Below are 242,558 nucleotides of genomic sequence, written 5' to 3'. Positions count from 1 at the left end.
AATGGTATCCATGTAACCAGTTTCACATGTATATGTATAAATAAGTGTTATCCATGTAACCAGTTTCACATGTATAAGTTTTAACTCTTCTCATGCAGAATTTGGAGCAATGTTAATAAACTTATTTTAAAAGCATTAAATATATTCAAAATAACTTGCCACTAAATAATTTACTTTACAGGAGGCTGCATTCTTATAAAAGTAAATTAAGATACGTAAAGTATTAAAATCATAATGACAAATAGAAGCTAAATTCATCCCATGGGGCTGGTGCAGAAATCCATATTCCTACAGCAGGTTAGCTCCCAACTCATCATTAGTATCAATTTTCCAGCTGGGTGATGACTAGCTGCCTTCCCTCTAGTCTTACACTGCTAAATTAGGGACGGCTAGCAAGATAGCCCTCAGTAACTTTGAGAAATTCAAAACAAACAAACATAAACTTCTATCCTTTAATTTAGTGTTTGCTTCCCATGGTGAAGAGGGGTGCCGGTAAGGTATTTTGTAGCTTTGTATTAAGTAAGAATATAACACCATTAATGTTTTAAAATAACTTCACTCTCACAGTCTCAAGCCTTCCCCTTATTTTAATTAAATACCTCTTCCATATTGGTAATATAAATATAACTGTGTAATAAAATCGAATTAAAAACAATAGCTACTACATGGCAGTCTCTTACAGGACAACAATCAGAGAACAAACTTATATACACGTCATATTCACGTTTCATGTTTGTGTCTGTATCGAGAAACTACGGTACTTATACATTAGAATACATCTTTACTAAAATATAAAATATTATGATAATTGCTAGTACTATGAAAAATATGTTTTGCTCCACCAATAAATAAGGATGACATATTTATTTGAAAGAATATATATTATGTGTTCATATGAATCATGATGCAGGTGGGAAAAGCTCTCAAAGAAGTTGGCTTAGAAATCTCTCTTTGACTTAACACTTGTTGACTGACAAACCTCTCTTTGACTTTCCACCTATTGACTAATAAACCTCTCTTTGACTTAACACCTGTTGACTGACAAACTTCTCTTTGACCTAATACTTGTTGACTGACAAACCTCTCTTTGACTTAACACCTGTTGACTGACAAACTTCTCTTTGACCTAATACTTGTTGACAGACAAACCTCTCTTTGACTTTCCACCTATTGACTAATAAACCTCTCTTTGACTTAACACCTGTTGACTGACAAACCTCGCTTTGACCTAATACTTGTTGACAGACAAACCTCTCTTTGAATTTCCACCTATTGACTAATAAACCTCTCTTTGACTTGCCAGTTGTTGACTGACAAACCTCTCTTTGACTTACCAGCTGTTGACTGACAAACCTCTCTTTGACTTAACACCTGTTGACTGACAAACCTCTCTCTGACCTAATACTTGTTGACAGACAAACCTCTTTTGATTTACTTCCTGTTGGCTGACAAACCTGCCTTTAGAATTATTTACTCCATTGTAGACTGTGCTTCTGTTAACCATGATTATGAACATTTGTGTCCAACACCACAGGCGATGAAACATCACAAGAAAAGTAACTTCAGCCACCTTTCACGTGAAAACAGTTGTTGATTTTGGTATAGGGCCAGATAGAGCCTTCAAAGTAGTGTTTGTTATTTACTTAGCTTTGTCACAATGAGTTTCTGGAGTCGGGAGCTTTTCATTAATAGCATATCTGATGAAGGTATTGTTCCAGTTGGATTAGGGCGTCACTTCAGAGATTGTGGCTCTCTTGAAGGATATACTGAGTATAAAGTATTAGTTTTTGTAATACGTTGTTCACCTTAAAAGTGTAAACTACATTATGTAGATTATATGTTGCTTTTCTCACGTGATGATTACGTGTTGTATTGTCTAAGTTCTATGTTTCTGTTTCATTACTCACTTAACAGTCCTATTACGTAGTTTTTATTTTGTTTAATACTTACATTATACAGTTAAGTTTCTTTGTTCATCTGGTAATTGTCAATTATGTTACTGTTATTTTTTATTTCGTTTACTTTTTCACCATATGATGATTTTAATGGCATTATGTAAGTTTTATCTTCTCTCTTCCCTTGTTCTTTTGGTAATTAAAAGTTATATTATTTTTATGTTCTCTTCACTACCTGGTAATTATAATTACATAATGAAGTTTTATCTTCTCTCTTCCCTTGTTCTTTTGGAAATTAAAAGTTCTATTATTTTTTATGTTTTCTTCATCACTTGATAATTATAATTACATAATGAAGTTTTATCTTCTCTCTTCCCTTGTTCTTTTGGTAATTAAAAGTTATATTATTTTTTATGTTCTCTTCACTACCTGGTAATTATAATTACATAATGAAGTTTTATCTTCTCTCTTCCCTTGTTCTTTTGGAAATTAAAAGTTCTATTATTTTTTATGTTTTCTTCATCACTTGATAATTATAATTACATAATGAAGTTTTATATACTCTCTTCCCTTGTTCTTTTAGTAATTAAAAGTTCTATTATTTTTTATGTTCTCTTTACCACTTGATAATTATAATTACATAACGAAGTTTTATCTTCCCTCTTCCCTGATTTACCTGGTAGTTACTTATGTGTTGTGTTATTTAATGCACATGATGTTTCATACAGGACTTTCCTTTTCTATATTATATGATATTTGTGATATTTATCAGTTGTTTTGTTGACCGAATCATTTGGTACAGATGTATAAATCATTCAGGAAAAAAACATGAGTTAGTTTTTATCCGTCCATCATTGTTCTACACGTATCTTACCGTAGTGGTTTGTCTTTACTGATATGTGTAATACTAGTGACAATAAATTTCAATCAGATAATTTAATAGATTCGAAGAGTGAAATCTCATAAACTGAAATATTGTTCAGTTTACAACTGTATAAACTACCGTTAACAACTAGGGTAGCCAACTTACAAAACCGTGTATTCTGATTTTATGAGTAAGAAAGGTGTAATGATGACTTGGTTTATTTCACAGCTCGTCACTCAGGAAGGTTCTAAAGTGGATATTCGATTTCCTACCTTCAACCTCAGTTACCTCTCGCGCTGTTTCTAGAGCTTGTAACTCGCTGAGACGAAACCCGAATAATCACAAAAGTGTCTTTAATTGTCCTGAGCCACCAAACAGAAAGGTTAGAATAAAATATGCATCTCATAAAGGTAAGATACTTAGGGAATTTCTGTTTATTGTTAATATTTATTGTACGTTTAAACTTCTTAAGAATTTGTTTCACAAACTACATTTTCTCAGTCAAAATCGATATATTTAGTTACACACAATAACAATGGTAATTAATAAAACTTATTACTTTTGATCTTATTGGTAAGTCTCCCTTGTCGTTTTCCACCAATCGTATTTAATTTACACTTATTACGTTGAATCTATCTTTCGATTCTGGGACTTGTTAGTGGTCCGACATCACATGAGAGAACGTCTGGAAAGAAGATTAACCTACAATCTGGAGACCTTAAAATTATCTGGCTTAAATAAACACTTTTTTTTCCTGTATATTTCTATTTTTCCATTTCTTGTTTAAATTTTAATTCCCACCGACTAATCCTTTCATGACTTGTAACTTTTATGCAGTAGATGTAATGTCACCTAGAATGTTCGTGCTGAACGTTCCATACAGTACGCACATAATTTCTTTGAATTCTGCACATGCACCTTTGTTATAAAATGTGCGATCTGACAAATTCGACACGTCATCCTTCTTTAAATAAATTAGCGATTGTTAGTTATTTTTGTTATTTTTATCACTTGTGCAGTTTTAACTACATTTGCTTAGTTTTCTTGGTAGTAATTTTCAATCCTGTTGTCATCTTAAGCGTTATATAGATTTTTTTCTCTGATGTCTGTAACTTTGTTCCTTTATTAGATATAATAGTGATACATTGTGCTGGTTACTATCATGAAAAACTACCTAACTTAATCAAGATGAAGTAATTCTGTTTCAAAGATATTGTTCCTCATTCCAAGAGCATTTTTGTTAAGTTCAGTAGTTACGATAACTGACGGTTAATGAGAGTTAGTTAACACTTTTCACACGTATTTAGAGATGTGACTATAATGTATTTACAAATTTTTAAATATTTTAATATATTTTATTTCTTTTCATCATAGATAAAAGATCTCATGGACCCATGAAGACTGTGACATAACTGATCAGTCTCTTTCTTGTAGTCTGTGATGCACCTAATGCCTCGACACACACTATGCAAATTGGATGTACATCGAACTATAAGTTATGGGTTGCGTTACATCGAGTACTTTGTGTTTGGTTTATTTAAAGAAAACGCATTATTCACAAACAATAAGTTTTCAAATGATATGCACTAGAAGTACATAGAGAAGTTATCGCTTAATATTTACTACACCACACTTTTATGATTTACAATTTTATCTAAAATAAGAATAGTCTTCTACGAGGTTGAGTACGTTATATTAAATCTATTTTGGAGCCTCACTACGCCATCACAGTCCATTTCACTTCATCCTGTTATACTCTATTAGACGATTGCGCATCTTGACAATAGTTCTCCAATGTAGCTTCCATTGCACAAGGCTCATCAGTCATCCATAACTTTTCACTCTTTATAATTTATCTAGTGTAGAGTTTATTTTGTTTGTTGTTACGAATGGGTAATCTGTGCTCTGTCTACGAAGGCTATCTGTGAGCCGTCCCTAATTTAGCAATGAAAGACTAGAGGAAGGCAGCTAGTCATAATCACCCACCGCCAACTCTTTTACCAACGAATGGTGAGAATTATATGCTCATTATTTGGTCTGACGGGGATACGAACCGAGACACTCAGATTACGAGGTCGAGCGCCTAACCACCTGACCATGCTACGCCCTTATGCTTTCATTCACTGTGTGCTTGACGTGGCGATGTTGTACACATATGTAACGGAAACAACGTGTTTAGGTATTTAAACTGTTGGTCACGTGAATCTATACAGAGGTTAGAAGCCTTATATTAAGGCTGTTTTGGTGTCCCATCACGTTGTTACAATCCATGTCACCACGTCTGATCTTGCTACACCTGGTGACCGTATATCTTCGCTGTAACGCAAAGATGTATTTTGTAATACATAAAACACTGTTGTAATGACACAAAGATGTATTTTGTAATACATAAAAATTGTTGTAATAACACAAAGATGTATTTTGTAAAACAAAACACTGTTGTAAGGCTTTGCTGATAAAGTATTCCCAACCTGCCTGCCTGCTTTCCATAATACATCGAGAGGACGAAGACTACGGTTTTTCAACACCCATTTCAATAGTTGATAACAGAAAACCATAGTTTTGTGTTGACCCTGGAATTGTACAACAAACAATTTCATTTCAGAGCTGTTTGAGGTATCTAGAGGTTGAATGAATACATCATGGAAGAAACCCGTGTACACGTGATTTGCGTCGCTTTTCCAGTCGGAGAACTTTATGGATTACGTAGCACAGCATAAGTCACGTGGCCGTCACTTTAAATCGACCTTGTGTTCGTGGATTATCATCTTAGAAGATTACTTGCGACTGTGGTATAAGGTCTATTTCTGGATGGTTCTAGTGTTTTATGTTGATTTATATTGAGTTGTTTTCCAATGCTATTGATTGCAAGACATGTGCTCCAATTGGTATGTATAAATCATTGACCAAAACACACCTTATTTACCTATGTGGATGATTTCTGTTGTAGAGAGCTGTTAATTACTAATTCCACAACCTACGAAACGTCACGCAATATTCAAATATCGTTTTCATACCTTCCGTTCCACCATGACTTTATATCGGCTGGGCTTATTACGTGACCTGCTAATCTGCATATTCAGAATAGTTTTGTAATAACGTAATCAACCCTCCTTACACCCTGTTTTACGATGAATCGTAATAATACGACTATAACTTTCTTAAAAGCGTTCTGTAGAATAATAATTTATAATTTTCAATAATTTCAATTAACATTTATTTGGAACAGTAAACTGTTTCTGCTTATGTAAGTGGTGTTGGTTGGCTGTTAGATAATAAATTATGAATTATTTCTATTTATTTATGGACATTTTCACAACAATAAAACGTTCAAATCTTATGATGCTATAAGTGCTTTATAATTCCAGTTATTTTTAATAATTGTAATAATCCTTAAAATGTAGTTTTATCTTACAGACAGAATGTAACAACTGCTACAAGAAGGCCACAATTTCAAGATTTAAATAGATTTCAACAAATTCTACGTTTTATGACAGAAGTTTAACCGAGTGTAATCCAACATGCGGGATAGAGATCTTTTATTGTGTTAATTGTTGATGGAATCGTGTTTTTTTTTCCTGCTAATCTACAACACAACCCTTTAGTTGTCTTTAACATTTTACTATGTTTAATAGAACCCTCTAACAGGTGAAATCAAAACTTAAGTAAAATAAGAAGATAATTGAAACCTCTCAGCTCTGCACTAGAAGAGTACTAATGTGACAAATAACTAATTGTTTTAGACTGAAAAAATATATTAATATCTAAGTAAGCCTGAAAGTCTGTTTGAGAAGGTGTACATGTTTTTGGTGCTGAGTTGTAAAAGTAGTAAAAATAATATTTCAAACAAAAACAGCTGTGTTTAATAAGTTGTTTGTGGTAGCCAATCAAATAAGAATTCAATTGTTATAAACACCTTCTATTGTTTCTTGTTTCTTTTAAATTTTCGGGCAAGGTACACAAGTGATATCTGTGCTAGCTGTCTCTAATTTGATATATTAACTAACGACGAATAGTGGGATTGAGCGTCACCTATATAACGCCCCCACGGCTGAAAGAAAGGGCATGTTTGGTGTGACGGGGGTTCAATCCCGCGATCTCTCTCCCCATCAGATAACACTGCACAACAATTTTTTTGAAAAGTTTTGCTTCCTGAATGTTTTTTGCTGATTGTGACAGGTACCTGGTGGGTATGCACAATTATAGTTTTGGTTTTGATTCATCACGTAAGAACTCTGAGAAATAGACAGTTAACTATTTACCGGCAATAACGTATTTAATTGCGTTTATGTTTCTAATACGCTATTAAGTTCAACATAATTAAAAGTGTTTTGCTCCTGATTTTTGTTTGTATTCAATGTCCGGTGCATAACGTTGCAGTGTCCAACAGTAGTCAGCAAGCATTGACGGATTCCAGTTGCCCTGATATCGTTTTCCATTGTAGCAATGTCCTGGTGAAACCTTTCATCATGTTCGTCACCGACAGCACCGAGATTTGCGGGTAAGAGTCCAATGTAATGTAGGGCTCTGTAATTGCCAAGAAAATTGTCAACAACGTCTGTGAAGACTTTCCAGGCAATCTTTTCCGGCCCAACTAACAGATCTTCGAACCGCTTGTCACTCATAACATGTCTGATCTGAGAGCCAACAAAATGCCCTCTTTAATCTTGGCCTTAGTTATTCTTTGGAACATCTGTCTTAAGTAACGAAAATCTTCGCCTTCTTTGTACATTGCTTTCACGACATTCTTCATAAGTCCCAATTTTATGAGAATAGAAGGCAAAAAATCTTTGCCGGGTTGACAAGCGGTTCATGCGCCACATTTTTCTGTATTGGAACTAACTTTTTTACGAATTGGCCAGCTCTGTCTAGAATAATGTGGCACGACTGTCCCATTCACAGATGAAACAACAGTACTTTGTATAGCCGAGCTGCAGTCCAGCAACAGAGCAACGACTTTCAGATCTCCACAGATATTCCAGTTGTACTTGCTGTACTGGATGTGCTTTAGCAACATTTCTATGATCTCGTAAGTTTCTTTCATGTGTGCTGCATAGCCAACAGGTATTGAAGGATGAACATTGTCATTGTGTAACAGAACAGCTTTGAGACTTAACATTGATGAATCAATAAAGAGACGCTACTCTTGCAGGTCATGGTCACTACCCAAAGCAGAGAACAATCCTTCGATGTCAACACAGAAACAGACTGTCAACTTGTGCAAAGAATTTGGTTGTATCATCTTGGCAGCTTCGAAAAACAGAAATTGTTGTACCTGGTAACAGCAAGCACCATTCCTGCAGTCTCGAACCCAGCAATTCGGCTTTTGCTTTTGACAGATCCAAATCTCTGACCAGATCGTTTAATTCTGACTATGTTATGAGATGTGGATCACCTGAGGTGCACGGTTCAAAATCCGGATCAATGTCACTGCCAGTTCCCTGCATTGCAGTTTCTTCATCTGGTTCGTCTAAGGTCCATTCCTCTGGTGGTTTCAGGTGGAAGACTGTCGTCATGTGGCACGGGTCTCATTGCTGAAGGCAGATTAGGGTATTCAGTTGACTTCTTAATTTTGACAGAGAAACCAGACACATTAGTCAAACAGAAGTATCAGTCCGTCACATGGTCTTTCTGTTCTCGCCATATCATAGGGACAGCAAACGGCATTGTCTTTCGAGTGCCTCTGAGCCAAGCTCTCAGACAGACAGCACATGTCGCACAACAAATGTGAGGCGCCCATTCCTGGTCTTGATCACCAATTTTACAGCCGAAGTACAGATGATATGCTTTCTTCACAAGAGCAGTCATTGAGCATCTCTGATGAACAAGCGTTTACTCGCCACAAATATAGCAGAATGTATCGCGACTGTTACGACATTGACGAGACATACTGATCGACACCAATCGTCTTGTTAAACGTTTATAACATATACACCCTTGTGCAAATTAATTGAAACAAATGGTCATTTCACAATATTTTCAGCATGGTGTCCTGTGTAGGCTCGCTGGACCCGCTAATTTCCTTTAATATTCATTTTTTCACACAGACGGCGTCATTAGCTGTGTTTTGCAGTACGGTCGATCTATTTTTTGGGATATATGACGAAATTTTGAGGAATATTACGTCATTCAAACTTGCGTTAGAAAGGCAAGGAAACCAAAAAAACAACTTCTAACCAACTCAATGAAGAAAAAACTGTATCAATGGGGTCTATAATACAAGAACTGGACACAAGAACAATGGAGGAAGGTGTTATTCAGTGACGAGACTCATTTCTTCGTACAGGGTCAAAGAAGTCTGCATGTTCGCAGATCTCCAGGTGAGAAACATCGAGAATCTCACATCAGTCAGTTCGTGAAACATCCCTTGAAGAAGATGTTTTGGGGCTTTTTCATCTACTATGGCATCGGAGGCTTACATATCGTAAAAGAAGTATGATGCGAGGGCCACAGTATATCGAACTTTTGCAGAGAAGAGCAGTTCCAGAATTGAAAAAGAGATTTCCAGTTGGATCTGGCATTTTCAGCAAGATATGACTCCGTGCCACACATCAGAAACTTGTGAAGAATTTTATGACTACAACGTGAATAAAGGTTCTGGACTGGCCTGGAAACTCTTCGGACTTAAATCCTATTGAAAATCTTTGGACGATTTGTAAGAAAGACTTCTGGGAAAAGACTGTACTACGAAAGATAAACTAATTGAGGCCATAATTGAGGTGTGGTACCGCGATCCAAAATTAGTAAAGATTGTAGTCAACTCGTGGACTCGATGCCAAAGCGGATTAATGATCTTCTGAAAAATAAAGGCGATCATATCATGTATTAATTTGTGAGTAATTTTGGATTCTCAGAAATAAAACGCAAAAGTTGAAAAATCGTAATTTTTCGTCTTGTTTCAATTAATTTGCACAAGTGCTACTGAGGCAATGCTATATTCTGAAGCAGTGCGTACACACAATAAGGTCTATATTAATCCAATGAGTAGCATCTGTGTATGCAAGCCACTTTATAGCCAGCTAAGACAGTGTCAAGCTGACTCCTACCTGCCCGGCTGCATACTTTCACAGAACAGCTTCCAACCTGGCCTGATTTCATGCCTGGACATGCCCAGACTGCACAAAACATTGTTCATAGGTCTCTTACAGAAGCAAAATATTTTGGACACAAATATAAGAAAAACCTCAACAAGAAAAAAAAGATGATGAAACGGTACGTGATGGGCAAATTTGGATGTGAATTTCGTGATCAGCAGCCAAAATCTATAAGAAACACTCAACAGTGTTCAAGAAGCAAAACTTTGTTATGCAGTGTAATTAGCGGCTACTCTGATGGCTTGTAACGCTGAAAATTGGGTCCCGATACCTGCGGTGGGCATAGCTCAGATAGCCGATAGTGATGCTTTGCACTTAACATAAAACACACAAGTATCAAATGTTGTTATTAACAACAAACATACACAAGTATCAAATATATGTTGTTATTAACAAGAAACACACACAAGTGTCAAATATATGTTGTTAATAACAACAAACACACACGAGTGTCAAATGTTGTTATTAACAAGAAACACACACGAGTGTCAAATATTATTAAGAACAAACACACACAAGTATCAAATATATGTTGTTAATAACAAACACACACAAGTATCAAATGTTGTTATTTACAACAAACACAAATATCAGATGTTGTTATTAACAACAAACACACAAATATCAGATGTTGTTATTAACAACAAACACACACAAGTATCACATGATGTTGTTAATAACAACAAACACACACAAGTAACAAGTGTCTATTGCTGTTAACATTGTTTTTTTCTTTACTATTATAGATTTTATTTAATAAATAAATAGGCCCGGCATGACCAAGCGTGTTAAGGCCAACGACTCGTAATCTGAGGGTCGCGGGTTCGCAACCCCGTCGCGCCAAACATGCTCGCCCTTTCAGCCGTGGGGCGTTATAACGTTACGGTCAATCCCACTATTCATTGGTAAAGGAGTAGCCCAAGAGTTGGCGGTGGGTGGTGATGACTAGCTGCCTTCCCTCTAGTCTTACACTGCTAAATTAGGGACGGCTAGCATAGAGAGCCCTCAGTAGCTTTGTGCGAAACTCAAAACAAACAAACAAATAATAAATAAATTGTACTTAAATACTATTATTAAAATCGTTATTTATATAATCATATTCATATATTTTGATTAAAATGCTACCGTAAGATAATACTTATAGTAAACATGAAAAACAATACACGCAATACAAACTGTTTACTCATATGCACCTTTAGCAACCAAACAGTCCCCCAGTGGTTCAGCGGTATGTCTGTAGACTTAGAACATTAAAAACCGGGCTTAGATACCCGTGGTGGGCAGAGCAAAGATAGCCCATCGTGTAGCTTTGTTCTTAATTAAAAAAAAACAAAAGAACGAAAGCAACCAAATAATAAATATTTTAAAATGTTTGAGAGATAATAAACAAACCACGTACAAAATTAGAAATCATAGAATTATCAGCAGATACAAAATATTCACAAAACCAGAAATTTCTCAATCTCACTGAGTGGCGTTGTTAAACAGACTTACCATAGTTCTAAGTGAACAAAATAGAACAGTAGCTCACGTACTAGTGTTAGTAATTAATTAAGTATTTATCAACTCTTGATATATATACACACAACCCCATCTTCACACTACATCACCCAAATAATGTTACATACTACATAGTATAGCACACAACGCATGCACACTCACAATGTGTACACACACACTATAATAATATGGTATACATCCACACAGGATATCAACACATATAAATTAAAGGTATAAGAATGAGTTCACGATAAACTGAGGAAACAAAATAAGGAAGGTCGTGTTGTAATAAATCCTCCTCACAAGAGGGCGTGTCACGTCTACTTAGGTTTTCTGTCATCATGGTATTATACAAAAGTTTGTTTGTTTGTTTTGGAATTTCGCACAAAGCTACTCAAGGGCTATCTGTGCTAGCCGTCCCTAATTTAGCAGTGTAAGACTAGAGGGAAGGCAGCTAGTCATCACCACCCACCGCCAACTCTTGGGCTACTCTTTTACCAACGAAAAGTGGGATTGACCGTCACATTATAACGCCCCCACGGCTGAGAGGGCGAGCATGTTTGGCACGACTCGGGCGCGAACCCGCGACCCTTAGATTAAGAAGCGCACGCCTTAACGCGTTAGACAATGCCAGGCCTATTTTACAAAAGTGTCTATGGTTCTTCTACTTTCGTTTAGACAGTGACGAACCATGACGTCAATACACAGAATCCTCTTAAGAGTTCTGTATCTTAATCCACCTGTTTAGCCTCCCACTGGCACAGCTGTATGTCCGCAGACTCACACCGCTAGAAGCCGGGTTTCGATACCCGTAGTCAGCAGAGCACAGATACCCCATTGTGCAACGTTGTGCTTAATTACAAACAAACAAAAATATATAATCTGTATAGCTAATATACGAAATCCTGTTGCCTTCTCGTACAATTGTAAAAGGAGAAACAAGTTATAAAGAAAACATACAAGTCATTTGTTTACACGAATATCTGATTCTTCTAATGTCAAACAAAGAAACTTTACACGTACTGCCTCCAAAAAATCGATTCACAGAAACATATAGTCTTTGTACAAAATGTATAACATGATACGCTTAGTCTACCTGGCTTACTATATACACGATTGAAAAATAAACCGAGTAGGTAATGGACCAGATGTTGAACACGTCCCTGGTGAGGTTACACCTGGGAAGTTTTATTACAACAAGCACACTCCCACCTTGTTTCCCACTTTTTTGGTGCACTTATTCCTATATTATCATGTTACTGGGTGTAATCCAAAACATAGTAAAGTTTGTAGTTGAATATACATTAATACTTTCATTTGAGTACATTTAAAAAAAAAAATATTGTTTGAGTTCTTAGGGTGCTGCACTGTTGACCAAGGATCCTTGTTTCGTGTTCTATTGCTGTAAAAATAACAATATCCGGGCTTTGAGATCGTGAACGTTCTACACAGGTAAAGGTCAACAACAATCGAGTAGGCCAAGAATTGATGCTGGTGACGGTGACTGGTTGCCCATGTTCTAGACTATAACATTAGGCTTAACGTAGATAAATCTGAATAAACCAAAGATACCAAAAATAACTTTTTCAATAGCGTAGTTTCTTAAAGGGACTATATCTCCTGTTTTAATGAACACGGTTAACCATGTCTTTTTAAAGTCAACTTGAAATTTGCGTTACTTTACATATTGTTAAGTATCCTTTAGTCACGATTTATGAACGTTATAAGTACTTACTACTTTATATACTGCTGTTTATTGGGATTTGGAGGAAATATTCTATTTTTAATTTATATAATAATAATATTTAACATAAATATTTTAAGTTTATTATGCTGTAAATATTCATTTAGGTGATTAATCATTATGACTCTGGAATGACATCTTAAAAAGGAATATGTGTTTTAATTATCATTTTCAGTGGTTCTATAGTGGAAATATATCTAATTCTAGCGTACTATAAATGGATTTAGTCGGTGAATAACACTTTTAGATAAGAGACATTGTGGTCTCGCGTACCAATATTTTTTCATGGTTTACAGTGGGATTGGGTAATATTCAACCAACTACAGTTACGACAGAAAGTGTTTGTACCCTTGCGTCGTGTGTAGTCTTTTCATCATAACTTAAAAGTATCATGCTTAGGATAATGAAAGTATAGTATATTATAAATATTATACTAACACACATCTACATAACTTTTTATATAAATTGAATGACAAATAAACTGTAAATAAACAAATAACCAAACATAGGAGGGGCAGAAAGTGTTCGTGCGTCTACTTTAAAGGTCAGTTGTGTAGCCTTTTAGGTGAATTACTTGGCGCAATCTCTCCTCATAGCCCTCTATGATCTTTTGACAGTACTCGACTGGTATTTTCTTTCATTCTTCTTTACAGAAGGCCTCGAACTCTTGCAAGTTTATCGGATGATGCTGATGAACCCTGGTCTTCAACTCATGCCAAACATTTTCAATTGGGTTGATATCGAGTGACTGCGATGGCCACTCCAGAACACTTATATGGTTCCTCTGCAACCAGGATTGCGCATATTTCGCTGTGTGCTTAGGGTCATTGTTGTGCTGGAAGATCCAACGACACCCAAGCCGCAAGTTTCGAGCTATATTCTTGATATAAGTGCCTAATATATCAACGTACTCTTCTTTTTTCATGGTTCCGTTGACGCGGTGAAGGCTGCCTACACCAGAAGAACTGAAGGAACCCCATAACATGATCGAGCCATCTACGTGTTCAACTGTAGGGACGGTGTGCTTTGGAAGATTTCGTTCCCCCTTCATACGGAATATATAGCGAACATCATTGTGGCCGAAAAGCTCGATTTTAGTCTCGTCTGATCAAAGAACACTCTTCCAATAGGTAAAGGGTTTATCTATATGCTTTTTTGCATACCTCAATCGTGCTTCTAAATGAACAGGCTTTAAATATGGAGTTCTACGAGGACGGCATGCTTTGAACCCAGAAGAGCGTAACACGTTCGTAACTGTAGGAGTGCTTACTTCAACCACAGTTTCTCTTACCAGATTCTGCATGTCATTACGTGTTAAACGATGGTTCCTACTAACTTCTCTGAGAACCTTCCTCTTGGTTCTCTCTGGAATTTTGGTGGGGCGTCCGGAAAAAGTGAGGTTAGCAGTTGATCCTGTAAGCTTAAACTTGGCAATTATGCTTTGAACAGTAGATTTCGGCACATTAAGTTGTGTAGCAATACCGGAAAGAGACACACGAGACTTGTATTTTACAATAACTCGGTTTTTTAAATCACTGGACAGTTGTTTCCTGTTCGCCATGATGACCAAGCAGATAATGACGAAGACGGTGCTTAATTGCTAGAAGTGAATGTTTTGCTGGCTAAATTCCAATAATTATGAACCCAGTATCTAGTTCTGGAATGGTATAATGTAGTTTGTTCGCCAAACTATACAAAATTTTACGGGAATATCAGTTTCTTCACACGTTTTGAACTGTACGAACACTTGCTCCTCCTATTTTTTGGTTATTTGTTTATAAACAGTTTATTTGTCGTTTAATTTACATAAACATTTATGTAGATGTGTATTAGTATAATATTTATAAAATACCGTACGTCCATTAGCCTAATCGTGATACTTTTTTTAAGTTATGGGCAAAAAACTACTCGGGACGCAGGGGTATGAACCCTTCGTGTCGTAACTGTGGGTTACGAGAATAATGTCGAAAAATGTGAAAATAGCGATACAATTTTCAGCAGTAGAGTAGTGAATCTACTGATAATTTTCAGGCCAAAAGTGCCACTTGACAAATGTCTGAAAATTAAAAAACAAAACACTACTACATGATCCAGATGGATGTGGAATTCCATGTTTCTGTATCGTCAAGATATAAAGCCTAAACTGTTCAGAAATAATTCAGGGTATATTATTTACGTGAAAAATAATATTTTTAAAACATCTTGCTAATAACCTAGCTGCAACTATTGGTGTGAATATTAGTTGTTAAATAAAAATATACACATAAACAAGAAATGGTTTCAATGGATGAGTTACTGCTAAAAAGTCACTGAATGTAAGAGATTGCCAGCCAAAAGGCTGAAATCAGCATCATATTTATAAAACTGGAGTGAACAGAGCTGGAGAAGGTTGTTGCGTATCTTTTTAAAGTTGAATCTACATTCAAACTGTTTGTCACCGGTCCAGGATATTTTGTTTCATGACAGACGGAAGAAGATTTTCACACTCATCATACAACATGTACAGTTAAGTATACCAGAGAAGCACCTCAAGTTCAGGATAAATGTCAGACAATGGTGTAATTAAAACTGATGGCAGTTTTACTGCTGACAGGTCACTTACATTCTTATTTTTCATATTAGTTCATTAGGAACAAGGCCTATTAGATAGGAATTCATCATACAACAAGTAGGTTGGTCCCAAACATGGGCTAAATGTGGTAAATGATAATTGGAAGAGAAAGGGCGATAAAACAATCGCCAAAATTCGTCATGTACAAAATTCCGTTATGGATGATATTAAGACTGGATGGAATTCTGTTGAAACCAGCTGTGGTTAAGTTAGGATTTTGAAGAAGGCGGATGTCCATCCTGTGATCCATGTGATAGATACAACAGAGAACTCTGTGAATGGATCTTTTTTTATTATTGTAATCAGGAATGCTATCAGCTTAAATCTTCTAGAGGTGAAACTTATCTGAGATAATTCTATGCCAATTTAACTCCAGGAACTGGAGAATATCAAATGGCAACCCAACAAGTTGGCTTAATTCTGAGAAGTAATTTCAAGATGAATAAAACAATATTTCATGATCATACACTGATGAACTTATTAAAGACAACGTATAGTGCTATGCGCCTTGTATAAGCTTTCCCTCTTCTTTTATATTTTCAGAACTAATTAATTTCCAAGGGCTGACTACTTGTGATTTCTAAACACGCATAGCTTGCTAATTTCCACGAATATTTCGCATACTGTGTATTCAGCTGTGAGGCTTGTAAATGAAAGATTACATGTTACGGATGATGTAACTCTATCACTGTCTGACTCACAATGACCCAGATACCTCTCTCACCGAGTTAAACTTGTATTTATACCTTACGATTGTCTATTTTTATTTGAAAAGTTGGTTTTAATTATCTTTCAAGGTAAAGCGATACTCTTTCTTGTAGAGAGTTTCATCACTACATGTCAAATATTAACCACTTGTTGGTAACTATTATTAGTAGTAGCTAAGCAACAAGAAATAAATTAAAGATTAAATTAGTATTGTTTATATTTGGTAACATGTGAGAATTTATTAATTTGTTTAAATTAGAATTGAGTTTGTGCAATTAGAATCATGTATAACTGTGGCACTGACTTTGGTTAATAGAAGCTTTGTTGGTACATTCATCTGAAGTTTGGCTCAAAGAGTGTAACATGACCTTAGATATAAATTAATCTTTATCAAATTATTGATAACTTGTGACAAGTAAATATTATTACTAAATAGATCTAAATACTTGTTATTGTCACTTATCATTTTAAAGACAAAATTAATTTTGTGAGAACTTTATCATTAAATAAACAGTGTTGTCAGTAGGCCCACTTGAAGTTTCTTTATCTGACATTTAGTAATTATTCTCATACTACAGTGGTTAATAGCAGGATAAATGTTAATCACTTAAAGTTTGTTAGGTGAGATTGGTGCAAGGAATTCAGGACTAACGCTTACATTTAAATAAGTTCTACAATTTATATGTAGGGTTTGTAGATTGGAGGCCATTTTGGAAGGGAACTTGAACTTCTGCACATGAAAGTTACATAGGATAGTGATAACTTGCGCTTTCCCATGTGAAGGTTACATAGGATGGTGATAATTTGAGCTTTCTTGTGTGAAAGTTACATGGAATAGTGATAACTTGAATTTTCCCATGTGAAGGTTACATAAGGTAGTGGAAGCTGTAATAATAGGCATAGCAGTGGTAGATGCAATTATGAAGAGCAGACTGTGGTATTTCAGCCTTTGTTTTGTGTGGATGATAAACTTGAGGTTCAAATAGAAGAATATTACTGTTAAAAATATTATTTAAAATGTGTTAATGTATGTGATAATCTATGGGATACATAGAGAAAAAAAAAAAGAATTCGATTATTCTATCATGAAGTGGGTTGAAGGATATACTTGACAGAGTTGTCAATTGTAAAGGGTGATATTAGTAGTGACAATAGTCTTTGTAATGCACCTAGGGGCTAATGGTACAGGGAAGGGCAGGACATAGGTGTTAACTGCTTAGTACGAGGCATTCAAAGAAATGTGTTTAATTAATTAATTCTGTCATGAATGATGCTAAGATTTAACTGGGGGATAAAATTATAAGTCTGTCACTAGGACTGAATACTAGGCTTAGATTAATACGTAAGAAAGTACAGGTTGACTGATTGGATGCATGGGGTCAGTTTAATGAAAAATGGGAACATAAAGGTATGGATAGTTTACATTCAAATAGGTGAGAGGCTCACTTGTATACAAGGATTATTAATAATAAACCAGGACTAGAGTATAGTTAGAGCCTAAGTAATAAAGAAAAAATGGGAGATAGAGAGAGAGAGGTGTAGAGTGGAGATAAGGTACGAAGGCAGTTCATATGATGAGTAAGCTAAAGTGTTCTTATTGTGGTACTACAAATGTGAGTGATAAATGGATGACGTTAAGGCAGTGGTTGGAATACAGTTTATGTAATGGGAATAACTAAAACCTAGCCAATTGTAAATAGTTTTGATGGCAGAAATTTAGAAATACACGATTATAATTTGAATAAAAGAAAGAGGTTGTAACTTTATCTGTCAAGTGTGTTATAGCTTGTTCAAGTTGTTGATGTCAAAGCTAATACCAATGATGTATCTATTTGGTTTCTGTTAGTAGTTATATAAATTTATAAGGATTTCACCTGGAATATGTTACTGAACACCCAATGGAACTAGTGAAATTTATGAGAAGAACTCATAATGAGATAATTCAACTGTTAATGAGTTTATAATTATAGGATATTTTAATTTTAGGCTGATAAATCGGGAAACGTCTAAAAAGGTTATAATTTCATTGTATAGGCCACTGGTTATTTACTGATTTAGAGTACTATGTTCAGTTTTGGACTCCTTACCTTAGGATTTCTTTGTTTTTTGGAATTTCGCACAAAGCTACTCGAGGGCTATCTGTGCTAGCCGTCCCTAATTTTGCAGTGTAAGACTAGAGAGAGGCAGCTAGTCATCACCCCACCGCCAATTCTTGGGCTACTCTTTTACCAACGAATAGTGAGATTTACCGACACATTATAACGCCCCCACGGCTGAAATGGCGAGTATGTTTGGTGCAACCGGGATTCGAACCTGCGACCCTCGGATTACGACTCAAACGCTTTAACACGCTTGGCCATGCCGGGCCTTCTAACCTTAGGAATGACATTGAATTGTTTTAAGAGAATCCGAGGAGAGCTACTAAAATGATATCTGGGGTAGAAATGTTATCATACTGTGAGTAGGTTAGGACCTCTGAACTTGTTTTCTCTTTGGAAAAGAATGGTTGGATGGGTTAGTTAGTTCACTTGGCATTTTATGGCGCAAAGCAACTACGCTATTTGCGCCAACTATCCGATAAAAAGTTAAAAGTATAGTTAAATTATTAAAATTCGTAAAAAGTAATCAAGATAAAACAAAAGAAAGTTTAATTTTTCAATTGAAACTTAAATAGCATAAATTCAATTTTAAATCTACTTTACAGCGGTAAGAGAGAAACTAAAGTTTTAATGGACTTTCTATAGCATAAGTTTAATCATCATAACTCGCCAGGATGACTAACGGGTAAGTTCAAACAGCGACGTCAGTCACCTGAAGTTGGGCTTTCAATTCCTGGTTTAGAATTATTTAACGTTAAGGCCATTTTCTAATTTCATATTGAACTAAATGTAATTTAGTTTGTAAAAAGGATTTTTTTAAAAAGGTTTAATTTATGAATTTAAAGCTTAAATAACGTTTAAAAGGTCGATGACCTTTAAAACCTAAAAACATTTGTAAGGTGGACAGTGTCACCATCACCAATGACACTTTCTAACGTTATGGATAAACCTTGGGCGAAAATGTATTTAAAATGGTGCAGTCGTTGAGAGTCGTAACGACGGCAAGACTGTAAAATGTGGCTTATTGTGACCTGAGTGTCACGCAGACAACACATTGGTGCATCAGTCCCAGATAAAAGAAAACGATGACTTAAAAAAACTGACCGACGTGTTGTCTAGTTAGGACAACTTCTTCTTTCTGATATTTAAGAAAACATCTGCCCTAAGTATTTCTCGGATAAAGAATGCACAATTAGAAATCGACGTACAGAATCTGACTGTGTTGGTGATTGCACAACAGTTGGCCATGGGTAGTCGTTTGACGATTTTTATTATTTTTTAATTCTTATTTATTTTTTCATAAATGGGGATATTCGTAATAAAGAAACTACATTTCAGTGTCCATTGATCCCTACGAGGAGACACACTACAGTGTTAAACAAGGACACTGCAGCAATCCCAGGGTTTCGGGAGCACTATACCCAAACACCAGGATGAGATACAGTATCCACAACATCCGTTGAGAACATCCCAGGTGGACCCTGTCTACTGACCCTAGGGGCGCCACTCTAAGGCCGCCCGTCTACAGGAATTCAAGGCCAAAATGGTGTGTTAGGGTTGGACCCTCAACCACCAGGATCCTCACCTCCCCTTCACGATTCCCCACGCAGACAAACACCTGTGTGGATGTTTAGATCCTAGAGGAGGTAAACTGACAAAACAGAACCTTCTTTGGGAGGTCCCCTTATCATGTAGAGGAATCCAGACCGAGGGGGGTTGGATGGGTTCTGATTGAAGATTGTTAAAGGAAATAATAGTGCTGATACATCATCCTTTATTTTCATATTTAATATTAAGAAAGGTAAGACTACAATGAAACAAATATAAATTTTGACAGGAAAGAGCTATTTTCAGCTAAGACAGCTTCCTTTTTCTAATAGGGTGGTTGACTTCTGCAACAGGTTGTTTTCAGATGTGGTAGATATACTTAATGTAAGGAAGTTTAAGGAAAAGCTGAATATGTGTGTTTAATGATAAAAGTTGGCTTTGAATATTTTTTATCAAATGTTTACTTAAATTTGGTAGGTAGGACAATCTAGATGGAACAAAAGGTCCCATGTTGTTATTTAATGTCATGTTATTAAAGTACCTAATTTACTTTCTATTGCATATATTAACTTCATATTCAATGCCTGACAAATGATTTTATATATATAATATAAAGTAAGTTATTTTTCTGTACCACACTGTTCAATGTAAGTTCATTACCATAAATGATCACTCTTATGAGCATCTGATGCTTAAAGGGTAATATTTCACCAAATATTGGACATTAATATATTCCTATTAAATGATGTAGAGGTGCTACGTTTGTGTAATAGATTAATTTGGAATAATTGTATTCGTCTTTTACTTTTACTAGAATAGAGCATAGCGAATGTTTTGGCTACTGAATATTGAATGCTCTGCTAACCACACCTTCTAGCTGGTTTCTTATTCTTCACCGACTTTTGTCTGACTTGCCTTCTTAATCGTGAAAATACACAACTGTATTCATTATGACCACAGTATGTTTCGCTGCTCAGCTGTAGGTTGTTAAACTAGTAGAGACATCTGTTCTGTGTAAAAAATTGATTCATAGGTATCACTAATATCAGTTAATACCCATAGCAACTTAATATAATACTGATTCTGTCTGTAGAGATACTGGCCAAGATTTATAAAAGTATTATCTTTGTATGGAGAGCCTGCCAGAGCCTAGTGTTCGACTTGCAAACTGTTCCATCACGAACATCCTCATCCTTTAACCAAAGTTCAGCTTGTTAATAACATAATAGTCCAAGAGATGGCGATGGGTGGTGTTGACTAGCTGCCCTCTCCCTAGTTTGTCATTGCTAAATAAGGAAAAGCTAGCTTAAATAATCCTGCTGTAGCGTTATGCAAAAGTCCAAATAAACCAAACTGTTTGTACAGAAACTGGAATTAGTTCTGACACGTTCTAAGAAATATCAGATACCACCAACCAATAATCATTAAGAAACAGTAATAACAATGATATGTTCTTAGAAATATCAGACAATCATTTTTCAATAGCAGTAATAACAATGGTATGTTCTTAGAAATATCAGACATCATTGTGAAATAGTTATAACACTGGCATATTCTAAGAAATAACAAAGATCATCTACCAAATAACGTTCAGAAACAGTAATAATATTGTCCTGTTCTTAGAAATAAGACACCCACAACAAATCATCCTTCAACACTGTTTATTTTCTCAAAACCGCTACAGTCATGAAATGAGTACTATAGATTCTTTAACAATAAAAGTATTAACGATATTAGTAATTTCCCTTGTTTATAAAATTAAACTTAATTTTAAACATTCATACACAGTAAGCCACTTATTTCGAGCTTATTACAAAAACAAGTCAAAAGCTTGATTAAAAAAAAACTAATATTTTATTAAACCAAAAATTTATAATTTTACTAACCCTAACCACTGTAAAAGTATGGAATTCACGTGCATTGTTCAAAACAGAACGATTGAATAGAAATATATGGCGACTAATTCGTGTTTCCTCCGTTACACAGAACGATTGAATTAAAGCAAAATAGGTTTTATGTCAAACATAGCGAGGGAAATTCATAGCCAGATTATTCACTAATCTAGAAAAAATCAACCCTTGTTTATATTCTTTACTTTATGCCTTCTCCACAAAAGGTTTAAAACATATTTTTACTGAAACATTTCTCTACAGTCAAACGTTCGAATTCCTGTTACCGAACATGTTCGCCCTTTCAGCTGTGGGAGGGTTATAACATCAATCCCACTTATTGGCTAGAAAACAAGAGTAGTCCAAGAGTTGGCGATGGGTGGTGTTGAGCAGTTGCCTTTTCCTTAGTCTATTGCTGTTAAAATAGGAGCGGTTAGCGCAGATGGTCTTCTTGTAGCTTTGAGTGAAATTTATAACAAACCAAAACAGTCAATTTGTTGTCATTAAAAATATTTATAATTTATCAAATTTATTGCGACTCAGTTGCATTACTTTCATGAACTTTAAGTGATTTTATTACCTTGTAATATTTTACTATTCTTTGATTAAGCCTTCCTTTAGAGAATCCATGTGTAAATTTCGATCGGCTTTGATGTATTAATTTTTACACAGGTGAGTCCTGTAATGGGTTGATCATTTATAAAGACTGTTTGTTGGGCGGGTTTGAAGGTCCATATTTAATCAATATTGCATCGGTACAACGAACGTAACATTATGACATCATTATAAAATTATATAATTGTGCGGTGCAGTAGCGCGGCTTTATTTGTCATCATTTTGATAAAATGTTTAGAAAATACTGCCTTTATATTTTTGTGTCTTCCTTGGGATTAGTACGTTGTCGTCATGAGGTTCTGTATTAAACAAAAGCGCTGATTGGATGTTCCATGGTCTTTGATTCTACTTTTGGCCACTGATTGGATGTTCCATGGTCTTTGATTCTACTTTTGGCCAGACGTTTTCTGAGAAGAAAAGTTAAAGTAAATGAATTTTGTAACCAGTGACGTAAGAAGCGGGGGAGGGGCTTGCTGTCTCTCAATCTGTCCCGATAGAAATGCATCAAATTTAGGAAAACTACTCAGGAAAAGCGAGAGAATTCATACACGTTAATTAAAACCCAAAAAGCTTCTAGGGCGCTAAGGCAAGCTCTACATCCTGACTCTGTGAAATAAACCTAGTCCTTCCCACAACTGTAAATTGCCTCTTACACCCTTAGTAGTGGTTATTATTACACAGCAAGCAATAATAATTATTTTAGTCTATAAGCAAATAAATATTAAACTTTCTAATAAAATACAAAAATTTAAAAATAACGAGTTTAAGTTGTAAATCAGAAGTTTAGTGTTGGAAAGAAATTTTAGTCACAGTTTAAGTTGTAACTCAGAAGTTTAGTGTTGGAAAGAAATTTTAGTCACAGTTGCGAAGTTCCAAGACAGGAGAAATTTCCTCAAACATTGTTTTCTTATCGTTTTCATTTCAAAAATAAAACGAAGCACACAATTCTTCAAATCAATAGCAGCTACGTTGAGATGTTAAGGCCTCGTAGTCACGGTATTGACCGTTCGTAACGAAGCGAGTGTAATTATGTCAGCTTGAGACCCTTCTTCGGGTGTTTTCGGAGCAGGTCGGGTGGATCCCCGACAATGGACTATTTGCTTTACCTCTTGTATCAGCTCAGTACACAGGGGTTCCTGGAAAACACATTATTCCGATAAGGAAGTTTTGGAATGAACAAATTATAGAATAATAAGAACTTTACAGATTTAATGCTAGAAAATCATAAGGATGAAAAGAAAACTATGACTTTGTCATGACGTAATGTGTTGTTTATTTAGTAGTAGTATTCTTTCCGTGAAAACTTCGAATTCAAAATATTTAATCAAAAAACAACCCCATAAATTTGTTAAATAAGGACATATTTTATGGAAGAATTTACAATTTTCAATAAAACTTTAATACGTAACGTACTCTTATTTGCATTTTTCTTTTTCTTTTTTTTCAAAGGCCCGGCATGGCCAAGCGCGTAAAGCGTGCGACTCATAATCGGAGGGTCGCGGGTTCGCGCCCGCGTCGCGCCAAACATACTCACCCTTTCAGCCGTGGGGGCGTTATAATGTACGGTCAATCCCACTATTCGTTGGTAAAAGAGTAGCCCAAGAGTTGGCGGTGGGTGGTGATGACTAGCTGCCTTCCCTCTAGTCTTACACTGCTAAATTAGGGACGGCTAGCACAGATATCCCTCGAGTAGCTTTGTGCGAAATTCAAAAACAATCAAACAAATTCTTTTTTCAAGACGTAGAAGTAAGGGTGTTAGAAATTCTAGGCAAGAGATGCACGGCCTTACAAAACACGTTGACATTTCTCATACGATAAAGGTTTTAGTTAACACGTTTCTATAGCATCATTAAAAATGAATAGTCTCTACTATTGTTTTACACTGAACTACGCTTAGCTATCACTAACCGTAATTTCGACAAGAAAAAAAAATGAGAAAATATAAATGAGTGCTTCTGGTATTTAAACACAGAAAAAAAACAAAAAACATTTTAAACACGATTTTAGTTGGTCCAGAAACGCGTTAAGAAAGGAAAAGTAAGTTGCGCGAATAGGGAGATAAACATAGCTAAATCGTGTAATTTCTTTAAGCCTAACGAATGGTAGGAAGCAATCAATAAATGTAAGTGGAAGGTCTCTTTCATTATAGCAGTATAACTGATGTCTTATTACCAGTATAATTATGATGTGATTAAATGTACATTAGAAGGACGTAGAAATATACAGCATCTGGTAAATATAAAAACTTTTACAAAAGTAAAACACTCAAATTTTAATTATTTTAGTTAAGATTTTTATGTGGTGCGCAGTATGTTGTGCAAGTTATATTTTCAGCTGGTTATTTTAGATGTTTTTCCTAGAGGGAGTTGCTAATCATAATAATGACGAAATACTTAAAATGTTCAGTCATTGAACACTTTATGAACTATCTAAAACAAGGGGTCGTTAAAAATACGAACAATGAATGAAATGTTAATGAGCAGTTTAATAATTCAATGCCAGAAAAAATGTTCACAGTGTGGTATTAAAAATGATATTTATCGTTCACAGTGTGGTATTAAGAGAGATTTATTGTTCACAGTGTGGTATTAAGAGATTTATTGTTCAGTGTAGTATTAAAAGAGATTTATTCTTCACAGTGTAGTATTAAAAGAGATTTATTGTTCAGTGTAGTATTAAAAGAGATTTATTGTTCAGAGTGTAGTATTAAAAACGATTTATTGTTCACAGTGTAGTATTAAAAGAGATTTATTGTTCACAGTGTGGTATTAAGAGATTTATTGTTCACAGTGTAGTATTAAAAGAGATTTATTGTTCACAGTGTGGTATTAAAAGAGATTTATTGTTCACAGTGTGGTATTAAAAATGATATTTATTGTTCAGTGTAGTATTAAGAGATTTATTGTTCACAGTGTGGTATTAAAAATGATATTTATTGTTCAGTGTAGTATTAAGAGAGATTTTTTGTTCAGTGTAGTATTAAAAATGATATTTATTGTTCAGTGTAGTATTAAAAGAGATTTATTGTTCACAGTGTGGTATTAAAAGAGATTTATTGTTCAGTGTAGTATTAAAAGAAATTTATTGTTCACAGTGTGGTATTAAAAGAGGTTTATTGTTCACAGTGTGGTATTAAAAATGATATTTATTGTTCACAGTGTAGTATTAAAAGAGATTTATTGTTCACAGTGTCGTATTAAGAGATTTATTGTTCACAGTGTAGTATTAAAAGAGATTTATTGTTCACAGTGTAGTATTAAAAGAGATTTATTGTTCACAGTGTAGTATTAAAAGAGATTTATTGTTCACAGTGTGGTATTAAAACAGATTTATTGTTCACAGTGTGGTATTAAAAATTATATTTATTGTTCAGTGTAGTATTAAAAGAGATTTTTTGTTCAGTGTAGTATTAAAAATGGTATTTATTGTTCAGTGTAGTATTAAAAGAGATTTATTGTTCACAGTGTGGTATTAAAAGAGATTTATTGTTCAGTGTAGTATTAAAAGAGATTTATTGTTCACAGTGTGGTATTAAAAGATATTTATTGTTCACAGTGTGGTATTAAAAGATATTTATTGTTCACAGTGTGGTATTAAAAGAGATTTATTGTTCACAGTGTGGTATTAAAAATGATATTTATTGTTCAGTGTAGTATTAAAAGAGATTTATTGTTCACAGTGTGGTATTAAAAGAGATTTATTGTTCACAGTGTGGTATTAAAAATGATATTTATTGTTCAGTGTAGTATTAAAAGAGATTTTTTGTTCAGTGTAGTATTAAAAGAGATTTATTGTTCACAGTGTGGTATTAAAAGAGATTTATTGTTCAGTGTAGTATTAAAAGAGATTTATTGTTCACAGTGTAGTATTAAAAGAGATTTATTGTTCACAGTGTAGTATTAAAAGAGATTTATTGTTCACAGTGTGGTATTAGGAGATTTATTGTTCACAGTGTAGTATTAAAAGAGATTTACTGTTCAGTGTAGTATTAAAAGATTTATTGTTCACAGTGTAGTAGTAAAATAGATTTATTGTTCAGTGTAGTATTAAAAGAGATTTATTGTTCACAGTGTGGTATTAAAAGAGATTTATTGTTCACAGTGTGGTATTAAAAGAGATTTATTGCTTCTGTTAACTAAAACATTCTGTAAGTTTATGTGCGAGTTGGGCGCACTTAATATCGGAATTCGTTTTGAAATGCTCGTGAACTTAGGACAAGTAAAAATAATTTAAAACAAACCTTGTCAACAACCTTATAACACTTGTATCAGAAGTGGGATTATTTTGATGAAAATAACTCACAACTTTGACTAAATATCAACATGCCAACCTTATTACAGAATGAGATCGAAGCTTTACCATCGATAAAAAATTAGAAGAGACAAAAATTATATAAAATCGAAATAAAGGGATAAGATATGGGAAATGAAGGAAAGAGTTGAAACAAAAATGATAAAAGTAAACGTTATTAAAGACATGATAAGTAAATTATTGGGGATTAAAGAGGGACACCAAGAAGATAGATTGCAACACTGAAGTTACAGAATCAATTAATTTATCTACCAAGAAGTTACGGAATCACAAGATTAATTAGTACTGAAATACACTTTTCCTGACTAGTCTTATTTAAAGAACTATATACGGTTACACAAAATAGAAAAAGTAAACCACAAGGAAACAGGTGTTTTATATGTAACTTGAGGAACATTAGATTTAAATTTGTTTGGAATCAAAATTCGTTCTATTGCATGTTTAAAAAAGTGAACTGAAGTAATTGTGGGAAGCACAGCCGTTACAGGTGTCAGTTAAGGAATCAATATTCATAAATAAGTAAATTATTAAACAACCTAAGACCAAGTAGTTGAGTCCAACAAGATCAACAAATAGCTAATTAAACATTTGAAAAACAAGAATTAACTGGAGTTATAGGAGAAAACTCAGGTTGGAATGATACGTATGCTCCAAAGGAAACTCATTTGAAGAAAACCATACTAGGAGTCTAGGGTATATTCAATGTTTTAACAACGTTGATTCTACAGCTACAGTAGTTTGGTAATATAAGCTTGGAAATTGCCTTCAAACCTGAGAGAAGAAGAGGTCTGATGACAACAGCAGGAAGAAAGTTATCTGTGCGTAGCTTCTACATACTTCATGGCTAGTTGACATCTAGGAAGAGTGAATATTGGGAACTGACACCATGTGCATACATGGATGTAAGGTTAGAGTAGCTCCAAATAGGTTCATATCTACGACTATAAAGTGCCTCTGCACTACATGGTAACTCTTACACAAGTTGAACTTCCAGTACAAAAGAGAGGATGATTATTGAATCGTGAAGAAATAAAATAATTATACCAATGGTTATTAGGCATAAATTTACATTTAATAATTAGTATATATTGAAAAAATATTCTGGTATGATATAGGTTATAGAATTCAGAAAGATAGGCAGCCCAAGCCATAAGTTATCCAGTGTAACCATACGTAGTAAGAAAATGGTGAAGTGTTTAATCTAAAGAAGAATTTGTGAACGGAAAGTAAATTTAGAGTTCCTGTTAAGACTACTTATAGAGGATCACCATGGATAGAAGCTGCCAGTGGATTCACTCATCCCCCTACCTAGGAATAACTTTTACAGTACCAGAACAGCAAGTATGTCAAGCAACAAGAGGCCAGACCATCTGTATACCACAACCCTTGGAAAAAATAACACACACTAAAATACTTTATGAATGAATGGTTTAGTATGCTGTTTAATTTTGTATTACAACTCTTTAAAAATAGATCATAATCCATAAAGGAAGCAGGGTTGTAAGCTTTATTTTATCTGTTTGGCTTGGATGTTTCTTCGTTAGAGGGAGTTGCTAATCATAATTATACTGCTGCAATACCTTTAATGTTTTGTAAAATATAAAACAAGGATGCATTATATAAACAAGTAGTGCGCAATTAATAAGAAGTTAATGAAGAGTGAGTAAGTGTTCATTTAGTTTATGAATTGAACGTTGGAAAAGCTGTTCACAGTTCACTGTTAAAAGAGATTTGTCGTGCCTATTAGCAAGAAAATTATGCAAATAAGTTTATTTGTAGGCTAGAATAGTCACAAAGTTGCTGAAGAAACATTGTTTGAGCAAGTGTAATAAGTCTGTAGCAAACGATTAAGGAGAAACATTAATTGTTATTTGGACGGGACTTTGCATTATTTTTAACAAGTAATTAAACATTTGCCCAAGGATAAAAACCTAACCAATGTATTTATTCGAAACTTTCGTGATGACGAGAGAAATACTTGAAGTAATAATGTATCTCCAGACGACTGGTATGGATATTTAAATAAGTAGAGAACAATGTTTCGACTTTCTTAGGTCATCTTCAGATTAGCATCTTTTTGTTAACCTGAAAATGACCTAAGAAGGTTGAAACGTTGTTCTCTATTTTAATAAAAGTTTTAATACCCATACCAGCCGTCTGGAGGCATATTATTCAAAACTTTGTTTCCTTCAAATAATATAATATGTAAGAACCAAAACTTATTTTAAAGGCATTTCTTTTAAAGTAATATTTATGTCTTGGGTTGTTTCTGTAAGTTAATAGCTTGTAGCATCAAACTTACCTAATAAATCGTCCTTATTAAGGATTTCTAGAATTCTTGAGCGTTTGGAAAAAACGTCAAAATAGTATTTACTAATCAGGTTATATGAACACTACACTACTCTGTTCTACATGAATCGACAGTTTGTTAAGTCTTTGAAGAAAAGCAGTGACTGTACTTTTGATGATCTTACTGATTTTGCAAATGTAAGATGATTAAGTAGAAGAAAAGCCTTGCAACGATTTACTTCCTTATTTACTCAAATAAAATAGTATCTTGTTGAAAATGGTAAGATTGAAAATTTCCTTGAAATTGAAACTTTGTCATGGCAATGTGATTTGTATTTTCTGTGTGACATGATGGTTCACTTGAATACAAAGCTTCAGAGAAGTGGTAAAATAATAAGCGAACAATCACAGTCTATTCATGAATTTCAATTAAAACTAAACCTTTTGCGGAACAATCATAAAAGAATGATTTGACACATTTTGCAAAGTTGAATAGTTTTCTAGAAAATAATGACTGATTTCTCTGATGATAAAGATGATCTTGATGTAAACTGGATCAAAACGCTATCTCAAAATTTGAATCACGTTTTCCGGAACTTAAAAATTTGAAATTGATATTTGAATTTTTGCATGATCCATTTCAATTTGACTTAGGAAATTTCAGTAAGGAAATTAATCCTTTTGTCTTTGGACAAATGTGGATTTGAAGACGAGTGTAGAACACATAAAAGGTGAATAAAAATGTTCTATCAGAGAGATGTGTCTCACTATTCTGACAAACGAGAGTTCCAAATTTAAGGATAGCAATTTCAAAATTATTTTCCATGTTTGGGTCGACATTGGTGTGTGAGTCAACATTTTCTACGCTAGATTTTCTGAAGTCTAGATACAGAGCTCGGCTTACTGACATAAATTTAGAGGAAGAGCTAAGATGTTTACTGAGCGTAGATATTAAGCCAAATCTCATGAAACTTTGTGATGAAAACCCCCATCAATTTTCAAAGTGAAGATTTGTTGAAATGCAATTATTTTGATTAAATTAACATTTTTCAATTTTTTATTTTGAACAGCAGCCAACTTTGTTTTCATTAGCCACAATTGTGGCCAATATGAAAAACAAGTTGCCCACCACTGCTATAGTATATCCTAACCTCACATATCATAGGTAACTGAAGTAAATAATTCTTGCGAAATCAGGCTTAACGAACAAATCCAGAGCTATAGAGTCGAGTCAGTTAAACGTCGGTAAATTCCTTTGTGAGCCAATCAAACTTAAGATAATTCATGAAATGAATTCGTGGCGTATTCACCGAACAATCATTGATTGTTGTTTTGCAATAAGCACAAAGCAACACCACAGGTATCGAAACAATTTCTAGCAGTGTGAGTCCACCATTGGGAGGCATAATGGTTGGTAAACATCAGTCAAATTAAACTCTTCAAATATCAAGAAAAGCCAGAGCGTTTTAGTTACACTCCACTCCAACAATGGCCCAGGATGGCCAGGTGGGTTAAGGCGTTGGATTCGTAATCCGAGGGTCGCGGGTTTGAAACCCCGTCACCCCAAACATGCTCGCCCCTTTCAGCCGTAGAGGCGTTATAATGTTACGATCAATCCCACTATTCATTGGTAAAAGAGTATCCCAAGAGTTGGAGGTGGGTGATAATGACTAGCTGCTTTCCTTCTAGTCTTACACAGCAAAAATTAGGGACGGCTTGTGCAGTTATCCCTCGTGTAGCTTTGCGCGAAATTCAAAAATAAACAAATACACTCCAACATAGGCTTTAATGTCATGTCGCTTCGCAACAAAAGTATAACCTAATCTTGTTGTTAAACTATGTAGTTAAAGTATGATAAGTTAAAAAATAGAAAACAGAACTAGAAAATAGTTGTTTATTTTTTATTTCTGAAACTTCCTTTATTAAAGACCTTTACTTCTTAAGAACGTTAATGATATAACAGAAAATAGATTAATTCAGAAACAACTTCAGTTTAAAATTAAACTGATAGTTTTAGTTTCATAATAAATTTTATGCACTTGGCTTTAGGTAAGGTGATCCTACATAACGTGCTTACTTGAGGAATATCTTATCAACACTCATTGCTCATAAGATTTCTCTTAAACCCCCTATCAATAATATTGTAGTGGGCTGGCAGTTATCGATCTAATATACTTGGATAAATGCATTGTGGTTTTCACAACACCTCCTATTTCACGAAATCAAGCGAGAAATAACGCAAACAATGGCTTTTATATACGTTATATTAGTATATAGTCCGTTAAAAATGACAATGTTAAGGAAACGCAGTAAATATTACTATTTTATTAACATTTAAAATCACGTTTTAGTTTCTTGATATTTATACAGAATATTGAAAATGTTTGTTATTTCTAATGTTAAAAGCGTCCTAAAAGTAATAGGAATATTTCAAAATATTGCTACATAATACATTTGTATTGATGTTGTAACATTAAGTTCTAATTTATTTAATTCCATAATTTAAATTCTGTGTATTCACACTTATAAGTTATGCGTAAGTAACTACATATTATCTGAATATAATGTTCGTAATAGTACTTGGTAGGTGTATTGGCTTCGTTTGTTTTTTGAATTTCGCACAAAGCTACTCGAGGGTTATCTGTGCTAGCCGTCCCTAATTTAACAGTGTAAGACTAGAGGGAAGGCAGCTAGTCATCACCACCCACCGCCAACTCTTGGGCTACTCTTTTTACCAACGAATAGTGGGATTCACCGTCACATTATAACGCCCCCACAGCTGAAAGGGCGAGCATGTTTGTCGCGACGGGGATGCGAACACGCGACCCTCAGATTACGAGGTGTATTTGCCGTCTAATTTAACCCTCATACACACGGTGGGGGTCAAAAATGGGCCCACTTGTGTTTAAGTTGTTATAGAAATATCAAAGGTGTGACTTTCGGGCCTAAAAATGTACCTAATTTAATCTATACCAATAACATACTATACTAATACGTTTAACATGTATTTTATGCAAATGGGGTATTACACCCTTGTCTAATGTCGAAATTCACGTTTTCCACATTGGGGTCATTTTTACCCCGTTTAAAAAAACTCAATTACATTTCTGATAAACAATCAAATAATATATTGATATGAAATTTTGTGTTCTAGAACATTCTAGAACACTCTATAAATGTTCTCGAGCATTCTAGAATATTCCTATCTACGTTGCATAGAGAGCCCTCATTCGATGATGAATCAGGAAAACCTGAAATAATATCATACTATAACTCCACAAAGGAGGAGTCGATACACTAAACCAAATAGTTAGATTCTTTTCCACAAAAAGAAAGACCAGAAGGTGGCCAATGGCACTATTTTATAACATTCTTGATGCTGCCGCATACAATGCTTACCTTCTCTATCGCCAGCGCCATCCAGAATTCGCATCAAAGTACCAAAAAAGAGCAAGACGTGAATTTCTGAAGTTGCTTACTGATGAATTTCTGCCTGAAGATACAAATGAGGTGATCCCTCCAAAACGACAAAGTTGCTGAAGAGAACGTTAGGAAATGGTGTCAAATATGCGCACGTGATTCAAGGAAAAAAACTTCTTCAAAGTGTATGAAATGTAGTAAAATGGCTTGCAATGAACATAAAGTTACCCAGAGTGTATGCATAAATTGTATAGAATAAATATTTTGTCCAAATTTATACTTTGCTTATATGAAAATAAATTTTTTTTAATATTTTTGGTGAGGGTCAAAAATGACCCCCAGTGTGGGCAACGTAATATTTTTTTTTTTTTTTGTGTGTACTCGGGTTAAGTATTAGGCCTAACACATAAACGTAACGTAAGGCGTAGCAGAAGCAAAACTTCATTGAAACGTTTGGTAACTTTGTTACGCTTTTGTATAAAACTGAATGTTAAAAATACGTGTTCAATAAGTAAATAAGAACAATAAAAATAAAATATTATTAAACTTATCACGGTGCGATAATAAAGCCTGAAGTATTATTTGTGTTCTAATTAAGCCTAAATTAAAGACGTAGTGTGCAATACGTAGTCCCAAATCCATAATTCTCATGAAATAAAACAAATATCAATTACAAATGGAAATCATTTCTGTATCGAATTGATTTTGCTCTTATATCACTAAAATTATGAAATATAAAGAAACAAACCTTTCTAAAAATACTGAGCGTTCAACAATATGCATGTCATTTACCAACAAATTATCGCCCAACTTTCCTTAGAACAACTACGTTGTTTGTGTTGATAATATATATCAGATGTGGTTTCAATGGATGACTTATTGCCGTTGAAAGTAAACGTTTTATTATCACGACAGTCCTTTGCAGTCGGATCCATTTTTATAAATCTGCAAGCTTTTCTTGATATCAAAGTTGTGTATAGACTCACTGATTGTTTTGAAACAGTAAAACCCAATATTTTCTGATAAAATGGAAATTCTATCTACAAAGCTTTAAGGTAATATTATTAAGCCTAAGGTCAGGAATGTACTACACTTTCCCATTGTGATAAGGTTATATTAAGTAGCATTAAGTTCCGAGTTCTTTATTTTATATTAATTTAGTAATAATATCAGAAAAATGAGACGCTGGTTTTAAAAAGAAGGTCAATAGGTTCTGGTAATGTGTACAATAAGCTAAAGTTTGTTAAAGAAATTAGTACAGTAGAAATTCTATTACAGTTAGAAACATGACTTACCCTTTCATCTCTTGCTACCTTCTGTGTCTTCCATACAAACTCCATGATAGCAATGGCACAGGCTACACCTAGACCCACGAGAAGAACTACGAAGACGCCCCCTACATTTGCCAATCCCATTTCATTTTCCGAATCTGCGGCTTTGCTCCCTTCTTCTGTACATTTTCCACCTCCTTTCTTTTTCCACCACTTTGATTTTAGTAGGTGCAATTTGCCCTCCTCCTGTAAGTTTAGAATGGCACTGGATAAAGCGTTCCTGAAGGGCGAACCTGAAAAAGAAAGGATACTCAGATTACACGCTATAAATCTATTAAAACTGAACTCAGTAACATGAACATCCAGTAAAATAAATTTAAATGTTAATAAAATTATGACAAAATAGTTCTAGAAACAAAATTACCAATTTCAGGTTCCAATAGGCCTAGTGTGGATTAAACTGAAATTGTTTTGAAAGAACAAAAATAAAAAAGATTAGACTTAATAATTTTCATTTCGAACGACACACACACATATCACCTCAAATTATCATTTTGCTTATTTAGTTATTTCCTGTCCGTATGGTGTCGGGTGTTTAAAAATCTCATACTGTTAAAAATTATAGTAGACGGCAGAAGATCATGTTTTGTTAACGACTACATTAATGTTTAATAAGATCTCTATTATGACTAGTTGAAAGCAAATGTTCCAAATAAAGTCAACTTCTAGCATTGAATGGAGAAGATTAATAAAGAAAATTCTTATTAAACAATTAATTATTATTAATTACTTAATTTATATACACGAACGTTTAAGAATATTGAACAGCTTAAAATTGATATCAATTATATAAAAACCAACAAGTAAAAATACATAAAAATAGTTAATTGTGAATATTTGAATATGCCTTACCAGGTGGCGTGGCTATGCCATATCCCTTTTGATCTAATAATCCGCCAACCTGCATTAAGTTACAGTTTCTCTCTGTTCTGTATTCAATAGATGTGGATTCCATAAGATAAGCATAGTTTCCTTTAAGTACTCTCTCCACACCTTTCGCATTGGACTCTGCAAACACAGTAGGCCGTGATAATTCCATTGCTGCCCACATTCGTTTGTACGTCGGAATGTTGGACGACTGCAGAAAATACAAATTATTCACTAAAGGTGTAATCTAACGTAATTTAAGGAACTGATAGGAACAAAGACAGTTTTATATCACGTTGAAATTACATTTGAAAGAAGTAGCAGGAGCAAATCCAGTTTTTATGTCACGTTTTAGTCATAATTTAAAGAAATGATAGAAACAAAGCCAGTTTTATGTCATGTTTTAGTCATAATTTAAAGAAATGACATGAACAAAGCCAGTTTTATGTCATGTTTTAGTCATAATTTAAAGAAATGATAGGAGCAAATCCAGTTTTTATGTCACGTTTTAGTCATAATTTAAAGAAATGATAGAAACAAAGCCAGTTTTATGTCATGTTTTAGTCATAATTTAAAGAAATGACAGGAACAAAGCCAGTTTTATGTCATGTTTTAGTCATAATTTAAAGAAATGATAGGAGCAAATCCAGTTTTTATGTCACGTTTTAGTCATAATTTAAAGAAATGATAGGAACACAGCCAGTTTTATGTCATGTTTTAGTCATAATTTAAAGAAATGATAGGAGCAAATCCAGTTTTTATGTCACGTTTTAGTCATAATTTAAAGAAATGATAGAAACAAAGCCAGTTTTATGTCATGTTTTAGTCATAATTTAAAGAAATGATAGGGACAAATCCAGTTTTTATGACACGTTTTAGTCATAATTTAAAGAAATGATAGGAACAAAGCCAGTTTTATGTCACGTTTTAGTCATAATTTAAAGAAATGATAGGAACAAAGCCAGTTTTATGTCACGTTTTAGTCATAATTTAAAGAAATGATAGTAACAAAGCCAGTTTTTACGTCATGTTTTAGTCATAATTTAAAGAAATGATAGGGACAAAGCCGGTTTTATGTCACGTTTTAATCATAATTTAAAGAAATGATAGAAGCAAATCCAGTTTTTACGTCACGTTTTAGTCATAATTTAAAGAAATGATAGTAACAAAGCCAGTTTTTACGTCACGTTTTAGTCATAATTTAAAGAAATGATAGGAACAAATCCGGTTTTATGTCACGTTTTAATCATAATTAAAGAAATGACAGGAACAAAGCCAGTTTTACGCTTTAATCAAAATTTAAGAAACTGATAGGAACATAGCTGGATTTACGTCATGTTTTAATCATAATTTAAATAATTGATAGGAATAAAATCAGTTTTCATGTCGTGTTTTAATCACAATTCAAGGAACTAATAGGAGCAAAGCCAGTTTTAATGTTATACTTGGGTTTGCTTTGAATTTCGCACAAAGCTACTCGAGAGCTATCTGATCTAGCCGTCCCTAATTTAGCAGTGTATGACCCCCCATCGCCAACTCTTGGGTTACTCTTTTAACAACGAATAGTGGGATTGACCGTAACTTTATAACGCCCCCACGGCTGGAAGGGCGAGCATGTTTGGTGTGACAGGGATTTGAACCCGCGACCCTGGAATTACGGGTCGAGTGCCTTAATCACCTGGCTACGCAGGGCCATGTCATGTTTTAAAATTTATCGCATCGAAGCTGTGCTAGCGAAGCGATATCTGCATCTCACACACACATTAAACCTAGGAGAGTGTTTTATATCTGCATCTCACACAGACATTGAACCTAGGAGAGTGTTTTATATTTGCATCTCACACAGACATTGAACCTAGGAGAGTGTTTTATATTTGCATCTCACACAGACATAGAACCTAGGAGAGTGTTTTATATCTGCATCTCACGCAGACATAGAACCTAGGAGAGTGTTTTATATCTGCATCTCACACAGACATTGAACCAAGGAGAGTGTTTTATATTTGCATCTCACACAGACATAGAACCTAGGAGAGTGTTTTATATCTGCATCTCATACAGACATAGAACCTAGAAGAGTGTTTTATATTTGCATCTCACACAGACATTGAACCTAGGAGAGTGTTTTATATCTGCATCTCACACAGACATAGAACCTAGGAGAGTGTTTTATATCTGCATCTCATACAGACATAGAACCTAGGAGAGTGTTTTATATTTGCATCTCACACAGACATTGAACCTAGGAGAGTGTTTTATATCTGCATCTCACACAGACATAGAACCTAGGAGAGTGTTTTACAGCGGAATCGGATGGGGGATGCGAACGAATCCCCCCTTTTGGACCCCTTATAAATATTAATTCCAGAGCTAACAGCGAAACTAATAACCGTAAATTGTTCAAAGGTACAAATTAACAGGTAAGTACCTTAGCGTTTTATACTACCATTACACAGCAAAAGATGTATCGTCAAATTACGTTCTTGTTGCTGCGATAAATCCTTCGTGGTGTCAGTTGACATTTCATAAGACTTTGGGTGTATTTTCCCAGAACATACCAGTAGACAGTTCTACAGATTGTTTAAACTGTATTTTCCCAGAACATACCAGTAGACAGTTCTACAGATTGTTTAAACTGTATTTTCCCAGAACATGCCAGTAGACAGTTCTACAGATTGTTTAAACTGTATTTTCCCAGAACATGCCAGTAGACAGTTCTACAGATTGTTTAAACTGTATTTTCCCAGAACATACCAGTAGACAGTTCTACAGATTGTTTAAACTGTATTTTCCCAGAACATACTAGTAGACAGTTCTACAGATTGTTTAAACTGTATTTTCCCACCAACAAGGCCCGGCATGGGCAGGTGATTAAGACACTCGACTCGTAATGTGAGGATCACGGGTCACATGCTCGTCCTTTCAGCCGTGAGGGGATTATAATGTTACGGTAAATCCTACTATTTTTTGGTAAAAGAGTAGCTGAAGAGTTGGCGGTGGGTGGTGATGACTAGCTACCTTCCCTCTAGTCTTACACTGTTGAATTCGGGACGGCTAGCGCAGATAACCCTCGTGTAGCTTTGCGCGAAATTTAAAACAAACCAATCTAAACCCACCAGCATCGACTAGCCAATTCTATACGTTGTTTAAACTGTATTTTCCCACCGATATACCACTAGCCAGTTCTATAGGCTGTTTAAACTGAAGGTTTAAAATGACAGCCTTATATCATAACGTTAGAAACAGTTATTAAATTATTTACATATGTGCCCCCCGCTAGTACAGCGGTATGTCTCCGGATTTACAACGCTAAAATCAGGGGTTCGATTCCCCTCGGTGGGCTGAGCAGATAGCCCGATGTGGATTTGCTATAAGAAAACACACACATTTACATATGTAATACACATATTATCTTCAATTAAGTAAAATGTAGTTGGTATAACATTAATCTTTAAAACATGGACATTGATTCGTTTATTATCGAGTCCTCTTCAAAACACGTGCAGCTTAAAGCGTGTATACGTAAATAAAAAGATGAACCTTGAGAAACTTAGGCTATACTTTGTAGCTTTGGAGAGGGTAAACCATCTGCCCAGAGGATGTAAAGATGTAATCCAGGACACAAGAGTTTTCAGGGTACGAAGGCGAATCCTGGACCTCAGGAGTAGTGGGCTCCCCCTTGTGGCACCCAAGTAAACCTTGGTCTATAAATTTTAATTCCCCCTCCACACTTCTGCTAAAAAATATCTGGTCGGTCGTTCATACATTTAACTCGTAGACTGACTTGAGAGAGGGTGATGAGCTTCCTTTGTCTGACTGTGTCGTGAAATTTGACTGTTACTTTTATAGAGCATTATAAACCTCAAACACAGCGCTAACCACAAATCTTCTGATTTATAGTGTGGGCCCGATAGCCGCTGGACCAAGAGTTGGCGGTGAATTGCTTTAATTAGCTACTTTTACTGTTTTCAATTGCTAAATCAGAGACGGCTAACGTAGACAGCTATAAAATAGTTTTGCACGTGATGCTAAGAAGCAAACAATGAAGTAATTAAACCGACAATTGTGAAACTGTGATGCGCATGCCACCGTAGGAAGGTGCAGTGCAGCTAATGTTTGCGATACATGAAAACATTAATATAAAAAAAAAAAAAATATTAACACTTCTAATGAACCCTATTTGAGCCTTCCGCAATTTACACACCACACTCTCTTTACCCCTAGACTCGGTTTATGCCCCTGTAGACATACCAGAGTTTCTTTTTCTGCAATGTGACAAAAGTCGAACCGTGAATTCTTCAGGTGCACTAGAAAAACTATTGCATTTTCCCGATAAAGAAGTGTTAAAAATATTAATTTCCGTACGTTTTCCTTTGCATATTTTTATTTAAGCCTAGATCTGAACCTAAAAAATAAATAAAAAATAAATACGCGAGCCTGAAAAGTTTAAAAGTAACTCAATTCAATATTATCTGGTAGAGTCCTTTACAACCTGGACAAACAATACCAAGGTCATCATGTGTAATGTTTGTGCCAAACTTGATACTTTTTACTTTGTTAAAGGTAAAGCTCTGATTTCAATTCCTGCAAATGTTATATGGAAGATATTAATTTCTTTTTATCGTAGGAGAAAACCCTAGCTATGACCGTGGTGAATTCTGTGACAGGTTATTTTTAATCTCATCATTTTGGAATTGCAGTGAAAAATATCCATCATAAATTAAATAAAAACAATATTTTAACAATCTTAGCTGCTTCTCAGTGTATGAAAGTTCACATTGTATTAACATAATAATTACGTCAATAAACATTACCCAATAGCACTAATTTGACATATCACTAGAGATTTATTATCAGAAAATTACATATTTCTGAAGAATGTGGTTAATGTTCAGACTCATCAAAATATTACAAACAGTTAATGTTGATGTAAACTAGAATACATCCTCTTTCTGTGAAGTTTGATAACACTGTTTGGTGAAAGGTTCTAGTTTAAAAGTAGGGATACATCATGTTCTAGTTTGAAAGTAGGGATACATCATGTTCTAGTTTGAAAGTAGGGATACATCACGTTCTAGTTTAAAAGTAGGAATACATCATGTTCTAGTTTAAAAGTAGGGATACATCATGTTCCAGTTTAAAAGTAGGGATACATCATGTTCTAGTTTAAAAGTAGGGATACATCACGTTCTAGTTTAAAAGTAGGAATACATCATGTTCCAGTTTAAAGTAGGGATACATCACGTTCTAGTTTAAAAGTAGGGATACATCACGTTCTAGTTTAAAAGTAGGAATACATCATGTTCCAGTTTAAAACTAGGGATACATCATGTTCTAGTTTAAAAGTAGGAATACATCATGTTCCAGTTTAAAAGTAGGGATACATCATGTTCTAGTTTAAAAGTAGGGATACATCACGTTCTAGTTTAAAAGTAGGGATACATCATGTTCTAGTTTAAAAGTAGGGATACATCATGTTCTAGTTTAAACGTAGGGATACATCATGTTCTAGTTTAAACGTAGGGATACATCATGCTCTAGTTTAAAAGTAGGGATACATCATGTTATAGTTTAAACGTAGGGATACATCATGCTCTAGTTTAAAAGTAGGGATACATCATGTTCTAGTTTGAAAGTAGGGATACATCATGTTCTAGATTAAACGTAGGGATACATCACGTTCTAGTTTAAAAGTAGGAATACATCATGTTCTAGTTTAAAAGTAGGGATACATCATGTTCCAGTTTAAAAGTAGGGATACATCATGTTCTAGTTTAAAAGTAGGGATACATCACGTTCTAGTTTAAAAGTAGGAATACATCATGTTCCAGTTTAAAGTAAGGATACATCACGTTCTAGTTTAAAAGTAGGAATACATCATGTTCCAGTTTAAAGTAGGGATACATCATGTTCTAGTTTAAAAGTAGGGATACATCACGTTCTAGTTTAAAAGTAGGGATACATCACGTTCTAGTTTAAAAGTAGGAATACATCATGTTCCAGTTTAAAAGTAGGGATACATCATGTTCTAGTTTAAAAGTAGGGATACATCACGTTCTAGTTTAAAAGTAGGAATACATCATGTTCCAGTTTAAAGTAGGGATACATCACGTTCTAGTTTAAAAGTAGGGATACATCACGTTCTAGTTTAAAAGTAGGAATACATCATGTTCCAGTTTAAAACTAGGGATACATCATGTTCTAGTTTAAAAGTAGGGATACATCATGTTCTAGTTTAAACGTAGGGATACCCCATGTTCTAGTTTAAAAGTAGGGATACATCATGCTCTAGTTTAAAAGTAGGGATACATCACGTTCTAGTTTAAACGTAGGGATACATCATGCTCTAGTTTAAACGTAGGGATACATCATGTTCTAGTTTAAAAGTAGGGATACATCATGTTCTAGTTTAAAAGTAGGGATACATCATGTTCTAGTTTAAAAGTAGGGATACATCATGTTCTAGTTTAAACGTAGGGATACATCACGTTCTAGTTTAAAAGTAGGGATACATCATGTTCTAGTTTAAACGTAGGGATACCCCATGTTCTAGTTTAAACGTAGGGATACATCATGCTCTAGTTTAAACGTAGGGATACCCCATGTTCTAGTTTAAAAATAGGGATACATCATGTTCTAGATTAAACGTAGGGTTACCCCATGTTCTAGTTTAAACGTAGGGATACATCATGCTCTAGTTTAAACGTAGGGATACATCATGTTCTAGTTTAAAAGTAGGGATACATCATGTTCTAGTTTAAACGTAGGGATAATCATGCTCTAGTTTAAAAGTAGGGATACATCACGTTCTAGTTTAAAAGTAGGGATACATCACGTTCTAGTTTAAAAGTAGGAATACATCATGTTCCAGTTTAAAAGTAGGGATACATCATGTTCTAGTTTAAAAGTAGGAATACATCATGTTCCAGTTTAAAAGTAGGGATACATCATGTTCTAGTTTAAAAGTAGGGATACATCACGTTCTAGTTTAAAAGTAGGGATACATCATGTTCTAGTTTGAAAGTAGGGATACATCTTGTTCTAGTTTAAAAGTAGGGATACATCACGTTCTAGTTTAAAAGTAGGAATACATCATGTTCCAGTTTAAAAGTAGGGATACATCATGTTCTAGTTTAAAAGTAGGAATACATCATGTTCCAGTTTAAAAGTAGGGATACATCATGTTTTAGTTTAAAAGTAGGGATACATCACGTTCTAGTTTAAACGTAGGGATACCCCATGTTCTAGTTTAAAAGTAGGGATACATCATGTTCTAGTTTAAAAGTAGGGATACATCACGTTCTAGTTTAAACGTAGGGATACATCAAGTTCTAGTTTAAAATAGGGATACATCATGTTCTAGTTTAAAAGTAGGGATACATCATGCTCTAGTTTAAACGTAGGGATACATCACGTTCTAGTTTAAAAGTAGGGATACATCATGTTCTAGTTTAAACGTAGGGATACCCCATGTTCTAGTTTAAACGTAGGGATACATCATGCTCTAGTTTAAACGTAGGGATACCCCATGTTCTAGTTTAAAAATAGGGATACATCATGTTCTAGTTTAAACGTAGGGATACCCCATGTTCTAGTTTAAAAGTAGGGATACATCATGTTCTAGTTTAAACGTAGGGATACCCCATGTTTTAGTTTAAAAGTAGGGATACATCATGCTCTAGTTTAAAAGTAGGGATACATCACGTTCTAGTTTAAACGTAGGGATACATCATGTTCTAGTTTAGAAGTAGGGATACATCATGTTCTAGTTTAAAAGTAGGGATACATCATGCTCTAGCTTAAACGTAGGGATACATCACGTTCTAGTTTAAAAGTAGGGATACATCATGTTCTAGTTTAAACGTAGGGATACCCCATGTTCTAGTTTAAACGTAGGGATACATCATGCTCTAGTTTAAACGTAGGGATACCCCATGTTCTAGTTTAAAAATAGGGATACATCATGTTCTAGATTAAACGTAGGGTTACCCCATGTTCTAGTTTAAACGTAGGGATACATCATGCTCTAGTTTAAACGTAGGGATACATCATGTTCTAGTTTAAAAGTAGGGATACATCACGTTCTAGTTTAAAAGTAGGGATACATCACGTTCTAGTTTAAAAGTAGGAATACATCATGCTCCAGTTTAAACGTAGGGATACATCATGTTCTAGTTTAAACGTAGGGATACACCATGTTCTAGTTTAAAAGTAGGAATACATCATGTTCTAGTTTAAAAGTAGGGATACATCACGTTCTAGTTTAAACGTAGGGATACATCATGTTCTAGTTTAAAAGTAGGGATACATCATGTTCTAGTTTGAAAGTAGGGATACATCTTGTTCTAGTTTAAAAGTAGGGATACATCATGTTCTAGTTTAAGCGTAGGGATACCCCATGTTCTAGTTTAAAAGTAGGGCTACATCATGTTCTAGTTTAAAAGTAGGGATACATCACGTTCTAGTTTAAACGTAGGGATACATCATGTTCTAGTTTAAAAGTAGGGATACATCATGTTCTAGTTTAAAAGTAGGGATACATCATGCTCTAGTTTAAACGTAGGGATACATCATGCTCTAGTTTAAAAGTAGGGATACATCATGCTCTAGTTTAGACGTAGGGATACATCATGTTCTAGTTTAAACGTAGGGATACATCATGTTCTAGTTTAAACGTAGGGATACATCATGCTCTAGTTTAAACGTAGGGATACATCATGCTCTAGTTTAAAAGTAGGGATACATCATGCTCTAGTTTAGACGTAGGGATACATCATGTTCTAGTTTAAAAGTAGGGATACATCATGCTCTTGTTTAGACGTAGGAATACATCATGTTCTAGTTTAAACGTAGGGATACATCATGTTCTAGTTTAAACGTAGGGATACATCATGTTCTAGTTTAAAAGTAGGGATACATCATGTTCTAGTTTAGACGTAGGGATACATCATGTTCTAGTTTAAAAGTAGGGATACATCATGCTCTAGTTTAGACGTAGGGATACATCATGTTCTAGTTTAAAAGTAGGGATACATCATGCTCTAGTTTAGACGTAGGGATACATCATGTTCTAGTTTAAACGTAGGGATACATCATGCTCTAGTTTAAACGTAGGGATACATCATGTTCTAGTTTAAACGTAGGGATACATCATGTTCTAGTTTAAAAGTAGGGATACATCATGTTCTAGTTTAAAAGTAGGGATACATCATGTTCTAGTTTAAACGTAGGGATACATCATGCTCTAGTTTAAAAGTAGGATACATCATGCTCTAGTTTAAACGTAGGGATACATCATGTTCTAGTTTAAAAGTAGGGATACATGATGCTCTAGTTTAAACATAGGGATACATTATGTTCTAGTTTAAACGTTGGGATACATCATGCTCTAGTTTAGACGTAGGGATACATCATGTTCTAGTTTAAACGTAGGGATACATCATGTTCTAGTTTAAAAGTAGGGATACATCATGCTCTAGTTTAAACGTAGGGATACATCATGTTCTAGTTTAAAAGTAGGGATACATCATGTTCTAGTTTAAACGTAGGGATACATCATGTTCTAGTTTAAACGTAGGGATACATCATGTTTTAATTTTATTCCTTTTTATCGCCGAAAATGTATTCAAATCTTTCGTCATCTATAGAAACTGAAAACGTCTTTTGGTACACCTTCTTACCACGAACTAATTTACCGAATTAACAAACCTTCCACACATCTGTAATTTATAATAACTTTCCAGTTCAATCCTCTAAGTGATATGTTTGTTAAAAAGTCTACCTGGAAAAATGACTTGGTTGATCCTGACTTTAAACATCCGTACTGTATCTTTGTCTGCTTGGCGAGATCTTCAGCACTTCCAATGGGTGCTGTCATCCTCTCGGCCGTAAGGAAAGCTGCTAGGTTGGCGGTGTACGACGAAATCATAATCAAAGTGAAGAACCACCATATACCCGCTAGGAGGCGAGTCGAGACAGCCCTGAAGATGAAAGACAACAATATGTTTTCCAAGATTAATAAAACCCACACATTCAATGCGCTCCCTTATCACGTGACTTACATGTTTTGTTAGCTGCATTTAAAGTTTCGTGTTTTAAGTAAAGGTTTGGGTATGGATCCGATTTACAGTTGACAAAACACTAATCATTAAACAGACAAGGATAAAGACAACATGTTTTGTCTTTCCGAATTAACCATTCAGTTTATAAGCTCACGTACCAAGTAAGTTACTATATACATATATTGAAATAAACCATTAGCTATGTGTGTATATATTAATATGAGCATCGCGTCTTCGAAAGAACTGATGTTAATTAATTTCCTGAAATGAATTATTAAAAGTCGTGTTTTTATTTTTATTATACATGACAACGAACTAAAAATTACACGGAAAATAGTTAATCGAATATGAGTTACTAAACACACTGTCAAGTAATAACAATTGCCAGTATTTGTTAGTGTGATTACATACTTAGGTGCTATATCTATGGTTACATACTTAGGTGCTATATCTATGGTTACATACTTAGGTGCTATATCTATGGTTACATATTTAGGTACTATATCTATGGTTACATAATTAGGTGCTATATCTATGGTTACATACTTAGGTGCTATATCTATGGTTACATACTTAGGTACTATATCTATAGTTACATACTTAGGTGCTATATCTATGGTTACATACTTAGGTGCTATATCTATGGTTACATACTTAGGTGCTATATCTATGGTTACATACTTAGGTACTATATCTATAGTTACATACTTAGGTGCTATATCTATAGTTACATACTTAGGTGCTATATCTATGGTTACATACTTAGGTACTGTATCTATGGTTACATACTTAGGTGCTATATCTATGGTTACATATTTAGGTACTATATCTATGGTTACATAATTAGGTGCTATATCTATGGTTACATACTTAGGTGCTATATCTATGGTTACATACTTAGGTGCTATATCTATGGTTACATACTTAGGTACTATATCTATAGTTACATACTTAGGTGCTATATCTATAGTTACATACTTAGGTGCTATATCTATGGTTACATACTTAGGTACTGTATCTATGGTTACATACTTAGGTGCTATATCTGATCCTTGCTGCATTAATGAGCCAATTGTGAACCAGAAACTGTTATTCAGGTTAAACTGGTTCTCTAATACGTCGTTGTCGGGGTCACACGGATGTGGATTGTCCCATTCGTACGGACTTAGCCTAGCAAGGATGAAGAGTGTTAGGCTTACTCCAAGGTAGGACGTTACCATGTAGATCCACACGTCCAGTGACAGCGGAGCGAGGAACTGGAATACTTTGGAACTTTGACCTTGGCTTTCTAAAAGAATGCTTATTCCCAGGTTCATAAAGGCATTGTAAAGTCAACTACTTCTTCTCTACTATAGGTCATGGTTAGGTCCGCAATCGCTACATCGGCATCCTACAGAAGTACAGAAAACAGAGAAAGAGACTAAGTGAACCAACATCAAACACATATTAACTAGTCGCAGTCTGGAGCTCTACGTGTTAACTAGTTGTCGTTTGAAGTAATATGTGTTAACTAGTCGCAGTCGAAAGCTCTACGTGTTACCTAGTTGCCGTTTGGAGTTCTACACTTGGTCTCATTTGAAGCGTTCTTTCAGCTATGGCAGTGAAATAAATAGGACATCAATCTACTGTTTCTAGTAGTACATCGCTAACATTAGAGTAAAACACTAAGTGCAAAACAAAACAAATATTTCTAAATATTGGACTGGTTATTTCATGTTGAATAAAATTTATGGAATTCACTTTTGTACCAATCTTCTTGTGAGTTACCCTTACAGTACAGACGTGTTATCCAATAAATCATTTCTGGGTGTACCAATCTTCTTGTGACTTACCCTTACAGTACAAACGTGTTATTCAACGAACCAGCTCTTGGTGTATCAATCTTCTTGTGACATACCCTCATTTTACAGACACGTTATCTTATGAACCAGCTCTTGGTGTATCAATCTTGTTGTGACTTAACCTTATAATCCAATCAACTTACCCGATCAATAAGTTCTCGGATCATCCCATTCCACTCTCCTCTCTCATCCTGGGAACCGTGGGCTTTGTCCTTGACCAGTTGAATGGAGTACTTGAAGCCCAGAACCGTAGACAGTTCATGGATCAGGTCAATACAATAACCCTCAAACTTATCATTACCCTCTAGCATATCAGCGTTTTCTTTCATCATCGTGTATGGCGGATTCTGGTTATTGTGGTAATATTTTTTAATTAATGTTTAAGAAACATTAGTCAAAAATAAAAAATACAAATTATTAAACAAAGATTTATAAATGAATACTTAAAGTATATTAAAATTACTTAATACATGTTAAAAACTCCACATTAAGATAGCAAAACAAATTAAACACTCCTGCTTTTTTCAAAAATGTAACAGATATCAATAACACTTATAAATATATCGTTTGTTTGTGTGTTTTGTCGTTAAGGGCAAAGGTACACAACGGGCCATCTGTGCTTTGTCCACCACAGATAAATCAAAGTAAGATTTTTAGTGTTATAATCCTTTAGACTGACCACTGAGACACTGAAAAGTATACGAATATATCAATAATAACTAATTGTTTGTCATAACTGTTGATATTACTTAGAAGAAAAGTGGTTAAAACGTTTAGGTGTGAAACAACCGAATCCTTAACACCCGAGGCACTTAAAATAATCTACGAGGTATTTATTTTCCTTTTCATTAGCCATTCTTTTGTGCCATTGCAATACCAAAAGTGGGGCGCGCGCATGCCCGATTCGATTTTATTACTCATGAAAATTTCTGCCTACCTTCAAATTGTAATTTTATTTTTTAAGGCAGAACTAGAGTAAAGCAACCTATGAGACCATGGGAATGGTCAAATATATGAATCGTGAGGGTTTGGTCTTCTCCAAAACTGTAATTAATCTCAAATCAGGCAAGGAATAAAGGAGTTATGAGCTTAGTGTTTGTACAACAAAAAACATTCAGAACCATCCTATGAACCATTATGTCGCGGCTAAAATGGAATTGTAACTCAGAGTACGAAATATTTGATAAAATAAAAGATCGGATCAATCAAACAAATGCTACTTTTTTGTATTTTCATATTTAGTTAAAATTTAATTATTTTTTCTAGGAGTTTTGAAGTAAGATTTATACTATTTAGCACGTCGTGTAAAGTTATATTTTGTTTTTCCCAGACAATCTTCGTTTGGAGCACGCTATAAACATTTTTTTACTAATATGTATTTTTTTACGTCTTTGGCTCGGTGTAGTGCGTGATCAGGGAAGTGAGGCTTTGTAATTCGCGTCTCAAACCGCCAGTAAGATATTATAAACATCAAATTAAGCTTCTACATTCTAATGTTGAATCTCAAGATTAGTGGCGGGTGGTGTTTTCTAATTGTTTTCCTTTTAGTCTGTCACGTCAAAATTAGATATATCTGGTACATATAGCTCTCGTTTAGATTTGCGGTGCGAAATTCAACAAGAAAACCCTTTAATTTGTTTTTGATAACATAAGTTGGTCAATTCTCCACTCTTATTTAATTATCAATTTCTCATTTTCCTTGAACTCCAATCTGATTAACACTACTTCGTACCCTATATCTATACAAAATAACGCTTCTAAAGCACTCTGTCTAATATGAGAACTTTGTCGTTTGTAAATAAAAGATACTTAGAATGATTGTGGAAAAATACTAAACTTCTTTAAAAATCGGTCCGGTGAAAAATATATCACCATTTCATCTATGTTTATTAACAAAAACTAGTACACTATCCGTACATAGTAGAAAATAACCTAAGTAGCTTTGTCATGTATTCAAAGATAATCTCATTACAGTTGATGATATATAATACTGTAAAAACCAATCATAATATAATGACATGTCACTAGTCATTGTACTTTAATATAGAGTGAAAATTCACGGGTCGAAATGGAACAGCCTGTGCAATACGTTAATCTAGGGTTAGAGACTTTATGAGTACGTAGAATGGACTTCATCCACCAATAATACAAGGCTTTTATTTCCTCAAGTTCCAGTGTAGTCTTTTATAATTAAAATACATTATGATTGTCTTCAACAGATACTTATAGGTTGTGAATACACAACTTATTGGTTGATTACGAATATTAGGTATTATCTCTTGTTGGCTAGGGCGAAATATAAGGGTGTGGGTTCGAATCCCTTAAGCAAACATGTTCAACCATAGGAACATAATAATCTGACGATCAATCCAGCTTTCAGTTGGTATAAGAGTGGTCATGGCCCTAATCACCAGAGTTATATGACTGAAAAATAGTGAAAAGTGAACCAACGTTCAGAATATAACTTTGGAAAGAGTGCAAACATAACTAATTTTCCAAGACTGCTTTACTAACATGATATTTACGTTCAATGCTCAGTACTTGTGCAACGGATGTCGGCTCTTTGGTTTTAACAATGTTGGAACTTTAACAATTGGAAAAGCAACTGCACCAGACAAGCTTATTGTTGTTGTAATAAATGCGTTTTCTAAATAACGTTCAAACGACAGCTGTGTTTATTGTATCTCAGTTGGCCTAACAACACCTTGACTACTGTTATTATATAATGCACTTTTGTAATTCTTGAAACTTCCTGGGTGACTAGATAAAGAAAGTAGTGTTAGTCCACTTGAAATATAATTATGATACACTTTTATAATTCTTGAAACTTCCTGGGTGACTAGATAAAGAAAGTAGTGTTAGTCCACTTGAAATATAATTATGATGCACTTTTATAATTCTTGAAATCCTTAAGTGATAAGTAAAACAATATAGTGTTGAAAGTATAATACGACTGGCACTAATGTCTCATGGCAAGCAAAGATAATTATAATTGGTTTTAGTTACTTTTCAAATTATAGTTCAATGTTCATTAAATGATATAAAGAATCTTCCTAGATTTTATAAAAATTAATTAACTCAGCTAGTTACACGACTTTGTCTGATGCTAAAGTTCAGTTATAAATTTTATAAAAATAATTAACTCAGCTAGTTACACGGTTTTATGTGATTATAATTGTAGGTTTTATAAATATTAAGTATCTCGGCTACATACATGACTTTATATGATGTTAACATATCGTTGTAGGTTTTATAAAGATAAATTAACTCAGCTAGTTACGTGGTTTTATGTGATTATGTTAGGTATAATTCTAGGTTTTATAAATATTAAGTATCTCGGCTACATACACGACTTTATATGATGTTGACATATCGTTGTAGGTTTTATAAAGATAAATTAACTCAGCTAGTTACGTGACTTTATGTTATGTTTAATTATCAAGAATTCTTGATAGTTTACGATTTCGAAAGATTTGTTCTAATGAATATAGAAACCTAATATTTATTTTTTTAATTCGAAGGTTTATAATTCTATAGTAATTTGATCATAATAGTCAGTGTTCATCTGTAAAAAATACACAACTTTTTATTTATGATAACGTATTAAGAAATATTTTGAAAATTGGCATTATTTGCTACATCAGCATTTCAGGAGATCTCCTTGAATTAATCTAACTATTTGCTATATCAGCATTTCAGGAGATCTCCTTGAATTAATCTAACTATTTGCTATATAAGCATTTCAGGAGATCTCCTTGAATTAATCTAAATGTAACTTTTACTTTATTCCTATTTTGCTAAACATTTTTAACATGATTTTAACAATTTTTCAGGTATTTAGAGAAGCAGAACATAAAACTTATTTTAAAAATATAAAACCAGTTATTTCGGTAATAAAAAATAACTACAATATATGGTACTTTCAACTCTACCTTCCACCAAAGAGGAGTAACTATATTTCAAGCTTATAAATTTATGCTATATCTTCGGTTATAAGTGAACCATGCGCTCTTTAAAGACTTTAAAATGTTTTTCAATCGAAAGAATGAAAATGTTTATAACACAGTCAAAAAGTCAGAAATTGTTTTTGGAAGGCTTCATATAACTTTGAAATTAAGTCGATATTTGATTTTACACACCATTATTATATTTACGTAAGTATTTTGGTCATCAGTGAACCATGCGCTCTTTAAAGACTTTAAAATGTTTTTCAATCGAAAGAATGAAAATGTTTATAACACAGTCAAAAAGTCAGAAATTGTTTTTGGAAGGCTTCATATAACTTTGAAATTAAGTCGATATTTGATTTTACACACCATTATTATATTTACGTAAGTATTTTGGTCATCATATTTAGTGTCCTTTACGATTACATAAGACACATTATTAATCATTTACTTTTCTGTTATGATCAGCCACTAACTATTTGTTATGTGTTTGTCAGATCCGTAAGGATTTTAATTAGCGATTAGTTATCTAAAATATTCAATATTGTACAGAAATACTCAGTGTAAAAATTGTAAATTAATGTTTATAAACGTTCTGATATTATGTTTGTTGTAATCGTGATGCTTTTTCCACAGTTTCTATGTTATGACAACATTTTTTACGTATATTTTAAATTACGCGTAACAGAGGGCGGTGCAAGTATATACTCACGATGATGGTAGTTACTCGCAGGGTTTGGTTCTTTAGAGACTGTTTAATTTCTTGATTGTAGGTAGCTGTGTAGTTTCTGGCGAAGACTATACCATTTTCAGGGTTCCAAGAAGCCGCCTAAAAGAAGCGTAGCACATTACATGACAATAATCCATTCAATATGTCAGTAAACTGATATTTATTTTAGTTTAACTCTTCTAAACATACACAACAAATGATGATGGTAGTTGAGTAACCCATCTTCACTTCAATATCCCATTAAATCTTAGAAGGAATAAAACACTTAATGTTTGTGACAGGCTGCGAGACCTTGTCGTTATCAAGACAGTATGAGTACTTGAAGTGTACAGTATGAGTACTTGAAATGTACAGTATGAATACTTGAAGTGTACAGTATGAATACTTGAAGTGTACAGTATGAGTACTTGAAGTGTACGGTATGAGTATTTGAAGTGTATAGAATGAGTACTTGAAGTGTACGGTATGAGTACTTGAAGTGTACAGTATGAGTACTTGAAGTGTATAGTATGAGTACTTGAAGTGTACGGTATGAGTACTCGAAGTGTACAGTATGAGTACCTGAGGTGTATAGTATGAGTACTTGAGGTGTATAGTATGAGTACTTGAAGTGTACAGTATGAGTACTTGAAGTGTATAGTATGAGTACTTGAGAAGTGTACGGTATGAGTACTCAGAAGTGTACAGTATGAGTACTTGAGTGTATAGTATGAGATGCACTTGAGGTGTATAGTATGAGTACTTGAAGTGTACAGTATGAGTACCTGAAGTGTATAGTATGAGTACTTGAGTGTACAGTATGAGTTACTTGAAGTGTACAGTATGAGCACCTGAAGTGTATAGTATGAGTACCTTGAAGTGTACGGTATGAGTACTCGAAGTGTACAGTATGAGTACTTGAGGTGTATAGTATGAGTACTTGAAGTGTACGGTATGAGTACTTGAAGTGTACAGTATGAGTACTTGAAGTGTACAGTATGAGTACTTGAAGTGTATAGTATGAGTACTTGAAGTGTACAGTATGAGTACTCAGAAGTGTACAGTATGAGTACTTGAGGTGTATAGTATATGAGTACTTGAAGTGTACGGTATGAGTACTTGAAGTGTACAGTATGAGTACTTGAAGTGTACAGTATGAGTACTTGAAGAAGTGTATAGTATGAGTACTTGAAGTGTACAGTATGAGTACTTGAAGTGTATAGTATGAGTACTTGAAGTGTACGGTATGAGTACTCGAAGTGTACAGTATGAGTACTTGAGGTGTATAGTATGAGTACCTGAAGTGTACGGTATGAGGTACTTGAAGGTGTACAGTATGGGTACTCGAGAAGTGTATAGTATGAGTACTTGAAGTGTACAGTATGAGTACTTGAAGTGTATAGTATGAGTACTTGAAGTGTATAGTATGAGTACTCGAAGTGTACAGCATGAGTACTTGAAGTGTATAGTATGAGTACTTGAAGTGTACGGTATGAGTACTCGAAGTGTACAGTATGAGTACTTGAGGTGTATAGTATGAGTACTTGAAGTGTACAGGTATGAGTACTTGAAAGTGTACAGTATGAGTACTTGAAGTGTACAGTATTAGTACTTGAAGTGTATAGTATGAGTACTTGAAGTGTACGGTATGAGTACTCGAAGTGTACAGTATGAGTACTTGAGGTGTATAGTATGAGTACTTGAAGTGTACGGTATGAGTACTTGAAGTGTACAGTATGGGTACTCGAAGTGTATAGTATGAGTACTTGAAGTGTATAGTATGAGTACTTGAAGTGTATAGTATGAGTACTCGAAGTGTACAGCATGAGTACTTGAAGTGTATAGTATGAGTACTTGAAGTGTATAGTATGAGTACTTGAAGTGTAATGGTATGAGTACTCAGAGGTGTACAGTATGAGTACTTGAGGTGTATAGTATGAGTACTTGAAGTGTACAGTATGAGTACTGGAAGTGTACAGTATGAGTACTCGAAGTGTACAGTATGAGTACTTGAAATGTACAGTATGAGTACTTTCTGATCTTTCTACATCCCATCAAATTTAAAATAAAAGTTATTGTTGCAAGTTAATACTGGTATCAAGTACCTTCAGCAGCGACCACAAGTTGTAGTGACAGCTTACATCTTGAGGGAAGTTCCTATTGGATCAAAACTTTTGAGAATTTCCATTTAGAAGTGTTAAATATTCATTCGTCGTATTTTTCATAAAAGTAAACTTAGTGTATATTATATGGTAAAATATATAGCAGTATGACGTTAATAAAAGTATGGTTGTGTAACAGTACCACGCTCATCTTGTTGTATAAAAGTATGGTTGTGCAACAGTACCACGCTCATCTCGTTGTATAAAAGTATGGTTGTGTAACAGTACCACGCTCATCTCGTTGTATAAAAGTATGGTTGTGTAACAGTACCACGCTAATCTCGTTGTATAAAAGTATGGTTGTGTAACAGTACCACGCTAATCTCGTTGTATAAAAGTATGGTTGTGTAACAGTACCTCGCTAATCTCGTTGTATAAAAGTATGGTTGTGTAACAGTACCTCGCTAATCTCGTTGTATAAAAGTATGGTTACGTAGAAATACGACGTTAATTTACGTGTCAGCTTGAGATATGTTTCTTAATTCGTTTGTTTGTTTTAGAACAAAATCACATTACGGTACAAGCCGTGTCTACCACAAAGTATCGAAATCCAGATTTTAGGGTTTTAAATCTGTCCATTTACCGCTGTTTCATCAAGAGACGGATTGCATCGTGTATAGAAATAGAAGTGGACAAGTGAAGTAGTTAGAGTGGATGCAACATAGGTGTGTAACAGTGTTTAATGTCGTTCATGTACGAAGAACGACATGAACCATGTTCAGAAAAAAACGTTTTTGTTGTGATAAAGCGATATAAAGAGTTTGTAATGACTGTTGCCAGGACGATAAAACTTTATATAATTTTATGTCGAAAGAGAAAAAAAAAATGCGTTCTATAAAACAAGCTATAGAACAGGAAAAGGTTTCAAGATGTGAAAATATTAATTATTCAAGTGTTGAGATTAATACAATACCCTGAAGCGAACGAATAGTTCAGAGGAAACATCTTACCTTTTTCAAACCGTCATATTTGAGTTCAATCAAATCCAGACTGAAGTTTGTTCTAACTCCGTTTTCATCAAGTTGAATGTTCCCGGTCAATCCTTTCATTCTGAGCTAAGAAAGAAGTACACGTTGTGTAACGACGTATCGTTTTTAAAGACCAAGGTGTTAAAAGAGATGTTATTACGGCCTTTGGATGTTGTGTACTTCACATGAGAGTAAGAAGGAACATAAGCATGTTGTGGGATTCTTATGGAAGTAATAGATAATAGTATTTTAATTATATATTGTCTGCCAGTAATTATCTACACATCTCATCACATAGTTACAATAAACAATATCTTACAATACAACAAGGTTGTAACCTTGCATACTTTATGTAAACGTTTATAATTTAATTTTATTTGTAGTTGTTGTGTTCATAATTTTCGTTATAATTTCACTTTTATTTTAGAGATTTGTAGAGAATAACTTATTGAATAGTTATATAACCATTAACCACATAGTTTAAACGAATACTTTATTTTAAATGACCTAAACTAGAAGTTTTGAATAGTTATATTACTACTAATCACGTAATTTAAAACAATAATTTATTTTAGACGACCTAAAGTAAGAGCTTTGAATAGTTGTATAATCACTAACCATGTACTTTAAAATAATAATTTATTGTAGACGAACTAAAGTAATAGCGTGGAATAGCTATACAACCACAAAAGGTAGAATACTTTTATAAATGTTGACACAATAGAATAACTCTAGTCATATTAGAATGATTTAATGTTCTTATATCCATGGTATTGATTGAAAATGTTTTGTCACAACTGTTCAAAATATTTAAGTATATCTGAGGAAGGCTGGTATAGGTATTAACATTTTTACTAATAAAGCAGAAAACAACATTTCGCCCATCTTAAAGTGTTATTTACCCACACCAGCCGTCCTTAGATACATTTTTACTTCAAGTGGGTTTTCCGTCATCACGTTTCATATTTTATGTATGGAAGATACTTTATCGAATCTCTAATATAGGATTAAAGAATTTATGTTGATTTACTTACTGTTCACAGTGTTTGAAATCCCAGCTCAAATAGTTGTATAATTTTCTATGAATCTATTCGTTGAAATCTCACGTCTTTCAATAAACTTAAAGTGGTTAAAAAAGAAACAAACTTAAAAGGCTAAAGAAAACAAACAAAGTAACAAAGCTAAAAGTGAGTAAAGAAAAACAAACCAGCTTAAAGTGCCTGAAACTTGTGTAGAATGTTACAGGAGTGTTACAGGAATGTTACAGGAACGTTGTAGGAATGTTGTAGGAATGTTACAGAAGTGTTACAGGAATGTTACAGGAGTGTTACAGGAGTGTTTTGTTTTAGTTTTCTCATTTTGATGGAGTTGATATTTAAAATATATCGAGACAACCTCATTGATTTGGTAGATCAGTACTAGAAGGCAATTGGTATAAAACTGTGGAATTATACTTCAAAGTTTTAACACTAAGATGTAATTTTAAGTTGGTTTTAGTTGTGACCTACTTTGATTATATCTTTTAATAATGAGATTAGATAAAAATAAACAATAAAAATATAGAAAATTAGCGAAATATCAACCACGTTTCTTTCAGTGATTTAATGATAACATAAAGCAACAGTTCTCGATAGATCCGGTTTGGCTTCATGCACTGTGTTAAAACATAAAATTCTTCACTGAGTCAGGTTGAAAACTTACATAAGTGTAGTCGACGAACAATATAAGAGTTAAGTTTTGATATGAGTGTGTGTGTTTTTCTTATAGCAAAGCCACATCGGGCTATCTGCTCAGCCCACCGAGGGTAATCGAACCCTTGATTTTAGCGTTGTAAATCCGGAGGCATACCGCTGTACTAACGGGTGGCCTTTTGATAAGAAACTATGATTAAAATGATCTGTGCTACACCCAGATAAAGATAACATTGTGAGCAGAACATTTTAAATTCCTGTATATATATATATATATATCTACTGAATGAACGTGTACGCTATTTTAAGATACGGCGAAGCTTATAAGTTCCATTATTAAATGAATTTAAATGTGTCCACCAGAGGGAGCGCATCTTTGTACACCAAAATGTTAAGCAGCTGTTTGTCTCCTTGTTTGGTAACGGAACTGCTGTCACTGATCGACACACACAACATGTGAAATGTTGTTCGTTCTGTAGTAACATAGTTTCGATCTCCGAGGTAGCGAGCATTAAGACCTTAAATTAGTCGTTCTATTCTTAGTAAAATGTAATATACTGTGGTATCTCAAGCATCTCAGCAAATTTCTTCTTATATTAAGGGAGAGCAGATTTCTATTTATATGATCCATATTGTAGTGTTAATAAACGAAAACTCTCCTTTCATAGCCCAAAACTACCTACAACCCAAAACTACCTACTGTGATGAGCTCGTCTTCTGTTGACACGTTCGTTATTACTGTAAATTACCCGTATTTCACCTGAGTTTGACGTGCGAAACAAATAAACGTTTGCTGAATATATTAGATAAAGAGTGACATTTCATAACAGAATGGATGTGTCTTGTTGCTCCAATATCTTAATACCGAGAAACTATTTGTAATTAGAATTAAGAATGACTTGGTCACATAATAACACAGCGTTGGTTTAAATCTAACCGGCAGTGTATTGTGTTATGCGGAGCATGTGAACTTTGAGAACCAAACCATGAATTAAATGAATCATTCTTTATAAACATACAAGGAGATTTAACAGGGAAAACTTACATTTCCTAATGAGAGTAATTATTTTGAAGTGTAATTGAACTTTGTCATGAAACTTCTCAGGTATTTATAAGAGTAGGAAGTTATCAGGTCAAAAGAATGCTGTAACTTGAGTCTAAAATCTCAGAATTTAAAACAAACACTTTTAAAGCAAATCAAAGTTTTCTATATATGTTAAACATTTCTTTTCTGTTTATCTGGAAATAAAACTGAAGGAAGAATCTGTGAAGTAAATTCAATATACAATCAGTGACTACTTTATTAAATACATCTGCTCTTTAACACAAATAGCCAAATAGTGAATAATGTAGTTACAACTCAATACGCAAAGCATGCAGGCATGTCAAGAGGTTCAGTCGTTGTTCGACCACTCATTAGAATGAAGAAGATGCGATATTTAAGCGACTTTGACCATGGAATGATTGTTGGTGTCAGACTTGGTGGTTCAGCATCTCAGAAACTGCTGATCTCCTGGGATTTTCACACACTACATTCTCTAGAGTTTACAGAGAATGATGCGAAAAAACATTCAGTAAGCTACAGTTCTGTGGGAGAAAACACATTGTTAATGAGAGAGGTCAGAGTAGAATGGCTAGACTCGTTCAAGCTGACATGAAATAACCACTCTTTAGACAGTGCTGTACAGAAGGGATCTCTGAATGCAAAACGTGTCGAACCATGAAGAGGATGGGCTACAGCAGCAGAAGACCATGCAGGATTCCACTCCTGTCAGCTAAGAACGGGAAGATGAGGCTACAGTGGGCATGGGATTACCAAAAAACTGGATGATTGAAGATTGGAAAAACTTCACCTGGTCTGATGAATCTTGATTTCTGCTGTGACATGCAACTGGTAGAGTCAGAATTTAGCGTAAACAGCATGAATCCAAAGACCCATTCTACCTTGTATCAATGGTACAGGCTGCTGCTGGTGGTGGTGTAATGGTGTGGGAATGTTTAATTGGCATACATTAAGTCTCTTAATACCATTTGAGAATCACTTGAATGCTACAACGTATTTGAGCATTGTTGCTGATCGCGTGTATCCTTTTACGGTCACAGTCTATCTGTTTTCCTATGGCTACTTATAGCAAGATAATGTTCCATGTTACAAACCACGCATAAACTCAAGCTGGTTCGACGAACATGACAGTGACTTCAGTGTACTCCAATGTACTGCACATTCCTCAGATCTCAATCCAATAGAGCACCTTTGGAATAAGGTGGAAGTGAGGCTCACAGCATGACATGAATGTGTGGCCGACAAATCTCCAGGAACTGCGTGATGATATAGTATTTCTAATGAATGTTTCCAGCACCTTCTTGAATCCATGCCGTGAAGAATTCAAGCTGTTCTAAAGGCAAAAGTGACTCCTATCTGGTACTAGGTAGGTGTACTTAATAAAGTGGCCACTGAGTATACATTCCTCTTCTGTGGACTGAAATTTCGCCTATTGAAGGTTCATAAGCACACCGTGGGTCAGCAAACCAGTAGTGAAGTAAAGTGAACTAGAATCCCCAAGAAATGACAGTTTTACCAAATCTAAAACCCTTGGTTATTTCTAATCACTTTCAAGAAATTTAAGACAAATACAAAACTACTATGTTACTAACTTACAAAGTTTAACATGTCACAGAAGTTGTAAATATCCTTATTTTCTTCTGGATGAAAAGTTCATTGGTTGAAGAAAAAAGATACATTAGTTTATCTCTTGTGCTCACCGAGAGGAATAGAGCCCTAAAAATTAGAGGTGCACATTTTTAAATAAACGGAGTTCACGGAACTACAGTGATAAAATGCGGAGTTCGATTATACGTAGTGGACAGTACGCAAATAGACAATTGAATACCCTTGTGTTAAGACAACAATATCAAGAGCCTCTATGGTATTAACGCTGATTTGGGAATAATTTAATGATACATGCTAAATAGATTACTTTGAATACAATATATTATACTGAATCAGGTTTATTTTTAGTAGAATATTTGTTTACGGGTGTAGTGTTTTATACGTAAGACCTAGATACATCTAAATAGGAACATCACTTCGAGCTCTGGTCTGACATTACTGCGTTAAGTGAAGAATGGAGCACAACAGCTTACTGATAGCTGTTCTGTCATTCAATAACGCTCGAGTGGAGATTAGAAAGAAACGATAGCATTTAGTTTTTAACACGTCTTTGGACCTTCTAATCGAGTATCAGAGCAAACATTTAACGGTTGAACACAGACTTTCGCTTCACGTTTGATATCCGTCCAGATCGTTCGAACAAACAGTTATAAGACTTTGTTTTGTTTATTTTGGAATTTCGCACAAAGCTACTCGAGGGCTATCTGTGCTAGCCGTCCCTAATTTAGCAGTGTAAGACTAAAGGGAAGGCAGCTAGTCATCACCACCCACAGCCAACTCTTGGGCTACTCTTTACCAACGAATAGTGGGATTGACCGAAACATTACAACACCCCCACGGCTGAAAGGGCGAGCATGTTTGGCGTGACCGGGATGCGAACTCGCGACCCTCAGATTACGAGTCGCACGCCTTAACACGCTTGGCCATGTTATATATTTCTGTCCTAAGATTCAATGTAATTGATTATTCATGAGTAGAAAGGTTTCATTGTTTGTTTTGAATTTCGCACAAAGGTACACAAGGGCTATCTGCGCTAGCCGTCCTAATTTAGCAGTGAAAAATAAAAAAGGCAGCTAGTCATCACCACTCACCGCCAACTCTTGGGCTACTCTTTTATTACCAAAAAGTGGAATTAACCGTCACATAAAAACGCCCCCACAACTGAAAGGGCGAACATGTTTGGTGTGACGGGAATTTAAACCCACTACTCATTACGAGTCTTACGCCCTAACCACCTGACTCTAAAGCTTTATACATTTATAATATCATGTTTAAAAGTATTTAAATGATGTGAACAGTGAATTTAAATAACAATAATAAATTATCTAATAATGTTAAAAGTGGATTTATATAATAATAATGCTAAGAGTGGATTTTAAAAATAATAATAGGTATCTAATAATGTTAAGAGTGGATTTAAATAATAAAAATAAGTATGTAATAATGTTAAAATTGGATTTTAATAATAAAAACTATCTAATAATGTTAAAAGTGAATTTAAGTAATAATAATAAATAACTAATAATGTTAAAATTGGAGTTTAATAATAATTATTATATAATAAGGTTGAGAATGTTTTTCTTATTTAAAAATCTCTACTTGGATTAGTTCTCTTAAAATTTTCTGCTTTGTTGGTTGTAACCAGCACGATATCCTAAAATAACGGTAACTAATGTTGATGAAATTTAAAAAAGTTGAAGCTTCTGGTCTATGGTGACGTCATGATATTTCCTGACAACACGGAAGTCGTGTCGTGACGTACTGTGTGCCAGGTGTGACAGTAATTTTTGTGCAGGAGGGGAGAACCAGGAATAGAAGAGGTATGTAAAACAAACATGATAGGAGAGAAAGATGTGCAGGATCAGAAGAGCATTTCTCATACAAATGTGAAGGTTCAGTTGATAAAAAAATAAATCATATCAAAACCGTCGGAATGAGATCCTATTACATAATAAACAATGTGAGAAATAATTATAAATGATAATTACTGGAAGAAATGAAAAAGCAAAACTGCAAAAGTGAAATCCATTGTTAACTACTAATTAAACGAAATCCGGTAAAGGCGTAAACTACACTAAATAAATACATTATTATTAGAGATAGGAGGTAAGAATCTTTGGTAAGAGACAGCTTAAAACAGCATACTTGTAAGCTTCTTTAATTTCTTTATTTCTTCTCATTTGATATCCAGCCTCAATAATAAGAACATTGTTTTGTTGTTACGAATGGAATTCTTTGTGGAGCTGTTAAAACTATGTGAATATTTTATTTTTACCCTTTATATAATATTCGTATATTACAGTTTTAGGTTGACTGTTTGGTGACTTTCATAAATTTTATTAAAACTGTTATTTTTTTTCTCTATGAAAGTTTCAAAAACGTTATTAAAAATCTGTCGCTGTACGATATTAAAAAGACAGCACGTGATCTTTTACTACTCATTATAAGTTCGTTTGTTGAATGTTATATTCTCCACGAAAGATTGCAATTATTTCTTTATATTCCATTACTCCTATTGTATAGTAAGGACACTGAAAAATTAGAGACACCTAGTGCAGATAACTCTAGTGTAGGTTTGCGCAAAATTCTAAAACAAACCCAACAGGGGTCTCACAACTCACTTTCTTTTTGATTTTTACAAATTTTGTTTTGGCAGATGATTCAATATAACTTTTAGTTTTAATGTTGTGTATGGGTATTTTAATTGAGTTTTAATGTTGTATAAAGGAATTTTAGTTCAGTTTTAATGTTGTATAAGGGAATTTTAGTTCAGTTTTGATGTTGTTTGTTCATTTATGGGCCCATAAATGTCATTCCTAAGGAAAGGAGGCCCGGCATGGCCAAGCGTGTTAAGGCGTTCGACTCGTTCGAGGGTCGCGGGTTCGAATTCCCGTCGCACCAAACATGCTCGCCCTTTCAGCCGTGGGGGCATTATAAAGTTTCGGTCAATCCCACTATCCGTTGGTAAAAGGGTAGCCCAAGAATTGGCGGTGGGTGGTGATGAATAGCTGTCTTCCCTCCAGTCTTACACTACTAAATTAGGGACGACTAGCGCAGATAGCCCTCAAGTAGCTTTGCGCGAAATTCAAAACAAACAAAATTGTTTATTTATTTTGGTCTTAATGTTGTTTGTGCGTATTTTTTTCAGTTTTAAGGTGGTTTGGGTATTTTAAGTTTGTTTGTGCAACACATAATTGACTAAAACATATTTGTTTCTAGATACTGATATTTCTTGTTCAAGCAACAACCCGGCATGGCCAAGCGTGTTAAGGCGTGCGACTCGTAATGCGAAATTCCAAAACAAACAAACAAACAAACAAATGTTCAAGCAACAAACAGAAAACCACACATGAAAAAATCACTCCATATAGTGAAGACAAGCCCGCCTGCTACAGGAATCAGTTTAATGTACAAGATAAAAGGTAACCAGTAAAACAGACCATTTTTAGGACTACAAGACTATACAGTGGATGGTGATAGAACATACAGAAATTAAAAATAAACAACAACACCAACAGAATCAACAAAATTTGAATTATCAACCAGCTAGGGTTTTCGATATTTTATTGAACTAAATGTCTAATCTATAATAAATTTTGTATTATTAATCCACCCCAAACCTCTATTTTATAACAATTCACAATCTGAGCAAATTCAGTAAACAAGATCTACAGAATTATTTAGGGTTAGTTCAGTATTAAACCACTAAATTATTCAGTAACAAAGATCTATAGAATTATTTAGGGTTAGTTCAGTATTAAACCACTAAATTATTCAGTAACAAAGATCTATAGAATTATTTTGGGTTAGTTCAGTATTAAACCACTAAATTATTCAGTAACAAAGATCTATAGAATTATTTAGGGTTAGTTTAGCATACAACAGACAGTACTATTATATATATACGGATTTAGCATTACACCTTGACAGTAATGTTATCAGAGATCAAGTGTATCTCAGAGTTATAATTGAATAATCTGTTAATTTAAAGGAAAATCATTCTCTGTTTGAACCACGAATAACAAAATATTTCATTTGCCTGTACTATTATCAGGTGAATATGTCAATTCATAACTATATATTTAATAGTATAAACGAACGATTACATATACAAGAGCAACTCTAGAGACAAGAACGAAACGATAGAGCAAAAAAAAAACTGAACACAGGAATGAATAAATAGACCAAATAAGTAACTGAAAGTGTTAAGTGAATAGACCTATTGGTAAATGAAAGTGTTAAGTGAATAGACCTATTGGTAACTGAAAGTGTTAAGCGAATAGACCTGTTAGTAACTGAAAGTGTTAAGTGAATAGACCTATTGGTAACTGAAAGTGTTAAGTGAATAGACATATTGGTAACTGAAAGTGTTAAGTGAATAGACCTATTGGTAACTGAAAGTGTTAAGTGGATAGACCTATTGGTAACTGAAAGTGTTAAGTGAATAGACCTATTGGTAACTGAAAGTGTTAAGTGGATAGACCTATTGGTAACTGAAAGAGTTAAGTGAATAGACCTATTAGTAACTTAAAGTGTTAAGTGAATAGATCTATTGGTAACTGAAAGTGTTAAATGAATAGACCTATTGGTAACTGAAAGTGTTAAGTGAATAGACCTATTGGTAACTGAAAGTGTTAAGTGAATAGACCTATTGGTAACTGAAAGTGTTAAGCGAATAGACCTGTTAGTAACTGAAAGTGTTAAGTGAATAGACCTATTGGTAACTGAAAGTGTTAAGTGGATAGACCTATTGGTAACTGAAAGTGTTAAGCGAATAGACCTATTGGTAACTGAAAGTGTTAAGTGAATAGACCTATTGGTAACTGAAAGTGTTAAATGAATAGACCTATTGGTAACTGAAAGTGTTAAGTGGATAGACCTATTGGTAACTGAAAGTGTTAAGTGAATAGACCTATTGGTAACTGAAAGTGTTAAGCGAATAGACCTGTTAGTAACTGAAAGTGTTAAGTGAATAGACCTATTGGTAACTGAAAGTGTTAAGTGGATAGACCTATTGGTAACTGAAAGTGTTAAGCGAATAGACCTATTGGTAACTGAAAGTGTTAAGTGAATAGACCTATTGGTAACTGAAAGTGTTAAATGAATAGACCTATTGGTAACTGAAAGTGTTAAGTGGATAGACCTATTGGTAACTGAAAGTGTTAAGTGAATAGACCTATTGGTAACTGAAAGTGTTAAGTGAATAGACCTATTGGTAACTGAAAGTGTTAAGCGAATAGACCTGTTAGTAACTGAAAGTGTTAAGTGAATAGACCTATTGGTAACTGAAAGTGTTAAGTGGATAGACCTATTGGTAACTGAAAGTGTTAAGCGAATAGACCTATTGGTAACTGAAAGTGTTAAGCGAATAGACCTATTGGTAACTGAAAGTGTTAAGTGAATAGACCTATTAGTAACTGAAAGTGTTAAGTGAATAAACTTATTAGTAACTGAAAGTGTTAAGTGAATAGACCTATTAGTAACTGAATAATTTAATACGTTAACTGTATTAGTTATATATGTAGTAGTAGAACTGAACATGTGCCCTAGATTAGTCCTATATGTAGTAGTAGAACTGAGCACGTGCCCTAGATTAGTTCTATATGTAGTAGTAGAACTGAACACGTACCCTAGATTAGTTCTATATGTAGTAGTAGAACTGAACACGTGCTCTAGATTAGTTTTATATATATTAAGCAGTACAACTAAACACGTGTCGTAGATTAGTTCTATATGTAGTAGTAGAACTGAACACGTACCCTAGATTAGTTCTATTTGTAGTAGTAGAACTGAGCACGTGCCCGAGATTAGTTTTATATATATTAAGCAGTACAACTAAACACGTGTCGTAGATTAGTTCTATATGTAGTAGTGGAACTGAACACGTGCCCTAGATTAATCTTATAAGTAATACTAGAACTGAATATGTCCACTGGATTACTCCTATAAGAAAGATCAGAACTGAATACATGCAGTGCATTAAAAACTCTGCCCTACTCCCATAACGTTTTTTATATACATTAAAAGTGGTATCGTTTATGGTTAATAGTTTTTAAAAGAACTCCAGTTTCTCAGTATTACATTTAAAAATTACATCAATAAAAATATTATCAAATCGTCACGTGCAGTTCTTGTTGTTAAGAACGTACTTCTATTTAAAATTGTGTTCTATTATAAAGTAATGGTTGTTACTCTCCGTTCACCCATATCATTCCAACACCTCTAACAGCTAACATTGTATGAACAACAAAAGCAGGATGAAATGTCTTATATGGTTTCTTCAATTTAATATACCATACTATACACTTCTGGTCAATGTCGTCTGTTATCCTCAATTTGGAACTTAAACGTCATTAAAACAGTTATCAGATATGAGCGTTTCTCGCGATGGTTTTAAGTTGCAATGTAAGAAGTTCTGTTATACTCCCAGTATTATGATCAGTCAACTAACTGAGGAACATTCTGGTTTGTGCTAAACCTTTTTGAACAGTTTCCTTCTAATTGTCTTTCCCCAGCAGCTAGCTATAAATGATTTGTTCCCTAGTTTATCGTTGTATAAGATATTTTGCTTTTCTGCTTGACGTTACACAAAGTTTCTCGTATTTATTAATCAATATTAGATACAACTATACTTTCAATGATTCAGTTCTTTTACATTCGGTGCCAAAGTTTCTATGATAAAATGTTAAACATCAGTGACGTAGTAACAAAGAATTTGTTGTCTTTCACCCTTTCATTGCCTTTGCTCCAGCATAGTTACGCGTTTAATTTTAGCCAGTCAGAAAAATATGAAAGTTCATGTTGCCTGAAATAGGCTAACTTTCTGACGAATTAATAAAAATACGAGACAGAGATGAAATTAAACTCTGTATTTTAAAGACTATTTTGTAATTATTCAAAACAATCCTGGCATAACAGAAGCTAAACGATAAACACCAGGAATACCAAAAATGCGATGATTGATTCCCCTGGTGGACGCAGTGCCGTCTAATGTGTATCTTTGCGATTAAAACAAAGAAACATTAAATCTTCCTGCTTTTAATGCCTTTTCGTAATATTTGATATGCACAGTAAGTGTGGCACCCGAACTGACATTAATCAGCTGATACTGTTCCAGTATCAAAATTCTCGGTAGCGAACAAAAAAACACTAAAGATTTATACATCTTGATGTTATTTAAATAAACAAATAAAAGCAAGTAGATACAATACACTAACGTAGATTAAAACTGTGCGCAATATGCAATTACCTAATGTTATTTATATATAACTATGTTACACGAGTAAGGATACGAGTAGCCTTACAACATCAAGTGTGGGCTAACTACAACATTGAACAAACAAATACGCTACTGTATTAAACTACAAACTGCAACAAATAAACACGCTATTTTATTAAATTATGAACTACAATAGATAAACATACTACTATATTAAACATACGATATGCAACAGATAAACATGCTACTATATTAAATTACAAACTACAACTGATAAACATGCTACTGTATTGATTTACGAACTACAACAAATAAATAATAATCAATGATATATATGCAAAAACGGCTCATTTTGGTTGAGAAAATATTTTACATAGAAGAGCGAACAACTTTTCGACCTTCATCGGTCATCATCAGGCTCACATTTAAAATAGATGCCATTTCTTCTATTGATAATTCTTTGGTTTAAATTTCTTATTTTCTTAACGATCGTATGAGCGTGTACTGTTAATAGTGGTGTACGGTATGCTAGTTCAGACATAATGGTAACAGGTAAGTACAAATACACTGATAAAAACACAAAGACTTACACTTCTCGTACAATCGCCGTGATGAAATAATAATCAGTGAACCTGACGATGACCGAAGAAGGTCGAAACGTTGTTCGCTCCTCTACGTAAAATATTTTCTCAACCCAAACGAGCCGTTTTCACATATATACAACAGATAAACATGCTACTATATTAAACATACGAGATGCAACAGATAAACATGCTACTATATTAAACATACGAGATGCAACAGATAAACACGCTACTATCAAATCATAGAACAGTTAGATCTAACTAAATTTTATCACCGCTTATCTATAAGCATTCATCTGAGAGGTAATAAAAAGGTTATGAATAAGATAAATATAAGTTTGGAGTTCTTCAACAAAGAGACATTAATACAATAATATCAGTAAACGCTTTAATTCACGTTTTAATTTAGTGTTATTGCATGAAATAAACTTAATTAATAGTAAATAGTAAATATACATAGTAAAACATAGTAAATAAAAATTACACATGAAGAAAAACGACACCATTTTGAATATACACATCGAAAAATACATTTTAAAGAATAGCTCAGTTATAAAACCGACCTTCATACATACGTGAAGCTTCATTATAAAACTAACGTTCATACACACGTTTAGCTCCATTATAAAACTAACGTTCATACACACGTTTAGCTCCATTATAAAACTAACGTTCATACACACGTTTAGCTCCATTATAAAACTAACGTTCATATACGCGCGTGGAGCTTCATTATAAAACTAACGTTCATACACACGTTTAGCTCCATTATAAAAGTAACGTTCATAATCAGATGTAGGTCAGGTATAAAACTAATATTTATACACGCATTAAATTTGTATTGTAACGTAAATTATCACTAAACAGAAAACGTGTAAAATAGAAGATATTAAACTTACTAGTGTTAGGTATCTAACCTACTAGTGTTTCGGTATCCAACAAAAATGTGCAGTTCGTACGGGTCATTATCTGACCAACTACGCACTTTAAGGGACGACTTTGAAAGATTTGAAGCAGTTGCAAAGGAATACTACCAGATGTTGATTACAATGCAGCTGAAACTCGCATACAAAATGATGGAGATGCACAAGAAGTAGATCTGAATGCTAGAGATAAATTTCGTATCATCACCTTCTACATAATAGTTGACAAACTAGAAACCTAGAGGAGAGGTGTACAAAGAAATAACAAACATATTTTCTTTCCAAAGTGATGTGACAAATGATGTTACTTCATCTGCTGAAACTGAAAGGTACTCTCTGTGTTCCCAAAAGCTCTAAGTGATGCTCACCCAAAGGACTTGGACACTAATCTCTCTGCCGAGCTTCAGCAGTTTCACTCATAGGTGCGCCATAAGTTCAGTGCAACAAAAACTGTAAAAACCAGATTCGGTCATGCTGAACTTTATAAAATAATTTTAGAAGACAAAAATGAGTATGCGTTTCCAAACGTAGACATTGCATTGCGTATATTTTTAACATTAATGCCACAAATTGCACAGCTGAGCGTTCATTTTCTCAACTCAAGCAAATTAAAAATCCCAACAAAACAACTATGCGATAAGACATGCTAGATGCCTTGTCTCTGCTAAGTATAGAAGCAGATTTGTTACACCAAGTTAGTTTGGAGAACTTGATCAAAGACTTGGCAATTAAAATATTTAGAAGAAAACGTTTTAAAATTTAAATAAATATTAAGGTTTACTTATTTACTTATTTACAAATAAGTAAATGATTTGTTTACAGAGTTTTAAGTTGAAAGTGAGAAATTGTTAACATCAAAAAGAAAATTTTTTGAATAAAATGATCTTGAGTAAATTTTTCATTTTTGTTAACACCAAAGTGTGAATTTGTGAACATCAAAGTGAGAACTTTTAACTCAGAGTGAAAACAAATATACGGTAAAAATAATTATTTTTAATTATCATTAATCAAACAAGTGGTTTCCTTCATCATTTCTAAATAAAAGACCTCAGTCATTGTTTGATTTTGAACCATGTCCAATCTGTTAAATAAATAAAATATATAATATAGTTTTTGGGTCTGGTCTGGAAGAAAACTGAAGAAGGGTTACACATTTTCAAACTTTTATTTTACTTTCAATACTTATTGAGTCTTAATGTCTTGTCAGTTAAGCAATGGAGAGGTCGAGGGAGGCACCATTGTTGGGCTATGTTTAGGACATCAGTTGCCCTTAATCTGGCCCTGACCTTGACATGCTAATCTAACCAAAACACGGACTTCTCGAGCAGTAGTCTTTCAGTGTCTACCATTAGACTTTTCTGGAACAACGTTTATTGCGATGACGTTTCAGGATTCTCTAAACAGTACATAGGGTGTACCCTACTGTTCTGGTAATGTCAATTAGCTTCATACTACTTCTGGACAATCGATCACTTTGACGTCTTCTAATTTCTGCAAATGACGAGCCTTGACTTTACACTGTGTACAGAGAAATTGTCTGAACAAAGCAATGATCTGTTTCGGAAAATAGATTATACCAAAAGCACGTCCTTTTATACAAAACAGGCATTTGTGTTGACAAACAATTGTTCAGACCGTAACACTATTTCGTACATATTTGACCTATTACACACTACCTTCTCTGTTACTGCCCAATAACCCTATTTCATATATGTAGACAATAACGTCGATATAGAACAGTATACAAACATTTTGACAAAGTTTGTATATCTATGACAGTAATTCATTTTACCCTGGTTAAGGTGGTCGACCTACAATCTATGTGTCGCGGGTTAAATCCTTTGTTACTGAACAAACTTTTTTTCCATACGTGGGGAAGTTATAGAGGGACAGTCTAAATCCCATTGTTCGTTGGTTACAGAGGTAGCCCAAGAGTTGACCAGCTGCCTTCTCCTAGCTGTAACTGTTAAACTGGGGAACTTAGTACTTTGTAGCTTTGAAATTAAAAACAAACATTTAAGTTGGTTGCTGATAAATAGTTGTCTTTTAACAAAGGTGTTTGATAATTATTTTATTGCATTTCAGCAATTTAGATTGGATGTTTTTTTAAGAATATATGTTTTACAGGTCCTATATGTATGCAGGATGTTAACATTTTTGTTCATTTTAAGGGGAGGATCAGATGGTTAAATAAACCCATCACCCATTTAGGGTTAGTTAACTAAGTAACTAAGTCAGTTACTTAGCCTTGTTTTCCCACTGGCACACCGACATGTCTACAAACTTACAACGCTAAAAACCGAGTATTGATACCTGTAGTGGGCAGATCGCCTCTTGTGTAGTTTTGTGTTTAATTCAAAATAATAACGACCACTTAGCCTTTTTTCAATAAATGTATATGAAATGTAGTACATAGATACTTATCCACAGACAACAGGCATGGGAATATAAAAGTGTTGGACTGGCTCATTATTAGTATCTATTTGGAGTCAGGATATGAAAAAAGAACATTGTTTTAGGGTTTTTTCACGGATACTCCACCGTATTTCAGTCATTTTAAATGGAATTTCGTTCCAGGATATTTTTTTACAGGTCTCAAATAGATAGGTAGACAATTTTGAAATTATTATCTTTTGTTCAATTTTTCAGCGATAAAAGCATAGTTTGTAGTTTTCATGAACTATTTACGTGTATGTCAATCAACGTACATAATATTTGGTACAACGATACTTCATTGTAATTTCTCATAAAATGACGTATATATAAGTTTCCACATTTTTGTTTTTTACGATTTTTTTGGTGTCAAAATTGTCCATGTTAGGATCGTGTGAAGGATATGTTTCATTGGCTCGCGAATGTTGGTCTCTTGAATCTATTTTGTATTTTGTTTTTCATACTCAGGGTTTTGTTTGTTGTTTTATAGAAAAGCGACATTGGGCTATCTGATAAGTCCACTGCATACTTAGTGATCGACTTCAACATAGCAGAGTTTGTAGGATAATCACAGCGCCAGAAACTACACCTTGACAAACGATTTACAACCGAATCGTAGCCAAATATTTGCCGTTAATTCATATCTTAGGCCACCAGTGGTAAATAGAATTCAGTGTATATGACAGAGCAACATTTCTGTGTGATTATTTGTGGTTAATATTTCTTATTCAAATACATGACCTTCATCAAGGATACCAAATTGGATTCTACACTGTCACATGAGGGGAGGTAAGAAAGTGTTAGAGTGTCTTAGCAAACATGCAAAATATCCATTTCTGTTAAGGTATTCAGTACCTATACGGTAAGGGCCCTCAATCATTGAGATACATTTTCTGGCAACTCGTGTTGAAAATGTTTAAGTGCTTTACTGTATGGTAGATTCCGATTTCTCAAGCTATCAACTTTGACACTAAATGGCCCCCCAGAGGCTCAGCGGTATGTCTGTGGACTTACAACGCTAAAAACTGGGTTTCGATACTCGTGATGGGCAGAGCACAGATAGCCCGTTGTGTAGGTTTGTGCTTAATTCAAAACAACAACAATCGACACTAAATAAGATCTCACAATGTAGATACAGACTGAATACAGTTATTTGAAGAGTTATAAAGTCCTGTATTTCAAGTGAATATATTCAAGGTTAATAAATATTTCTTTCTTGTTAAGGCATCAAAAATTCAAAATACCAATGTGATAATAAGAATGAAGTGTATTCTAAGGGACATTATAACAAGGATGCCATGTTTTCCGACATCAATTATGACAGAGACGTCAACGGCTCTTAAAGGACCAGCCATCGTCTGGTAGTTAAGGCACTTGGCTTCGAGGAATCGAAACTTTTCACCGAACATATCAGCCCATTAAGTCATGGTGGTTTTATAATGTGACAATCAATTCTACTATTCGTTGGTAGAGAGTAACCCAACAAGTACCTTTCCTCACGTCTGTCACTTCAAAAATTATGAATGACAAGCATAGTGATCGAGTAGATTTTAGTGAATAACAAAAAGTATCCATTTTTTGTACCTATTTTAGTTTACTGTACACCTTGTATCTAGTCTAGTTTCTTGTACACCTTGTATCTAGTCTAGTTTACTGTACACCTTGTATCTAGTCTAGTTTACTGTACACCTTGTATCTAGTCTAGTTTACTGTACACCTTGTATTTACTCTAGTTTCTTGTACACTTTGTATCTAGTCTAGTTTACTGTACACCTTGTATCTAGTCTAGTTTCTGGTACATCTTGTATCTGGTCTAGGTTTTGAAAACCTTGTATTTAGTCTAGTGTCTTGTAGATCTTGTATCCAGTCTAGTTTCTTGTACATCTTGTATCTGGTCCAGTTTGTTATACACGTTGTATCTGGTTTAGTTTGTTGTACACTTTGTATCTAGTCTAGTTTCTGGTACATCTTGTATCTGGTCTAGGTTTTGAAAACCTTGTATTTAGTCTAGTGTCTTGTATATCTTGTATCCAGTCTAGTTTCTTCTACATCTGGTATCAGGTCTAGTTTCTTGTACATCTTGTATATGGTCTAGTTTTTTGTAGAAAAAAATGTATCTCAGAACAGCTGGTGTGGGAATTAACACGTTTATTGATAAAACAACGTTTTGAACTTCCTCAGTAATCTTTGGGTCAAGAAAGAGAGAGTCTGCAAGTGACCGTTGCCGGACACGTCTTAGGGACGAGAGTATCAACGGATACGGGATTGCAGGGGACGTTACAGTTGGATGTCAGGTCATTAATTAGTATAGGTATAAAGGTTGTTCTTTATATTGGTTTAATTTTGGTTTAACGTATATAATTTTTCTCTAAAAGTGGGTTTTCTCATCATTACGTATTAATTTTGGTTTTAGTTGCTCTATAAGTATGACTTCTTTGATTTTGAATTTATTTATATTTGCTTCCCTACTTAGTATTTGGGTGTTTTCTATGGTTATGTCGCGTTTATTTGATTTGCAGTGTACAAAAACGTGTGAATGTGTTTCTTTTTAATTCTTTGAATCTAGTTTCCATTTCTCTACTTGTTTCTCCAATATAGAAGTTGAGACAGTTTCATTGTATTTTATAAATAACGTTTGTGTTGTGTTTGTCAGTGTAGTTTTTACATAGTATGGACTTTAGTTTTGTACCTGATTTTTGAATAAATTTAGTGTCTACTGGAATGTTGTGTTTTGTTACGAGTTTTCTCCAAATGTTGGTTATTTTTTCGCTGATGTCCGAAACATATGATATTCAGCAGTATAAGGTTTTGCAGTTTGCTGTAAATTGGGATTTATTATCATTTGTTTGTTGTTGATTGTGTTGTTCATCTGGGTGTGTGCGTATAATTTTTTCCACAGTTTTTGAGGAAATTTGATGTTGATGAAGTGTTGTTTTATTTTGTTGATTTCATCGTTAATTTTATCAGGTGAACATAGTTTTGTGGCTGTGTTTATTTGGTTTCTTAATATCTTGAGTTTTTGTTTTGTTGCATGTGCTGTGTCCCAAAGAATGTACAACACCATGTTACAAAATTTTAATTTTTCTTGTTACTGGGCAGAAAGTGTTATTTCCCAAATACTTAAGCCAAAAGTAAATGAAAAAGACCTATTTTTATCTTCAAACCTTGATTTTGTGAGCTGGATAATGAAATTTTTAAATTTACCCATTTTCCAGACATTCCAGGTAAATCTGGTACTGAGTAACCGATAGAGAATTTTCTCGAACTTACAAGAATTTTCAAGAACTTTCTAAAATGTTATAGAACTTACACGAATTTTCTGGAATGTTGTGGAACGTACGAGAATTCCCAAGAACTTTCTAGAATGTTGAAGAACTTACAAGAATTTTCTGTAATGTTGTAGAACGTATGAGAATTTCCAAGAATCTTTTAGAATTTTCTATAACTTTCCATAGTAATATATATACAGGAGCTTACCACTTCAGTTTAGTTCTAGCTGCTTAAGTGAACACATAAATTTATCTGATTTTATCAGAGATGGCATCAAGAAGCTGCAAGCATTCTCCAGACACATTCTGCTATGTATGTGGTCAATTTATCAAGACAAGAGCAAAAAAGTACTCTGTTAGAGCATCTGCTAAAATATGTGAAGCCTACAGGGCATATTTCGGTATGCCTGTTGGAGATCAAGACAAATCCTTGGCACCTTATTTTACCTACAAGCACTGCAAAAAACTCTAGAAGGTAAGACGGACAAATTTTGCTTGCTTGAATAGTAAGATTTTATATAATACAAATTTTAGACCTTTGAAAATTTAAATATATTTTAATTAATTTTTTAAATTTCTAATTGTTTAGAAAAATTTTACATATAAAATATTTGCATCTACCTCTTATACATTAGTTGTGAATAAAATAAATGTATTCTTCATAATAACAATTTTATTTTGCTCTTTTGCAAGATGGTACAGAGGGGAAAAGAGAGCCATGAAATTCGCTATTCCAAGAATTTGGCGTGAACCCACTGACCACTCAAGCAATTGCTACTTCTGCAAGGTGGACCTTTCCAAACGTCGGGCTGGCAAGAATGCATCTGCTATCATGTATTCGGACCTTCCATCATCTATCACCCCAGTGCCACACTGCCCTGATCTACCTGTACCTACTCCGCCAGAGAGAAAGTAGCCATCCTCAGAAGAGAGCAGCAAATCAGAAGAGGAGGTAGATGTTAAAGATCCAGATTACAATTTCAGAGCTTCAGCTAGTGAGAGAAACCCACACTATCTCAACCAAAGAGACCTCAATGACTTGATCAGAAATCTTGGTCTAACAAAGTCGAATGCCGAACTTTTCCATCTGGGCTCAATGAGTGGGATTTGTTAGGATGAAAGTGTGCAAGTCGCAAGTCAGAGAAAGAGTCGCTGACATTGTTCAAGCTTCGCCACTCGTCAAGATGGTCTTTGCTTCTGCCACAATGTATTCGATCTGTGCGAGGCAATTGGAATTGCCTGTACTCCGAACGAGTGGCACCTCTTCATTGATAGCTCATCCAGAAGCCTTAAAGCTGTGCTGCTCCATAACGGGAATAAGTATCCGTCTCTTCTCCTGGCTTATTCGATGCACCTTAAAGAGGAATACAACACTGTCAAAACCTTGTTAGAAGCCTTGAAGTATGAGGAGTATGGCTGGGAGGTTATCGGAGACTTCAAAATGATGGCATTTCTGATGGGTCTCCTGTTATCTTTGCTCATCTTGATAAATTCAAGGAGAACATGGGAGCATACTCAGAGGAGCAAGACTAGTACTTCCATCAAGATATACTGGACTGTGAACGCCGCTACCAAGGAGTTTATAACGAAAACATGACGGAAGACTATATTTGGGGATTGATACGTGAAAGTGATTTACATTACAGTCGCAAATCTCGAAAAACTACTCACTTCTAAACATTTGTGTATAACTTTGGTGTCAATACATGCAAATCTTGATTCATATGTTGTTTTATTGAGACCTTATGTAAATGAAAATGCGCAAATTTGCCAGTTTTTACATATAAAATAGGTTAATTTTTAAATTTCATTATCCAGGTCACAAAAGCAAAGTTTGAAGGGAATAATGACCATTTTCTGTACTTTTACAACATAAGCAATGAAGAAATATACATACTGTCCAGGAACAAAATTTGTGTTACATAGTGTAATCCAGTATGGGTGATTTTTCTGTGGATTTCTGTTTTCAATTGTGTATCAGTTCTAGTGATCTTAAGGTTAAGAAATGCTGTTTGGTTTTTGATATTTGATTGCTTTCTTCCTGTTTACAGGTGATCTTAGTATTAACGTGTATCGAGTTAACGTGATTGATAAACAAAGTCTGTGTTTTGTGGATGTGAATCCAGCAACTGTATCGTCAACATATCTGTGCCAGTATAGTGTTGAGTGTAAGGCTGAATTGATCACTTGAGATTCAATCTACGTTATAAAGATGTTGGCTAGAACTGGTGACACGGGATTCCCCATACTTAGGCCATTTATTTGTTGGTAATTTGGTCAACAACTGCGACGACTTCTATTTTGGAGAAACAAGCAAAAAAAATGGAAACTGGATTGAAAGAACACAAAAATACCTTCACATGTTTTTGAACACTTAAAATCAAATAAACACAACATAACCATTGACAACACCCAGAAACTAAGGAAGGAAAAAATATAAACAAACGCAAAATGAAAGAAGCCCTACTTATACAGCAACTAAAACTAAAATTAAACCAATATAAAGGAACACCTTTATACCTATACTAATTAATAACCTAACATCCAACCGCAACGACCCCTACAATCCCGTACTCGTTTATACTCTCGTCTCTAAGACGTGTCTTGCAAACTCTCTCTTTCTTAACTTAAGATAACCTGGGAACATTGTTCTCTCCTTATCAATAAAAGTGTTAATACCCATAGCAGTCGTTCTGATATATATTTTTATTTCAAGTGGTTTCTCGTCATAAAAAGTTTCTTGTAGACCTTGTATGCTGTCTAGTTTTTGCAGATTTTGTATTTCGTCTAGTTTCTTGTATCTGATCTACTCTAGTTTCTTCTACATCTTGTATCTGGTCTAGTTTATTGTACACCTTGTATCTGGTCTAGTTCATTGTACACATTGTATCTGGTTTAGTTCATTGTACACATTGTATCTGGTCTAGTTCATTGTACACATTGTATCTGGTCTCGCTTCTAGTAAACATTACGTCAGATTTAGTTTCTTGTACACCTTGTTTCTAGTCTAGTTTTATCTACACCTGTTATCAGGTCTAGTTTCTTTTACACCTTGAATAGAATTCAATTTCTTGAACATCTTTTATGTAGTTTAATTTCTTATACACATTAAACAACCACTACTTCAGAAAAGCTCACAGAAAATGAAGAGAGGGTAAAAAAATTAGTTTTTTGTTAAAATTGTGAATATTGTCTGAACCCATGTTTCTTACATGTAAATAGAAACAGTTTTTCATCAGAACTATCTGTGTATCGTTTCTATTTATGGTGGGTTTACTATATGTAAATATAAAAAGAGGTATATACCTATTGTTCCTATGTTTCATAATATGTAATTATCTACCTACTGTTCCTATTTTTTATTACCTGTAATTAATTACCTATCGTTCTTATGTTTTATCACCTGTTATTATCTACATATCGTTCTTATGTTTTATCACCTGTTATTATCTACCTATCGTTCTTATGTTTAATTGCATGTAATTATCTACCAATCGTTCTTATGTTTTATCACCTGTAATTATCTACCTACCGTTCTTATGTTTTATCACCTGTAATTATCTACCTATCGTTCTTATGTTTTATCACCTGTAATTATCTACCTATCGTTCTTATGTTTTATCACCTGTCATTATCTACCTATCGTTCTTATGTTTTATCACCTGTTATTATCTACCTATTGTTCCTATTTTTATTACCTGTAATTATCTACCTATCGTTCTTATGTTTTATCACCTGTTATTATCTACCTATTGTTCCTATTTTTATTACTTGTAATTATCTACCTATCGTTCTTATGTTTTATCACCTGTTATTATCTACCTATCGTTCTTATGTTTTATCACCTGTTATTATTTACCTATCGTTCTTATGTTTTATCACCTGTTATTATCTACCTATCGTTCTTATGTTTTATCACCTGTTATTATTTACCTATCGTTCTTATGTTTTATCACCTGTTATTATCTACCTATCGTTTCTGTGTTTTTGGTTATTCTAATTTTTGAATCTGCTATTGCTACACATAATATCACCGGATTATATAATTTACGATTAGCACTTGTCATCTGAAGATCGCAAACCTTACGTAATGTAGGACACAATAACACATTAGTAGACGATAAAATATTTGTAACGAGTGTAATTTAACAGTTTTTATGCAATAATAATATTCGTGTAAGAAAGGGTGTTTGGACCTATTAAGATATGAATGTAATAAACTCAAAATATCATAAATTTTAAATTCAGATGTTAATTTAGGAGTTGAAGTAAAAATTTACGATAGAAAGAGTAAGAAGTGAGAAACGTTAGAATAAATGAAACTCTTCACAATGGAGCTGAAACCAAATATAAAAGTAAAGCTAACACTAATTTATGTATATGTGAAATAGAAACTCTAAGCAAGGTTCGAGATGAGAGCGGACTTTTAGGATTTCCACGTGTATGTTTAATTAGTATTAGCATGTTTGACACACTGCTGTTGGGCAGTAATAAAGTTAAAGACCTTGACTAGTTAGAACAAACCACGAAAGAATAAAATATGTAACGTAATCGACTATACGGAATTTATTTTACTATATTCATGTGTACTGTTATAACAGTCTATTTTACAATATTCATGTGTACTGTTATAACAGTCTATTTTACAATATTCATGTGTACTGTTATAACAGTCTATTTTACTATATTCATGTTACAACAGTCTATTTTACAATATTCATGTGTACTGTTATAACAGTCTATTTTACTATATTCATGTTACAACAGTCTATTTTACAATATTCATGTGTACTGTTATAACAGTCTATTTTACAATATTCATGTGTTCTGTTATAACAGTCTATTTTACAATATTCATGTGTTCTGTTATAACAGTCTATTTTACAATATTCATGTGTTCTGTTATAACAGTCTATTTTACAATATTCATGTGTTCTGTTATAACAGTCTATTTTACAATATTCATGTGTTCTGTTATAACAGTCTATTTTACAATATACATGTGTTCTGTTATAACAGTCTATTTTACAATATTCATGTGTTCTGTCATAACAGTCTATTTTACAATATTCATGTGTACTGTTATAACAGTCTATTTTACAATATTCATGTGTTCTGTTATAACAGTCTATTTTTACAATATTCATGTGTACTGTTATAACAGTCTATTTTACAATATTCACGTGTACTGTTATAACAGTCTATTTTACAATATTCATGTGTACTGTTATAACAGTCTATTTTACAATATTCATGTGTACTGTTATAACAGTCTATTTTGCAATATTCATGTGTACTGTTATAACAGTCTATTTTACTATATTCATGTGTACTGTTATAACAGTCTATTTTCCAATATTCATGTGTTCTGTTATAACAGTCTATTTTACAATATTCATGTGTTCTGTTATAACAGTCTATTTTACAATATTCATGTGTTCTGTTATAACAGTCTATTTTACAATATTCATGTGTTCTGTTATAACAGTCTATTTTACAATATTCATGTGTACTGTTATAACAGTCTATTTTACAATATTCATGTGTTCTGTTATAACAGTCTATTTTACAATATTCATGTGTTCTGTTATAACAGTCTATTTTACAATATTCATGTGTTCTGTTATAACTGTCTATTTTACAATATTCATGTGTTCTGTTATAACAGTCTATTTTACTATATTCATGTGTTCTGTTATAACAGTCTATTTTACTATATTCATGTGTACTGTTATAACAGTCTATTTTACAATATTCATGTGTTCTGTTATAACAGTCTATTTTACTATGTTCATGTGTACTGTTATAACAGTCTATTTTACTATATTCATGTGTACTGTTATAACAGTCTATTTTACTATATTCATGTGTACTGTTATAACAGTCTATTTTACAATATTTATGTGTACTGTTATAACAGTCTATTTTACAATATTCATGTGTACTGTTATAACAGTCTATTTTACTATATTCATGTGTACTGTTATAACAGTCTATTTTCCAATATTCATGTGTTCTGTTATAACAGTCTATTTTACAATATTCATGTGTTCTGTTATAACAGTCTATTTTACAATATTCATGTGTTCTGTTATAACAGTCTATTTTACAATATTCATGTGTTCTGTTATAACAGTCTATTTTACAATATTCATGTGTACTGTTATAACAGTCTATTTTACAATATTCATGTGTTCTGTTATAACAGTCTATTTTACAATATTCATGTGTTCTGTTATAACAGTCTATTTTACAATATTCATGTGTTCTGTTATAACTGTCTATTTTACAATATTCATGTGTTCTGTTATAACAGTCTATTTTACTATATTCATGTGTTCTGTTATAACAGTCTATTTTACTATATTCATGTGTACTGTTATAACAGTCTATTTTACAATATTCATGTGTTCTGTTATAACAGTCTATTTTACTATGTTCATGTGTACTGTTATAACAGTCTATTTTACTATATTCATGTGTACTGTTATAACAGTCTATTTTACTATATTCATGTGTACTGTTATAACAGTCTATTTTACAATATTTATGTGTACTGTTATAACAGTCTATTTTACAATATTCATGTGTACTGTTATAACAGTCTATTTTACAATATTCATGTGTACTGTTATAACAGTCTATTTTTGAATCAGATTTCTAATTTGTATTTTACACACAAAGTGATAAGCATACTTAAGAAACACATGATGCTGTGAGTCATAAAAAGAAAAAAACATAATATAAAAAGCGTTTATACTACAATAGGATTTAGTGAAAAGACAACTATCAACTGTTTTTCGTATTTGTCTTGACAACTACAACTGTACTTCGTAGTTATCTTACAGCTATAATCTGTATTTGGTAGTTGTCTTTAAAGCTATCGTCTGTACTTTGTAGCTGTCCTACAACTATAATCTGTACATGGTAGTTGTCTGTACGTCCTTGGGAAACTTACTTATTAATAATAGATATATTTTTTATAGTTACTGTTTTAAAGCTCACTGAAATATTAAAAACCTTTCCACCGCAAATGCGTTATGTAGTTTAGGATAAAACCAAGGTTAGATACTCACGACTTTCATGTAACTGACCACAGAGTTCCCTTGACTCCAGTATTCTCTATCTTCACACGACAGGTTCTGGATGTTAAGAGAGTGAGAGAAGTCCAGGTCGTGAAGAGCTTGGGCAAACAAACTGACAGCGTCGTAGACGAGAGCAGTGTCTGTCTGTAGACATATCTCGATTAAATGATATTAACTGCATAAATTACCTATATTCTGTCAATACCTATTAAAATGTGTAAGGTATCATTACATTTAAGTTATCATATGTATAGTATGAACAAGAAATCACCAAGCGGTTTGCCTAAATAAAACTAGCAATAACGAAATTGGAAGTTGTTACCGTATTAATACTAGAAATCAATTACCTTATAATGCAAAAATGGATTTCATTAAGTTTAACACACAGTTTTGCTTTACAGCTGCTTCAGAAGTTTTCTCTAAAATACAAGCAATAACTGACAAACCTTTGTTTTAAGCACTAGGTGCATAAGCTTCATAAAGAATAAAAATTGTAAGGCCTAAGTGCGTGAACTTGGTAAAGAATAAAAATTGTAAGGTCTAGGTGTCTTAACGTGGTAAAGAAAAACATTGTAAGGTCTAGGTGTTTTAACTTGTTAAAAAAAGTGTAAGGTCTAGGTAAGTTTATGTGGAAAAAAATAAAAATTGTAAGCCCTGGTGATTTACTTGGTAAAGTATAAAAATTGTATGATATAGGTGTCTTAACGTGGTAAAGAAAAACATTGTAAGATCTAGATGTTTTAACTTGTTAAAAAATGTGTAAGGTCTAGGTAAGTTTATTTGGAAAAAAATTAAAATTGTAAGCCCTGGGTGATTTACTTGGTAAAGTATAAAAATTGTAAGATATAGGTGTCTTAACGTGGTAAAGAAAAACATTGTAAGGTCTAGGTGTTTTAACTTGTTAAAAAAAATGTAAGGTCTAGGTAAGTTTATTTGGAAAAAAAAATTAAAATTGTAAGCCCTGGGTGATTTACTTGGTAAAGTATAAAAATTGTAAAATCTATGTACGTTAACTTGGTAAAGAGTAAAAATTGTATGATGTACGTGAGTTTACTTTGCAAACATAAAATTTGTAATGTTTAGCTGCTTTAACTTGGGAAAAAATAAAAAATGTAACGTCTATGGGTATTAACTTGGTAAAGAGTAAAATTTTAAGATCGGGGTGTGTTTTCTTGGTAAAGTATAAAAATTGTAAGGTCTGATGTGTATACGTTGTAAAGAATAAAAAATGTAGCGTCTAGGTGTGTGTACTTGGCAAAGAATACAATTCTGATGTCTAGGTGCATTAACTTAGTAATGAATAAGAATTGTAAGGTCTGGTGTGTTTACTATGTAAAGAATAAAACACGCAGTGTGTAGATCCGTTACTTTGGTAAACAATAGTAAATTCTAGGTGTGTTGGCTTTGTATTTAATAAAAATTGTAAGATCTGGGTGTGTTTACTTTGTAAAGAATAAAACACGTAGTGTGTAGATCCGTTACTTTGGTAAACAATAGTAAAGTCTAGGTGTGTTAGCTTTGTATTTAATAAAAATTGTAAGGTCTTGGTGTGTTTACTTTGTAAAGAATAAAACACGTAGTGTGTAGATCCGTTACTTTGGTAAACAATAGTAATGTCTAGGTGTGTTAGCTTTGTATTTAATAAAAATTGTAAGGTCTTGGTGTGTTTACTATGTAAAGAATAAAAAACGCAGTGTTTAGATCCGTTACTTTGGTAAACAATAGTAAAGTCTAGGTGTGTTAGCTTTGTATTTAATAAAAATTGTAAGGTCTTGGTGTGTTTACTTTGTAAAGAATATAAAACATAGTGTGTAGATCCGTTACTTTGGTAAACAATAGTAAAGTCTAGGTGTGTTAGCTTTGTATTTAATAAAAATTGTAAGCTCTTGGTGTGTTTACTATGTAAAGAATAAAAAACGTAGTGTGTAGATCCGTTACTTTGGTAAACAATAGTAAAGTCTAGGTGTGTTAGCTTTGTATTTAATAAAAATTGTAAGCTCTTGGTGTGTTTACTATGTAAAGAATAAAAACTCAGTGTGTAGATCCGTTACTTTGGTAAACAATAGTAAAGTCTAGGTGTGTTAGCTTTGTATTTAATAAAAATTGTAAGGTCTTGGTGTGTTTACTTTGTAAAGAATAAAAAACTCAGTGTGTAGATCCGTTACTTTGGTAAACAATAGTAAAGTCTAGGTGTGTTAGCTTTGTATTTAATAAAAATTGTAAGGTCTTGGTGTGTTTACTATGTAAAGAATAAAAAACTCAGTGTGTAGATCCGTTACTTTGGTAAACAATAGTAAAGTCTAGGTGTGTTAGCTTTGTATTTAATAAAAATTGTAAGGTCTTGGTGTGTTTACTTTGTAAAGAATAAAACACGCAGTGTGTAGATCCGTTACATTGGTAAACAATAGTAAAGTCTAGGTGTGTTAGCTTTGTATTTAATAAAAATTGTAAGGTCTTGGTGTGTTTACTTTGTAAAGAATAAAACACGCAGTGTGTAGATCCGTTACTTTGGTAAACAATAGTAAAGTCTAGGTGTGTTAGCTTTGTATTTAATAAAAATTGTAAGGTCTTGGTGTGTTTACTTTGTAAAGAATAAAACACGCAGTGTGTAGATCCGTTACATTGGTAAACAATAGTAAAGTCTAGGTGTGTTAGCTCTGTATTTTATAAAAATTGTAAGGTCTTGGTGTGTTTACTTTGTAAATAATAAAATTTGTCAGGTCTAAATGATTCTACTTGGTGAAGAAAATAAAATTGTATGGTCTCGGTGTGCTTACTTGGTAAAGTGTAATATTGGTTAATTCTTGATACATTTAGTAATATTTGAAAGTTATATTTCAGTCACTTAAAATATCTTCAAACTCTGATACACAGGTGACATAAGTTTACTACACAACCAGTGCAATACATTTAACAAACGTCCAGGCTCGGGCTCTTGACCATATCGTAGCTTGTCAAAAATCCTGTCGTTAACAATTATCTTAACACTGCGCCGAGAAGGATCCACGAGCCGAAATCCAGATATGTTGGTAGATCCATGCTGAAATTCACCGAGCTTAATAGTGTGAAGATCCTGAAAAGGATTTGAAAAACTGCTTGAACTAGTGGATGTCAGAGGTTTTATTTAGTAAATTGGTATACCTATATACCTGTGCTATAGTCATATAGTGCATGTTGTGATACATGCGTGTGAACTCTGGTTTCGTATACCGTATATTTTTATACATATAAATGGACTCTAGTTTTGTATCATGCGTATTGATACACATATATACCTACTCTAGTTTTATATTGTATACCTTATTATACATATGTATACACTATAATTTTGTACTCTAGTTTAATATAGTATATATTGTTATACATATACATGTGTACTATAGTTTAATATCGAAAATAGTACCGTACATTTCAGCGCCTTGAACAAGTTAAACTAAAAAAAGAAAATATTTGTCTCCGAGTTAAACAGGAATTTATCTCTTATATATGGAATATATTTAGTCAGTTTCAAATAAAACAGTTATCTACAAGTTTAATCAAGTCTTATGTTTTATATGTATAGAATTTAATTATTTTCAAAGAAAACATTGATGTACAAGGAGTTATTTTTTATAGTTATAGAAGATATTTAATTATTTTCAAAGAAAACATTGATGTACAAGGACTTATTTTTTATAGTTATAGAAGATATTTAATTAGTTTCAAAGAAAACATTGATATACAAGGACTTATTTTTTATAGTTATAGAAGATATTTAATTAGTTTCAAAGAAAACATTGATGTACAAGGACTTATTTTTTATAGTTATAGAAGATATTTAATTAATTTCAAAGAAAACATTGATGTACAATGACTTATTTTTATAGTTATAGAAAATATTTAATTAGTTTCAAAGAAAACATTGATGTACAAGGATTTATTTTTTATAGTTATAGAAGATATTTAATTAGTTTCAAAGAAAACATTGATGTACAAGGACTTATTTTTATAGTTATAGAAGATATTTAATTAATTTCAAAGAAAACATTGATGTACAATGACTTATTTTTATAGTTATAGAAAATATTTAATTAGTTTCAAAGAAAACATTGATGTACAAGGATTTATTTTTTATAGTTATAGAAGATATTTAATTAGTTTCAAAGAAAACATTGATGTACAAGGATTTATTTTTTATAGTTATAGAAGATATTTAATTAGTTTCAAAGAAAACATTGATGTACAAGGACTTATTTTTTATAGTTATAGAAGATATTTAATTAGTTTCAAAGAAAACATTGATGTACAAGGACTTATTTTTTATAGTTATAGAAGATATTTAATTAGTTCTAAACAAAAACTTCATCTCGAAGTTTATCCAGGACTTATCTGTTGCAGATATGTATATCGTAGACGTTTAAATACTTTCAAAGAAAGATAATGTAATCTGGAGAATACTCAGAGGAAACATTTTGTCTTATTATCATCTGGTAACTCTTACGGAAGTTGTGGGAAATTATTAGCCTATTTATTATTTGGTCGTTCATCTGAAACTTCAGTTTACGTAAAATTGAGTTGGTATTCTAACAGCGAATCAACCAATAGGGCAGATGAACAGACAAAAATCTCTAAAGATTAATGTAATTCTTAAACAGTTACATTTTCGAATAATTAGTTACTTATATTAAATTGCCACAACCATCTTCAAGACTAGATAATGAAAGGACTGAAGGAAAATGTTGCATCTTCTTCTGAATCAAATATTCTGTGAATGATGTTTTTTGCTCTTCGTGGATATGAATTTTAATGACTTTTGGAAAGTCACTAACTTTTAAATATAGTTTTAAAAATTTGAATCTGTTTCGAGAGAAATATTTTATTCTGTTAGGTATAAAATGTAAAAAATTAATATCCACGACTCCGCATTAATGACTTTATTCATTGCTTAATCAAAGGAGTATGTTATTAAAGATTCAAACAAATGGACGAATATTTCACTTCTCTGTCCTGACAGTATTATATTAGCATAGGTGTAACTAAGGTCACTTCACTGTCCTGACAGTATTATATTAGCATAGGTGTAACTAAGGTCAGCTTATTTTTCTATTCAGTATTTTAAACACATGTTCAAAAATTTGCAAAAGTTTTATAATGATATCAAAACACTAACAGGTCTATAATAAAATAGGTTGTAAAAGTGTTTTGTATGATTACTGTAATGAATGTATCAGACTGTATAATACATATATCGTAGAAGTGTTGGTATCAGTATTGAAGTTGTATAAATACTAGGTATCAATATTATATAGGTTTCTAAGTATCAATACTGTATAGATTCTAAAATATTGGATGTTGTATAACTTTTGTGTGTCAGTATAGTAAATGATCTACGATAATGTATATTGTATAAGTGCGAAATATCAATATCGTATAGGTTATGCAACCCTTTATGTTGTAAACGTACTAGGTATCAATATTTTATGGGTTATAGAGTAATGTATCATGTGTAAGTACTAGGTACCAATACTGTAGTTTCTACAATAGTGTATGAGGTATAAGTACTAGTTATCTTTATTGTATAAGTTCTACAATAATGTATGATGTATAACTGTTGTGTGTCAGTACTGTAAATTATTTACAATAAGATATGTTGTGTAAGAATAAGGCATGTATATTGTATTGGATATACAATAATATATGTTGTATAAATACTAGGTATCAATATTATATAGGTTCTATAATAATGTATGTTGTGTAACTGTTGTGTCAGTACTGTAAATGATCTACAAAAATGTATGATGTATAACTGTTGTGTGTCAGTATTGTAAATGATCTACAATAATGTATGTTGTATAAGTACTAGGTATCAATAATGTAGAGGTTATATAATAATGTATGTTGTGTAAGTACCAGGTATCAATAATGTAGAGGTTATATAATAATGTATGTTGTGTAAGTACTAGGTATCAATAATGTAGAGGTTATATAATAATGTATGTTGTATAAGTATTAGGTATCAATAATGTAGAGGTTATATAATAATGTATGTTGTATAAGTACTAGGTATCAATAATGTAGAGGTTATATAATAATGTATGTTGTGTAAGTACCAGGTATCAATAATGTAGAGGTTATATAATAATGTATGTTGTGTAAGTACCAGGTATCAATAATGTAGAGGTTATATAATAATGTATGTTGTGTAAGTACTAGGTATCAATAATGTAGAGGTTATATAATAATGTATGTTGTATAAGTATTAGGTATCAATAATGTAGAGGTTATATAATAATGTATGTTGTATAAGTACTAGATATCAATAATGTAGAGGTTATATAATAATGTATGTTGTGTAAGTACTAGGTATCAATAATGTAGAGGTTATATAATAATGTATGTTGTGAAAGTACTAGGTATAAATAATGTAGAGGTTATATAATAATGTATGATGTATAAGTACTAGGTATCAATAATGTAGAGGTTATATAATAATGTATGTTGTGTAAGTACTACGTATTAATATTGTATAGGGAATACAACTATTTACGCTTTATAAGTACTAGGTATCAATATTGTACATGTTGTACAATAATGTAGGTTCCATAACTGTTGTGTGTCAGTACTGTAAATTATTTTCAATAATATATGTTGTATAAGAATAAGGCATGAATATTGTATTGGATATACAATAATACTAGATATCAATATTATATAGGTTCTATAACAATTTATGTTGTATAACTGTTGTGTTTGTGTGTCAGTACTATAAATAATCTACAATAATGCATAGGTACTATATTTAAATATTGTATAGGTTATACAATGATATATGTTCAAGAAGTACCACGTATGAATACTGTATAGGTTCTAAAACAATATATGTTGTGTAAGTACTAGATATCAATATTTTATTGGTTCTACAATAATGTATTTTCCATAACTGTGTATGTCAGTACTGTAAATGAAATACAATAATGTATATTGTATAAATAGTAGGTGTCAATATTGTATAGGTTCTACAATAATGTATGTTATATAAGCACTGTATATGAATATTGTATATGTTTTACAGTAACGTATGCTGAAAGGTACTAGGTATGAATATTGTGTAGGTTATACAATAATGTATGTTGTATACGTACAAGTTATCAATACTGAATAGGTTCTACAATAAAATATGTTGTATAAATACTAAGTATCAATATTGCAGATGTTACAGGATAATGTATGTTGTATAAGTACTGTAAAGGGTCTACACGTGATAAAAACATTGTGTAAATATAAGATGTGTAGATGCAAACCAGAATATATCGTTAATGCAGCTATACAGAGATCATTTTATATGACCTTCGATATTAAAATCTGATATTACATTGTAAGATACATACTTATTATTCTAAAGTTTTCATTTGTATGACAGTTTTAGTTACTATAACATTACTATAACATTTAGCGTCCTGTTATAAATGAAACAATCTGTGAATTTAGTGCTATAAACTTTATAATTTTCTATTACATAGAATTTACAAAGGTAGGTGGCGTATTTATAAACACATAATTCTGTTGGGCTGCATACAGCTTTTAACTTGTCTCTTCTTTTGTTTACAGTTTTAATTTATAAATTGAATTGTATTACACGTGTTTCTATTGGCGGTTATGTGACTTACATGTTTAACTTATTACTGGAAAGGTTTAATGTACATAATGTTTTATTTTATGAATACTGAACGATATAGCAGATTGTGATTTTAATATTTTGTACACATTTAATGCATTATAGAATGGTTTTGATCCTATAACTAAAATGCATAACACAAGTCATGATAAGGACGCTTATTTAAATCTCTAAACACCATGCAGTAATTCAATGTATAAGTCTAGAATTCTCTTTCTTCACACATATAACTATGATACTTATTATGTATAACAGTTCTTGGAAAAATATTTATTTTCACACATATTACTTTATAGTTTTCAATTAAATGTTTCATAAAGACTGATAGTGTTTCGATGGTTAAATGATGTTCTTATTACAAGGTCTTGCAAAGGATAATGTTACTTTAGGTAGTAGCTGAGGGCAGTTTTTCTATATTTCCACGGAATGTTAACATAACAAAGTTTTGAGACAACATGGGACCTACACTACACGGCCAAAAGTATGTGGACACCCCTTCCATTTAGTGGGTTCGGCTATTTCAGCCACACCCCTTTCTAACAGGTGTATAACATCAACCATACAGCCATGCAATTTTCATAGACAAACATTTGCAGTAGAATGGGTCGTACTGAAGAGCTCAGTGACTTTCAACTTGGCATTGTCATGAGATGCCACCTTTCCAACAAGTCAATTCGTCAAATTTTCGCTCTGCTAGAGCTGCTCCGGTCAACTGTAAGTGCTATTATTGTGAAGTGGAAACGTCTAGGAGCACCAACAGCTCAACTACGAAGCGGTAGACCACTCAATACTTAGAGAACGGGACCGCCGAGTGCTGAAGCGCGTATAAATCGTCTGTCCACAGATGTAACACTCACTACCGAGTTCTAAACTGCCTCTGGAAGCAACAAGAACTGTTCGTTGGTATCTTCATGAAATGGGTTTCCATGGCCGAGCAGCTGCATACAAACCTAAGATCACCATGCGCAATGCCAAACGTCGGCTGGAGTGGTGTAAAGCACACCGCCATTGAGCTTTGGAGCAGTGGAAACATGTTTTCTGGAGTAATGAATCACGCCTCTTTATCTGGCACTCTCACGGATGAATCTGGGTTTGGTGGATACCAGGAGAAAGCTACCTGCCTGTATGCATAGTGTCAACTGTAAAGTTTTATGGAAGATGAATCTTGGTTTGGAGCTGTTTTTCATGGTTTGGGCTTGGCTCTTTAGTTCCACTGAAGGGAGATCTTAATGCTGTTGCATACAATAATATTCTAGAGAATTGAGTGCTTCCAACTTTGTGGCAACATTTGGGGAAAGTCTGTAAAGATATGGTTTGTGATGTTGTTGAGGAAGACCTTGACTAGTCTGCACAGATCCGTGACATCGACCCCAACGAACTCCTTCGGGATAAATTGGAACGCCGACTGCGAGCCAGGCCTTCTTGCCCGACATCAGTGCTCGACCTCACTAATGCTCTTGTGGCTGAATAGAAGCGAATCCCCGTAGCCATGTTACAAAATCTAGTGAAAAGCTTTCCCAGAAGAGCGGAGGCTGTTATAGCAGCAAACGGGGGACCAACTCCATAATAATACTCATGGTTTTGGAATGAGATGTTCGACAAGCATATACGGATGTGATGGTCGGGTGTCCACATACTTTTGGCCATGTAGTGTATTTGTCAGTCTTGGCTGTTCAACACTTTGAACTAACTTAGCGACAAAAATGAAACGTTTAAAGACAGCTCTTATCATTCATATGCTAATCAAGCTTTTTTCTGAAACTAGTTTTAATTTACAGCCTATACAGCATCTGAAGGCAACCCGTTCAAAATGCGAACAACCCTGTTAGAAAATAGAACTTACTTAAAGATGAGTCTGCCAAAATTTGTGTCTCGTCCTCTGCTGTTGTCACTGTTAAATATGAAAACAGATGGTGCATCAACACCTTCAGTTTCCATTAAACACCTCAATCAAAAAAAGATGGTGCATCAACACCTTCAGTTTCCATTAAACACCTCAATGAACGACGTTCTAGCTCTTCTTTTTTGAGAATAAAATAATATGAGATTTCTGCCTCTCTTCATATGAAAACTTATCCATCCAAGACATCATGACCTTCTTTGAACCCTATCAGTTCGATGTCTTCCCTAATGTTAAGAGCCCATGACTGAACACGATACTTCCAATGTGGCCTAACCAGTGGCCTATGCAATAAAATTATAACATTTTTAGACTTTTTTAAATATTTCTCAAGCTACAACCTAAACTTATATTTGTCCTATAACTAGCAACTGCATACTGCTTGGATGGCTTTAGAGACTGATCAAACATTAACCAAGATCCCTTTTTCATAACACTGTTAAAGTTATTTCCATCCAAATTACATTTATAATTCAAAATATAACCCACATACAGTATTTTAAATTTATTATAATTAAAACCCCAATCTGCCATTAATTTGCGCAACTCACTACATGATCTAAATCCTTTTTTAAATCAACAGCAACTTCTTCAAAGCTATCAACACTGACGTCCTTGGTATCATCAGCAAATGTAAGTAATTTATTGACATATGTTCCTTCACATATGTCATTGACATAAATCAAAAAGACCAAAGGCCCTAACACTGAGCCCTGAGTTACCTCAGTTATGACATTAATCCAGTTTGACTGAGCTCCACTTGTAACAAACCCTCTGCTTTGCCCCATTAAACCACTCTTCTATCCAATGTGCTAGCTTATCTCCCACACCCCTAGAAACGATTTTTCTACAAGCCGTTTATTAGGTATCTTCTCAGTTGCTTTCTGAAAATCCAGATACACAACATTTACGCTCTTACCCTTGTCTGTATAAGCAGAAATAATTTAAATGAATACCAAAATATTTGTAAAGCTAGATATTCCGTGTTAACTATGTAACAAAATTATAAATTTTGTTAATTAACTTTGAAAGTATATTTTATTATACTTTCCTAAACTTTTCCTACAAATCTTGTAAGATTAATGTTACCGAAACTATTTGTCTCACCTCCTTAGTAAAGGAGAAAAGCATAAGCTAACTTTCAAATCTCTGACACATGCCCTTTATTCAAGGACCGACAACAGATGTGGTTTATATATTCAACCTTTAACAGCCTTAGGTGAAATATTATCTCGGCTAGGAGCCTTATCGTTTTTTTCCGACCAGTTCTAATCAATGTAATCATCTCGTTTAACATATCATTACATTTTTCAGTTGTTTAAGATGTGGAATACTGATTAAACCTTCGGTACTAAAAACCAAATAAAATTTGACAATAAAGCCATCTAATAATTCTCTAATACTGGCATTTATTTATCATCGTATGCCTATTTTAACATTCTATTTACCCTTAATGTACTTAAATAAGTCCTTACTGTTAATTTTTACATTTTTATCCAATCTTTTTGCAGACATCCTGTTCATGTCCTAATTTCTTGTTTTACCAACTTCCTTGATATTCTATAATAAATTGAGTATCGTGTAATACCAGTCAATTTAAATTGAGTATCCTGTAATACCAGTCAATTTAAATTGAGTATCCTGTAATACCAGTCAATTTAAATTAAGTATCCTGTAAAACCAGTTAATTTAAATTGAGTATCCTGTAATACCAGTCAATTTAAATTGAGTATCTTGTAATACCAGTCAATTTAAATTTCTTAAATTTATCATGTTTTTCTTCAATTTTGTTTATTACACCTTTTGTAAGTGAATATGGTTTTTACCTTTTTCTTTCTATAAGGAATATATTTACCTTGAATGTTTAAAAATTTATCATCAAACAGTCTCTACATCTGATTAGTGTCTACAAATAACTAACTTGCCCCATTCACAACAGAAACGTTTTATTATATCACTTTTTATTGTAAAGTTGCTTTATTGAAATCTGTAAGAAAAATATCATTGTTCTTATCTCCACATGCAGCAAAGTGTTAAGCCTAATATAGTAATATTCACTTGCATCCATATGTTCCCATGTTTCTTTCCATCATCTTGATAATTTCTGTATTTGAAGTAATAATAAACCTAAAATATGATTGTTCTTGGGCCCGGCATGGCCAAGCGCGTAAGGCGTGCGACTCCTAATCCGAGGGTCGCGGGTTCGCGCCAGCGTCGCGCTAAACATGCTTGCCCTCCCAGCCGTGGGGGCGTATAATGTGACTGTCAATCCCACTATTCGTTGGTAAAAGAGTAACCCAATAGTTGGCGGTGGGTGGTGATGACTAGCTGTCTTCCCTCTAGTCTTACACTGCTAAATTAGGGACGGCTGGTACAGATAGCCCTCGAATAGCTTTGTGCGAAATTCAAAAACAAACAAACATCATTGCAGCAAAGTATTAAGCCTAATATAGTAATGTTCACCTGCATCCATATGTTCCCATGTTTCTTTTTATCATCTTGATAATTTCTGTATTTCAAGTATTAATAAACCTAAAATAGCAATCTTTCTAGCAGGTTTCTGGAATAATTGATGAAGAAAACCATCATGAACAGTTTGCAAAAACATTTTTCCTGCATGGTTTGACTCTAATATGTCTGAAATTAAAGCCATCCATAATTCTGACATCATTACAGCTGAAATCCTAATTCTTCTGTAACGTTTCTCACTAACATTATCAGTATCATTTGGTGTTTTGTAACAAATTCCAATTAAAAGCCTTTTCCTTTTATATGTACTAATAGAAACCCAAATGGATTCAACCTCCTTGCTATGATCCTTAATATCCTTAACGTTAACAGGATGTATCTCACATTTTATACATAATTCCAGTCCTCACCCTTCCTCTTTAGTACTTCTATCTCTATTAAATAATCTGTAACTATGTATATCAAATAAACTTCTGTCATCATCTATGTTTAACGATGTTTCGTTCTTTCCATTACATGAACATGTTCTATCCCTACCAGTGTTCTAAAGTTATCTGTTTTATTTATTGTACTGATAAAATTACAATAGTAACAAGTAAGCCTATCCTTATAGCTACTTGTATACTTATTTCTTATGCTAAACTTTTCTCTGCTTCTTATTGTTTCTGCATTTCCTTTTCCTAGCTTTCACCACTGTCTAATCCGAATATAAATATTTCCTTACAGCTGAGTTAATAGCTTTAAACGTAAACCATCCATTCCAAGAAGTTCCATTCTCACAAGTCTAGATAGCGTATCTGATTATCCTTACGTACTAACGTAAGCCTAGCATTTATCCCAAGTGACCTAAGTATAACTTCCTCTACATAGTTATTTCTGGGAAGTACACTTGAAAAAAGTCAGTTTCTTCTTTAATGTCTTATTACTAATTTGCTTCTCTGACTTATCTTTCTCTGCACATTAATCCCTGGATGCATCTCCACTGTCCCCTTTATTATATATCCTGCTCTGTTAGTTATGTCCTCAACTTGTGTCTGTGAGTAGCGTAAAATGTATTTTTTACCACACAGACTATCTTATCTGTTCGTCCTTTCATGAAATATCCAAAAACTATAACTTTCTCTGGCACTCTTGTATTCCATCCTTCCAATAATTCCTCTGCAGAAGCCAAGGGCCAAAATTTCTCAACAAAATAGGCTCATAAATTATAAATAAACTACTTTGTAATATTACTGTTTTTAACTTCCTATAGGTCATTGTTAACTGACACATTCCTCAAATCATACTGTACTTCCCACAGTCAACTTTTCTTCATCTTCATTACTGGCTTTCTTAAAAGTACATGCCAGTCCCGAGAAAGTTGTTATTCGTTTAGTGTAGATTAGACATGAGTTTTATGGCTCTGTATGCTATTCAAGGGAACCCGTCATCATTACAGTAGTAGTCTACGTTTCATGTGTATTTGTTTTTTACATTAACAGTTTGAATTTTAGGCTGTCATCAAACAGTAATCATTGTTTGTTTTTATTTGCGCCAAGTGAAATGTACCCATTTTCGTAAATCTTATGACAGCTTTATTAATGTTTAAAATCTGAAACTAAAACTATTTTATTTGTTTGTTTTGGAATTTTGCACAAAGCTACTCGAGGGCTATCTGTGCTAGCCGTCCCTAATTTAGCACTGTAAAAATAGAGGGAAGGCAGCTAGTCATCACCACCCACCGCCAACTCTTGGGCTATTCTTTTACCAACGAATAGTGGGATTCACCGTCACATTATAACGCCCCCACGGCTGAAATGGCGAGCATGTTTGGCGCAACGGGGATGCGAACCCGCGACCCTCAGATTACGAGTTGCACGCCTTAACACGCTTGGCCATGCCGGGCCCACTATTTTATTATGCTATACTTTTCGAACAATACTAATATAATTAAATAAGCATGATGTAGATCGGTAAGCAGTCCGTGAAGATAAATTCAATCATGCTGATGAATATGTGACATATTTTTTGTGAATTTATATAAACACTTTTATGAAATTATATCGTATAGAAGATAAATGTCTTTTCACGTAGATCATATCTTATGTAGGTAGAACACAGAACTGACAAGAATATCAATATACTGAAAAAGTTCACTTTCTTATTCACAATATTTATTGTTCCAATAATAGGCTGATGTAACATCACAGCATTTAATACATTTTCCAAGAATTCACAATATCTATGTGAGAATAATCTAACTTTTTACAATTAGAGTCAGTGTTCTCTTTTGTTATCTAACAGACAAAATAAAATGATTTTTGTTTTCATTATGTTCCAAATAGTGCATAACAATAGAAGATGTTGATACTTCAGTTAAGGTTATCGATTGTTATTTGACTACTGAACAAAGGTCATTAGCAAAGTCTAACTTAGTAGAAAGCATACAAGAAGTATACTCTAACTGTAATCTACTAGACGTGTGGAAGCTAGTTTAATCTTGACGATTTATTATTTTATAATTCACACATGCTATAGTTTGTGTTAATCGTAAATAACTAAGGTTATCAAGCACTTAGTTTGTCAAATTGTTTTTTCCCTAAAATAAATTTTAAGATAACAACCCAAATTGTGAGATGGATGACACTGTTATTTCTTTACGTATTTAAAAAACTGCATGCTAAAATCCAGGATGTAGTAACTTAGAGACAGAAAATAATTCCCTAATGTACCTTGAACTTTTAAGAGTATCATGAATGTACATTTAAGCTTTCCGTATCATTATGCAAAGTCAAAGTGTATGTTTTTTATTGACTGTTAATTTTGTTGTTATATAAAATATGTCCTTTATTGTCAGACTAACATAAAACGTATTTTGGATGTAAAACATACTTTGTAATGACAAACAGTAAATGTGGTGTATTTTTATAACATGAAAAATGTTCTATAAAGCTGTCTTTTTCAAACTTGAAAGTTCGTTAATAAATGCTTTAGTATGTGTAACACTAAAAAATTCAGTTACTCTACTTACATATATTGATATAGGTAATATATAGGTAATAATAGATTATGATGAAACGTATTAGTTTTAAGTGATTGGAGAGGGATACTGTAAGAGGCAGGAGGTATAGCGTCTAGCATAACAGATTTACAGTGTTTAAATAAAAAGACTTTCTACGATCTATAAGCTCGAATCATTTTGGGGGATGTCTCTTATGTTTCATTTATGATGATTTATCCCACTTGACTAATATCATGTTAGAACAAGTATAGGTCCGGCATGTCCAAGCGTGTTAAGGCGTGCGACTCGTAATCTGAGGGTCGTGGGTTCGCATCCCCGTCGCGCCAAACATGCTCGCCCTTTCAGCCGTGGGGGCGTTATAATGAGACGGTGAATCCCACTATTCGTTGCTAAAAGAGTAGCTCAAGAGTTGGCGGTGGGTGGTGATGACTAGCTGCCTTCCTTCTAGTCTTACACTGCAAAATAAGGACAGCTAGCACAGATAGCCCTCGAGTAGCTTTGTGCGAAATTGAAAAACTAACACAACAAGTACATATACCTCAAATATTGTTATATTAGACTGTGGTTTTGTATTTTATAAACTAAGATGATTTTATAAATAGCATATTAGCATATCTTTAAATTCTATTAAAATGTTTAGATATCTGTAATACTTATAAATGTGTAATACAAAGTAATTTTTCTAAACCTACTAGCTAAACTTTTACACGTTTAGTTTGCAATGAATCATTTATTTCTGTAGAGAAATGTGTTTAGTATTTGTTATATCTTGATACATTTAGTATATACGTGTGATTATACAAAATAAAATAAAAAGTAATATAAACATAAACGTTGTTTTGAAGCTAATCCTGTATTATATATCATAATACATCCGTCTTAATCAAAGTTTGTGATTTTATTTACATACACTGATGATACTGTATCTATATTGAGAATTATGTTAGATCATTCAACAGAGAAACACGAATATTTGGTTCATGGAATCTAATTGAATAAAAAGTATTCAAGATTTCTATGTAAGTGAAATATTGAAAAATAGAATATCGAATATATTTATTTAAGATAACTTTCTCCACCTATTTAGTAATTAGCTTAACATCTCTTTTTTCATTAATGTTCAGGTTTTACCTTCGTTTTATTTTACCACTTAATACGTTTTTTTACACAACATTTTCGCCGCCAGCTACATTTACCGGAACCAAAACATGCTTACAACACTACATGTAAAAAATATACTGAACATTTCTTGGAATGTCACGTGCTCTTCGTGACGTCATTAATTTTTTTTTATATATCACTGATTTGATTAAACGCCCATTTATACTTTGCTATTGAAAAAGTAAAGTTCAAGTTTCAAAAGAGTTTGGGTTATATGGTTTTCATTATGTTGTATTAAGACTTCGAAACTACGTATTTGTGACAGCATGAGTGAATACATATTTTGTGTTTGTATCACTGTGTAAAGTGAAAAACAAACAGTAAATCCAGTGACATACCAAAGCTGACCATCACTAGTTAAGTTAAATAGTAAATTATAAGCTTTTATTTTTATTTTGTGTAGAATAATATAAGATATTATATAGTTTAAACGATTTTCAGTATGAAGTTTAATGTTAACATATGTATGAAATTCATATGTAATTGATAAATGTATAATGAGAAATGGAGACATATAACACGTATAATGAGAAATGGAGACATATAACACGTATAATGAGAAATGGAAACATATAACATGTATAATGAGAAATGGAGACATATAACATGTATAATGCGAAATGGAGACATATAACATGTATAATGAGAAATGGAGACATAAAACATGTATAATGCGAAATGGAGACATATAGCATGTATAATGAGAAATGGAGACATAAAACATGTGTAATGAGAAATGAAGACATATAACATGTGTAATGAGAAATGGAGACACATAACATGTGTAATGAGAAATGGAGACATATAACATGTATAATGAGAAATGGAGACATATAACATGTATAATGAGAAATGGAGACATATAACATGTATAATGAGAAATGGAGACATAAAACATGTATAATGAGAAATGGAGACATATAACATGTATAATGAGAAATGGAGACATAAAACATGAATAATGAGAAATGGAGACATAAAACATGAATAATGAGAAATGGAGACATATAACATGTGTAATGAGAAATGGAGACATATAACATGTATAATGAGAAATGGAGACATATAACATGTATAATGAGAAATGGAGACATAAAACATGTATAATGCGAAATGGAGACATATAGCATGTATAATGAGAAATGGAGACATATAACACGTATAATGAGAAATGGAGACATATAACACGTATAATGAGAAATGGAAACATATAACATGTATAATGAGAAATGGAGACATATAACATGTATAATGCGAAATGGAGACATATAACATGTATAATGAGAAATGGAGACATAAAACATGTATAATGCGAAATGGAGACATATAGCATGTATAATGAGAAATGGAGACATAAAACATGTGTAATGAGAAATGAAGACATATAACATGTGTAATGAGAAATGGAGACACATAACATGTGTAATGAGAAATGGAGACATATAACATGTATAATGAGAAATGGAGACATATAACATGTATAATGAGAAATGGAGACATATAACATGTATAATGAGAAATGGAGACATAAAACATGTATAATGAGAAATGGAGACATATAACATGTATAATGAGAAATGGAGACATAAAACATGAATAATGAGAAATGGAGACATAAAACATGAATAATGAGAAATGGAGACATATAACATGTGTAATGAGAAATGGAGACATATAACATGTATAATGAGAAATGGAGACATATAACATGTATAATGAGAAATGGAGACATAAAACATGTATAATGCGAAATGGAGACATATAGCATGTATAATGAGAAATGGAGACATATAACACGTATAATGAGAAATGGAGACATATAACACGTATAATGAGAAATGGAAACATATAACATGTATAATGAGAAATGGAGACATATAACATGTATAATGCGAAATGGAGACATATAACATGTATAATGAGAAATGGAGACATAAAACATGTATAATGCGAAATGGAGACATATAGCATGTATAATGAGAAATGGAGACATAAAACATGTGTAATGAGAAATGAAGACATATAACATGTGTAATGAGAAATGGAGACATATAACATGTGTAATGAGAAATGGAGACATATAACATGTATAATGAGAAATGGAGACATATAACATGTGTAATGAGAAATGGAGACATATAACATGTGTAATGAGAAATGGAGACATAAAACATGTGTAATGAGAAATGGAGACATATAACATGTATAATGAGAAATGGAGACATATAACATGTATAATGAGAAATGGAGACATAAAACATGTATAATGAGAAATGGAGACATATAACATGTGTAATGAGAAATGGAGACATAAAACATGTGTAATGAGAAATGGAGACATATAACATGTATAATGAGAAATGGAGACATATAACATGTATAATGAGAAATGGAGACATAAAACATGTATAATGAGAAATGGAGACATATAACATGTGTAATGAGAAATGGAGACATATAATATGTGTAATGAGAAATGGAGACATATAACATGTATAATGAGACATGGAGACATATAACATGTGTAATGATTGACTTGTTCAACATTTCTTTTCATAAAATCTTTCCTGTATGATTAATATTTTTTTAAAATTTTATCAGCCTCCTTTCTCAGAAAAAGACAGATATACCGCCAACTGTGAGCCAATGGGGTGAAGTGTCCACACCTTTTGGCAATGTATACATTGACCTTTATGTCGTTTGTTTTCAATGCTAATGATCTCCGATAGAAGTAAAAAGAATACCTATACATACAGTAGCAGTTTACTTAGCATTTAAAATTAAAATATGTACAGAAATGTAAGAATATAAACATTAAACTTCAATGATCAACTTGTAAAGCTAATCAGGAAATATTATTTAGAGATTTAAATAAATCACTTATTGATAAGAGTTTTACTTATCACGTGTAAAATGTATGTCACGAAAATCTCATATAGAAGTGAAAACTACAGTCAGTAGATTAAAAATATACTAAATCAATACTTTAAAAAACGCAATCGGTTGTAGAAACTGTCTTTCTTAATATTCATAAAAACGATACACTGGATATCAGAAATAAATTCCAGTAGAACACTAAGTGTGTTAGTAGTACTGTGAAATCTGTAATAAATTTAAACATATAAAGAAGAAACGTAAACATGAATTGGGACAAGTCGAAATCTGTGTGTTGTTCTTTGGGAGTGCACTAACACTCTCCGCCTATAGAAAATGTCTTACAAACTATAAATTAAACATTGGGCAAGTTATATTAAATTATGAATTTTTCACCATTTGGTTTGGTGCTTGCATCTTCATGCCATCTCTTGGCGACAGAAACATTCTGCCAGTCAAGTGCAATGGTATTCTACTAAAGTCTATCTACGCGTCTTATGGTAGCAGAAAATTTCTACCTGTCGCGGCGCCCTCTGATTTCACTTTGTGAAACTATGACGTCATTTTTCCATCCCTCCCCCCCTTGTTGCCTAAGTTTGACATACATATTGCCCTATGGCGGCACCCTATGCAACAAATGGAGTAATCACTAATGGATCTATAACAATATATGTTATATAAATGTTAGGTATCTGGTAACTGGTCTATAATGATATAATTATTAATTTATTTATTTTGTGAGTATATATTCCTCGACTGTTTAGTTGTTTTCCCTTCATAACAAGAGATTAACAGTAATTATTTTCAAGTAAATGTTATGACAAAGTCACCAGTAAAAATCGTATGCTTTTTTTTTTATAATTCATTGGTGTTGAGACTATTGAACTCTGAGTGAAATTTATTGAAATCGAGAATATATAGATTTCTAGAAGGTGAGAAGACCATTACGAAATAAATGTATAAATAGTGTAAGACGAGTAGAAATAGCATACATACAGAAGATACGAGAAAGTAAATTAATGGAAAGTAGAAGTTCGGACAAAATAACATTTATATATAAAGTTAACAGTCATAGGAGTGAGATGTTTAAGAGTTAATACAAACCTGACAATGTGTTAGAGTAAAACTAACAGTTTTGAAAAGGATAATAAGTATAGTTTATTCTGTTAAAGTGAGTTCTAAAGTAGTTGGACCAGTCTGAGTGTACTTTGAGAAAATAATAAAAGACGATATCTGAAGTACGAGAACAAAACGATTAATGATAGAGCAGTGTATAGCTATAGTAATTCATATTGTATTGCAAGTGAATTATATACAGAAAAGTAGTGAGATAGAAATAATAAAACATAGTTAAGCTTGTCAACTGAAAGTCTAAGGTGATTGAATTGACTTAAGTGGACTTTTAAGAACAAGAAGAGAACTATATAGTGTTTATGATATGCCTATAACTCAGCTGTATAATACAAGGAATTTGTCGTGCATACACTTAACTAATTCGAATATATAAAAAAAATTTAAAATAAGTGGAGTGCGTGCTGTTCGTTTATTTATGAATTTGTCGCTAACAACTTACTGACACCTACTATACAAGAATCCTTAGCCTGACACACATCTATACTTAATACATACTACTTGAAACATAAGTTTGATTGATTGTGGATACTTATAGTTTAGACTTGAACTTTTATTTGATATCTAAATATTAAGTGCAAAATATGTAACTGTCCAGAATATGATTTTAATTATCAAATTTTATAACCAAACAGTAGAAATTATAATTTCTTATTTCACTAATTAACGCGGAATAATCATTTACTAATCGGTACAACAAATACTTACTTATATGATTATTAAGATAAAATATTGTACTAACACTTGTTTTACTTACTAAAGATGTTATGATGTAATTATGATATGCTGTCATCATGCCAACGTCTTGAGCCTATGAAAGAAACATAAAAAAATATGATGTTTTACAGAATTTTTTTGAGATAAAGAAACATTCAGTTTGTAACATTATTAGTACGTTTTCTTTATTTATTTATCCTTCATAAAATATATTTTAATTAGATTTTACACAGCGAATTAAGACTAAAATGTCACTTTATAATGATGATTACTGTATCAATGATAGATGAAAACCTCACGTATGAAACCAACATGGGCTGTTGTTCACTTTTCCATAATCATCCTTCATAGAGTTTGTACAAAAACGATGAAAAATAGAAACCAAATGAGGAGATTCACTTACTGCTTTATTTACAACTGTTTCAATGAAATCTGTCACGATAAATTCATTCGTCTAAGATAAAACCTTGAATTGGAGTTACGACACTGAACAGTGCAGTATTACTTTAATATGTACATTATAACTATATTTGTTTTATGTATCTAAAGAAACAGTTGTGGTTCCAGCCTAGGAAACGCTGGTGTCACTAAACGTACAATACTGGCCATTAGGGCAAACTGCCACAGGGATTTTCCAAACAATATTTTATATTGTGAACACATCTATGATAAGCGGACAAAAATTAACGAAAGTATTGAAACAGAATTTTAATGAAAATTATTCGTTTAAGCTGTGATTTGATAACTGTAGTGTAAACACACACACATGTTATTGGTCTAATGAAACAGATAACATAAGGGAATAGCGTAGCGGGCTAAGATGCTGTACTTGTGACATGAAACTTGGGGTTTAAATCCCACTTTTAATGTGGAATTACTTTTAGGATAACAACTAACTCAAAAGTAGCGATATTTCATCAACTCACTTTATATGCACAAAAAACAACAGCTTCGAGAAAGGGGGTCAGCCATATATTAGAGCAAATTTCAAAAGAAAATTTATTTTATATGAAGAAGCTAATCCTGCAAACATATAATGTTAAACAATAAATAATTTATGAAAACTTAGCCCCGTATTTATAATAACATTGAAGTAAAACATTAAACAATGTAAACCTGACCCACCTTTTTAAATGTTCCTTCTTCTTACAATTACAATAAACATTTCAAAACAGAGTCAAGTGTTAGAGAATTTTTCTTGCAAAATTGTACAGGTTTTTTTTCTTTCTATCATATTATATGACTGATCCCGATATTCTAACTGTTTGTCTGTAGACATACTGTGTCTTCAGTTAGATACATTTCTACTCTTAACGTGGTCAAAATTTTTCAGGATAAATTACTTTTAAATACGTCTTTGCATCATAAACAATGTTTGATTTATTTAATGTTTTCTGTATTAATAGTTAATTGATACGTTTAGATTTTTCATGTTCTACTTTATTTTCTTTTTAACATGAATTCTACGAGAAAAGAGTCAACGTTTCGGTCCATTTGAGACATTACGGTTAATAGAATAGACACCATGAAACATACAGTTTAACACAGCTTCCAGCAGTCCGTACGTAAGAACCTCATTTCAACTCAATCACCCGGATAAGGGCTCTTTGTTTACGCTTCACACGCTAATATCAAGTACGCTACATTAACGATACAGGCGGCGCGCAAAACGAATAATTTGTTGACAGGACGGATTTTAACAAAGTATTAGTAATACAAAATTCGTGGTTATTAATCGAAGAATATTGAAACAGTTGTCAAGGTTTTTGGCAACCATGTCAAAGTGAAATTAACATTTAGTCTTTTGATATTTACAGAAAAAAATGAATTAAGGTTTTAAATTTTCGTTCAAGGAAGTGTAAGCTGCATATTTATGTAACTTGTGAGGTTCACCTCACGTAACACCAGGGGAACTTTTTCAGTTGGAACATCTACAATGATATTAGTCTCTCCTTGTTTCCCAATGTCTTTCAATAACTTCTTGTAACTCTGGCCAGGAGTAAACTGATGTAGGGTTACTCTGACGTCTTGGTAAGACGGTGCCTTAAGGAGATGTTGTAATCTAACCAAACCTGTAAATAAAACAAAATAAAAAAATACTTCAGAAAATATAACATTTATCATGTGGATGAAATAGAAAACTTTATGAATACATTTTTGACTGGTTGTGCTTTAGCTCAAAGCTGCAAAATGAGTTATATATGTATGAACATATAAAAAGGTTGGCATCCCTGCCATTGTGAGTCGTGGAATCAAAATACGTCGTTGAATATGTTCGCTTGTTTAACCTTCAGCGGGAGAGGGGTGTTTTAATGTATCAGTTACTCCCACTGTTCGTTGGTAAAGAATAGCCTAAGAGCTGGAGGTGCCTGGTTTAAGAGTAGATTGGTAGAGTAGAGTAGGTGCCTTTAAGAATGGTTAAAGAGTAGATTGTATGTAACTAAAAATATAAACAGCAACACAGAGTTAAGGGGCCTATATAAAACCAAAATATATTGTTTGTAGTTTCTGAATTTTGAGTAAAGCTAGAAGAGGGCTAGACGCATTAGCTGTCCCTAATTTAGCAATGTAAGACTAGTATCACTACCAGACTCCTGTGCTTCTCCTTTAGAACGAATAACGGAAGTGAACATCATATGATAAACCCCACCCCCACGACTGAAAGGAAAAGCATGTTGGGTGTGACGGAGAATCCAACCCGCGACTCTCATATTGCGAGTCTAGTGCCCCTAACCAAAATGCCTTGCAGGGTCCGCCAAAATGTATATAAAACGACATGGAAATAGTTAAAGGACCAATATAAAACTAATACATATATAACCCTAGACAAAGGATGTTAACTGAAACTTTAGTAACCAACATATCTACAGATATACAGCTAGAGAGAAGTAGAGTTAATGAACCTATACAAAACCAACAACATATCTATAGATATAGAGCTAGAGAGAAGTAGAGTTAATGAATCTATACAAAACCAACAACATATCTATAGACATACAGCTAGAGAGAAGCAGAGTTAATGAACCTATACAAAACCAACAACATATCTATAGATATACAACTAGAGAGAAGTAGAGTTAATGAACAAATACGAAACCAACAACATATCTATAGATATACAGCTAGAGAGAACTAAAGTTAATGAACCTGTACAAAACCAACAACATATCTATAGATATACAGCTAGAGAGAAGTAGAGTTAATGAACCTATACAAAACCAACAACATATCTATAGATATACAGCTAGAGAGAAGTAGAGTTAATGAACCAATACAAAACCAACAACATATCTATAGATATACAGCTAGAGAGAAGTAGAGTTAATGAACCAATACAAAACCAACAACATATCTATAGATATACAGCTAGAGAGAAGTAGAGTTAATGAACCTATACAAAACCAACAACATATCTATAGATATACAGCTAGAGAGAAGTAGAGTTAATGAACCTATACAAAACCAACAACATATCTATAGATATACAGCTAGAGAGAAGTAGAGTTAATGAACCTATACAAAACCAACAACATATCTATAGATATACAGCTAGAGAGAAGTAGAGTTAATGAACCAATACAAAACCAACAACATATCTATAGATATACAGCTAGAGAGAAGTAGAGTTAATGAACCTATACAAAACCAACAACATATCTATAGATATACAGCTAGAGAGAAGTAGAGTTAATGAACCTATACAAAACCAACAACATATCTATAGATATACAGCTAGAGAAAAAGAATTAATGGATATATAAAGCAAACACACACACATACAGCTAAACAGAGGGAGTTAAAGAACCTATGTAAAACCTAATATAGATATATATACTTAACAGACCTATATAAAACGTTATTAATCAAGTAACAACTTCAACACTCTACAATAACTACGGTAGATTTAGCACTCATTGACCTTCAAGCCTCTAAGAATCAAAACATACACTACATTCACAAGTTGTGTTGTTAATATTAGGCATTTGTGAACACAACAGCTTGTAATGTTTAGGAAATATAGTTTGATAAATTAAATTTGTCAATGATAAATAGCCCTCATGATTCAGGAGTTGTAAAATTAAGATTATGCTTCGTTTTTTTATGGATACCGAAGTTTTTTATGAACTTTACAAAAGATTACCAAAAATCAATAAACTAACCTTCGTTTTCCTCGTATATAATGGTGAATGTTTTCCATTTTTTTGTGAGTACTAAGTCGAGATAGGCTCTGCCCAGAGTTGGCGCGTGTGGGTAGACGTTTACTGTAAACGTATCTGGCAGGAATTTGTATTCCCAGTTAGTCTGTAAATGAGGAATTTCTTTAGCATGGCACGTGGACTGGACCAGAGAACTGCTGGACGGAGACTTTGGGCCCAAAATGGCTGCGACTCCATCTTGGATTAGTTTGCAAACTAAATGTTTTAGGTATAAAAGAACATGTATTCAAGTATAAAAATATAAAATATAAAGTATTATATTTTAAACCTTCATCAGAAACGGAATACTTAGTTTGTTTGATTACAGAACGAAAACAACATAAGTTCCATAAATAAAGTTTGGAACTGAAGGAATACAACTAGTCAACAGTTCAACTTTAACTTCAGGAATTTTCTGTCCTAAGTGAGTAACAGGATTTGTTGATCAATTCTCCAAATAATCCAAAACGTGTAACATCTCTAGAGACCACTTAAAAACAGTTTCATTTAATGAAAGGGTGTTAAGATTTTGTCTTTAGATTTTTAAAAGGTTGACCAAGCGTAGCCTAAAGTTAATGTGCTCAGACTTTTAATCCGAGGACTAATGGCTCGAGATTCGTCACCTCGAAAACACACTTTGTATTTAAATGTTGGATGTGTACTATAAGGGTGACAGTCAAGTCTTTCATTATTTGATTTTCACCATCTGTTTTATTTATTCAGAACTTGTTACAACTAATGTACAAGTGACCATTTTGTAGTTTGAGATGGAGTTATGATAAAGAAATTTAATATAACATTAAATATGCAACAGATAATCAGGTCTTTCAAGTAAGGAGCGACAACCCCCTCTATAATAACTGTTCTTTCTGATGTTTTATTCTGTCGTTTTAGTTATGTAAGTAGAGAATAATTTTAGACTTATTCTCAAATGAGGCTAATAAACTAGCGATAGCCACAAAGTACGAATCAATGTCGCCACGTGGTATTTTTATCGACACGTGGTAGTTATGTCGCTACGGGATAGTTAAGTCGACACGTGGTAGTAATGTCGCCACGTGGTAGTTTTTCTGCAATGAATTAATTGTTTAGATCGTAGAATGTAAGCAATGAAATATAATGGTTGAACTTGCCTTGGTTAGAATAGTAAGACAAAAATGTAAATGAAGTAAGTTATTTTTGACGTTTGTGAACATTTCTGTTTATGTTATTTTGCATTTTCAACACTAAAGGTATACAAAGGTTAAGCGACCAAGTCAGAGACCCCATGGCTCAAGTACGATCATTTCCAATTTAAATCTGCAATCGGAGGAAAGCAACTTGCCAGCACCTAGCCCACATGTCTATTTTTAACTGAATAGTTCGATCAATTAAAATGTACAGAGCATGTGCACAGGCTTATCATGCCTCGAACTCTGGACCTTATAATCCGTTTTCTTTGTTTCTCATGAATTTCATTCAAAGAAGGAAAGTTGCGTTATCTCTTCCTCATTTTGAAGTGCTAGCCAATGAGTTAACTCATTGTTAACTCTTAGACTATGGCGTTGCAGCAGTAAACCACGCGGGAGGTGGCTAGTTCAGAAACAAAAGGTATCTAGGTTTCCGGTTCCCTCGGGTAAAGCGTTATCGTGCGAAACACTACAGGGTTAAGAACAAAGTATCAGGGTTAAAGTAACGTTTTAAGCGTAAATAATACGATTAACAAGAGGCTGAAAAATATAAACGTATATTAAAATGGAGTTTCAAGAATACTAGAGGAAAAGACGTGTGCAGCTAAAGCAGACTTGGAAATTAGACTCAGGATTGTTACTCGATGAACATTAATTCTTAAATATCTGTTAAACAATTATTTTTGCAAACTTAACAATTTTAACTCGATTTAAAAGCTGCTATAGGCTGTTGCTATGAGGAACCTGTTATTAGAAAACTGTTAGAAAAATACATTGGAAAATATATAACATAAGCAACTTTTGTGTCAATGTATGTCTAACAGTTATTAGGTTATGCAAAGAACTGATGGTGTTATCTGTTAACTAGCTGCTGTCTTCCCTTTAGTCTAACAACAGAAAATTGTTATTCACTAGCTGTCTTCCCTCTTGTCTAGCAATAGAAAATTGTTATTCACTAGCTGTCTTCCCTCTAGTCTAGCAATAGAAAATTGTTATTCACCAACTGTCTTTCTTCTAGTTTACCACTACAAAATTATTGCGGCCCGGGATGGCCAGGTGGGTTAAGGCGTGTGATTCGTAATCTGAGGGTTGCGTGTTCGTATCCCCGTCGCACCGAACATGCTTACTTTTTCGGCCGTGGAGGCGTTATAATTTAACGGTCAAGAGTAGCCCAAAAGTTGGCGGTGGGTGGTGATGACTAGCTGCCTTCCCTCTAGTCTTACACTGTTAAATTAGGGACGGCTAGCGCAGATAGCCCTCGAGTAGCTTTGCGCGAAATTCAAAAACAAAACAAACAACTAAAGCGAAGATATAAAACGAGGGTTGGGAATATTATATACCACTTTGTGAGGGAGGTTATGACCCGTATTCTTAAGACGGCTGGTATGGATATTATCACTTTAATTAAACTAAAGATCAGGATGACCTAATAAAGTTGACACGTAGTTCTCTACTTTGTTTTAATTAAAGTTCTGATACCCATACCAGCTATATTGAAAATACATTTTTACTTCAAGTAGGTTTCTCCTACATGTCAGTAGTGGGTTAATAAAATACAAACATTTGAAAGATATAACCACATGGTTGATAACGTTCCTTAACAATATCAGAAGAAAATGTATGATGTCACATCTAGGAAATTAGAAACGTTAGCATCCATATGTATATATCAGTTTATTATAAGATAGGTTAGATTTCGTTGAGTAGAACTAGTATTATTTTTATTTAACAAAACATTTAACAGTGTATTCTTTTATATCAAAACACTTAATCGATTATTTTAAACAAACAAAACAGTAAACGAGTTGTCTATTTTTTGCTATTGACGGAAGAGAGAAGAAAAACGAGATTTTAAGAGATTTCGTTTCTTTAAATTCAGGAATACGAAGTGATGATGACGCACCCCGCTAGTGCAGCGGTACGTCTCCGGATTTACAACGCTAAAATCAGGGGTTCTATTCCCCTCGGTGGGCTGAGCAGATAGCCCTTTGTGGCTTTGCTATACGAAAAACAGACACTCTTTAAATTCAGGAAAATTAAAAGTGAGTGTTTCAAGACATTTGTTGGTTTAGTGGTAGCTTGAGAGTTGCGCAACTGGTTCTGACATTTCAAAACAAAGTAAGCTACAGAAAGTTATGTTGAAGATTTTTGTATTAAACTGAAGGGAAGATAATATTTTCTGATTAAAGTAAACTGAAGAGTAGATAATATTTTTGTATTAAAGTAAACTGAATAGTAGATTATATTTTTGTATTATTAGTGTAATTTTAAGTGATATAATTCATATTAACGTGAAACTTGTTTGTGTGAAAAGTTTTTATAGAATGAATGTGTTAATATAATTTGAGATGTATTTCAAAAGGGCACTGTATTATGTTTCTCTTAACAAGATGTATTTCAAAAGGGCACTGTATTATGTTTCTCTTAACAAGATGTATTTCATGTATTATGTTTCTCTTAACAAGATGTATTTCATGTATTATGTTTTTCTTAACAAGATGTATTTCAAAAGGGCACTGTATTATGTTTCTCTTAACAAGATGTATTTCAAAAGGGCACTGTATTATGTTTCTCTTAACAAGATGTATTTCAAAAGGGCACTGTATTATGTTTCTCTCAACAAGATGTATTTCATGTATTATGTTTCTCTTAACAAGATATTAATTTGTAACTCACAGAATATTTTGTAGTTTTCTTCAAAATGTGTTCTGATCGTTGTTTTTATACAAACTTTTACAAATCTTGTTTGCATTCATATAAGTTTTCACTATTGTACTTTAAAGTTAAACGTAATACACTCGTTTGTGTGCTTGTTTGGGTTCAAAGCAAATCCTAACTTTTAGTGTTGTAAGTCCATCGATTACAACTGACCCACAGGGGATCAGTTGGGATATTTAAGTTTTATTGATGGTTTATTTTAGTAAAAACGTTATGGACGTTTGACTACTTTCTTTGTCACCTGAAACAATATAGTTTCAATTGTGTTGAGGCAAAACGTTATAAACTTTTACAAGAGCAGGAGATCAAATGTTGACTGGAGATATATCTCTGAAGGGGTTTGTTCGTTTATATGAGTTTATAAAAGACTAAAACACGTACTATAAAACAATCAGTATTATAATACAGTTACATTTTTAGGGATGTCATGAGGCAGAAAGAAGTATTATTTTACATGAAGGAAATCCATTATTTTTGAAGGTTTTTTTTAAATTACATATTAAGAAAAATGAAACACTCATCCATCCTTTATTTTTATAGAAATCACCGACTCCATTCTTAAACTTCCTATTGATCTGAAACCATTATTGTGAACAGAAATTCATTTCATAAATTAACTATTGTCTTAGGAAAAGTATAGCTGTTTAAGGAAAGTCTTGCCTTTATTGTTCAGACCTATAGCTTGTGTACTTAAGAAATCCTAGCCTGTCTTTTTCAGACCTATAGCTTGTGTACTTAAGAAATCCTAGCCTGTCTTTTTCAGATCTGTAGCTTGTGTACTTAAGAAATCCTAGCCTCTCTTGTTCAGACCTATAGCTTGTGTACTTAAGAAATCCTAGCCTGTCTTTTTCAGACCTATAGCTTGTGTACTTAAGAAAGCCGAGCCTGTCTTTTTCAGGCTATATACTTTGTACTTATGAAAGCCGAGCCTGTCTTGTTCAGACCTATAGCGTGTGTACTTATGAAAGCCTAGCCTATCTTTTTCATATTTGTAGCTTGTGCACTTAAGAAAGCCTAGTCTGCCTTGTTCAGACCTATAGCGTGTGTTCTATTGTTTTCAGAACAATAAAACCCAAAGGCTTTATTGTGGCCTAAGAATTGAAACATATCACCTCTTATCCGTTTTGTCTGGATGTTTTAGAAGTCTTAACACTGTCCTCTTAAGATATCTCTCCAACCTACTTAATCACTCTAGTGACCCCTTCTCAACTCTTTAGAGCGTAGATTTTAAGGGGATCGACTTGCATTATACAGGATTGAAATCCATCACTAGCAAGCTCTGTCTTTCAGCAATTGGTGTGTTTTTATTTGATATTACGTTCTACTAGATTTTTATTACAGAGTAGTCCCTAATGATAGGTTAAGTTCCATTTCTCAAGTCTATGATTTCAAGTGTAGGGTCGGCTAATTTAGATAACCTACAATCAGCTTCACTCGACATTTAATAAACGAGCAGCGTACGAATATCCTTACGTAGATAAACATACTAACGTTATAACAGCTTTCAATTAAACTGGTGATATATATACAGAGACAAATAACACTTATTTAAAATTATTATCAGTATCTGTAAATCTTAAAATTTTGTTAATGTTCTTTTGTGGCGAAAAAGACGTATTTATCGCAATGTGAGAATCGTACTGCTAACTATCTGTTCAATTTAACGATTCATTTGAATGTTTCTGTGGTACTTTAACACAGCTAGATTTATCTCATGTCTTCAGCAAAGATTTGTTAATAATCCCCGTATTAATAAAACTATGTGAACAAGCAAACGAAGAAACTAAAACAATGATCATAGGGCGTAGCTATAATAAAACTAATCAGGTTGGTTTTCTTTCAAACATTGTGGTAATACTTTTAAAATGGAAACGTAATAAACATTCTAGTTTAAGTTATGTAATACTTTTAAAATATGAAACTGATAAATGTTCTAGTTCAATTAGTGTAGTGCTTTTAAAATAAAAACCTGATAATTGTTGTTTAAATGGTGTAATACTTAAAACATACAAATTTAATAACTGTTTTAGTTTAATACATTTTATACAAATGTATAAAATATTCTAGTTTAAATAATACTGCTCTTTTTAAAACACAAAAGTTATAAATAATATTGTTTTGAATTAAGCTTCATGACGGGCTATCTATAGGTATTACTATCTGTAGAGGTTTGTCAGTCAGTAGGTATCACTACCAATAAAGGTTTGTCAGCCAACAAGTGTTAACTGAGAGAGGTTTGTCAGTCAGTAGGTATCACTATCAATAAAGGTTTGTCAGCCAACAAGTGTTAACTGAGAGAGGTTTGTCAGTCTATAGGTATTACTATCTACAAAGATTTGTCAGCCAACAAGTGTTAAGTGAGAGAGGTTTGTCAGTCAATAGGTATTAATATCTATAAAGGTTTGTCAGCCAACAAGTGTTAAGTGAGAGAGGTTTGTCAGTCAATAGGTATTACTCAAAAGAGGTTTGTCAGCCAACAAGTGTTAAGTGAGAGAGGTTTGTCAGTCAATAGGTGGTTTTTCAAAGAGAGATTTGTCAGTCAACAGGAGATAAGTCAAAGATAAGTTTATCAGTCAACAGGTAGTAAGACAAAGAGATGTTCGTCAGTTAACATGTGTTAAATCAAACGGAGGATTGTCAGAGAGGTTTCATGAAATAACTAGCCTAAGTTATTTTATCAGGATGTTATTAGTGTACGTATAGGAAGTTGTCTAGGGAATTAGTGTAACTAGCCTAAGTTATTTTATCAGGGTGTTATTAGTGTACGTATAGGAAGATGTCTAGGGAATGAGTGTAACTAGCACTAAGTTATTTTATCAGGGTGTTATAATTGTACACATTAATTAAGGAAGAAGTTTAGGGTATAATATTTACTAGCATTAAGTTATTTTATTAGGGTCTCATTATTTTACATATTAATTAATGAAAATTATTATTGCATTACTTTAGTTATCAATAAGTTGTGAACATCATCTCAGGTAAGTATATATATAAATTATTGTATTTTATATGTGCTAAATGTATTTAGAATTTTATTCACTAATATTTTTCGTTTTATGTAGAATTCAACGTGTGTCACTTTTTACCCCTATTTTAAGCTAAAAACATAATAAATAAATTGAATATTATCTAAAGAAAATATGTTGGTGGTGAATAAAGGTTGTTCTGAAAAATGTCTGACTATGTGAACTAAAGAAATGATACCTAAATTGGAGGTCAAACTTTTTTTTTGTTTTACATAATGTATGTAACCTATAATTTAGTAGGTTGTGTCACCGACTATCGTGGGTTATATATTTAGACGTTAAATATGTTCGTTTATATGATGTGTGTAACCTATAATATAGTAGATTGTGTCACCGACTTTCTTGTGCTATATACTCAAACGTTAAATATGTTTGTTTTACATAATGTATGTAACCTATAAATTAGTAACCTGTGCCACCAACTATCGTGGGCCCTATATTTAAATATTAAATACATTTGTTTTACATAATCTATGTAACCTATAATATAGTAGGTTGTGTCACCAACTGTCGTGGGCTATATATTTAAACGTAAAATATGTTTGTTTTACATAATCTATGTAACCTATAATTTAGTAGGTTGTGTCACCGTGTATAGTGGGCTATATATTTAAGCGTCAAATATGTTTGTTTTACATAATCTATGTAACCTATAATTTAGTAGGTTGTGTCACCGTGTATAGTGGGCTATATATTTTAACGTCAAATATGTTTGTTTTACATAATCTATGTAACCTATAATATAGTAGGTTGTATCACCGTGTATAGTGGGCTATATAGTTAAACGTTAAATATGTTTGTTTTACATAATGTATGTAACCTATGATTTAGTAGGTTGTGTCACCAACAGTCGTGGACTATATATTTAAACATTAAATACGTTTTTTTTTTTAAATAATGTATCTAATCTATAATTTAGTAGGCTCTCTCACCGACTATAGTAAGCTAGGTATTTGAGCGTTAAATGTGTTTGTTTTTTGTTTTACATAATGTATGTAACCCATAATTTAGTAGGTTGTGTCACCGACTATCGTATGCTATATATTTTAGCGTCAAATATGTTTCTTTGTTTTTACATTATATAAAGAACCTATAATTTAGTAGGTTGTGTCACCGATTATCGTGTGCTATATATATAAACGTTAAATATGTTTGTTTTACATAATGTATGTAGCATATAGGTTAGTACGTTGTGTCACCGATTATCGTGTGCTATATATATAAACGTTAAATATGTTTGTTTTACATAATGTATGTAACATATAGGTTAGTACGTTGTGTCACCGATTATCGTGTGCTATATATATAAACGTTAAATATGTTTGTTTTACATAATGTATCTAATCTATAATTTAGTAGGCTCTCTCACCGACTATAGTAAGCTAGGTATTTGAGCGTTAAATGTGTTTGTTTTTTGTTTTACATAATGTATGTAACATATAGGTTAGTACGTTGTGTCACCGATTATCGTGTGCTATATATATAAACGTTAAATATGTTTGTTTTACATAATGTATGTAACATATAGGTTAGTACGTTGTGTCACCAACTGTCGTGGGCTATATATATAAACGTTAAATATGTTTGTTTTACATAATGTATGTAACATATAGGTTAGTACGTTGTGTCACCAACTGTCGTGGGCTATATATATAAACGTTAAATATGTTTGTTTTATATGATGTATGTGAGGAAGTTGAGTTTTTTTTCATATTTTAGTTTACGTTAATAAGAGAAAAATTATTTTAGCATCAGTAATTTCCATCAGTTAATCCATACTGACACTCATAATGTTGTAGTAATAACTTGAAAATATTATACATAACCTAGTGAATGTTTGTAGTTAGCAGGATAAATTGTTTATATTTTTATGTAGAATTAAACAGTAACTTGGTAATAATTTCAGTTTACATTTCACAAGTCATGAAGAGACAATGGTGGGCAGTCACAAACTATTGTTTCTATCAGACTCGCTACGTGTAGTTAAGAATAATTCACTTTGAGGATATAAAGATATTAAAACTATATAACAAGTAATATGCATACCAACAAAACTACGTGACGGTTAAGACACATACCGACAAAACTACACGACAGGTATGAATGATACATATGAACTAAACTACATGACAGGTATCATACACACCGATAAAAGTACATGACAATTATAACACATGCCAACAAAAGGTATGGGAGAAAGCTAAGGAAGAGCCAGATCCCTGAAGTTATGGACGGCTAGTACAGAGATTTGTACACAGACGAAATGTTGTGGAAGTACACGTGAATGTACATGTGTGGGTTTGTTTTACGTTAAGCACGAAAAACACAATGGGCTATCTGTGTGCTGCCCATCACGGGTTCGAAACCCGAATTCTAACGTTATAAGTTTGCAGATATTCCCGTGTGCCACTGGAGGGGTCCAAGTAGTGCGAAACGCTTGCGAAGTATAATCGTTATCAAATCGATTGATATATTTAGTGGTTAGTTTAAAGCAATTCTAATATTTTAAATAAATTAATGATATATTTTATAAAGACACAGACAATTATATACCAAGGATTTTTATAACAAATAAATAAAAAGTAAACCATCCGTTACGTTCAATATTAAATGATCCACAAAACCGATATTTTAAATTTAATGTAAAAAGTTTACAGTGATTTAGTGGAGAAAGTTTACATTGATTTTATTACTCTTGCTAGTCTTACTATCATTATTGTAATTGGTCTCAAACTATGAGGGATTAGTGTTTGTACATACAGACAACCGGGACTCTCTTCCTTCACTGAGTTTTATTTAACAAACTTCCCTCTCTCTCACAATAGAAAATCAAAAATTGAGAAAATGAAAATAATTTTTAAGTACAGTGTCTTAAAATAAGTAGGAATAGTAGAAAGCTAACTTTAAAATATCAGCCTTACACGTAGATAGAATGGCATTCGGCTTTCATATATAGTGAATTTAAATTTTTATAACAGTGACATCGTTGTAAAACGTAAAAATGAACCAAGATAAAACTAAACAAAATGCCGCTGAAACTTAAATAGAATTGAAAAGCCAATTACCTTAAAAATTAAAAACTCAAGTAAGGTGGACAGTGTCACCATCGCCAATCACAACGTCCAGCGTCAGGGATAAATCTATGGAAAAAAAAAAAAAACTTGTCTGAAATGGTGCTGTCGTTCATAGTCGTAACGACGGTAATTTGTTTGTTTGTTTTTGAATTTCGCACAAAACTATTCTAGGGCTATCTGTGCTAGCCGACCCTATTTCAGCAGTGTAAGACGAGAGGGAAGGCAGTTAGTCATCACCACTCACCGCCAAACTTGAGCTACTCTTTTACCAACGAATAGTGGGATTGACAGTAAAATTATAACGCCCCCATGGCTGAAAAGGCGAGTATGTTTGGCGCGACCGGGATTCAAACCTTAACTCACCTGGCCATGCCGGGTCGCTACGACAGTACAACGTGAGATATTGGACTTTATTGTCACAAGGAGCACACATTGATGTATCAGTCACAGAAAACATAAAATAAGATTATGTCTTCATCACAAAGTCATTCATGTAACCCGACTCATCTCGACAGCACGAGTTATTCACTAACATAATTACATCCGTCAAGTTGAAGTATACCAGTTTATTTATTTCATGAAGTTGTTTTAATCAAGTCGCTTCGTGGTTAGTAGAATAAATCATAAATCAGTCCATATTTCACACGTACTAGAGCGTGTTTTCTAATTACGCCATACAACCTGAAAATACGGTTGAAACACGAAACAAAATGAAACACTTTAAACCAAAGACCTAAGTTTTCGAATAAAATTTTTATCACAAAGTTTAAATCTGAGAACTAATTTAAAATACCATCACTAGTTAATTTAAAATACCACCATTAGTTAATTTAAAACACCACCATTAGTTAATTTAAAATACCATCATTAGTTAATTTAAAACACCACCATTAGTTAATTTAAAACACCACCATTAGTTAATTTACAACACCACTATCAGTTAATTTAAAACACCACCATTAGTTAATTTAAAATACCACCATTAGTTAATTTAAAACACCACCATTAGTTAATTTAAAATACCACCATTAGTTAATTTAAAACACCATCATTAGTTAATTTAAAATACCATCATTAGTTAATTTAAAATACCATCATTAGTTAATTTATAACACCACCACTAGTTAATTTAAAATATCACCATTAGTTAATTTAAAACACCACCATTAGTTAATTTAAAATACCGTCATTAGTTAATTTACAACACCACCATTAGTTAATTTAAAATACCACCATTAGTTAATTTAAAACACCATCATTAATTAATTTAAAATACCACCATTAGTTAATTTAAAATACCACCATTAGTTAATTTAAAATACCACCATTAGTTAATTTAAAACACCACCATTAGTTAATTTAAAATACCACCATTAGTTAATTTACAAAACCACCATTAGTTAATTTAACATACCACCATTAGTTAATTTACAACAACACCACTAGTTAATTTAAAATACCACCATTAGTTAACTTACAACACCACTACTAGTTAATTTAATATACCATCATTAGTTAATATAAAATAACGTCATTAGTTAAGACAAATGATAAAACGTTTGGAAGAAACAAATATTAAATGTTTTACACAAAAAGTATTAACGAAAATTAAAACTTCACAAAAAAGCGTAATATAAAGATGCAGATTATGTTCACTATCCTCTAAATTAGATGTTTTTTTAAATCCAACCAAGAACACACCAATAAATGTTTACATCAAGCTAAGTATACGCATAAAGTAAGGCTTAAAACAATTTTAAAGTATGAAATTCAAGCTAGGCCTCTTTAACGTTCGAATATTACATAAACACTCCGATAAAATATCAGGTCATAGTTTTGCGCTAAGCGACAGACGAACAAGGGTGTTACAAAAAGACATCTCTCTTATGAATATGTTAGATGATTAAAATTACCATATTTACGTTTGTATAATTAGCAGTGTGCCTTGATTATTGCCTGTGTCATTATTTCGAATGTTTTCTGTTATTTCCCTTACATTATGTAACACAAATTTTGTTCCTGGATAGTTCGTGTTATTTATTCATTGGTTATGTTGTAAAAGTACAGAAAATGACCATTATTCCTTTCAAACTTTTCTTTTATGACCTGGATAATGAAATTTAGAAACTAACATGTTTTCTATATAAAAACGGGCAAATTTGCCCATTTTTATTTACATGAGGCCTCAATAAAACAACATATGAATGAAGTTTTACGTATATCTATACTAAAGTTATACAAATATGAACAAAAATGTTTAGAAGTGAGTAGGTTTTCGAGATTTGCAACTTTAATGTAAATCACTTTCACGTATCATCCCTCAAACATCGTCTTCCATCATGTTTTCGTTATACGCTCCTTGGTAGCGGCGTTAAATTGATAAATTGGCCACATACATAGCTGAATGCGTCTAGAGAATGCTTGTAGCTTCTTGATGCCATCTCTGATAAAATCAGATAAATCTATGTGTTCACTTAAGCAGCTAGAGCTAAACTGAAGTAGTAAGTAGTGAGTCCCTGTATATATATTACTATGGAAAGTTCTAGAAAATTCTAAAAGGTTCTAGAAAATTCTCGTACGTTCTACAACATTCCAGAAAATTCTTGTAAGTTATGCAACATTGTAGAAAGTTCTTGAAAATTTTTGTGAGTTTGAGAAAATTCTCTATCGGTTACTCTGTACCACATCTACCTGGAATGCCTAGAAAATAGGTAAATTTGAAAATTTCATTACCCATCTCACAAAACCAAGGTTTGAAGATAAAAATAAACGCTTTCTGCCCAGGAACTAGAAAAAGTAAAAATTTTGTAACATGGTGTTGTTGTTGTCTGTACGTTATCACTTTGGCCAATTTTTTGTTTCTTTTTATAATTTTTACAAGTATTGTTATTATACTTCTGATTACAGATGTCTGAATTACCAGAGTTGTATGATTTATGAGTTTTGTTTTTGACTGTCAAGATTGTTACGTGTTATAATGTTATCTACCGTGTCCTATTATTGTTTTGACTTGGCATTTTAAGGCCAAATACTGCAATTATTCGATTGTTTGTACCACAAATTTATCATTTTAACGCTGGTAAAATTATTACTACTTTACTGTATTTTCCTTTTTTCCAATAGTAGGATTATTACCATTATTTCCTATTATCATAATGAGTTTTTAGTTGAATGATTTTTATCAGTTTTTATTCTAATCTTAATAACGTTTTCTTCATGTTAGTATCCACTTTCGAAATATAATTAAAACACATTTTAAAATATTCAAATTTCGCTTGACTAAAAAGTAAATAAAAATGTTTTTTATTGAAGGCGTTAAGGTTCAATAACTATAATATAGACTCTGGAAATGTATGCATGAAATTAACACGTTTATCTTCTTCTGTCAAATAGATTTTAGATCCAGACTCATCTTTTATAGAGTTTCTTAGATTCCTTTGCATGTTTGCTTCAATATCAAGTTAAAAATAAACGTGAAGTAGCCATGAAAAAGCATACGAGATAACAAACATTCATATCACTTCTTATGTATATTTATCCAGATAGCTGTTCTTTGATTCATAAGATGGATATTTTCGTTCGCTACAAATCCAGATAAGTCCTTTAATGAGAAAAATAAATACGACTTAGATGGCTTATATCATAAATCTTCTTCGATTTATAGCAGGAAAGAGAAAGTTCGTCTGTTTGTGATGTAAGTATAGTTACAAAAATACAATTTGATTTAGAAGATGTGCATATTGGTCTATAGTCCAGAAATGTAGTAACATACTATAACGATACATCAGGTTGTGAAATTATTTCCCATGAGAGAAATAAATACAAATATTATGAAAGCAAGATTTTTGTTGTTTGCTTTCTTCAGGATTGAATATGTTGTAATAACCCTCGAAAAAATGGTTTACAAACACATCTTGTAGGATAAATTCAGATAATTTTACTGCGACAATGAAGGTGTCTAAAATAACTGTTTTCTTGCTGTATGCAACGCTTCAGGGACATAACGCACTATAAATACAATAATACTTGGAAGTAAACTAGACACTCGAATATATCTTGAATTATGTATTATGTATTATAAATTATGTATTTTGTATTATGTATTTTTTATTTCAAAGCAAGAAACTTTAATATCTAATATTTAATATATAAGTTCTAAGATACGACATGAAAGTTACGTTTGAACAATCATAAAATAACGTATACTGATGAAACTTTCTTGTTTGAGGAAACAAAGACAACAACACTAAACCATCGTTTAAGAACACATAAATGAGTGATGCCATATGAAAATTGTGACATGATACTGCCGAATAGAATAGCTTAACACAGGATAGCCTACATCTATCAGCTGGTATCAGTTTTGTAGTCGGCTAGAATGAGGAAAAGTACAGTTAACCTCACGACGAGTAGAGTAAAGTAAAGTACAGGATAACCTTACGAAAAATAGAAACAATCCAATACGTTGAATGACAAACATAGGTATTGTTTCAATAAATAAGTACAAATGATATTGTATATCTAAGACACACTGGTATTGTTCGCGTACATATCGACAAATAACACTCTATATCTAAGACATTCTGGTTTTGTTTGAATACATAACAACAAACCATATTGTATATCTAAGACATACTGTTGTTGTTTGACTACACAGCTACCAATGGCATTGTATATCTAAGACCTACTGCTATTTTTCGAGTACGTAATGACAAACCATGTTGTATATGTAAGACACACAGGAATTGGTCTAGTATATAACAACAAACCATATTGTATGTAGAAGATATACCGTTGTTTCTTGAGTGTATAACAAATAACCATATTATATATCCAAGACACACTGCTATTTTTCGAGTACGTAATGACAAACCACAGTATATATGTAAGACATTGGTTTTCTTCGAGTACATAACCAGAAACCATACTGGATGTATAAGACATACTGGTATTGTTCCAGTACTAAACGACAAACCATATCGTATATCTAAGACATATTAGTGTGGTTTCAGTACATAACGATAAACTATATTGTTTATCTAACATATACTGTTGTTGTTCCTTATATAACTACAAACCATATTGTATATCAAAGAAACACTCGTATTGTTGAGTACATAACGACAAACCACATCGTATATCTAACATATATTGTTACAGTACATAACGACAACCCACATCGTATATCTAACATATAATGTTACAGTACATAACGACAACCCACATCGTATATCTAACATATATTGTTACAGTACATAACGACAAACCACATCGTATATCTAACATATATTGTTACAATACATAACGACAACCCACATCGTATATCTAACATATAATGTTACAGTACATAACGACAACCCACATCGTATATCTAACATATATTGTTACAGTACATAACGACAAACCACATCGTATATCTAACATATAATGTTACAGTACATAACGACAAACCATATTATATATATCTAACATATATTGTTACAGTACATAACGACAAACCATATCGTATATCTAACATATATTGTTACAGTACATAACGACAACCCACATCGTATATCTAACATATATTGTTACAGTACATAACGACAAACCATATTGTATATCTAACATATAATATTACAGTACATAACGACAAACCATATCGTATATCTAACATATATTGTTACAGTACATAACGACAACCCACATCGTATATCTAACATATAATGTTACAGTACATAACGACAACCCACATCGTATATCTAACATATATTGTTACAGTACATAACGACAAACCACATCGTATATCTAACATATATTGTTACAGTACATAACGACAACCCACATCGTATATCTAACATATAATGTTACAGTACATAACGACAACCCACATCGTATATCTAACATATATTGTTACAGTACATAACGACAACCCACATCGTATATCTAACATATAATGTTACAGTACATAACGACAAACCATATTGTATATCTAACATATATTGTTACAGTACATAACGACAAACCATATCGTATATCTAACATATATTGTTACAGTACATAACGACAACCCACATCGTATATCTAACATATATTGTTACAGTACATAACGACAAACCATATTGTATATCTAACATATAATATTACAGTACATAACGACAAACCATATCGTATATCTAACATATATTGTTACAGTACATAACGACAAACCATATCGTATATCTAACATATATTGTTACAGTACATAACGACAAACCATATTGTATATCTAACATATAATATTACAGTACATAACGACAAACCATATCGTATATCTAACATATATTGTTACAGTACATAACGACAACCCACATCGTATATCTAACATATATTGTTACAGTACATAACGACAACCCACATCGTATATCTAACATATATTGTTACAGTACATAACGACAAACCATATTGTATATCTAACATATAATGTTACAGTACATAACGACAAACCATATTGTATATCTAACATATATTGTTACAGTACATAACGACAAACCATATCGTATATCTAACATATATTGTTACAGTACATAACGACAAACCATATCGTATATCTAACATATATTGTTACAGTACATAACGACAACCCACATCGTATATCTAACATATAATGTTACAGTACATAACGACAAACCATATTGTATATCTAACATATAATGTTACAGTACATAACGACAAACCATATTGTATATCTAACATATAATGTTACAGTACATAACGACAAACCATATTGTATATCTAACATATAATGTTACAGTACATAACGACAAACCATATCGTATATCTAACATATAATGTTACAGTACATAACGACAAACCATATTGTATATCTAACATATATTGTTACAGTACATAACGACAAACCATATTGTATATCTAACATATAATGTTACAGTACCTAACGACAAACCATATTGTATATCTCAGATCCACTGTTATTGTTCTAGTAAATATAAACAAAGTTGTAATATATCTATGAAGAACTGGTATTGTTTGAGTACATTACGACAAACCACACTTTATATCTAAGACATATCGGTGTTGTTTGCGTACATAACGAAACATCATATTGTATGTCTTACCAACACTGGTATTGTTATAGTACACAACGACAAACTATATTGTATGTCTAATACACACTGGTTTTTTGAGTACATAACGACACACCATATTGTATATCTAGGATATACTGGTTTTGTTCGAGTACGTAACGACAAACCACATTGTATATCTAAGATTCACTGATATTAATCTATTAAGACAAAACCATATTGTATATCTAAGAAACACTAGTATCATTCGACTACATAATACAAACACATTGTATATAAAAAAAAAACACTGGTACAGCTCTATTACATACTAACAAACCATGTTTTATATGGTAGATGTGATGTTTTTGTTTGAGTACATAACGACAATCAACATTGTCTATCTAAGATTCACTGGCATTGTTTGAGTACACAACTACAAACTATATTGTATACCTAAGAAACACTGATATAGTTCTAGTACATAACGACAAACTATATTGTATATATAAGACATATTGGTTTTGTTTGAATACATTAGAACAAACGATATTGTTTTTCAAGAAACAATGGTATTCTTTCATTACATAACGAAAAAAATACTTTATATATGCAAGATGCACTGTTATTGTTCTAATAAATAACGACAAACTGCTTTATATATCTAAGATTCACTGTTATTTTTCCAGTAAATAAACAAAAACTACTTTATATATCTAAGTTGTACTGTTATTGTTCAAGTAAATAACGACAAACCACTTTCTATATCTAAGATGCACTGTTATTTTTCCAGTAAATAAGGACGAACTGTTTTTATATCAAAGATGCACAGTTAATGTTCCAATAAAAAACGACAAACTGCTTTATATATCTAAGATGCACTGTTATTGTTCCAGTAAAAAAAAAGCATTTTATATATCTAAGATGCACTCTCATTGTTCCAGAAAAAAAATACAAACTTTTTTATATATATTAGATGCACTGTTATTTTTCCAGTAAATAACGACAAAGCACTTTATATATCTAAGATGCACATTTATTGTTATAGTAAACAACGACAAACTGCTTTATATATCTGATATGCACTTTTATTGTTCCAGTAAATAACGACAAACTACCTTATATATCTAAGATGCACTGTTATTGTTCCAGTAAAAAAAAAGCATTTTATATATCTAAGATGCACTCTCATTGTTCCAGAAAAAAAATACAAACTTTTTTATATATATTAGATGCACTGTTATTTTTCCAGTAAATAACGACAAAGCACTTTATATATCTAAGATGCACATTTATTGTTATAGTAAACAACGACAAACTGCTTTATATATCTAAGATGCTTTGTTATTGTTCCAGTAAACAACGAAAAACTACTTTATATATCTAAGATGCACTGTTAATTTTCCAGTAAATAACGACAAACTGCTTTATATATCTGATATGCACTTTTATTGTTCCAGTAAATAACGACAAACTACCTTATATACTTAAGATTCACCTCTATTGTTCAATACGTTTCGACAAACTACTTTATATATCTATGATGCGCTGTTATTGTTCCAGTAAATAACGACAAATTTCCTTCAGATATCTATGATGCACTGTTATTGTTCCAATAAATAACGACATATTACTTTATATATCTAAGATACACTCTTATAGTTTCAGTAAATAACAACAAACTTCTTCATATATTCAAGATGGTCTGTTGTTGTTCCAGAAAACAACGACGAACTACTTTATATATCTGAGATGCACTTTTATTGTTACTCTAAATGACTACAAACTACCTCATATATCTAAAATGCACAGTTATTGTTCCAGTAAAAAACGACAAACTGCTTTATATATATCTAAGATGCATTGTTATTTATCCAGTAAATAACGTTAAACTACTTTATATATTTAACATGCACTGTTGTTGTTGCAGTAAATAACCACAAACTACTTTATATATCTAAGATGCACTGTTATTGTTGCAGTAAATAACGAAAAACTACTTTAAATATATAAGATGCAGTGTTGTTGTTTCAGTAAATATCCGGAAACTACTTTATATATCATAGATGCTTTGTTATTGTTCAAGTAAATAACATAATATGTACAAGATATATTGATATTTTTGAAGCACTTAACGACAAACGATATTGTACATGTAATATGTACTCGAATTGTTCTACTACAGAACGACAAACCATATTATATGTCTATGTCATATGGGTATTGTTCTAGCATATTACGACAAACCATATTATATGTCTATGTCATATGAGTATTGTTCTAGCATATTACGACAAACTATATTATATATCTATGAAACACTGGTATTGTTCGAGTACATAACGTTGAACCACACTGTGTATCTAAGACATTCTGATGTTGTTTTAGTGCATAACGACAAACCGCATTGTATATCTCAGAAACTCTGGTGCTGTTTCAGCACGTAACGATAAATCACTTTGTATATATAACACCACTGGTATTGTTCGAAAACATAATGACAAACATTTTGGACATCTAAAACGCAATGGCGTTGTGTGGGCATATAACGACAAACGATATTGTATATCTCAGAAACACTGGTATTCTTCCAATACATAACGTCAAACCTCATTGTATATCTAAGACACACTGGTATTGTTCGAGTACATGACGATAAACCATATTGTATGTCTAAAGAACTAACATCTACAACCTTACTTAAAATGTAAAGAATGGAAAGGGTAACCAATATGAACAACGACAAAAACTGTTTGACAAACAGAAAAACAAATTCCTGTTAACATTTATCCCCATTTTGTAAAGAGGATTGTTACTATACTCTTCAAAAAAATAAACGCAAAAGGCAAAATTTGAGACATGTTGTTAACAAGTTTATTCCGGGTAGTTCTGTATGACATGTGTGAAACTTTGCTCATTCACTGCTGAACATACAAAGTCTGCAAAGGCGAAGTCCACGCTCACTAGTTGAAGTTTAACGTCACTCAACGTCAATAACGAGTATGCCCCCCGTGAGCATCAATAACTGCTTGGCATCTCCTGCCCATGGAAGCGATGAGATGACGAATCACATCCTGTGGAATGGCTGTCCACTCAGCCTGCAAAGCTGCTGCAAGCTGAGGTAGAGTCTGCGGTTGAGGTTGTCGCCGTCGCAGACGTCGGTTCAACTCGTCCCAAAAATGTTCGATGGGGTTTAAATCTGATGATCTGGAGGGCCAGGGAATAACGTTGATGTTGTCTCAAGAAGACAGTGGTGAGTCGGGCTGTGTGAGAACGGGCGTTGTCATGTTGAAAAACGTCGTTGACGTTCACCATGATGGGTTGCACATGGGGCCTAAGAATCTTGTCGACGGTTGCGTACGGTCTGATCGGAAATCCTACGCAGCCCTGGTATGGTTGAGACAGTAGACGTCGCAGTGGTGGTCCTATCCCGAAGGTGACGTAACCGGATGTAGCGATCTTGTGCGGGCGTGATCACACGAGATCTGCCAGATCGTGGACGGTCACAAGTTGATCCATGTTGTTGGTGACAATTCCATAGCCTTGTGATGGTGCTTGGGTGGACATTCACAGCTCTGGCAACATCTGATCGAGATTCGCCTGCTTCCAGGCGACCAATGGCGTTGTTGCGTTGTGCTTCAGTCAGTCTTGGAGTAACTGTATTGGTGTCGGTGGCTTAACACTGAGCTATGGAAACCGAGAACCCATCACTTTTATAGGGATTTTGCACATGTTGCACTTGCAGAACATGCAGATCTCTCAAACAAATTTATTGGACACGAATGCGTTTTGGCGAAAATCCGATGTTTTCCTCCGTTTTCAAAGTGCACAACTTTTATTGTCATTTTGATCTGATAATCAGTGCCTTAACATACTTTGAGCTTGTAACGTTATTACATATATTTCTCTTTAAAATAACAAAAATATCCCTTTTGCGTATTTTTTTTGAAGAGTATATATTTAATACTCATAATAAAACTCTGTTGGAGAAAACCTATTGAAAACAGTAGGGTAAAAAGGAAGTTTAGCAGACTGTTTCAGTTCGATACCAAGAACAGCGCTAGATAAAAATATGAAATTAAATGCGATAATAAAAGTTTCTAAAGTGACTTTAAGATCCTTATCCAAGTTGAATGGTCCTTATGTTCTGCACGACTAAATGATATAACAACCAACAAGAACGTTCCTTCTAATTTTGGTAGACGTTTTCTATGGTCAGATAGCTAGCTATCTGTGTAGTAAATTAAGAGCCTAAAATTCGTTGTTTTTTAGAAAGAGTATATAAATTTAGTACTCATGCGCACGAGCGTTTGAACTTATAAGTGAAATAAATTATTTTAAAACGTTTGATGTGTGATGTAAACACAGTCTGTTATTAAACCTTATTAATTACTTTGATTAATGTAGTCTTTCCATGTCTTGTTGTGTCTTTAAATGATTTAAATATGTTAGTTCAAACGTTTTTAATATCCTTAAACGTATGTGGTTGTGATTCATTTATGTATTGTAATGCTTTTATATCTTGTTAAATTATTTGGTTTTGTTTATACTTTTGTGAACAAAGTTTCATTATATTAACGTCTTTTAAAGGTTTAATTACTGTAAGCTGATTTTGAAATGGCTTTTAATTCGATTTTAACGTCTTTGATGATTTCATCTCTTCTGTAATTTCTTTATATTTTATAATTTATTTATGCTTTTTATTGAACAACGTCTTCTGAAATTTAAGATATTGAAGTCCTGAATTAAGTTCACTGTAAATTAATCTCCAATTAGACATTTAAATTCAGTCTACGATGCTTGTAAGAACGGATAGACTTTTATCCTTAGCGTGCTCGAACTGTGGATTCGAGGATTCATGGTTTGCGTTTTGTTGCTAGAAAAATCCACGTCTTACTTAAGGAAAGTTAGAGCACTACAATGGAGGTGATCAAAACCAATTATTGGGTCAGCAAAGAATATCCGAAATGCTGGCTGGGTGATCTATTGACTGATAGTTCTGTTATGTTTGGTATCACTTCAAAATTTGGAATCGGCTATGTGTAGCTAACCTTATGGAGTAAAAATTGTAAAAAAAAAAAAGACAAATTGCCAAACGTGTGTGTATTAAGTAAATGAATACCTTTAGGTGTATGAACAAGACTGGAAATACCAGAAAGTAGATGTCTTGAGGTACAACATTACGTAGTTGAAAGAGACCACAACTCAAATCTTTAAACCACACATTCGTTGTAGTCGTGTCAGAGTAGAGATATTAGTTGTGAAGCGTTGCCAATGTCGTGAAGGAGAAATAGTTGATTGATACAATATTGTTAATATTGTCCACCTACAGATACCAACTTCACTGAGAAAATGTGCTGAATAAATCGAAAATTGTTAGAAGATCTAAAATGGAAAACCAATTTGGTCCGAAACGAATTAACCTTTAGTACACATGAAGTCTGAAACGTGTGGCAAAAGTGAAATTCTACATCTTGATTCGAATCCATACAGTAAATGTATATTAGTAATAGTTTAGAAATGTCAAACGTTTATGAACATTGTCACGATTTGGGATTTTATTTTGGAACCACGTAGTCGAGATTAATGCTATGATTTCTCGACAACTGTCTGACCCTAACATTTACCAGACTGAAACGGTGCACAACTCTCGTTAAACATAAAGTGTTATAAGAATAAACATTAACATTCGGTTGAAACACTGCAGATTATGTTTAATGTTTTCACTTCACAAACTACAGATATTCTGTCAAGTGTCAGTTATAAATTTTTACAAATTTTGAAACATTTCCGATTTAAGTTAAAAATCTCTGAGTTACACAGGTATAATAGTTTACATTTAGAATGGTTTTGGATTTGCATAAATATCATTATTCTGTTATAACATATCTAAATATCACAAGCTACAACAATATCGATTCCGACTGAACTAATATGCTAAGTTAAATACCACATGAAAATGTCACTGATTTCTATGTTTTTACAGATATTATCGGATCAATTTCAACCTGCTAGTTTTATTGATTTATATATAAGTTTACATTAAACCGAAATTCCGATAAAAATCCATTTCAGTCATATTTATCTGACGAACGATTTGATACTAAATGTACGTTGAATGGTGTGATACTAAATATACGTTGAATGGTTTGATACTAAATGTACGTTGAACGGTCTGATACTAAATGTACGTTGAATGGTTTGATACTAAATGTGCGTTGTATGGTTTGATACTAAATGTACGTTCAAGGGTTTGATACTAAATGTACCTTCAATGGTTTGATACTAAATGTACGTTGAATGGTTTGATACTGAATGTACGTTGAGCGGTCTGATACCAAATGTACGTTGAACGACCTGATACTAAATGTACGTTGATTTGTTTCTTTCCATCCTTTATTCATCCCACTCGCATAGCGATGTATCTGAGAACTCACACAGCTAGAATCCTGGTCTCGATACCCTTGGTGAGCAGAGCACAGATATTCCATTGTGTAGATTTGTGCTTTACTAGAAAAAACAAGAAAAAACACTTAACTGAATATATATGCCTTTTCAGTCCAAGATTTTATTTGTATGTTATTAAGCTCGAAGCTATACAATGGGACCTATGATCTCTACCATCAGATATATAGAAAACAGTTTCCAGTGTTATAAGCCTTCAGACTAACAGCTGAGAAAATGGTGGACAAAGTGAAAGGAGTTAATAAAATATTTTGGTTGGTTTTATAATACAAGAAGCCACTTACGTTTGATTTAATGACATTTGTCTTTTTTCAGTAGATTGTTGATGTTATTTTAGTGAAAATACAAAATAGACAATTTATTCATCTCAGTGAACCCAATCCAGGACTTCAGCGTTTTTATCCACAAACTTATCACTCATCTAGCAAGGAACCAATAAGGTTGAGAAAGGTTGCTAATTCTATAGATGATATAACATAGTAAGAAACCTTTGGTGGTTAAAACTGTTTCATATCGTAAAGACTGATACACAATTAAAACCTTCACTTTAATCATACCAGAAGATTAAACAAAATCTTGTAAACGATAATTATTATGTATTAATATAGTTACATGGTTAAATTGTATATTAGATAAGGCAAACATAACGCAAGAGTGTAAAACCAAGAAGTTTACTGAAGTATATATACATGTGAAACCATTACATTGCGAAGCTAGTGTTTGAAGGACCCAATCTGTAATGTATCCCACTGTGTGTATATGTATAGACACGTATTTACACTGGTTTTAATGTAACTGTGTGCGAAACAATTTCGTCAACGTTAGATTCAATTTTTATTGCTCTCACGAAGTAATGCTTTTAAAACAACAAAGGTATTTTTATTTAAACGACAAGCTCAAACCTTTTAGTAATTTACAGTGTTCCGGATGTTTCCAGAAGTAAACTGAACGTAAGATCTCAACACCGTTTAATTAATAGAAACGTCATCCAAATACGAAGTTATAGCAGAGGGTGTAACAACACATCTGAACTGTCTCTTGTTACTAGTAACATGTTTCCTAGGGCATCTTGCCAACTTGCAGAATTATGTGGTTACTAAACTGATTCAAAACTGTGTTAATATTCAATGTGCATCTTGCTTATAGCGCCATCTGAAGTTCTTTATTGTTTAGAAAATAAAAGCATAAAATTAACAAGAGCTGAAGAGTCGTGTTTGTACAAATATTTTGTTTATTTTTTAAGTTTACGTGAAGCTTTTTAAGGGTTGCACGCCTTAGCCATAAATACTTTATATCACAAGGATGGCGGCTAATAAAGAATACAAACCGCTAACTCTCGAGCTACTCTTAATCAAAGAAAAGTGGGATTGACTGTCACATTATAACATGCCCACTTATGAAAGGGTGAACATATTCGAACTCACGCCACTCGTACTGTAAGTGGAAAGGTTTAAACAAACTGTGGTATTGATTAGCTTGTTCCTGCTAATCGTTTTATGTGATTCGAAACCTCTGGTATAAGACATGTAATAGGCACTGGTACATTGGAATTATCGGTGAAAGTTACTATACATTTATATTTGTCCATTTGTAAACTTATGTCGACCATTTTCTGGTTTGCCGATTGGATTGTGAATCTCAGGATTCGTGTTTACATCCCGTTGCTCCAAAAACACAATTCGTATACTTTGGGTGACAGACAATTACTGCTATTCAAATAAAATAGCACAGGACTTCACGGTAGGTTCTGTTGGCTAACAGTCTTCCCTGTTGTCTAACAATTCATCACAAACTAACGTATATGGCTCTTGTGTTGGTTAGTGCAACTACCGAGATAAAGAAACAAACACATCTATCTATCAGTAAGTTCGAAATATTTTTTGAAGTCAAAACCTAATTTATGCTTATGACTACTGAAGAAGTGAGAATACAAAAGTATTTAGTTACTATATCATTCATATGTTTAGTTATTATATCTTCCTCATGGTTACTTACTATATCTTCCTTATGGTTACTTACGATATCTTCCTTATCGTTAGTTACTATATCTTCCTTATGGTTAGTTACTATATCTACCTTATGTTTGGTTACTATATCTTATGGTGACTATATCTTCCTTATGGCTAGTTACTATACCTTCCTTATGTTTAGTTACTATATCTTCCGTATGTTTAATTACTATATCTTCCGTATGTTTAGTTACTATATCTTCCTTATGTTTAGTCACTATATAATACATATGTTTTGTTACTATATCTTCCTTATGGTTAGTATATCTTCCATATGCTTGGTTACTATATCTTCCTTATGGTAAGTTACTATATCTTCCTTATATTTAGTTACTATATTTTTCTTATGGTTAGTTACTATATCTTCCGTATGTTTAGTTACTATATCTTCCGTATGTTTAGTTACTATATCTTCCTTATGTTTAGTCACTATATAATACATATGTTTTGTTACTATATCTTCCTTATGGTTAGTATATCTTCCATATGCTTGGTTACTATATCTTCCTTATGGTAAGTTACTATATCTTCCTTATGGTAAGTTACTATATCTTCCTTATATTTAGTTACTATATTTTTCTTATGGTTAGTTACTATATCTACCTTATGTTTGGTTACTATATCTTATGGTGACTATATCTTCCTTATGGTTAGTTACTATACCTTCCTTATGTTTAGTTACTATATCTTCCGTATGTTTAGTTACTATATCTTCCTTATGTTTAGTCACTATATAATACATATGTTTTGTTACTATATCTTCCTTATGGTTAGTATATCTTCCATATGCTTGGTTACTATATCTTCCTTATGGTAAGTTACTATATCTTCCTTATATTTAGTTACTATATTTTTCTTATGGTTAGTTACTATATCTACCTTATGTTTGGTTACTATATCTTATGGTGACTATATCTTCCTTATGGTTAGTTACTATACCTTCCTTATGTTTAGTTACTATATCTTCCGTATGTTTAGTTACTATATCTTCCTTATGTTTAGTCACTATATAATACATATGTTTTGTTACTATATCTTCCTTATGGTTAGTATATCTTCCATATGCTTGGTTACTATATCTTCCTTATGGTAAGTTACTATATCTTCCTTATATTTAGTTACTATATTTTTCTCATGGTTAGTATATCTTCCTTATGGTTAGTTACTATATCTTCCTTATATTTAGTTACTATATTTTTCTTATGGTTAGTATATCTTCCTTATGGTTAGTTACTATATCTTCCTTATATTTAGTTACTATATTTTTCTTATGGTTAGTTACTATATCTTCCTTATGTTTAGTTACTATATCTTCCTTATGTTTAGTTACTATATTTTTCTTATGGTTGGTATATCTTCCTTATGGTTAGTTACTATATCTTCCTTATAGTTAGTTACTATATCTTCCTTATGGTTAGTTACTATATCTTCCTTATGGTTAGTTAGTATATCTTCCTTATGGTTAGTTACTATATCTTCCTTATGGTTAGTTACTATATCTTCCTTATGGTTAGTTAGTATATCTTCCTTATGGTTAGTTACTATATCTTCCTTATGGTTAGTTACTATATCTTCCTTATGGTTAGTTACTATATCTTCCTTATGGTTAGTTACTATATCTTCCTTATAGTTAGTTACTATATCTTCCTTATTGTTAGTATATCTTCCTTATGGTTAGTATATCTTCCTTATGTTTAATCACTGTTCTTCCATATATTGAGTTAAATAATTTCGTTTTACCACTAAGATGAGCAAGGAAATAAACAATTGTATTTATTGTAAACAATTTTCTATAAATGATTTAATTTGTGTTCGTATTAATTTTATGTAATAGAGTAACTATTTTTCATCTCTAGTAAGTAAAATCTGTACAACAGCTGTCGGGATAAAAATAGTATGTTCAGAGACGAGTGCTTAGAAGTGTGTGGTTGGAATGTAGTGTTTTTTTATGATTTATGTGGGCGCGGTATTAAAACTGAGAGTTATGAAACAGTGACGTAACACACGGATCACTTACGAATTGTTTACTAATTTGGTACGTTTGATCAGCCTGAAAAGGAGATACTTACATACTGTGTAATACGGGGACAAGAAACACGCTTAGGGTAAGATAGTAAGTTAAACATGATTACAGTAAACAGTAAGTTAAACATGTTTACAGTCAACAGTAAGTTAAACATGATTACAGTCAACAGTAAACTAAACATGATTACAGTAAACAGTAAGTTAAACATGATTACAGTAAACAGTAAGTTAAACATGATTACAGTCAACAGTAAACTAAACATGATTACAGTCAACAGCAAGATAAACACGATTACAGTCAACAATAAGTTAAACATGATTACAGTCAACAGTAAGTTAAACATCATTACAGTCAACAGTAAGCAAAACATGATTACAGTCAACAGTAAGCTAAACATGATTACAGTCAACAGCAAGCTAAACATGATTACAGTCAACAATATGTTAAACATGATTACAGTTAACAGTAAGCTAAACATGATTACAGTCAACAGTAAGCTAAACATGATTACAGTCAACAGCAAGATAAACATGATTACAGTCAACAGTAAGTTAAACATCATTACAGTCAACAGTAAGCTAAACATGATTACAGACAACAGTAAGTTAAACATGATTACAGTCAACAGTAAGCTAAACATGATTACAGTCAACAGTAAGCTAAACATGATTACAGTCAACAGCAAGCTAAACATCATTACAGACAACAGTAAGCTCAACATGATTACAGTCAACAGTAAGCTGAACATGATTACAGTCAACAGTAAGTTAAACATGATTACAGTCAACAGTAAGCTAAACATGATTACAGTCAACAGTAAGCTAAACATGATTACAGTCAACAGCAAGCTAAACATCATTACAGACAACAGTAAGCTCAACATGATTACAGTCAACAGTAAGCTGAACATGATTACAGTCAACAGTAAGTTAAACATGATTACAGTCAACAGTAAGCTAAACATGATTACAGTCAACAGTAAGCTAAACATGATTACAGTCAACAACAAGCTAAACATAATTACAGTCAACAATAAATTAAACATGATTACAGTCAACAATAAGTTAAACATGATTACAGTTAACAGTAGGCTAAACATGATTACAGTCAACAGTAAGCTAAACATGATTATAGTCAACAGCAAGATAAACATGATTACAGTCAACAGTAAGCTAAACATGATTACAGTCAACAGCAAGCTAAACATGATTACAGTCAACAGTAAGCTAAACATGATTACAGTCAACAGCAAGCTAAACATGATTACAGTCAACAATAAGTTAAACATGATTACAGTCAACAGGAAGTTAAACATCATTACAGTCAACAATAAGTTAAACATGATTACAGTCAACAGTAAGTTAAACATCATTACAGTCAACAGTAAGTTCAACATGATTACAGTCAACAGTAAGTTAAACATGATTACAGTCAACAGTAAGCTAAACATGATTACAGTCATCAGTAAGCAAAACATCATTACAGTCAACAATAAGTTAAAGATGATTACAGTCAACAGTAAGTTAAACATGATTACAGTCAACAGTAAGCTGAACATGATTACAGTCAACAGTAAGTTAAACAGCATTACAATCAACAGTAAGCTGAACATGATTCAAGTCAAAAGAATAGTATTTAAAAAAAGTAAGAAGTAAAACACAACAAACACAGTCTTACACACTAGTAACATACACACATAAATGGACAGCTAATCACCATAATAGATAGCATACATAGAAGTATAATTGTTATTAACTGCATGAAGATGCTAATCACCATAATAGATAGCATACATTGTAGTATAATTGTTATTAACTGCGTGAAGATGCTGATCACCATAATAGATAGCATACATTGTAGTATAATTGTTATTAACTGCGTGAAGATGCTTATCACCATAATAGATAGCATACATTGTAGTATAATTGTTATTAACTGCGTGAAAACGCTAATCACCACAATAGATAGCATACATAGCAGTATAATTGTTATTAACTGCGTGAAGATGCTAATCACCATAATAGATAGCATACTTTGTAGTATAATTGTTATTAACTGCGTGAAGATGCTAATCACCATAATAGATAGCATACATTGTAGTATAATTGTTATTAACTGCGTGAAGATGCTAATCACCATAATAGATAGCCTGCATAGCAGTATAATTGTTATTAACTGCGTGAAGATGCTAATCACCATAATAGATAGCATACATTGTAGTATAATTGTTATTAACTGCGTGAAGATGCTAATCACCATAATAGATAGCATACATTGTAGTATAATTGTTATTAACTGCGTGAAGATGCTAATCACCATAATAGATAGCATACATTGTAGTATAATTGTTATTAACTGCGTGAAGATGCTAATCACCATAATAGATAGCATACATAGTAGTATAATTGTTATTAACTGCGTGAAGATGCTAATCACCATAATAGATAGCATACATTGTAGTATAATTGTTATTAACTGCGTGAAGATGCTAATCACTATAATAGATAGCATACATAGCAGTATAATTGTTATTAACTGCGTGAAGATGCTAATCACCATAATAGATAGCATACATTGTAGTATAATTGTTATTAACTGCGTGAAGATGCTTATCACCATAATAGATAGCATACATTGTAGTATAATTGTTATTAACTGCGTGAAGACGCTAATCACCACAATAGATAGCATACATAGCAGTATAATAGTTATTAACTGCGTGAAGATGCTAATCACCATAATAGATAGCATACTTTGTAGTATAATTGTTATTAACTGCGTGAAGATGCTAATCACCATAATAGATAGCCTACATAGCAGTATAATTGTTATTAACTGCGTGAAGATGCTAATCACCATAATAGATAGCATACATTGTAGTATAATTGTTATTAACTGCATGAATATGCTAATCACCATAATAGATAGCATACATTGTAGTATAATTGTTATTAACTGCGTGAAGATGCTATTCACCATAATAGATAGCATACATTGTAGTATAATTGTAATTAACTGCGTGAAGATGCTAATCACCATAATAGATAGCATACATTGTAGTATAATTGTTATTAACTGCGTGAAGATGCTAATCACTATAATAGATAGCATACATAGCAGTATAATTGTTATTAACTGCGTGAAGATGCTAATAACCATAATAGATAGCATACATTGTAGTATAATTGTTATTAACTGCGTGAAGATGCTAATCACCATAATAGATAGCATACATTGTAGTATAATTGTTATTAACTGCGTGAAGATGCTAATCACCATAATAGATAGCATACATTGTAGTATAATTGTTATTAACTGCGTGAAGATGCTTATCACCATAATAGATAGCATACATTGTAGTATAATTGTTATTAACTGCGTGAAGACGCTAATCACCACAATAGATAGCATACATAGCAGTATAATTGTTATTAACTGCGTGAAGATGCTAATCACCATAATAGATAGCATACTTTGTAGTATAATTGTTATTAACTGCGTGAAGATGCTAATCACCATAATAGATAGCATACATTGTAGTATAATTGTTATTAACTGCGTGAAGATGCTAATCACCATAATAGATAGCCTGCATAGCAGTATAATTGTTATTAACTGTGTGAAGATGCTAATCACCATAATAGATAGCATACATTGTAGTATAATTGTTATTAACTGCGTGAAGATGCTTATCACCATAATAGATAGCATACATTGTAGTATAATTGTTATTAACTGCGTGAAGACGCTAATCACCACAATAGATAGCATACATAGCAGTATAATTGTTATTAACTGCGTGAAGATGCTAATCACCATAATAGATAGCATACTTTGTAGTATAATTGTTATTAACTGCGTGAAGATGCTAATCACCATAATAGATAGCATACATTGTAGTATAATTGTTATTAACTGCGTGAAGATGCTAATCACCATAATAGATAGCCTGCATAGCAGTATAATTGTTATTAACTGTGTGAAGATGCTAATCACCATAATAGATAGCATACATTGTAGTATAATTGTTATTAACTGCGTGAAGATGCTAATCACCATAATAGATAGCATACATTGTAGTATAATTGTTATTAACTGCGTGAAGATGCTTATCACCATAATAGATAGCATACATTGTAGTATAATTGTTATTAACTGCGTGAAGACGCTAATCACCACAATAGATAGCATACATAGCAGTATAATAGTTATTAACTGCGTGAAGATGCTAATCACCATAATAGATAGCATACTTTGTAGTATAATTGTTATTAACTGCCTGAATATGCTAATCACCATAATAGATAGCATACATTGTAGTATAATTGTTATTAACTGCGTGAAGATGCTAATCACCATAATAGATAGCATACATTGTAGTATAATTGTTATTAACTGCGTGAAGATGCTAATCACTATAATAGATAGCATACATAGCAGTATAATTGTTATTAACTGCGTGAAGATGCTAATCACCATAATAGATAGCATACATTGTAGTATAATTGTTATTAACTGCGTGAAGATGCTTATCACCATAATAGATAGCATACATTGTAGTATAATTGTTATTAACTGCGTGAAGACGCTAATCACCACAATAGATAGCATACATAGCAGTATAATAGTTATTAACTGCGTGAAGATGCTAATCACCATAATATATAGCATACTTTGTAGTATAATTGTTATTAACTGCCTGAATATGCTAATCACCATAATAGATAGCATACATTGTAGTATAATTGTTATTAACTGCGTGAAGATGCTAATCACCATAATAGATAGCCTACATAGCAGTATAATTGTTATTAACTGCGTGAAGATGCTAATCACCATAATAGATAGCATACATTGTAGTATAATTGTTATTAACTGCGTGAATATGCTAATCACCATAATAGATAGCATACATTGTAGTATAATTGTTATTAACTGCGTGAAGATGCTATTCACCATAATAGATAGCATACATTGTAGTATAATTGTAATTAACTGCGTGAAGATGCTAATCACCATAATAGATAGCATACATTGTAGTATAATTGTTATTAACTGCGTGAAGATGCTAATCACTATAATAGATAGCATACATAGCAGTATAATTGTTATTAACTGCGTGAAGATGCTAATAACCATAATAGATAGCATACATTGTAGTATAATTGTTATTAACTGCGTGAAGATGCTAATCACCATAATAGATAGCATACATTGTAGTATAATTGTTATTAACTGCGTGAAGATGCTAATCACCATAATAGATAGCATACATTGTAGTATAATTGTTATTAACTGCGGGAAGATGCTAATCACCATAATAGATAGCATAGATTGTAGTATAATTGTTATTAACTGCGTGAAGATGCTATTCACCATAATAGATAGCATACATTGTAGTATAATTGTTATTAACTGCGTGAAGATGCTAATCACCATAATAGATAGCATATATTCTAGTATAATTGTTATTAACTGCGTGAAGATGCTAATCACCATAATAGATAGCATAGATTGTAGTATAATTGTTATTAACTGCGTGAATATGCTAATCACCATAATAGATAGCATACATTGTAGTATAATTGTTATTAACTGCGTGAATATGCTAATCGCCATAATAGATAGCATACATTGTAGTATAATTGTTATTAACTGCGTGAAGATGCTAATCGCCATAATAGATAGCATACATAGCAGTATAATTGTTATTAACTGCGTGAAGATGGCCATGAACACTATTTCAACTTCTCAGTGTTGAAAGAAATCATCTTAGTTTTAAGATTTGTGTGTAGGGATACATGAGTAAACCTTGAAGTATATGCAAAAGAAAGAGAGAATACAGGGGTAAACTTTAGGGTACTGACGAAGGGTAAATATGATATGCTGGTAACTTCTAGGGCAATGATTGATGTAAAGATACATTTTGAATTATTGGTAAAGAGAAAATGAGATGTATGTTTAAAATCTGGGATGTTGGAGAAGGAAAAATGTAAAAAGTATAATCTAAAAGTTGTTATAAAGTACTTTCAACAAGTATAGGGATTGTGCGGAGGGGATACAGTCAAACTAAACCTGAGATATAAACCATGTAATGGAGATAATATAGTCAAACTAAACCTGAGATATAAGCCATGTAATGGAGATAATATAGTCAAACTTAACCTGAGATATAAACCATGTAATGGAGGTAATATAGTCAAACTAAACCTGAAATATAAACCATGTAATAAAGGTAATACAGTCAAACTAAACCTGAGATATAAGCCATGTAATGGAGGTAATATAGTCAAACTAAACCTGAGATATAAGCCATGTAATGGAGGTAATATAGTGAAACTAAACCTGAGATATAAACCATGTAATGGAGGTAATATAGTCAAACTAAGCCTGAGATATAAGCCATGTAATGGAGGTAATATAGTGAAACTAATCCTGAGATATAAGCCATGTAATTGAGGTAATATAGTCAAACGAAACCTGAGATATAAACCATGTAATGGAGGTAATATAGTGAAACTAAATTTGAGATATAAGCCATGTAATGGAGGTAATACAGTCAAACTAAACCTGAGATATATACCATGTAATGGAGGTAATATAGTCAAACTAAACCTTAGATATAAACCATGTAATGGAGGTAATACAGTCAAACTAAACCTGAGATATATACCATGTAATGGAGGTAATATAGTCAAACTAAACCTGAGATATAAACCATGTAATGGAGGTAATACATCAAACCAAACTTGAGATATAAATCATGTGACGGAAGTTATATAACAACGAGTAACAAGAAATAAATAATACTCTCTTATGTAACCATTATTAACAAGAAATATTATGTCATTGTAAGAACCATTATTATGATATGTAAATAACACTAATAAGTGTATGACATATTTTTGTTTTAAAAAAGTTAAATCTACATCTATTGGTGCTATACCCAGAAATGTTAATTTTAAACGTTTGTTCATTATGTAGTTAATGGTTACATACATTATTAAACTAGACAGTATTTGTCGTTTGATATATTTTACAACCAAGTGAGTACAGTTTGTTTTAAATCACTGACAAATATTTTGTATCTCGATAAAAAAAACGTTGTTTATTCACCTATTTTTCCATAATCTGTAACATACTCTGTGTACAACCACCAGTTAAAGATATTCTTTTTAAATAATCCTCATTTATAGATACCCTCAATATAAATATTATAGTACCCTTTGTTGTATTTCCGTGTAACTTCGATATCGGTATGGAGTTCATTAGGTCCATGCGAGGGTGCATTCAAAGTTTCAGTTTTTTGATTTTCATGTGCATTGTTTATCTATTCTTCGGCCCCCCATAAGTGGATCTTCACTGAACTTGAAATGAATATTCATTTGGGAAGATAAATGTAAATTTGTTGTTTTAAATTTTGTTTCCCAATTTTTATTAACGTTTTTCTTTTCTAACAATTAAATGAAAGGCAAGCAACTTCTCATATCCAAAAATAGCCTTTCGTTAATTATTAATTTACATAAATAGCGTAAGTAATACGTAAATAAACCATTTGTTGGTTACATTAGTAAGTGTTCATCATTAGTTCATACTTTCAATAGTTTTACACTCATCTAGGCTCGGCATGGCCTAGCGCGTAAGGCGCTCGAGTCGTAATCCGCGGGTTCGCGCCCGCGTCGCGCTGAACATGCTCGCCCTCCTAGCCGTGGGGGTGTATAATGTGACGGTCAATCCCACTATTTGTTGGTAAAGAATAGCCCAAGAGTTGGCGGTGGGTGGTGATGACTAGCTGCCTTCCCTCTAGTCTTACACTGCTAAATTAGGGACGGCTAGCACAGATAGCCCTCGAGTAGCTTTGTGCGAAATTTCCAAACAAATACACTCATCTAATTTTTTTAGAAAACAGCTTTAAGTATTCACATGGATAATATTTTAACTCAGATTTTGTTGCCAATGTTACATGTTAATCTTTAAGTGTTCACATGGATAATATTTTTATTAACTTAGATTTTGTTGCCAATGTTACATGTTAATCTTTAAGTGTTCACATGGATAATATTTTTATTAACTTAGATTTTGTTGCCAATGTTACATGTTAATCTTTAAGTGTTCACATGGATAATATTTTTATTAACTTAGCTTTTGTTGCCAATGTTACATGTTAAATCTTGAAAGCAGTCAAGGGTGATTTTATTATTAGGTTGTGTTTTGAAATAATGTAGTCGGTTTTAAATAAATTTGAACATTCGATAAAATTCCAAACCTATAGTAAACTCTAAAACCACATAACTAGCAGATGTGTATTTTAGAATACTTTCTACTGAAAAACAATTTTCTTATGAAAAAAGGTATGAGTTATTTTTTGTTTAGATTCACTCATTTTCTCCTTTCAGAATCATAACTAATAACCATTATGATGATGAGAAACCCTCTTGAAGTAAAATGTATTCTAAAGACAGCTGGTGTGGATATTAAAATTTTAATTAAAGTACAGTATCGAGCAACTTTTCTTCGGCCATCTTCGGGTCAACAAAGATAATTAACAAATATCTTACATCGGAATGTCACTACACCAGACTATCTTACATCTTATCACACTTTGCTAGACTATCTTACATCTTATCACACTTTGCTAGACTATCTTACATCTTATCACACTTCGCTAGACTATCTTACATCTTATCTCTACTTCAAAAGACTATCTTACATCTTACCACTACCTCACCACACTATCTTACATCTCGTCACCACTTCATTAAACTATTTTACATCTTATCACCACTTCACAAGACTATCTTACATCTTATGACCATTCAATAGACTATCTTACATCTTTTCACACTTTGCTAGACTATCTTACATCTTATCACACTTCGTTAGACTATCTTACATCTTATCTATACTTCAAAAGACTATCTCACATCTTATCACTACCTCACCACACTATCTTATCATCTTATGACCACTTGCCTAAACTATCTTACATCTTACCACTACTCACCACAATTATCTTACATCTTATCACCACTTGCCTAAACTATCTTACATCTTACAACGACTTCACTACATTATTTTTACATTTGACCATGACTTCATAAGACTATCTTACATCTCGTCACCACTTCATTAAACTATTTTACATCTTATCACCACTTCACAAGACTATCTTACATCTTATGACCATTCAATAGACTATCTTACATCTTTTCACACTTTGCTAGACTATCTTACATCTTATCACACTTCGTTAGACTATCTTACATCTTATCTATACTTCAAAAGACTATCTCACATCTTATCACTACCTCACCACACTATCTTACATCTTATGACCACTTGCCTAAACTATCTTACATCTTACCACTACCTCACCACACTATCTTACATCTTATCACCACTTGCCTAAACTATCTTACATCTTACAACGACTTCACTACATTATTTTACATTTGACCATGACTTCATAAGACTATCTTACATCTCGTCACCACTTCATTAAACTATTTTACATCTTATCACCACTTCACAAGACTATCTTACATCTTATGACCATTCAATGGACTAGCTTACATCTTTTTCACACTTTGCGGACTATCTTACATCTTATCACACTTTGCTGGACTATCTTACAACTTATCACACTTCGTTGGACTATCTTACATCTTATCTATACTTCAAAAGACTATCTCACATCTTATCACTACCTCACCACACTATCTTACATCTTATCACCACTTGCCTAAACTATCTTACATCTTACCACTACCTCACCACACTATCTTACATCTTATCACCACTTGCCTAAACTATCTTACATCTTACAACGACTTCACTACATTATTTTACATTTGACCATGACTTCCTAAGACTATCTTACATCTCGTCACCACTTCATTAAACTATTTTACATCTTATCACCACTTCACAAGACTATCTTACATCTTATGACCATTCAATAGACTAGCTTACATCTTTTCACACTTTGCCAGACTATCTTACATCTTATCACACTTTGCTAGACTATCTTACAACTTATCACACTTCGTTAGACTATCTTACATCTTATCTATACTTCAAAAGACTATCTCACATCTTATCACTACCTCACCACACTATCTTACATCTTATCACCACTTGCCTAAACTATCTTACATCTTACAACGACTTCACTACATTATTTTACATTTGACCATGACTTCATAAGACTATCTTACATCTCGTCTTCATTAAACTATTTTACATCTTATCACAACTTCACCGGACTATCTTACATCTTATCACCACTCAAAAGACTATCTTACATCTTATCACACTTTGCCAGACTATCTTACATCTTATCACACTTTGCTAGACTATCTTACATCTTATCACACTTTGCTAGACTATCTTACATCTTATCTCTACTTCAAAATACTATCTCACATCTTATCACCACTCAATAGACTATTTTACATCTTTTCACCACTTCAAAAGGTTATCTTACATTTTATCACACTTTGCTAGACTATTTTACATCTTATCATCACACTATCTTATCACCACTTAATTATATATATTACATCTAATCACTACATCTATAGCGACCAATTTGGGTTTACACTCACCATTATACCGGTACAAATTGTTGACGATACATATCTATGGAACAGATATTTAATTTTACCAACCCTGTTAATTCGATACACCCTAACATTAAGTTCATATGTGAACACAAAAAAGTTAACCAAATAACATTTCTCAGTTCGAGATTACAAGAACCGATATACAACCATGAAAAACACAAACATATGAAGCAGGGAAACAAATATAAACAAACGCAAAATCAATGAAGCTCTCCTTGTACAATAGCTCATACCAAACTCGAGCCAATGTAAAGGAACACCTTTACACCCATTTGATTAATCAATTAACCTCTGTAATCTCGTGTCCGTTCACACTCTCTTCTCCAAACGTGTTTGTGACTGATTAAACAATGTGTTAATACAGGGTGGTTTTAGCTTTACTATCACTGGACTCTTCCTTCAAACTAACGAAAGGTGTCCACATGCTCAGGAGTTACTACGTAAAGTGTTTATGTGTCCACATGCTTAGCAGTTACTACTTAAAGTGTTTATGTGTCCACACGCTTAGCAGTTACTACCTAAAGTGTTTATGTGTCCACACGCTCAGTAGTTACTACCTAAAGTGTTTATGTGTCCACATGCTCAGCAGTTACTACCTAAAGTGTTTATGTGTCCACATGCTCAGCAGTTACTACCTAAAGTATGTATGTGTCCACATGCTCAGCAGTTACTACCTAATGTGTTTATGTGTCCACATGCTCAGCAGTTACTACCTAAAGTGTTTATGTGTCCACATGCTCAGCAGTTACTACCTAAAGTGTTTATGTGTCCACATGCTCAGCAGTTACTACCTAAAGTGTTTATGTGTCCACATGCTCAGCAGTTACTACCTAAAGTGTTTATGTGTGCTATTAGTTTGAGAATAATATTAATTTTTCGCATTACTTTCTTAAATCTGTTGTATGTACAGTAATAAAATACTAAGGGTTAGAGAATAGATTGGATACATTACAGTATTTCTAATTCGATAATTTGTTACAGTGTGTCTAATTTGATAATGTGTTACAGTATGTCTAATTCGATAAGTTATACTGTATGTCTAAATTAAGAAAGTTTTATATTTTTATGAGAAGTGTTTATTGTAGGTAAAATCGTCTACAGATTGTTTGTTCTGATTTTAGTAAGAAGTGTACTACGTTAGTAAAAATCTTCTACTGATTGTGGATTGTGTCCAGAGTAAAACCAAAATATATTATAATTTTTTATTTTAGTTTAAACTGTTTTAATCTGTAACAATGTTACATTTCGTTCGTTTGTCATTGTGTTGTTCTATAGAGAAGAAACCAGATACAAAACTTGATTATAGACGACTTGTAAAATAAAAGTGTAACTCAACAGAGGTAAATTTTATTTTAAAATACCACAGTTTGTTCATGTAACGACATTCTGACACAAAAGTAGTCCCAAGATCTAGTTATCTTCTATGAATAAGTAAGAAACGTAGTTTGAAATGTCAAATTTCAAACTTAACTAAACAACTGCTCTAATGATTGATGTTCTAGAGATCTCATTTAATTAAATGTTCAATTTGTATTTGGTCGTTCGAACAGACCTATTTAGTTGAAATTACTTTGAACTTGAGTCAGTAAACGTCACTTTACGGTTAAGTATTATTGTAAAAATATGGAAATCTTTTAATCTCTAAAAACTTAAATCACTAAATTATACTAATGAAAACGAAAATTAGCATCCTTGTTAAATATTTACTTCGTATAATACCAGATAGGCTTAGCTAATAAATGAGGACATACAGTTATGTTATAAAATATTTACTGTTTATTATAGTAGATAGGCTTAGCTAATAAATGAAGTTATTTGTTATTAAGAAACCAAGGATGGAAAAGAGTGGTAAGACAGTATCCATGATATCCGAAACTAATTGGATTTTGAATTATATAGGAGTGTGTTCTATTACCTAAGAAAAGGAATTTGTTTTACCATAAATAAAGGGAAAAGACACATGAATATTGTAATGTATACATTCACGAACAATTCTCTAATTTGTATGAAACTTTGAAGTAATAAACAATTGCTTACTTCTCTGTAATATTCAGAAGATAAATTAGAACTAGTTAATAAGTATATATTAAAACACGTCAGGTACAAAACGAGACAATGGGCTGTCTGTGCGCTACCTTGCAACGGGTATTAAAATCCAGTGTTTGGCGGTGTAAGTCAAGATATGAGCCACTTAGAGTACAACTCAGTATCGTTACTTACGATAAAATTATTCAACATTATCCAACATTAGTGAGGGTTCCAACGCATTTGTTTGTGAGTCAAGGGTAAGAGATAACTTATAATTGGATACAATTTTTTTTGTAGGGGAACCCACTTTTAAGGAAACCAAGTTTCGTGATAATTTGAGTTGGAAGTAATAAGAACTTTATTAAAAATGTACAACCTTGTGTCCTTATAAGTTGTTTACTTGTTTTTATAAGGCTTTTTGTCTTTTTTTGTTACTATGAACCTAAAAACCAAAACAAATTTACTTTTATTGCGTAAGTTACAAAAAACCGAAATACTATTTTACAGCCTGGATTTTCGAACCATCCTCAAACGTGATATCAAAAACATTAGAGACATTACATTTAAAAACACTGTCAAACTTCTTTATTATTAAAGAAAATAATCTCATTTATTAAAAAGAAAACTCAGCAGAGAGAGTTTGTTACTATCGTCTCAATAAAACATTTATCTTCAAATACAGAAAAACGACCGAGAAATCATATTTGTTTTTATTAGTTAACGATCTAGAACTACGTATAGAAGTCGGTCATAGCGATCTGAGAAGTTTGGTCATATTCCTACTAAATAAATAACGCACGTGTTGATGTTGTGAATTTATTAGAATTAGTTTGCAGTGTAGTTTTCTATTTATTTATACATCAGAAATGAATACTTTGTAGATTATTAGGTATAAAAAAACAATAGAAGTTATTTAAACATGACCTATTTAACGTTAAGCGTTTTAAAGTACCCAGTTTTACAACTTTTATGTGGTCAAGGTTGTGATGTGGTCCAGTAATTTAGATTTTATATTGCAAAGACTGGCTCTAAACTGGATATATAGTCTATGTTTAACTCATTTAATTCTCTGGGTGAGATACTAGTATTATATTATTTAATACAGGATATCAAGGGTAACTAATGACTGTTTTAACTCATTTAATTCTCTGGGTGAGATACTAGTATTATATTATTTAATACAGGATATCAAGGGTAACTAATGACTGTTTTAACTCATTTAATTCTCTGGGTGAGATACTGGTATTATATTATTTAATACAAGATATTAAGGATAACTAATGACTGTTTTAAGTGTCTCTGAAAAGACGTACGATACATAGACTATTGACTATGTTAACATGAGTTTTTACTTACAAGTTTTGTACATAAGAGTTGAAGAAAGAAGATAAGGTATTTATATGAGAAATGTGCTGATTTAATTATTGAAGTGGTAGATTTCTCATGCAATAGTTGAAGTAATAGAGTTATAATGTAACACTTGAGGTTTAAGAGTATTAATGTAACACTCGAGGTTTAAGAGTACTAATGTAACACTCGGGATTTAAAAGTAGTAATGTAACAGTTGAGGTTTAAGAGTAGTAATATAACACTTGGTGTTTAAAAGTAGTAATGTAACACTTGGTGTTCAAAAGTAGTAATGCAACACTTAGTGTTTAAAAGTACTTATGCAACACTTAGTGTTTAAAAGTACTTATGCAACACTTGGAGCTTAAGAGTACTAATGTAACACTTGGGGATTAAAAGTACTTACGTAACACTAGAGATTTAAAAGTAGTAATGTAACACTTGGGGATTAAGAGTACTTATGTAACACTTGGGTTTTAAGAGTACTTACGTAACACTAGAGTTTTAAAAGTACGTACGTAACACTTGGGGTTTAAGAATACTTATGTAACACTGGAGTTTTTAAAAATACATACGTAACACTTAATGTAGAATAATACTCATAAAACATGTGAAGTAGAAGTGTAATTATGTAATGTTTGAAGGGATATTTATGTATAAAAGTAATTATTTATTATAATAAAAAAACTACCACGTCAGTTAGTGAACATTTGTCTTCATGTATAATACCGTTATAATTCTGGTATTTTTTTGAAAATATAACCACAGAAAAACAGAGACATTACAGTTATTGTTGTTACTGATCCTGATTAGAAATAAAGTATTTGAGACACTGCACTAATTCTTACTTCAGTGCTAATGACTCACTTGTTTTAGAAGCCTGGAAGCTATCATCTCTTGCCAACCGAACAATCTGTGTGGAAAGTTTCGACTTGGGAAGAATGCTCAGGTCCATGTTAATTCTCTCGACAGCATAGTGGAAAGCTTCAGACAGGTCGCTATCTTCATTCTCGAATAATCCCACTGAAAAGAAGTTTTATTTATCAGTCTTTAAGAAATCAACTGGATACGACTTTAGAAACAGGGCGAATTAAACTAATATTTAAGGCACGTCTAAGGAGAAAGTATGAATTAAATTAATGTTGGAGACACATCTAAGGAGACAGTATAAATTAAACTAATACTCAAAATACGTTTAAGAATACAATACAAGTTAGACTAATGTTTAAGACATATCTAAGGAGACAGTACAAACTAGACTACTGTTTAAGACACATCTAAAGAGATAGTATAAATACAAGTAATGTTGAAGACAAGTCTAAGTAGACAGTACAAATTAGGCTGATGTTTAAGACACGTGTAAGGAGACAGTACAAATTAGACTAATGTGTAAGACTCGTCTATAGAGATAGTACAAACTAGACTACTGTTTAAGGCATGTCTATAGAGACAGTATAAATTAGACTTATGTTTAAGACACGTCTAATGATGCAGTACGAATTAAATTAATGTTCAAAATACGATTGAGGAGACAGTACAAATTAGACTAATGTTTAAGACATATCTAAGACGACAATACAAATTAAATTATTATTAAAGATACATCTAAGGAGACAGTAAATTGCACTGATGTTTAAGACATGACTTCAAAAACATTTGAAATTAAATATGACTTTTTCAGCAAACATTACACAGAGTTGTGCACTTTTTCCTCGGTATATATGTATATTTATATTTTTGGTTGCAACATCTAAGGTTTATTTACTTTAACAATACTGAAACAATAGGAATTCAATTATAACACTCCAAGAAAACAGTAAGTCTGCAGCTTTGAAGAGGTGTTCAAGAACTGCTGTTGTAACCAATAGCTTATATAAATATTGTTCCGTCAATTGCTGTGCTTTGTCTATCACAGTCGAACTAATGAGGCGTCTCCTTGACAATAGATATATAACGAAAAATTATTAGGTTGGAATACTTGCATTATGAAATTTTATAATTCTTGAAAATGCATAAAGAACTAGATAAATAACAGAATGTTAATAGACCTAACACTAATGAATTATACTAACAGTATAATTAATTGTTATCATATTTCGCAAGCTTATAAAAGGCTTTCAATCAATACCTAAACCACAATGTTAAACAGCAGATAGCTGTGTTCTCCTTAAAACTAAACTGTAAGTTTCTCACATTTCAAAAGCATTGTCATCGTTATGATTACTCTGTATGTACGAAGGGTACAACACACGGATATTATCAAATGTCAGTAAACATAAATAAGTTATATGTGAATTCAATTTGGTGGTGCTGAAGTCGGATATAAAGATTTTTTTTTATAAATGTAATTTTGCGATTTGTTTTCTTTATATCGAAATGATTGAGAACATATAGCTGTGACTTGGAATTTATTGAAATAGCCGTATGATGAGTCTTCGATTGTATGAAATGTAATATACAAAGTACAACATTATAAAGGAAACGGAAACCCAGAGTTAACCATTCTAGGAGATAACTACTTGATATAGTAGAAGCTATGGTGTACGTGTATTTGTTGAGTAATACATATTGGATAACCATAATAGCAGAGTGTTACATAAGAGGTATTAAACTAGGTAGTAACAACGGCTTATACTTGTTTGTTCTAAAATAGACTTTGGACAAATATAGTAACGTTAAAAATGTAAGCTATTCTGATATAATATAACAGTTCTTAGAAATTTATGTTACGTTTGAGTAATAAATATGGTAAATATAACTCGGTACAGGTAATAATAATAACAGTGTCATATTCACGATGTGATATTCTGGTATCCAGATCCGTAACAAAACTCATGGTCGTTATTATACTGTGAACTAACTGTTATTACACTATCAATGTAACTACCAGACTTCTGTAGTTCATTACACTATCAGTGTAACTACCAGACTTCTGTAGTTCATTACACTATCAATGTAACTACCAGACTTCTGTAGTTCATTACACTATCAATGTAACTACCAGACTTCTGTAGTTCATTACACTATCAATGTAACTACCAGATTCCTGTAGTTCATTACACTATCAATATAACTGTCAGACCTTTGTAGTTTATTAAACTAGTAAAAGCAGCCGTCAGACTCCTATAGTTCATTACACAGTCGCAGTAACTGTCGACTTCTGTAGTTTATTACACTAGTAAAAGCAGCCGTCAGACTTCTGTAGGTCATTACACTGTTACAGTAACTGTCAGACCTTTGTAGTTAATTACAGTAGTAAAGCAGCAGTCCCCACTCATGTCTCATTCATCTAGACAACTTCTACTCAATCATGTACTATTGGTTTTTGTGTCTTATTTTCACGGGCTATTTTGACCTTTTCTTATTATTTATAGTAGACCACTGAAAAATGGTTTTATTGTTCCATTAATGTTACTTTCAACCACAATACAATTTACTTTTCTTTTTAATTTATAACTAAAATCTTTACACTGTTTTATTTTTCATCTCCTATATGTACATTGTAATATGTACCATATAAGGCATTACACAGGTGAACTTGACAAGAATCGTTTTACTTTGACAATAAACTCAAAGTTTAACAACCAACCAAGTCCTAATACTCATTTCTATGCTGTTACTGTTTTGACATGGGTAGAAATACGTTATGTACTATTTAGCAAAAGTCTCTGTTTTATGAACATTGTTGTCTATCATATATAAATATAGAGTAAATACTTATGAGTTAGAAAAGGTTATAAACTGGTGAAAATAATAAAAAGATTATAACTTTAATAAGTTATATTTTATTGTATCTAGAGCTGTTTAGAAAGACGGACAAACTCGAAACGATGGTGTAACCGTACGATGTAAAATGACACTATGAAGGTCACCTGGGTTTCTAGAAACTGTTTTTATACAGTTTTCAAGCTGCTGTAGTATGCAACAGGTAGGAAATGTCATGTAAAAAGTTCTTAGAGGTGGTTAGCTGTAAAAATGGTCAAAAGAAACTGCACTAAAGTGTTGTTAAAAAGTAATATAAACACTTTCCGCTCACAACAAACATTCAGCGGTTGTTGACACTACACACGGCAATGAGACAGTAAATAAAAACTGAAAAGGACCAATTGTGTACTTACTTAAAAACACAGAAACTTTTTATTTTCCTTCACAAATACATCAATAGGTTAAGTTCATAAACTAGACTGAAGGTAGTTTATCACCCACAACACAAAAGCGAATAAATGGATCAAAGTAGTTAGTAATACATTGCTTACATCTCCTATGAATTACTATCTGATTAGCAAAGAAAGAATAGTAATAACATTGAGATTACAAGAAGAACTGGGTAAGGAATAGTTATAACACTGAGATTACAAGAAAAACTGGTTGAGGAATAGTAATAACACTGATATTACAAGAAGAACTGGGTAAGGAATAGTAATAACACTGAGATTAAAAAAAGAACTGGGTATAGAATAATAACAACACTCAGATTAGAAGAAGAACTAAATAAAGAACGGTAATAGCCTTGAAAATTACAACAACAACTATATAATAAATAGTAATAACACTGAGATTACATAAAAAACTGGATAAAAAATGGTTATAACACTTACACCAGAAGAAGATCTAAATAAGGAAAAGTAGCAACACTGACATTACAAAAAAAATTAGTTACTTAATATTAATGACACTAAAATTATAATAAGAACTATATAAGGAAGATTAATAACACCGATATTAAAACAAGAACTGAAAAAGAAATAGTAACAACACTGATATTGCAAGAAAAACTGAATAACGAATAGTAATGACCCTGAGATGAGACGAACTAAATAAGGAATAGAAATAACACTGAGAGTAAAACAAGAACAGGATACGGAATGATAACAACAGTGATATTACGAGACGAACTAAATAAAGAATACAAATAACTATGACAGTAGAACAAGAACTGGATAAAGAATAATAACAACAGTGCTATTACAAGAAGAAATAATCAAGGAACATAAATAACTCTGACAGTAGAACAAGAACTGGAAAAGGAATAATAACAACAGTGATATAATAAGAAAAAAAAATCAGGAATAGAAATAACTCTGACAGTAGAACAAGAACTGGAGAAGGAATAATAACAACAGTAATATTATATGAAGAACTAACTAAGAAATAGAAATAACTCTGACAGTAGAACAAGAACTGGATAAGGAATAATAACAAAAATGATATTACAAGAAGAACTAAATTATGAATAGAAATAACACTGATAGTAGAACAAAAACAGGATAAGGAATAATAACAACGGTGATTTATAATAAAAACTAAATAAGGAATACAAATAACTCTGACAGTAGAACAAGAACTGGATAACGAATAATAACAACAGTGATATTATAAGAAGAACTAAATAAGGAATAGAAATTACTCTGACGGTAGAACAAGAACTGGATAAGGAATAATAACAACGGTGATCTTACAAGAAGAAATAATTAAGGTATAAAAATAACACTGATAGTAAAACAAGAACTGGATACGGAATAATAACAACGGTGATATTACAAAAAGAACAAATTAACATATAGAAATAACACTCATTGTAAAACAAGAACAGGATAAGAAATAATAACAACAGTGATATTACAAGAAGAAATAATCAACAAACATAAATAACTCTGACAGTAGAACAAGAACTGGAAAAGGAATAATAACAACAGTGATATAATAAAAAAAAATCAGGAATAGAAATAACTCTGACAGTAGAACAAGAACTGGATAAGGAATAATAACAACAGTAATATTATATGAAGAACTAACTAAGAAATAGAAATAACTCTGACAGTAGAACAAGAACTGGATAAGGAATAATAACAAAAATGATATTACAAGAAGTACTAAATTATGAATAGAAATAACACTGATAGTAGAACAAAAACAGGATAAGGAATAATAACAACGGTGATATTATAAGAAAAACTAAATAAGGAATACAAATAACTCTGACAGTAGAACAAGAACTGGATAACGAATAATAACAACAGTGATATTATAAGAAGAACTAAATAAGGAATAGAAATTACTCTGACGGTAAAACAAGAACTGGATAAGGAATAATAACAACGGTGATCTTACAAGAAGAAATAATTAAGGTATAGAAATAACACTGATAGTAAAACAAGAACTGAATACGGAAAAATAACAACGGTGATATTACAAAAAGAACTAATTAACATATAGAAATAACACTCATTGTAAAACAAGAACAGGATAAGAAATATAAACAACAGTGATATTACAAGAAGAAATAATCAACGAACATAAATAACTCTGACAGTAGAACAAGAACTGGAAAAGGAATAATAACAACAGTGATAATATATGAAGAACTAACGAAGGAATAGAAATAACTCTGATAATAGAACAAGAACTGGATAAGGAATAATAACAACAGTGATATAATAAAAAAAATTCAGGAATAGAAATAACTCTGACAGTAGAACAAGAACTGGATAAGGAATAATAACAACAGTAATATTATATGAAGAACTAACTAAGAAATAGAAATAACTCTGACAGTAGAACAAGAACTGGATAAGGAATAATAACAAAAATGATATTACAAGAAGTACTAAATTATGAATAGAAATAACACTAATAGTAGAACAAAAACAGGATAAGAAATAATAACAACAGTGATATTACAAGAAGAACTAAATTAAAAATAGAAATAACACTCACAGTAGAACAAGAACTGGATAAGGAATAATAACAACGGTGATATTACAACAAAAACTAATTAAGGTATAGAAATAACACTGATAGCAGAATAAGAAATGGATAAGGAATAATAACATCAATGATATTAAAAGAAAAAATAATAAATAAAAATTGGAAATAACTCTGATGGTAAAACAAAAACTGAGTAAGGAATAATAACAACAGTGATATTAACAGAAAAACTTAAAAAAGAAATAGAACCAACTCTGACAGTAGAACAAGAACTGGATAAGGAATAATAACAACAGTGATATTACAAGAAAAACTAAATAAGGAACAGAAATAACTCTGAAAGTAAAACAAGAACTGGGTAAGGAATAATAACAACGGTGATCTTACAACAAGAAATAATTAAGGTACAGAAATAACACTGATAGTAGAAAAAGATCTGGATAAGGAATAATAACAACATTAATATTAATAAAAGAACTAAATTAGGAATAGAAATATCACTGAGAGTAGAACAAGAATTGGAGAAAGAATAATAACAACGGTGATATTATAAGAAGAACTAAATAAGGAATAGAAATTACTCTGACGGTAGAACAAGAACTGGATAAGGAATAATAACAACGGTGATCTTACAAGAAGAAATAATTAAGGTATAAAAATAACACTGATAGTAAAACAAGAACTGGATACGGAATAATAACAACGGTGATATTACAAAAAGAACTAATTAACATATAGAAATAACACTCATTGTAAAACAAGAACAGGATAAGAAATAATAACAACAGTGATATTACAAGAAGAAATAATCAACGAACATAAATAACTCTGACAGTAGAACAAGAACTGGAAAAGGAATAATAACAACAGTGATATAATAAAAAAAAATCAGGAATAGAAATAACTCTGACAGTAGAACAAGAACTGGATAAGGAATAATAACAACAGTAATATTATATGAAGAACTAACTAAGAAATAGAAATAACTCTGACAGTAGAACAAGAACTGGATAAGGAATAATAACAAAAATGATATTACAAGAAGTACTAAATTATGAATAGAAATAACACTGATAGTAGAACAAAAACAGGATAAGGAATAATAACAACGGTGATATTATAAGAAAAACTAAATAAGGAATACAAATAACTCTGACAGTAGAACAAGAACTGGATAACGAATAATAACAACAGTGATATTATAAGAAGAACTAAATAAGGAATAGAAATTACTCTGACGGTAAAACAAGAACTGGATAAGGAATAATAACAACGGTGATCTTACAAGAAGAAATAATTAAGGTATAGAAATAACACTGATAGTAGAAAAAGATCTGGATAAGGAATAATAACAACAGTAATATTAATAAAAGAACTAAATTAGGAATAGAAATATCACTGAGAGTAGAACAAGAATTGGAGAAAGAATAATAACAACGGTGATATTATAAGAAGAACTAAATAAGGTATAGAAATAACACTGATAGTAGAACAAGAACTGGATAAGGAATAATAACAACGGAGATGTTATAAGAAGAACTAAATAAGAAATAGAAATAACACTGATAGTAGAACAAGAACAGGATAAGGAATAATAACAACAGTGATATTACGAAACGAACTATTTAAGAAATAGAAATAACTTTGATGGTAGACAAGAACTGGATAAGGAATAATAACAACAGTGCTATTATAAGAAGAGCTAAATAAGAAATAGAAATAACTCTGACAGTAGAACAAGAACTGGAAAGGAATAATAATAACAGTGGTATTATAAGAAGATCTAAATAAGGAATATAAATTACTCTGACAGTTGAACAAGAACTGGATAAGGAATAATAACAAAGGTGATCTTACAAGAAGAACTAATTAAGGTATAGAAATTAAATTGATAGAAAAACAATAACTGGATAAGGAATAATAACAACGGTGATCTTACAAGAAGAACTAATTAAGGTATAGAAATTAAATTGATAGAAAAACAATAACTGGATAAGGAATAATAACAACGGTGATGTTATAAGAAGAACTAAATAAGAAATAGAAATAACTCTGACAGTAGAACAAGATCTTGATAAAGAATAATAACAACAATGATATTACAAGAAAAACTAAATAAGGACTAGAAATTACTCTGACTGTAGAACAAGAACTGTATAAGGAATAATAACAAAGGTGATATTACAAGAAGAACTAATTAAGGAATAGAAATTACACTGATAGAAGAAGAAGAACTGGATAAGGAATAATAACAACGGTGATCTTAAAAGAAGAACTAATTAAGGAATAGAAATTACACTGATAGAAGAAGAAGAACTCGATAAGGAATAATGACAACGGTGATGTTATAAGAAGAACTAAATAAGGAATAGAAATAACTCTGACAGGAAAACAAGAACTGAATAAGGAATAATAACAAAGGTGATAATACAAGAAGACTCATTAAGTTATATAAATTACTATGACAATAAAAGAAGAACTGGGTAAGGAATAATAACAACGGTGATCTTACAAGAAGAAAAAATTAAGGAATAGAAATTACTCTGACAGTTGAACAAGAACTGGATAAGGAATAATAATAACAGTGCTATTATAAGACGAGCTAAATAACAAAAAGAAATAACTCTGACAGTAGAACAAGAACTGGATAAGGAATAAAAACAACAGTGATATTATAAGAAGAACAAAATAAGGAATAGAAATTACGCTGACAGTTGAAGAAGAACTTGATAAAGAATAATAAAAACAGTGATATGATAAGAAGAACTAAATTTCGAATAGAAATAACACTGATAATAAAATAAGAATTAAATAAAGAATAATAGCAACGGTGATATTACAAGAAGAAGTAATTAAGATATAGAAATAGCACTGATAGAAAACAAAAACTGGATAAGGAATAATGACAACAATGATATTACAAGAAAAACTAAATAAGGAATAGAAATAACTCTGACAGTAGAACAAGAACTGGATAAGGAATAATAACAACGGTGATATTACGAGACAAACAAAATAAGGAATAAAAATAACTCTGACAGTAGAACAACTACTGGATAAGATATAATAAGAACAGTGATATTATAAGAAAAACTCACTTGGGAATAGAAATAACTCTGACAGTAGAACAACTACTGGATAAGGAATAATAACAACAGTGATATTACAAGAAGAACTAAAAAAAGAATAGAACTAACACTGACAGTAGCACAATAAATGGATAAAGAATAATAAAAAAAGTGATATTACAAGCAGAACTAAATAATAAATGGAAGAAACACTCACAGTAGAACAAGAACTGGATAAGGAATAATAACAACAGTGATATTATAAGAAGAACTAATAACGGAATAGAAATAACTCTGACAGTAGAACAAGAACTGGATAAGAAATAATAACAACAGTAATATTATATGAAAAACTAAATAAGGAACAGAAATAACTCTGACAGGAAAACAAGAACTGGATAAGGAATAATAACAACGGTGATATTATAAGAAGTTCTAAAAAAGAAATAGAAATAACACTGACAGATGAACAAGAACTGGATAAGGAATAATAACAACTGTGATAATATAAGAAGAACTAAAAAATAAATTGAAATAACACTGACAGTTGAACAAGAACTGGGTAAGGAATAATAAAAACAGTGATATTATAAGAAAAACTAAATTAGGAATAGAAATAACACTTACAGTAGAACAAGAACTGGAGAAAGGAAAATAACAACAGTGATATTATAAGAAAAACTAAATTAGGAATTGAAGTAAAAGAGACAGTAGAGCAAGAACTGGATACGGAATAATAACAACGGTGATATTACAAGAAGAACTAAATAAGATATAGGAATAACACTTATAGTAAAACAATAACTGGATAAGAAATAATAACAACAGCGATGTTATAAGAAAAACTAAATTAGGAATAGAAATAACACTGACAGTAGAACAAGAAATGGATAAAAAATAATAACAACAGTGATATTATAAGAAGAACCAAATAAGGAATAGAAATAACTCTGACAGAAGAACAAGAACTGGAAAAGAAATAATAACAACAGTGATATTATAAAAAGAATTAAATTAGTATTAGAAATAACTCTTACAGTAGAACAAGAACTGGATAAGAAATAATAACAACAGTGATATTATAAAAAACTAAATTAGGAATTGAAGTAAAAGTGACAGAGGAACAAGAACTGGATAAGGAATAATAAAAACAGTGATATTATAAGAAAAACTAAATTAGGAATAGAAATAAAACTGATAGTAGAATAAGAACTAGATAAGGAATGATAACAACGGTGTTCTTACAAGAAGAATTAAATTAGGAATAGAAATAACACTGACAGTACAACAAGAACTGGATAAGAAATAATAACAACGGGGATAAATAAGAAGAACTAAATAAGAAATGAAATAACGCTGATAGTATAAAAATACTGGTTAAGGAATAATAACAACAGTGATATTACAAGAAGAACTAAATAAGGAATAGAATTAACTCTGATAGTGAAACAAGAACTGTATAAGAAATAATAACAACAGTGATATTATAAGAAAAACTAAATGAGGAATAGAAATTACTCTGACAGTTAAACAAGAACTGGATAAGGAATAATAACAACAGTGATATTACGAGACAAACAAAATAAGGAATAGAAATAACTCTGACAAAAGAACAAGAACTGGAAAAGAAATAATAACAACAGAGATATTATAAAAACAATTAAATTAGTTTTAGAAATAACTCTAACAGTAGAACAAGAACTGGATAAGAAATAATAACAACAGTGATATTATAAGAAAAACTAAATTAGGAATAGAAATAACAATGATAGTAGAATAAGAACTAGGTAAGGAATGATAACAACGGTGTTCTTACAAGAATAATTAAATTAGGAATAGAAATATCACTGACAGTACAACAAGAACTGGATAAGAAATAATAACAACGGAGATAAATAAGAAGAACTAAATAAGAAATGAAATAACTCTGATAGGATAAAAAAATATTGGTTAAGGAATAATAACAACAGTGATATTACAAGAAGAACTAAATAAGGAATAGAAATAACTCTGATAGTGAAACAAGAACTGTATAAGGAATAAAAACAACAGTTATAAGACAAGAAGAACTAAATTAGAAATAACAATAAAACTGACAGTAGAACAAGAACTGGATAAGGAATAATAACAACAATGATATTACAAGTAGAACTAAATAAGGAATAGAAATAACACTGACAAAAGAACAAGAACTGGAAATGGAATAATAACAACAGTGATAATATAAAAAGAATTAAATTAGTATTAGAAATAACTCTGACAGTAGAAGAAGAACTGCATAAGCAATGAAAACAACAATGATATTACGAGACTAACTAAATGAGGAATAGAAATTACTATGACAGTAGAACAGAAACTGTATAAAGAATAATAACAACAGTGACATGACAAGAAGAAATAATTAAGGAATAGAAATAATTCTGACAATAGAACAAAAACTGGATGAAAAATAATAACAACAGTGATATTATAAGAAGAACAAAATAAGGAACAGAAATTTCTCTGACAGTTGAACAAGAACTGGATAATAAATAATAACAACGGTTATATCACAAGAAGAACTAAATTAGAGTTAGAAATAACTCTGATAGTAAAACAAGAACTGGATAAGGAATAATGACACCAGTGATACAACAAGAAGAACTAAAAAAGAAATAGAAATCACTCTGACAGTAGAACATAAACTGGATGATAAATAATAACAACAGTGATATTATAAGATTAAGGAAATAAAGAAGAGAAATTGATTTGACAGTTTAACAAGAACTGCATAAAGAATAATAATAACAATGATAATACAAAAAAAAATAAGGAAAAGAAATAACAATGAAAGTAGAACAAGAACTGGATAAGGAATAATAACAACAGTGATATTACAAGAAGAACTAAATAAGAAATAGAAATAACACTGATAGTAGAGCAAGAACTGTATAAGGATAATAACAACAGTAATATTACGAGAGGAAATATTTAAGGAATAGAAATAACTTTCATGGTAGACAAGAACTAGATATGGAATAATAAAAACAGTGCTATTATAAAAAGAACTAAATAGGAAATAGAAATAAATCTAAAAGAAGAACAAGAACTGGATAAGGAATAACAACAACGGTGATATTACAAGAAGAACTAATTAAGATATAGAAAGGACACTGATAGTAAAGCTAGAACTGGGAAAGAAATAATAACAACAGTGATATTATAAGAAGAATTAATTAAGAAATAAAAATCACGCTGACAGTAGAACAATAACTGGATAAGGAATAATAAGAACAGTTATATTAGAAGAAGAATTAATAACGGAATAGAAATAAATATGACAGGATAACAAGAACTGGATAAGGAACAATAACAACGGTGATATTACAAGAAGAATTAAATAAGAAATAGAAATAACTCTGACAAAAGAACAAGAACTGGAAATGGAATAATAACAACAGTTATAATATAAAAAGAATTAAATTAGTATTAGAAATAACTCTGACAGTAGAAGAAGAACTGAATAAGCAATGATAACAACAGTGATATTACGAGACTAACTAAATAAGGAATAGAAATAACTCTGACAGTAGAACAAATACAGGATAAAAAATAATAACAACAGTGATATTATATGAAGAACCAACTTGGAAATAGAAATCACACTGACAGTAGAACAAGAATTGGATAAGGAATATTAACAACAGTGATATTATAAGAAGAACTAAATAAGAAATAGAAATAACTCTTACAGTAGAACAAAAACTGTATAAGGAATAATAACAACAGTGACATTACAAGAAAACTAATTATGGAATAGAAATAATACTGACAGTTAAACAAGAACAGTGTAGAAATAATAACAGTGATATTAGAAGAAGAACTAATAAATCAATAGAAATAAACTGAGAGCAGAACAAGAACAGGACAAAAAATAATAACAACAGTGATATTATAAGAAGAACTAATTAAGGAATAAAAATAACTCTGACAGTTGAAGAAGAACAAGTTAAGAAATAATAAAAACGGTGATATTACAAGAAGAACTAATTAAGATATAGAAAGGACACTGATAGTAACGCAAGAACTGGGTAAGAAATAATAACAACAGTGATATTATAAGAAGTACTAAATAAGAAATAGAGATAACCCTGATAGTAAAACAAGGTCTGGATAAGGAATAATAACAACAATGATATTACATAAAGAACTAAATAAGAAATAGAAATAACTCTGACAGTAGAACAAGAAATAGATAAGAAATAATAACAACAGTGATATTACAAGAAGAATTATTTAAGGAATAAAAACACTCAGACAGAAGAACACGAACTGGATAAGGAATAATGAGAACAGTTATATTAGAAGAAGAATTAATAACGGAATAGAAATAACTATGACAGGGGAAAAAGAACTGGATAAGGAAAAATAACAACGGTCATATTAGAAGAAGAATTAAAAAAGAAATAGAAATAACTCTGATAGTAAAACAAGAACTGGATAAGGAATAATAACAACGGTGATATCACAAGAAGAACTAAATAAGAAATAGAAATAACTCTGATAGTAAAACAAGAACTGTATAAGGAATAATAACAACAGTGATACTTCAAGAAGAACAAAATAAGAAATAGAAATAACTCTGACAGTAGAACAAGAAATGGATAAGGAATAACAGCAACGGTGATATTATAAGAAGAACTAAATAAGAAATAGAAATAACACTGACAGTAGAATATAAACTATATGAGGAATAATAACAACAGTGACATTACAAGAAAAACTAATTAAGGAATAGAAATAACACTGACAGTTGAACAAGAAATATGTAAGAAATAATAACAACAGTGATATTAGAAGAAAAAGCAAATAAGGAAGATAAATTAATTTGACAGTTTAACAAGAACTGCATAAAGAATAATAATAACAATGATATTACAAAAAGAACTAAATAAGGGAAAGAAATAACACTGATAGTAGATGAAGAACTGGATAAGGAATAATAACAACAGTAATATTACAAGCAGAACCAAATAGGAAATAGAAATAACACTGATAGTAGAACTAGAACTGTATAAGGATAATAACAACAGTGATATTACGAGATAAAATATTTAAGGAATAGAAATAACTTTCATCGTAGTCAAGAACTAGATATGGAATAATAAAAATAGTGCTTTTATAAAAAGAACTAAATAAGAAATAGAAATAACTCTAAAAGAAGAACTAGAACTGGAAAAGGAATAATAACAATAGTGATAATATAAAAAGAATTAAATTAGTATTAGAAATAGCTCTGACAGTAAAAGAAGAACTGCATAAGCAATGATAACAACAGAGATATTACGAAACTAACCAAATAAGGAATAGAAATAACTCTGACAGTAGAACAAGTACTGGATAAAAAATAATAACAACAGTGATATTATAAGAAGAACCAACTTGGGAATAGAAATAACACTGGCAGTAGAACAAGAACTGGATAAGGAATAATAACAACAGTGATATCACAAGAAGAACTAAATAAGAAATAGAAATAACTCTGACAGTAAAACAAGAACTGTATAAGGAATAATAATAACAGTGATATTATAAGAAGAACTAAATCAGGAATAGAAAGACCACTGATAGTAGAATAAAAACTGGATAAAAAATAATAACAACAGTGATATTATAAGAAGAACCAACTTTGGAATAGGAATAACACTGGCAGTATAACAAGAAATGGATAAGGAATAATAACAACAGTGATATTACGAGACGATCTATATAAGGAATAGAAATAACTTTGATGGCAGACAAGAAGTGGATAAGGAATAATAACAACAGTTCTATTATAAGAAGAGCTAAATAAGAAATATAAATAACTCTGACAGTAGAACAAGAACTGGATAAAGAATAATAACAACAGTGATATAAATAGAGCTAAATAAGGAATAGAAATAATTCTGACATTAGAACAAGAACTGGATAAAAAAATAATAACAACGGTGATATCACAAGAAGAACTAAATATGATATAGAAATAACTCTGATAGTAAAAGAGGAACTGGATAAGGAATAATAACAACAGTGATACTGGAAGAAGAACTAAATAAGAAATAGAAATAACTCTCACATTAGAACAAGAACTGGATAAGAAATAACAACAACAATGATATTACATAAAGAACTAAATAAGAAATAGAAATAACACTGACAGTAGAATAAAAACTGGATAATTTATAATAACAACAATGATATTACAAGAAGAACTAAATAAGGAATAGATAAACACTGATTGTAGAACAAGAACTGAATAAGAAATAATTACAACGGTGTTCTTACAAGAAGAACTAATTAAAATATAGAAATAACACTAATAGTGAAAGAACATATGGATAAGGAATAATAACAACGGTGATATTGCAGGAAGAAGTAATTAAGATAGAGAAATAACACTGAGAGTAAAACAAGAAATGGATAAGAAATAATAACAACGGTGATATTATAAGAAGAACTAATCAAAGTAAAAACATAGCACTTTAGAAAAAGAACTAGATAGGGAATAATAACAACGGTGATATTACGAGACGATCTATTTAAGGAATAGAAATAACTTTGAGGGTAGACAAGAAGTAGATAAGGAAAAATAACAACAGTGCTATTATAAGAAGGGCTAAATAAGAAATAGAAATAACTCTGACAGTAGAACAAGAACTGGATAAGGAATAATAACAACAGTGATATTACAAGAAGAACTAAAAAAAGAATAGAACTAAAACTGACAGTAACACAAGATCTGATTAAAGAATAGTAACAACAATGATATTACATAAAGAACTAAATAAGAAATAGAAAAAGAACTCTGAGAGTAGGACAAAAAATGGATAGGAAAAATAACAACGTTGATATTATAAGAAGAACTAACTTAGGAATAAAAATATCACTGAGAGTAGAACAAGATATGGATAAGGAATGATAACAACGGTGATATTATAAGAAGAACGAAATAACAAATAGAAATAACTTTCATAGTACAAAAAGAACTGGGTAAGGAATAATAACAACGGTGATCCTTCAAGAAGAACTAATTAAGGTATAGAAATAACTCTGATAGTAGAACAAGAACTGGATAAGGAATAATAACAACCGTGATATTATAAGAACTAACTTTTGAATAGAATTAACACTGACAATAGAACAACAACTGTATAAGGAATAATAACAACAAATATTACGAGACGAACTATTTAAGGAATAGAAATAACTTTGATGGTAGACAAAAACTGGATAAGAAATAATAACAACAGTGCTATTATAAGAAGATCTAAATAAGAAATAGAAATAACTCTGACAGTAGAACAAGAACTGGATAAGGAATAATAACAACGGTGATCTTACAAGAAGAACTAATCAAGGTATAGTAATAACACTGATAGTAAAAAAAGAAATGGATAAGAAATAATAACAACACTGATATTTCAAGAAGAACTAATTAAGGTATAGAAATAACTCTGACAGTAGAACAAGAACAGTATAAGGAATAATAAGAAGAGTGATATTAGAAGAACAATTAATAACGGAATAGAAATAACTCTGACAGTTGAACTAGAAGTGGATAAGAAGTAATAACAACGGTGATCTTACAAGAAGAACTAATCAAGGTATAGTAATAACACTGATAGAAGAACAAGAACTGGATAAGGAATAATAACAACGGTGATATTACAAGAAGACCTAATTAATGTATAAAAATAACACTGATAGTAAAAAAAGAAATGGATAAGAAATAATAACAACACTGATATTTCAAGAAGAACTAATTAAGGTATAGAAATAACTCTGACAGTAGAACAAGAACAGTATAAGGAATAATAAGAAGAGTGATATTAGAAGAACAATTAATAACGGAATAGAAATAACTCTGACAGTTGAACTAGAAGTGGATAAGAAGTAATAACAACAGTGATATTACAAGAAGAACTAAATAAGGAAAAAATAACTCTCACAGTAGAACAAGAACTGGATAAAGAATAATAACAACGGTGATGTTATTAGAGGAACTAAATAAGAAATAGAAATAACACTGATAGTAGAACAAGAACTGGATAAGGATTAATAACAACAGTAATATTACGAGACGGACTATTTAAGGAATAGAAATATCTCTGACAGAAGAACAACAACTGTATAAGGAATAATAACAATAGTGACATTGCAAGAAGAACTAAATAAGGAATAGAAATAACACTGACATTTGAACAAGAACTGGGTAAGGAATAATAACAACAATGATATTACAAGAAGAACAAAATAAGCAATAGAAATAACACTGACAGTAGAACAAGAACAGGATGAGGAATAATAACAACAGTGATATTACAAGAAGAACTAAAAAAGCAATAGAAATAACTCTGACAGTTGAACTAGAAGTGGATAAAAAGTAATAACAACAGTGATATTACAAGAAGAACTAAATAAGGAAAAAATAACTCTCACAGTAGAACAAGAACTGGATAAAGAATAATAACAACGGTGATGTTATTAGAGGAACTAAATAAGAAATAGAAATAACACTGATAGTAGAACAAGAACTGGATAAGGATTAATAACAACAGTAATATTACGAGACGGACTATTTAAGGAATAGAAATATCTCTGACAGAAGAACAAAAACTGTATAAGGAATAATAACAATAGTGACATTGCAAGAAGAACTAAATAAGGAATAGAAATAACACTGACATTTGAACAAGAACTGGGTAAGGAATAATAACAACAATGATATTACAAGAAGAACAAAATAAGCAATAGAAATAACACTGACAGTAGAACAAGAACAGGATGAGGAATAATAACAACAATGATATTACAAGAAGAACTAAAAAAGCAATAGAAATAACACTGACAGTTGAACAAGAACTGGGTAAGGAATAATAACAATATTGATATTACAAAAAGAACTAAATAAGGAATAGAAATAACACTTATAGAAGAACAAGAACTGGATAAGAAATAATAACAACAGTGATAATACAAGAAGAACTAAATAAGGAAAGAAATAACTCTGACAGTAGAACAAGAACTGGATAAGGAATAATGACAACGGTGATGTTACAAGAAGAACTAAATAAGAAATAGAAATAACACTGATAGTAGAACAAGAACTGGATAAGAATAATAACAACAGCGATATTACGAGACGAAGTATTTAAGGAATATAAATAACTTTGATGGAGGACAATAACTGGATAAGGAATAATAAAAACAGTGCTATTATAAGAAGTGCTAAATAAGAAACAGAAATAACTCTGACAGCTGAACAAGAACTGGATAAGAAATAATAACAACGGTGATATTACAAGAAGAACTAAAAAAGAAATAGAACTGACTCTGACAGTGACACAAGAACTGGATAAAGAATAATAACAACAGTGATATTTGTAGAAGAAATAAATAAGGAATAGAAATAACTCTGATAGTAAAACAAGAACTGGATAAGGAATAATAACAACGTTGATCTTACTAGAAGAACTAACTAAGTTTTAGAAATAACACTGATTGCAGAACAAGATTTAAATAAGAAATAATAACAACTGTGATACTACAAGATGAACTAATTAAGATATAAAAATAACACTGATAGTAAAACAAGAAAAGAATAAGAAATAATAACAAAAGTTATATTATAAAAAGATCAGAATAAGAAATAGAAATAACTCTGATAGTAGAACTAGAAGTGGATAAGGAATAATAACAACAGTGGTATTACAAGAAGATCTAATTAAGGAACAGAAATAACTCTGAAAGTAGATAAAGAACCGGATAAGGAATAATAAGAAGAGTGATATTAGAAGAACAATTAATAACGGAATAGAAATAACTCTGTCAACAGAACAAGAACTGGATAAGGAATAATAACAACAGTGATATTATAAGAAGAAACATATAAGGAATAAAAATTACTGTGATAGTAAAACAAGAACTGAATAAGGAATAATAACAACGATGATATAACAAGAAGTTAAGATATAGAAATAACACTGATAGAAAACAAGAACTGGATAAGAAATACTAACAACAGTGATATTACAACAAGAACTAAATAAGGAATCGAAATAACTCTTATATTAAAACAATAACTGTGTATGGAATAATAACAACGGTGATCTTACAAGAAGAACTAATTAAGGTATGGAAATAACACTGATAAAAGAACAAGAACTGGATATGGAATAATAACAACGGTGATGTTATAAGAAGAACTAAATAAGAAATAGAAAAACACTGATAGTAGAACAAGAATTGGATAAGGAATAATATCAATATTGATACTACAAGAAGAACCAATTAAGATATAGAAATAACACTGATAGTAAAACAAGAACTGTATCATGTATAATAACAACGGTGATATTAGAAGAAGAACTAATTAAGGTATAGAAATAACTCTAACAGAAGAACAAGAACTGGATAAGGAATAATAAGAACAGTGATATTATAAGAAGAACTAAATTAGAAATAGAAATAACGCTGACAGTAGAACAAAAACTGTATAAGGTATAATAAGAATAGTGACATTACAAGAAGAACTAATTAAGGAATAGAAATAACACTGATAGTAGAACAAGAACAGGATGAGGAATAATAACAACAGTGATATTACAAGAAGAACTAAATAAGGAATAGAAATAACTCTGATAGTAAAACAAGAACTGGATAAGGAATAATAAGAAGAGTGATTTTAGAAGAACTAATAATGGAATAGGAATAACTCTGACAGTAGAACAAGAACTGGATAAGGAATAATAACAAACAGTGATATTGTAAGAAGAACCAAATAAGGAATACTAATTACTCTGACAGTTGAACAAGAACTGGATAAAGAATAATATTAACAGTGATATTATAAGAAGAATTAAATAAGGGATGGAAATAATACTGATAGTAGAATAATAAATGGATAAGGAATAATAACAACAGTGATATTATAAGAAGAACTAAATAAGAAATAGAAATAACACTTATAGTAGAACAATAACTGGATAATAAATAACAACAACAGTGATATTTCGAGACTAACTAAATAAGGAATAGAAATAACTCTGACAGTAAAACAAGAACTGGATAAGGAATAATAACACTAAGATTACAAGAAAAACTAAATACGAAATAGTAATAACAATGAGATTAGAAGAAGAAATTGTAATAACACTGATATTGTGAGAGATTAACAAGTAAGATAACAGAATACCATGCATATGGTTGAAAAGATACAAAACTTTCCCGTTTCTTTGTAAATAAATATTACAACATTTCTATGTTGCAAATGTATATTTACACACGCATAACCTAATACTTTCTGGTTTTAAGTGATAACAGAATACTTACAAGACGTAAATCACTTCATATTTTTAAACAGTATTTAATATCATTTCAACTTTATATTGTGCTTGTTTATTATATTTCATTTAAGCTCATTAGTTAAACTCTATATGAAAAAATGTATTTCTATGTAGTACTGATACGTTAAGTTGTGGAGCTGCTGTGTCGAAAATCAGAAACGCCTTTGAAGCTAAGGGAAGGGAATATGACGTTTGTGTCATTAAGTATTTAATTATATAATTAAGAACGCAACAATTTTAAATAATAGTTAACCCTAAAATTTATTTTTCGTCTTTTATCACGTTTTATTGTCAGTGTTTTAAAGTGTACGTTCTTCCAACGCTAGTTTGGGGTGAAGTGCTGAAATTGTACAAAACTGATTTCTGTAGAGTAGGTTGAGTTTGCTGTAAGTCAAATATATAATTTGAAATACTTGATAATGTTGGAATTCGAAAACTAAACATGTTCTTGATTTAGAAATTAAAAGTTTAACTTTGCTGAAGATTCGAAAGACAAAATTTACTTTTCAGTAGTGACCAGCGAATCGATGATTTATAGAATAAAACTTGCTTCTCAGTTCGGACTGAATTTATGATGCTATCTATTTGCCGGATAAATTTGGGAAGTAACCTTGCCTGAGAACACAGTTTGTATTTCAGGGTAAAGAAAAATATTGAATACACTTTCAGGATGGACTGAAAAATACATTCTCTTTATATGAGCCTCACTGTATGTATAGTAGGTCGTAACAAATAGCTTACGAGCATAAAATTTTGTATAATGTACAATAAAGTTATATATTTATCTTTATGACTTGAAATAATAATGACAACAGAACAGAAAGATAACTGTTATTATACCATGCGGACAATTTCTGACAAAAAGTAAATTAATTCAAATAAGATAATTTTTTTACATTATTTCAAAAGGTGTTTCGTATTAATTATCTAAAACAGTTTTATACTGTGAAATAATATAGTATACTGTGTTATACTATGAAATAGTATAGTATACTGTGTTATACTGTGAAATAGTATATTATATTGTGTTATACTATGAAATAGTACAGTATATTGTGTTATACTGTGAAATAGTATAGTATATTGTGTTATACTATGAAATAGTATAGTATACTGTGTTATACTGTGAAATAGTATAGTATATTGTGTTATACTGTGAAATAGTATAGTATATTGTGTTATACTGTGAAATAGTATAGTATACTGTGTTATACTGTGAAATAGTATAGTATATTGTGTTATACTATGAAATAGTATAGTATACTGTGTTATACTGTGAAATAGTATAGTATATTGTGTTATACTATGAAATAGTATAGTATATTGTGTTATACTGTGAAATAGTATAGTATACTGTGTTATACTGTGAAATAGTATAGTATACTATGTTATACTGTGAAATAGTATAGTATATTGTGTTATTCTGTGAAATAGTATAGTATATTGTGTTATACTGTGAAATAGTATAGTATATTGTGTTATACTGTGAAATAATATAGTATATGTGTTATACTGTGAAATAGTATAGTATATTGTGTTATACTGTGAAATAGTATAGTATACTGTGTTATACTGTGAAATAGTATAATTATATTGTATTATACTGTGAGAATAGTATATAGTATACTGTGTTATACTGTGAAATAGTATAGTATACTGTGTTATACTGTGAAATAGTATAGTATATTGTGTTATACTATGAAATAGTGTATATATATTGTGTTATTCTGTGAAATAGTATAGTATATTGTGTTATACTGTGAAATAGTATAGTATACTCTGTTATACTGTGAAATAGTATAGTATATTGTGCATTATACTGTGAAATAGTATAGTATATTGTGTTATACTGTGAAATAGTATAGTATACTGTGTTATAACCTGTGAAATAGTATAGTATATTGTGTTATACTATGAAACAGTATAGCATACTGTGTTATACTGTGAAATAGTATAGTATATTGTGTTATACTATGAAATAGTATAGTATACTGTGTTATACTGTGAAATAGTATAGTATACTATGTTATACTGTGAAATAGTATAGTATATTGTGTTATTCTGTGAAATAGTATAGTATATTGTGTTATACTGTGAAATAGTATAGTATACTCTGTTATACTGTGAAATAGTATAGTATATTGTATTATACTGTGAAATAGTATAGTATATTGTGTTATACTGTGAAATAGTATAGCATATACTGTGTTATACTGTGAAATAGTATAGTATATTGTGTTATACTATGAAATAGTATAGTATAACTGTGTTATACCTGTGAAACAGTATAGTATATTGTGTTATACTATGAAATAGTATAGCATATATTGTGTTATACTGTGAAATAGTATAGTATACTGTGTTATACTGTGAAATAGTATAGTATACTATGTTATACTGTGAAATAATTATAGTATATTGTGTTATTCTGTGAAATAGTATAGTATATTGTGTTTATACTGTGTGAAATAGTATAGTATATTGTGTTATACTGTGAAATAATATAGTATATGTGTTATACTGTGAAATATTATAGTATATATTGTGTTATACTGTGAAATAGTATAGTATACTGTGTTATACTGTGAAATAGTATAGTATATATTGTGTATATACTGTGAAATAGCATAGTATACGTGTGTTATACTGTGAAATAGTATAGTATACTGTGTTTATACACTGTGAAATAGTATAGTATATATTGTGTTATACTATGAAATAGTATAGTATACTGTGTTATACTGTGAAATAGTATAGTATACTGTGTTATACTCTTGAGAAATAGTATAGTATACTATGTTATACTGCGAAATAGTGTAGTATACTGTGTTATATACTGTGAAATAGCATATAATGTATTGTGTTATACTGTGAAATAGTATAGTATATTGTAATATATACTGTGAAATAGTATAGTATACTGTGTTATACTGTGAAATACTATAGTATATTGTGTTATAACCTGTGAAATAGTATAGTATATTGTATTATACTGTGAAATAGTATATGGCATACTGTGTTATACTGTGAAATAGTATAGTATACTGTGTTATACTGTGAAATAGTATAGCATATACTGTGTTATACTGTGAAATAGTATAGAGTATTGTGTGTTATACTGTGAAATAGTATAGTATATTGTATTATACTGTGAAATAGTATAGTATACTGTGTTATACTGTGAAATACTATAGTATATTGTGTTATACTGTGAAATAGTATAGTATATTGTATTATACTGTGAAAAGCATATATGGTATACTGTGTTATACTGTGAAATAGTATAGTATACTGTGTTATACTGTGAAATAGTATAGTATACTGTGTTATACTGTGAAATAGTATAGTATATTGTGTTATACTGTGAAATACTATAGTATATTGTGTTATACGGTGAAATAGTATAGTATATTGTGTTATACTATGAAATAGTACAGTATATTGTGTTATAATGTGAAATAGTATAGATAACTGTGTTATACTATGAAATAGTATAGTATATTGTGTTATACTGTGAAATAGTATAGTATACTGTGTTATACTGTGAAATAGTATAGTATACTATGTTATACTGTGAAATAGTATAGTATATTGTGTTATTCTGTGAAATAGTATAGTATATTGTGTTATACTGTGAAATAGTATAATGTATTGTGTTATACTGTGAAATAGTATAGTATATTGTATTATACTGTGAAATAGTATAGTATACTGTGTTATACTGTGAAATACTATAGTATATTGTGTTATACTGTGAAATAGTATAGTATATTGTATTATACTGTGAAATAGTATAGTATACTGTGTTATACTGTGAAATAGTATAGTATACTGTGTTATACTGTGAAATAGTATAGTATACTGTGTTATACTGTGAAATAGTATAGAGTATTGTGTTATACTGTGAAATAGTATAGTATATTGTATTATACTGTGAAATAGTATAGTATACTGTGTTATACTGTGAAATACTATAGTATATTGTGTTATACTGTGAAATAGCATATGGTATATTGTATTATACTGTGAAATAGTATAGTATACTGTGTTATACTGTGAAATAATAGTATAGTATACTGTGTTATACTGTGAAATAGTATAGTATACTGTGTTATACTGTGAAATAGTATAGTATATTGTGTTATACTGTGAAATACTATAGTATATTGTGTTATACTGTGAAATAGTATAGTATATTGTGTTATACTATGAAATAGTACAGTATATTGTGTTATAATGTGAAATAGTATAGATAACTGTGTTATACTATGAAATAGTATAGTATATTGTGTTATACTGTGAAATAGTATAGTATACTGTGTTATACTGTGAAATAGTATAGTATACTATGTTATACTGTGAAATAGTATAGTATATTGTGTTATTCTGTGAAATAGTATAGTATATTGTGTTATACTGTGAAATAGTATAGTATATTTTGTTATACTGTGAAATAGTATAGTATATTGTGTTATACTGTGAAATATATAGTATACTGTGTTATACTGTGAAATACTATAGTATATTGTGTTATACTGTGAAATAGTATAGTATATTGTATTATACTGTGAAATAGTATAGTATACTGTGTTCTACTGTGTAATAGTATAGTATACTGTGTTATACTGTGAAATAGTATAGTATACTGTGTTATACTGTGAAATAGTACAGTATATTGTGTTATACTATGAAATAGTATAGTATATTGTGTTATAATGTGAAATAGTATAGATAACTGTGTTATACTGTGAAATAGTATAGTATAGTGTGTTATACTGTGAAATAGTATAGTATATTGTGTTATACTGTGAAATAGTATAGTATATTGTATTATACTGTGAAATAGTATAGTATACTGTGTTATACTGTGAAATAGTATAGTATACTGTGTTATACTGTGAAATAGTATAGTATATTGTGTTATAATGTGAAATAGTATAGATAACTGTGTTATACTGTGAAATAGTATAGTATACTGTGTTATACTGTGAAATAGTATAGTATACTGTGTTATACTGTGAAATACTATAGTATATTGTGTTATACTGTGAAATAGTATAGTATATTGTATTATACTGTGAAATAGTATAGTATACTGTGTTATACTGTGAAATAGTATAGTATGCTGTGTTATACTGTGAAATAGTATAGTATACTGTGTTATACTGTGAAATAGTATAGTATATTGTGTTATTCTGTGAAATACTATAGTATATTGTGTTATATACTGTGAAATAGTATAGTATACTGTGTTATACTGTGAAATAGTATAGTATATTGTCAGGTTATAATGTGAAATAGTATAGATAACTGTGTTATACTGTGAAATAGTATAGTATACTGTGTTATACTGTGAAATAGTATATATATACTGTGTTATACTGTGAAATACTATAGTATATTGTGTTATACTGTGTGAAATAGTATAGCATATATTGTAATTATACTGTGAAATAGTATAGTATACTGTGTTATACTGTGAAATAGTATAGTATGCTGTGTTATACTGTGAAATAGTATAGTATACTGTGTTATACTGTGAAATAGTATAGTATATTGTGTTATTCTGTGAAATACTATAGTATATTGTGTTATACTGTGAAATAGTATAGTATACTGTGTTATACTGTGAAATAGTATAGTATATTGTGTTATTCTGTGAAATACTATAGTATATTGTGTTATACTGTGAAATAGTATAGTATATTGTGTTATACTATGAAATAGTACAGTATATTGTGTTATAATGTGAAATAGTATAGATAACCGTGTTATACTATGAAATAGTATAGTATACTGTGTTATACTATGAAATAGTATAGTATATTGTGTCATACTGTGAAATGGTATATTATACTGTGTTATACTGTGAAATAGTATAGTATGTTGTGTTATACTATGAAATAGTATAGTATATTGTGTTATACTGTGAAATAGTATAGTATACTGTGTTATACTGTGAAATAGTATAGTATACTATGTTATACTGTGAAATAGTATAGTATATTGTGTTATTTTGTGAAATAGTATAGTATACTGTGTTATACTGTGAAATAGTATAGTATATTGTGTTATACTATGAAATAGTATAGTATATTGTGTTATACTGTGAAATAGTACAGTATATTGTGTTATACTGTGAAATAGTATAGTATACTGTGTTATACTGTGAAATAGTATAGTATATTGTGTTATACTATGAAATAGTATAGTATATTGTGTTATAATGTGAAATAGTATAGATAACTGTGTTATACTGTGAAATAGTATAGTATACTGTGTTATACTGTGAAATAGTATAGTATATTGTGTTATACTATGAAATAGTATAGTATACTGTGTTATACTGTGAAATAGTATAGTATATTGTATTATACTGTGAAATAGTATAGTATATTGTGTTATACTATGAAATAGTATAGTATATTGTGTTATACTGTGAAATAGTACAGTATATTGTGTTATACTGTGAAATAGTATAGTATACTGTGTTATACTGTGAAATAGTAATAAAATACCTAACAAAAACAAGTTATATTCACACACATTCTTACACATAATGTTCAACGCTATTTTTATTATTTTTAATAATAAATATTTACAATTGTAAACCAAATGAAGCTAATTACCAAACTCGTTTCTTGAAGACTAGAACGTTCTTGAATGTGTATGAAATCGTCTCAGTAAATGATGTGTACAAATTATTCTAAGACGAGACTAATTTGTTCATCTATAGACTGATAACACTGTATAACAATGTTTTCTAATTTGTTCATTTATAGACTGATAACACTGCATAACAATGGTTTCTAATTTGTTCATCTATAGACTGATAACACTGCATAACAATGGTTTCTAATTTGTTCATCTATAGACTGATAACACTGCATAACAATGTTTTCTAATTTGTTCATCTATAGACTGATAACACTGCATAACAATGGTTTCTAATTTGTTCATCTATAGACTGATAACACTGCATAACAATGGTTTCTAATTTGTTCATCTATAGACTGATAACACTGCATAACAATGGTTTCTAATTTGTTCATCTATAGACTGATAACACTGCATAACAATGTTTTCTAATTTGTTCATCTATAGACTGATAACACTGCATAACAATGTTTTCTAATTTGTTCATCTATAGACTGATAACACTGCATAACAATGTTTTTGAAAAGTTTTTGCTGATTGTGACAGGTACCTGGTGGGTATGCACAAATAAAGTTTGGTTTTGATTCATCACGTGAGAACTCTGATAAACAGTTAACTGTTTACCGGCAATAACGTATTTAATTGCGTTTATGTTTATAATACGCAATTAAGTTCAACGTAATTAAGTGTTTTGCTCCTGATTTCCGTTTCTATTCAATATCCGGTGCATCACGTTGCAGTGTTCAACGGTAGTCAGCAAGCATTGACGAATTCCAGTTGCCCTGATATCGTTTACCCATTGTAGCAAAACTGAAGATTTCGATGAAACGGTACGTGATGGACAAATTTGGATGTGATTTTCGTGATCAACAGCCAAAAATCTATAAGGAACACTCAATAGTGTTCAAGAAGCAAAAACTTTGTTGTCAATGAATTAAAGACATACGTAAGTGGAATATTTATAAATACGCCAGTTAATTGTGTTTCTTGGTTTTGAACATAACACAACAATGCTACACATTGGGCTATTTGTGCTCTGCCAACCACAGGTATCTAAGCTCGGTTTCGAGCGTTATAAGTTCGTAGACACCTCACTGTGCCACTGGGGGCAATTATTTGTGAAATAAGATTTATCAATAGCTACAATGAAGTTATACAAGACGCAATGTTTGTAACCAAACAAATGAAATACTTTCGTTATAATTAACTAGACTGACCTTTCATACCTACTGTATTACCGAATAACTCAAGAGAACCAATGTCGGAAAGCATTAAAGTATTGGTATCAAAAGTTGGATTCTTTTAATAGAAATAAAATAGAATCAATATCATACTTGAATATCATGGTACTTATTGAAAATATAAAACTACATCGACAATTTATGATCCAATAATTTTTCTTGACATTAATTTATCTTGTGATTTCATTATTTATCTTTTAACACTACTTTATCTTGTGATTTCATTATTTATCTTTTAACACTACTTTATCTTGTGATTTCATTATTTATCTTTTGATACTACTTTATCTTGTGATTTCATTATTTATCTTTTGACACTACTTTATATTGTGATTTAATTATTTATCTTTTGACACTACTTTATCTTGTGATTTCATTATTTATCTTTGACACTACTTTATCTTGTGATTTCATTATTTATCTTTTGACACTTCTTTATCTTGTGATTTCATTATTTATCTTTTAACACTACTTTATCTTGTGATTTCATTATTTATCTTTTAACACTACTTTATCTTGTGATTTCATTATTTATCTTTTAACACTACTTTATCTTGTGATTTCATTATTTATCTTTTAACACTACTTTATCTTGTGATTTCATTATTTATCTTTTGATACTACTTTATCTTGTGATTTCATTATTTATCTTTTGACACTACTTTATATTGTGATTTAATTATTTATCTTTTGACACTACTTTATCTTGTGATTTCATTATTTATCTTTGACACTACTTTATCTTGTGATTTCATTATTTATCTTTTGACACTTCTTTATCTTGTGATTTCATTATTTATCTTTTGACACTACTTTAATACCTCCAGTAGACTCTAATAACTTACTAATATTGCTCATATTCATATCTTTAAGTTTAATCACATAATCTAAGACATTACAGTAGTGACGTGGATTCAGTTACTCCGATAATAATAACCTTTTACTTTCTTACATTCAGTCATCCGGTACTTCAATTAATTATTTTTCCGGTAACCTACTCTTATGTTTATCTACGTTATTTTTTTATGAAGAGCCTAAACAGATTTTTATTGAAAATATGAATACATCAAATACACTTGAGCCACATAACATCCTTTTAAAAATCATGATGTAATACATATAAGTCAAGGTTTTAAATACGTCAATTACACATCAGCCACGTAACATCCTTTGAAAATCATGACATAATACACAGAAGTCAAGTTTTCATAATACGACAGGCACACATCAGCCACATAACATCCTTTGAAAATCATGACATAATACACAGGAGTCAAGTTTTCATAAAACGACAGGTACACATCAGCAATATAACAGTTTTGAAAAATGAACATTTAATACTTATAAGGCAAGATTTTGTTTGGGCGAATTCATGTTTTGTTTTATCACGATTTTTTATTTCTTTTAATGATTCACTAAAGCTTCTGTTACCAAACTCAAGAAATCTTCACACAAGCCAATCTGGTTGTAATTTTCAGGACATATCTTATGACCCTCTTTTAAATCATGAGTAGCAGTATCACAATCCACATTTTATAGATATGCTTGTCTTTTTACGTACTTAACAATCTACATTTTATAGATATGCTTGTCTTTTTACGTACTTAACAATCTACATTTTATAGATATGCTTGTCTTTTTACGTACTTAACAATCTACATTTTATAGATATGCTTGTCTTTTTACGTACTTAACAATCTACATTTTATAGATATGCTTGTCTTTTTACGTACTTAACAATCCACATTTTATAGATATGCTGGTCTTTTTACGTACTTAACAATCTACATTTTATAGATATGCTTGTCTTTTTACGTACTTAACAATCTACATTTTATAGATATGCTTGTCTTTTCACGTACTTAACAATCTATATTTTATAGATATGCTGGTCTTTTTACGTACTTAACAATCCACATTTTATAGATATGCTTGTATTTATACGAATTTATTCTACAAAGCCGTTGTTATTAAATATGTTTCTCGTGTTTTTTATATCTTTAATTCTTGTAGATCTTTGATGTTCTTTAGGATGTTATTTATATTCTTATTTTAATTGTTGTGTGCTTTTATAAGTTTTCATCTTTTATAATTCTTCAAAATTATTTGATTAAACTAGTTTTTGTTCGTAATTCTAACAATTATTTCCTGTATTTATCCTCCTATCTTTCTCTTGCTTTTCTTCCTTCATTCTTATTTCATCAGTTGTTTAACTGGTATATCTATAGTCACGACACTGATAGCTTAACTAAACTGGTATATCTATAGTCACGACACTGATAGCTTAACTAAACTGGTATATCTATAATCACGACACTAATAGCTTAACTAAACTGGTATATCTATAATAACGACACTGATAGCTTAACTAAACTGGTATATCTATAGTCACGACACTGATAGCTTAACTAAACTGGTATATCTATAATCACGACACTGATAGCTTAACTAAACTGGTATATCTATTGTCACGACACTGATAGCTTAACCAAACTGGTATATCTATAGTCACGACACTGATAGCCCTGCTAAACTGGTATATGTATTGTCACGACCCCGATAGCTTAACTAAACTGGTATATCTATAGTCACAACACTGATAGCCTTACTGTTATATCTATCATTTTGTCTTTATAAAATATTATTTTCTCTTTCAGTTTCAGTTTTACGTAACAGTAATTTTGTCTTTAAATTTAAATTAAAGCCTTTACTAAAACTAAGAAAGGTAATATTTCTTATTCTTACCGATTTTGATAACCTTTGGCAGCCCACAGACTACGGTGAAACAACAAAATACGGTAGACCACAACACACACAGCCGTCGTTTACGTTTCATGGTAACTTTCACAAAGTTTCTCTGTTTTGTGTGGTTATTTTCAACGCCACAAGACCTGTAGCGAATGTGTTGACATAGATATTGACCTTTTATGACTAAAAACCAATAGAACCACCTACTACTTCGAACCGCAGCAGACGCGTGTCTGGATCTATGTTCTTACAGTATCGCTTACTGTCGTCCCTTTCTGCATGCATTATTTTCCTTTAGCACGCTGCAGTTGGTTCTCCTGAGTTTTACCACCATCCACAGGCGCCTCTCTGTCAAATTACGCATGACTCCCGGGTGTTATCTGTTGCGCATGACACCTCACGAGTCTCTAACTGACACACAGAGAATACCGCTGCTGTTCCTTCCTACAGCAGTGTTAGAATATCGCTGCTGTTTCTTCCTACATCAGTGTTAGAATACCGCTGCTGTTCCTTCCTACACCAGTGTCAGAATACCGCTGCTGTTCCTTCCTGCATCAGTGTTAGAATATCGCTGCTGTTCCTTCCTGCATCAGTGTTAGAATATCGCTGCTGTTCCTTACTACACCAGTGTTAGAATATCGCTGCTGTTCCTTCCCGCATCAGTGTTAGAATATCGCTGGTGTTCCTTACTACACCAGTGTTAGAATACTGCTACTGTTTCTCACTACACCAGTGTTTAGTTTACCTCTAACTACTGTTATTTTTCGAGTTTTTTCCCGTCTGGATTGTTAATAGGATATTGAACGTATCGTTTGTTTTCTGGATGGTAATTTTCAGTAGCTTGGCCAGATCTGATTGTAATTTGTCTTTAGATTTCATTGTCTTCACTCACATTCTTTCAGTGTAAATGTAATGTATATATATATATATATATATTGAAAGAAATACTTACTATTCAACTGTTCTAAAATACTTACTATTCAACTGTTCTAAAATACTTACTATTCAACTGTTCTGAAATACTTACTATTCAACTGTTCTTAAATACTTACTATTCAACTGTTCTGAAATACTTACTATTCAACTGTTCTGAAATACATACTATTCAACTGTTCTGAAATACTTACTCTCCAACTGTTCTGAAATACTTACTATTCAACTGTTCTGAAATACTTACTATTCAACTGTTCTGAAATACTTACAATTCAAATGTTCTGGAATACTTAATATTCAATTGTTCTGAAATACTTAATATTCAACTGTTCTGAAATACTTACTATTCAACTGTTCTGAAATACATACTATTCAACTGCTCTGAAATACTTACTCTCCAACTGTTCTGAAATACTTACTGTTCAACTGTTCTGAAATACTTACTATTCAACTGTTCTGAAATACTTACTATCCAACTGTTCTGATATACTTGCTATTCAACTGTTCTGAAATACTTAATATTCAATTGTTCTGAAATACTTACTATCCAACTGTTCTGATATACTTGCTATTCAACTGTTCTGAAATACTTACTATTCAACTGTTCTAAAATACTTACTATTCAACTGTTATGAAATACTTACTATTCAACTGTTCTGAAATACTTACTGTTCAACTGTTCTGAAATACTTACTATTCAACTGTTCTAAAATACTTACTATTCAACTGTTCTAAAATACTTACTATTCAACTGTTCTGAAATACTTACTATTCAACTGTTCTTAAATACTTACTATTCAACTGTTCTGAAATACTTACTATTCAACTGTTCTGAAATACTTACTATTCAACTGTTCTAAAATACTTACTATCCAACTGTTCTGAAATACTTACTATTCAACTGTTCTGAAATACTTACTATTCAACTGTTCTGAAATACTTACTATTCAACTGTTCTGAAATACTTACAATTCAAATGTTCTGGAATACTTAATATTCAATTGTTCTGAAATACTTAATATTCAACTGTTCTGAAATACTTACTATTCAACTGTTCTGAAATACTTACTATTCAACTGTTCTGAAATACTTACTATTCAACTGTTCTGAAATACTTACTATCCAACTGTTCTGAAATACTTACTATTCAACTGTTCTGAAATACTTACTATCCAACTGTTCTGAAATACTTGCTATTCAACTGTTCTGAAATACTTACTATTCAACTGTTCTGAAATACTTACTATTCAACTATTCTTTTTAGCCGAGAATAAAATTGATTCAGTGTGTTTAGAATTTCACCCAGTATTATTTTCACACAAAGTATTATTTTCACACACAGTATTATTTTCACACAAAGTGTTATCTGTCTTTTAATAGTTTAATAATGATAGACCACAAAGAAAACAACCATCTGCAATCCCTAGCTCTTGAATTACTGTTTAAAGAACTAATAATGGGATTGATGGTAACATCACAACTCCTCTTTTGGTAAAACAGTGCGCATGTACAGTGAACAATTTTGTTTAATAAAACAAATAGAAGTCAAAAATCACTTCTAACCTCTAAATATTTTTCTTTTAACTTCCAACTGTGAGATTTCTTATAAAGATAGAGACAAAGTAAAGAACAGTATTTGTTTGTATTTAATCAATAAAAGACATATGTTTAAACCAGCAGTTTTGTTGTGCAGTTCACCTATACATATTCAAGTAGATAACTACAAACAAAATAATATTTAATATAAAATTAAATTTCAGAGTTGATAAATAAATATATTTTCTAGAATATTCTTCACTATTTAGGATCGTTCGTTGTTAGTTATTAAACAAGTGATTGAGAAACATTTTGTCGTAGTTAAGTATGTAGTGTAATATTATTAACTTACTGTTCAATATTTATCTGTCTAATTATACAAAACAAACGTTAAAAACAAATGGAGATCGGATAAGAAATTTCAGAATGCAATGAGCTATAAGATCGCCATCTATTATTAGTTTTGCCAAATATCGAAAATAAAATAATATTTCTTTACTGTCGCAGAATACCTTGCTAAAGATACTGCGACAACCGAAAAATAATTTCTTAGTTTTTACTCCAAAAGTTATAGGTTAAGCACCGAAAGTAGACAAGGCATTAGAAACCAACAGGCCGAAAAACTCCGTAAAAATAAAGTTAGCTGAGGTATGCTGATGATTGATTTAAAGTGTTATATGTTCACACTACCTGATTTAATCTATAATGAATAAATAAAAATAATGTGAAAGAAAAAAATCCATTGTTAACTTCACATCAGTTTTGTAGAAACATATGGTACGGAATAAAAAGCTTCCATCAATGGTTACGAATTACAGTGTTAAATAAGACCGAATCTTCAATAGCCGCGACACTTGAAATTCTTTCCTGGAATTTGATTTTAAATTGGTAAAGAGATGACAGAACTGCGTGCTTGTACTTGGAAATTTAGACCCGTTATATGAACTGTTATTTGAGTTGTTATATGAACAGTTATATGAATGTTTAAAGATTCGTTATTATTTATTTTATAATGAAAGTTGTTATAAATGAAAGATAAGACCTTTAATGGACTAGTTATACTGAAACTTTAAATAAGTAGAAATAAATAAGGTTGAAATTAAAATATTTGTTGCTAAACTATACAGTGGAATGTCTGAGAACTTCTCACTGCAGGTGACGAAATCCGGTTGTTAAATAATAAATCTGCAGATGGGGTTGCTTGTTTGTTTTCAATTTAACGCAAAGCTACTCGAGGGCTATCTGCGCGAGCTGTCCCTAATTTAGCAATATAAGAGTAGAGAGAAGACAGATAGTCATCACCACCCACCCCCAACTCTTGGACTACTCTTTTATCATTATGACGCCCCCACGGCTGAAAGGGCGAGGACGTTTGTCACGATGGTGATGCGAACCCGCGCCCCGAAGATTACGAGTCACACGCCTTAACACGCTTGGATAGGCCGGGCGAATTGGGTCTGTAGAAACTGGTTAATATGAAAAGTTACGTCAACTTTTTAAATCGGTATAAAGTGCTATGATATTGTGTTGTAGATTATCGCAAGTGATACAGTAAATACAATGTCGTTAGAATTCTTTACAATACACCTATTGCTTATTAATTGTAATAAAGGCAATTCTTTATGGTTATAATACTAACTAAACTACCATATAAAACTGAGTGTAAAATACTCATGAGACTTTGAAAATTAAATTATTTTACGCATAATTACCAACAATAATCAAAGCAGTCAGAGCATACAATTTTTAGTTGAGAGGAAACAAATTTAATTATTTGTGTATAAATAACAAAACATGATTTTTTTAAACAGAAACTTCAGATATTTAGTGTTGATGTTATTAGTCTGCGTTTGTGAAGGTATCCTCTGAACTGTTGTAATACTGGTGTTTGTAGTTTGAATATAAAAGCCTAACTGCAGAAGAAAGTTGTGAGACTGTCTGACACCCAAATTTTCAGACATTAGGTATTATATGTGTGATTCGATGTCTTTTGATTTCTACAGACTGTTTTTACAGAGTAATTTTGGTACTGCTCTGTTTTCGCGAGTATTTTTAACAGGTTTTGTTTGTGCGTATGAAAAGTGAATTAAGTGCAAACCTTAGAATAGATTATAATCAGATGGGACAAGGTATGGAGAATAAGGATGATGTGGAAGTTTTCCCCAGTCTAACTCTTCAATATTTACAGATGATAATCAGATGGGACAAGGTCTGGAGAATAAGGAGGATGTGGAAGTTTTCCCCAGTTTAGCTCTTCAATATTTACAGATGATAATCAGATGGGACAAGGCTTGGAGAATAAGGAGGACGTGGAAGATTTCCCCAGTCTAACTCTTCGATTTTTACAGATGATAATCAGATGGGACAAGGCTTGGAGAATAAGGAGGATGTGGAAGTTTTCCCCAGTTTAGCTCTTCAATCTTTACAGATGATAATAGATGATAATTAGATGGGACAAGGTTTGGAGAATAAGGATGATGTGGAAGTTTTCCCCAGTGTAACTCTTCAATCTTTACAGATGATAATCAGATGGGACAAGGCTTGGAGAATAAGGAGGATGTGGAAGTTTTCCCCAGTCTAACTCTTCAATCTTTACAGATGATAATCAGATGGGACAAGGCTTGGAGAATAAGGATGATGTGGAAGTTTTCCCAAGTTTAACTCTTCAATCTTTACAGATGATAATCAGATGGGACAAAACTTGGAGAATAAGGAGGATGTGGAAGTTTTCCCCAGTCTAGCTCTTCAATCTTTACAGATGATAATATATGATAATCAGATGAGACAAGGTCTGGAGAATGAGGAGGATGGGGAAATTTTCCCAGTCTGGTTCTTCAATATTTACAGAATCCTTTCTGTATGGGATCATGCATTATCCTGGATAACACAACATCTTTACGATTGATCAAAGCAGGCCTCTCTTCTTTCAATGCAACATTCAAGCACTCTAAGTGTTCACAATAGAAGTGTGATGTAATCGTTACATTGAGTGGCAGCAACTCAAAGTGTATCACAACAACAATATTCCACCAAAGGCTTAACAAGACTTTCCTAAGGTAGAGGTCCATTTTGGGCTGTGCTTTATTCAGTTTACCTGCACTGAGCCTTTGCCTGCGGCTTAACATTATTATTAAATATTCATTTTTCATCTCCAGTCACTAACCTGTCCAGTAAAAGTGAGTTACGTTTACAAAAGTGCAGAAAAGGGCAAATGTCCATTCTTGTCCAATGGTTAGCTTCTATCAAGTCATGGGAGACCCATTTTCTACGTTTTGACACCTTTCCAAGCTGTTGCAGATAACGATGGAGTGTTTAATGGGTTGAATTAAGCTTCTGTGACACTTCTTTAACTGTTACAGCGCAAATTTCATCAAGTGCAGCCAGCAGCAAGTCATCATTAAACTCAACAGGACGACCTGAATGTGGTGCTTCACTTAAACTGTAGTCACCTGATCTGAACTTCTGAAACCACCTTTGACATTTTCTTTCACTGGGAATTCCGTACCATAAACACCTTGAATGTTTCTTGTAGTTTCTGTCGTCTTTTTTAAACTCATAAAGCATTATATACCTAATGTGCTCCTCAGCCATATCCATTTTCATAAGGGTTTATTTGATTAATGATCTGAAAACGTGGAATTGAGTTAGTTTGTCTTATTTGTCTTAATAATATATACACGTCCTACTACACATTTTAGTCATTAAAGCTTCTATAAAGACTGAAATGATGATATCTTTCCGTATTAAACTTTCGTACATTACTTATGGGATGACCTGACAAATTATAAATGTGTTTTAAGGTGGCGTCAGTTCTCATTCCCATGTTTATTGATTAAATACTTTTTCGTGTTTCAGTTTCTTTTTAGCTTCATTTTACACTTTTGGTTGGATCTCTGTTTAAAATATATACAGAGATGTGTCTTGAAACTATAATGTTTTTAATTTTAAATAACTGAAGCCCTTTTTTAGTTCTAGATAACTGTAGCTGGGAGAAAAAATGTTCTTTATAATAAGATAAGTTGATTACTTGTCACATGATTTATTTTCCTCATATATATATATCTAAATAAATGTTTTACAAACATGTTATATTATTATTAATTATAACCTGATTCTCAAAGACACATTACCACTTGATCAGTTGTGTGATCCTACAAATTATTCATTCTCACCATGAAGGTTGTGTATGTTATTAGGAAATTTGGTTCTTCTCTTCGATTTGATTTCTGGGTTTTAACAATATGAGCTTGGTGGGCTGAAGAAGCATGCTTTAATTTAAACATTTTAAAACCTGAAATGTACTATAGATAAATCTGAATTCATATGGGCCGATTGGAACTTCTCGAAAGATTTTAAGGAGGTTAAATTTTTGATATGTGACGTACTTACTGATATTTTTCGTGTCAGTCCTTAAAGATAACGCAGGTACCAGAAGATTGGAGGTTTAGTAATGTAATTATACTTTCCAAAAAAGTTATAAAATTGTCCCAGAAATTATAGGCCCATTGCTCTCACGTCAGTTGTAGAAACATTTTGGAAGGTCTGTTAAAATATGTTATGCATAGAATTTTATAAGATAGTCAACATGGTTTCATTAAGAGAAAATATTATTTTACAAACCTTTTGACATTATTTGAAAAACTTACTGCTCATGTAGATAAAGGTAAGAGTACAAATTTATAAAAATACTGAGATCATTTAATGAGTTGGACAAATAAACTGCAAATGGATTTAAATTATAATTAATGCAAGATAATGAACGTAGGTTAACATAATTTAAATTATAAGTATAATTAAGATTGGAATAACCTTAAAAATGTTACGATATAAATGGATCGTGGTGAAATAGTTGATCAGTCTCTAAAGCTATCCAAGCAATGTGCTGTGGCTAGTGGTGTGTCAAATAAAAGTTTAGGTTACGTGTACAGAAATTTTGAATATAAGTCTAAAGAAGTTGTGAGTTCATTGTATTAGTCACTGATTAGGCTCTATTTGGAGTATGGTGTTCAGTATTAGGCCCTTATTTTAGGATGGACATTAAACTGAAAAGGTTCAAAGGAGCTTAACTAGAATGGTAACTGGAATCAGAGAAAAGGTTGAAATCTCTCAACTTGTTTACTCATGGAGAAAAAAGTTAGAATGGATCTGATTGAGGTGTTTAAAATTATAAAAGAAATTGATGTTGTTGATGCACCATATTTTTTGTAATTATCAGTAAGAACAGTAAAATTCCAGAACAGATATGCAAATTTTGACAGAGTAGAAATCATCTCCAGCTAAGTAAATTTTATTTTGATAAGAGGGTAGTTAGTTGTCAGGATCTTACGTTTTGGTATAAAGCAGAACAGTAACTATATATATTTGTAAATAGATTGTATTGTTATCAGGTTCAGGATTCATGTGTCTGTGACTTGTTATTGATGAATTCAAAGATAAATGAAGACCACATTCTCCACATGTTTTAGAAATAATATATGTATACGAAACTAGTTTAACATGATATGCAACAAATTATTTACACTATAATTATCGTAATGATATAATGAACGCTATGTGGTTCTTTTCTTCTCGTCAAAAGTCTGTTTAAGTTTATTCAATTACTTTAGAATTTCAGTTGACAAGCCAAACTCTATCTTCCTATTTATATTGCACCAGTATTCTTGGTAAAATTCAGTTACAATTGATATGATAGTCATATGCAGCTCTTCTAGTAATCGTTTGGTTTTATTCCTTTAAAATAATATTTACTTTTCTGTAAAAATACATTTAAGTAGGTTAAACCACTTTAACATCACATTTTGATGGAAATATTATTATTTTTTATCCGTTTAAAAGTCTTAGTGTCACATGTTAAACGTTCGACTCATCTCGTCTACCAAAGTTAAACTCACATCATTATTTTCCTTGGTCGATACTTTACTTTCTTCCAATACAGTTTGTTTCCTGCTCATTTTATTTTATGTTTATTATTAAGTAGTTTCATCGCTATATTCTCAACATGTTTTTGGTGATGTATGTTTTCTATGAAATTTTGGTTATCAGTGGAGTACTAACATTTTGGTCATTTTTATTTTCTATGAAGGCTTGTTTAATAGTAGTAGTACTAATGTTCTGGTGATCTGTGTCATCTGTAATATACTGGTTAGTAGCGGTAGTACTAATGTTCTGGTGATCTGTGTCATCTGTAATATACTGGTTAGTAGCGGTAGTACTAATGTTCTGGTGATCTGTGTCATCTGTAATATTCTGGTTAGTTGCGGTAGTACTAATGTTCTGGTGATCTGTGTCATCTGTAATATTCTGGTTAGTTGCGGTAGTACTAATGTTCTGGTGATCTGTGTCATCTGTAATATAATGGTTAGTAGTGGTTGTACTAATGTTCTGTTGATCTGTGTCATCTGTAATATACTGGTTTGTAGTGATGGTACTAAACTTCTGGTAATTTGTATCCCCTGTGGTGTGTTGGTTAGTTGCGGTAGTACTAATGTTCTGGTGATCTGTGTCATCTGTAATATACTGGTTTGTAGTGATGGTACTAAACTTCTGGTAATTTGTATCCCCTGTGGTGTGTTGGTTAGTTGTGGTAGTACTAATGTTCTGGTGATCTGTGTCATCTGTAATATACTGGTTTGTAGTGATGGTACTAAACTTCTGGTAATTTGTATCCCCTGTGGTGTGTTGGTTAGTTGCGGTAGTACCAATGTTCTGGTGATCTGTGTCATCTGTAATATACTGGTTTGTAGTGATGGTACTAAACTTCTGGAAATTTGTATCCCCTGTGGTGTGTTGGTTAGTTGCGGTAGTACTAATGTTCTGGTGATCTGTGTCATCTGTAATATACTGGTTTGTAGTGATGGTACTAAACTTCTGGTAATTTGTATCCCCTGTGGTGTGTTGGTTAGTTGCGGTATTACTGATGTTCTGGTGATCTGTGTCATCTGTAATATACTGGTTTGTAGTGATGGTACTAAACTTCTGGTAATTTGTATCCCCTGTGGTGTGTTGGTTAGTTGCGGTATTACTGATGTTCTGGTGATCTGTGTCATCTGTAATATTCTGGTTAGTTGCGGTAGTACTAATGTTCTGGTGATCTGTGTCATCTGTAATATTCTGGTTAGTTGCGGTAGTACTAATGTTCTGGTGATCTGTGTCATCTGTAATATAATGGTTAGTAGTGGTTGTACTAATGTTCTGTTGATCTGTGTCATCTGTAATATACTGGTTTGTAGTGATGGTACTAAACTTCTGGTAATTTGTATCCCCTGTGGTGTGTTGGTTAGTTGCGGTATTACTGATGTTCTGGTGATCTGTGTCATCTGTAATATACAGGTTTGTAGTGATGGTACTAAACTTCTGGTAATTTGTATCCCCTGTGGTGTGTTGGTTAGTTGCGGTATTACTGATGTTCTGGTGATCTGTGTCATCTGTAATATACTGGTTTGTAGTGATGGTACTAAACTTCTGGTAATTTGTATCCCCTGTGGTGTGTTGGTTAGTTGCGGTATTACTGATGTTCTGGTGATCTGTGTCATCTGTAATATACTGGTTGGTAGTGATGGTACTAAACTTCTGGTAATTTGTATCCCCTGTGGTGTGTTGGTTAGTTGTGGTATTACTGATGTTCTGGTGATCTGTGTCATCTGTAATATACTGGTTTGTAGTGATGGTACTAAACTTCTGGTAATTTGTATCCCCTGTGGTGTGTTGGTTAGTTGCGGTATTACTGATGTTCTGGTGATCTGTGTCATCTGTAATATACTGGTTTGTAGTGATGGTACTAAACTTCTGGTAATTTGTATCCCCTGTGGTGTGTTGGTTAGTTGCGGTATTACTGATGTTCTGGTGATCTGTGTCATCTGTAATATACTGGTTTGTAGTGATGGTACTAAACTTCTGGTAATTTGTATCCCTGTGGTGTGTTGGTTAGTTGCGGTATTACTGATGTTCTGGTGATCTGTGTCATCTGTAATATACTGGTTGGTAGTGATGGTACTAAACTTCTGGTAATTTGTATCCCCTGTGGTGTTTTGGTTAGTTGTGGTATTACTGATGTTCTGGTGATCTCTGTCATCTGTAATATACTGGTTGGTAGTGATGGTACTAAACTTCTGGTAATTTGTATCCCCTGTGGTGTTTTGGTTAGTTGTGGTATTACTGATGTTCTGTTGATCTGTGTCATCTGTAATATACTGGTTGGTAGTGATGGTACTAAACGTCTGGTAATTTGTATCCCCTGTGGTGTTTTGGTTAGTTGTGGTATTACTGATGTTCTGGTGATCTGTAACGCTAGCGTTTTCCAGAGGTGAACTTTTTTTTTCAAAGGCAGACTGGGAGTAATCAAACAGGTCTACCATAAAAGGTTTCTGTAACATAGATATAAGTGGTTTACAGGATGTAAACTAACTTTCAAACAGTTAAATATTTGGACAGTAAATCGTAGAACATGAATCATTGTCAACATCTATTTATTACGAGACAATATGGGCTCGATGCACCAGTTTTCCCAGTGACTCAAAACATTGTATTTTCAGGAACGAATTATTCTTTGCTCATAGTTATATATGAGACGTACCTGTATTAGGACAATGTTTAGGATTAAATTTAACATAAATTTTGCAGAGAAAATTTACGCTCTTGGTGATATATATTTGTCTGAGGAAAAAGCAGAATTGGTGTGCCTTTTGACACAATATTTTTAGCGACACTAGATATTCGAATGCAGCCTCACAAACAATAATGTCACTCAGGCTGTTAACTAGGACATTCTTTCAGTTGTTACTACCTAGCACCTGCTTGTGATTTGTGTATTAGTGGCATCCTGGAGAGAATTTTTATCAGGAAAACGAACTGACTGGTATTCTCGCCATACTTGAATCCAACCGAACACGAGCTTGGCAGCACGAGAATTTCCTATAAACTAAATTTGAGGATAAATATGGTGAAAAACCTGGCGGCATTACTCCAGTTGTTTATTGACTCCCTTCTTTAACGGTTTGTGTTGGTGGTTTGTCCATGATAAATTAAAAATATAAATGAAGAGCATACTCTCCACTTGTTTTACTGTTTGTTTGTTTCCTAATGTCGTGCAACGGTACGAAATGAGTTATCTGGGCTAACAATTCCTAATTTAGCAGCGTAAGACTACAGGAAAGGCAGCTAGTCATCACCACCCACCGCCAACTCTTGGGCTACTCTTTTACCAACAAATAGTGGAACTGACCGTAACTTTATAACGCCCGCATGGCTGAAAAGACGAGCATGTTCAGTGTGACGGGGATTCAAACTCACGACCCTCAGATTATGAGCTGAGCGCCACAACCATGCAAGGCTCAACGTGTTTTAGAAGTAATATATATTCAAATCTAGTTTAACAGATATCCAACAAATTATTTACACTATAATAATCATAATGATATCATGAACAGTATATGGTTCTTTTCACAAATCTTTGCCTGTCGTCGTATCTTGCTGATTTGGAACTTTGTGCATAATGCTTACTAACAAATCGTAAAGATATACTGCAGATGATGTATGCAAGTAAAATTTATCTCTTAAAACCCTACTGTAACAGAAAACAATCTTAACGACTATGGTTGGGATCCTCATTGGTTCTCTTCTACTGAGCATGTCACATCAATTATGGAAGACCTGACTATATTGTATTATTCCAGTTGTTCATTGATTCACTTCTACTAAGCATGTCGCATTTACAGTCAAAATGAATTGCAGCTCGAAGTGATCATTAAGTTTTTTAACAAGAGTTTTATTGTTGGTTATTAGACTGCAAAATCTTGTCATCTGTGGACATGGATCCTAACACAAAATGTTTACAAACCATGTGAGAACCTGAAACTTTTTGGCATGAAATTATATTATTTCCAGGGTTTAATAATCACACTTTAAATAAAATACTTAATGTTTATTTATGAAACTTTATATATGATTCTGGTATTTATTGATGACATTTTAAAATCCGTTTTCAATGTTTAATAATAAAAAATTATATATGTTTTTCAGTGTTTCATGATGACACTTTATACATTATTTCAAGCGTTTATTAATATAATTTCATTCATGATTTCCATTGTTTATTACTCACACTTTGTTTATCATTTCCAGTGTTTGTTTTGAATTTCGTACACAACTACACGAAGGCTCTCACACTTTGTTTATCATTTCCAGTGTTTGTTTTGAATTTCGTACACAACTACACGAAGGCTCTCACACTTTGTTTATCATTTCCAGTGTTTGTTTTGAATTTCGTACACAACTACACGAAGGCTCTCACACTTTGTTTATCATTTCCAGTGTTTGTTTTGAATTCCGTACACAACTACACGAAGGCTCTCACACTTTGTTTATCATTTCCAGTGTTTGTTTTGAATTTCGCACACAACTACACGAAGGCTCTCACACTTTGTTTATCATTTCCAGTGTTTGTTTTGAATTTCGTACACAACTACACGAAGGCTCTCACACTTTGTTTATCATTTCCAGTGTTTGTTTTGAATTTCGTACACAACTACACGAAGGCTCTCACACTTTGTTTATCATTTCCAGTGTTTGTTTTGAATTTCGTACACAACTACACGAAGGCTCTCACACTTTGTTTATCATTTCCAGTGTTTGTTTTGAATTTCGTACACAACTACACGAAGGCTCTCACACTTTGTTTATCATTTCCAGTGTTTGTTTTGAATTTCGTACACAACTACACGAAGGCTCTCACACTTTGTTTATCATTTCCAGTGTTTGTTTGAATTTCGTACACAACTACACGAAGGCTCTCACACTTTGTTTATCATTTCCAGTGTTTGTTTTGAATTTCGTACACAACTACACGAAGGCTCTCACACTTTGTTTATCATTTCCAGTGTTTGTTTTGAATTTCGTACACAACTACACGAAGACTCTCACACTTTGTTTATCATTTCCAGTGTTTGTTTGAATTTCGTACAAAACTACACGAAGGCTCTCACACTTTGTTTATCATTTCCAGTGTTTGTTTTGAATTTCGTACACAACTACACGAAGACTCTCACACTTTGTTTATCATTTCCAGTGTTTGTTTTGAATTTCGTACACAACTACACGAAGGCTCTCACACTTTGTTTATCATTTCCAGTGTTTGTTTTGAGTTTCGTACAAAACTACACGAAGGCTACCAGAGCTCGTCGTCCATAATTTAACAGTGGAAGACCAGAGAACAGAGAGCTGGTCATCAAGCCCACCACCACCACCACCATGTGGTCTACTCGTTTAGGAATTAATCACTTTCACACGGCTAAAAGGGCAAGCATATTAGTGTCAGAAGGATTAGAACCCGCAACACTCAAATTTCGAGTCAAGCTCCTTACCTAACTAGCCGGTATTTATTGATTATGTATCGTCTATTCTGTGTATTTTGTTCTTACTTGATAAATAATTTCCAGTGTTCATTTATCAGACTTTATCTATTATTTTCGTGTTTGCTTATGGCTCTTTATATATAATTTCTGGTATTTATTAATCACACTTTCTGTATATAATGTTCAATATTTATTAATCACATTTTATATGTTACTTCAAATATTTTATCACACTATATATAATTTTCAGTATTTATTGATAACACTTCACATATTTTTGTGTTTATTTATCACACTTTATATTATTTTCCAATGTTTGCTAATCGCATTTTATATATCGTTTCTAGTATTTATTAGTCACACTTTATATATAATCTCAAGTGTTAGTTAAGCACATACAATTTCCAGTATTTATTCTTCACATTTTACATATTATCAGTGTTCTTTGAACACCGTTACGGTGTTTTTTTTAAATTTCCACAACCTATTGGTTTGAAACACACAGCACTTCAACAATATAATTATATCACATCACACGAAATGTTTTATTAACAACTACACAAACCAAAATTTTCCATAAGATGTAGTTACTGTACTGAAAAACAGGGTTAAAATGTTTATTTTAATAACTAGTATGAAATATTCTGATGTAAATTACAAAATAATGTAAAATTTGTGATATTACTGAAATAGTATTAAAAATAAGCCTTAAATTATACTTAGTAAACGAAAATGTATTATTATTAAAAACCAATCTTAAATGTGTGAAATAAAAATAATCATAATAAATTATATTTAAATATTAATATCTTAATTTTTTGTTTAAATACTAAATATTTTCCTTTATTCGAGAACATGATATACGAACATCATTAATATATTCAAATATCACATTCAAATATAATATTAAACTCTACATGTTAATAAATTAAATCACACTGTGAGACAAAGATACACATCACATCTTACACACGTGAGTTCACACATTTCCATCCAATGGCGATATGCAACACAAGTTTCAATAGTATTCTTTATTTAATATGTCATAATGGTTATCATGTAATTTTCATGTTATTATGAATCTCATATAATCAGGTAGCTTGGTGTAGACGTTCTGTACAAATAACGAGAAACAAAAACAAACGTGTATTATATTAATAATACTTAATGTTACATTCTGGAGATATAGGTGACTATTTTATGTACGTTTACAGAACTAACTGAACAGTATTGTTAACAGAAGGACTATAATTTTAAATATTAAAAAACTTCTATCTTACCATCAAATTACACTAAACTATGAACAGTTTACGTAGTGTTTTGTGTGGCGAACGTAGTGTTTTTGTGTGTTGATAAAACTAACCAGTTATAGCTACGTGTCTGCGGTAAAAACATGTGGTAATTGTTTTTTTTTTATTTCGTTTTCACAGCTTGTCTACAGCTGCTTTACTTTCATCAAAAAAATTGTTTCAAAGAACATAAAATAAGGCATCTCTCGTGCGTCATGTTGAAAACGATTATTTTAAAATATGGATTCTAATCCACAGATATAACAGTAACTGTTGTATCACAGGAAACCGGTTTTTCTTGACCCAGGCTTTCCTCAGTTTGGACCTTTCCACATCTCCTCAAATATTTATCAGCCACAATTGCTGGTAGAGTCAACAAAATACCCGCCACGCTCAGTATAGAGTATCCTATCCACATACCCAAGTAGCCACCAAAGTAACTGAAGATCTCAATATTCTGGAAAACAGTAATAAAGTAAACATTGAAAAGTGTCGACCACAATGTACGTATCAACCTGAAGACAAGTTCCGTATTAAAACCTAAAAATACATTTTCATCATCTATATAAGGTAATAGTGATTTCTTTATTATCTGTTAATAAAGTCGAATCATTGTGTATTATCTTGTTCTGGTAAGTATTCGTGCTTTGAAAACGACTTACGTTATGTTGTTCTGTTTCTTTGTTTGTTTAAGTTAATAACAAATATACACAACCAGATAGATGTGTTATCAACATGATTAACATATAGAATGCCATCTAATGAAGCTTTGTATCAAACTGAGAACAGTGATATCAACATGGTTGAGATACAGAATATCATCCAAGAAAGGCATTGTATCAATCTGGCAGCAGTGATATCAGACTGTTTTAGATATAGAATGTCATCTAATGAAGCCTTGGATCAATCTGGTAGCTGTGGTAAAAGGCTGACTGAGATATAGAAAGTCATTCATCGAAAGTTTATTTCAATGATATTAAAATATCTATTGATGAATTTGACAGTCGAAATATTATTATAACAAAAACTGTGTACTTTATCCGTATATAAGATGACTAGGTGTTTCATAATTATAACACATGACAAGGTGTCTGATACTGAAAGATATAACCAAGGAAATATTGATATAAAGCATAACGTAAAAGATATTGACTTGAAAGGTAGTTATGAAGTTTTGGTATTAACAACAATAAACAGATATAAAGACACTCGTATGTTATATTTTAGAATAAAAAGTAATATTCGAACATTTACTCTGGAATCTGTAAACTGTATAATTGTTAAATGTTTAAAGCAACCTGAATATTACAAAACTTAAAGTAATAACAGACTATTTACCTGAAAAGTTGGGTAATACTTATAGACAAGACTCTCAGATTTACTGGGTTCAATAGAAACGAGAAGGACTTGTTCACTGGATAAAAATGAAATCGTTAAAGTCAAACTTAAAGCTGTTAAAATTGAAATACAAATGAAGTAACATTTTGTGTATTAAGAGTTGTGATACTATAGTATCTTTATTACTTCATAACGTCATTGAAAGACAAGGTCAGTAACAAAAGGTGTAGTGGATTTGGGCCAAAAATAAGAGTGAGATGATCGTAGGGCAATTGATATTGACCAGGTGTCACTTGTAATACACAGTAATAAAAATACTAGTCATTTCTTACATCTCAGTCATTATTGTATAATGTTTACTGTATCTCAGAAGGATATAAACAACAACTGAGATTTTCCTAAAATATCAGAAACTAAAAACTCACTGTTCGTAGGTTTATCTGGAGGCCTTAAATCAGTATCTACATTGATCAGGCTAGAGCTTTGAAAATGATATCTTCAGAATATGTATAACATCGTTATGAAATATTTTCATTATTTCAAAATATAGTATAGTGAACCGAAATTAACACTTACAGAATATTGTAGTTTTACGAGTTTTGCTTATAATAAGTTTGGTTTGGTTTGAATTTGGCACAAAGCTACACGAGGGCTATCGGCGTTAGTTGTCCCTAATTTAGCAGTGTAAAACTAAAGAGAAGGCAGCTAGTCATCACCACCCACCGCCAACTCTTGGGCTACTCTTTTACCATCGAATAGTGCGATTGACCGTCACATTATAGCGGCTCCACGGCTGAAAAGGCGAGTGTGTTTTTGATACAACAAGAATTCGAACCCGTGAACCTCCGATTACAAGTCGTTTAACCCACCTGGCCATGCCGGGCCTTATAATAAGTAATTAGCTATTTGACGTATCATTTGGTTTAATGTACATGATATATTCAGTAATTCCATACACTCAGTTATGGTATGTGATGAGTTATTATTGGAGTTAAATTAAAGTGAAGCTAATACTGAAGTTAAATTACTATTTCGTTAGCATTGGAGTTATTTAAAGTGAAGCTAATACCGAAGTTAAATTATTATTAAGTTAGTATTGGAGTTATTTAAAGTGAAGCTAATACCGAAGTTAAATTACTATTAAGTTAGTATTGGAGTTATTTAAGGTGGAGCTAGTACTGAAGTTAAATTATTATTAAGTTAGTATTGGAGTTATTTAAGGAGAAGCTAGTACTGAAGATAAATTACTATTAAGTTAGTATTAGAGTTATATAAGGAGAAGCTAGTACTGGAAATAAATTACTATTAAGTTAGTATTGGAGTTATTTAAGGAGAAGCTAGTACTGGAGATAAATTACTATTAAGTTAGTATTGGAGTTATTAAAGGAGAAGCTAGTACTGGAGATAAATTACTATTAAGTTAGTATTGGAGTTATATAAGGAGAAGCTAGTACTGGAGATAAATTACTATTAAGTTAGTATTGGAGTTATATAAGGAGAAGCTAGTACTGAAGTTAAATTATTATTAAGTTAGTATTGGAGTTATTTAAGGAGAAGCTAGTACTGGAGATAAATTAAATAGAATTTGGTATTGGTGATGAACCGAAATGAAGATGTTATTGATGTTAAATGAAACTGAAGTTAGAAGCGTAACTTGAAGTTATATTACACTAAATTTTAGTACCATGTGATTTTTATGTATAATTGTTCCGATCATTTTACTTCATCAGAACTTAAATAATTTGTACATTGTATGTTTATGTGGACCATATTTGCATTACTATTATATTTTTAATTATTCTGTGTGAGTACAGATTATTGTATGTGATATATAAAAATCTTATTTACGTTTGTATATACATTAATAAGTATTCAATCGTGTGATAGCTAAGAAAGCTGTGGACCACAAAATTTAAAATTCAAATTCCTTCATAGAGATGGCCAGGTGTTTGACACTAGAGGGCGTAATAATGTGACGGTCATTTTTCCTTATTTCTTTGTTTTAGAGTTGACAATGGTATCTTTGTCTTATTTATCCATACTAAATAACGGACCATTTTAGCTATTGAGTTACTCTTTTATCTGTGTCTGACCAGATTACAATTATAAAAACATATAGTATATCCATTCAGTATACATGATTGGATACACGTATAGTGTGCGAATAATATAAAAATACATGCAATAAACATTAATATTTTTCATGTTAAAGTGTGTTTGTAAGTTTACTTGAAAATTAATAAAGGTTGGCTTTGGCTGATTGTAACGTTAAGTATGTTAACAAATGTAACGTTAACAAATCACTAAGCCTCAGATTTTAATAAAACAAAATAAAGACGACAACAGTCGCTGTACAAACATCTCACTCTTAATTGAACTTTTCCTACCTATCTTTAACTTCATTTTCAAAGCTCATTCAACACTTTTGTGCTTTGCATGACATAGTATCATGTAATAATACCAAATTTAGAAACGTATATATCTACTAGCACATCAATTCACTGGTCTTCACCGTGGATAAGAAGTTATAAACTGTGTATTATATACAATATACTTAGATATAAATTATGTTTCGTGTTAGAAAATGTAACTCATATTTATATTTCTGAATCCTAAATTAAGAATCTTTAGTTTTAGCACACTATGACTCTTAAGGGAAGGCAAATCTCACCTGACGAAATCTTTGGTAAGTGTCCAGTTGCTGCTTTTGTTGGCCAGTTGAACCCAAAAATCCATTATGTAGGTAAACTAGAAAAATATTTCATAAATAAAAAATATATTCATTGTACGAAACAACAATTAACTTAGAAATTGAAAGAAAACATTAAAATCACGTTTAAAGTTTCATATTGTGTATAACAATAAAACATCATTACATAAATAAGAAAAGTTAGTAAAACTAAATCTGTTCTACAAGATATCTATTTTAAATACATTTTCTAAATATTTTAATGTTAAACCTACAAAGCTTAAGAGCTGTTTTAGAAACAGTTGTTCTTTGATAGCTCGACCCTTTGGGAACAGTGAATAACATTATAAAAACTGGATTAATATTTATATTTATTTTGTTCAAACTCTCCAGTTTTGCTACCAGGAGAGTGTCCGATAACCATTAGGTCACAGATGTTATAACAGTGTGGCTGAAAAGTATATTATGTTAATATTATTGCCTGTGTAGTGGGATTATACACAAAATTCTTGTGACTTCGCTGATTATTAACATAATTTAAGTAAAGTGTGGTTTATAAGATATAATAAGTTTCTTACTGGAACCTTTATGAACATTCATCACAAGAGACCACCTTTGGCAATTATAAACTGAACACCAAAGACCTATGAGAATGACAAACTGCACTTCATGTTGTTTAACTTAAAAGACAGTGATTCGAGGATATTTCATTGAACTTACGAGTACACTATACTAGTCTCAAATGCTGTGATGTTTATTGACCACAGACCAAAAGCTCTAACATAAACTTAAACACTAATGTATCTGAGAACGGCTGGTATGGGTATTAACACTTTTATTGATAAGCAGAGGACAATGTTTCGACCTTCCTTGTTCATCATGCTGTCATGATTGTTTAAAATAGTCCATAAGAATTGGCACTTGATTTTTTTTCTTTCTCTAGAGTACAATGTTTAGAAATATTCCAGTCGAAAACATATTTGATAATACTGTCAGAATGATGTATGCACAATGATTCCAAGTTTCTCACTCTAAAAAAGAAGGGTCCATCTTTCGAAAGTTATACAGTTATTGGGTTTCACCATTTTGTATCAAGATCTCTTGAATACTTGCTTTTCTGACATCATGAATACACTAGAAATATGTCTGTTATTGTACTGTTATCTTAATTTAATCAAAGTTTTAGTAAATACCAGTGGATAATGTTTGAGTAAGATGTCACGACATCACTCATAAACACAGTGATTTAACTATAGTTGAACAAGTTCTATATCTACTAGTGTCAAAATAAAATAACATCAGTAGATTAATTAACATTATTTATTATGCACCAACTTGTTAAAAAGGAATCCTGATGTTAAAAACTTTTATCTTGACTGTCACTATGACTTTCACGTTACCTGGTATTGTTCATGAGGTAGAGGCCAAACTCTGCTTTCTTCTTCAATGGTGTAAGTAACTTTCCTAAATAAATAAATGTTAACTGATCAGAAACACTTAAGATACAAATAATTTTCTTCCATCAACGATACATTTAATAATTCTCTTTTGAGAAATGTTTCTAGGATATTGTCAGGGCAGCAGCGTATTATGTTTCAAGAATCTTAGGACAAAACATTTTGTTTTCGGGAGACATAAAACTGAAGACTGTGAGGACCGCGAGTTGTCTCTGCCATACATAGGACAAAATATCATGTCTAACGAACACAAAGACTTTTATTTTTATTAAATCAATCTTATAAATAAGTTTAATACCTGAACAGTGATTTATTTTATATTAAAATCTAATACCTTATCAAAGTTATTTGTCCACTATACTGTAAAACACTTTTTTGTTCCTATGTGTAATTCATTATAAAACTGAGGTTTTCCTCCTAACTCACCGTAACTTAGGTATGGAATGTGAGTGATGTAATGAGAAATATTATTTGTGACATAAAAGGAATCTTGGAGTAATAAGAGCAGTTGGACAAAAGGCTGACTTTGCTACATCCATGTTTACTTTACTGTCTTTAGAAGAAAAAAAACGGACATAAGCAGTAATGAAGTCTGATAATAAACATGAAAATGATAAATAAGACGGAAGGTATTTATATTTACAGAATATTTGAATGTTTTGTGATACTGTTATTTCATTATCTACATAGATCTGATTCTAATAAAAATCATGAAGACGGAAGTTAAGTTTATATACAAAATCTTCTAATTATAAATATCCACACTATAGTTTTTAACTTTACTTACTTTAAACAGTTGAAGAGAAAGTGATTATTTAAACCGAAGTCCTCTAATGTTTTAACTCACGTGTTTCTGAAGTTTAATGGTTTAGGTACTTATTGTTGAAGAGTTAACCATAACTAATTAGAAACGTGATCGAGTTATGAAGAGTGAAACTGACGTTCAAATAATGTTTGGAATGACTTTGTTTCGGCTAACAATAACGACTCTAGTTGGCATAACTGGGAGCCATTTTGATATTTATTGCAATACTGTTAACCTGTGAAGTAATGTTCGTTATTATATTCAAAGTTGTTCAGATTTAAACCCAGGCTGAGAAGATCAGTTAGTGTTTGGAATTCTGATTGGTTAGAAAGGTTTAATATGAACTTTAGAGTTTCTAGTCCTTCATCATGTGGAATGTAAGTATAAAGAGAAGAAACATCCATAGCGTAAAGAAGACAGTTGGATGGTAACTGTCCATCACTATTAATATCCTATATAATATTATGAAAATGGATTAATCATGTGAGGAAAGATACAGGGAATAAATTGTATGCATTATTAAACAAAAGTGGACAGTTTTTCAGCAGCCATGGATTGTTTAACATGAGTATTTTAAGTAAGTGATACAATATACCAGGAAAGTTTGTCTGGATATCAAATACCGAGGAGTTTCCTTGTTAATTTTATTGTCTTGTAGAAGTTAGTTTATCAGATATTGTCTTAATAAACAGAGTTGTAGGACGTTCTGAGAATTTATTATATATATCAGTGTCTTGTAGATTATGATTAGATTATGTTATTGTTAATATGATATGGTCATCTTTGTTAAGAATTACAATAGGTCCACCCTTGTCTGCTGGCTTTATTATTATTATGATATTTTTGTTTCATTAAATATTGTTTACAGCACGTTTTCTTTTTAGTTGTCCACCGCTGGTACAGCGGTAATTCTGAGGACTAACAACGCTAAAATCAGGGATTCGATTCCCCTCGGTGGACTCAGCGAATAGCCCTATGTGGCTTTGCTATAAGAAAACACACACAGTTTCTTCAGTTAATATTAATAGGTTATTATTTGGAAGATTTTAAAGTTTTTTTATTATGTCAGTTTTTAATACTTTCATATAACTCTCCAAACGTGGGTCATTGTTTGGTTTATGTTCATTTTCGGTTAGGTAAGGTTTCTTAAGAAATATTTTACGTAGTCTTGGTTTCCAGAGAATTGAAGAAGGACAGAAAGATGTTCTGGCTCATTAATATAATTGTTATTTGGACAGATGTTGAAACCTCAACTAAGACTGAGTCCTGGTTTAAAGAGAGTTATGTTGAATGTTAGAGATATGTGAGAAGTATTCATTCTTATCTCTATGTTTAATAAAGTCACTGTTATTTTCAAGAGATATGTTAGTTTAAGAAGGATTGTGTGTGTTTTTTTCAGGCTGTTTATTATGAGATAAATGTATTTTAATAGTGCTTAATGTTATGGTTGTTTCTTTATGAAAAATAGGGTGTTGTTACAAGAGCTGTTCGAATCGGTGTTACTGACGGGAAGCTGATGTTTGTTGTCTTTTAAACAAGAATGTGTCAGTTTTGTATGTAAATGTTTGTAGTTATTATTTTAATTCTATAGAAGGATTGTACAGGTGATGATAGTTGGAACTATCTTTATCTATATCGACAGAGTTTTGTCAAAATATTTTAGTGATATTCATGAGTTCTAAGAAGATGTTTTCAATTACCCGTTGTTGAAGTTCTGGTAATGTGATCCTGTTGTTATCACATGCTAATACTGTTATCATGGGATACTATTGTTAAAATTTGTTAAAAGGACTAATTTATTGTTGAATTGCTTACCTGTTGTGTTGTTTTATGTGTTAAAATCAGAGAAATGTGTCTCTCTGTTTACCTGTCAGTGGATTACACTAGAGAGAGCTAGTTTAACTTGTGGTCTGAGAAACGCTACTTATATATATAAAATATTTACACAACAATTTGATTTTAGAGTGTAAATACGTGTATTTATTGTTACTGTGAAGTTACTGTTTTAAAAACACCTTTTAACTTACTGTCTTGACTGTTTTTTTTATTAAAATATACTATTACTATCATGTATTCATTTAATAAGTTCTAAAACCACAGTTTATACCTTGTTTGTTATCACAATACGCTATTACTAGTATCACATATGTATAATAACTCCACTGTACCTTGCTGAGCTTTGTTCAGATCTTCTTACCGAGTATATTGTGTTCCTACATTTTCTCAATATTAATTTTGTATTACTGGTATACAACTGAGACGTGATACTACCAATAGGTAGTGCTTGACGTGACCTGTTTACTGGGGCGAATAGTGGGATCAAACCCTGTCGCCGATAGTGCTCGTACTTTCACTTGTGGGGATTTCATAAATGACGGTCAGTCCTATTATTCGTAGGTAAAAGGTAGGTCTCTTTACGGCTAACAGAAGTAGGGTTGAAGCTTACGTAGTCCTAGAACATCTTTAATGTTAGATGCTTTTTGAAACAACTAACAGTTTCTAAAATATCCATACAAAAACCTTTGTCTACAAGAATGTCCGTATGAAATGCATTTAAGTTTCATAGTTAATCTATTGTCAGATAAACAAACGTTCAAAACGGAGCATACATACAGTTAATTATAATGGATTCAGTAGTAAGTATTGTTTGTTTTAAATCGTGTTCCGTTTATATATTATAAAATACTAATTTCGGTTTCAAAGCTAAATTATAAGTAAATCTTTATATGATGTTTAAAGGGATTTTTTATCCCATCGTTCTTGTTTTGAATGCACTTCAACACTGTTGTTAATAAAACTTAATGAAGAATTAATGATAAAGGAACATAATTCTTGTTACCTACAGAAATACAGTTTAGTTAGAATTTCTTAGAAGTGTATCCCTAAAAATTACTTCAATAACTGTCTTATTTTGTTTATATTGTGAAAGTATTCTCTCGATGCTTCACGACACATATCCCATCAAATGGACGATATATTGTCATCGTGGCTGAAATCTACGACTTCATAAATACCTTTAAATGATATACCATCACTACTGTTTACTTTAGGTTCTAGTGTTTATTATGTGTAGTTTAACTGAGTCACACCTGATCATGTGTGTTTTGTTCCAAGTAAATAATTTCTCTTACCTACAAGGTTGACGACAAAACCCTTCACAATAATGAATCATTCGGTTGTTCTCAACAAACTCAGATGCACACTGAATATCATCATATTCTAAGGATGAGAAAACAACAAAACACTATATTCTAATGTGCATGTGTACAGACAATAAGATTTATTGAAAAAAAATATACGTAACAGAGCAAATATGGTGTATATGAATATATGTACAAACCAAGAACTATACATAACAGAACATATACAGTCATGTGAAAAAAGTAGGACACCCTATGAAATCCTGTGTATTTTGTAAAATTTTTGGATATATATATATATATATATTTAATCTCAATTTTAACAATACTGAGAGATTATACGAATATAACTAAACAATTAAAACTGAAGAAAAGACTTTTCAAGATCTTCTGTAAATGTCATGCTACAAAAATGCATATTCTAACTGAGGAAAAAGTTAGGATATCCTACCCTCTAATAGCTAGTGTTACCCCCTTTGGCTAAAATCACTGCAGTGAGACACTTCTTGTAGCCATCTACCAGTCTCTGACATCGGTCTCAAGAAAGTTTGCCCCACTCCTCAATACAGAATTATTTCAGCTTTGAGATGTTTGAGAAGTTTTTTGCATGTACAACTCGTTTCAAGCCACCCCACAGCATCTCAATGGGATGAAGATCTGGGCTTTGACTCAGCCATTTCAGGACTCTCCATTTCTCAGTTTTCAGTTAGTTCTTGGTGGATTTACTGGTATATTTTGGGTCATTGTCGTGTTGCAGGGACCAGTTCCGCTTCAGATTTAATTTTTGTACAGATGGTCTCACATGATCCTCAAGCACCCTCTGATACATAGTAGAATTCATGGTGGATTCTATGATTGTGAGCTGTCCAGGTCCTACTGCAGCAAAGCAGGCCCAAACCATGACACTTCCACCTCCACGCTTCACAGTTGGTATGAGGTTCTTTTCCTGGAATGCTGTATTTGATTTACGCCAGACATGTCTTCTGTTCTGGTGTCCAAATAATTCAATTTTGGAATCATATGTCCCAAAGAACATTATTCCAGAAGTCCTGGTCTTTGTCTATGTTCTCTCTGGTAAACTTCAGTCTGGCCTTGATGTTTCTCTTAGAGAGCAAAGGTTCCCTTCTTGCACACCTCCCATGCAAGTAACAGTTATGCAGTCTCTTTCTGATTGTAGAGGTATGCACTTTCACATCAACAGTAGCCAGAGTCTGCTGTAAGTCCCGTAACGACATTTTAGCATCTTGCGGTCTGCTCTCAGGGTGATCTTCCTTGGACGACCAGATCTGGGCATGTTGGCAGTTGTTTTGAAAGCCCTCCACTTGTTGACTATTTTCCAGAGAGTGGAATGGCTGATTTCAAACTATTTTGAGATCTTTTAAAATCCTTTACCAGACTCATAAGCTGCTACAATTTTCTTTCTGAAGGCCACAGACAGCTCTTTTGCTCTTATTTTGAATTTATTTACAACAAAGAAAACAGGACAAAAAGGCAAGACATGAAATATAAACAAGCAAAAAAACATTAATATGTACAAATGGAAAGAGAAAACATGAATATTTACAAATGAATTTACATCCCTAAATTCAGGAACTGATAGTCCGCTTCTAGGCAGAGTAACAGCGGAACCTGGCCCTACCCAGTATCGAAAAGTACGACACCGGAGCCTGCTCGAAGACCAAGTTGTTCCGAGCAACCCAGATGACGTACTTAAAAATGGTAATGGCATACTGAAAGGAAAAGGCCCATTTGCCAAAGCCCCGCGCACGAGATTTGGAGACATTCAGCTTGGCGGCTTTGGCCCGAGAGTAACGATTGACGATGGCCAGCACTGAACCTAAGGATGTGAGTTTCTCGAGAAACAGGTTCACATCGTCTGCATGCGCGACATACGTCACGCACGAATCCCCCGGCATCTGGAGACCACGCACCGAGACTGTGTGGTACAGATAAGAGAGCAGGCACTCGATAACCCACACATAAAATGTTGGGGACAACAGGCAGCTCTGACGAACCTGCAAGATGGGAAAGGAGGACGTCAGGTACCTGTTAACCAAGATGCCACGAGGAAAGATCGTCAGACTGGATCCTTACAGATAAGTGTAATTAGCCCATCTAGCGTTCCCGATGGCAGTAACCCCGCAGCCAGACACTCGTTGAAAAGTTGGACGAAAGAGGGTCCGACGACATGCCAAACGTTACTGTAAAATTCCACCGGCCCAGGACACTTATTAAGCTGCATGGACCGAATGGCCGACCAACACTCGCCCAAGGAGACTGGTTTCACCAGCTTTTCGTGAAAGGAAGGGTCGATGGAGGTCAAAAGCCGAGTAATGTCATCTCACAACCCCTTGTCCACGGGCGAAGCCAAAAACAAACGGCGATAGTAGCCGAGGCACGCATCCAGAATGTCGGAGATTCAGATGACGATTGACCATTCTCCAACACCAGACTGGAGATGTGTCGGGTCTTAGCCCTCTCCCGTGTCTTGCACAGCAGAACCTTGGTGGCAGATCTGGGATCGAGCGACTTGATCAGACTAGAAACGCTCGCTGCACGGAACAGCTTGGAATAATCCAAAATCTATATCCCTACGTAGTGTCTCAATGTTCCAGAGGACCCAGCGATCAGTCGGTCCGCCACGAAGCAAAACAGCCAAGATGTTCTGCTAGCCCCGCAAGGTCAGACAGCGGGCCCGCAAAATCCCCATGCCAGCTTGCCGCAGCTTGGGACCCGCCCACCACGAACCAGTGACAGACTCGACAGAACAGATCCCCCGATCAAGGACAAGCAAAGCGTCTCCAACCCGATTCTCAGCAAGGAGGACCTTGCGCCTCCACACACCGGGGCCCCGAGAAATGGAATGTGGCGAGAAACGCCCAATGGTCAGACACCTAAAACGAGACATCCCCAACCCGATGAACAGCAGCCCCATTGAGGATCTGCCGTAGGCTGGGTGTCACATAGAACCAGTCGAGGCGGCAACAAACACCCCGTCCGGTCCAGGTAGCCATAAAAGCAGATCCATGCATTGCACACCAGACATCGGAAAAGGCGAAATACGACAGCACCGCACGCAGAGACCGCGTAAATGTACAAATCAAGATTCAAGATCTATACATACACAGAACAAACAAATCAAGATCTATACAGTATAAGTAATTGAAGATCTATACATAACAGAACAAATATGTACAAATCAAGATGTATACATAACAGAACAAATACAGTATACTTGAAGTAATGTACAAATCAAGATCTATACATAACAGAACAAATACAGTATACTTGAAGTAATGTACAAATCAAGATCTATACATAACAGAACAAATACAGTATACTTGAAGTAATGTACAAATCAAGATCTATACATAACAGAACAAATACAGTATACTTGAAGTAATGTACAAATCAAGATCTATACATAACAGAACAAATACAGTATACTTGAAGAAATGTACAAATCAAGATCTATACATAACAGAACAAATACAGTATACTTGAAGTAATGTACAAATCAAGAAATCTATACATAACAGAACAAATACAGTATAACTGAAGAAATGTACAAATCAAGATCTATACATAACAGAACAAATACAGTATACTTGAAGTAATGTACAAATCAAGATCTATACATAACAGAACAAATACAGTATACTTGAAGTAATGTACAAATCAAGATCTATACATAACAGAACAAATACAGTATACTTGAAGTAATGTACAAATCAAGATCTATACATAACAGAACAAATACAGTATACTTGAAGTAATGTACAAATCAAGATCTATACATAACAGAACAAATACAGTATACTTGAAGTAATGTACAAATCAAGATCTATACATAACAGAACAAATACAGTGAAGTAATGTACAAATCAAGATCTATACATAACAGAACAAATACAGTATACTTGAAGTAATGTACAAATCAAGATCTATACATAACAGAACAAATACAGTATACTTGAAGTAATGTACAAATCAAGATCTATACATAACAGAACAAATACATACATGAAGTAATGTACAAATCAAGATCTATACATAACAGAACAAATACAGTATACTTGAAGTAATGTACAAATCAAGATCTATACATAACAGAACAAATACAGTATACTTGAAGAAATGTACAAATCAAGATCTATACATAACAGAACAAATACAGTATACTTGAAGTAATGTACAAATCAAGATCTATACATAACAGAACAAATACAGTATACTTGAAGTAATGTACAAATCAAGATCTATACATAACAGAACAAATACAGTATACTTGAAGTAATGTACAAATCAAGATCTATACATAACAGAACAAATACAGTATACTTGAAGTAATGTACAAATCAAGATCTATACATAACAGAACAAATACAGTATCAAGATCTATACATAACAGAACAAATACAGTATACTTGAAGTAATGTACAAATCAAGATCTATACATAACAGAACAAATACAGTATACTTGAAGTAATGTACAAATCAAGATCTATACATAACAGAACAAATACAGTATACTTGAAGTAATGTACAAATCAAGATCTATACATAACAGAACAAATACAGTATACATTGAAGTAATGTACAAATCAAGATCTATACATAACAGAACAAATACAGTATACTTGAAGTAATGTACAAATCAAGATCTATACATAACAGAACAAATACAGTATACTTGAAGTAATGTACAAATCAAGATCTATACATAACAGAACAAATACAGTATAACTGAAGAAATGTACAAATCAAGATCTATACATAACAGAACAAATACAGTATACTTGAAGTAATGTACAAATCAAGATCTATACATAACAGAACAAATACAGTATACTTGAAGTAATGTACAAATCAAGATCTATACATAACAGAACAAATACAGTATACTTGAAGTAATGTACAAATCAAGATCTATACATAACAGAACAAATACAGTATACTTGAAGTAATGTACAAATCAAGATCTATACATAACAGAACAAATACAGTATACTTGAAGTAATGTACAAATCAAGATCTATACATAACAGAACAAATACAGTATACTTGAAGTAATGTACAAATCAAGATCTATACATAACAGAACAAATACAGTATACTTGAAGTAATGTACAAATCAAGATCTATACATAACAGAACAAATACAGTATACTTGAAGTAATGTACAAATCAAGATCTATACATAACAGAACAAATACAGTATACTTGAAGAAATGTACAAATCAAGATCTATACATAACAGAACAAATACAGTATACTTGAAGTAATGTACAAATCAAGATCTATACATAACAGAACAAATACAGTATACTTGAAGTAATGTACAAATCAAGATCTATACATAACAGAACAAATACAGTATACTTGAAGTAATGTACAAATCAAGATCTATACATAACAGAACAAATACAGTATACTTGAAGTAATGTACAAATCAAGATCTATACATAACAGAACAAATACAGTATACTTGAAGTAATGTACAAATCAAGATCTATACATAACAGAACAAATACAGTATACTTGAAGTAATGTACAAATCAAGATCTATACATAACAGAACAAATACAGTATACTTGAAGATCTATACATAATGTACAAATCAAGATCTATACATAACAGAACAAATACAGTATACTTGAAGTAATGTACAAATCAAGATCTATACATAACAGAACAAATACAGTATACTTGAAGTAATGTACAAATCAAGATCTATACATAACAGAACAAATACAGTATACTTGAAGTAATGTACAAATCAAGATCTATACATAACAGAACAAATACAGTAACTTGAAGTAATGTACAAATCAAGATCTATACATAACAGAACAAATACAGTATACTGAAGAAATGAAGATCTATAATGTACAGTATCAAGATCTATACATAACAGAACAAATACAGTATACTTGAAGTAATGTACAAATCAAGATCTATACATAACAGAACAAATACAGTATACTTGAAGTAATGTACAAATCAAGATCTATACATAACAGAACAAATACAGTATACTTGAAGTAATGTACAAATCAAGATCTATACATAACAGAACAAATACAGTATACTTGAAGTAATGTACAAATCAAGATCTATACATAACAGAACAAATACAGTATACTTGAAGTAATGTACAAATCAAGATCTATACATAACAGAACAAATACAGTATACTTGAAGTAATGTACAAATCAAGATCTATACATAACAGAACAAATACAGTATAACTTGAAGAAATGTACAAATCAAGATCTATACATAACAGAACAAATACAGTATACTTGAAGTAATGTACAAATCAAGATCTATACATAACAGAACAAATACAGTATACTTGAAGTAATGTACAAATCAAGATCTATACATAACAGAACAAATACAGTATATACTTGAAGTAATGTACAAATCAAGATCTATACATAACAGAACAAATACAGTATACTTGAAGTAATGTACAAATCAAGATCTATACATAACAGAACAAATACAGTATACTTGAAGTAATGTACAAATCAAGATCTATACATAACAGAACAAATACAGTATAACTGAAGTAATGTACAAATCAAGATCTATACATAACAGAACAAATACAGTATACTTGAAGTAATGTACAAATCAAGATCTATACATAACAGAACAAATACAGTATACTTGAAGTAATGTACAAATCAAGATCTATACATAACAGAACAAATACAGTATACTTGAAGTAATGTACAAATCAAGATCTATACATAACAGAACAAATACAGTATACTTGAAGTAATGTACAAATCAAGATCTATACATAACAGAACAAATACAGTATAACTGAAGTAATGTACAAATCAAGATCTATACATAACAGAACAAATACAGTATACTTGAAGTAATGTACAAATCAAGATCTATACATAACAGAACAAATACAGTATACTTGAAGTAATGTACAAATCAAGATCTATACATAACAGAACAAATACAGTATACTTGAAGTAATGTACAAATCAAGATCTATACATAACAGAACAAATACAGTATACTTGAAGTACAAATGTACAAATCAAGATCTATACATAACAGAACAAATACAGTATACTTGAAGTAATGTACAAATCAAGATCTATACATAACAGAACAAATACAGATCTATACATATACTTGAAGTAATGTACAAATCAAGATCTATACATAACAGAACAAATACAGTATACTTGAAGTAATGTACAAATCAAGATCTATACATAACAGAACAAATACAGTATACTTGAAGTAATGTACAAATCAAGATCTATACATAACAGAACAAATACAGTATACTTGAAGTAATGTACAAATCAAGATCTATACATAACAGAACAAATACAGTATATACTGAAGAAGTAATGTACAAATCAAGATCTATACATAACAGAACAAATACAGTATACTTGAAGTAATGTACAAATCAAGATCTATACATAACAGAACAAATACAGTATACTTGAAGTAATGTACAAATCAAGATCTATACATAACAGAACAAATACAGTATACTTGAAGTAATGTACAAATCAAGATCTATACATAACAGAACAAATACAGTATACTTGAAGTAATGTACAAATCAAGATCTATACATAACAGAACAAATACAGTATACTTGAAGTAATGTACAAATCAAGATCTATACATAACAGAACAAATACAGTATACTTGAAGTAATGTACAAATCAAGATCTATACATAACAGAACAAATACAGTATACTTGAAGTAATGTACAAATCAAGATCTATACATAACAGAACAAATACAGTATACTTGAAGTAATGTACAAATCAAGATCTATACATAACAGAACAAATACAGTATACTTGAAGTAATGTACAAATCAAGATCTATACATAACAGAACAAATACAGTATACTTGAAGTAATGTACAAATCAAGATCTATACATAACAGAACAAATACAGTATAACTGAAGAAATGTACAAATCAAGATCTATACATAACAGAACAAATACAGTATACTTGAAGTAATGTACAAATCAAGATCTATACATAACAGAACAAATACAGTATACTTGAAGTAATGTACAAATCAAGATCTATACATAACAGAACAAATACAGTATACTTGAAGTAATGTACAAATCAAGATCTATACATAACAGAACAAATACAGTATACTTGAAGTAATGTACAAATCAAGATCTATACATAACAGAACAAATACAGTATACTTGAAGTAATGTACAAATCAAGATCTATACATAACAGAACAAATACAGTATACTTGAAGTAATGTACAAATCAAGATCTATACATAACAGAACAAATACAGTATACTTGAAGTAATGTACAAATCAAGATCTATACATAACAGAACAAATACAGTATACTTGAAGTAATGTACAAATCAAGATCTATACATAACAGAACAAATACAGTATACTTGAAGTAATGTACAAATCAAGATCTATACATAACAGAACAACATATACAGTATAACAGAACAAATGAAGAAGTAATGTACAAATCAAGATCTATACATAACAGAACAAATACAGTATACTTGAAGTAATGTACAAATCAAGATCTATACATAACAGAACAAATACAGTATACTTGAAGTAATGTACAAATCAAGATCTATACATAACAGAACAAATACAGTATACTTGAAGTAATGTACAAATCAAGATCTATACATAACAGAACAAATACAGTATACTTGAAGTAATGTACAAATCAAGATCTATACATAACAGAACAAATACAGTATACTTGAAGTAATGTACAAATCAAGATCTATACATAACAGAACAAATACAGTATACTTGAAGTAATGTACAAATCAAGATCTATACATAACAGAACAAATACAGTATACTTGAAGTAATGTACAAATCAAGATCTATACATAACAGAACAAATACAGTATACTTGAAGTAATGTACAAATCAAGATCTATACATAACAGAACAAATACAGTATAACTGAAGAAATGTACAAATCAAGATCTATACATAACAGAACAAATACAGTATAACTGAAGTAATGTACAAATCAAGATCTATACATAACAGAACAAATACAGTATACTTGAAGTAATGTACAAATCAAGATCTATACATAACAGAACAAATACAGTATACTTGAAGTAATGTACAAACAGTACAAATCAAGATCTATACATAACAGAACAAATACAGTATACTTGAAGTAATGTACAAATCAAGATCTATACATAACAGAACAAATACAGTATACTTGAAGTAATGTACAAATCAAGATCTATACATAACAGAACAAATACAGTATACTTGAAGTAATGTACAAATCAAGATCTATACATAACAGAACAAATACAGTATACTTGAAGTAATGTACAAATCAAGATCTATACATAACAGAACAAATACAGTATACTTGAAGTAATGTACAAATCAAGATCTATACATAACAGAACAAATACAGTATACTTGAAGTAATGTACAAATCAAGATCTATACATAACAGAACAAATACAGTATACTTGAAGTAATGTACAAATCAAGATCTATACATAACAGAACAAATACAGTATACTTGAAGTAATGTACAAATCAAGATCTATACATAACAGAACAAATACAGTATACTTGAAGTAATGTACAAATCAAGATCTATACATAACAGAACAAATACAGTATACTTGAAGTAATGTACAAATCAAGATCTATACATAACAGAACAAATACAGTATACTACAGTATACTTGAAGTAATGTACAAATCAAGATCTATACATAATACAGTACAAATCAAGATCTATACATAACAGAACAAATACAGTATACTTGAAGTAATGTACAAATCAAGATCTATACATAACAGAACAAATACAGTATACTTGAAGTAATGTACAAATCAAGATCTATACATAACAGAACAAATACAGTATACTTGAAGTAATGTACAAATCAAGATCTATACATAACAGAACAAATACAGTATACTTGAAGTAATGTACAAATCAAGATCTATACATAACAGAACAAATACAGTATACTTGAAGTAATGTACAAATCAAGATCTATACATAACAGAACAAATACAGTATACTTGAAGTAATGTACAAATCAAGATCTATACATAACAGAACAAATACAGTATACTTGAAGTAATGTACAAATCAAGATCTATACATAACAGAACAAATACAGTATACTTGAAGTAATGTACAAATCAAGATCTATACATAACAGAACAAATACAGTATACTTGAAGTACAAATGTACAAATCAAGATCTATACATAACAGAACAAATACAGTATACTTGAAGTAATGTACAAATCAAGATCTATACATAACAGAACAAATACAGTATACTTGAAGTAATGTACAAATCAAGATCTATACATAACAGAACAAATACAGTATAACTGAAGAAATGTACAAATCAAGATCTATACATAACAGAACAAATACAGTATACTTGAAGTAATGTACAAATCAAGATCTATACATAACAGAACAAATACAGTATACTTGAAGTAATGTACAAATCAAGATCTATACATAACAGAACAAATACAGTATACTTGAAGTAATGTACAAATCAAGATCTATACATAACAGAACAAATACAGTATACTTGAAGTAATGTACAAATCAAGATCTATACATAACAGAACAAATACAGTATACTTGAAGTAATGTACAAATCAAGATCTATACATAACAGAACAAATACAGTATACTTGAAGTAATGTACAAATCAAGATCTATACATAACAGAACAAATACAGTATACTTGAAGTAATGTACAAATCAAGATCTATACATAACAGAACAAATACAGTATACTTGAAGAAATGTACAAATCAAGATCTATACATAACAGAACAAATACAGTATACTTGAAGTAATGTACAAATCAAGATCTATACATAACAGAACAAATACAGTATACTTGAAGTAATGTACAAATCAAGATCTATACATAACAGAACAAATACAGTATACTTGAAGAAATGTACAAATCAAGATCTATACATAACAGAACAAATACAGTATACTTGAAGAAATGTACAAATCAAGATCTATACATAACAGAACAAATACAGTATACTTGAAGTAATGTACAAATCAAGATCTATACATAACAGAACAAATACAGTATACTTGAAGTAATGTACAAATCAAGATCTATACATAACAGAACAAATACAGTATACTTGAAGTAATGTACAAATCAAGATCTATACATAACAGAACAAATACAGTATACTTGAAGTAATGTACAAATCAAGATCTATACATAACAGAACAAATACAGTATACTTGAAGTAATGTACAAATCAAGATCTATACATAACAGAACAAATACAGTATACTTGAAGTAATGTACAAATCAAGATCTATACATAACAGAACAAATACAGTATACTTGAAGTAATGTACAAATCAAGATCTATACATAACAGAACAAATACAGTATACTTGAAGTAATGTACAAATCAAGATCTATACATAACAGAACAAATACAGTATACTTGAAGTAATGTACAAATCAAGATCTATACATAACAGAACAAATACAGTATACTTGAAGTAATGTACAAATCAAGATCTATACATAACAGAACAAATACAGTATACTTGAAGTAATGTACAAATCAAGATCTATACATAACAGAACAAATACAGTATATCAAGATCTATACATAACAGAACAAATGAAGAAATGTACAAATCAAGATCTATACATAACAGAACAAATACAGTATACTTGAAGTAATGTACAAATCAAGATCTATACATAACAGAACAAATACAGTATACTTGAAGTAATGTACAAATCAAGATCTATACATAACAGAACAAATACAGTATACTTGAAGTAATGTACAAATCAAGATCTATACATAACAGAACAAATACAGTATACTTGAAGTAATGTACAAATCAAGATCTATACATAACAGAACAAATACAGTATACTTGAAGAAATGTACAAATCAAGATCTATACATAACAGAACAAATACAGTATACTTGAAGTAATGTACAAATCAAGATCTATACATAACAGAACAAATACAGTATACTTGAAGTAATGTACAAATCAAGATCTATACATAACAGAACAAATACAGTATACTTGAAGTAATGTACAAATCAAGATCTATACATAACAGAACAAATACAGTATACTTGAAGTAATGTACAAATCAAGATCTATACATAACAGAACAAATACAGTATACTTGAAGTAATGTACAAATCAAGATCTATACATAACAGAACAAATACAGTATACTTGAAGTAATGTACAAATCAAGATCTATACATAACAGAACAAATACAGTATACTTGAAGTAATGTACAAATCAAGATCTATACATAACAGAACAAATACAGTATACTTGAAGTAATGTACAAATCAAGATCTATACATAACAGAACAAATACAGTATACTTGAAGTAATGTACAAATCAAGATCTATACATAACAGAACAAATACAGTATACTTGAAGTAATGTACAAATCAAGATCTATACATAACAGAACAAATACAGTATACTTGAAGTAATGTACAAATCAAGATCTATACATAACAGAACAAATACAGTATACTTGAAGTAATGTACAAATCAAGATCTATACATAACAGAACAAATACAGTATACTTGAAGTAATGTACAAATCAAGATCTATACATAACAGAACAAATACAGTATACTTGAAGAAATGTACAAATCAAGATCTATACATAACAGAACAAATACAGTATAACTGAAGTAATGTACAAATCAAGATCTATACATAACAGAACAAATACAGTATACTTGAAGTAATGTACAAATCAAGATCTATACATAACAGAACAAATACAGTATACTTGAAGTAATGTACAAATCAAGATCTATACATAACAGAACAAATACAGTATACTTGAAGTAATGTACAAATCAAGATCTATACATAACAGAACAAATACAGTATACTTGAAGTAATGTACAAATCAAGATCTATACATAACAGAACAAATACAGTATACTTGAAGTAATGTACAAATCAAGATCTATACATAACAGAACAAATACAGTATACTTGAAGTAATGTACAAATCAAGATCTATACATAACAGAACAAATACAGTATACTTGAAGAAATGTACAAATCAAGATCTATACATAACAGAACAAATACAGTATACTTGAAGTAATGTACAAATCAAGATCTATACATAACAGAACAAATACAGTATACTTGAAGTAATGTACAAATCAAGATCTATACATAACAGAACAAATACAGTATACTTGAAGTAATGTACAAATCAAGATCTATACATAACAGAACAAATACAGTATACTTGAAGTAATGTACAAATCAAGATCTATACATAACAGAACAAATACAGTATACTTGAAGTAATGTACAAATCAAGATCTATACATAACAGAACAAATACAGTATACTTGAAGTAATGTACAAATCAAGATCTATACATAACAGAACAAATACAGTATACTTGAAGTAATGTACAAATCAAGATCTATACATAACAGAACAAATACAGTATACTTGAAGTAATGTACAAATCAAGATCTATACATAACAGAACAAATACAGTATACTTGAAGTAATGTACAAATCAAGATCTATACATAACAGAACAAATACAGTATACTTGAAGTAATGTACAAATCAAGATCTATACATAACAGAACAAATACAGTATACTTGAAGTAATGTACAAATCAAGATCTATACATAACAGAACAAATACAGTATAACTTGAAGTACTTGAAAATGTACAAATCAAGATCTATACATGTATACTTGAAGTAATGTACAAATCAAGATCTATACATAACAGAACAAATACAGTATACTTGAAGTAATGTACAAATCAAGATCTATACATAACAGAACAAATACAGTATACTTGAAGTAATGTACAAATCAAGATCTATACATAACAGAACAAATACAGTATACTTGAAGTAATGTACAAATCAAGATCTATACATAACAGAACAAATACAGTATACTTGAAGTAATGTACAAATCAAGATCTATACATAACAGAACAAATACAGTATACTTGAAGTAATGTACAAATCAAGATCTATACATAACAGAACAAATACAGTATACTTGAAGTAATGTACAAATCAAGATCTATACATAACAGAACAAATACAGTATACTTGAAGTAATGTACAAATCAAGATCTATACATAACAGAACAAATACAGTATACTTGAAGTAATGTACAAATCAAGATCTATACATAACAGAACAAATACAGTATACTTGAAGTAATGTACAAATCAAGATCTATACATAACAGAACAAATACAGTATACTTGAAGTAATGTACAAATCAAGATCTATACATAACAGAACAAATACAGTATAACTGAAGAAATGTACAAATCAAGATCTATACATAACAGAACAAATACAGTATACTTGAAGTAATGTACAAATCAAGATCTATACATAACAGAACAAATACAGTATACTTGAAGTAATGTACAAATCAAGATCTATACATAACAGAACAAATACAGTATACTTGAAGTAATGTACAAATCAAGATCTATACATAACAGAACAAATACAGTATACTTGAAGTAATGTACAAATCAAGATCTATACATAACAGAACAAATACAGTATACTTGAAGTAATGTACAAATCAAGATCTATACATAACAGAACAAATACAGTATACTTGAAGTAATGTACAAATCAAGATCTATACATAACAGAACAAATACAGTATACTTGAAGTAATGTACAAATCAAGATCTATACATAACAGAACAAATACAGTATACTTGAAGTAATGTACAAATCAAGATCTATACATAACAGAACAAATACAGTATACTTGAAGTAATGTACAAATCAAGATCTATACATAACAGAACAAATACAGTATACTTGAAGTAATGTACAAATCAAGATCTATACATAACAGAACAAATACAGTATACTTGAAGTAATGTACAAATCAAGATCTATACATAACAGAACAAATACAGTATACTTGAAGTAATGTACAAATCAAGATCTATACATAACAGAACAAATACAGTATACTTGAAGTAATGTACAAATCAAGATCTATACATAACAGAACAAATACAGTATACTTGAAGTAATGTACAAATCAAGATCTATACATAACAGAACAAATACAGTATACTTGAAGTAATGTACAAATCAAGATCTATACATAACAGAACAAATACAGTATACTTGAAGTAATGTACAAATCAAGATCTATACATAACAGAACAAATACAGTATACTTGAAGTAATGTACAAATCAAGATCTATACATAACAGAACAAATACAGTATACTTGAAGTAATGTACAAATCAAGATCTATACATAACAGAACAAATACAGTATACTTGAAGAAATGTACAAATCAAGATCTATACATAACAGAACAAATACAGTATACTTGAAGTAATGTACAAATCAAGATCTATACATAACAGAACACAATACAGTACAAATATCTATACATGAACAAATACAGTATACTAATGTACAAATCAAGATCTATACATAACAGAACAAATACAGTATACTTGAAGTAATGTACAAATCAAGATCTATACATAACAGAACAAATACAGTATACTTGAAGTAATGTACAAATCAAGATCTATACATAACAGAACAAATACAGTATACTTGAAGTAATGTACAAATCAAGATCTATACATAACAGAACAAATACAGTATACTTGAAGTAATGTACAAATCAAGATCTATACATAACAGAACAAATACAGTATACTTGAAGTAATGTACAAATCAAGATCTATACATAACAGAACAAATACAGTATACTTGAAGTAATGTACAAATCAAGATCTATACATAACAGAACAAATACAGTATGAAGTAACTTGAAGTAATGTACAAATCAAGATCTATACATAACAGAACAAATACAGTATACTTGAAGTAATGTACAAATCAAGATCTATACATAACAGAACAAATACAGTATACTTGAAGTAATGTACAAATCAAGATCTATACATAACAGAACAAATACAGTATACTTGAAGTAATGTACAAATCAAGATCTATACATAACAGAACAAATACAGTATACTTGAAGAAATGTACAAATCAAGATCTATACATAACAGAACAAATACAGTATACTTGAAGAAATGTACAAATCAAGATCTATACATAACAGAACAAATACAGTATACTTGAAGTAATGTACAAATCAAGATCTATACATAACAGAACAAATACAGTATACTTGAAGTAATGTACAAATCAAGATCTATACATAACAGAACAAATACAGTATACTTGAAGTAATGTACAAATCAAGATCTATACATAACAGAACAAATACAGTATACTTGAAGTAATGTACAAATCAAGATCTATACATAACAGAACAAATACAGTATACTTGAAGTATAATGTACAAATCAAGATCTATACATAACAGAACAAATACAGTATACTTGAAGTAATGTACAAATCAAGATCTATACATAACAGAACAAATACAGTATACTTGAAGTAATGTACAAATCAAGATCTATACATAACAGAACAAATACAGTATACTTGAAGTAATGTACAAATCAAGATCTATACATAACAGAACAAATACAGTATACTTGAAGTAATGTACAAATCAAGATCTATACATAACAGAACAAATACAGTATACTTGAAGTAATGTACAAATCAAGATCTATACATAACAGAACAAATACAGTATACTTGAAGTAATGTACAAATCAAGATCTATACATAACAGAACAAATACAGTATACTTGAAGTAATGTACAAATCAAGATCTATACATAACAGAACAAATACAGTATACTTGAAGTAATGTACAAATCAAGATCTATACATAACAGAACAAATACAGTATACTTGAAGTAATGTACAAATCAAGATCTATACATAACAGAACAAATACAGTATACTTGAAGTAATGTACAAATCAAGATCTATACATAACAGAACAAATACAGTATACTTGAAGTAATGTACAAATCAAGATCTATACATAACAGAACAAATACAGTATACTTGAAGTAATGTACAAATCAAGATCTATACATAACAGAACAAATACAGTATACTTGAAGTAATGTACAAATCAAGATCTATACATAACAGAACAAATACAGTATACTTGAAGTAATGTACAAATCAAGATCTATACATAACAGAACAAATACAGTATACTTGAAGTAATGTACAAATCAAGATCTATACATAACAGAACAAATACAGTATACTTGAAGTAATGTACAAATCAAGATCTATACATAACAGAACAAATACAGTATAACTGAAGAAATGTACAAATCAAGATCTATACATAACAGAACAAATACAGTATACTTGAAGTAATGTACAAATCAAGATCTATACATAACAGAACAAATACAGTATACTTGAAGTAATGTACAAATCAAGATCTATACATAACAGAACAAATACAGTATACTTGAAGAATACAAACAAGATCTATACATAACAGAACAAATACAGTATACTTGAAGTAATGTACAAATCAAGATCTATACATAACAGAACAAATACAGTATACTTGAAGTAATGTACAAATCAAGATCTATACATAACAGAACAAATACAGTATACTTGAAGTAATGTACAAATCAAGATCTATACATAACAGAACAAATACAATACAGTATACTTGAAGTAATGTACAAATCAAGATCTATACATAACAGAACAAATACAGTATACTTGAAGTAATGTACAAATCAAGATCTATACATAACAGAACAAATACAGTATACAAATACAAACAAGATCTATACATAACAGAACAAATACAGTATACTTGAAGAAATGTACAAATCAAGATCTATACATAACAGAACAAATACAGTATACAGTATACTTGAAGTAATGTACAAATCAAGATCTATACATAACAGAACAAATACAGTATACTTGAAGTAATGTACAAATCAAGATCTATACATAACAGAACAAATACAGTATACTTGAAGTAATGTACAAATCAAGATCTATACATAACAGAACAAATACAGTATACTTGAAGTAATGTACAAATCAAGATCTATACATAACAGAACAAATACAGTATACTTGAAGTAATGTACAAATCAAGATCTATACATAACAGAACAAATACAGTATACTTGAAGTAATGTACAAATCAAGATCTATACATAACAGAACAAATACAGTATACTTGAAGTAATGTACAAATCAAGATCTATACATAACAGAACAAATACAGTATACTTGAAGTAATGTACAAATCAAGATCTATACATAACAGAACAAATACAGTATACTTGAAGTAATGTACAAATCAAGATCTATACATAACAGAACAAATACAGTATACTTGAAGTAATGTACAAATCAAGATCTATACATAACAGAACAAATACAGTATACTTGAAGTAATGTACAAATCAAGATCTATACATAACAGAACAAATACAGTATACTTGAAGTAATGTACAAATCAAGATCTATACATAACAGAACAAATACAGTATACTTGAAGAAATGTACAAATCAAGATCTATACATAACAGAACAAATACAGTATACTTGAAGAAATGTACAAATCAAGATCTATACATAACAGAACAAATACAGTATACTTGAAGTAATGTACAAATCAAGATCTATACATAACAGAACAAATACAGTATACTTGAAGTAATGTACAAATCAAGATCTATACATAACAGAACAAATACAGTATACTTGAAGTAATGTACAAATCAAGATCTATACATAACAGAACAAATACAGTATACTTGAAGTAATGTACAAATCAAGATCTATACATAACAGAACAAATACAGTATACTTGAAGTAATGTACAAATCAAGATCTATACATAACAGAACAAATACAGTATACTTGAAGTAATGTACAAATCAAGATCTATACATAACAGAACAAATACAGTATACTTGAAGTAATGTACAAATCAAGATCTATACATAACAGAACAAATACAGTATACTTGAAGTAATGTACAAATCAAGATCTATACATAACAGAACAAATACAGTATACTTGAAGTAATGTACAAATCAAGATCTATACATAACAGAACAAATACAGTATAACTGAAGTAATGTACAAATCAAGATCTATACATAACAGAACAAATACAGTATACTTGAAGTAATGTACAAATCAAGATCTATACATAACAGAACAAATACAGTATACTTGAAGTAATGTACAAATCAAGATCTATACATAACAGAACAAATACAGTATACTTGAAGTAATGTACAAATCAAGATCTATACATAACAGAACAAATACAGTATACTTGAAAATGTACAAATCAAGATCTATACATAACAGAACAAATACAGTATACTTGAAGTAATGTACAAATCAAGATCTATACATAACAGAACAAATACAGTATACTTGAAGTAATGTACAAATCAAGATCTATACATAACAGAACAAATACAGTATACTTGAAGTAATGTACAAATCAAGATCTATACATAACAGAACAAATACAGTATACTTGAAGTAATGTACAAATCAAGATCTATACATAACAGAACAAATACAGTATACTTGAAGTAATGTACAAATCAAGATCTATACATAACAGAACAAATACAGTATACTTGAAGTAATGTACAAATCAAGATCTATACATAACAGAACAAATACAGTATACTTGAAGTAATGTACAAATCAAGATCTATACATAACAGAACAAATACAGTATACTTGAAGTAATGTACAAATCAAGATCTATACATAACAGAACAAATACAGTATACTTGAAGAAATGTACAAATCAAGATCTATACATAACAGAACAAATACAGTATACTTGAAGAAATGTACAAATCAAGATCTATACATAACAGAACAAATACAGTATACTTGAAGTAATGTACAAATCAAGATCTATACATAACAGAACAAATACAGTATACTTGAAGTAATGTACAAATCAAGATCTATACATAACAGAACAAATACAGTATACTTGAAGTAATGTACAAATCAAGATCTATACATAACAGAACAAATACAGTATACTTGAAGTAATGTACAAATCAAGATCTATACATAACAGAACAAAACAGTAACTTGAAGTAATGTACAAATCAAATACATAACAGAACAAATACAGTATACTTGAAGTAATGTACAAATCAAGATCTATACATAACAGAACAAATACAGTATACTTGAAGTAATGTACAAATCAAGATCTATACATAACAGAACAAATACAGTATACTTGAAGTAATGTACAAATCAAGATCTATACATAACAGAACAAATACAGTATACTTGAAGTAATGTACAAATCAAGATCTATACATAACAGAACAAATACAGTATACTTGAAGTAATGTACAAATCAAGATCTATACATAACAGAACAAATACAGTATACTTGAAGTAATGTACAAATCAAGATCTATACATAACAGAACAAATACAGTATACTTGAAGAAATGTACAAATCAAGATCTATACATAACAGAACAAATACAGTATAACTTGAAGAAATGTACAAATCAAGATCTATACATAACAGAACAAATACAGTATATACTTGAAGTAATGTAAAATCAAGATCTATACATAACAGAACAAATACAGTATACTTGAAGTAATGTACAAATCAAGATCTATACATAACAGAACAAATACAGTATACTTGAAGTAATGTACAAATCAAGATCTATACATAACAGAACAAATACAGTATACTTGAAGTAATGTACAAATCAAGATCTATACATAACAGAACAAATACAGTATACTTGAAGTAATGTACAAATCAAGATCTATACATAACAGAACAAATACAGTATACTTGAAGTAATGTACAAATCAAGATCTATACATAACAGAACAAATACAGTATACTTGAAGTAATGTACAAATCAAGATCTATACATAACAGAACAAATACAGTATACTTGAAGTAATGTACAAATCAAGATCTATACATAACAGAACAAATACAGTATAACTGAAGAAATGTACAAATCAAGATCTATACATAACAGAACAAATACAGTATACTTGAAGTAATGTACAAATCAAGATCTATACATAACAGAACAAATACAGATCTATACATAACAGAACAAATACAGTATTGAAGTAATGTACAAATCAAGATCTATACATAACAGAACAAATACAGTATACTTGAAGTAATGTACAAATCAAGATCTATACATAACAGAACAAATACAGTATACTTGAAGTAATGTACAAATCAAGATCTATACATAACAGAACAAATACAGTATACTTGAAGTAATGTACAAATCAAGATCTATACATAACAGAACAAATACAGTATACTTGAAGTAATGTACAAATCAAGATCTATACATAACAGAACAAATACAGTATACTTGAAGTAATGTACAAATCAAGATCTATACATAACAGAACAAATACAGTATACTTGAAGTAATGTACAAATCAAGATCTATACATAACAGAACAAATACAGTATACTTGAAGTAATGTACAAATCAAGATCTATACATAACAGAACAAATACAGTATAACTGAAGAAATGTACAAATCAAGATCTATACATAACAGAACAAATACAGTATACTTGAAGTAATGTACAAATCAAGATCTATACATAACAGAACAAATACAGTATACTTGAAGTAATGTACAAATCAAGATCTATACATAACAGAACAAATACAGTATACTTGAAGTAATGTACAAATCAAGATCTATACATAACAGAACAAATACAGTATACTTGAAGTAATGTACAAATCAAGATCTATACATAACAGAACAAATACAGTATACTTGAAGTAATGTACAAATCAAGATCTATACATAACAGAACAAATACAGTATACTTGAAGTAATGTACAAATCAAGATCTATACATGAAGTATACTAATGTACAAATCAAGATCTATACATAACAGAACAAATACAGTATAACTTGAAGTAATGTACAAATCAAGATCTATACATAACAGAACAAATACAGTATACTTGAAGTAATGTACAAATCAAGATCTATACATAACAGAACAAATACAGTATACTTGAAGTAATGTACAAATCAAGATCTATACATAACAGAACAAATACAGTATACTTGAAGTAATGTACAAATCAAGATCTATACATAACAGAACAAATACAGTATACTTGAAGTAATGTACAAATCAAGATCTATACATAACAGAACAAATACAGTATACTTGAAGTAATGTACAAATCAAGATCTATACATAACAGAACAAATACAGTATACTTGAAGTAATGTACAAATCAAGATCTATACATAACAGAACAAATACAGTATACTTGAAGTAATGTACAAATCAAGATCTATACATAACAGAACAAATACAGTATACTTGAAGTAATGTACAAATCAAGATCTATACATAACAGAACAAATACAGTATACTTGAAGTAATGTACAAATCAAGATCTATACATAACAGAACAAATACAGAAGTAATGTACAAATCAAGATCTATACATAACAGAACAAATACAGTATACTTGAAGTAATGTACAAATCAAGATCTATACATAACAGAACAAATACAGTATAATTGAAGAAATGTACAAATCAAGATCTATACATAACAGAACAAATACAGTATACTTGAAGTAATGTACAAATCAAGATCTATACATAACAGAACAAATACAGTATACTTGAAGTAATGTACAAATCAAGATCTATACATAACAGAACAAATACAGTATACTTGAAGTAATGTACAAATCAAGATCTATACATAACAGAACAAATACAGATCTATATACTTGAAGTAATGTACAAATCAAGATCTATACATAACAGAACAAATACAGTATACTTGAAGAAATGTACAAATCAAGATCTATACATAACAGAACAAATACAGTATACTTGAAGTAATGTACAAATCAAGATCTATACATAACAGAACAAATACAGTATACAGTATTGAAGTAATGTACAAATCAAGATCTATACATAACAGAACAAATACAGTATACTTGAAGTAATGTACAAATCAAGATCTATACATAACAGAACAAATACAGTATACTTGAAGTAATGTACAAATCAAGATCTATACATAACAGAACAAATACAGTATACTTGAAGTAATGTACAAATCAAGATCTATACATAACAGAACAAATACAGTATACTTGAAGTAATGTACAAATCAAGATCTATACATAACAGAACAAATACAGTATACTTGAAGTAATGTACAAATCAAGATCAGTATATAATGTACAAACATACAACTTGAAGTAATGTACAAATCAAGATCTATACATAACAGAACAAATACAGTATACTTGAAGTAATGTACAAATCAAGATCTATACATAACAGAACAAATACAGTATACTTGAAGTAATGTACAAATCAAGATCTATACATAACAGAACAAATACAGTATACTTGAAGTAATGTACAAATCAAGATCTATACATAACAGAACAAATACAGTATACTTGAAGTAATGTACAAATCAAGATCTATACATAACAGAACAAATACAGTATACTTGAAGTAATGTACAAATCAAGATCTATACATAACAGAACAAATACAGTATACTTGAAGTAATGTACAAATCAAGATCTATACATAACAGAACAAATACAGTATACTTGAAGTAATGTACAAATCAAGATCTATACATAACAGAACAAATACAGTATACATTGAAGTAATGTACAAATCAAGATCTATACATAACAGAACAAATACAGTATACTTGAAGTAATGTACAAATGTACAAATCAAGATCTATACATAACAGAACAAATACAGTATACTTGAAGTAATGTACAAATCAAGATCTATACATAACAGAACAAATACAGTATACTTGAAGTAATGTACAAATCAAGATCTATACATAACAGAACAAATACAGTATAACTGAAGAAATGTACAAATCAAGATCTATACATAACAGAACAAATACAGTATACTTGAAGTAATGTACAAATCAAGATCTATACATAACAGAACAAATACAGTATACTTGAAGTAATGTACAAATCAAGATCTATACATAACAGAACAAATACAGTATACTTGAAGTAATGTACAAATCAAGATCTATACATAACAGAACAAATACAGTATACTTGAAGTAATGTACAAATCAAGATCTATACATAACAGAACAAATACAGTATACTTGAAGTAATGTACAAATCAAGATCTATACATAACAGAACAAATACAGTATACTTGAAGTAATGTACAAATCAAGATCTATACATAACAGAACAAATACAGTATACTTGAAGTAATGTACAAATCAAGATCTATACATAACAGAACAAATACAGTATACTTGAAGTAATGTACAAATCAAGATCTATACATAACAGAACAAATACAGTATACTTGAAGTAATGTACAAATCAAGATCTATACATAACAGAACAAATACAGTATACTTGAAGTAATGTACAAATCAAGATCTATACATAACAGAACAAATACAGTATACTTGAAGAAATGTACAAATCAAGATCTATACATAACAGAACAAATACAGTATACTTGAAGTAATGTACAAATCAAGATCTATACATAACAGAACAAATACAGTATACTTGAAGTAATGTACAAATCAAGATCTATACATAACAGAACAAATACAGTATACTGAAGAAGTAATGTACAAATCAAGATCTATACATAACAGAACAAATACAGTATACTTGAAGTAATGTACAAATCAAGATCTATACATAACAGAACAAATACAGTATACTTGAAGTAATGTACAAATCAAGATCTATACATAACAGAACAAATACAGTATACTTGAAGTAATGTACAAATCAAGATCTATACATAACAGAACAAATACAGTATACTTGAAGTAATGTACAAATCAAGATCTATACATAACAGAACAAATACAGTATACTTGTATAAGAAGTAATGTACAAATCAAGATCTATACATAACAGAACAAATACAGTATACTTGAAGTAATGTACAAATCAAGATCTATACATAACAGAACAAATACAGTATACTTGAAGTAATGTACAAATCAAGATCTATACATAACAGAACAAATACAGTATACTTGAAGAAATGTACAAATCAAGATCTATACATAACAGAACAAATACAGTATAACTGAAGAAATGTACAAATCAAGATCTATACATAACAGAACAAATACAGTATACTTGAAGTAATGTACAAATCAAGATCTATACATAACAGAACAAATACAGTATACTTGAAGTAATGTACAAATCAAGATCTATACATAACAGAACAAATACAGTATACTTGAAGTAATGTACAAATCAAGATCTATACATAACAGAACAAATACAGTATACTTGAAGTAATGTACAAATCAAGATCTATAATGTACAAATCAAGATCTGAAGTAATGTACAAAACAGAACATACATAACAGAACAAATACAGTATACTTGAAGTAATGTACAAATCAAGATCTATACATAACAGAACAAATACAGTATACTTGAAGTAATGTACAAATCAAGATCTATACATAACAGAACAAATACAGTATACTTGAAGTAATGTACAAATCAAGATCTATACATAACAGAACAAATACAGTATACTTGAAGTAATGTACAAATCAAGATCTATACATAACAGAACAAATACAGTATACTTGAAGTAATGTACAAATCAAGATCTATACATAACAGAACAAATACAGTATACTTGAAGTAATGTACAAATCAAGATCTATACATAACAGAACAAATACAGTATACTTGAAGTAATGTACAAATCAAGATCTATACATAACAGAACAAATACAGTATACTTGAAGTAATGTACAAATCAAGATCTATACATAACAGAACAAATACAGTATACTTGAAGTGAAATGTACAAATCAAGATCTATACATAACAGAACAAATACAGTATAACTGAAGAAATGTACAAATCAAGATCTATACATAACAGAACAAATACAGTATACTTGAAGTAATGTACAAATCAAGATCTATACATAACAGAACAAATACAGTATACTTGAAGTAATGTACAAATCAAGATCTATACATAACAGAACAAATACAGTATACTTGAAGTAATGTACAAATCAAGATCTATACATAACAGAACAAATACAGTATACTTGAAGTAATGTACAAATCAAGATCTATACATAACAGAACAAATACAGTATACTTGAAGAAGCAATGTACAAATCAAGATGTATACATAACAGAACAAATACAGTATACTTGAAGTAATGTACAAATCAAGATCTATACATAACAGAACAAATACAGTATACTTGAAGTAATGTACAAATCAAGATCTATACATAACAGAACAAATACAGTATACTTGAAGTAATGTACAAATCAAGATCTATACATAACAGAACAAATACAGTATACTTGAAGTAATGTACAAATCAAGATCTATACATAACAGAACAAATACAGTATACTTGAAGTAATGTACAAATCAAGATCTATACATAACAGAACAAATACAGTATACTTGAAGTAATGTACAAATCAAGATCTATACATAACAGAACAAATACAGTATAACTGAAGAAATGTACAAATCAAGATCTATACATAACAGAACAAATACAGTATACTTGAAGTAATGTACAAATCAAGATCTATACATAACAGAACAAATACAGTATACTTGAAGTAATGTACAAATCAAGATCTATACATAACAGAACAAATACAGTATACTTGAAGTAATGTACAAATCAAGATCTATACATAACAGAACAAATACAGTATACTTGAAGTAATGTACAAATCAAGATCTATACATAACAGAACAAATACAGTATACTTGAAGTAATGTACAAATCAAGATCTATACATAACAGAACAAATACAGTATACTTGAAGTAATGTACAAATCAAGATCTATACATAACAGAACAAATACAGTATACTTGAAGTAATGTACAAATCAAGATCTATACATAACAGAACAAATACAGTATACTTGAAGTAATGTACAAATCAAGATCTATACATAACAGAACAAATACAGTATACTTGAAGTAATGTACAAATCAAGATCTATACATAACAGAACAAATACAGTATACTTGAAGTAATGTACAAATCAAGATCTATACATAACAGAACAAATACAGTATACTTGAAGTAATGTACAAATCAAGATCTATACATAACAGAACAAATACAGTATACTTGAAGTAATGTACAAATCAAGATCTATACATAACAGAACAAATACAGTATACTTGAAGAAATGTACAAATCAAGATCTATACATAACAGAACAAATACAGTATACTTGAAGTAATGTACAAATCAAGATCTATACATAACAGAACAAATACAGTATCAAGACTATTGAAGTAATGTACAAATCAAGATCTATACATAACAGAACAAATACAGTATACTTGAAGTAATGTACAAATCAAGATCTATACATAACAGAACAAATACAGTATACTTGAAGTAATGTACAAATCAAGATCTATACATAACAGAACAAATACAGTATACTTGAAGTAATGTACAAATCAAGATCTATACATAACAGAACAAATACAGTATACTTGAAGTAATGTACAAATCAAGATCTATACATAACAGAACAAATACAGTATACTTGAAGTAATGTACAAATCAAGATCTATACATAACAGAACAAATACAGTATACTTGAAGTAATGTACAAATCAAGATCTATACATAACAGAACAAATACAGTATACTTGAAGTAATGTACAAATCAAGATCTATACATAACAGAACAAATACAGTATACTTGAAGTAATGTACAAATCAAGATCTATACATAACAGAACAAATACAGTATACTTGAAGTAATGTACAAATCAAGATCTATACATAACAGAACAAATACAGTATACTTGAAGTAATGTACAAATCAAGATCTATACATAACAGAACAAATACAGTATACTTGAAGTAATGTACAAATCAAGATCTATACATAACAGAACAAATACAGTATACTTGAAGTAATGTACAAATCAAGATCTATACATAACAGAACAAATACAGTATACTTGAAGTAATGTACAAATCAAGATCTATACATAACAGAACAAATACAGTATAAGTGAAGAAATGTACAAATCAAGATCTATACATAACAGAACAAATACAGTATAACTGAAGAAATGTACAAATCAAGATCTATACATAACAGAACAAATACAGTATACTTGAAGTAATGTACAAATCAAGATCTATACATAACAGAACAAATACAGTATACTTGAAGTAATGATCTATACATAACAGAACAAATACAGTATACTTGAAGTAATGTACAAATCAAGATCTATACATAACAGAACAAATACAGTATACTTGAAGTAATGTAAATCAAGATCTATACATAACAGAACAAATACAGTATACTTGAAGTAATGTACAAATCAAGATCTATACATAACAGAACAAATACAGTATACTTGAAGTAATGTACAAATCAAGATCTATACATAACAGAACAAATACAGTATACTTGAAGTAATGTACAAATCAAGATCTATACATAACAGAACAAATACAGTATACTTGAAGTAATGTACAAATCAAGATCTATACATAACAGAACAAATACAGTATACTTGAAGTAATGTACAAATCAAGATCTATACATAACAGAACAAATACAGTATACTTGAAGAAATGTACAAATCAAGATCTATACATAACAGAACAAATACAGTATACTTGAAGTAATGTACAAATCAAGATCTATACATAACAGAACAAATACAGTATACTTGAAGTAATGTACAAATCAAGATCTATACATAACAGAACAAATACAGTATACTTGAAGTAATGTACAAATCAAGATCTATACATAACAGAACAAATACAGTATACTTGAAGTAATGTACAAATCAAGATCTATACATAACAGAACAAATACAGTATACTTGAAGTAATGTACAAATCAAGATCTATACATAACAGAACAAATACAGTATACTTGAAGTAATGTACAAATCAAGATCTATACATAACAGAACAAATACAGTATACTTGAAGTAATGTACAAATCAAGATCTATACATAACAGAACAAATACAGTATACTTGAAGTAATGTACAAATCAAGATCTATACATAACAGAACAAATACAGTATACTTGAAGTAATGTACAAATCAAGATCTATACATAACAGAACAAATACAGTAACTTGAAGTAATGTACAAATCAAGATCTATACATAACAGAACAAATACAGTATACTTGAAGTAATGTACAAATCAAGATCTATACATAACAGAACAAATACAGTATACTTGAAGTAATGTACAAATCAAGATCTATACATAACAGAACAAATACAGTATACTTGAAGTAATGTACAAATCAAGATCTATACATAACAGAACAAATACAGTATACTTGAAGTAATGTACAAATCAAGATCTATACATAACAGAACAAATACAGTATAACTGAAGAAATGTACAAATCAAGATCTATACATAACAGAACAAATACAGTATACTTGAAGTAATGTACAAATCAAGATCTATACATAACAGAACAAATACAGTATACTTGAAGATCTATAATGTACAAATCAAGATCTATACATAACAGAACAAATACAGTATACTTGAAGAACAAATGTACAAATCAAGATCTATACATAACAGAACAAATACAGTATACTTGAAGTAATGTACAAATCAAGATCTATACATAACAGAACAAATACAGTATACTTGAAGTAATGTACAAATCAAGATCTATACATAACAGAACAAATACAGTATACTTGAAGTAATGTACAAATCAAGATCTATACATAACAGAACAAATACAGTATACTTGAAGTAATGTACAAATCAAGATCTATACATAACAGAACAAATACAGTATACTTGAAGTAATGTACAAATCAAGATCTATACATAACAGAACAAATACAGTATACTTGAAGTAATGTACAAATCAAGATCTATACATAACAGAACAAATACAGTATAACTGAAGAAATGTACAAATCAAGATCTATACATAACAGAACAAATACAGTATACTTGAAGTAATGTACAAATCAAGATCTATACATAACAGAACAAATACAGTATACTTGAAGTAATGTACAAATCAAGATCTATACATAACAGAACAAATACAGTATACTTGAAGTAATGTACAAATCAAGATCTATACATAACAGAACATACATACAGTATACTTGAAGTAATGTACAAATCAAGATCTATACATAACAGAACAAATACAGTATACTTGAAGTAATGTACAAATCAAGATCTATACATAACAGAACAAATACAGTATACTTGAAGTAATGTACAAATCAAGATCTATACATAACAGAACAAATACAGTATACTTGAAGTAATGTACAAATCAAGATCTATACATAACAGAACAAATACAGTATACTTGAAGTAATGTACAAATAAGATCTATACATAACAGAACAAATACAGTATACTTGAAGTAATGTACAAATCAAGATCTATACATAACAGAACAAATACAGTATACTTGAAGAATGTACAAATCAAGATGTATAAATAACAGAACTATACATAACAGTGATACTTGAAGTAAACAAATCAAGATCTATACATAACAGAACAAATACAGTATACTTGAAGTAATGTACAAATCAAGATCTATACATAACAGAACAAATACAGTATACTTGAAGTAATGTACAAATCAAGATCTATACATAACAGAACAAATACAGTATACTTGAAGTAATGTACAAATCAAGATCTATACATAACAGAACAAATACAGTATACTTGAAGAAATGTACAAATCAAGATCTATACATAACAGAACAAATACAGTATACTTGAAGTAATGTACAAATCAAGATCTATACATAACAGAACAAATACAGTATACTTGAAGTAATGTACAAATCAAGATCTATACATAACAGAACAAATACAGTATACTTGAAGTAATGTACAAATCAAGATCTATACATAACAGAACAAATACAGTATACTTGAAGTAATGTACAAATCAAGATCTATACATAACAGAACAAATACAGTATACTTGAAGTAATGTACAAATCAAGATCTATACATAACAGAACAAATACAGTATACTTGAAGAAATGTACAAATCAAGATCTATACATAACAGAACAAATACAGTATACTTGAAGTAATGTACAAATCAAGATCTATACATAACAGAACAAATACAGTATACTTGAAGTAATGTACAAATCAAGATCTATACATAACAGAACAAATACAGTATACTTGAAGTAATGTACAAATCAAGATCTATACATAACAGAACAAATACAGTATACTTGAAGTAATGTACAAATCAAGATCTATACATAACAGAACAAATACAGTATACTTGAAGTAATGTACAAATCAAGATCTATACATAACAGAACAAATACAGTATACTTGAAGTAATGTACAAATCAAGATCTATACATAACAGAACAAATACAGTATACTTGAAGTAATGTACAAATCAAGATCTATACATAACAGAACAAATACAGTATACTTGAAGTAATGTACAAATCAAGATCTATACATAACAGAACAAATACAGTATACTTGAAGTAATGTACAAATCAAGATCTATACATAACAGAACAAATACAGTATACTTGAAGTAATGTACAAATCAAGATCTATACATAACAGAACAAATACAGTATACTTGAAGTAATGTACAAATCAAGATCTATACATAACAGAACAAATACAGTATACTTGAAGTAATGTACAAATCAAGATCTATACATAACAGAACAAATACAGTATAACTGAAGAAATGTACAAATCAAGATCTATACATAACAGAACAAATACAGTATACTTGAAGTAATGTACAAATCAAGATCTATACATAACAGAACAAATACAGTATACTTGAAGTAATGTACAAATCAAGATCTATACATAACAGAACAAATACAGTATACTTGAAGTAATGTACAAATCAAGATCTATACATAACAGAACAAATACAGTATATACATAACAGAACAAATTGAAGTAATGTACAAATCAAGATCTATACATAACAGAACAAATACAGTATACTTGAAGAAATGTACAAATCAAGATCTATACATAACAGAACAAATACAGTATACTTGAAGTAATGTACAAATCAAGATCTATACATAACAGAACAAATACAGTATACTTGAAGTAATGTACAAATCAAGATCTATACATAACAGAACAAATACAGTATACTTGAAGTAATGTACAAATCAAGATCTATACATAACAGAACAAATACAGTATACTTGAAGTAATGTACAAATCAAGATCTATACATAACAGAACAAATACAGTATACTTGAAGTAATGTACAAATCAAGATCTATACATAACAGAACAAATACAGTATACTTGAAGTAATGTACAAATCAAGATCTATACATAACAGAACAAATACAGTATATACTTGAAGTAATGTACAAATCAAGATCTATACATAACAGAACAAATACAGTATACTTGAAGTAATGTACAAATCAAGATCTATACATAACAGAACAAATACAGTATACTTGAAGTAATGTACAAATCAAGATCTATACATAACAGAACAAATACAGTAACAAATACAAGTATACATAACAGAACAAATACATACTTGAAGTAATGTACAAATCAAGATCTATACATAACAGAACAAATACAGTATACTTGAAGTAATGTACAAATCAAGATCTATACATAACAGAACAAATACAGTATACTTGAAGTAATGTACAAATCAAGATCTATACATAACAGAACAAATACAGTATACTTGAAGTAATGTACAAATCAAGATCTATACATAACAGAACAAATACAGTATACTTGAAGTAATGTACAAATCAAGATCTATACATAACAGAACAAATACAGTATACTTGAAGAAATGTACAAATCAAGATCTATACATAACAGAACAAATACAGTATACTTGAAGTAATGTACAAATCAAGATCTATACATAACAGAACAAATACAGTATACTTGAAGTAATGTACAAATCAAGATCTATACATAACAGAACAAATACAGTATACTTGAAGTAATGTACAAATCAAGATCTATACATAACAGAACAAATACAGTATACTTGAAGTAATGTACAAATCAAGATCTATACATAACAGAACAAATACTTGAAGAACAAATGTACAAATCAAGATCTATACATAACAGAACAAATACAGTATACTTGAAGTAAGTATACTATGAACAAATACAGTAATGTACAAATCAAGATCTATACATAACAGAACAAATACAGTATACTTGAAGTAATGTACAAATCAAGATCTATACATAACAGAACAAATACAGTATACTTGAAGTAATGTACAAATCAAGATCTATACATAACAGAACAAATACAGTATACTTGAAGTAATGTACAAATCAAGATCTATACATAACAGAACAAATACAGTATACTTGAAGTAATGTACAAATCAAGATCTATACATAACAGAACAAATACAGTATACTTGAAGAAATGTACAAATCAAGATCTATACATAACAGAACAAATACAGTATAACTGAAGAAATGTACAAATCAAGATCTATACATAACAGAACAAATACAGTATACTTGAAGTAATGTACAAATCAAGATCTATACATAACAGAACAAATACAGTATACTTGAAGTAATGTACAAATCAAGATCTATACATAACAGAACAAATACAGTATACTTGAAGTAATGTACAAATCAAGATCTATACATAACAGAACAAATACAGTATACTTGAAGTAATGTACAAATCAAGATCTATACATAACAGAACAAATACAGTATACTTGAAGTAATGTACAAATCAAGATCTATACATAACAGAACAAATACAAGTATACAGTATTGAAGAAATGTACAAATCAAGATCTATACATAACAGAACAAATACAGTATACTTGAAGTAATGTACAAATCAAGATCTATACATAACAGAACAAATACAGTATACTTGAAGTAATGTACAAATCAAGATCTATACATAACAGAACAAATACAGTATACTTGAAGTAATGTACAAATCAAGATCTATACATAACAGAACAAATACAGTATACAGTACAAATCAAGATCTATATAACAGAACAAATGAAGTAATGTACAAATCAAGATCTATACATAACAGAACAAATACAGTATACTTGAAGTAATGTACAAATCAAGATCTATACATAACAGAACAAATACAGTATACTTGAAGTAATGTACAAATCAAGATCTATACATAACAGAACAAATACAGTATACTTGAAGTAATGTACAAATCAAGATCTATACATAACAGAACAAATACAGTATACTTGAAGTAATGTACAAATCAAGATCTATACATAACAGAACAAATACAGTATACTTGAAGAAATGTACAAATCAAGATCTATACATAACAGAACAAATACAGTATACTTGAAGTAATGTACAAATCAAGATCTATACATAACAGAACAAATACAGTATACTTGAAGTAATGTACAAATCAAGATCTATACATAACAGAACAAATACAGTATACTTGAAGTAATGTACAAATCAAGATCTATACATAACAGAACAAATACAGTATACTTGAAGTAATGTACAAATCAAGATCTATACATAACAGAACAAATACAGTATACTTGAAGTAATGTACAAATCAAGATCTATACATAACAGAACAAATACAGTATACTTGAAGTAATGTACAAATCAAGATCTATACATAACAGAACAAATACAGTATACTTGAAGTAATGTACAAATCAAGATCTATACATAACAGATCTATACATAACAGAACAAATACAGTAACTTGAAGAAATGTACAAATCAAGATCTATACATAACAGAACAAATACAGTATACTTGAAGAACAAATACAGTATAATGTACAAATCAAGATCTATACATAACAGAACAAATACAGTATACTTGAAGAAATGTACAAATCAAGATCTATACATAACAGAACAAATACAGTATACTTGAAGTAATGTACAAATCAAGATCTATACATAACAGAACAAATACAGTATACTTGAAGTAATGTACAAATCAAGATCTATACATAACAGAACAAATACAGTATACTTGAAGTAATGTACAAATCAAGATCTATACATAACAGAACAAATACAGTATACTTGAAGTAATGTACAAATCAAGATCTATACATAACAGAACAAATACAGTATACTTGAAGTAATGTACAAATCAAGATCTATACATAACAGAACAAATACAGTATACTTGAAGTAATGTACAAATCAAGATCTATACATAACAGAACAAATACAGTATACTTGAAGTAATGTACAAATCAAGATCTATACATAACAGAACAAATACAGTATACTTGAAGTAATGTACAAATCAAGATCTATACATAACAGAACAAATACAGTATACTTGAAGAAATGTACAAATCAAGATCTATACATAACAGAACAAATACAGTATACTTGAAGTATACTTGAAGTAATGTACAAATCAAGATCTATACATAACAGAACAAATACAGTATACTTGAAGTAATGTACAAATCAAGATCTATACATAACAGAACAAATACAGTATACTTGAAGAATGTACAAATGTACAAATCAAGATCTATACATAACAGAACAAATACAGTATACTTGAAGTAATGTACAAATCAAGATCTATACATAACAGAACAAATACAGTATACTTGAAGTAATGTACAAATCAAGATCTATACATAACAGAACAAATACAGTATACTTGAAGTAATGTACAAATCAAGATCTATACATAACAGAACAAATACAGTATACTTGAAGTAATGTACAAATCAAGATCTATACATAACAGAACAAATACAGTATACTTGAAGTAATGTACAAATCAAGATCTATACATAACAGAACAAATACAGTATACTTGAAGTAATGTACAAATCAAGATCTATACATAACAGAACAAATACAGTATACTTGAAGTAATGTACAAATCAAGATCTATACATAACAGAACAAATACAGTATACTTGAAGTAATGTACAAATCAAGATCTATACATAACAGAACAAATACAGTATACTTGAAGTAATGTACAAATCAAGATCTATACATAACAGAACAAATACAGTATACTTGAAGTAATGTACAAATCAAGATCTATACATAACAGAACAAATACAGTATACTTGAAGTAATGTACAAATCAAGATCTATACATAACAGAACAAATACAGTATACTTGAAGTAATGTACAAATCAAGATCTATACATAACAGAACAAATACAGTATACTTGAAGTAATGTACAAATCAAGATCTATACATAACAGAACAAATACAGTATACTTGAAGTAATGTACAAATCAAGATCTATACATAACAGAACAAATACAGTATACTTGAAGTAATGTACAAATCAAGATCTATACATAACAGAACAAATACAGTATACTTGAAGTAATGTACAAATCAAGATCTATACATAACAGAACAAATACAGTATACTTGAAGTAATGTACAAATCAAGATCTATACATAACAGAACAAATACAGTATATAATGTACAAATCAAGATCTATACATAACAGAACAAATGTAAGAAAATGTACAAATCAAGATCTATACATAACAGAACAAATACAGTATAACTGAAGAAATGTACAAATCAAGATCTATACATAACAGAACAAATACAGTATACTTGAAGTAATGTACAAATCAAGATCTATACATAACAGAACAAATACAGTATACTTGAAGTAATGTACAAATCAAGATCTATACATAACAGAACAAATACAGTATACTTGAAGTAATGTACAAATCAAGATCTATACATAACAGAACAAATACAGTATACAAGATCTATACATTGAAGTAATGTACAAATCAAGATCTATACATAACAGAACAAATACAGTATACTTGAAGTAATGTACAAATCAAGATCTATACATAACAGAACAAATACAGTATACTTGAAGTAATGTACAAATCAAGATCTATACATAACAGAACAAATACAGTATACTTGAAGTAATGTACAAATCAAGATCTATACATAACAGAACAAATACAGTATACTTGAAGTAATGTACAAATCAAGATCTATACATAACAGAACAAATACAGTATACTTGAAGTAATGTACAAATCAAGATCTATACATAACAGAACAAATACAGTATACTTGAAGTAATGTACAAATCAAGATCTATACATAACAGAACAAATACAGTATACTTGAAGTAATGTACAAATCAAGATCTATACATAACAGAACAAATACAGTATACTTGAAGTAATGTACAAATCAAGATCTATACATAACAGAACAAATACAGTATACTTGAAGTAATGTACAAATCAAGATCTATACATAACAGAACAAATACAGTATACTTGAAGTAATGTACAAATCAAGATCTATACATAACAGAACAAATACAGTATACTTGAAGTAATGTACAAATCAAGATCTATACATAACAGAACAAATACAGTATACTTGAAGTAATGTACAAATCAAGATCTATATACATATGTACAAACAGAACAAATACAGTATACTTGAAGTAATGTACAAATCAAGATCTATACATAACAGAACAAATACAGTATACTTGAAGTAATGTACAAATCAAGATCTATACATAACAGAACAAATACAGTATACTTGAAGTAATGTACAAATCAAGATCTATACATAACAGAACAAATACAGTATAACTGAAGAAATGTACAAATCAAGATCTATACATAACAGAACAAATACAGTATACTTGAAGATTTATACATAACAGAACAAATACAGTATACTTGAAGTAATGTACAAATCAAGATCTATACATAACAGAACAAATACAGTATACTTGAAGTAATGTACAAATCAAAATCTATACATAACAGAACAAATACAGTATACTTGAAGTACAAATGTACAAATCAAGATCTATACATAACAGAACAAATACAGTATACTTGAAGTAATGTACAAATCAAGATCTATACATAACAGAACAAATACAGTATACTTGAAGTAATGTACAAATCAAGATCTATACATAACAGAACAAATACAGTATACTTGAAGTAATGTACAAATCAAGATCTATACATAACAGAACAAATACAGTATACTTGAAGTAATGTACAAATCAAGATCTATACATAACAGAACAAATACAGTATACTTGAAGTAATGTACAAATATCTATACATAACAGAACAAATAAGTAATGTACAAATCAAGATCTATACATAACAGAACAAATACAGTATACTTGAAGTAATGTACAAATCAAGATCTATACATAACAGAACAAATACAGTATAACTGAAGAAATGTACAAATCAAGATCTATACATAACAGAACAAATACAGTATAACTGAAGTAATGTACAAATCAAGATCTATACATAACAGAACAAATACAGTATACTTGAAGTAATGTACAAATCAAGATCTATACATAACAGAACAAATACAGTATACTTGAAGTAATGTACAAATCAAGATCTATACATAACAGAACAAATACAGTATACTTGAAGTAATGTACAAATCAAGATCTATACATAACAGAACAAATACAGTATACTTGAAGTAATGTACAAATCAAGATCTATACATAACAGAACAAATACAGTATACTTGAAGTAATGTACAAATCAAGATCTATACATAACAGAACAAATACAGTATAACTGAAGAAATGTACAAATCAAGATCTATACATAACAGAACAAATACAGTATACTTGAAGAAATGTACAAATCAAGATCTATACATAACAGAACAAATACAGTATACTTGAAGTAATGTACAAATCAAGATCTATACATAACAGAACAAATACAGTATACTTGAAGTAATGTACAAATCAAGATCTATACATAACAGAACAAATACAGTATACTTGAAGTAATGTACAAATCAAGATCTATACATAACAGAACAAATACAGTATAACTGAAGTAATGTACAAATCAAGATCTATACATAACAGAACAAATACAGTATACTTGAAGTAATGTACAAATCAAGATCTATACATAACAGAACAAATACAGTATACTTGAAGTAATGTACAAATCAAGATCTATACATAACAGAACAAATACAGTATACTTGAAGTAATGTACAAATCAAGATCTATA

At 31.3% G+C, this 242,558-nt stretch overlaps 1 protein-coding gene and 1 pseudogene across 2 annotated transcripts; both read right to left on the bottom strand.

Annotated features, from left to right (window-relative positions):
* Positions 1 to 21,708: 21,708 nt before the first annotated feature.
* LOC143223780 (glutamate receptor ionotropic, kainate 2-like) lies at positions 21,709 to 179,238 on the bottom strand (annotated as a pseudogene). Its single transcript, XR_013013073.1, has 15 exons — positions 178,771 to 179,238; positions 147,853 to 148,008; positions 105,417 to 105,668; positions 103,150 to 103,328; positions 101,297 to 101,350; positions 83,258 to 83,422; positions 80,341 to 80,493; positions 54,457 to 54,561; positions 51,348 to 51,464; positions 46,832 to 47,035; positions 45,880 to 46,237; positions 44,568 to 44,766; positions 34,772 to 34,997; positions 33,884 to 34,152; positions 21,709 to 23,704 (listed from the first exon to the last, which is right to left on the bottom strand). The product of XR_013013073.1 is annotated as a glutamate receptor ionotropic, kainate 2-like (transcript).
* A 14,684-nt stretch (positions 179,239 to 193,922) lies between these two features.
* On the bottom strand, positions 193,923 to 203,377 carry LOC143224334 (uncharacterized). The gene is made up of 5 exons (XM_076452726.1): positions 203,300 to 203,377; positions 199,307 to 199,370; positions 197,889 to 197,965; positions 195,218 to 195,293; positions 193,923 to 194,336 (listed from the first exon to the last, which is right to left on the bottom strand). Exons 1-5 carry the CDS (start codon positions 203,338 to 203,340, stop codon positions 194,127 to 194,129), a joined length of 468 nt encoding a protein of 155 aa, XP_076308841.1. The 5' UTR covers positions 203,341 to 203,377; the 3' UTR covers positions 193,923 to 194,126.
* Positions 203,378 to 242,558: the final 39,181 nt, after the last annotated feature.

The sequence above is a fragment of the Tachypleus tridentatus genome, chromosome 8, assembly GCF_004210375.1.
Source record: "Tachypleus tridentatus isolate NWPU-2018 chromosome 8, ASM421037v1, whole genome shotgun sequence".
NCBI classification, from domain to species: domain Eukaryota; kingdom Metazoa; phylum Arthropoda; class Merostomata; order Xiphosura; family Limulidae; genus Tachypleus; species Tachypleus tridentatus.
This window is presented reverse-complemented; position numbering and strand designations above follow the sequence as displayed.

Excerpts from the sequence above, each read along its gene's own strand:
- LOC143224334 (XM_076452726.1), bottom strand. The coding sequence starts at position 203,340 with ATGATTCATTATTGTGAAGGGTTTTGTCGTCAACCTTGTAG. Across the intron at positions 197,966-199,306 it reads TACCTCATGAACAATACCAG|TTTACCTACATAATGGATTT; the intron begins GTAACGTGAAAG and ends ATATTTTTCTAG. Across the intron at positions 194,337-195,217 it reads AGTATTACCCAACTTTTCAG|AATATTGAGATCTTCAGTTA; the intron begins GTAAATAGTCTG and ends ACTGTTTTCCAG.